Here is a 275352-nt window from a genome sequence, read left to right on the forward strand (position 1 = left end):
TGAATCATCTATTAGTGTTTCTCTCTGCTTGAAAATTTAATACTCCCCCACGGTAGTGTTGTGAGTGTGTGCTTGTGGGGCTCCCCCAGCTCCACAGGCCGCTACGCATTCTACATAACCCTGCTCGCTGTTTATTATCTTAAGCCTTTAAGTTTGGGAGTCATTTATTACCCAGCAACAGATGACTGATACATCAAGAATAAAGGTTTAAAAAGATGCAGGACTAGCAAGGGCTCAGACCTTTTAGGAATGAAGTTTTGAGCAAAGAACCTAACTAACTAACTAACTTTGATGCTAGCCAAAGGCACGGGGATCTCAGAAAGGGTAGTGAAAAGGGGAAGTGATAAATGTCAGCTCCAGGCTTGTGGCTATAGAAATGGGGACTGTAGATAGTGTCTACCTGCGCTTCCTTGCATACTGTGTCGTATTATTATTATTTAAAATTCCCATCTCTTTCCTCCTCCTTTTCCTCAGTATTATATATGAGGTGAATTGGTGCTGGTTAAACTTCTGTTTGATTGCAAAACAATGAGATGGGATTGAAGGAAGAGGACACTCCCCAGAGGTCCTGGACTTGGAGCTGCTGCAGTACCTGGACCCGATTCTGGGTTTCTCTCCTGATGATGAGGTGAGTGTGTTCTTGGTTGAGTGTGGGATTATGATGGTTACATTGTGATAGGTGGGATCATTTAAAAATATTAAATGTGTGGAAAGATATGTGCATGTGAGTACCTGGCAGCCAGATGGCACATGGTAGATGTGGCAGGACCTCATAATTGTCATCTGGGTTTCCAGTCTTCTCTTCCCGAGGGGTAATAGGATTTGTAGCAGGGCCTGTATTTCCCAACCTGCACTGCAGCTTGGTGTGGTCATGTGACTGAGTTCTGGCCAATGGGATGTAAGAAGTGTGGTGGCTTCCCAGAATCATCCTGAAGAGAGACTGGACGAACACTCTGCTCCTTTTCTTCTCTGTTTCTCCATCCTGTGCTTGGAATTTAGATATGCAGGCTAGAGCTCCCGCCTGCTACAGGAAGAAGGAGCTGGGCCCTGAGACTTCAGGGATAAGAGGAACATACCAGCCTGAATTACTTACCTCTGGCTTTTTACACATGAGAGGAATAAACTTGGATCTTGTTTCAGCCGTTGTCACTCTAGCTCTCTGTCATTCACACTGAACCTTATCCTAATGAATACAGTGGCTATCTATTGGTTATGCCTGCCCAACCACAACTTCCCATTCTTTTGGGGGGACTTCCTCTACCCTATTCCTTGTGGTTCTGGTGGGCTGTGAGTTACTGGGTCCCTCCCTTTTCCCCAGTAGGCCGGCAGGTGACCAAATCATACTGACCAGAATTCCCCATCCCCCTCGCCAGGAATGGAAGCCTTGGGGCCGGCCTGGTGGCTTAGCGGTTAAGTGCACATGCTCCAATTCAGCAGCCCTGGGTTCGCAGGTTCCGATCCCGGGCGCGCACCAACACACTGTTTGTCAAGCCACGCTGTGGCAGAGTCCCATATAAAGGAGAGGAAGATGGACACACATATTAGCCCAGGGCCAATCTTCCTCAGCAAAAAAAGAGGAAGATTGGCATTGGATGTTACCTCAGGGCTAATCTTCCTCATCAAAAAAAAAAAAAAAAAAGGAATGGAAGCCTGAGTGGATTGGCACCCTCAGGCAGCTGGGTCTAAGTTATTATGATGTCAGCACCCCAAAACAGAAGATCCTTGAGAGCCCCAGAGTAGCCCTGGATCCTGTCTTTTCTGAGTCCTGGTTGCTCAACTTTTTCCTTAGATTCTGTGAGCTCACCAGTGTTCTTTCTGTTAATATCTTTCTTTTTTCTTTTCTTAATCCAGAGTAGCTTTCTGTTGCCTGCAACCCAAGAACCACAGCTGGTGATGTTCTCCCACTGTGTCCTTTTGCCTTCCCATTCTTTCACCTCTGATTTTGCCAGTGTCCCTACCTGGAATCCCTGAAACTCCTCGGTCATCATTGTTCCATAACAAATTGCCCCATAACCTGGTGTCTTAAAAGAACAACAATCATTTTATGATCATCTCTCACCGTTCTGGGGGTTGAGTGGGCTCAGCTAAGTGGTTCTCACTTGGGAGGTCTTATGTTTTTGTGGTCAGATGATAGCTAGGGCTGCTGTCATCTTGAAGGCTTCCTACATTTTCTAACACAGCAATTCCTTGACGCCAACTGGGAGTCCTACAGCTCAGTTCAATTCTGACACTAACTAGCCGGAGTTAGCGTCAGACTCCACGGGTTTAAGGGCCCAGTCCCACAAGACGGCCCCCACTTCAGATGCCAGCCACAAGTCCTGGGGGCCATTCTGACAGGCTGGCTATAAATTCGGGGGTTCCCACAACCCCTGTTCAGCTTCCATAATTCACTAGAGTGACTCACAGAACTCAGGAAACCACTATACTTATGAATACTGGTTTATTATAATGGATATAAATAAATAGCCAGATGAAGAGCCCAATAGGATACAGTGTTGTTTAAGGCTGAATATTATTCAGCCTTAAATATTATTCAGCCTTAAAAAAGAAGGGTATTATTCAGCCTTATTAATTAGCCTTAATATTATTCAGCCTTAAAAAAGAAGGAAATCTCACCATTTGCGACAACATGGGATAACCTAGAGGACAACATGCTAAGTGAAATAAGCCAGACACAGAAGGACGCATACTACGTGATACTGCTTATACGAGGAATCTAAAATAGTCAAACTCATAAAAGCAGAGAGTGGAATGGTGTTTGCCAGGGGCTGAGGGGAGGGGGCTAGAGGTACAAAGTTTCAGTTATACAAGATGAATAAGTCCTAGGGATCTACTGTACAGTATAGTGCCTTTAGTTAACAATATCGTATTATATGCTTAAACATTTGCTAAGAGCACAGGTCTTATGTTAAGTGTTCTTATAACAAAATAATAATAATAATAATAAGTAAAGGGGACAGGAGGAAACTTTTAGGCTGATGCATAGACGGTGGTGATAGTTTCATGAGTGTGTACTTAACTCCCAACTCATCAAGGTGTATGCACTAAATATGTATAGCTTTTTCTATGTCAATCATACTTCAATAAAGTGGTTAAAAAAAAAAGAGTTGAATAGGACAAGGTCCAAGGTGGGGGAAGGCATAGAGTCTCCACGCTCTCTCCTCGTGGAATCTGGGCATGCCACCCTCCCAGCCCATCGATGTGTTTACCAACCCAGAATCTCCTCCAGCCCCAATGTTTCGGGGTTTTCATATGGGGTTTCATCACACAGGCATGATTGATTAAATCACTGGCCACATGATTGAACTCACTCTCCAGTCCCTCTCTCCGCTCTGGAGGTTGGGGGTGGGTGCTGAAGGTTCCAACGGTCTAATCTGGTGGTTGGTTTTTCCAGCACCCAGCCCCCACCCTGAAGCTATCTGTGGGCTCAGCCACGAGTCACTTCATTAGCATAAACTCAGGTATGGTCGAAAGTTCTCCTTATGAGTGACAAAAGACACTCGAAATTCCAAGGGTGGTAGGAGCTCTGTGCCAGGAACTGGGGACAAAGTCCAAGTATATATTTTTTTATATCACACTTCCTCACTCCAGAGTCTAGCAGTTGATGCTGGCTATTAGCTGGGCCCTCAGCTGGGGCTGGCATTCTGAGCACCTGTACGTGTCCTTTTCATGTGGCTTGGACTTCCTCACAGTATGGTGATAGGTTCCAAGAGCAAGCTTCCAGAAGGTCTCAGGCAGACCCCTGCTGCCACTTCTGCCATAGACTGTAGTCCTGTCCAGCTTCAAGGGAAGGGAACATAGATTTCGTTTCTTAGTGGGAGGAGTGTCACTATCACTTTGTAGGAAGGGTGTATAGGATAAGAGATCTTTTGTGGCCAACTTGGAAAATACAATCTACCACAACTACAGAAACCCAACCAACATCTGTTCTTTTAGATCCAGGCCAAATACCATGTCTTCCTGCAGACTTGTCTGAATCATCTCCTTATACTCACTTCTATCTTCCAAACCAAAAATGGTTCCTTTCTGTGATAGTACTCAGGGCCTTACTATACTGGAAGCTCCTTGAGAACAGGGACCAGCTCTTTAAAATTTTATAACAAAAGAATAAATAAACGAAGTAGCTTAATGTCGTGACTAAGACAGTAGGCCCTGGCATCAAGCTATTTTGGTTCAAAGTGCCATTTTAACTTTGGCCTAATGGTTAGATTCGGCGCCCTCCTCTCCAGCAGCCTGGGCAGACCACTTGTCTGTCAGTGACCAAGCTATGGCGGTGGCTCACAAACAAAAAGAGGAAGATTGGCAGAGGATGTTAGCTCAGGGCGAATCTTCTGCAGCAAAATAAATAGATAAATAAAAATAAAAATAAACTTAAAAGAAACCATGCCATTTGCCAGAGACCTGATCTTGCATAAGTTACTAAATGTCAATATGGCTCAATTTCCTCATCTGTGAAATGGGTATAATAGTACTAACTGTCTCACCAATGGAGTTGTTTTGAGAATTAGAAATAATACACAAAAAGCATATACAGTGCCTGGTAAGTAGTATATGTTCAGTGGTTAGTTGGATTTTGTCCTTGTTATTATTATTGTTATTATTACTATTAATTATGATAATAACACATTCCCCTTCAATATCCATAATAGTAAGTGTGATGGTTAATTTTACGTGTCAACTTGACTGAGCCATGGGGTGCGCAGATATTTGGTTTAACATTATTCTAGGTGTGTCTGTGAGGGTGTTTCTGGATGAGACTAACATTTGAATAGGTAGATTGAGTAAAGCAGATGGCCCTCTCCAGTGTGGGTTGGCAGCACCCAATCCATTGGAGGCCTGAATAGAACAAAAGGTGGGGGAAGGGAGAATGTGCTGTCTCTGCCTGTTTTTGAGCTGGGACATTGGTCTTCTGCACTTTGACTGTAACTTACACCGTCAGCTCTTTTGGTTCTCAGGCCTTTGGACTTGGACTGGAACTACCAGCTCTCTTGGGTCTCCAACTTGCAGATGGCAGATCCTGGGACTTCCCAGCCTCCATAATTGCATAAGCCAATTCCTCATAATAAATTCCTCTCTCCCTCTCTTTCTCTCTCTCTCTCTGTATCTCCTATTGGTTATGTTTCTCCAAAGAACCCTGACTAATGTACTGAGCACTACTTTATTTTTATTCATAGCATTTATCAGTATATCTGAAATTATATATATAAACAAATACAACACATAATGTATATTTCAGGGGAAGCACAGCTTTCACTTTTACCAAGAGTTAAAAGATAGCCCTCATAAAGGTGATGTAGTAGGCAAGATGGTCGACAACATCCTCATGATGGGAAAAAACCAAACAGAAGGGACTTTCATATAGACGTTTCTGATGGTCCCTCCAAGCAGGGGCCTCTCTGCAGCACTAGCTTTTGCGTCCATTAAACCTACACTGTCCAATATGCTAGCTGCATTTGGCTATTGAGCTTTTGAAATTTACTTCAGTTTAAATTTTGTGTGTGTGTGTGTGAGGAAGATCAGCCCTCTTCTAACATCCAATGCCAATCCTCCTCTTTTTTTTTTTTGCTGAGGAAGGTTAGCCCTGAGCTAACACCCGTGCCCATCTTCCTCCACTTTATATGGGATGCCACCAGAGCATGGCTTGACAAGTGGTGTGTCAGTGTGCACGTGGGATCCGAACCTGCGAACCCCAAGCCACCGAAGCAGAGGGCGCACACTTAACCACTTGTGCCACTGGGCTGGCCCCCTACTTCAATTTAAATTTAAAAACTGATACTCCAGTTCAGTTATTGGAAAACTTTAAGTATATTTAGAACAGCTTGGGTATGGGAATCTACTTTTTCGATAGTAAATTTTACAAAATCTAAATACAGATCAAATATTTCTGATGAACGTTTAGCACCTGAATTGAAATGTGATATAAGTGTAAAATACACACCAGATTTCAAAGACTTAGCGCCAGAAAGAGTGTAAAATGTCTCAATAATTTTTTCTATTTATTACACGTTGAAATGATAACATTTTGGCTATATTGAGTTAAATAAAATATATGATTGGGGCTGGCCCGTTAAGTTTGTGTGCTCCACTCTGGCAGCCCAGGGTTCGCTGGTTCGGATCCCAGGCACAGACCTATGCACCACTTATCAAGCCATGCTGTGGCAGGCATCCCACATATAAAGTAGAGGAAGACGGGCACAGATGTTAGCCCAGGGCCAGTCTTCCTCAGCAAAAAGAGGATGAGCGGCATCGGATGTTAGCTCAGGGCTAATCTTCCTCACACACACACAAAATATATATATATATGATTAAAGTTAATTGCATTACTCCAAACTCATCAAGTTGTATACATTAAATATGTACAGCTCTTTGTATGTCAATCATACCTCAATAAAGTGGTTTAAAATTAGTTGTATTTGTTTCCTTTTACTCTTTTAATGCTGCTACTACATTCCTGTGTCGCCTGCATTATATTTCTGTTGGACATTTCCGGTGAGATCAGCTGGTATGATGCACCACACCTAGGAATCTTAGCAAACAGAGAAGCAAGCAGCAGCTGGCTTGGGGTCTGGAGGGTGTGAGATGATCCTAACCTCTCTCCCGCCCGAATTCTGGGCAGGACTCTCACCTTCAGGCCTCTACCTGTCCAGACTTCAGGGACAAAATGGGTGAATTTGCAGGAGGACAGGGGACCAAGCAGACAGCTTGCCCTGGGGTCAGAGGCACAAGCCTGTTGGCTGATGCTGCCTTGGTCACTCAGATTACCCAGGCCCAGGCCCTGCTGGCCCAGGTGAACCTGTGGAGTTATCTTCATCTTACCTAGGAGGATCCCGAGAGAGTAGGTAGAGCAAAGAAGAGAGGGACAGTATGTTCTTTAAAGTTTCAATGGTAACCAAGAGAAGAACTAAAATAGTGATATATACAATAATGGGGGGAATGGTGGCATCAGTGAGCTAATCCTCATTTGTCTCCAGTTATCACAGCAGAAAGCCAAGAGATGATGTTGCCAGTTGGTCAAGCGAGAAACAGTGGCATCAGCTTGTTATTTGGCAATATAGAGGAAATCAGTGCAAGAAAACAGATACGGTTCAAAGTGGTTACCCCGAAATTGTACATTTAGCTTTAATACCCTTTTCTTTAATTTGCTGTATTTCCCATTTTTTTTTAAAAAAGTGGTTGCCCCTTAAAGGGGCAGACTTGGAGGTGGGGAGACCAGGGAGAGGTTGGGCAGGGGACTGCGGTCTTTAGGATAAGCTTTGCTGTACTCGTTGCTCTTTTAACAATGTGCATATATATCTTTAATTTTAAAAAAAATCCAGCATTTCTCCATCAGGCAGGAAGGATGCTGGTGTTGAGGAGAATAACCACCATGCCTTCCAGCGCTCTGATGAAACTTCAAATGCGTGGCCTTCTGGCCAAGCGTGTGCGATTTTATATTGTTGGAGCATTCATTGCATCTCCTGGGGGTTGCAGCTTTCTATAAGTTTGCTATGGCTGAACCAAGAAAGAAGGCATATGCCGATTTCTACAGAAATTGTGATTCCGTGAAAGATTTTGAGGAGATGAGGAAGGCTGGTATCTTTCAGAGCGCAAAGTGATTTTGGAATGTAAAGAATTTCTTTGGGTTGAGTTCCAGAGAAGTTTGTCACTCATTGACCTGTGTTCCTGAGCTATGAAACATGAATATATGGGCTAAGGAATAGTTTCTCTTGATAAATAAACAATTAAGAAATAAAAAAGAAAAATCCAATGACAAAGTAATGAGTAATTGGTCCGGCTTGTTCCTGCTCACGTTTAGAGCCCTTGCTGGAATTGTGGACTAAAGAATTGAGTGCACAAGTTGCATTCTTATTGTGCAGATGAGAAAAAAGTCTTGGTGACTTAGCAAAGCCACCAAGCCCACTGGTGGTGAAGCTGGGGCATTCCTGGGCTCTTCCCCCAGTGTTCTTTCCGCTGTGCCAAGCTTCCAGCATAAAATACCAGCAAGGCTGACATGTGTGATGAAGACAAGGCAGACATTTCTTTGGGCCACTGGGTGCTCCTAATTGAAAGAACCTGGATCGTATCCTGGGGCTTTGCTTCTTTTCATCAAGATGGCAAAGTACGTTCGCACACTGGAGATCTTTTTGATTTCCTTTTTGAAATCTATTAGAGTGAGTTTAATTTTTATTCCTATTTGAGTAGGTAATGCACGCACATAGTACAAAATCTGAAAGGAGCAAAAGGGCAAACAGTGAAAAGTCTCCCTCACACCCCTTTCCCCAGATACCCAGCCCCTCCCCAAAGCCAGCTCTGTTACCAGCTGCTTGCTTCTCTCCAGAGATCGTCTACACATCGATAAGCATGCAAATATACCAGAATTTTTCTTATTTGCGCAGATTTGTGGTTTTTTTCTGCATCACAGTCCACAAGTATCAGAAGGCTCTTGCCAAGTTGTTAGTTAAATGAGAGGCGTGGTGACAGCACACACACAGAAGTGTTCAAATCATTAGCCACCAGGGAAAATGCAAATTAGAGAGATGCCACTAGAGACCCACCAGTGTGGGTTAAAAATTAAAAAGACTGATTTAAAGAAAAAAGACTGCTAACAACAAATATTGGTGGGGATACATTGTTGATGGGAAGGTGAAATGAGACAATTTGGAAAAAAGTCTTCCAGTTCCTTTTGTTTTGACACAAAGCTAATTTATTTCCCTTCAGCCACTCCTGTTAGTAGGGGTTTGGTGTGATTCGGCCACTCCCTGGGTTCCACCACAGGAGCAGCCAGCCGTGGGGGTGAGAGGGGCTGTGTTGGTGCCTCACTTCCGGCTTGAGATAACACAAATTGTCCTCTGAGTCTCTCTCCCATTCCCAACCTAAGAGAGTGTAAAGCATGTTACTGTAAAGCTTGTTTCAAATCTGGAGTGTCCCTGGTGCCAGGGGCTGCAGGCGCAGGGGAGTTGCTGGCCAAGCAGAGCCGGCGTCCTACCTGTCAGAGGAGGAACGATACTGCCCACCACCACCCCCAAGCCTTGGCCCTAGAGGCTACTGTCCTGGAGACCACCTGGAGACAAAGCATGTTAAGCCCTCTTTCTAGTGGCGAGGGTCACATATAATGCAGAACTGAGCCAACCTTTTAAGGACTTTCCGCACTTTCTTTTTTTAACTATTATCATTATTATTATTTTTATGACTTGTCTAATGTCCATGTATAGTCAACCTTTGTTAGGTTGGTGAGGTCCAGTCTGTTGTGACAATTTCTAGGTACCAGGTATTTCCATTAGAACTGACAGGTGGGTGCTTAAGTGAAGCTTCCAGTGCCTCTGTCAGAGGAGTGGACGGTGAGATCCAATTCTTCTGGCCTTTTCCACTGGGACCAGGTCCAGTTTCAGCTGTATCTCCAGTATCATTTCCAGTTTTACTTTCTTTTAGTTCTGGAGGCAGGTCGTTCTCAACCAACTCACTTCTCCTTTACTGCTGAAACAGGAGGATAGCGTTTTCTCTCTCCCAATCCCGGAGTAGGGTTAGACTGTGCCCAGTATCTGAAAATCCCCTGCTGTTGAGGGGAGAAGATTTGAATGCACTGAAGAGAGTTCTTTCTGAATGAAATGGGAGAGAAGAAGTGTTCTTTTTGTTTACCAGTCTATTACAAAAGGATATGAAAAGGATTCAGATGAATATCCAGATGGAAGAGATGCACAGGGTAAGGTATGTGGGGAGGGGCATGGAGCTTCCAAGCCCTCTCCGGCTGTGCCACTTTCCCAGGACCTTCAAGTGTTCAGAAGCTCTTACACTTTCTTATAAAACAAAACATACCAGGCCGGCCCTGGTGGTGCAGTGGTGCAGCGGTTAAGTTCACATGTTCTGCTTCGGTGGCCTGGGGTGCGCTGGTTTGGATCCTGGGCGCGGACCTACTCACTGCTCATCAAACCATGCTGAGGCGGCGTCCCACATAGAAGAACTAGTAGGACCTACAACTAGGATATGCAACTATGTACTGGGGTTTTGGGGAGAAAAAAGAAAAAAAAGAGGAAGATTGGCAAGAGATGTTAGCTCAGGGCCAATCTTCCTCAAAAAAATACAAATAAAAAAATAAAACATACCTACCTTATGACCTGGCAATTCCACTCCTAGGTACTTACCCATGATAAGTGAAAATGCATGTCTGAAAAGATTTGTACAAAAATTTTCTTATTGGCTTTATTTATAATAGCCCAAATTGGAAACACCCTAGGAGTCCATCAACAGGAAATGGATGAACTATGATAAATCCTACCATGGAATACTACTCAGCGGTAAAAAGGAACACATTTCTGATATACACTGATATACACAACAACACAAAAGAATCTCAAAAGCATTATGCTGAAAGGAAGAATTCAGACACAAAAGAGTACATACTGTATGATTCCTTTTATAAGAAGTTCTCGAACAGGCAAAAGGAACCTGTGAAAAAGATCTCAACAGAGGTTGCCTTTGGGAGTGGGGCCAGAGATTGACTAGGAAAAGGCATGAGAGAATTTCCTGGGGTGATGGTAACATTTTACATCTTGAGGGGTTTTGCATTACACAGGTGTATATATTTGTCAAAACTCAGTGAACGGCAAACTTAAGATTTGTGCACTTCATTGTATGTAATTTTTACCTAAAAAAAAGCAAACTATAAGCAAATATAATTAATGATATGCATGCTGAAGTGTTTAACGGTGAAATAGACTGATTTCTGTAACCTCTTTTGAAATGCATAAAATTAGATGAATTGTTGAATGGATAAATGGTCAGATATGTGATAAAGCATGTATAGTAAAAAGTTAATTGTAGAATTTAGATGGATATATACCCAGTTCTCTTTACACTCATTTCAACATTCCTGCGTGTTTGAAAATTTTTATAATAAAATGGGTGGGGGGGAGAGAAAAAGTGTAGCCGTTCCCATCAACAAGTAGTTCTCTATTGTCTCATTGTTGTCACCTTCTCATTGTTGTTATATCCTTGCTCTGTCATCAGAGCTGAGCTAGTAAGCAAAAGTGCTGGTTTGTCTTCCGCTATCCCCGGCTGCTCATCCTGGGGGAAGCGGCCAGGAAAACAGACCATGTGTGGTTTATGGCCACAAAGTTTCCCTGCTCCAAAGTGGGCTGGTCATACAACAGTCACCATCCCTGGCGGGGAGGGTGTTAGATCTCTGCTGTGCTAGATCTCCCGTTTCTGCTTCTCATAGCTTCTTTTGGTTTATTTCCTCCTACTGGAAGAACACTTGTTCCAGTAGCTTCCTGGGATATGGTGTGTGGGAGGTAAAATTTTGGAGAACTTACTTGTCTGAAAATGTTCCTATTTTACCCGCCCACTTGATCAATAGTTTGGCTATGAGTAGAATTCTTGGTTGAAAATTATTTTCCTTTGGAATCTTGAAGGCATGGCTCCACCAGTGTAACTGCTGGGAAACTTGAAGCCATTCTATTTCCTGTTTCCCTATGACTTGTGTTTTCTCTTTGAAAGCTTGTAGGCTATTATCTGTCCCCATTGTTCTGAAGTTGCACAATGATGTACTCTGGTTGGGTCTATTTTCAGTCACTGGGCTGGCACTTTCCATCAGTAAACTCCTGTCCTTCAGGTCTGGGAAATTTCCTTAATGTTTTTGTGGATGTTTTCCTCCTTTGCTTTTTCTTTGTTCTTTCTTTTCTATTATAGGATATGATGGGGATGGTTGGACCTCCTGGGCGGCTTCTCTAGTGTTCTCACCATTTCCTATTTTCTATCTCTCCACGTCTTTTAGGTTTTCCGAGAGATTTCCTCAACTCAGCGTTCCAACCTTTCTTTTTTTTTTGGTGAGGGAGATTGGCCCTGAGCTAACATCTGTTGCCAGTCTTCCTCTTTTTGCTGAGGAAGATTGGCTCTGAGCTAACATCTGTGCCCACCTTCCTCTATTTTGTATGTGGGATGCTGCCACAGCATGGCTTGATGATGCATCGGACCGCGCCCAGGATTCGAACCTGTGAACACTGGGCCGCGGAAGTGGAGTGTGGGAACTTAACCACTATGCCACCAGGCTGGCCTTCTATGTTCCAATCTTTCTGTTGAGTTTTTCATTTTTGCTAGCTTGCTTTTGTTTTTGTTTTTTTTAATCATCTGGATGTTCCTTTTTTAACAGCACTCCCTTCTTATTCACGAATGAATTATAGTCTCTTATCTGAAGACAATGATAGCTTTTTTTTTTTTAGGTTTCCTTCTCCTTGCCCTGTTTTTGTTTTCCCCAAATTTATTTATTTGGATTATTATTATTATTTTTTTTAATTTTCTTTCTTTATTTTTTCCCCCAAAGCCCCAGCAGATAGTTGTAGGTCATAGCTGCACATCCTTCTAGTTGCTGTATGTGGGACGCGGCCTCAGCATGGCCAGAGAAGCAGTGCGTCAGTGCGTGCCCGGGATCAAACCCCGGCCGCCAGCAGCGGAGCGCACGCACTTAACCACTAAGCCACGGGGCCGGCCCTATTTGGATTATTTTGATTTCTAGCTTCCATTCTGGAGTTTTTCCTCATATATCTTTTAATCCTTGGTTGTCTGATCAAGGGTGAGAAACTAAGAGTTAATGGGCAGCTCAGAAGGAGTGGGAGGCTTCCTGGAGCCCCCTCCCCATGTTGACATGTGTTTGGTCTTTCCTCCTGGGCTGGACAGGTTCCCTAGAGAAGAGGCCCCTGACCCTCCACCCTTCTATTCTCAGGGACACTGTCAGCAGGAGCCATGAGGGAAAGGGTTGGGGAGGGTCAAGATTCAGCATAGGGCTACTAAATCCCTTCATTTTTGCTTTGGTTTCCAGGCATCCAAATACCCACTAGTTTACCCCCTCTAGAGAGGAAGCTCCAGTCTTTTGTAGGGGAAGGAGAAGGCGGCCACCTCGTCTGGGGCATGACAGGAGGTGATGTAGACTGCCTGCTGCTGCTGCTTCTCAGCTTTCACCCCATCTTTCTTATCCTCCTCTCCTTTCCACCCCCCTTCCATGGGTGCCAGGTGCTGCCAGTTCCCAGCCCTCCGATGATTCTCTGGGGGTAGATCTGGTGCTGATCAGCTTTCCCACTGCCAGTCTAGGTGGCTACATCAGTTACAACCAGTCTGTCCACACATTCCAGTGTCCAACCTCTGTTGTCTCCTTCCCTGTTCTTTCTGTTCTAGGATTATGTCTTTTAAATTCCTTTTCTGAAGTTTTAGCGGGGTTTTGGGTAGAAGTGAAATCAAATACTTGCATCCAATCCATCATGTTAACCCGGGAATGAATATCAAATGTTCATTTGCCTATTATGCATCTCCCCCACTAGAACGTATGTTCTCTGATGGCAGGGATCTGTTTTGTTCCTTTCACATTTCCAACACTTGGACCCAAATAAATGATCGACCTTGAATGAAGGACCTAAGTAGGGTATATGATTGCATACATAGCAGGCACTTGATAAATAACTGTGTAGCACATTCAGAAACACACATAGTTCAATATTTGCTTTTTTAATTTGAACTTAACTTTTTTGGACCATGTGTTGCCATGGGGCACATTACAAATAGACACTCAAGGCCAACTTTCGAGAAGCTTTAAGTTAACTCAGTTTTAAATTAAAGCTGATTTTCATATGTGGGTTGTACATTAATTGTGTTATTTTATAGTCACAGTCAAACCTCTTGTATGGTGAACTTTCATTTTATCAATCTAGAGAAATAATGATCTGAATATGGTTGTGTCATGTGTTTGCTCAAAAACTCATGTCATATCAGAATAAGTCCACATTCAAGGCAGTCTGTAATCCAGCCTGCAATTACCTGTCTGGATTCTAGACCTGGAGCAGGGCAAATGCTTGCTCCCTCTGCGTCCCACCTGAGGATGGTCCTGAGTCCCTAATTTCCAGGACTTTCTTCTCTCTGTGGAAAACTCTTTTCTTCTTACTCCATCAAGACCCACCAAAAATCCTACCCAGACCCATCTTTCAACTAATCTCTTTGATGAAAGCTTTTTTATTATCATGAATATAGTTTTTTGCCTTCTAGTAAACACCATATTTGTACCCCACTTAGAGCACTGAGCACAGTGGGCCTGATATCCTGGCAACTGTGTCCCCATCTCGTTCATTTCCTATGAGTCCCTTACGCCACAGCAGCACTCAAATGTTTGTTCAGTTGGATTAAATTATTGACCCAAGGCCTCACCCTTTTATTTGCTCCTGGTCTAAAAACATGAAAGTAACTACACTTAGTAGTTTAGGCTTGTCATAGAGTCACTGGAAATTTCTATCAGCAAAGGGGACACTGTTGTTCTCCTATCCTTGAAATTTCAACTCTTCTTTATGGGAGATCGTTATGAACAAAGCAAAAAGGAGGTGTCCTTTGCCCTGGGAACATGTTTATTTTGAAATAATTGCAAGACAAAAATGTTTTTAAAAAAAAACTTGTGTGGAAAAGGTCTGATTTCAGAAAATTGTTACAATACTGAGCAACAGAGCGCGTTATAGGAAGAGAAGGCCTACAAGATGAAAACATCATGGGAAATCAACTCCCCTGGAGGGTCCACTCGCTAACAGAGTTGATGGGAGTGAGCACTGGTTATTACCTTGCAGGAGGACAATGCAGCAACACGTATAAAAAGCTTTAGAAACATTCACGCCTATTAACCCAGTAGGAAACGTAGTCTAAAGAAATAGAGCTATAAAGATTCTTGCATAAACTTGTTCATCCCAGCATTGCTTCTCAAATAGGGACAATTCAACTGTCCAATAATAGAGGAATTGGTTAAATTAAGGTACATGTGCATAATGCAACGAATAGTAAGCAGCCATTAAAAACGTTGTAACGATTCAGCATGATTTCTTACTTTTGTTTAAAACATGTTTGTTATGCACATAAAGAAATAACTGAGAGGAAATATACCAAAATATCGGCATTTCAATGGTCTGCGAACAAACATTATCTCCAGAACTCGGCGCAAAGCAACAGGACATGTAAACGCTCAACGCAGTAAAGACAATTAATTTTCCTGAATGAACATCTCTTATCTCTGAATAATGCTATGGCGTATGGTCTTCTCTTTTTTATAGCTTTAGGTTCCGAATTTTCTAGAAGGACCTCGTCATCACATAAGTTATGGTTCTCACATAAAAAATATAGGTGAACGCCCTTTGCATGGCCTCGGGCTGGAGTTGGTCGGGGACGCGGGGAGCGGGGTGTCTGGAACCCAGAGATCCTGCCAAGGCCGACGCCAGGCCCGGCCGGGGCGGGCTGGGCCCGCGTCTGTCAGAGCGCAAAGATGGCGGCCGGCCCGCCCCGCCGCCCTCCGAGGCGCGCCCAGCGGCTGGAGCCGAGCGCTCCCGAGCGTCCCCGAAGCCGAGAGGAACCCCGGGAGCCGCGCGGGCGGGAGCGGCCCCGCCCCGGAGCCTGGGAGCGGCGGCGCCGGCGCGGGGGAGGGGAGGCCGGATGTGAGTGGAGCAGCCATTTCCTGTTTCTCTGCAGTTTTCCCCAGCTTTGGGTGGTGGCCGCTGCTGGGCTTCGGCTTCCCGTCGGCGGAGGGCGAGGCGGCGTGGACCGCGGCCCCGGCACCCCGCGCCCCGCCGCCCGCAGCCGCGCGCCCGTCCGCCCGCCGCGCCCCGAGCCCGCCGCTTCTCGCCTCAGCGCCCGGCCGCCGCCGCCGCGGCCCAGCGAGCGGCCCAGATGCAGGCCATCAAGTGTGTGGTGGTGGGAGACGGGTGAGTGCGGGGCCGGGCCGGGGGCCGGAGGACCGGGGGTCGGGCCGGGCGGGCGGGCGCGCGCCACGGGCTCGCGTGGGGCCTGGGCCTCTGCGGGGCGGGGGGCGCAGGCCGCCACCCCTCCCCGGGCTCGGGCGGCGCGGGCCTGGTTCCCGCTGGTTTTTTTTTTTCGGTGGGGGAGGGCACCACCGGTCGCGGCCGGAGGGAAAAGTGAACTCCACCCTCCCGCCTGCTCCCCGCGCCGCTGACCGCCGGCCAGGCCGAGCTCCCCCAGCGCCGCCCCGCCGCCCTCCCGCGTCGGCCTGTGGATTAAGTGGGCTTGCAGCGTCGCCTTGTTACGGATCAGGACCCTTCCTTGGTTTTTGTATGAACCTCTCGAGCCCCACTGAGAGCGTCCGAGGGTGGCGCCGGTCGGGTCGGTGATATTTGACGAATATTTGCACGGGCTGGTTGGGTGACCCTTCACTGAGTTACTGGGGGGTGTCTTCCACTTGTACTGCTTCGCCACTTTTAGGATTTTTTAAATGATCATTTTTGCTATTTCCCTGGAGAAACTTCTAAGATTCTCACTGCGAGAAGCTGGGTGTGATTGAGAACGTTCTCTGAACGTGGTGTGGTCATTGAGGAAAAAAAAAGAAAGAAATTGCCTTTCGATTCATGGGTTAGGTATGGGATGTAGCAGAACAGGCTCCCGGAGCCGAGCTGCCCTGTGACTCAAGACATTTCTTTTCATGCCTGTCCGTGGTGGTTACAGGCCCTCGAGGAAGACAAGACTTGTCTTATGCACTTTTTTTCTCCCATAGAAACAAGAATCTCAGTGTAATCCGAGCAAAATTGTGTGTCTCAGCGTTGCTCGAGTAGTTGGGCGTTAACAAGGAAGCTCCAGGAATTACTACCAGTTTCATCAAACTCAGAATGCAATTGGTCCATTTTTTGAGTCTTGTAAAGTCGAAGGAAGAGTTCTGGCATCACTGTTCCTTTTGATTAATAGTCCCCAAACTTGTCATTAGGACTGATGGTGCTTTTATGCCTCTCAGTGAATTTGTGAATTCTCAGCTTTTTTCGGTCATTGTAAGTTAGACGTTTGAAATTGTTTCTCTAACTAATTCAGATGCAGGAAGGACAGTTAGACAACTTATTTATTAAAGATGCTGGTCTGTCGGATTTGTCAGACTGACAAATGTGAGGGATTATTAACCCTTCATGGTTCTATGTAAATAACTAAAAATTGTTAGTTTCACCTACTTAGGAATATGTGTGGTACTTGGTTTTTTTTTAACCTTTTAAAAGGCAGCTTTACTTTGATGTGGGGGAAAATGTCTAATTAGCTGGTTTAACAGTGAAGTCGTTTAAATGAACTTTTGATCCTTTTGCATAATGAATTAGCTAAACACGTCACTTTGTCTTAGGAACATTTTAAATTATCTGAATTTCCTTTAAAAATTAAAAATGCTTAATCAATAATGCTTAGAATATGAAGTAATACTAGTTTTTTAAAAAATCAAATTGCTGATAATTCAATATCTAACCACACACAGTATGTAATATTCTTACTTTAAAATAACTAACACATAAGCACAACGGATATATTTAGTGTATTTAATAGTACTTACAGATTATGGACCTCTACTGTTTGTATTGGCTTGTTTGGTCAAATACTTGTTGAATGCCTACTATGGGATCTGGATCCTTCCTTTAAATCCCCACCTCACCACTTATGGGGAAAACCTGAGGGTATAGCTCATCGCCCCCAGGAGAGGTGCCCCTAGGGGACATTGTGAGGATTAAACAAGATGCTAGATGTTAAGTGCCTCACAGGTGCCTGGCCCCTGCTGAGTAAGTGCCAGCTGCCAGTATCATTATTTCTGTTTCTGTTACTCTGAGGCACTGCTAGGCTCTGTGAAGGGAGTGTTAGGCATGAAACACAGTTCCTGGCCTATTCAGTCAGTTTTTTGATACTATATTTGACACTGACGTTGACTAGGGCTAAGCCATATTAGAAGTGAAATGTACCTTTACAAAAAAAAATTTAAGCTGTATTACTTTATTTAAGGGATGGTATGTAGCAAACAATACTTCAGTGAAAAATCTAGATACATAATTTTCCATGCCAAAAATATTTTTCTGCTTTCCCTCGAATAAGATATATTCCTGGTGACATAGTTGGAATGTTCTTTATTCAAAAATTGTTAATGCTGTAAGTGTGGGTCTAAATTTTGTGGGGTGGAGAAGTCAATGTTGTGGATTTTCAGGCAATTAAGGGCACTTGAAGCAGTGAAGGCAAACTGAGGTTCTACAAATTGCAAGCTTCCTTATTTCAAAAATATTCTTAGAATTATGGTTAAAAGCTATGTCATAACCATATTATAACTACGATCATTCAGCCTATATTCTTCTAATGCATTATTTGCTATATAGCAAATCATTTGGCATTGAGTATGAAATATGAGATAAAATTTGATACTTTTTTGTTCTGTTAATCTCTCTGTTGATTCTAATTCTGTTAGTCCTTCCTGAACACACGGACTGTCGCTTTTGTTTGGGAAACCTCTGCCCCAAGATTTTTCTTTCAGTTTAACTTAGGTAAAACAGCATCTCACATATAAACAATCATTATTAATAGTGTTATTTTGGTTGACTAGAAGGCTCCCTGATTTCACTCCAGATTGGGCTAGTGGTCTCTCTAGCCCTATGTCTAATTTACACGTTGCTCTCCAGGAATTTTTTTGGTTGAGCATGATAAATGCCTTCCATGATGTCATCTTTATAGGAATGTACACCAGTTACTCTCCACTTCCCGTTGAACAATCAGTGATGGTACGATCCATAAATGTTTAAGCACCTCATGAATTACCTGTATATTTTTGTCTGGTGGCATGGAGTTCCCTATTTTTGACCCGTTGTAAAGGTGTTTGAATTCTGCACTGGCTTCCAAATTTAGGTTTAGTGTTTGACTCTGATCTTGGTTGGTAAAATTATACATAATGCTTTTTTTTTTTTTTTTTTGTAATTTTAAATGATAATCCCAGTAAAAGTTTGGAGTGGGTTCAGTGGAGGACTATCAGGAATGCAGTTTTAGAAACCTTAAAGCCACCTTTTATAATGTTCTGTCTTTTGCGTTAGTCATCTAGTGTATTAGTGCTTCCTACTTTTTCACCTCTGCATCACCAGGTAGCTCTATCTTATAATTTTACCCTTCCTAGAAAGGAGGTGTTGTATCAGGAATCCTGCTACTGAGGCAGTTACCAAAGTCATCAGAAGGAATATTTTTCCTCCAACATCTTTTTTTTTTGTGTGAGGAGATCAGCCCTGTGCTAACATCTGCCGATCCTCCTCTTTTTGCTGAGGAAGACTGGCCCTGGGCGAACATCCATGCCCATCTTCCTCCACTTTATGTGGGACGCCGCCACAGCATGGCCTGACAAACGGTGCGTCGGTGTGTGCCCGGGATCCGAACTGGCGAACCCCGGGGCCTGGCGAACCCCGGGGCCGCCGCAGCGGAACGCGCGCACCCAACCGGTTGCGCCGCCGGGCCCGCCCCTCCTCCAACATCTTAATATGAAAAATTTCAAACATACAGAAAGTTGAAAGAATTGTGCAGTGAATACCCATATACCCACCACTTAGATTCTGTAATCAGCATTTTGCTCTATTTGCTTTATCACATATCTTCCCATTATTGGGGAACATTTAAAGAGGATTTAATAGAGGAGTTGATTTTGAAGGAGAATGGGGGTGATATGCAGTTAGATATAAATTCCTGTTTCTGAGCTCTTTATCTTTAGCTGACCCAAATATCAACTACCCCAGGGTTAGGCTTGGTTCTAGAAGGGCCATCTAGAGTGATGGCTGCTTCAGATTAGAACTCTATTATAGATAGCATCTTCAGCTTTGAGTATTCTAGAAACTACACAGAATCTGAATGTTTTGAAGCCTCCAGTGGTGATAATGGCTGGCATTCTCTGTAAGTTGGTTGTGATGTCCCCTGTTCGTGGCAGAACATCAGAATTTCAGATTGGGTTTTGTGCTTTTGTAGCACTAAATTGCTCTGTTAGTTCATACGTTTTCTGAAGGTATTCTCTGCATAGTTATGCATTTACTGAAGGCCTACTGTTACGTCTCCAAATCCCATTTCTCAGTGTGAATTGAGGACTTTCATTCAGAGTCGTTCATTTATGCAATAAGTATGAATATATATTTGATACTTGTAATCCATATTCTACTACATTCTATTAATTTGTCCTTAAGAACTAGGTACTTTTATTTATTTATTTATTTTGCTGAGGAAGATTCGCCCTGAGCTAACATCTATGCCAGTCTTCCTCTATTTTGTGTGTGGGTCGCTGCCATAGCACGGCTGCCAGTGAGTGGTGTAGGTCCGTGCCTAGGAAGAGAACCCAGGCTGCTGAAGCAGAGCATGCCAAACTTAACCAGTACGCCATGTGGCCAGCCCCAATGTGTAGGTACTTTTATATAGCAATGTAGGCTCCTTATTTTGGTTTACAATAGTCATGGGAGAAATCAAGTTTTTCTGTCCTACAAGATTAGTTTATTTTTTTTAAAAAAGGGCAATGCAGAAGATTCTTCTTTTTGAGCTTCCTAGATCCCTTGCTTTATTTATTTATTTATTTATTTATTTATTTATTTATTTATTTATTTATTTATTTTTTGTGAGGAGATCAGCCCTGTGCTAACATCCGCCAATCCTCCTCTTTTTTTGCTGAGGAAGACGGCCCTGGGCTAACATCTGTGCCCATCTTCCTCCACTTTATATGGGACGCCGCCACAGCATGGCTTGCCAAGCAGTGCGTCGGTGCGCGCCCGGGATCCGAACCAGCGAACCCCGGGCTGCCGCAGCGGAGCGCGCGCACCTAACCACTTGCGCCACCGGGCTGGCCCCATCCCTTGCTTTTTTAACATGAGAAAATTGCCAGTGTTTCCAGACAGATTGATCATATGTGCTTTTAAGTTTTGGTTTATAGATTTCAGGAAGTAACACGGAAGTTTACCAAAAAATTTTTAAGTGAAAAGTTTCCTTTAAGTTCTCCTAATGGAAAAATTAAGGATATAATAGGAACATAAATTATTGGCTTTAGTCTTGGTTATTTCTACAAGGTAGAGCAGGAGAAGCACAGGTAGGTTAAAAAAAAAGTGCTCACGCGAGTGTTCTTCCTGTAGACTCATGTTCATTTTCTAGAGTTACAGCATCTTACAAAGATTAAAAAGGGGTTAAACTGAGCAGTTAAATATATAAAATTGGAAATTCCAAGGCAAAGAGTAACTTCTAGAAGTTCTGCCCGGCGTCAGTTAGAGCTGTGACCAAAAACGGCTTCCATTCTTCATGTGGGGAAAAGCTGTGACTTTGCCTAGAGCTGATGTTGATTTTGGCCTCTAGTGTTTATTTGTGGAGTATATTTAAAAGAAGTGGGTAAATATACTAATGGGAGGTAAGTAACCGTTTTCTTTTTCTTTTTATCTGTTTTAAAAAATTAAGTAAATATTTGAGTTAAAGGTTGGACATGTACTTATTTAAAAAGTCAGAATTTTAAAATTTAATTTCTTACAGAACACAGGTTTATAGCAAATAATGATTGGTAATAAAATTTCAGTCAATATCAGCTTATGGCAGTACCTTGAATTCCTTTACAGTTAAGCCTTTCAAAAGATAAAGACGAAGTTTCAGGAAAAGAAATTTTAGAGCATTTAAAACACAGTTGGCGGGGGGGTGGGCACAAGGGGAGAAGGGATGCATTTATATGGTGACTGACAAACAATAATGTACAACAAAAATTTCACAGTTAAAAAAATCTTCACCCGAACTTCACAGAGTCCCTAACCCAGGTCCCTCCGCCTCTCTCCACACCTCCATGGCTTTCTATCCAACCTAGTGTTATGACCTCTCTGAAACTCGGTTTCCTTATCTGTAAAATGAGAATAAAGATAGTATTTACTTTAAAAAACACACACACGGTTGTATTTATAGTAGTGGGTTTGTTCCTCATACATATTGAAGGGACTTAGGACAGGATCTTAAAGGAAGTGCTACTCTGACATTTTAACGTAACAGTTAAAACCTTTATGTAGCTGCTTATTCTTGACATTAAGAGGCAATAACTGTTAACATTTTTACACAACAACGTTTGTAATTTTGAAAAGAGGTTCACTATTCATTGCCTTCGACTCCACTCTCTTCCTCAGCTACCACATCCAGTGCAGGGCCCGCCATGCTTGTTCTGCCTCACATCTAGGTAGCTCTTGAAATGATCCCCTTCTCTTCACCCTGAAACCGCCTCCTTGGTGCACACCATCGTGGTGGTTCCTGGAACACAGCAGTGGCTGCTCCCTTGATTTCCTGCCTCCAAGCTTCCTCAGTCCTCTTTCCATACTGCAGTCAGAGACTTCTCAAAATGCAAATCCATTGGTTTCTTGGCAACTCACAACCTTCTGTGACTTCCCAAGGAGGATCAAATCCCATGTCCTTAACAAGACAGAGGACACCTTCAGGTTTTATTCTCCCACTTCCCCCGTATTTCTTTGTTCTTCAGTTGTACTGGGCTTCTTTTAGTCTGGACCTCCCCCTATGCTGTTGCTTTTGCCTAGAATGTTCTTCCCTATCTGTGTCCCCACTCCTCCTAAGTCTCAGCATATATTGCAGCCTCCTGTAACTGCCCCAAGACTAGGTTAGATCCCTTTGCTGTACATTTCCAGAGTATCTAATAACACTATCACATCTATAATTTTATGTAATGACTACATTCTTCATTTTTTAGTTCAATAACTGCGTAAATCCCTTGAGGTCTCATTCACTGCAATCTTTAGCACCTAGTACACTTCCTGGCATAGCACACAATTTGTTGGTATAGATCGAATTTGAATTAATGCTCACAATAGTTTTGTGATGGAGTTGCTAGTTTTACATCCATTTTACAGTTGAGACAACTGAGGCATAAGGAAGTTGAAACTTACCAAAAATTCTAGCCGGTAAGTGGTTGAGTTGACCAGAGGTCTCAAATCCAGGGTAATGACTCCACATCTTAGGCTCCTGCTCCTACAGGTTTATTTTGACATTCTAAGCTTTTAACAAAATGTCCGGCCAGTGAGTCATTTTTGTTTAGAAAGCCTTTAGGAGTTGGAAGCTACCTCCTGATGATGTAATGTTTGACTCTGTGAGGTCTTTGGGGTGGGGAGTTCCAACTTTTGTTAAGCCTTTAGTAATGTTATGAGGGAAACAAGTATTGGCAAGGCTGGGTGGGCGTGTAATCTGTCCTTGTTTAGGTTTTGGCCTTAAGCTCAGAGTGCAGGGAAAAAAGGAAAGCACTTAACTTCTTTATGGTGAATTCTAATTCATAGTAGTTGAGATTGAACAACAAAATCTTACAACTCAGAACTCCAGTATATCATCAGGACCTTGCTAAGCCAGCTGAGGACAGCAGGGAGATGGGCTCACGTAAGGAGAGCATCTGGTGAACCCTTGGGAGGCCAGGGACTCTGGGCTCTCAGAAGCCCCTGAAGTCGCCCTGTGAATGTTGTAAAATTTGGAGACCGTTTTTTGGCTAATGGTGCAGTGATCTTCTTAATTTTTAGGTGATATTCTCTTGAAAAAAGTTTCAAGTGGTTGGGAGACTTTCAGCCATCAATCTGACCTCTGCCTGACGGCAGACTGTACCCACTACCTGTTGTGCAGGAGCCCCTCCTGTCTCTGGAGTGTTTATTTCTACATGGTTCTCTTACTTTCTCATCTTTACAGCTGTTTGAGAAGTTTACTCCAGCATCCCTGAGCCATGAATTAATATGTCTGGAATATATTATGATAGCCACTCTAAAAGCTTATGGTGGCGTGTGAGGATGGGGCTGGGGAGGTGGCAAATGAATACAGATGAATTCAAGTGAGAGCACCTCTTGTGTGGTGGTTAGTGACTAAGCACTGTGTTACGAGAAGTCATTACCGATTGCCAGAGGGAGGGCTTTAGGAAGGTGGGGGAATTTGAGCTGCCACTCAAAAGCAGCAAAATATATTACTTATCAACAAGGTGGAAGTTGTAGAAGAAAGCTGTGTTTGCATCCTAGTATTCATCAAAATAATTTGAGGATAGAATTGAAGATTCTTGGATGAAAGATTTCTACAGACTTTCACAGAAGAGACTTTCAGTTTTAAAATAGTGTTCCTCTTGAACCTTGTGCTTATTTAACAACTATTTCTTGACTATTAGGGCTTGTACCACATACCTAAACAGAAGGTGGAGGCTCCTGACTGCCTTTGTGAGAAATTCTAGTTTGTTTAAAGTTCAGAATAAAAATGTATGTGTAGCATTAAATAAAAGGTTATAGGAACTGATCGTTTCCTGTAATGCTAAGTACTTCGTGTATACTCCTTGATTTTTCTGTAAATTATTTTAACAGGATGATGAAAGCAAGGATTACATTCATGTTGACTAAGCAACTTACACTGTTTTTTTCTCTCTCTTTAGAGCTGTAGGTAAAACCTGCCTACTGATCAGTTACACAACCAATGCATTTCCTGGAGAATACATCCCCACTGTGTAAGTATCTCAAGTTCAACCGAGAATGAACTTCTGTGATGTTTTTCGGATTCCTTTGACCTTTGTTTTGCTTTATAAAGCCATTTTTAATCCTTGTATGAACAGATATGGTTAATTTTCCTCTCAAACATTCACTGAAGTCTAATCATAAGGTATTTGGGCTTTTAAAAAATGCTGAATCTAATATAAAGTTTGTGCATAGTGATGAAACACGTCACTTTCCTAACTGATTTTTAGACATTGAGGGAACAAGAAAGTTAACCAACTGTGAAGTATAGAGACTGGTTAATGTCGGAGTTTCAGATCAGTTTGGCTCTCTGGGCTCTGTGTGAAAGATCAAGGAACTGGAACATGAAATACTCCATTATGTTTTAATTGGCCTTTTCTGGCAAGTAATGTGATGGTTACATGTCACTGTTGAGGTATGGGGCTTTGGAACTGAGGAAACCAGGGTGTGTGGGAGGGCAGAGTTGGCTACTGAGCTGCTTATTCCCTGAGGGCAGCAGAATTGGGTGAAGATGGAAACGTGCTTTTCTAATGCTGGGGTTACTAGGGAGCCCGGTGTAGCCGAGCCCCATAGCGCAGCGCCCCTTGGCCATGGTGAGTGGTGAGCTCTCCCCTCACGGCTGCCATCCCAGTGGAGCGGGAACACTCCAGTCCCCCCAGGGCTTGATCCCCCAGCACAGCACACGCACTTCGGTGTTCTCTGAAGTGTCGTGAGCACATTTTAGTATCACTGGAATCGTACTGTCCATGTTGTCCTGAATTTATGGTGAGGACTTTCCTATGCGTGCAGATAGAGCTAAATCATAACAGTTGTTAATGACTGTGAAATACTATAGCTGATTTAACCCCTGGTCCTTTAGGGCCTGGGGAGGGGGGGCATGACAAATAGTCTGTGTTAGACGTCGTTGCCCATGTCTGTGCACATGTGATGGATTATTAGAAGTGGAATTATGCCCAATCGAAAAGGAATGGGTGTTTTAACTTTTAATAGATACTACCCAGTTGCTGTCCAAAAGACTATCACTGTGACCAGCTGTGACCAGAATGGCCCCTTATTACGTATTGTGGTTAACATGAGTTGGAAAAAGTTACCTCATCATTTGCATTTCTGATCACCACTGAGGTTAAAATCTTTTGAATGTTTACTGTCCTTTTGTAGTCTTCTGTGAATTGCCTGTTGAAATCCTTTGCTTACTTTTCTAGTGAAAGTTTTTGTTACTGATGGAACTTTTGTATATAAGAAATGGTAATCCTTCTGTCTCTCAGTTGTCTTTGAACTTTGTTATGGTGTCTTCTGCCATAAAGAAGTTTTTTTTTTTTTTTTTAATTTATTTATTGTTTCTCCCCCAAAGCCTCAGTAGATAGTTGTATGTTATAGCTGCACATCCTTCTAGTTGCTGTATGTGGGACACGGCCTCAGCATGGCCGGAGAAGCGGTACGTCGGCGTGTGCCCGGGATCTGAACCCGGGCCGCCAGCAGCGGAGCACGCGCACTTAACCGCTAAGCCACAGGGCCGGCCCTGCCATAAAGAAGTTTAACATTTTTGTCTAAATATGCCACTCTTCCCCTTCCCTTAGTTTTATGTCTTACTTAGGGAGACCATTCCTACTTCAGTGATGCAAAAATATTCTCTAGTATTTTTTCTAGGATTTTTGTGGTTAAAGTTTTTATCTTTAATGCATTTAGAATTTACTTTTTGGTACAGTATGAGGCAGGCACCTGATTTTTTTTCCCATGGGAAAAAAGTCACAGTACCATTTATTGAATAATCTATCCTTTTCTCACAGAAGCAGAATTGCCACACATCAGACCTTTTCTTTATGAAAGCTAGTTTGGTCATTAAATTCTATGAACCCCATTGGAATGTTACTCTGACCTTGACTTTGCTGTCACTGTGTAATAAGACCCTAAGTTTTAGTCTTAATAGTATGTAAAAATGAAGTCTGGAATTTTATTTGAAAGGCTGATGTATTGGGTTCTGTTTGGTACTTGCCCTGGTGTGCATTGCAAGGCCAGATTTTCTTTTTAATGAAACTACTCTAAGGGTACTTGTAGTCATATTTTAATGTCAACCTTATTTTCCCTGTCAGCCCGTAGGCTTTTCTAAAGGGCTGCTACTGCTGATAGTTAACTAATTCACGTGTAGCAGCTTCAAATTAATTATATGTGTAATCTGGTACACTCTGAAAACGTTACGTGATCTGATCGCTTCTCAAATCTGGTTTGTTTGTGTTTCCACTGCACTTGGGTTGCAGGCATGAGTGACCAAGACTTGACTAAGTCACCCTCCACTCAGGTGGGTGTTCTGGAAATAGTGCAGAGTGCAGCTCTTGTGGGGTGCCGCCTTGTTGAAAACGAGTCAGATGTGTACATGAAAAACTCAACAAGTGGGATTTGAAAGAGGAACTGGTTTTATACTTTATTTCTTCCATGAGAGAAAAATCTTAGTATTCTGTTTATTAAAGGTAAATGTTTTTGTTGCTGCCCGTAATTTGTTTCTGTTAAATTGAGCAGCTTGTCCAGCGTTTCTCAGGCACTGTTTCCCTTACCCTCCAGCCCCGGTTCCCCTCTACCTCTTAGCTCACAGGCTTCTCCTCATGCCCACAGGCCAGGCGTTTGCTGGCCTGCAGCCTTCCTGCGTGCTCCCAGCCTTCTCAGCACACGTTCCCTGGGACCCCGGCTAGGACAGCAACTCGGGCAATGGATCTGTGCCTTATGCTCCAAGGCTGAAGACTAACCATTTTTACCCCATTCCACAGCTTTGACAACTATTCTGCCAATGTTATGGTAGATGGAAAGCCGGTGAATCTGGGCTTATGGGATACAGCTGGACAAGAAGATTATGACAGATTACGTCCCCTCTCCTACCCGCAAACAGTAAGGATCGTGACTGATTTTTAACCTGTCCTTTAGAATATACAATTCCGGGATATTTAATTAATTGCATATCACCTATGGATTTGCTTATATTGCCATCTTTTGGGTATATCAAGTAATAGCAATTAAAGTTCAATTAGTTCAGTAGTGAATGTCCCCCTAGATGCAAACCAGGGTTTGTTGGTTTGTTTGTTTTTATTTTTGAGCATTACCAGTTATTGAATACTACGCTGTGCATTTCACATTCTTTCATTTAGTTTTAGGACAACCGTATGAAGCAGATACTGTTATGTTTTTGTAAACCAGTTTTAATAGCAATTAGTTTCAAGATTAGTTTGCTTTGTGCCAGTTCTGTACCATAGAATCAAATTAAGCAGTTACGAGTAGGTTTCTTTAAATCCAGTTAGTAACTAATCTTATGGGTTTAATGCTGTTTTTCTATAAAATACCTGTTCATTTTCTATCGTGTTAGTACCTAAATCTTCTCAGTGTTGGTTGAGGTTTCAGTTTTGTAAAAATGTGTCCACTGTGTCCAGTCAGAAAAATTTTTAGATTAGTTTTGTTCCTATATCAGACAACGAAATGCTCTACTTACCAAAGCAGTAGTTGGTGAAAACATAATCAGAAGCCACTTTTCTTTAATAAGCAATTGTTTTACTTGTATTATTTGCTTATCTTGTTACATGTTTGTTTTCGTTTTGAAAGTGTATTTTAAAACTACTTTGAAGACTTAGGTAACTAAAGAGATAGTTGAGCAAATTCCTTGGGTTCAGATTGCGCTGTCCGTCTTCCTAGCAATTTTCTTCATCTCTGGTCTTCACCTCTTTCCTTGTAGGATTAGATGAGTTAATAACCATCAAGCAGAAAAAGCACAAAACCAGTCCTGGCATGGCGCAGACACTCCAGGGTAGCTGCTCTTAGGATTTCTCCTCGTTCTTCTGTGGATGTACTGGTAGATCCAGAGAGCTCCTCAGTTCAGAGCTGAGCCCACATGAGTGCAAGTTGCTATACGAGCTCTCAGCAAGCTGGGATGGCCAGAGAGGCCAGAGTCAGGACAGGAGACGTCCAGAGAAGGCAGGCTTTGACCCTTTGATTGACTGAATCATCACTTTGTCTTGGGGGTTACTGTGGGTGAAAATAACTAATTAGTTCCAGTCTACCCAGTTCTTGTTTTTTTTATTTTCTAATGAACTTCCTTTTAGTTAATGATAGTTTTAAACTTTTGAATACAGCCTTTTCCATGCAACAGTCGTTGTCTTTTCTATTTGTTTCCTGCTGGAGAAATTGCCAGATACCGTTTCTCTGAGCTGTAGATTTTTGCTGATTGTCCTTGGGTGGTTTCTCAGTTAATCTCTAGCTAAAAATGAACTGTGATTAAGTATTAAAAATCTGCTGTGGGGCCCTGCCAGTGGCATATTGGTTAAGTGCGCACCCTCCACTGCGGCGGCCCAGGGTTCGCAGGTTTGGATCCCGGGCACGCACTGACACACCACTTGTCAGGGCATGCTGTGGCAGCATCCCATATAAAGTGGAGGAAGACAGGCACGGATGTTAGCCCAGGGCCAGTCTTCCTCAGCAAAAAGAGGAGGATTGGCATGGATGTTAGCTCAGGGCTGATCTTCCTCACAAAAAATCCAAAAATCAGCTATAATCACCAAATGGTTTGAATTCTTTAGTATGTTTAGGAAACTATTATGTACCTAGTGGGTGCTAGTAATTCCAGATTTTAAATGGATTTGCCAACATATTGGCTTGGTAGAGTAGGAGTCTCCAACCCACTGGATACATCTGGAAGGGTGGGGTGTCACTTCTGAGAAATGAGAACCACCTCCTATGACTCAGGGGACCCAGGGCGGGGCTCGGCCTTTTTCTCTGAGGGAGTCACTCACAGTAAGTCACAGGTGACTTGGCGAGATTCCCACTTTGTGTGCTAAAGGACACATAGATAAGTAGCAGTTTGAATCAAGCTGTAGTGTGCGAGGCTTGCAACCCAACTCTTTATGTCCCTTCTGTGTAAGGCGGTAGACTGTTTTCCTATCAGATGCTTGAACCACAAAAAGGGAGTAAGGCGTGGTTCTTGCCCTCAGGTAGCTCACAGGACTCTGTAACACACTGTGCCAGCATAGAGGGTGTGAGTGGGTCGTCAGGAGCAGAGGGAGAGCACCCAACCAGCGGTTAAAGACGTGCCTACCTGGACTCCTTTGGAGTTGAGGGAAGTGATCTCGGCTACTGAGGGGCAGGCCCCCAATGCTGAGATACTGGAGCCTGAAAGGTCTCCTTCCTTTGAGCCATGCTGTCCTACCAAGAGGAGCAGGCCTTGGAAGTTACAGACTGGCACCTTGGTTCCTTGTTGACAAAGGGGAAACCACTAAACTGTGTACTAAATGGAACATGGCCTCCAGTTGTTGGCTCTGTGGTCTGCAGGCCTGTGTATGTGCCTCATCCCTGACTGTGCTCAGACCCACTCCCGAAGGGCCAGTTGGACAATTTCTTATCCAAATCTCACCCCTTTTTAGGTCTTTGTGACCTGAAAAGAGATGTTATGTTTCCTATAGTCATTTAATGCTGCTGCTCTTCTCTCTTGGGTAGCTCTGTGTCACTAAGTTAAATCTGTTTAAACCATTAGTTTCTACTTCATTCTCCAAAAGATAGTTAGCAGGTATTCATCATTTTCAGTATAAATTGCCCTTCAAGTTTTTATTTTTCTAAATTAGGTAATCCTTAGGGCTTTTCTATTCTTTAGTAAATTATCTTTCTGTTCTCTTTTAAAAATGTTTGCTAAGTCCTGCATATTCATCTTCAGTTGGCGTGCTCAGAATCAAGGTGTATTCAGCAAAGTGGTCATGCCCAATGTCTAGCATTGTGTCCAGTTACCTGTGTTTGCCTACATGTTCCAAGATTTAGTGGTGTGAGTGGGAACATATGTGACTTGCGAAAGTCATAACAAGGCCTGAGTCCTGTGTGTTCCGAGAGAACCATGCTGCCCAGCCTCTTTGTGGAGAACCTGGGCCTGTCTGTGTTCAGGTCAGCCAGGACCCCAGTGTGTCATGCCAGTATTTTCATTTTCTGCGTGTGCTCTGACTTGAGAAGGGTTTTTAAGTACTGAACGAGACCACTGTGACATTAGATAGGAAGGGAACCACGGTGGTTAGCTTGGCTATTTTGATTTTCAAAAGGCTTCAAGTTTTGTTAGGTTGACTAACCTACAGCACCAGTGTCCTCCAGCCAAAAATCGCTGGGAACACACCTGTGGTTAAACAGAATTGGGTTTGTTACTTGTTACTTTGCCACCAGGGAGACACACCCTGGGGGACTGTGGAGTGTGATTTGGTCTTGTGTTGGTGATTTGGGCGAGGGCTCCGGAAGTGGGGCTTTGTTCTGGATTGGATGCTGGCAGGAAGCAGGGTAGTTCTATGCGTATTTTGATAACTCTTACCTAGAAGTTGGGGATGAAGCGAGGCTAAAGCTGTGATGGGTACAGAAGTAGTCACACACTCTCATTGGCTGGGTGAGAGGGATGTTTGGTGATTTTGCAGTTTGCACAGTGACTTATATTTGTTTATACTTAAGATTGTGAAGTGGTCTTCTATTTAGTTCTTTACTTTTGGTCTCATTTTAGTGACCTTGTCTGGTGTTGGTGTTCTGGGAGATTGTTCCATTCAGCAGGAACACGCCATGGCTGAGTTGTGAGCGCCAGGCAGCTCCCAGGTGGCAGGGGGATTTTCTCTTTTTCCTCAACTGGTTTTTGTAGCAGCTCCATTTTGATGACACATGTGCAGCTGCTTTTCTCTGCCATGTTTGTGTATCCTGGTCCTTTTCCCAGTGCTTAGAATGCCTGTATTAAAAAATATTCAAGGGCCAGCCCTGGTGGCTTGGTGGTTAAGTTTGGCGTGCTCCGCTTCAGCGGCCTGGGTTCAGTTCCTGGGTGCAGACCTACACCGCTCGTCTGTTGGTGGCCATGCTGTCGTGGTGGCTCACATACAAAATAGAGGAAGACTGGCAACAGATGTTACCTCAAGGTGAATCTTCCTTAGGGGGAAAAAAAAATTCAACCCTGAAAGTAAAAACCAGGTGGAAAGCATTGGAAGAGAATAAAACAAAAGAAGGAGAAAGGATAGTGCTTTTGGGAGTAGTAGATTCCAGCCATGCAGATGTCTGCCCAGTCTCATTCAGCTAAAAGCAGACTCGTCTTTTTGTGGGTTGTCCCGTTGACAGATGAGGGGCAGGGGGCAGCAGTAAGAACTGCTCTGGCTGGACATCTGATCCAGAGGGAAAACTGGTTTGTGATACAGGAGTAATAAAGTCATCGAAGGCACGATGTGAGTCTGGTGTATCTTAGTCTGCCGATCTAAGGAAAGTAGCGTTCAAGTCCAGAGGAGGAAAGATGGGCCTGTGACCCATTCCAGCTCAGGAAAGGATGAGTATGGCCACGCCACAGGTGGCCATACTGAGGTGCTCTGAGTGTGACAAGGACAGGCATAAAAATAGAGATCCCCAGCCAAGATTGAGCACCTCCGTCTGGGACATCAGGTGGGAAAGCAGAGTTCGGAATGAACTGATGCCAGAAGATCAGTGTCAGAAGCACTAGAATGTTTTCTTCAAGCTATATTTAGGCTGGGGGAACAAAAAGGAAGGAGGAAGGAACAGGCAGATGGCGTAATGTTAACGTGGGATGGAAAGCATGTTTCTTCATCAAAAAAGATGTTGAAAATTGAAGAGAGTTGAACAGGTATGGTTAGAGGATGTTTTGAAGCGGCATTTTTGTGACTGATCCCCATGAGTCCCTGGATCACAATAAAGATTTGGCATCATGTCAAGGCCTGGGAGGACAGATCTTCGAAAAGAGCCTGTAGATTAAACCAGAATAGTGATGGAAACTTGAATATTCTCTTCGACTTGTAAATGAGAGAAGCTTGAGTGAGATGAAATTAAAATGATTCTCTTGTCTGTCTCTTAAAAGAATTGCAGGGTTCTGTGCTGATTTCTAGGGTTCTGTGTTGCTGGAAGAGCAAGTCTTTCAATTTTTATTGCAACAGAGGAGTGAACTGAGCGTTGTGATAAACACTGGACGTGCTGTCACTCTGGGCAGCCTCATCCAGATCTGCAGGGGCGGGGAGTTGGAGGTCTCAGTGCAGCATCCCTGTTCATTTCGGTAATGGGGTCCCTGAATTCAAACCACACTCCCAGAACTTGGGGGAAGAGAGGCCCAGCTTTTCTGCACAGCACACTTGTGTTCACAGCTCTCACACCTGGCGGCATTCCTGTGAGCCTTCCATCCGAGAGGACTGTTTTACACACAGGTGCTTTATCCTGTTGGCCGCGACCTCAGCTGGCCTTGTGTCCGAGAACTGGGATGGAGATCTTTGAGAAGTGTGCCTGTCACTAAGGGATGCCGGTGATAGCACACATGCGTGCCTTTGTTAAGGGAAGGACCCTTCTGAGCGTAAGCTGTGCGCTTCACGGGCATGTCGTACATTCTGCTGGAATGGACCCTCTGCGTGTGCTGCCATGGGCAGAAGGAGCACCTGTCTCCTCCCCAGTATTTGCCTGACCTCTGTCTTCACCGTCTTGACCTTCAGAGGGTGCCTGCCTTTGGCCAGCTTGATGGAGTGTTTCGGTGGCACTTGGCATCTTAGACCTGTTAGATCATCGTCTATGTTTAGATCCCTTGGGAGGGTTGAGAGAAAATTCTATGGAGAATAAATAACGGGTTATATTGATTTTTATTTTCCTCAGTTTTTACTAAACTCAAACACAGTTCTCATGCATTACTAGGTTGGAGAAACGTATGGTAAGGATATAACCTCCAGGGGCAAAGACAAGCCGATTGCCGTATGTAAAACTTTCAATCGACTTCAGTTTCAAGCTTTATCTATTCTCTCGTTTCACTTAGTTTTCCTAGGATTTCCTATGGAGCCTCACGTTCCTTGAGTGTTTTGTATTTAATTCACTCAAGATCAGGGTTTTGCTTGATGAAATATGCTTTCACAAGAGCGTGACAGTTTACCTACTATCTTGAATGAAAGCAGGTCCTCAACTGCTTTCTCCCTCCTCCTAAGTGAAAGGAGGGCCTTTTATGAAAGGACTTCTCTCCAGGCTGGTTGGGGATGGAAATACCGAGGCTCCACCTCGAAGCTCACCGCATACCGTGTGCTTGAGCGGAGCGGGACTAACTGTGGCTGCCAGGGCCTTCTCTCCCGCTTTGGTGTCCTGGTGCTTTGGTGTCCAGTGCACTGGGCCTGTCTGGGGCACGGCTGTGCGGTGCTGGTGAGCTAACCCCACCCTGCTTTGAAATGTTGTAATCAGCTCAGGTGCCAAAATGCCGTGGTGATTCTTGGACAAGCTTGTGCATGCGCTAGCATTTTTCAAATGTCATTTATAAAAAGCTGTTGTGTGGGATGTTTCTTTCCCTTTCAGGTACAAGATTATCAGCTGGATGATTGAAAGTGTTAGCTTGGGAATTGTGTGCATTTCACAAAGTAGCATAATTGCGTTTTTCCAGGAAACTGTTTTATAAACCTACCTTTAGAAACTCTTGGGCATTTTTTAATACAAATATATATTTAAGTTTGACTTTTTACACAATACAGAACAGGAGGAGAAACCCAAATATCTTACATTTAGCCAGAAATTTCGTTCAGGTAATTGTTCTGCACTACTTTTCCATTGAACCTCTACTTTAGCCACGGCTGCCCTGGGTGCAAGTTCTCCAGAGGCCCTGCTTGGATTTGAGAAGCTCTGACAGCTGAGGAGATGCCACTTAACACACCAGAGCATCCTCCATCAGGGAGGAACGTGCTCATGTAGCAAATACTTGAACCTCCACTTTTTGCCAGTGGCTCTAATGGCAGTTCTTAAAGAGGCACGTTGTACTCAACGTGCGGATGGGGAGCTTGATGAAAAGCATGCTGTTTGTAGATAATGTTTTTAAACTTGACTCTGCTTTTGAGAAACTGAGACCAAATTTTATAGACATTGGAGTAGGACCTTGACGCTTGATTTTGTCTCTGTGTAATGGGTCATTAGATTCCCAGTGGGGGTTGGCAGTGATGGCAGAGAGGCCTCCGTGGCCTCAAGGAACTTCTAGCGTATTTTGCCCTCCACTCCCCTCTTCTCACAAGTAGCCGGTTGTTTCATGTGCTGGTTCTGGTTTGGGAGCCGTCCGACGAAACTGAAGGGGTGTGTCCAGGGTGCAAGCTTGCAACACAGGCTGCTGGGGCACAGTATATGCACTTCGTACGATGAGTCAGTCCCAGCAGCATGTGTTTATTTTTTTCCATTTCTTTTCTTTTTCTATTGAAGTATAAATACCCAGCAGCATTTAGAAACCAAAGTGCATTCATCATTATAAGACTCTTTTCTAAATGTCTCCTTGTGTTTCCTTTTTATAGGATGTGTTCTTAATTTGCTTTTCTCTTGTAAGTCCTGCATCATTTGAAAATGTCCGTGCAAAGGTAAGTGAGGATTTTTAGAAAAATATTTTGTTACATAATGTCACTCTCAGAAAGAAACATTAAAATACCATTTACAGATAGAAATGTTCTTGGTTTTAGTAATTCTATTTAGATCATCAGATTTTTAAGTATGTGACTTTGTAGAATTCTAAAGTTGTAGGGTCTGGTTCGGAAGTGCTGTGTATTCCTTGTTAAAATCATGCACTTGGGAGTTGGCCTAATAAAAATAATGACCCTTACTTACTTATTTTTTTTTGGTGAGGAAGATCAGCCCTGTGCTAACATCTGCCAATCCTCTTTTTTTGCTGAGGAAGACTGGCCCCGGGCTAACATCCGTGTCCATCTTCCCCCACTTTATATGGGACGCCGCCACAGCATGGCTTGCCAAGCAGTGTGTCGGTGTGCGCCCGGGATCCGAACCAGTGAACCCTGGGCCGCTGAAGTGGAGTGCGTGCACTTAACCGCTTGCGCCACCGGGCCGACCCCTGACCATTACTTTCTACTCTTGCATCTTTCACAGATTTCTTAGTGTAAATGCCACATGCAAGATGCCCTCCAGTTGTAGTGATCAGGGATGTGTTCAGTGGGGTAATGGTGGCAGAGCTGAGACCTTGGTCCCGAGAGTTCACGTATTCTCATCCCTGAATACATGAAGGATTTTCTGAGATAACCTAAGAACTTGTTTTACCAAACAAGTGGTATTTTGTGGGGGACCTTTCCTTTCTCTTCCCCTCTCACTCTTACTGACAAGTAGAGCCTGTTCTGTAGGGTTAATCTTGAGAGTCCTGGTTTGCTAATCAGACACCCACAGGTAGTCCTGTGGTTCTGGAAGGTGTAAATGGAAGGTGTGAGCAAGGCTGGAGCGCATGAAGGCTCTGTAGGGACCCAGTGACTCAGGTGGGGTGGTGACACAGTTTGGCACCCGTGTGGATATAATTTAGGTGAAGGAAGTTCACAAAGGAGAGTGTCATCATAACTTTATTCCTTTCTTCACATCTAGTGGTATCCTGAAGTGCGACACCATTGTCCCAACACTCCCATCATCCTGGTGGGGACTAAACTTGATCTTAGGGATGATAAAGACACGATTGAGAAACTGAAGGAGAAGAAGCTGACTCCCATCACCTACCCACAGGGTTTAGCCATGGCTAAGGAGATTGGTATGAAATCCTGCCTTTGTCATGTCTGCTTTGCACACGTTTTTATTTTGTGACACAGACTGGAGTCTAGTCTGGGGAAGTAGAGTGTGTTCCTCCAATTTGGGGACCAGCAGAGCAGGGCCTTCAGGTCAGAGTCGGGAAGGTGGAGGCAGGGGTAGGAGTTGCTCTGCTGTGCCCAGTGGGCTGGCAGAGGGGGCAGGGCGGGGGAGCTGCCTCTCGCTCTTGTTCTGGTCGGAAGAGAGTAGGTTCGTGCTCTGAGAGGCTGTTTCTTGGCAGGTGCTGTAAAATACCTGGAGTGCTCGGCTCTCACACAGCGAGGCCTCAAGACAGTGTTTGATGAAGCTATCCGAGCGGTTCTCTGCCCACCTCCCGTCAAGAAGAGGAAGAGAAAATGCCTGCTGCTGTAAACGTCTGGGCCCCTCTCCCGCCCTGTCCCCACCCCTGAGCCTTTGTACGCTTTGCTCAAAAAAAACGGTGGAGCCTTTGCACTCAATGCCAAGTTTTTGTTACAGATTAGTTTTTCCATAAAACCATTTTGAACCAATCAGTAATTTTTAGGTTTTGTTTGTTTCAAGTGTAAGAGTTCAAACTTGCACATTCTATTAAAATTTAGCCCTAAAATGACAAGCTTTCTTAAAGCCTTATTTTTCAAAAGCCCCTATTCTTGCTCAGATTAAGAGTTGCCAAAATACCTTGTGAAAGTTGCATTGTTGTGCTGAGAACACTAAGCACTAAACTGTTTGAAGACCTTCGTCTTGAAGGAGACTGTAGCTTGTGAAGTTAGGAAAGCAGACCCTTTCTAACTAGTTTCAGATGGGAGACAAAGCTCAGCCTCCTTCCTGAAATGTTGCCATTTAATGTGTCGGTAATTTATCAACCCATGTTCCTTACCTAACATTGTACTGTATCATAATGGAATGAGGGTAACAACTCAACTCTTTGGATCAATCTTTTTGATTTCGTAGTGAGATTTAAAAAAAAAAATTAGTATGTTAGCTTTGCTGAGATTTTGAACAGAACTCTGACTCCCGTGCTCCCTCATGAAGTGTTCTGCCCTAGCCGTGGGTGCACTGGGGTGGTGTGTGTGGAACACTTGATGTGATCAAAGGATGAAGACAGTATTTTGACAAAATAACGAAGTGGAGGTTAATTTACACTACATTGTACACGTAATTAAACTGAATAAAAGTGTCACGGGTAAAAATTTTAAAAGGTTAATTTCTGTCAAATGCAGTAGATGATGAAGAAAGGTCGGTATTATCAGTAAGTGTTTTCTGAAGCTTTTCCTTTTTCTTAAACCTGCCATCCCTCCTGAAATCGGGCATTTAATTCAACTTTGAAGTGGTCATTCCCATAGTTGCTTAGTTAAGTGCTTTTCTTATTGAACCCCTTCTTAATGAGCAATATTCCTCCTTGTATTATAAAATCTTTCTGATAATGCATTAGAAACTTTTTTTGTAGATTAGTAAAAGTGCATTCCTGTTTTCATTTTACTTTATTCAAAGCTAATAAATGCTTTCCTTAGTTTTCTAGTAACTAGGTGTAAAAATCATGTGTTGCAGCTTTACAGTTTTTAAAATATTTTAGATATTCTTAAACTATGAACCTTCTTAACATCACTGTCTTGCCAGAGCACCAACACTGTACCTTGACTCATACTGACCCTCCTCTTCGCCTCACCCACATGGACACGCGCTTCCTGGTGTTGCTCTGCCTAACAATGTTCCTTTGGGTCTGTGAGGTTCTGTAAACCCCATGCTCGTGCTAACGAAGTTCTGTACAACTTACCCACTGGCAAGAATACAAGGTTGGACCTCTCAACCACTAGAACAAAATTTTTTAAATTGACAGTCGCAGAATTGTGAAGTGTTTTTACATTGATCTTTTGCTAATGCAATTAGCAGTATGTTTTGCATGTATGACTTAATAAATCCTTGAATCATATGACTGGTAATACTTGAATTCTTGAGACCTTGGTGAACAACCTCCTGGTTCCTGGGTTGTTGGAGACAGTCATTTTCAATGGATGTTTTCATGCTGGGGGGTACAAGGAGCGGCCCCTCCAGGGAGAGAATCTGGATAAATCAGCATATAATGGGGGTGGGTAGTGATGTTTGGTTTGGGACCTGTTGAATGTTGGTGAGAACATACGTGATGGCCACCGTGGGGGGTGTATGCACATGGATTTTGGGCCAGAGCTCTGGGCTGAAAATGCAGATGTTGGGCCTCAAGTTGGCAGCCTGTGCAGCAGAGGCTGACTATATGACTTTCAGATCCTTTCTGGAGCCTGAAATTATACTATAAACAGTTCATGTTAGAATCAGTTTTCTAAATATTCTTTTTTATTGCTTTGAAGATTACTATTTTTGAGTTGTTTTTTTTTTTACCAAAGATAAATATGTAGTTTAAAGACCAAATAGTTCTGAAGGTTTGCTACCAAAACAAGTCTTCCCCCTTCACACCCTCCCCAGGGGCAACTAGTTAGTTCTTGTAACTCATTTTTTACATTTGTCTCCACGTATCTAAACCGCATGCTTGCTTTTTTTTTTTTTACTTACTAGCTCACCGGATTGTTATAAAAGGATGTAACTCAGAACAGCCAGGTGGAAGAGAAACGCAGGGCAAGGCATGGGGAGAGGGCAGAGCTTGCATGTGCTCTGAGTGCACCACTCGCCCAGATCTCCCCCATTCACCAGCCCAGGGGCTCTGCATCCCCGGCCTGTGCGTGCGTCTTTTACGGAGGCTTCATTCCATTGGCATGATCGATGAAATCAATGGCCACTGGCAACCGATTCGGCCTCCAGCCCCTCGCTCGCTCTCCTCCCAGGAGTCAGGCTACACCACATGCTTTTATTGCCAGTTGGCTTTTCCAGTTTCAGCCCTTACCACTGATACTCCCATTGTGGTAGACAGGAGGGCTTTCTCCTTCCCATCTGCACCCCAGCTGCCCCCAGCTTTCCCATCCCCTCAGTCATTTTGATTGGTGCTATTTAGTGTCTGTAGTTATTACTATGTAAATACAGCTGAGCCATATAATACAGGAACTTTGCCTCTCCTGCACGACTTTTGGTTTCTTTTGGGATAATTCATATTTTATTTGCTTAGTTTTTTGTGTAGTTAATTTGTAAACTTCCATCTCTAAATCTCAAGATGTTTGGATGTATTATGTTTCATCAATTTTCATTTTCCTAAAGTCTCAGAATCTCCTACCATTTCTCTTATGTGTTGATCTTTTATTTACTACATCTTTTTTTTTTGCTGAGGAAGAGTCACCCTGAGCTAACATCTGCTGCCAATCTTCCTCTTTTTGTATGTGAGCCGCTGCCACAGCATGGCTGCTGATAAGTGGTGTAGGTCCGTGCTTGGGAACCAAACCCAGGCTGCTGAAGCAGAGCACGCCAAGCTTAACCACTAGGCCACCAGGGCTGGCCCCTTTTTTTTTTTTTTTTTTGGTGAGGAAGAGTGGTCCTGGGCTAACATCTGTGCCCATCTTCCTCTACTTTATACGTGGGATGCCTGCCATAGCGCAGCTTGATAAGCAGCACATAGGTCCACACCACAATCCAAACCTGCAAACCCCGGGCGGCTGAAGCGTGTGAACTTAACCACTACGCCACTGGGCTGGCCCCTGACTCTGTTTTTTAATTTACTTCCTCATCTTCATGAACAGATTCTCCAAGAGCTTCCTGAGGAGTGTGTGGGAAATCTGTTTTTGACCCTTGTGTCTTTGAAAATAACTTTATTCTACCTTGATACTTTTTGGCTAGGTCTAAAATTCCAGGTTGGAAATAGCTTCCCTTCAGGTTTCTGAAGGCCGTTCCCATTACATGGGGCTGCGTTTAAAGTCTTGTGGGCTCTTCCCTTTGTCTTCCTTGTTCTGGGTTTATCTTTATCCTTTGTGCCCCACGCTTAGTGGGCCCTTTCTACTTGGAAACTCACGTCTCCCATTACTCAGGTATCCACTGCCTAGTCGCTTCTGATCTCATCTTTCATGCTTTAATTTCCAGATGTTCTTTTTCATTCCCTATATACCGTTTCTCAGCCTGGTGGACCAGTTTGGTGGTTGCAGCACTCTCTGTCCCCGAGCTGTGGCTGGGGTGGTTTGAAGCTCTGCCCACATCTGTCTCTTCTGGTGCCTTGCTCTTCAGACGTCTGGCAGTCCTTGGCTTGAGCTTCAAGGTTGAGAGCCAAAAAAGAAGACTGGAAACTGAGCACACAGGTGGGTTATACCAGGGCAGTGCTGTTCCAAGTATGTCTGAGATCTCTTACCTTGCTGCCACTAGGCAAGTATAGGACTTGTGTTTAGAAACAAAACTTGTAGCAACTGGATATTACCAGGGCATTTTTTTTTTTGGGAGATCAGCCCTAAGCTAACATCTGATGTCAATCCTCCTCTTTTTGCTGAGGAAGACTGGCCCTGGGCTAACATCCATGCCCATCTTCCTCCACTTTATATGGGACGCCACCACAGCATCCCTTGCCAAGCAGTGCATCGGTGCGCGCCTGGGATCCGAACCGGGGAACCCTGGGCCACCGCAGCAGAGCGCACGCACTTAACCGCTTGCGCCACCGGGCCGGCCCCCAGGGCATTTCAAGCAAAGTTTTTAAATGGTCCCTTGCACGTTTCAGAGCTAAGGTGGTGTGGCTGTGACAGCTGAGAGGCCCTGAGGGAGGTGTCTCTGGAAGTAGACTGCCCTGGAGAATCTTCTCCTTCAAGGAGCTGAGGAATGGCATTTCTGTGCCCTCGACAGTGCTGGTGTCCAGTGCCCCGGCCACCTGCAGCAAATGAAGGGCCAGATTTCTTCCAGCTTCCCAGGAAACCACCTCATTTGAGCTAGTCCCCAGCTGTCTGCTTCATGCCCGTGTCAGATACATGGGAAATCTGGGTTGAAAACCAGGTTGGTTCTTGTCTTTCCTTCTCCACTTCACTTAGGATTCCATTTACCTCTAGCCATCTCACTGTTCCTGTCACTTCTTTTCCCCCATCCTTGTGGGTTTACGCTTTTTAAGGAAATCCCCTGTCATTTTATGGGGCTTCAGTGGGCTGGGGGTGGGGTGAAATCAGATGCCTGTGCAGTCTTCAGTCTTTAGCCAGAGCTCCAAGAAAACTGAGGGCTTCATTTTTGTTGTTTGGACAGAAAAAAGGGTTTAAAACATGATTGCTGTAAAACAGATCTTCTTGAAAACATCCAGTCAGAAGAATATAGCACTGTACAGACACTAATGACATGTTTAAGTGCTTTATTTTTTTAACTCCCTCTGAATCCCCTGGTTGACTTCCGGGAGCCAGAGTATTACATGACAATTCAGTAATCGACTGGGTGTTGATGAAGCAGTGTAAACAAGGAACTGCACTGCCGCTGCTCGGGGAGGGCAGGAGGAGAGGTCTCTCCTCATCCCCGACCCGGGTTCATCTTGATTCCCAGTCGGAGCTCAGGGCTGACCCTTAGTGCCACCCAGGAGAAAACCCCAGGCTGCACCCTCCCAGCTGAGTCCTGAGTTTGTGTAGCCAGGAAAATCTAGTTTGCAAAATAAACTGCACCCCTGTGTGCCAAGTTCAGACTCAGCTAAACAGTGTTAAGACCCTGAGAGTGAAAAGGTGGCCTGAGGGGTGGGAGTCTACAGATCCATTAGGACCCTTTCCTGGGGCAGTTCTCAGATGGCCAAGGAATCAGCAGGCCAACAGGAAAGGGCCTTCCTGAAGCTTCCTTACATATTCATTCTCAGTCTCTAGAGTCCCATCACCTCAGTGCTCTCTCCTGACTCCTGATTCTGCTAATACTATGATCAAAATTATTTCTCAAATTACTCTCATTTGGAAGACCATCAAATTCCATACCCATCAGATTCCTAGCGATGGACATCCAAGGTATTGGCATCATGGGAATCAAACAGTTTAAGAGCAGCACGAGTCCATTGTCCTGGAGCAGTCTCCAGGAGCCCTGGTTACACCATGTCCACATGAGAGCTTCCTCCGGCCGGACAGGAAATGCAGGTGGCCCTGTCGGACACCACACTGTCCAAGGCTCTCATCAGGATGTCTGGCATGTGGTCTGTTAGCATCTTTGGGCCGATAAGTATTTTGCTGAATTCTGATTCATGTGACCACTTTGCTCTATAATGAGCAGTAGAACAGCAGCAAAATCTGAAAAAGAAAAAAGATGAAGTAGCAAAGCATCACTTGGAGTTGAACCTCCACACACACGTTTTCTTCCACTGATGGTGAGTGGAATGAGCCACGTCAGGCCCCGGCCCACGCTGCCCACACTCACCTCCCTGAAGGGCCCTCTTCTTCCAGGTGGATGATCCTGCCGGGAGGGTACAGAGGGGGGTACTTGGTGGGGGACTCCAGGGGGGAGTCGCTGGAGAAGCTGTACGCTGGGGACCAGTGTGTCAGCAGACTCTGCTCCCCAAGAAGAGGCTGTGTCAGGTCTCCCTGGTCACCCCCATCCAGCTCTGTTGGAAAGTTGTCAGGATCCCCTCCAAACAGCTCATACCAGCATCCGTGCAGCAAGATCTTGTACTAAGGGCGAGACCCAAGAAGGCAGCGTGCTTGTGACTTGAGGCTTTCACTGCCACCAGAGACCTTGGACCCGTGAGCTAGTGCTAGGTGGCAGCGACCCTCAGAGCTCAGACAAAGGCCTAGCAGTTTTGTTTTTAAGTCATGGATCTTAGGAGTGTGGAGATCAGTCGGCCCAAACTCAGGTGCCTCTTGGGCAGTGAAGCCATCACACTTGCAGCAATATTTAAAAACCAAATCGTGCTGATTTTGAGGAAAAATTACCCTTAATTCTTTTCAAGCAAATTTGCAAACCAGTTTTATTCTTCCCTTAAAGACATTAGATATTAATTTTTAAAAATTTTGAGGAGGGGTAGTTGATAAGGAGAAAGTTTATTTAAAATTAAAAAAACTTGGGGCCGGCCCTGTGGCTTAGCAGTTAAGTGCGCGCGCTCCGCTACTGGCGGCCCGGGTTCAGATCCCAGGCGCGCACCAACGCACCGCTTCTCTGGCCATGCTGAGGCCATGTCCCACATACAGCAACTAGAAGGATGTGCCACTATCACATACAACTATCTACTGGGGCTTTGGGGGGAAAAAAAAGGAGGAGGATTGGCAATAGATATCAGCTCAGGGCCGGTCTTCCTTAGCAAAAAGAGGATTAGCATGGATGTTAGCTCAGGGCTGATCTTCCTCACAAAAAAAATTAAAAAATTAAATTAAATTAAAAAAACTTGTTCTCTGATTAGCAACAAAAACAAATGTCAGAAAACAAAGAGGTTAAAAAGTGAAAATCATCTCTAATCCCATCTAAATAAAACCAGATTTCAGTGTATTTTTGTTTGGTCAAAACTCCTTGTCACCTCCCCCTGCCTCAGATCGTACCTCTGAGAATCATTTTGAAGTCTGCCTTTTTTAACTTTTCAATACCTCATGGATACCTTTTTCTATTGGTAAATATAAATTTGTCACCATTTTTAAAGACTGCATAATACTCCACGGTTTAGATATACCAGTACACCTTCCAAACTCTGTATTTGGCAGCCTTATCTTTTAAGCTTTGGGACCAAAGGCATCAGAATACTGTTGGTCACAAGACAGGGCTGAGAAGTATGACAGAGAGCAAATCACTGAACTAGACCAGGGATGGTTCTATCACAGTATTTTCTAACTGTGGCATTTCATGGACTTGATTTAGCCATTTGCTTTCTTGGGCATCATCTACAGAACACCAGAAGAAAGTCTGTACACAGGGTGGAAAAAGCTTCCAGCACCAGCGTCAAATGCTCCGGGCTGAAAGGCTCTGAATTTAGAAACATCCTCTCAACGCCACATACAAGCTCGTGAGGAGACCCAAACTCCTACAGATCCTCTTACAGGGCTCCCCAAGTTACCTTGGGCTTATTACAGTGAGCAATCACGCGTAGGATCCTCTTCTTCAAATCTTCCAAGTTGGTCACACTTAACCTGTACAGCAAAAGATCAGACTGAGGCTCAGGACTTGGTCTTTTCAGCTACCCCAGCCCCAGACAAAGCATCTAGCAACTCACCTGGGAATCACATCATCGCCCAGGACAAGTGACACAATGAAGTTCTTAGAGTATTCATAAAGGGATTTGCTGAAATTTCAAAAAAAGAAAAAATTAATCAAGTTTTCTGATTATATTGCCCACAGAGGGCTTCAAAGAGAGAAATAAGTAACTTTGCCAGGTCAGTGCGAGATCAGTTTTCATAGAATTAAACTCTGTTCTCTATCCTCTAAAGGGGAAGAGAAATAAAACAGAGGGACTTCAATTAGAGCAGCTCACTGGCCAGATTTTATTAAAGCCACAACACAGACCAACAGAGACGATCCACAGCTAAAATTTCAAACCAGATCAAGATGGCAGACGGAACATATGCATTTATCCTTTGACCCAGCAACTGCACTTGGAGGAATCTAACAAAGGCGTACTGGCAAAAATGTAAAAATACAGATGCAAAAGACTATTCACTGGAGCTGTTACTCCAGTGAGGTTTCCAGCAGAGGTTTCCAACCTCTGCTATTACTCTGTTGTAATAGCAGAGGTTGGAAACAACCCAAATGTCCATCTATAGAGAACTGCGTGGCACATCCACAGAGTAATGAGTCCTCTGCAGCTGTAAGAGATGAGGGTGAGCTGTGCTGCTGCGGGGTGACACTTGAACAGGACACACTGTTCAAGGTAAACACAACAACAAGATGCAGAGGAGCATGTAGAGTCTGCTGCCTTTATCTCAGCAGAGGGGAAGAATACAAATATATGTGAAAATAGTGAAAAGATAAGTCATAAACTATTAAAAATGGCTACCTCTGGGGGGAGAGAAAGGACATTATTGAGGGAGTAAGGATGGAAAGGAGATTTCTCTGAATGTACCGTCCTTTGCCAAGTTATCTTTGGAACCATGTTATTGTTTTATATATAGTCATGTGTCACTTAACGATGGGAATACATTCTGAGAAATGCGTCCTTAGGCTGTTTCATTGTTGTGAAGACATCATAGAGTGCACTTACACAAACCTACATGGTATAGCCTCTTACACACCTAGGCTATATGGTACTCATCTTATGGGACCACTATCATCTATGTGGTCTGTCATTGACCAAAACATCGTTTTGTGACAAATGCCTGTATATGAAACACAACTAAATCAAAATAACAACAAAAGCAATCCTTGTGTGTGTGTGTGTGTGTGTGTGAGAGAGAGGAAGATCAGCCCTGAGCTAACATCCATGCCAATCCTCCTCCTTTTTCTTTTGCTGAGGAAGACTGGCTCTGAGCTAACACCTATTGCCAATCCTCCTCCTTTTTTTTCCCCAAAGCCCCAGTGCACAGTTCTATGTCATAGTTGCACATCCTTCTAGTTGCTGTATGTGGGACGTGGCCTCAGCATGGCCGGAGAAGCGGTGCGCCGGTGCGTGCCCAAGATCCGAACCCGGGCCGCCAGTAGCGGAGCACACGCACTTAACCGCTAAGCCACGGGGCCGGCCCCAACAAAAGCAATCCTTAAAATCAAAAGCCAAATGAAACAAATGAACCTAATAGTGTATTAACCAAACAGAAGAATTATTTCAAGTGACTTTAAAACAACAGTAATTTGGCTGTATATCTCTAGTAGGAATAGAAACTAAGAACAAAACAAACTGCAAAGAAATCTCCAAGTGCTTCCAGTACTCATACTGTTACAGGTAACATTGGTACTACCATTCTGAAACTACGATCCCTCAGCCTATATCTATCTATACATATCTATATCTATATCTATCTATATCTATCTATACACATCCATTTATACACACACACAGAGAGGGAAATGCAAATTAAAAATAACGTGAATGTTGACAGAAACAAAAATTTTTAGCATAGGAGAAAAAGATACAAAGAATTTTGGTAAAAACCAAGTATACAATCAAATAATTTAAGTAAAAACCCTCATCTTTAATTGGAAGTATCAATAATGAATTAAGGGTATATTTTCTCTTTGGAATAACAAAAGCATTTCCTACCTCCTTCCACTGAAAAGGCCTAGAAATGGTGACCTACTCTGTGGTAATGAGCACTCCTAGTGCCCACCAATTCGCACTCAAAGAAACCAATACTCCTTGGAGAAATGGTTGATTCCAGTTACAGAACAGGGCAAAACACTTGAGAAGATTTGTAGTACCAGAAAGCAAGAAACTATCTGATGATTGGGGTTGTGTCAGGATGAGAAGCCTAGTTGAAGGGACTCCCACTGGCCGAAGATCGGACAGTGTAAACATCAAAAGAGTAACTGCAATGGACTGAAATACAAAGATGTTTAAGCTCATGAGTTTATAATTATAGTTTAAAATAATTCACATCTGTCTCTGGAGACTGCTAGAATACCAAATCATTATTCTGAACACTGCTAAATAAAGGGAAAGATTCAAGCATTTATGCATTTATTCTGCTTTTCCAGTGTGAACTATACCTCAGAGGAAACCAAATACTTGAAGAAAAGTTCTTCATAATTTTCAGTTAATAAATGTAGAAGAAATGACAGAAGTAGAATATCACCATTTTGCAACCTCTAATAAATACATATGTATTGACCATTAGCTGCTAACATCACAGAGAGAGATAAGCAGACATGTGCCTCCTGATGTGATGCAATGGGAATTACACACCATTACTGTGACGTATTCTCAAAAAATCCACCCTGAATCTGGTCAAATGTCTAGACATAATTACCATTTTCTAGGAAACAGAACCAACTAAAGGGACAGAGTAACATGTTAAATGACACCAGGAGTATACAATAAGGAAAATCCAAAATGTGGCTTCTCCAGAACGAATAACCTGGTTTCAGAAATAAAGAAGGGAGGGAAAAATCTAATATTAAAAGAATTACAAGACGAATTCACCAATGTGAAGAACCTTGTTTGGATCTTAATTCAAACAAATCAACTGTAAAACATTTATGAGATAATTGGGAGAATGTGATCAATACTGGAATTAAGGAATTGTTAATAAAGGTTTTTACAACTTTTATTTTTTTTTGCTGGGAAAGATTCACCCTGAGCTAACATCTGTTGCCAATCTTCCTTTTTTTTTTCTTTCCTCCCCAAAGCCCCAGCATGTAGTTGTATATTCTAGTTGTAGGTCCTTCTAGTTCTTCTGTGTAAGCCACTGCCAGGGCATGGCTACTGACAGACAAGTGGTGTGGTTCCACACCTGGGAACTAAACCCAGGCCGCCAAAGCAGAGCACACCCAACTTTAACCACTAGTCCATCAGGGCTGGCTCAATAATGTTTTTTTTTTTTTTTTTTTTTTTTTTGTGAGGAGATCAGCCCTGAGCTAACATCCGCCAATCCTCCTCTTTTTTTGCTGAGGAAGACGGCCCTGGGCTAACATCTGTGCCTATCTTCCTCCACTTTATATGGGACGCCGCCACAGCATGGCTTACCAAGCAGTGCGTCGGTGCGCGCCCGGGATCCGAACCAGCGAACCCCGGGCCGCCGCAGCGGAGCGCGCGCACTTAACCGCTTGCGCCACCGGGCCGGCCCCTCAATAATGTTTTTTAAATGTCTTATCTTTTAGAGATATACTAGGGTATTTAAGGATGAAATGATATGTCTCAGATTTGCTTCAAAGTAATCCAGCTCCGGGGATCTGTGGGAAGTAGGGTGGGGTATATGAAATGAGATTAGTCATATGTTAATAAATTATTGAAGCTGATTAAATGGGGGTTCATTATACTATTCTATTTTTGTTTGCATTTTTTAATTTTTGTATGAATGTTCTATAATAAAACGGTTTAACAGATTATTATAAGCAGATGAAGACAGAATTAATGAAATAGAAAAAGGATCTGAAGAAAATATTCAGAATGTAGCACACTGAAACAAAGATTCAGAAAATGAGTGAGAGGTTAGACAGCAAGTAGAGTGAGAAGGTATAACGTATGTCTAATGGAGTCCCCCCAAAAGAAGGGTGAGAGAATAGAGCAGAGGCAATATGTGAAAATACAACAACGTTCAAGAATCTAGGAGCTGGCCTGGTGGCGCAAGCGGTTAGGTGCATGCGCTCCACTGCGGTGGCCTGGGGTTCGCCGGTTCGGATCCCAGGCGCACACCGATGCACTGCTTGGCAAGCCATGCTGTGGCGGCGTCCCATATAAAGTGGAGGAAGATGGGCATGGATGTTAGCCCAGGGCCAGTCTTCCTCAGCAAAAAGAGGAGGATTGGCAGATGTTAGCACAGGGCTGATCTCCTCACACACACACAAAAAAGAATCTAATAAACTTCAAGCAAGATACATAAAAAAGGAGACCATTAAGAACAAAAAAAGCAAACACTCATGTAACCTGGATGCATCTTGCTGAGTAAAAGCAGCACAGCACAAAAGACTACATATGATTCCATTTATATGACATTCCAGAAAAGAAAAAACTATAGTGACAAAAAGCAGATCAGTGTTTGCCTGGGGGTAGGAGGAGGGGACTGATTGCAAAGGGACACAGAGAACATTTTAACGGTGGTCCTATCAGCACCAAAAGACAGACAGACAGAAAGAAGATAAACCTGTCATTTACAGATGAAATTATTAAATACATTAAAAAAACCAAAAGCATCTGCAAATTAATTATAATTAATGAGAAAATTTAACAAGGTTGTTGGATACAAAATCAAAATACAAAATTATATGGAATTTATATATGTCACCAACAGAGAAAGACTAAAAAATGCCCAAGAATAAATCTAACAAAAGATGTATAAGACTTTATGGAGAAAATTATAAAACTTGGAAGACATTAAAGAATACCTGAATTTTGGAGAATGATTTTATGTTCAGAGACTTGGAAGCTCAATACAGTCACGAGCTGTATAACAATGTTTCGGTCAATGACGGACTGCATATACAACGGGGGTCCCATAAGATTATAATGGAGCCTAGGTGTATAGTAGGCTATACCCTCTCAGTTTGTGTAAGTATATTCTATGATGTCTGCACAACGACAAAATCATTTAACAATGCATTTCTCTGAACATATACCCCATCATTAAGCAATACATGGCTGTAATATCAAGATGTCTGTTCCCTCCCAATTGAATTAGAAAATAAACGCCGTTGAAATCACAATTCCAACAAACCTTTTGTTTATGGAACATGCAAAACTGATTCTAAAATTTACATGGAGGTGCAAAGGGCTAAGAATAGCCAAGAAGCTCTTGAAAAAGCAAAAGGCATGGGGATTTGCCCTGTGTGATGCCAACATTTAGTTTCAAACTAAGGTAATTAACCCAGTGTGGTACTAGAGCAGAGACAGACAATGAGACCAACGCAAGCAAGGCGAGAATGCAGAGATGGACTCGTGATGGACACTTCATAAATGACAGAAGTGGTACTGCATATAAGTAGTAGGGGACGGATGGACTTTTCCATAAATAATGCTAAGACAATGCATTATTTGTGTGAGGGAGATAAATGAAACTGGATCCTTACCTCATACTATACACAAAAAAGCCAACTAAACAAAGATTAAAGACCTAAATAAAGGTGAAAGGCCAGACTAAAAGGCTGTTAGAAGACAATATAGGAGACTAGCTCCACATCCTTAGGACAGAGAAACATTTCTTAAAAAAGAAACAAAAACCCAAAAATCATAAATGAAAAGAATGTCAAATTAGTCAATGTTAAAATTAAGAACTGATGAACTGAAGACATCACTCAAAGAAAGTAAAAAGACAGACACATCAAGGAGTGGTGAGCATATTTACAACACATACTTGCAACCAACAAAGAACTGACGGATGGAATACACAAGCGAATCAATGAGAAAAAGCACAACCCAATACAAAAAGGGGCAAAAGGATTTTCACAAAAGTGGAAACTCAGTAGCCAATAAATATATGAAAAGAGACTCAATTTCATTAGTAATCATCAAAATCCAAATTAAACCACAATGAAGCATCACTACACAGCCACCGGATTGGCAAAATTTTAAAAATCTGACAATATGAAGTGCTGGTGAGAACGTGGAGCAATGTGAACTCGCACACACTGCTGAGAACGTAAACTGGCACAGCCACTTTGTAAAACAAAAACACTGGCATAAAAAGTGAAGGCTGAGTGTGTGCAAACTCCACAATCTAGTAATTCCCATCTAGACCTACGTCTCAGAGAAAGTTCATTACAGCATCGTTTGTAACAGCCCCACACTGGAAACAACCCAATGTCCATCGCCAGTCAAACAGATAAATAATTTCTGACAGATAAATGATATATGATGAAATATAATGAGAACTGACAGAGTAACATCTTACAGGCATCAAACATAATGTGGAACAAAAGTCACAGGAAAAAGTACAATTCCATTTACATAAAATTCAAAATCATGCAAATCCAAACTGTATTATGTAGAGCCATGTATACAGGTGGTAAAATTATTCTTTTTAAAGCAAGGGAAGAATTTTCACAAAGATCAGCATAGTGCTTATCTGTAAGCAGCACAGGAGAGGATGTGCAGGGAATTTCTAACGCACCGACAGTGCTCTATTTCTCAACATGGGGGGTGGGTGCAGAGGTGTGTGTGTATTTAAATTAGCTTTATTGAAGTATAATTTATATATAGTAAAATCACCCATTTTAAGTGTGCAATTCGATGAGTTTTGACAAATGTATCTAAGTGTTTAACTACCACCTAGTACAATGAAGATATAGAGCATTTCCATTACCCCCAAAACTCTCTGTGTCCCTTTGCAATCAACCCCATCCCCAACCCCAGGCAACCGCTGATCTGTTGTCATTACAGTTTTGTCTTTTCTAGAATGTCATATAAATGGAATCATATAATAGGTCTTTTGTGATGGGCTTTTTTCACACAGCAAAATACATCCAAGTTTTATGGACGTTTGCTTATTCTCAAAAATGTATGCTTTGTCTTTGTTTTACAATAAAAAAATACAGTTATTTAAAAAAGTCACTCATGTCTTTTTATATATGTGTAAATATATATTTTAATATAAAAACAGCTTTAAAAATTTTTAAAGTACACAAATATTTATGTATAAAGATACTGATAGAATTACTTATAATAATGAAAAAATGGAAAGAATGTAAATATCTATCAGTAGTGGAATAAGTAAAAATGGTGTAACCAGATGATAGGATACTAAGCAGCTATTTAAAAAACACGTTCTCAAAGAATATTTAAGGATATAATGTAAATAGGTTATTACTTCAATTTGTAAAACACATATCCACACACACAAACAGGTGGAAGAAAATAAGCCTAAGTAGTTACAATGGTGATTTCTGTGTAGAGGACCTTTGATCTCTACATTTTTATATTTTCCAAAATTTCTAAGATGGCTACAGATTTATTTTTTTCTCCTTTTTATTTATTTTACTTCTTTTTTATCTTAGTAAAAATTTCTTTTACAATCAGGGCAAAAGGTTATATAGAACAGTCCAGGATTAAGTATGTTGAGTCAGAAAAGAAAAATGTACTTTTCAAACTTATAAAAAATGAATCTTAGCACTATTATTTAGGAAATCAAAGCTATGGTCAGACAGACCTATGAAAAGCTATTCAGTCTTTCTTCAACTAAACAATGCATTGAAACAAACTTCTCCTGAGGCTGAGAAATTATAATTAAACTACAAGTAAAAGACTAGCCTTGACCATATGACTTGCAAGTAGCACCTTGTTATAGGCATGGAAATAAGAAGTACCTCAGCAGCCCTCGGGGCGGGGAGAAGGCGTAACACCTGACCTGTGGGTGGGCGGGTCTGAGCATGATGGCCAGCAGGGCTGCAGCGCCTGCCCCCAGGCTGTGCCCCACGATGACAAGCTGGTACTCCTAGAGGACAAAAGCAGAATGAGTCAAGGTTAAAAAACCAAACAGCTAATGACAAAGAAAATGAAAGAAAAGAAAAATTTAAAAAATCTCACAGGAGCAATGCTGAACGCTTGGCTCAAAATCCCATCGTTGATGAGTCGTCGGTAAAGGTATCTGGCAGCTTGAGAAATCCCCTAAAGATGCAGACAAAGGAGGCGGCTAGTGATTGTGAGACAAGGCAGGATCCATCATGACAGATGACAGGATTATACTGTGTACACCTATTTGTGACTCTCTGTCTCCTCAAATAGTAATAAGCATCTCGGGATCAGCAGCCACGTCTATTGCTCCCTGTTGTGTTCCTGGCATCTGGTGCCATGCTGCAGCATGAAGCACGCTCAATAAATATTCTCACGAATGGGGGGTGACATCAAGAACAGACATTCCACGTCTGGGATCCAAACCTGTGAACCCCCAGCTGCCAAAGCAGAGTGTGCGAACTTAACCACTATGCCACCGGGCCGGCCCCAGATGTTCCATGTCAACAGATACACTTCTGCAGCTTTCTCTGCAGCTACACAGTATTCTGCTGTATGGACGGATGTACCAACATTTACTTCTCAGCCCAGTCCACACGGTTGGAAGATTCGCCCTGAGCTAACATCTATGCCAATCTTCCTCTATTTTTTAGTATGTGGGCCACCAGCACAACATGGCTGCTAACAGAGCAGTGCAGGTCTGCACTGGGGAACCGAACCCAGACCGCCGAAGCGGAGTGCCCTGACCTTAACCACTAGGCCACCAGGGCTGACCCACAGACTTAGATTTTAAATGACTGATCTTTTTTTTTTCTTTGTGAGGAAGATCAGCCCTAACATCCATGCTAATCATCCTCTTTTTGCTGAGGAAGACCGGCCCTGAGCTAATATCTATTGCCAATCCTCCTCCTTCCCCCCGCCCCCCGCCAAAGCCCCAGTGCATAGTTGTATGTCATAGTTGCACATCCTTCTAGTTGCTGTATGTGGGACATGGCCTCAGCATGGCTGGACAAGCGGTGCGTCGGTGAGCACCCGGGATCTGAACCTGGGCCGCCAGTAGCAGAGCACGTGCACTTAACCACTAAGCCACGGGGCCAGCCCCTTACATGACTGATTTTTTCAAGTGATGTTAAAACATAAAGTTCTGAGTCAGTGACCCTGACTAAGCATCTACTGTTCCTGCAAAAGCAAAACCAAGACCATCAGAAGTGAGTTCTAGGGAGGTCAGGTTTTAAATTCAAAAAATAAATAAAATGTAAAATTTCTTAACAAATATAGCTGTCCTATGAAACAGACTTCCTGAAAATTAAGCAGTTCTAATAGAGGAGAGAAAAGCCTGTTGATCAAAAATATTTTCAGAGTGCTTCCTACGTGACAAGACAAGACAGTCTGGCCCTGTCCTCGTGTGGCTTGTCCTCTGACAGGATGAAGTAGGAGACATTCAAGATGGCAGACTGTTCTGATCATCTCTAAAGCTACTGCAAATTCCTGATTCTATAATTCTGCAAGCAGAATGCTGAACCTGGCCTCATATAAGAAAAACCAAAAGAAGGTTTGATGGGTTTAACATTCAGGGTACAATCTGACAGCACTTCCTGACAAACCATCAAATTTCCCTTTACCCCTCTACAACTATGCAATTCACTCAACTTCCTTCAACATCAGCCACCTACCCGGTGTCCGGTGCTGGGAAGTCAGAGCCGAACAGAACATGGACCACAACTGCTGCTGATTGTAAGTCTCCCTGGCTCATGCGCTACAGACGAAATGCTAAGACCGCTTTCAGCTGCATGGCTTTGGACTCCAAATTACTGTGCACAGTGTCAGAGCCAAAACTTGGTAGAACCAAAGCTAAGAGCAGAGAACAGTTTATGCCCTTTTGCCTCAAGGAGCTGTCTTCCCGGCCGGAGGTAAGAGTGTTACTGAATGAAACAGCGCTGGAGGAGGCCTCAGCTGATAAACAGAGCCAGGCCTAAAGGGTAGCAGCTTGTGGTCACCGAAAGCCTTTACACGGTGGACACATTCCTCTAAGAGCAGAACCACAACCCAGCTCACCGGACTCTGTAGGTATTCTGTGGTTGGCTGGTTGATGTGTCTCTATAATAAGGCATAAAATTTTTGTTTTTCTCCACACGCACCCAAAATAGTTAAACTGGACTCTTGTGAATTGAGGCATAAAAAAACAGTTAAAGGTTGAAAGGAACAAGTTCATATTCCTAGGACTGTCAAGCTTCCAACCAGTGGCAGACAAAAGCCTCTCCTCTGCCTCCCTACTGAAAACTGTCCACGCAGGACACGACGGTTCAAGCACCAGCAGTTAAACTCTTGCTGTAACATGTATTTTTATAAAAATTAAGCATTTTATTTAAAAAATGGTTACTACAAAAGTGATACATGTTTTGGTTAAAAAAAACAAATGAAGTGTATAAAAATAGCACAAGCACATTGCCCTCCACCCCTGACATCCTTCTACCCAGTAGCTGCTGTAACCTCTGGAGGGAATCATTCTAGACTTTCCTTCAAACGTTAGAACACTGGTCTGCAACCTCATCAGTCATCAGGGAAATGCAAATCAAAACCACAGTGCGGTACCACTTCACATCCACTAGGATGGCTATAATAAAAGAAAAGAAGTGTTGACAAGGATGTGGAGAAATGGGAACCCTCCTACATCGCTGGTGGGAATGTAAAATGGTGCAGCTGTGTTGGAAAACAGTCTGGTGGTTCCTCAAAAAGTTAAACATAGAAATACCATAAGACCCAGCATCCCACTTCTGGGTATATACCCAAAAGAAATGAAAGCATAGAACAGATATCTGCACACTCATGTTCACAGCGACATTCTTCACAATAGCCAAAATGTGGCCACAACTCAGATGTTCATCAATGGATGAATGGATAAACCAAAGGTGGCACATATACACAATGGAATATTATTCAGCCTTAAAAAGGAAGGAAATTCTGACACATGCCACAACATGGATGGATACTGAAAACATTATGCTAAGTGAAATAAGCCAGTCATAAAAAGACAAATACTGTATGATTCTGTTTATATGAGGTACCTAGAATAAGCAAATTCATAGAGAGAGTAGAATGGTGGTTACCAGGTGCTGGGGGTGGGTAGTTAGTATTTAACGGTACAGAGTTTATGTTTGGGACAGTGAAAAGGTTTTGGGTATAGATAGAGGTGATGGGTACACAGCATTCTGAATGTATTTAATGCCACTGAATTGTACACTTATAAATGGTTAAAATAATAAATATTATGTTAGATACATTTAAAACTTAAAAAACTCTGCTCTAGGCAGGCCGTGTTCTAGTCCTTCAGGAGGAACTTACGTACCACACCCACAGCACAGTAACACTGAAACAAGAACTTGGGTATTGTGACATCTACAGAGAAAACTTGAGGAATGACATGCCAGGAAGTGTTGACAGTGTTGCCTCTCAGGAGGGGTCCTGGGCGGGAGGCTGAGTCGGCACTGCATTAGGATGGTCTTAGTACTGTACTAAGTTTAGTCTGCCAAACAGGTTTAGTTTGCTCTGTGCTGTACTAATGCTTTTCTTCACCATGAGAATGTATTACTTTAATTACAAGGGAAGAAAAGAGTTCAACTGGGGTTCAAATGCCGATTCTGACACTTATTCCGATAACTGTGTGGCTTCTGGCAAGTCACTATTGCTCTGAACCTGCTTCTTTCTCTTAAAAGACAAAACCAAAAACCACCTCATAGGGCTGTCAGAGGAATCTGCACTGTAAGAATGAAAGGCACTTACTCTGCACAGCACTTGCTTGGCATATGCAGCTATTTGTTACACAGTTAGCATTAATAGGAGAGATTCAGAGTTGGGAAAATTCTGGCCCCTTTGAGTTTCTCCTTTACGCAACATTCCAGACCGCAAACCCCAGGGCTTCTACCTTGTGTGCCAAACAGTCTTGCGCTTCACACTCTAAGTTGAGGGTCTCACTCTCCGCTGACAGGTCCGTAAGGATGTCCTATGGAAAGTGCATTGGAAGAAGAGCCTGTCAGTTGGGATGAGCTGTGCACTGTCTGAGGCGGGGGGGTGGGTCCCTCTGAGGGACAGCAGGGATATCACCGTCTCCCGGGTCAGACTACTGAGACGTGAACCTGTGATGCCTGAACTCGGGAGAGAAACCCAGGCGGGCAGGTAGCTCCTGGGGAACCCTTGGCATGACCAGCTCTGGGCCAGGGGTGAACCTGGAGAGGAGAACACGGGACATGTCTAAGACATACCCTCTGCCTTCCCTCACTGTACACATCTTCGAAGTACCCACAAAGCACAGAGCCCTGTAGCAGGGCTCACAGTCATCAGCTTGCTAAACCTAAGGAAAGGTAAGAGATCTATCAACGAGGCACAGGGGTGAGCACTGCAGGGCAGGGCAGGCTTCCTAGAGGAGGTGATGCCTAAGCCAGAGCCCGAAGGAAAAGCTCACTTTTGGGAAGCAGAGGGGAGAGGCGGGCATCCTTACCCAAGGGAGCAGCAGGACCCAAGGCAGAGGCATCTATGAGTGTGGGAAGCAGGTGGCGGGCCAGGCACACACGTGCTCAGCTCTGGACGCACTGAGAGGCCTCGGGTAGAGCCTGAGAGGCTGGTGTGTCCCCAGGACCCAGTGAGGCCAACCCACTGTGGGGAGGGGCTCCACGCATACACTCTTCACAAAGCTGCCAGGGTTAGGAACCACTGGTGTGCAGGGTGGGAACTGGAAAGGTAGGCTGGGGGCAGATCCTAAAGCACCAATAGAGCTGTGACAAGAAATATGAACTTTGTATTAAAAGCAGTGGGAAGCCACTGGAATACCAGCTTCTGAGAAGGAGTGGTAATATCTGACCCATGTTCTAGAAAGAGTATTTCGTGGACACTATAAAGGACAGATTGGGAAGATGAGAGACTAGAAACAGGGACGTAGGGAGAAAACTATTTCACTGGCCCCGGAAAGAGAGGACTAGGCCAGAACTAGGGTCACGGCACTGGGAATGGAGGAGATGGCGAGAGAGACTGCGGCCAGGGCTGGACTCCACACACAACAGAATGGGCAGTACGCGAGGAGAGAAACTGAAGATAACTCCAGTGTTTCTTTAGTGGGCAACCGGGGGATGCTGCATAATTACTAGAAATGGGGGCCCAGGCAGAAGAGCAGGTCTGGGAGGAGGCGAGGCGTCTGCTTTCTTTGGTGCCTCTGGGCCGAGCAAGGTGCCCCTTGAAGACGCAGGTGTGGGGTCCCAGCCAACAGCCAGGAGTGCGAGCCCTGCCCCACAGAACTGGTCAGAAAGAGTAGAAGAGGATCAAGGGCTTGAACTTTGGAGTCTCATTACATTTTCTGGGTCAGCAGAGAAGTAAGAACCAGGAAATGAGACTGAGGAACGGCCAAGAAGAGACCAAAAATCATGACAGAGACAGAAATGGAGAGAAGAAAGTTGTCCAGTATCTCCAGGAGCCCAAGAAGACAGGAACGAGCAGGACAAGAGAAGGATCAGATGGATAAACAGCAGCTCTCACAGCATCTGGAGGAGGGGACCAGCAGAGAGAGAGCCGAGCAGGGAAGCTGACTGGCAGGAACTCACGGTGGAGCTGACAACAGCGGTGTGACTTTTGACAGCACTACTTCACTTACTATCCTTTTCTGGCTTTGGAACAGAAGATTTGAGGGGAGAGTCACCCTGATTGGGGGTCTGGCCAGACACATCAGGGCAGTCAAGCAGGCAACCCCTTTAGGAGCTCCTTGAGCTGGGGAGCCAACCCTGCTGGCAGCTATATTTCTGACATTTGTCAGTTAAAGGAAACAACTTCATCCATTTTTTCAAAGGGAGTATTTCACAACCCTAGATTCACTTCCTCATTCTCCACCTCCACCGTTTTCCTCTGTGTCAAATGCTGTAACTAACGAATGCTTCTTCCTCAGTTCCCGCAAAGCAGGATCTCCTGGCATCTGCAGCTTGTTGATTAACAGCACCCGTGGTCCCCACCCCCATTCCCAGGTCAGACGTGTCAGGCTCCTCACCTGGAGAGACATGGTTCCTCTCACAGCTACCACAACAGATTCTTTCCTGTGATCCAGAGCCACTAAAAAGGGAAGCTCATATACCTGAGGGAGACAGAAATAAGCATCAGGCCGAAATAAAAAGAACACGCCTCTACTGACACAGAGTTAGGCCAGCACAGTGTCTCTAACAATACAGCACCTTATGACCACACTGAGAAACCTGACTTGCGTGATGGGAGAGAGAGCATAGACTTACCTCTCTGCTCATCCTCACTAGACATACAACTACTCTGATACTCTGTAAATGAAAGGCTTTCATAAAACACGCATTCATTCATATGAAAAAGCACCTCTGTTTTCCTTTCTAGCCTCTTTGACCCCCCACAAGAACATCTACTACACTGTTGTAGGTGGACACAGTCTAACCATCTCCTTCATTTTAGTCCCAGCACCACCAGAGGCAATGGATGACTCCAGTCCTGTGGTGATCAATAAAAGTCATCCCTCTGGGCAAGACCAACAGGTGCTGTTCACCAGAGACTCTCTTCAGGTTCCCACCACCCTGCTACCCTCAGGGGCGGGGAGGCCATCTCAAGGGCAAGAGCAGAGCCCCTCCTCTGTATAAGTGCAAGCAGGGGGAAGGTGCCTTGGGCCCTGGATGCATCCACTATCATTTAGAACAGTCACAGCTACAGCTGTAATTCCAGGCTCCTGCCTTTGGACCAGAGTCCTGACAGAACACTGAGAGGGTTTGGCGTTAGGCAGACCTGGGTTAAGAACTCTGATCTCAAGCATATGTCCTAAGTTCTCTTACTCTCTGTTTCCTCATCTTTAAAAAGGATATAATGGCCCCTGACTCTTCCGGCTGGTGTGCAGACTGAGAAAATACCTGGCTCTTGGAAGGCAATCGATCAGTGGTAGCAATACTAAGATGATGGCCATTTGTGAATGGTGAACGTTATGTATTTGCAACAAGCAGGAAAGAAGACTGCCGACTTCATTTCCCTGGTTTCCACAGGAGAGGAACTTTCACACGATGATATTGTGGGGGGCCTCCTTGAAAGAGCTCACAGAATAGTCACAAACCCTCTGTGAAAAACTATCTTCTTTAAAATACATCAGTTCTTTCTGTCATTACCACTCAGTGAAAGGGCAGAGGCTCAGGGGCTCCTGCTCTTTGCTGTACACGAGACTCACTGACGATATTAAAACAATACTCACGTCTGTCTCACCCTAGACATTCTGATTTAACTGGGATGGCGTGTGACCTGGGCATTGGATTTGTTTTTTTTACCTCCCCAGGTGATTCTAAAATGCAGTCGTTTGGGAGCCCCTGGGCTAGAGAGGAGTACACTAGTGGGTCCCATAATCATCTGCACGTTGAAATCATCCGGAGAGCTCCTGAGCTGGAGTCCCACTGCCGGAGACTCTGATTTAATCGATCTGGGATGTGGCCTGGGCTTTGGGAGTTTTAAAAGCTCCCCGGGAGATTCTATTAGGCGGCAAATTTGAGAACCACCGCACTACACCAGTGTTTCTTAACTTTTGGTGCATGAGAATCACCTGGAGAGCTACGAAGCAACACCAAGGACGGGTCATAGACGCCAGAGCTGGCTTCTGTATTTCACCAGCCTCCCCAGTGACTCCCACACCCTCCAAAGTGTGAGACTCACTGCACCACCCTATTATGGATCCAGCTCAGATCCAGAAACAAGGATGAATTAACTTCACACACCTGTGGGGGATTACTACCAAAGGCAACTCATTATTCTTCAACAAAAGATGGACTCACGTAAAACACAGTATAGTATCACTGATGAAGATTTTTGCTCCATCTTATGTTAAACTTGTGTGGGCTCCAAGGGGGTTTGTGAACCCCCCGAAATAGTAAGCAAACTTTGGGGGTGAGTGAGTGTGTGTGTCTACACACATTTTACTGGGGGAATAATGTATAATTTGCATCAGAATCTCAAAAGACTCCAGGACCCCAAGGAAGTGAGGAACCACTGTCATACTTTACCTGGTCATGAAAGCTTATGTGAATGAAATCCCTGTACTGGAGCCCTGTCGTTTGCAGGATGGAGCCAAAATGACAGCTGAGCTGATCACCTCCAACCAAGTCATATTCTGTTGTCCTATTTCTGCAACTAAAACAGGGAGCAAAGGCGTTACTGTGCCAACCTGAGCCACTGACCAAGGCATATTAACCCCCACTGTCCCATTTTCCCAGCAAACGTGAGGACCAGAGTTTACGACTTTCAGGACTTAGCCTGGCTAACGTATAATGGCCTTTAAAAGATAAAATAAATTTCTGTGTATACTACTTTTTTTTTTTTTGTGAGGAAGATCAGTCCTGAGCTAACATCCATGCTAATCCTCCTCTTTTTGCTGAGGAAGACTGGCTCTGAGCTAACATCTATTGCCAATCCTCCTTTTTTTTTCCCCCCCAAAGCCTCAGTAGATAGTTGTATGTCATAGTTGCACATCCTTCTAGTTGCTGTATGTGGGACGCAGCCTCAGCATGGCCGGAGAAACGGTGCGTCGGTGCGCGCCCAGGATCCAAACCCGGGCCACCAGTAGCGGAGCGCGTGCACTTAAACGCTGAGCCACGGGGCCGGCCCACTGTGTATACTTCTTACCAGAGTTTTGACTTCTGGAATCATGTTAATGCTTTACATTCAAAAAATAAATCAACAACGATGGGAGAGACCCTAACATCACCAGTAATGGGACAAACTGGCATCACGTGTCTCCTGATATGATATACTAAGAAAGACACAACATTCCTCATGGAGCATTCCTGCCAGAAAGGTATAATTTGAATCTAATCATGAAAAAACCATCAGACAAATGTAAACTGAGGTCCATTCTACAAAATAGCTGGACTGTTCTTTTCAAAATGTCAGTATCATGAAAGACAAAAAATGACTGAGGAACTGTTCCAAATTGAAGGAGACTAAGGAGACATGACAACTAAACGCAATGTGTAATCCTGGATTGCAGGGAAAATTGCTCTGAAGGATATTATTGGAATAACTGGAAAAATGTGAATACAAGGTGTAAATTAGCTAAAGATTAAGGATAAGTTTCCCGAATTTTATAACTGTACTGTAGTTATGTAAAGAATGTCCTTGTTCTTCAGAAATACAGACTGAAGTAATTAGAGATAAAGAGGCAGGATGCCTGCATCTAAATCTCCAGTGGTGCAGGGGAAAAATACGTAAATACAGAGGAGGGACACAGCACACGGGACAAACATGAGTTGTAACTGGGGACTCTAGATAAAGGATGTATGGGAGTTATCAGTACTGCACTTGCAGTTTTTGAAATATTTCATAATAGAAAGTTTTTTTAAAATGGAAATATGATTATTTTTAGAAAATAAAGTATGGGGAATCATAGCAAGCGACATCCAGAAGGAAGAGGGAGGCCTCAGACGGTGCCAACCTACCAGTCACCACCAATCTTGCACAGCCCTGTAAATTGGTTTCTATAAATGTAGAGAGGCCAGCCATAAGCAGCTGCTGCAAACTGCATATAATGATGGCAATTTTCTAACTCTGCATCCAAATCAGCTTCCTGTAAGAGAAGAAAAAAACCTTTTTGTTTAGGGGAACCCTATGGAGAGGATGAACACACTAAGATCTTAAACTTGAATTCACATTCCTGATTCTTCCCTTTCCTTCTTCACTGAATAGACCTCTCAGGGGACTTCCATAGGGAAAACTGGTCCTTAAATACCCCTCATTTTATACGAATGCAGCAACTAACTCCAACAGTGGGAGTTAACGGCAAAAAAAATCCCTAATGACTGCTCTGACTCCTGGTGAAATGAGCTGGTGACTTCCTGCTAGATGCACGTGAAGACTAGCAGACTTCCACGCCACTGCAACAAACGAGCTGCTAAGAACTAGGTGCTGGAATAAGGTGCAAACACATACACCTATGTGCAATTTTCCCTTTCAAAAGCATAAAAATCTGTGGCAGGAAAACTATCATCAAGCCAAGTGGAACTGTTTCTGCTCCCCAGGCCCAAAGAAGAGAGCAAACACGTCAAGGGAGAATCAAGTCCTACCCTCGAAGGAATTTTTGATGTGTAGACTCCAACAGCCTATTTCCTAAAAGAGGCTGCTTTAAACATATAATAGATAGTCAAAATCAGATTCTAAGCCAACTGCTCCTGCAACTGCTGCTGGCTAGTTTTCTCTTTTTTTTTTGAATATTTACAAATAAGTGTAAATGTCAAAACTGTACAACCCAACAGAAACATGGGCTTACCTGGGAGGGCTCTGGGGGATGGCTGATCACTTCATCAGGCTCCTGGTTATTCCTGATATTGTCCTGCTGCTGATGGAGAAGAGTGAGGCCCGCCGCGATGTCACTGGGCACCAGATCTGTGTCCTGGATGGGAGACCACAACAGCTTGTCATGAAACTCAGCAGGAATTGCCCAGGAGTTCCTTAAAATCTAGGTTTATATAGTTCACATGCACAGACACACAGATACAGTTACATGTAAAAAAAGTATTTTAAAAAGTATTTTTCTTTCAGGACTTTTCCTATATGTGAGTTTAATGTTTTTTTACTACCCTGCCCTCAGACAAATCCAATGGAGAACATAAAAATTTTGCTGATCTCTATTTTCAAATTTCACTTCAAGTGACTTAGCTATCTTTAATCTACTTCACATCTTTTGTCAAGAGGGGGAGTAAATGGATAAATTCACTATCTTTGTAGTAATGGCTGATTTTAGCCCAAGTTTATACTCTCACCACTCAAGATGCCGTGAAGGTTCTGCTGAAAGAGTCCATGGTAGAGATTTATGAGACTGAATTTAGACCCACAGACTACAGCAAGCCTCAAAAAGAACCTCAAACGAGGAAAGCAACACAGTGAGTCTCTTGAGCAGACTTACCCTTCTCTTTCAGGAGGGATATGAAACAGGCAGGAATCCTCAACCACCTCCAGGCACTTCTGGTCCCTAAGAAAGGACCAGGTACTGGCCACTTGGCCACTGGGCCATCAGTTCTGCCTAGGATGCAGGTTAAGACATCCTCCAAGAATAGCCAGATTCTCTTCTTCCTTCTTCCAACTATCTGAAGACTAAGTTGAAGCACTTCTTTAAAATTATCTAGGGGGACACACTTCTCTAATCCCTACATGGAGGCTGCTGCTACAGCCTGATGTTAGGCTACAGGGCCAGCCCTGGCCAGTGCAGACTCAGACACCACAGAGGGGTGAGAGACAGACCAGCAGGCAGGCAGGAGATGTCAAGAGAACTCCTCTCCCTTACTTGGTCTCAATACTGAATATAAGCAGTTTATCAGAGAACATTATATGAAAAGACACACATTGGATGTGGAAAAAAAAATTATTTCCAAATCACTGAAGAAATTACTCTAGAATGATGATGACTTTCTGGATTGCAATAATCTATTCAAACATTTCTTCAAAAGTAGAATAATCTGCCATTTCTATCTATAAAGTAGTAAGAAACCAAGGTCTGATACTACCTTGGATGCATGACACTGACTGTACCTGGTATCTGCTGAGTACCAGCTGGATATGAAAAGACAACCGGTGAATTATTCCCAAAATGTATAGGTTCCATTATTTAGTTTCTTAAAAACGAATTCAAAATCTTAACAGTGTAATGAACAGGGGTCAACACCAGGATGCACCAACTAGAAAGGCAGGGTCTGAAAATGCAGAGCCCTTGGTTAACGCTCCCTAGAGTACTTGAGTACTCACTCCAGGCAGGGTATTCACTCCCAATTCTACCACACACACAGATTACAAATTCTTAAAAGTTATTTTATGTGAACAGGAGGAGTGGCTCAAAATACAGAGTACTCATCTTAACATAAGATTTACTTAAACAGAAGAAAGAGACCAAACCAGACCCCTTTAGCTTACTGAAAAGTAGGTTGAGAAAAGCTCTGCCGTACTCGAAAAAGCAACTCGAGTACGGTCGTCTTTCCCAATACAACAGCACAAGAACTTGATTCTGGCTTCCCACACACTTGCAGCCGCTGTCTTGAGGCCATTAAGTAACTGGCTCGACTCATGACTATCCAGGCGATTGGGACCAGCTGAGGAATACGGAGCTATTTTCCCCCCCAGTGGGTCAAAGACAACGATAATGGTAACCGCAGTGGAGGCGATGATAATCCAACTGCAAAACAGAGAGGAAAAGGGCTGATGACTGTGGGTCCTACGTCCAGATGCAGGAGCCAAAGGCTCCCTCCTGTGGGTTCAGTTTTTGCATCTGTACAACTGTGGCTCTAGTTACTGAGGGAGATGGGGATCTCCCAGAACGTGGCTGACATGAGCACTTGTGTCTTCTAGAAAGTTCCTTATGAGCCCACGGCTAACCCAGGCCCCTGAAAGATCAGAGCCCTAAAAGTAAAGACCACAAAAGAGAAAAGGAGCTGTCTAGTAGGCAGAATTGCAGCCTGGGCAAAGAAGCAGCCAGAACTTGTTCTCCACACCCCCCTGTCCATGACCCAGGCCCTTGCTACTCCTCAGTGCCTCAGGCTTCTTCTCGGTAAAACCAAAAGAATTTTGCCGTACCGTGGGAGACTCTGAGAGGTCTTTCATTCATACGTTTAAATATTTCTAGACAGCCCACGATGTGCAAGGCACTGTGGATTCACAAATGTGTGTGCTAGTGGGAAGATGAACCTCTATGAAGGGACTCTGCTGCCCCTGGCTGTGAGACTCAGAAAGGCAGCATCAGCATGAGTCTCGGTTTCCTTATTTATAACACAAGGGGATGCAACTAGATGATTTCTAAGATTTTTAGCCTGGAAAATGCAAAAACCTTATTCTAGTATACTAGTCTCTGTTGCAATTCCTGACACTGATTTCTTCTCACCCTACCTTTAGTTTTTGCCCTTGTTTTGGTCGTCAGGTTTTCTTCTTTCTTATAAGAGAAGGGAAGGAATGCAGAAAAATGAGAACCAGTAAGAAAAAAAACTACATCAACAAATGCATAATGGAAGATGAATTATTTCTCAAGTATAAACAAGTGTCTCTAAATTTTTATGATTTACTCAAAAAGGCCCAATTTCTAACTATTTTAGGAAGCCTGCATGACATTGGGCTATCTGCAGGGACTCAGAAGTGCATTTGAGACAAGAAACTGAAAGAGAAGACGAAAGACCTCACCTGACAACGACGGTTGCAATGATGCCATTCACAACTGTCTTGTCACACTGAACACCGTCTGCTATCCAGGCGGCCCCTAGAGAAGCCCAGACCATCTCTGGCAGAAAGAGCGCTAGGCGGATGTAAAGCAGCTTAGACATAGATTTCCGTGGTCCAGGATTACAAATGGTTCCTGAAATACAGAAAATATTCAAGCTGATGACTTGCCTCTTCAGAGATGAAGAGCTTCCTTTCTACAAAAATAGAGCTATTAGAGCATGTATTTGTACTGTACACACACCACCATCTGACTTTTTCTACTTGTAACTGGTGATCAATGCCTAAGTTTGAGAGCAAGTGACAAAGTGAGGAACGGGAACCATGACAAAAAGCCTCAGATTCATTTCTTAGACTTATCAGGGTTTAAAAACACTTCTGGATTCTAACTAGGGTGACCATACAATCATTGTCCAAATTGGGATACTTTTGAGAGCAAAAGGTGCTATTAATAATTATGCTAGGACAACTGGCATAAAACAGAACAGTCCCAGGAAAACAGAGACACACAGTCACCCAGGTTCTAACAGCCAGGAAAATAAGCTCCACCATCTATTCGAGACCTGTATCGTTCCAGGCACCATCAGAAACGCTTTACACCCATTATTCTTCCACCCTCATGACAACTGTGAGATAGTCACCATCCCATTTCACAAATGAGGAAACTGAGGCTCAGAGAGCTTAGTAACTACTTTCTTTTTTTTTTTTGGTGAGGAAGATCAGCCCTGAGCTAACATCCATGCTAATCCTCCTCTTTTTGCTGAGGAAGACCGGCCCTGAGCTAACATCTATTGCCAATCCTCCTCCTTTTATTTCCCCAGAGCCCCAGGAGATAGTTGTATGTCATAGTTGCACATCATTCTAGTTGCTGTATGTGGGACGCAGCCTCAGCGTGGCCCAACAAGCAATGCATCGGTGCGCGCCCAGGATCCGAACCTGGGCCACCAGTAGCAGAGCACGCCCACTTAACCGCTACGCCATGGGGCCGGCCCCTTAGTAACTACTTTCTAAAATATAATCCAGGTCTGCATGACACAGGCTCTCTGCCTCACCAATGCCCCCATGGTCCTCACTTTTGGGAACTGAACAATTCTGATGTGTGCAACCACTTGAAGAAGCCTAACATTTAGACACAACATTTTTAACTGCATTTGCAAAACACATCCAAGTATCAACAGAGGCCTGTGGGCTTTAATTCTTGATATAAAACATCAACTCTCGGGGCCGTCCCAGTGGCGTAGTGGTTAAGTTCTTGTGCTCTGCTCCAGAGCCCACAGTTTGCGGGTTCAGATCCCAGGTGCACACCTACACATCGCTTATCAAGCCATGCTGTGGCACCGTCCCACATAAAGTAGAGGAAGATGGGCATGGATGTTAGACCAGGGCCAATCTTCCTCAGCAAAAACGAGGAGGATTGGCAACAGACGTTAGCTCAGGGCTAATCTTCCTCCAAAAAAAAAAAAAATCAACTCCCTCCCTTTGGGAAAAAGTTGTGATAAACACTAATTTAAGTAACATAAAAATGCCACATAATTAAAAACAACAATGATTGAAAAAAATCTAAGATCTAAAGAATGATATGGTAAGGAAATAGCTTTTAAATTCCAAAAATTATTTTCCATTAGAATGAATTACTTAGAGTCACATTTTAAAATATTAGATACTACCGGGCCTCATTTTTGGCTCAAAGACAAAATTTTATAAGGTAACTGAAATAGCACTCCCTCTGATGGACAATGAGGGCAGGTTTGTAAAAAATCAGTCCTGTATTTGGAGCTTGTTATTGTATAACAACAGCCAATCACCCAAGGAACAGGAAACAATATCTGCACGTGCATGCACACACACATGCGCCCACGCACACACACACAGAGCTGTTTCCTGGATGGCTGGGATTCCAAATAAGGGAACGCCCTAATAATGCTGTCAGCAGCACCAAGACCTGAAACCCCACAGACTGATACTGCATGAATGAAATAAATACATGAATAAGGAAGCAGGAAATGGAGTTCTGATTAAGGTTCCAGAAAAGAAATAAAATACTGAAAAAGTCTCCTTTGAATAGTTATGCCTGCCAAGGAGAACATTTTTATTCCATTTAGATATTTATTTGCTTCTCGAGATAGAGTTGCTGGTGTGGACCTGGCTGCTGCAGTGGGCATCTTGATGTCGAGGACAAGCAGAGTATGTCCCTGAATGTAATGTACTTCTTGGTGAAGTAACCCTATGATCCTTCATCAGACGTAGCCATTTACATAAGAGCAACAAGAAGAAGGCCTATGTCACAGAATCTTTGGATTCAACACCTCTAGCACTGCAGTACAGTCATGCATTGGGCAGGGAGATATTCCGAGAAATGCATCATCAGGCAATTTCTTCATTGTGCCAACATCACAGAGTATATTTACACAAACATAGATGGTACAGCCTACTACACACCTAGGCTATATGGTACTAACCTTATGGGACCACTGTCAAACCACTGACTGAAATGTCGTTACGCAGCACATGACTGTAATCTTCTCCAGTATGAGATGAGCAATGAACTCTTGAGATACAAATGCAGAGGAGATGCTAGGAGATGTCCCATGATCAAAACCAAACATGGCAAAGGCAGACCTTGGATGTTGAGGGTGTTCTTCTATCAAAACATGGCAGTCATGGGGCCAGCCTGGTGGCATAGCAGTTAAGTGTATGTGCTCCACTGTGGCGGCCTGGGGTTCGGATCCCAGGTGCACACCGACGCACCGCTTGTCACGCCATGCAGTGGCAGCGTCCCATATAAAGTAGAGGAAGGTGGGCACGGATGTTAGCCCAGGGCCAATGTTCCTCAGTAAAAAAGAGGAGGATTGGCATCGGATGTTAGCTCAGGGCTGATCTTCCTCACAAAACAAACAAGCAAAAAGAACATGGCAGTCATGAGGGTGGACCTTCCCTAATTAAACCTCCCATAGGGTAGGAACAGTAGGATTTGACCAGGGAGGTTCTCAAATCAAAACTAGAAACTACCACAACAATATCAAGATTCTTCCAAACTAAACTATATATATATATATATATTTTTTAATTTTATTTATTTATTTTTTCCCCCAAAGCCCCAGTAGATAGTTGTATGTCATAGCTGCACATCCTTCTAGTTGATGCATGTGGGACGCGACCTCAGCATGGCTGGAGAAGCGGTGCATCGGTGCACACCCGGGATCCGAACCCGGGCCGCCAGCAGCGGAGCGCATGCACTTAACCGCTAAGCCACAGGGCCGACCCACCAAGTAACTATATTGATGACCAAGAAAAAGAAGCATCAGTCTTGTGGATAAAGATGACTCAATTCTATTTGTTCCAAATACACCCTCTACAACTTGTAGTGTTTCTTTTAGAGAGGTATATCAGCCAAAAGCTAAATAAACACGGTTTCTCAGCTCAAATGACAGATTAATTATTGAGAAGACTTATGAAACAAAAGCGGCAATGGAAGTTATCCATGTATCAAGAATAAAATTTACCAATGTGTTAACAGATATTAAAAAACATACCTAAGTCAGCAGAAGGAGGGAAATAATAAAAATCAGAGCAGAAATAAATGAAACTGAAATTTAAAAAACAGTAGAAAGGATCAATGAAACAAAGAGCTGGTTCTTCGAGAAGATAAACAAAATTGACAAACCCTTAGCCAGACTCACCAAGAAAAAAAGAGAGAAAGCTCAAATAAATAAAATTAGAAATGAAAAAGGCGAAATTACAACAGATTCCACAGAAATACAAAAGATTATAAGAGAATACTATGAAAAACTACATGCCAACAAATTGGACAATCTAGAAGAAAGGGATAAATTCCTAGACTCACACAACCTCCCAAAACTGAATCAAGAAGAAATAGAGAACCTGAATCAACCAATCACAAGTAAAGAGATTGAAATAGTAATCAAAAACCTCTCAAAAAATAAAAGCCCAGGACCAGATGGCTTCTCTGGAGAATTTTACCAAACATTCAAAGAAGAATTAATACCTATCCTTCTCAAACTATTCCACAAAATAGAGGAAGATGGAACACTTCCCAACACATTCTACGAGGCCAACATCACCCTGATACCAAAGCCAGACAAAGACAATACTAAGAAGGAAAACTACAGACCAATATTCCTGATGAACATAGATGCAAAAATCCTCAACAAAATATTGGCAAACCGAATACAGCAATACATGAAAAAGATCATACACCATGATCAAGTGGGATTTATACCAGGGACACAGGGATGGTTCAACCTCTGCAAATCAATCAATGTGATACACCACATTAACAAAAGGAGGAATAAAAACCATATGATCATCTCAATAGATGCAGAGAAGGCTTTTGACAAGATCCAACAATCATTTATGATAAAAACTCTCAACAAAATGAGTATAGAAGGAAAGTACCCTAACATATAAAGGCCATATATGACAAACCCACAGCCAACATCATACTCAATGGGGAAAAACTGAAAGCCATTCCTCTGAAAACAGGGACAAGACAAGGGTGCCCACTCTCGCCACTCAACACAGTACTGGAGGTTCTGGCCAGAGCAATTAGGCAAGAAACAGGAAGAAAAGGAATCCAAATAGGCAAGGAAGAAGTGAAACTCTTGCTGTTTGCAGATGACATGATCTTATATATAGAAAACCCTAAAGAATCCATTGCAAAACTATTAGAAATAATCAACAACTACAGCCAAGTGGCAGGGTACAAAATCAACTTACAGAAATCAGTTGCATTTCTATATACCAACAACGAACTAACAGAAAGAGAACTGAAGAAGACAATCCCATTTACAACTGCAATAAACAGAATAAAATATCTAGGAATAAATTTAACCAAGGAAGTGAAAGACCTATATAATGAAAACTATAAGACACTACTGAGTGAAATCAGTGATGACATAAAGAAATGGAAAAAGATTCCATGCACTTGGATTGGAAGAATAAACATAGTTAAAATGTCCATACTACCTAAAGCAATCTACAGATTCAATGCAATCCCAATCAGAATCCCAAGGACATTCTTCACAGAAATAGAACAAAGATTACTAACATTCATATGGGGCAACAAAAGACCCCGTATAGCTAAAGCAATCCTGAAAAAGAAGAACAAGGTTGGAGGAATCACAATCCCTGACTTCAAAACATACTACAAAGCGATAATAATTAAAACAGCATGGTACTGGTACAAAAACAGACACAGGCAGCGCGCTCCGCGTCCCCCAGATCTGTCTCTTGCTTCAACAGTGTTTGGACTGAACAGACCCAGGGACGCCCCCTTCTTCCAGCCTCCGACCACCTTCCAACCTCTCTTCCAGTCGTAGCCTTCGGACCAGCTCAGCCATCCTCTACCTCCGGCAGGACCAACCAACACCGATTTTTTGAGCTCAGCTCCTTACTGCCATCAACCATGAGTTCCCAGATTCGTCAGAATTATTCTGCCAAAGTGGAGGCCGCGGTCAACCGCCTGGTCAACATGTATCTGCGGGCCTTGTACACCTACCTCTCTCTGGGCTTCTATTTCGACCGCGATGATGTGGCTCTAGAGGGCGAGTGCCACTTCTTCCGCAAGTTGGCGGAGGAGAAGCGCGAGGCGAGGGCGCGGAGCGTCTCTTGAAGATGCAAAACCAGCGCGGCGGCCGCGCCCTCTTCCAGGACTTGCAGAAGCCGTCCCAGGATGAGTGGGGCAACACCCTGCAGGCTATGGAAGCTGCCATGGCCCTGGAGAAGAATCTGAACAAGGCCCTCTTGGATCTGCAAGCTCTGGGTTCTGCCCACTCAGACCCCCATCTCTGTGACTTCCTGGAGAACCACTTCCTAGAGGAGGAAGTGAAACTCATCAAGAAGATGGGTGACCACCTGACCAACATTCACAGGCTCGCTGGCCCCCAGGCTGGGCTGGGCGAGTATCTCTTGGATAGGCTCACCCTCAGGCATGACTAGGAGCCTCCGCAGTCCAGCAGCCTTTGAGGGGCCCTTCTGGCAACCCCTTGGTGTCAGAGCTTCTGCCTGAGCCTCTTCCTGCAGCCACTAGGTAGCTTTTTAACCACCCTGGAGCCCTCTCCCAAGCCGTGGACCAAATAGAAACAATAAAGCTTTTTGCAGCAAAAAAAAAAAAAAAAACAGACACAGATCAATGGAACAGAATTGAAAGTCCAGAAATAAAACCTCATATCTATGGGCAGCTAATCTTTGACAAAAGAGCTAAGGACATACAGTGGAGAAAGGAAAGTCTCTTCAATAAATGGTGCTGGAAAAACTGGACAGCCACATGCAAAAGAAGGAAAATAGACCATCTTCTTTCCCCATACACAAAAATTAACTCAAAATGGATCAAAGACCTGAAGGTAAGACCTGAAACTATAAAACTCCTGGAGGAAAATACAGGTAGTACACTACTCGCCATCAGCCATAAACGGATCTTTCTGAATTCCACGTCTACACAGAAAAGGGAAACAAAAGAAAAAATAAACAAGTGGGACTTCATCAGATTAAAGAGCCTCTATAAGGCAAATGAAACCAGAATCAAAATGAATAGGGAACCCACCGGCTGGGAAAAAATATTTGCAAACTATATATCTGACAAGGGATTAATCTCCATAATATATAAAGAACTCACACAACTGAATAACAAAAAAAACCCAAACAATCCCGATCAAAAAATGGGCAGAGGAAATGAACAGACACTTCTCCAAAGAAGATATACAGATGGCCAATAGGCACATGGAAAGATGCTCAACATCATTAGTCATCAGGGAAATGCAAATCAAAACCACACTAAGATATCACCTTACACCCGTTAGAATGGCTATAATCACCAAGACAAAAAACAACAAATGCTGGAGAGGCTGTGGAGAAATGGGAACCCTAATCCACTGCTGGTGGGAATGCAAACTGGTGCAGCCTCTATGGAAAACAGTATGGAGATTCCTCAAAAAATTAAAAATAGAAATACCTTATGATCCAGCTATCCCACTACTGGGAATCTATCTAACGAACCTGAAATCAACAATCCAAAGAGGCTTATACACCCCTATGTTCATCGCAGCATTATTCACTATAGCCAAGACATGGATGGACCTGGAGGGTATTATGTTAAGTGAAATAAGCCAGAAAGAGAAAGACAAACAGTGCATGATTTCACTCATATGTGGAAGGTAAACCAACACACAGACAGACAGAACTGTTTGGTGGTTACCAGGGGCTAGGGGATGGGGGGTGGGCACAAGGGGTGGAGGGATGCACTTATATGGTGACTGATAAACAATTACGTACAACAAAATTCCACAATAAAAAAATAAATAAATAAAAAGAAAAAAAAACATACCTAAAATTTACAGTTTGTAAAAGAACACTGATTTTGTGCAGGTAAGGTACATAAAGGGCAATAAGTTCAAATAGTTCAAGAGGGTATAAAGTAAATATTAAGCCTTCCTCCCTACGCTGAACTTCAGTCTTTCAGTTACCTTCCTAGACTAAACTAGTAACTTGTGTAGGCGCCCAGAGTCTGCATATAAACAAAATATGTAACATATATACCCTTTAGAAAAAAGCAGCAAACTACATACAATGTCCTGTACCTTAGCATATTGGAAATCACTCCTTTTCTCCTCACAAAGTATTTCTCATTCTGTTTCACAGATGCACAGTAGACCTTCATATCAATGAACTACACTTTACCTAACAGTGGCCTATTGACAGGCATTTCCAATCTTTCGTACCTACAGACAATACTGCAATGAACATCCCTACTAGTACTTCTTTGCACACGTGCAAACACATAAGAAAAAATTGACTGATACACACTCACACACACACAGAGCCAAACTGGGCTTCCAAGAGATTCAACCAATTTACATTCCCACCAACTAAATGAGCTGCCTGTTTCTGCACAGCCTCACCAACTCAATGTATTATCTAACTGAATTTTTCTTACTGTGATTGAAACTGAACGTCTTTTATATATGTAAAAGTCATATATTTATTCTGCTGTTCATGATCTTTGCCCATTTTTCTACTGATTATTGGTCTTTTTCTTATTTATCATAGAAGCCCTTATATATTAAGGAGATTGGCTCTAAGTCTCATGAGTTATATTTTTTCCCATCTGTCTTTTTTTTTCTTTATGGTTTGTCACTGAAATTTACATAGCATTTTTAATAAAGTATACAATGCTAATTATTTGTAATAAATTGGCACTTAAACTAACATGTTTTTATGAAATACTGTTTTCAGTTCAGCTGTGATTATCTCTAGCCACAAGTAACAGAAAATCCAACTCAAACCAGTTTAATAACAGGAAGGTCTTGTACTGACTTTAGGGACTGGAAGCACAGAGCCAGGACAGGCATCAGAGCTCCCTGTGCTTCTCACAGCCCTGCCCTCTTCTGTACGTCAGCTCATCCTGGCTGTGAGTGGAGATACAGCAGGAACTCAGCAGCTCATCCACGCACAGCACCATCCAAAAGGAAAACAGTATGTTGCTTCTGGATCTTTCCTAGAGGAGCAAAGAAGGACTTCCCCAGAATTTCCCAGCAAAATCCCTGAATTTCACTGGCCCAAATTGGGTCACATGTCCATTCCTGAACCAATCACTGACACACGAGGATTATTCCTGAGGTGGGCAGAGGGCCAGCTTCTCTGACACATATGCTTAGTATATGAGGGATGGGGGAACATCCTGAATAAAACTGGGTTCTGTTTGGAGGAGGCTGCTGGATAGACGATCCACCCATAACATCCTGTATGAACCACAGATGTTTTCTGAACTCTGACCAGAAGTGTGTGATGGTGCAGGCACTGTGCAAGTGCCTAGGAGGAGAAGCCTGAGTGAATATGGCCATCCATCACCGGGGTGAGAATGTGCCCTGACACCACCAAAAATATCTGAAAGAAAACATTTAAGGAAAAGAAAGCTGACACTTACTGCTTCAAATCTGAACCCACTATTACAGTTGTAAACTTGGTATACCAACCAGAATGTGACATGAACAAAAAGGGCAAATAATTTAGATAATGCTATATCTGAAAAGACATCAATCTAAATCCTTCATCTTTCAGAAATTCTGACTTCATTAATAACTTCATAGTGCTAAAGCCACATTGTCCACATTCAGTTCCCTCTTTTCCTTCAGCATCCAGCACCAATGACAATCCAGACTTGGGGACCGACACAGACCACCGAACTGGGACCTTCTTTGAACCAGACCCTATGCATTCATGTTCTCAGAGGTATACTAAAATACACAGAGCTCTATTTTCTATATATTACTATAGAAGGCAGGCAAATGCCACGCTTCTTGGTCATCAAAACCCTAAGGTTTTTTTCTCATGAAACACTTTGCCACTAACATTTCTCTCTATATTTCTCCCCGTGAACTATCATCTTTTAAGTTCCAGTCTACCATTCCAAACTGTCAGGATCTTGATTTTGTCACCCATGTATCAGCTACGCCCTCCCAGTTTTATCACCATCATCATCTACAATCTGTAAGCATGCCTCCTACATCCCGATTCAAGCAGTGATAAAACACTGAAACACATTAGATGGTGGCATGCCATACAGCTCTGCCTTTGACTGATGAGTTTTTATTTACTAATGCATTTCTTTATTAGTCACTAGAGTGCTCAGCTCATCCTACGAACCAGAGCAATCAAATAAGGAAGGTTTCCAACATTTTCAGAGACATTCCCAGTTAAGTGACTGTATGCAGAAAACAGTACATGTAGAAAAAAATTATCATTAAGAATAGATGTAAAGGCCAGCCGGTGGCGTAGCGGTTAAGTTTGCATGCTCCACTTCGGAGGCCTGGGGTTCACAGGTTCGGATCCCGGGTATGGACCGATGCACGGCTTGTCAAGCCATGCTGTAGCAGCATCCCATATAAAGTAGAGGAAGATGGGCATGGATGTTAGCCCAGGGCCAATCTTCCTCAGCAAAAAAAGGGGAGGACTGGCATTGGATGTTAGCTTAGGATTAATCTTCCTCATTAAAAAAAAAAAAAAAAGGAACAGATGTAAGTCTTACAACTCATTAATAAAAGGACAAATAACTCGATTTAAAATTGGGCAAAGGATCTGAATAGACATTTCTCCAAAAATAATATACAAGTGGCCAATAAGCATATGAAAGGATGCTCAATATCATTAGTCATCAAGGAAATGAAAATCAAAACCACAATAAGATACCATTTCACATCCACTAGGATGGCTATGATCAAAAAGTCAGATAATAACAAGTGTTGATGAGGATGTGGAGAAACTGGAACCCTTATAAACTGCTGGTGGGAAAGAAAAACAGTACAGCTGCTTGGAAAACAATCTGGCAGTTCCTCAGAAGGTTAAACATAGAGTTACCAAATGATCTAGCAATTCCACCCCTATGTACATATCCAAGAGAAATGAAAACATGTCTAGACAAAAACATGTATGCAAATGTTCATAGCAGCATTGTTTATAATAGCCAAAAAGTGGAGAGAAGCCAAATGTCCACCAGCTGAGGAATGAATAAGTAAAATGTGGTAATCCATTCAATGTAATTATCACTCAGCCATAAAAAGTAATGAAGTACTATACATGCTATAACATGTATGAACCTTGAAAACCTTATGTTAAGTTTAAGAAGCCAGACCAAAAGGCCACACAGCGGATGATTCCACCTATATGGTGTCCAGAATAGGCAAATCTATAGGCAGAAAGCAGATCAGTGGATGCCTAGGGCTGAGAGAATTAGGGAGAAACGATGAGTTATTGCTAATAGGTACAGGATTTCCTTTTGGGGTGATGAAAATGTTCTAAAATTGTGGTAATGGTTGCACAACTCTGTGAATATACTAAAAATCATTGAATTGTACACTTTAAATCGTGTGGTGTATCGCATGGTGTGTGAATTATATCTCAGAGAAAAGGCTACTCTACCTTTCATGCTGACATGCACGATGGCTGACAGAGTACATATAACAAGTGCCAAGAGAACCAAGAGAACGATCAAGTAAGTGCTGAGCAGGACTCCACCAGCACAGTCCAGCTTCCCTCTGTGCATGAGGTACAGAGACAGGATGCCAATCCACCTGTGGAGAAATAGGGAGGGTCAGAAACGGAACCCAAGGAGCTGCTTTATAAAACACAATAGAAAGAAATAAAAGGAGTTAATATTTTCCAAAACAAGGCGAGGCTTGCTTTGGAATATAATTTTCATCAATAAAAGATCCACTAAGTCAACTTAAGAGTATGGCTTTTTTTTAAATGAGCTTTATACTTTCTATGTGTACATAATTGTTCTTATCCTATGCCTGCTGTAATACATGAGAGGCATTTAAAGCCATAAGCAAGCAAACAGAATGTGAGCTGCTGGAAAACAGCCCCATGGTGACTCAGAAATACCCAACTGGTAAACCAACAAACTATATACTTGACTAAATTATTAACAAGAGAATTTTTCTTCTGTGGATTAAGAAGAAATTGATAAACACCCACTGTAACATACTGTGTGCAGTACAAAAACAAGGGGGCGGCAAGCAAGCTCTGCCAAGATGTTCCACGGTGAACACTGAGACACTTGAAAGGACAAGCATTGTGGACTCAAAAATATATTTCACAGTTCAGTGCAAAACAAAGAAAAACAGCAACAAACAATGCAAAGAAATAGTGACCCATGACTAGAGCTATTTCAGCAGAGGGCCGAGCACCATTTGGCAAGAACTCTGTATTAATAATTCAAGCGCAGACATGGAATTGGATTAATTTTTTATGCTTTTGTCAGTTTTGATATTACGACACTGTGTCTAGAAATAACAACGGGAAATGATCTCGGAAAGACTTGGCCCTGAAAACTATGAAACTCTGAAAACTACTGAGAAGCAGCTCATAACATTTCGTGTTTTTATATTCCTTTCCCCTCAAGAATCTATTTGTTTATAACAATGATATTATTCCTTGCTCAGACCCTCTGGGAACAGACTTCAGGGACCCAATTCCACTTCCCACCGACTGCACACTTGGAAAGACAAGAACATATACGCCACACCTGTCTGCTCCTCAGGGAATCCAGCCACCACCGGCTCAAGAACAGCCCTGAAGGGTGTTATTTCCCGTCTTTCACTGGGCAGATACGAGATACTGCGCGTTTCCATGGAGAGAGCCCGAATGATGTCAGTGGCTGCACCCGGCTGCGGAAGGAGACACACCTCCCCTCCCCACCCTCCTCCCCCTCCCGAGACCCTGGCTTTGGTGGGCAGTGAAGTCCCGGCGGCTCCCAGCGCCAGGTCTCCGCGCCGCAGCGCGGACGTCCGGCCGCGGGCCCCTGGTGTGACCTGGGCACGGCCGACCCGCCCTGGGCCTCAGTCTGCCACCTCTAAAACGGGGAGAGTAACAGCAGACCTCCTCGGGCGGTGGAGAGGCCTAGATGGAGAACACAGGGCACCGCGTCGGCGCGCAGGCACCTGGCGACACTGTCATCACTCGCGGACGCTCGCCCTTCGCTCCCTCCTCGACCCAGGCCGCCCGCCCGCAGAGTCCGTGTCCTTACCACAGCACTCGCAGGAACAGCTCGAAGAACCCGGGGAAGACCAAGTCGTCGCTGGCGATGGCCCAGCGCCGGCTGAAGAGCACCATCCCGGGCATGGCGAAGGCCCCGCCGCCCAGCCTGGGGCCACACCGCCGAGAGCCTGTCTACCCTCCGGGCCCGACGCTCTCCGGGCTCCGCCACCAAACAGACCGCGACTCCGCGCAGGCGCACGCGAGGGCGGAGCCCGGCGCATGCGCACGCTGAGGCCGAGTCCGGGGCACGGGCGCTGAGCCCCGTGAGACCTCCGCTCGATCCTCTGCTCTTGCGCAGATACGCTGACACGGAAGACGCTGGTCAGTGTTTTCCCAGGTCTGCACGTGTGTGGAGTCCATGTTGCTAATATTCCCATTTTATAGATAAAGACTATTCGGGCCCTGTGGGATTATCCAGCCTAGAGACCCACGGCCGTTGGTGGCAGATGTGGGGCTCATCCCAGGTCTGTGGGACTCCAAGTCTGTGACGAAGTTGCCCCCTGGGTGCCTCCCGCGGTCAGGAGTGCTGCATTAGGACCCTTCTCGAGTTCAGGGTCTGAAACCACCCGGCATGTTGGGGCTGGGAACGTGGGGAATAGCCTGATCTGCCCTCCGCCTCCCGAGCAGGCGGTCACCCAGTGCCGTAGGTTCTGACCGCTTCTCAGCACCTCCACTCTCCTCCACCCTGGTCCGAGCCCCCTTCTTCTCGTGCCTGGCCCTGTTTCTGCCCTACAAGACACTCCCCCTACAGCAGCCGGGGTGACCTTGTTGAACCGTCAGACGTAGGCCCGTCCGCTTAGGATCTTGCAAGGCTGCAATTTTTGCATAAAATAGACTCCAACTCCCCCGCAGAGGACTTTTCCATGGTAGTCACGCAAGTCCGTAAATGCGTGTTTATCTGTCTCCCGCGGTTCGAGTTAATTACTTTCTCCCTCCATCTCCCTACTGCTTGCTGCCTTTTTTTTCCTCCTGAAATACATCAAGCTCATTCTCGCCTCAGGGTTTTTTTTTTGTTTCTTTTTCTTAACAAGATGAGTGTATTTCTCTCTCATAACCCTCTGGGAATAAGCAATACAGGCTGGTCTGGGAGCTTTATGGTGATAGGACCTAGCCTCCTTACATTTTGTTGTTATGCCATCACTAGGTTGTTGTCCTTGGCTTGGACCAAGATGACTTGCCATCACACCTAGATTACAGCTACCATCGCCTCAGGGCTTTTAAATTCTCTGTTTCTTCTGCCAGGAATGCCCCTCCCACAGGTGTTTTCATATCACTCTCCCACTTCATTCAGGCCTCAGCTCAAGTGTCACTGCCTCAGAGAGGCCTTCCCTGGACACCTTATCTAAAATAGCCCACCCATCTATTCCCATTCCCTTACCCTGCGTTAGTTTCCTTCATAGCACGAATCCCTCCCTAACATTGTATCCTGATTATTACCTCTCTCCTCCCACCTTGGAGTGTCAGTTGCATGAGCGTGGGCACCTTGTCAGACTTGTTCACTGCTATGCACATAATAGACACATTATAGGCACTTATTAAATACTTGATGAATGAATAAACCCATTATATGTCAAGATTTTCCAAGTCTGAAGTTCCTTCAGGGGTCTTCTAAAGGGCAGAATTTCAGGGTTAAAAATAATATTGAAATTGTATTGATGGTGGTGAAAATGATACAGGGAATTGTAAATATGGAAGTTATGAGGTTTTAATAGAAAAGAGAACCATTCATCATAATATTTATTGGGCACTTGGTGTGACTCGAAGTGACTTAATTGGAGAGGTCAGGGAAGACTTTCCTGAAGGAGATATTAAAATGAGATCTGGAGGAAGAGTAGGAATTAAGGTGAAAGAGGGTGATTCAGAAGTTAGAAGGTTGTGCCTGTGATCACACATATTCTTAAATATAATGATGCCCTTTGAAAACAGGATTTGTAAGGCTTAGCAATAAGATAATGCTTCTACATAAACTTTTTTTTTGTGAGGAAGATCAGCCCTGAGCTAACATCCATGCCAATCCTCCTCTTTTTGCTGAGGAAGACCGGCTCTGAGCTAACTAACATCTATTGCCAATCCTCCTCCTTTTTCTCCCCAAAGCTCCAGTGGATAGTTGTATGTCATAGTTGCACGTCCTTCTAGTTGCTGTATGTGGGACGTGGCCTCAGCATGGCTGGAGAAGCAGTGCGTCGGTGCGCGCCCGGGATCCAAACCTGGGCCGCCAGTAGCGGAGCACGCGCACTTAACCGCTAAGCCACGGGGCCGGCTCCTCTACAGCAACTTTTGGTAGTAAAAGTAAAGAAGATATTTTGAACTTGTTACAGACAATAACAACAACCCACAAAACTGTATTTCAAAGACGTAGGATACACATTTTTTTAAACAAGTATTTTGTACAGTTCTCATCACTATAAGTATATTCTGCCACTTCCATGTAACATTATTCCATTGGTTGAATTAGACCTATTTTATTTTTTTGGTGAGGAAGATTGGCCCTGGGCTAACATCTGTTGCCAATCTTCCTCTTTTTGCTTGAGGAAGATTGGCCCTGAGCTAACATCCGTGCCAATCTTCCTCTATTTTGTACGCTTGACGAGCGGTGTGTAGGTCCACACTAGGGATCTGAACCCGTGTGTAGGTCCACACTAGGGATCTGAACCCAAGAACCCCAGGCCACTGAAGCGGAGTGCGGGAACTTAACCACTAAGCACCGGGGCCGGCCCCTAGATCTGTTTTAAAACATTATTCAATCCTATGGGTAGCTCATATGATGGGGTTCAGGGCAGGCCACCGCAAGATGCACTACTCTGGTATGAGGATTATTTCGAGCTGAAGACAATAAAGGCTCAGAAGACTCAGGGAGAATATTTCACTTTCTCCCAAACAGCCTAAAATAATTTAATATAGAAGGCCTGTTCCAGGAAGGAGCTAATACCATATGATAGCTGTAGTATAATGTAAAATAGGTGTGATAGAAAGACACCAGCAAACCCATTTTTGGCCCAGCAAAACTTAACAAACATTTGCATTTACATCTCCATGTAAATTGTCTCCCTCCCCTCTGAAATCCCAACATCCTCCTTGTCTTTAGCTGAAGATATTTAATCTGGCAGGTTTGGGCAGATGGCTGAGTTAGTGTTTTTCCTGAGTTTCTCCCATGCATATGTGTTATTAAACTTGGATTTTTCTCCTGCTAACCTGCCTTTTTAATTATTTGGCCAGCCATAAGAACCTTAGGGAAAAGGGGGGGAGGAATTCTCCCTTTTCCCCAACACATACAAATCATATCCATTCCCTTATTTTAGACACATTTTTCAATGTTCTGCTATTAAAAATAGCTATTTTAGGGCCAGCCCCAGTGGCCTTAGTGGTTAAGTTCTGTGCGCTCTGCTTTGGCAGCCTGGGATGTTAGCTCAGAGCAAATCTTCCTCAGTAAAAAAAAAAAAAAAAAAAAAAAAGCTATTTAAAAATAGATCTTTAGGGGCTGGCCTGGTGGCATAGTGGTTAAGTTCCTCAAAAAAAGAAATAGATCTTTAAAAAGGATCTTTTTATGTATTTTGGTGAGGAAGAGTGGCCCTGAGCTAACACCTGTTGCCAATCTTCCTCTTTTTGCTTGAGGAAGATTTGCCTGAGCTAACATTTGTGCCAGTCTTTCTCTATCTTGTACGTGGGTTGCCACCACAGCATGGCCACTGATGAGTGGTGTAGGTCCGCACTTAGAAACTGGGCCCAGGCCGCTGAAGCAGAGTGTGCCGAACTTAAGCACTAGGCTACAGGGCCGGCCCCAGGATCTATTTTTAAAAATAACTATTTCTTGTTGTTTCCAAAATGAACTATCTAGTCAAAGCATAGCTCTTGAAAAGATGACCAATCATGATTTTTTTTTAAGTGATGATAATTTTCAAATACAGATAAGATTCTGACACCTAAGGACCCACCATCCAGATTTAGCAAGGGCTAACATCCTGCCATAATTGCTCCATCTGGAATTTTGGGGAAAAAAAACATCTTTGATATCCTCCTCTGCTTATTCTTTCAGGTTAATTTCATTATTTATTTGCAAACTGCAGTTAAGCATTATTCAGAGACTTTCTTGGCATTTCATTTTATCTTCATATTAACTTGGAGAAATTGTGACCTTTAGTCTTTCATTTTTCCAAATCAGTTGATTTATATCCTCCTCTATTTCTCCCTTCAGGGCTTAATTTTCTTTAAGTCCCTATGTCCAAGTAAAATTCATATATCCTTGCATTTAATGTTTGTTGCTATTGTCTCTGTTGGATTGGGGGGGGCCAGTTTTAGCCAGGTGATCTTTCAGGAAGTCTGATAGTTGTTTTTCTAAGCATTCTTTAGTCCTGAGATCTTCCGTTCTCAGAATTTGAAGTAAATGACTTTTAGTTTCAGGGCACACCAGTTTTCCTATTACAGAACCATTTACTGTCTTAGAAACCTTATCAGATGAGTAAATAGGTTCTGTATTCCCATTCTGTTTTGGTAGAGGAGTCAAGTGTAGTGTAGTGTTTGTCTGAAGACTCACACTTTTTAAGTGCCCAAGGCACTAGGAGGCGAGATCTGGAGTATTATATTCTAGTCCTTGTCATTGTTTAAAAAGATTAGTGCTATATTATGCTGAAACTTGCTTTTAAATTGCAGGGATAAAAGAGGGAATTGTTTCAGAACTGGAGAAACACCCACAACACCTACACAAGACCATACTACACTAAACCTTTGGTGGTGGGGGGCCCATGTGGCACAGACGGGGCAGAGCACAGGTTCCTTGGAAATTCCACATTCAGCCACTAGAGGGCGAAGCACGCATTAAAAAAAAAAAAAAAACCACCCATGGAGCCCCAATCCAATCAGCCCTCATTAGCTCTCACTCAGATGGGTGGTTTGGGAAGGTACCTGGCAGTCAATTTCTGTAAATGCACTGCTCTCCCAACAAAGGCAAAACTGACCAATGTCATCAAATGGACCAGAAGGACTCCTGCCAGAATGGTTCTCAGCCAGCTTTTAAGGCAGCTGCCCCAAGCTAAGCATAAAGAAAGGGAGGTGCAAAGGGGGTCGGCGCTGCTAAGCCCTTGATGTGCACCAAGCTGTTTCGAGGGTCACGACATGGGCTCAATTACACCTCACAGAAATCCTGTGGCAGAAGTCTCTGCATGTGACTGCGGGGGAACGAGGCTTATGTTAAACCCCGGGGTCACAGAGCTAGAGTGTGGGGACAAGACTCTTAACACAAGGCTGACCCCAAAGCTTGTACTTTCTTTACTCAGTGTCCCACAAATCACGTATGCTTTCTGTTGAAATGAAACCTTTGCTTGACCTTTCCAGGAAGCTGTCCAGCCTGGTGGCATCTTTGGAAAAGCTGGGCTGGATCTTCTTGCAAGGTCTTCTACCTGCAACTTTTTTTCACCACCTATTTCTCTACCTACTCCTCCCTGAACCAGACTGTAAGGAAGCAGGAAGTGTAATTCACTGCTGTGGTTGAACTGGACAGGGAACAGATTGGTGTCTGTAAGCAGCCAGCAGCTTTTCAGAGTTATCACTTAGTGGGCAAATTTGTTAACTTTGCTTTACTTCTCCTCATGCTTACATTAAAGAAAAAATTCACACAAATAAAACAGCTCGATAAAAAATGTTAATTACCTGATAACCTTTATTCAGGAAGTGAAAGTAACTCTGAAACAGTGCTTCAGAAGACGCGTCATACAGGCCTTTGTTTCCAACGTGTGCAAGGATGCTGCCCCAGCCCTGCACTCCCACTCAGGCGCCCTGTTTATTAAGATGTCATCCTGGTTGGCCACAAAGTGGTGGTATCATCTTAACCAATTTTAATTTTACTTGGGCAGAAGGAGTAAAGAAGGCATTGATACTTCATAAATCAGGCGGTGTGCTGAGGTCCCAGCTGCTTCTTCTATGCATTGTGCTCTCCAACGAATGATCCCAGCTTGTGTTTGATTTACATGCACAAAAACAGGTGTTAGCCCCCAACCCCAACCCTAGTTTGGGCAGCAAGCAGTCTGCTCCACTAAGAATGGGATTTCCCACCCTTCTTCCATGCTCTCAGAATCTTCCAGTGAGGATGAGAATAGAAACTAAAACAAGACTAGGATGCTGGAAGGAAAGATACTCTGATACACAAAAGCAAAAACGTGAGGCAAGGATGGGAAGCAAAATGAGAGATAAAGACAGGAGGTTAAGTTATGCAGTTACACTGCCAATTTAGAAAGATGTTAAGAGACACACTAGATAAAACCCATCCAGCTCCCTTCCTCCACAAGATATTTTAATGCTGCAAGCAAAAATACTACATCCTCCTTGTAGTAAGCACTGTTAGTATTCAACACTTTTAACATTTATGGTGCATCACATAAAAACCAAGTCATATGCCTTTGCATAAATCAAAAAAAAATGTAGCAAATTAATATAATGGCAAGATCAGGAGGAAAAATTCCAATTTTCCCATAAAATACAGAAAGTTTGAGATTATTAAGTGGACAACAAATGTTTGCATCCCTATATAGAGCTTTTGTTGCCAACTGAAAAACCAAAAAGTCATCCTGATAGGATGTTCCAAAAGCCTAATTCATTAAAAAAAGACAATTTATTCTACGTTTAATAAAATGTTTATTTAGGATGGTAACACAAGATAAATCATGCAAGAGCTCAGTGAAAAGAAAACTAAAAACAAAAAAATTTAAGAGTATAAGGAATGGCAATTGGTGCTGCCAATTAAAAAAAAAGTAAATCATTTTACTACCCAAAAGTGGTATGAAAAACTGTTTGAATCTGAGCATGGACATGGTTGTAGTAATCTTTTGAAATTGTAAAATTCAAGTGACAGGTAACTACTTGTGTTCCACTCCTCACAGAAGCAGAGTCGTAGATCCAAAATAATCATTATTGTCCCTCGCATCCCACACTCAGATGGCAAGCAGCCCAGAACCCCTGCCCACCGAGTTCTTCGACACCCTTGAGATAGTCTCAAACTGACACTTCTTAGCAGGGGAGGAGGGCAGGCACCTTTGGTGACTCTTAAATGAGACTCCATCTACATTCAGAATCTTAAAATTTTGGTAATGAAAACCGTAAGACTTGCAAGTCATTCTTACCAGCCTTAAATGTAGTGTTGTGATGTCCAAGGAAGGATTTCCACATCAGGTGGGAAGAATTTAAACAGACAGACCAGATTGAACATAGTGTCTCAGATTTCAAACAAATATAACTCATCTTTTGGCAAAATAAATATAGTGGAATGCAAGTTTGATAGATGGAAGAATATATAATCTACCAACTGTCGAGTACAATTTCATTGTAGACACAAAGAATCAATAATTTCAAAGAATTTAAAAACAAAAAGTTTGCACTTACTCCTCACAAAATCTTCACTTTTGGAACTACCCCAATTGAAGCTACACACTGAATTTATTAATACAGCATTAAGTTTCTTTGTGTAAAAAAATCTTTGTACATAGTAATAAAAAAGATAAGGCAAGATGCATTAAACAGAAACCTTCTGGTTCTTCTCCTCTGGGTTCTTACAGAGCCACTGATGACTATCTGCAACAAAAGAGTTAAGTTTCTGATTTTCCGTGTCAAGCATCTTGTGCCTTTGCTGTGGTAAGAATTCTGTCCGAGCACCCTGAAGGACAGATGCTGGTGATGGTCTTTGGCACTTACGCTGGCAGACTGAGCTTCTTTCCCTTGAGTACTAGAATGTTAAAGAGAGGAAGAGAAAACAAAAGGTTATTGATATTGACAAGCTTACAGCTTCCTTCTTCCCATTCCTAGAAGTCTGTCATACAAGATACTACATAGTAAGGCATAAGGAAATAAGCTTTTGGCAACCAACAGGCACTTGATTTTGGTGTCAATGAACAAAGCCCTCTCAAGTATGAAAATGTCATGCACACACAGACTGGAGAATTTTCTTCATTTACCTGGATGCCATAGCAATTCTGTTTAAGAAATACAAATTCAACTGAAATTGTCACTATGGGCCTGCCCCGTGGCTTAGCGGTTAAGTGCGCGCACTCCACTACTGGCGGCCCAGGTTCGGATCCCGGGCACGCACCAATGCACCGCTTCTCCGGCCATGCTGAGGCCGCACCCCACATACAGCAACTAGAAGGATGTGCAACTACGACATACAACTATCTACTGGGGCTTTGGGGAAAAAAAAGGAGGAGGATTGGCAATAGATGTTAGCTCAGAGCTGGTCTTCCTCAGCAAAAAAAAAGAAAAGGATTGGCATGGATGTTAGCTCAGGACTGATCTTTCTCACAAAAAAAGAAAAGAAAAAAAAAGAAATTGTCACTAAATTCATAGCAGCTTTTTGTTATCATGACTTTCTCCCCTAATCAACATATCTTAAAATATAACTGTTATGATGTGCAGAGATCTATGAAATTTTGGATGTTAAAAAAGAGATAAGGTACATATGCCCTTGCACCTAGCAATTCTACCATTAGGAATTTTACTCTATAAGCAAGGATTCTTAGCCTGGAGTCTGTGGTTGGATTTCAGGGGCTCCTGAATCCACTAAAACTATATGCATAAATTTCTTTGCATTTACATAACTACGCATTTTTTTTCTGAGCAAGGACCATAGCTTTCATCAGATTTTTGTGACGTTCACATGTCCTATATTCATATAAATGCAAAAATATACATATAGAAGGATGGTGATGTAAGCACTGGATTTTTTTTTTTAAAGATTTTATTTATTTATTTTTTCCCCCCAAAGCCCCAGCAGATTGTTTTATGTCATAGTTGCACATCCCTCCAGTCGCTGCATGTGGGACGCGGCCTCAACGTAGCCGGAGAAGCGGTGCGTCGGTGCGTGCCTGGGATCCGAACCTGGGCCGCCAGCAGCGGAGCGCACGCACTTAACTGCTAAGCCACGGGGCCGGCCCTAGCACTGGATTTTAATAGCAGCAAATCAGTAATACCTATGAACAGGGGGCTGAGTAAGTAAATTATGGTAATAACATAATGAAATACTCTGTGGCTATTGAAAATTATGTAGATTTTTTTTTTAATTGAGGTAACAGTTACCTCAGTAACATCATATAAATTTCAGGTGCACGTCATTATATTTCGATTTCTGTATAGACTACATCATGTTCACCAACCAAAGACTAATTACCATCTAAGATTTCTCTTTACTGACACGAAAAAATGTGAGCGTGGGGGAAAAAAGCAGATTATAAAATAGCATGTATACGCATCTCTGGAATTACATTTACTGAAACATTAACAATGATATCTCTGAGTGGTAGGATTTCAGGTGATTGTTTTCAGAATTATCAGTTCTGATTGAATTTTTTATAATGAAAACATGCCATTGTAGAAAAACAATAAAGCTACAGCAAAAGAAAAAAAGACTGCAAACTCTGACCCAGAATTTTATTTGACAGTCACTGAAATGTTTTCTGAAGCCAGTTCTGCTTTATAAGTAGTGCCAGATTAACAGCGTGCTGGGCAGGGAGCTCCTAAAAGAACACATGGCTCTAGGAACAAAGCAGGCAGGGCGCAGCCCAACGTACCTTTTGTAATGTACAAGTAGAAGAAGTCGCAGTATAGAATGGTCTGGACAACGCCGGCCACCACAGCAATGAGGTCAAAGAAGCCCTCAAAGTAGAAGCGCCAGATCCAGTTGATGAGATACAAAGCACGGTAGAGGCCCTGGAAGAACAGGTAGTGGGTGGTGATGGTCTCCGCCTCTCCGGTCTTGCTGATCATGAAGAGCTGTGGAAGGATAGCCACTGATTCAAGGTAGATGGAGAAGGTCCACAAAATCTGTAAGAGAAACAGCAAGCTTCAGTCAGCATCTGGTGCCCGCCCTGAGTTCACAGGAAATACCCCTGCTCTACTAGGGAGCAGCACAAAAAGAGTGGGGAATCTGGGCCTCTGAGCCCAGAACAGAGCAGCTTAGCAGTTTAATAATATGTCACAGAAACTAAAGCTACGTTTAAGAGGCATGGACACTCACAATGACAAGCTGGGTAAGCTGGACACCTCTACCTCTTTGAATTTTCATTCCCTTGCATCTCCAACATCTCATTCTGCCCTGTACAAAATCTGTGAATCTACATATATAATTTTTCTCCTGGATAAGCCTCTCCCATTCCGAATCTAGGGTCCTGAATCAACCCGGCTTTCTGCCAGGGTTGACAACACTGATAACTGGGTCTTTCCACTCCCTCACTGCTGTTTTTCCTCACCAACTGGTCTCCTTTCCAGACTGTCTAAATATTCTCACTATTTTTCTTATTCTTTAGGCTTTTCTGGTGTGGTTAAATCAAAAGGGTAAGAAATTAGAGTTGTAATTATGCAAACTCTCTGCCTCATGTGGTACTTTATTCACGCTGACGACAGAAGGACTTGCAAGTAGTCCTGGAGTGTTTGAAAACCCAGGCACTCCCGGCACCATCAGATGACCAAGAGCAGAACTGTAACTTAGCCCCAGGATGCTAAGGGAAGGATGAGGCACTCAGAGGCAGGCCACAGCACCGCACAGCGCCAGGTGGACCACGCAAACCACTTTTCCTCAAGTTGAGGAGTATAGCAGCGCTGCTTAGGGGATTCACAGCCACAGTATCAATGTGTGACACCCAACATGAAGAGGAAACAAAAGTTGGGTCAGAGTGGGGCAAAGACCACATTCTTCAAACAGGCAGGGCACTGTGTTTGGTACCACAGAAGCCAAGTTTATATTCTAAACGAGAGTCAGGCAATAACCTGTCAGCAGACACTCAAATACCTGGAGGCTTAATTCCCGTCCATGATTTATTTACACCAAATAGTGTATGTTGCACCAGAAGCTTGCCAAACAAAAAAAAACACAAACAAAAGAGAACAACTCCACTTATCTGCAAACAGGTCTATTTCCCTAGGGAACCAGAAGTGACCACTAAATAACCTCTTAACTAACCTCAAGAGGAGAGAAATCATGATTGACTAGAAATGAGAGGCCTCCCACAGGGACCACCAGAAACTCCACTCGGAAGGTATCGTGATTTCCATCGTAGGTTGCCTTAAATTTCATGTAGATCAGGTACACTGTGGCATAGGAGCAGGCAATGTAGATAAGCTAAAAACAAAGGAAAAGATACCAGGTCATCAATACCTTTCAGTTGTTCCAATTCCCTTGGCTTTCTACATCATATAGTTCTATGAGTCATATAACCACCACCACCACAATCAAGACACAGAACAGTCCTATCACACCCCAAAAAATTCCCTAATGCTGGGGCTGGCCTGGTGGCGCAAGCGGTTAAGTGCGCGCGCTCCACTGCAGTGGCCCGGGGTTTGCGGGGTCGGATCCTGTGCGTGCACCGACGCACGGCTTGTCAAGCCATGCTGTGGCAGCATCCCATATAAAGTGGAGGAAGATGGGCACGGATGTTAGCCCAGGGCCAGTCTTTCTCAGCAAAAAGAGGAAGATTGGCATCAGATGTTAGCTCAGGGCTGATCTTCCTCAAAAAAAAAAAAAAAAAAAAAAATTCCCTCATGCTGCCCCTCTGTAGTCGAGCCTTCCCTCCAGGCCTCACCTCTGGTGATCACTGATCTGTTCTTGGTCCCTGCAGTTTTGGCTTTTTAAAAATGCTATATAAATAAAATCATGCAGTATGTCATCTTTTAAGACCAACTTCTTCCCGTTAGCATAATGATTTGAGATCCAACCATGTTGTTGCGTGTATTAATAACTGGTTCCTCTGTATTGCTGAGTAGCATCCATTGTATGGGTGTACCGTAGTTTGTTCATCCACTCACCAGTTAAAGGACAGGTGGGTTGTTTCCAGTTTGGGGGATAGTGGACACAGCTGCTACGAACATTTGTGTACACGCTTTTATGTGAACATAAGTTTTCATTTCTCTTGGGTAAATACCTAGGAGTGGGATTGCTGGATCATATGTTAAGCATAAGTTTAACTTTATAAGAAACTGCCAAAGAATGTATTTTTAATCTCATTTTAAACTATTAGATAGCAGCTTAAGAAAAAAAATGAATGCAACGTTCAATGCAGTTCAAAACCAACCACTTCTTTCCAGAATGATGATGTTTCTTAGTGCTTTTCTAAAGATAAACAATGTAACTCATGCTAAACTTTGCAATGATGGTTTTTACTTAAATGGTGTTACTTTAACACTGAACATTCAGATTGTTGCTATAAAATTTTGTTTGGTAACATAACAAAAGCAAAACTAAAAGTAAGCGATAATTTGTAAAACATTGCTGCCTACAAGGGAGCGATTTTTGTTCGCATAGCAGTATAGCTGCTCAAAGGCTTACAACTAAGATATACATTCTTTCACATTCAAAATACGTTCTTTCACATTCAAAAAGTCAAGCACCATATATTCATCCAACCCAAAGGAAAAGTCTGCTAGTCTGAAATTACACCAATTTTCAGACTGCAGAATTTTAGGCCCGAGAATCAAACAGCAGGCTTAGCCTATGAATACAGACAACTGGGTACCAGCTGCTCTGCCTGGTACTACTTCTCCTTAGAAAAGCCAACTTGTGAAATTTAATTAGGAAAACATTTGGGCAAATGACTTAATAGGAAAATGAGAGCAATCATCAAGCTCTCACATGCTTAAAAACAAAACAAAGACACTAAACTGTCCTTGGCACTTCATCACGAAGTTGTATTTGCAAATAAATAATCAAGAAGGTATTAAAATTGTTGGTCATACCCACACACCAAAGAAGTACTCCCCCCGCCAAAAATCAAGAAAGATTAATATCTTATACTGTTAGAGGAGTTCTCTCCACACACAAATATATGTATACATGTATATGAATAAAATAACATAAAATCTACATGCATAAACAAAATATCCATCTATACACAGAGTCTCCTCCAGCAGTACATCCAGCCAAGGTACACAGTAGCCAGGGGTCCCTGCCCAGCACCCAGTCAATAGGCAGCCAAGATGACATCCATAAAGGCTTCAGCAGCTGCTGGGGACAACAACTGCTTTTCCCCTCTCACCAGTGCGGAAAAAGCTATGAGCTCATGAACCTCGGCTACCACTCCTCTGATTTTCAGAACATCAGAAACCACGAGCAAGCAAGCAAGAAGGATTCCTCTGAAAGCTAGGAATCCTGAGGGGGAGAGAGAGGAATTCTCCCTCCCCGCCCCCCACACCCCAGCACAAAGCCATTTTATTAAAAGGAAAGTATCAAAATTACAGACTAAACCACACAAATTGCACTTACAAAGATACCATCAATTGACTAACAGACAAATGTTTTGTACATGCAGTTTAAATGATAGAAATACATATTACCAATGAATTAAAGATAATCTATGCAATCTTATAATCAGTAAAGACAGTTTCAGGTGTTGTTTTTTCACTGTTAAATTGGAAAAGATTGTAAAAACATCTTTTATAGCTTTGAGTGTGTAATGCTGTCCACATTCATACACAGCAGATGGGCATGTGGATATTTATGAAATTATCCTTTAAAGGAATTTGCAGTATGTATCAAAAATATTAAACTGCACATGCTTATGACTTATTTCAAGGACTCCATCATTAGGTAATAATCAAGTATACGATGACAATTATATAGGGCTTTCATTGCACTTCCTTATTCTAGTGATAAATAATAAATAGGTGTTCAAAAATAGTGAATTAAAGAATTAATTATGGTAAAGCCATATGAGCAACTACAAGGGTCCTAAGAGCAAGAATCTCAACTGCCTTGTTAAGGGATGGGGATTCTTGCTCACACACTTCTAATATCTGCAGTTTTCACTCGCCTGGACAATAAGCAGGGACCTAGCCAATTTCAACTAAGCTAATTATTTCCTGATTACTAGGCTCCTATCACTTAGCAATGAAGAATGGAATGATTACAGGTAACAAATTTGCTTTTTAGGAAAGACCATAGGCTCAAATATTGCTTTGTCTACTTTGACTTGTGCTTACAAAAATGTTTTTGAACACAACGTGTTGGGGGGAGTTGTTTTGAACACCACACCAATGGCTTTAGCTTAAACATTACTTCTTGTGTGTACCAATAACCAAGTGCTTACAGCAGTGGCTGGCACACAGATGCTGGCTAAGCATTTGAAGAATGAATGAAGAAATCAGACACCCTTTACCCATCCTGAGAGCCCTCATACTTTTCCTTCACAGCACCTAGCACAAACTGCAGTCTTTCATTTAGTACCAGGATGAATGGTCTACTATGCCCCACCAGGCCATGACATGACTTCTGCTTGTTTTCTGCCCTGCCCTCAGCACTAGGGAAGTGCCTAACCCTGGCGTGTTCAGTAAGGACGAATTCAATGACTGTGTGAAAGAACTGAGGCATCCCCAAGTGTGGAGTGTGTACCACCAGTGCTGTGCAAGATGTTAGGTGGTACACACCTAACATCTTGTATTTTAATATATGTAATTTAATATATGTAATGTATTTTAATATTTAAACATTTGTCTCAATGTGAATTAGGAAAAATATAAGGACACCAAAGGTGCCATAGATACAAATGCTTAGATCGAGTTAAAAGGTTTAAAAAACATGTTAAGTAAATTATGGTACAGATGTTATTTAAGCATGGCAAAAATAATAAAGATGGCACACACAGCAGAACTTTAAGAAACACGAACTTAGCGACAAGAAAGAAAAGAAGTAGATGCCTGTACATAGTCCCTCACACAGCAGCAAAATAAGGCATTGCAGCGAGAAGCCCTGGCTTTCATTCCTTGTTCTGAACCGACTTGCTGGGTTTCCCAGGAAGTCTATAATTTCCCACTGCTTGAAAACATAATAGTTACCCCTCCTTCTTATAAGGTTATCAAGAGCTTTAGAAACTGGAGGAACTTAAGATAAAAAAACTCTTAAATGCAAACTCCTTTAATTAAATGGATACAGCTCTGAAACAGAAAAAATATGCTTAATGATAACTCTATTCCCAGTTATGTGTACAAGGTGGTCTAAAAGTGCTTAAGTCACGAACAACATATTTAGACATTATTCTTAAAGATGTTTCATTAAGTACACAGCTGACATAAATTTAACAGTTTCCAAAGGTCTGTGAATTATGGACAAAATACATTCCATTGGATGCTATACCATACCTTCATAGATGTATTATATAATGAAATAAATGAAGTAAAAAGATCCAGGTAACGAGTTGTGAAGACCAGTGCAAACAGAAGCTGGCTTTTTCCAGAAATACCTAAAGAAACAAAAGGAAAGTATGAGAAAAGCCTCAAAGAGCTTTATGATTCCTGTAGATAACACTGTATAGGAAGTGCAGATATGGAAAGGGGGACACCAGGGGTCAATGGCTGATGTCTGGGATAACTCTAAATAAATGAGAGCAGTTTTAGTCTTTCTTTTCCTTAACATTCTTGAACATGCTCCTTTGGCACATGTACTTTTCTGCCTTACTATGATGGGTGACTATAGGAAAGGGACTTAATTATGCCAGGGCCAATACACCAGGATTGTATATTGTTCAAATGAACATTGTATTTCTCAAATATGTTACTGTAGGTAGGAATAAATTTACTTAAAAAGTCTGCTGTTATTTAGTGTTGTAACTTTACTTTTAGCATCTTTCTTTCCACTTAAAAACAATCTCTCTTGGGCCGGCGCCGTGGCTTGGCGGTTAAGTGCGCGCGCTCCGCTGCTGGCGGCCCGGGGTTCGGATCCCGGGCACGCACCGATGCACTGCTTCTCCGGCCATGCTGGGGCCGCGTCCCACGTGCAGCAGCTAGAGGGATGTGCAGCTATGACGTACAACTATCTGCTGGGGCTTTGGGGGAAAAAAATAAATAAATAAATAAATAATTAAAAAGTCTGCTGTTATTTAGTGTTGTAACTTTACTTTTAGCATCTTTCTTTCCATTTAAAAACAATCTCTCTTGGGCTGGCCCCATGGCGTAGTGGTTAAGTGTGCGCGCTCCGCTGCTGGCAGCCCGGGGTTCGGATCCCGGGTGAGCACCAACGCACGGCTTGTCAGGCCATGCTGAGGCGGGGTCCCACATAAAGTGGAGGAAGATGGGCATGGATGTTAGCTCAGGGCCAGTCTTCCTCAACAAAAAGAGGAGGATTGGCATGAATGTTAGCTCAGCGCTGATCTTCCTCACACACACACATAAAAAAAAACAAAAAACACTCTCTCGTGGTGACAAATATTTCAAGGATGGAGTTGGAATCTAATTGGATTAGGAGATGAGGAACCAACCGAGGAACACTGCTTCAGGTAAGAGTACGAGCAGTAATCCCCCTGGAATAGTGGGATGGCCTCCCAAAGTGACTTCTTTTGTGAGGGCAGCATTTACTTGGACATACTAAGATTTTTAAAAATTCCATCACTTAGATTCATCACACAACCAACCTCACACTCACATAAAAATGTTCCTGGATGCTAAGGCAACAAGAGGGTGGGAACCTGCTAGTACAGTCAGTTTTCCAAAGCAACAGTCTTTTTATTAAACAGCTTTAAACTGTTTCTACCTCCAACCACCAAACCACCTCCAGAGCACTACTGTGGCACATCGAGACTCAGCTGGGGAAGTCCAGAAGGTCACACAGTGTGCACTCAGCTTTTCTGATACCTATATTTGACCAAATATTTATGTGACACAGGACATGAACTATGGGTTTCAGATGTTGGAGACTGAGCAAATTCATTAAGGAAACTGAATCTTACTAGCTGTCAAAACTCACCCACCCTCATCTACACTGCAAACTTCACATTATTAGACATTTAAGTAAGCACGTATTTAGCAAAACTATCACTGCACCCAAATCATTAGTAATACTCTTCCAGGATGTGAAAATCACATTGTTGGGGTCGGCCCAGTGGTGCAAGCGGTTATGTGCAAGCGCTCTGCTTTGGCGGCCCAGGGTTCGCGGGTTCGGATCCTGGGCATGCACCGATGCACCGCTTGTCATGCCATGCTGTGGCGGTGTCCCATATGGGCAAAGATGTTAGCTCAGAGCCAATCTTCCTTGGCAAAAAAGAGGAGGATCAGCATCGGATGTTAGCTCAGGGCTGATCTCCCTCACACACACACATACACACACACACACACACACACAAAAGAAAATCACATTGTTTTTAAATGATATCTTACAAACAATATTTTATTTTATTTATTTTATTTTATTTCATTTTTTGTGAGGAAGATCAGCCCTGAGCTAACATCCATGCTAATCCTCCTCTTTTTGCTGAGGAAGACCGGCTCTGAGCTAACATCTATTGCCAATCCTCCTCCTTTTTTTCCCCTAAAGTCCCAGTAGATAGATGTATGTCATAGTTGCACATCCTTCTAGTTGCTGTATGTGGGACATGGCCTCAGCATGGCTGGAGAAGCGGTGTGTCGGTGCGTGCTCGGGATCTGAACCCGGGCCGTCAGTAGTGGAGCGCATGCACTTAACTGCTAAGCCACGGGGCCGGCCCCAAACAATATTTTAGAAAACAATTTTGCAGCTTGTTCAGAAGCCTGAATATAAGAATGTTATTTCTATGCATGAATAATTGCAGTTCCAGCCTATTCACAAAAACACCTAAATAGAAATTGAAGAAAAAGTTGACTCTATCCATCAACAGTAACCAATTTCAAGGGCCAAAGGTGGAGCTATAGACAGTAAGTCTGCTCCTTTTAGTCTTTTCCCCAGTAAGGGGGAACCTTTCTTTTCCATCAAAGATCAGTGTTCTAAAGGAGAGACAGTGAGGCTGCCATTGACATAAATAAGAGAACATGGGAGAGCAAAGACAAGATCGGGGAAAAAAGGATAGGGAGCAGGCAGTTCACATTTGATGTTTGTTAGAGCCTTGAGACATAAATTTCCAGTTCATTTCCTATATGGTTCCTTCCAATATTTTAAACAAAAAATTAAAGGATATATATGGGCAAATTTTGTGGTAAAAGGTTTATTCTAACGGGACTTTGGAAGCCAGGCAGATTTGAAATTTCGTCCTCATTTTCAGCATTCCTACACTAAAAATCAGGGACTATCATATCGTTTTTACCACTCCCCTTTGAGACTCAAAACTCACATATCACTTCCTCTGGGAAGTCATCCTTGAAGACACGCTCCCTCGGTGCTGTTTATTCATTCAGCAAGTACATAATGGGAACTACTTCATGCCAGCTGCTACCCTAGCTCCTATTACCGTCCTTATAAAATACACTGGGATTATCTGGTTGCCTGTCTCCGCTCTCCCCAACCCCCCACCAGCACCAAGATCTCCAAAGGCTGGGGTCGTGCCTTATTCCATTTTGTATTCTCTGTGCTGAGTACTGGGCCTGACACTCAGCAGGGCTAAGAAAATATCTGCGGAATGAATGAACAAATGGACAAAAGAAAATGGAATTCATTTTACTTTCATGTCACCAGGTAAATTCTCATTTTGTGGTATTTTTGGATAATACTTAGTCCAAAGAGTTTCTAAGTCATACTATGTCTCTATGACTGTAAATAGGCAATGTGCTCTGGGCTCTGCCCTAATTTACTGCCAGCCAGAGGGTAGGAGAGGCCCCTGAACAGAGCATGGGGCAGAGGAGAGAGGGACAGGCAGTGTGTGGCCTGGAGCTTGTCCTGTGGGGCAGAAACCATGCAGGAACCGCTGTGCTGGAAATCTGAGGATGCTTACACAGTTCTACCCTTTTCTTCCTGGCCTGGGATCCTAATTAGCAAGTAACAGCTTTTTCTTTTAAAACAGAAAAACTGTCTTCTCTTCACAGGAAGGCAGGGATCCCAGCTGAAGACAGAGGGGGCAGGGGCAGGAATCTCCTTCCAGGGGAAATACGTGCTATGAAGCCACAGGGGCTCCCACTGTCAGTTTCTCCCTGTGTTGAGACCAAAGCACGCCAAGGCTACCCGGTAACAAGCTCTCAAGAACACTCACTCTAAATGTTTCTGAAACGGCCATCCCAATTCCAAACTCACCAAACATCCGTATTATGGAGTATAACTTGCTAAATGGAGATCAATCATTAAATTGAACACCATTCCTGTCTTTTTCCACTGGGCCATGTTAAGTTTAATAAAAGCCCACAACTATACACTCCAGTGCACGTTACTTTAACTTATGCTGCAGGTTAAAAGTTGCATTTCTTATATTCCCATTGGTTTACAGAACAGAGCCCTCAACCTAACCGAAAAGCCTTCCACGAATTATTTTTGTCCTGGTGACAGCTAGGATGCAACCAAGCACTGTAGGTCAGACCACCAGAATAATCTGCATGGCGGCATTCAACAACGGTCCTGGCACCATGCTCCAACCCGTTGTCTCAAAGGATCTGCATACTCTCCTAAAGGCCATTAACTTTCCCTGGAACCAGCAGCCCTATAGTCAGGAACTGACTCCTAACATGGCTCTTATGACTTAGGGAAAGAGAGGCTTTGGAGCCAGAGGGTCTGGGTTCAAGCTCAGCCTCTGAACACACAGGGTAAGCCTGGGTCCATTACATACTTGACTCCTCCTAAACCTCACTTTCTGCATCTGTCAAATGGGGACAAATTATGCCAACTTTGTGGGACTGTTGGGAAGAGAAAAAGTGCTTTATACTGTACCTGCCACACTGTGAATGCTTGATAAATGACAGCTCTTACTATGTCCTGTTTGCCATTTTTTCTTGTTTTGAAAGAAATCCATGCTATTTTACTAAAAATTTCAACTGGGCTAAAATATATGGAATAAAAAGCAAAGAACCTTTTTTTTTTTTGTGAGGAAGATCGGCCCTGAGCTACATCTGGCAATCCTCCTCTTTTTTTTTTTTTTTTTTTTTTTGCTGAGGAAGACTGGCCCTGGCTAACATCCATGCCCATCTTCCTCCACTTTATATGGGACGCCGCCACAGCATGACTTGCCAAGCAGTGCATCGGTGCGCACCCGGGATCCGAACCGGCGAACCCCAGGCTGCCACAGCGGTGCACAAGCACTTAACCACTTGTGCCACAGGGCCGGCCCCAGCAAAAGAACTTTTTTAACACCCCTCCCAACTCCATTTCAAGTGCAACTTTCCAGGCTTTTTTAAAGCCCCTTTCTGTGTGTGTGTGTGTGTGTGTGTTTTAACATCCATGCCAATCTTCCTCTTTTTGCTGAGGAAGACTGGCCCTGGGCTAACATCCGTGACTATCTTCCTCCACTTTACACGGGACGCCACCACAGCATGGCCTGACAAGCGGTGCCTCGGTGTGCGCCCAGGATCTGAACCCGGGCTGCCAGCAACTGAGCGCGAGAACTTAACCCCTACGCAACGGGGCCTCCCCCTCTACGTATGTTTGTATATGTATGCATATACATGTTTGCCCCTTAAAATGGGGTCATACAATCTTTTGCTTTACAATTTGCTTTTTTAACTTAATATCTCAGATTTATCTTTCCCTGTTAGTACTTCTAGCTCATTCTTGTTAAGGGCTGTTTAACAGTGTTCCATAGTGTGAATGTACCAACATCTGTGCGATCACTCCCTTAATGGACATTTGGGTTGTTTACAATTTTTGTTCTTATAAATACTGCACGAACATCTTTGTATCTATAAACAGTGTTTTGTACTTATTTAGGTACAATGAACACCTTTATACCTATATATAATTTGTTCACATATATAACAATTTCTGTAGTTCAGATTCTCTAGAACTGCTAGGATAAAATATATGAACACTTTAAGTTTTGATATATTGTCCAATTTCCCCTGGAAAGGCTGTGCCAATTTTCATATTCACTAATACCAGATGAGAGTGCCCTTTACTTCATACCCCTGCCGACACTAGATGTTGTAAACCTCTTACTTTTTCCCACCCAGGGCAAATGATGGTATGCATTGCTGTTTTAATATCCAAGTTCCTAACTACTAGTGAGGCTGGGCATTCTTTCACGCTTAACTGGCCTTCTGTTACTCTTCTGTGAACTGCCACTTTGCCCATTTTTCTATCAGGTTTTTTTTTAAATTTGTAGGAGTATTTTATTATGGATATTAACCTTCTGTCACTTTGATATATTACAGATTATTTTTCTCAGATTATTATCCTTTCACTTTGATGATATTCTGAATTAATAAGTTAATTTGGGGAGACATATCCTCTTGCTTCCTACCAGCCTGCCTGGTCCTATTCAGGACCCTGGTATGAACATACATGCAGGTCATCTTGTATGTCCAGCAGCAAAGTTTTATACTTTTCTTCATAGATGTCTTACACACTCCTTGTTGGGAAGTCAGGGAGCCTTCTCTGGAATCCTTCTTGCCACTTCGCATCCATAGGATTTATTGCCTATATGGTTTAATACCCTGTATTTTTATCTTTTTATATATGTCTTATTATTTCAACTAAACCGCAGCTTTCTTGAGAACAGAAAAATTTTTGTTTTTCGGTGAGGCGGATCGGCCCTGAGTAACATCTGTTATCAACTTTTCTCTTTTTGCTGAGGAAGATTAGCCCTGAGCTAATATCTGTGCCCACCTTCCTCTACTTTGTACGTGGGACATGGCCACAGCATGGCTTGAGGAGCAGCCTGCAGGTCCGTGCCAGGGACCCAAACCTGCAAACCCCGGGCTGCTGAAGCGGAGTGCACGAAACCAACCACTATGCCACCAGGCCAGCCCCAAGAGCAGGAATTTTAATAGCTACAAATTGCTGCTCTGAGTTGTGTCCCCAATGCCTTGCACATAGTGGGTGGTCAATAAATGTTTGAGAGCAATGATTACTCAAGAGACTGGCACTCAAAAGAACAGAGGTGACGGCTGCTACAAAGCTTGCTGAGAATGTGATGCTAAAGCTTCTTGAAGTCCTCAATGACAACAGAAGATGAGGTGTTTTCCATTTGCTTCAAAAATATAAACTGTCCATTTCTTTTTTTTTTAAATTTTATTTATTTATTTTTTTCCCACCAAAGCCCCAGTAGATAGTTGTATGTCATAGCTGCACATCCTTCTAGTTGCTGTATGTGGGACACAGCCTGAGCATGGCTGGAGAAGCGGTGCGTCAGTGCGCGCCCGGGGTTCTGAACCCGGGCCGCCAGCAGCGGAGCACACGCACTTAACCACTAAGCCATGGGGCCGGCCCTAAACTGTCCATTTCTGAGAAATGTAGGGACACTGTATATTCCTGTCATGTTTGGTAGGATGAAAAGTCTACAACCTACATAACAATAGCTAACAACAATCTGAGCGAGAAGTGGAGAAGGGAAGGGGAGAGACTAGGGGAGAAGGGCTGGGAGTCATGGATCTCAGGAAGACTCCACTAGTAATTTAAGCACAACAGATACAGCACTATTATTAACTAACAGCCTACAAGAAAATGTAGATAGGAAGTTTTTCATCTACAAACCAAGGCTTATTCTCCCAAGGCTATCCAGGTCAGTGTTTAGGATAAGAATAAGGTGATAACTTGAGTGTACTGTGGATCCAGCTGCAACGATAGTTCAAGAATATGAGAAACTCACACTTCATTTTGTCACCCCTCTGTACTGATAATCACAGACACAGGAGAATGCCAATTCAAACAGAGCTATCCAAGATCAACTCCCCTGCCCCCACTTTAAAACAAGTCCTCTAAGGCAGCCGTTCTTGAATAAGATGGTCAGGAAAACAGCTTCCTCACTAACCTGTCTCATCCCTTACCCTAAAGGAAAAAAGCCCCATGGTTCTGTAGCAGCAGGCATGTTCAAAACAGGTGCCAAAATCCTAAAACAAACTCCCAAACCAGTATTTTCAAAGTGAGAAACACAACCTGAATGTACATGTCTCCTATTCCAGTTATTTGAGAAACTCATATCAAATTCTTACTCTTTCAAAAATCTCTAAACTACTTTTATAATTTAGGATGGACAAACAAAGCAGCTAGTCAAATTTAGCATTTAATTTTGCATAAATGATCTTGGCGATTTTGATTTTTAAAAGGCCAGGAAATCTCACAGATAAGAACCAAAATGATCCTAACTCTGACACCAAGAATAGTTTAATACTGCCCTATAACTACAAGCTAATGGTAGGAATACTTGGCAAACACACACGAACTTAAGTCACCTATTTATCTTCTTTGTTATTTTGGCTGAAGTACTTTACATTTTCCTAAATCCTCTTAAAGCTCCCAAATGAAAATAGTGAATATTAAAAAACAAACAAACAAAATAGCAAACCTTCTCACTTTCTCTTTATTACTCATAAGTTCCCTTAAGAATTCTATATCTGGAGTTGCATTAACTTCTCCCCAACATCTTAGTTTAGATACACGTTTAGGCAACAGCATGCCAACACTTAATGACTTGACAGAGAAGGGGATTCTGAGAAACATATGAAAAGATGATGAAGAGACTCAACCAAAGATTTTAGAGCAAAAATAAAGATTAAAAGTAACGTTTTCTAGGTGGGGGAAATGAGTGAAGGTGGGCAAAAGGTACAAACTTCCAGTTATAAGATAAATAAGTCCTGGGGATGTAATGTACAGCATGGGGCCTATACTTAACAACACTGTATTGTATATTTGAAAGTTGCTAAGAGAGTAGGTCTTAAAAGTTTTCATCACACACACGCAAAAAATTGTAATTATGTGTGGCTATGGATGTTAACTAAATTTACTGTGGGAATCATTTCGTAATATATACATATATCAAATCATTATGTTGTACACCTGAAACTAATATAATGTTATACGTCAATTATATCTCAATAAAGCAGGAAAAAAAATAACATTTTCTGAGTGCAACAAAAAATGATCTAAACTACATGTCTGGCATCAAATATTTAAACCAAATTACTTAAGCCAAAATAGATATTTATTCAAAATCCTTAATTGTGAGTTACTGGTTGCCTGTGTTTCAATCCTGGCTCTACCACTAATTTCCTCGCCTCTCTTAGACTCAGTTCTCTCCTCCACACAATGGGGACAACAGCACCCACCTTGTAAGGTTATTTTAAGGACAACATAGGACAAGCCATATGAGGCATTTAGCTCACTCTCAGAACTATGAATAAAATGAGAGATCACCTCCAAGCCAGACCCACTGGTTTCAGCACATGGACTTTGTAACATCCATTCTGATTGCTCAAAGGTCTTCTTTGTGTTTGCTTACTTCCTGGATCTCAGCTATCTTCTAGGGAGGCCTGAAGGCAGCAGTCAAAGATGTGGTGTACTTTAGATGTGGAAGCTTTTAGAAATCAATTAGGCAAATGGAATCTCTGCCACCCAGGTTCTTTAGGACTCCATCTTTTACTCCATCCTCTGCAACAATTAAGTTCTTGAATTCATCAAAAGTCATTTCACTGAGGCCATGGCATCAAAAACAAGTTTAAAGAGGGCACTGCATTTTAAGTAATCATGTAAACATTTGCCATTCTTAAGCTCTTAGGGTTAATGAAATGTAAAACTTCACAGCTATTATCTGGGAAAGATTTGTCTCACTGCCTCCCAGCAATGCGTGCATGAAATGTGTACTCCCGAGGAGAGAGTCGCCAACTCACTGGTGACGTGGAGTGAGGAATTACAGGAGACCACAGGAGACCTCGGCGGTACCCAGCGCCGCAGGTTTAAGAGAACCCGTTATTAGGCACTCGGAGTTTGACAAACTAGGTTGTTTCTCAAAGCAACACCGATTACCCCCAAGAAATTCACTTAGGGACCTGCCCCACCCCCTCCCTCGGCGGGGGTGATCCTGGACCCGAGAGCTCGGGTGAAGGCCGCAGGACTCTAGGGACAGGCCTGAGCCGACCCCCTAAACTAAAAACCAGTCCTCGAAGGGGCAGGGTGGGGAGCGGGGTGACCTCGCCCCGCGTCCGCCCCACCTCCCGGGCTGGCCTGGCTGCCACGTCAGGCCGAACCGGCCGCGGTCCTGCCCATCCTCCTCGTGCCCGTCCCATTGATTCGCAGGCTCCTCGCGCCTGCCAGACGCACCCCCCACCCCGAAACTTTTCAGACAGAACAGGGCCCCGCGCAGTCCGGCTGGCGCCTCCTCCGCCCCGACGGCTCAAGTTTGGAACGGACCCAGCGCAGAGCGGGGCTCAGCGCCGCGACACCCCGCCCCGGCCTGATCGCCCACCCCCAGAGCCCGCAGGCTCCCCCCGGGGCCGCCCGCCCGCCAGGCCGGCCGAGAGGGTGTGTCGGGCCAGCGCAGGCCTGCGGGTGAGCGTAGCGCAGCCCGTGGCTCCTCCGGGCCACCCAGCCCCGCGCCCGAGCCTCCCTGGGGCCTCGCCTGCCGCTCACCGGCGCAGGAGCGCGTCTTCCAGATCTTCAGCAGCAGGATGACGATGGCCGCCAGGTGGGATAGGTCCCCGGTCAGCCGGAAGATGTTCATGGCGGCGGCGTTCGGCGCGGCGGCCCCGGGGCTCGGCGGCTCAGGCGGCGGCGGCGGCCCCTGAGAGGAAACGGCGAAGATGGCGAGAGCGGGCGCGACGTGGCCAGGGACGTGGCCCAACTGCCGCCGCGCGCGCGCGGGGCAGTCTGGGAGAGCGGGCCGCCGCCACGCCACGCCCCGGGGCCCGCCCCTTAAAGGGGACGCGCCCGAGCGCAGGCTGGGCCCAGAGCGCAGGGTCTGGGCCACGCTCCGGAGGACCCCGACTCCTCGCCAACTTCCCCCTGCCGGGTTTCCGGCTTCCCCTCGGGTGCCAGCGATTTCCTTTAGTTTTTGAAATGACAGTACCTCGTGAGGGTTTTTTTTCTCCCACTAATCTTAAGAGCTCTGCAGGCTTACTGTATGAAAACGTGTGAGAGGAAAATAAGAAATTAATACGTGATGGCATCACTTAAGATAAGGTCGACTTTGGGGGTGTCAGGGAGAATGCGGCTTATGTGGTGGTCTGAAAATTTTACTATTCTGGGGAAACGGTGCAAAATTAGGTAGAAAAGTGAACATTTCTGTAGGATAAGAAAATAAATTACAAGAAATTGCTAACAGAATGACGCTGACAAACAGGTTCTGCTGCATAATTTTGGGCGGCCCAGTACAAAATGAAAACGCGGGTTCCCCGGTTCAAAAGCAGGAAAAAAGTGCTATTAAAGGTACTAAAGTATAAAGCTTTTCCCTTCTTTTGCAGTCTCTCTCGACTTGGAGTGTTTCCTGTTTGCTATTTAATGTCATTCTAAGAAAAAAAAATTTTAATTATGATCATGAATATTACCATTTGTCTTTTTATTGGACAATGTCAGTTTTGAATGCTAATATCAGAGCTTTTAAACACGGATGTGGAATCGCTGAAAGTACACAATTCATATTTCATGACTTGTCCATGGAGCTGGCCAGAGAAGATGAACACAGGCCAGACCCAGGAAAGTTGGAAGAAGGGGTCCCCCAGGCGCAGTACAGGCTGCCTTTGGGCATAGGGATACTGTATGGGCCAGTGCTTTGCTCCCATGGGCCAGGGCCCGCCTTGGACTCAGATGGAGTATGTGCTTGGGCCTCATGGCTGCTGGTTCACTATCCCACCTGCTGACTTTGCTGGGGTAGAGAAGTCCAGCGAGGCCTCTCCCCTTTCCATGTGCCACCACCTCAACCCTTAAGGTGCCAGGACACGCTAGGTACCAGGATCAGGGATGGGCGAGAGGCTTGCCCCTGCCAAGTTGACCATCAAATGATGGGACAGGCACTGCCATGCCCTGCCCAGAGAGACCATTGGGCACACAGGTTCAACCGGATCCACTCTGACTCTGACAGAGCACTCCACACCTATACCCGGGCCCCCACCTAAGTGGAGGGTGGCAGAGGTCACTGGGCAGGAGCAGAGAGGGCACAGGGGCACAGGCAGCCGAGAACCCATCCTGAAGAGGCAAGGAGACAGCAAGAGTGGAACCATGCAGGACCAAGTCTCTGTTTCACACTCCATTGTGTCATCGGACCTCACACTCAAAACACAAATTCGAAGATAAAATTATTAAGAATTTGAAGACAGTGACCACAGAACATTAAGCCTTGATTGTGGGGCTCTTCTATCCCTGTAAAACTGCACTGGTCGCTCACTCATGAAGCCAACCTTGCTGACAGATACCACAAATAGCACAAAAATCCTGAAAATAACACAATATTTTTATTAATTACCTTCACACTTCTGTAATACTCTTTTTCCTACATTTTTTTCACTGTATACTCTTTGGTCACCTCTTCATATGACAATGATTTTTTTGTGTGTCTGTGTTGGGATTAACAACTTTAATAGTGCAGAACATTGTACTTTTTTTCTATTTTTTTATTGAGATATAATTGACATATAATGTTGTATTAGTTTCAGGTGTACAACATAATGATTCAATATCTGTATATACTGGGAAATGATCACCACAATAAGTCTAGTTAACATCCATAACCACACATAGTTACAATTTTTTTTCTTGTAATGAGATCTTTTAAGATCTACTCCCTTAGCAACTTTCAAATATACTATACAGTATTATTAACTATAGTCACCATGCTGTACATTACATTCCCAGGACTTATTTATTTTATAAGTGGAAGTTTGTATCTTTTGATTGCCTTCATCCATTTCACCCACCCCGCACCCCAACAATGATTTTGAAATATTTTCTATAGAAAAAATAGAAAAATGATCTTTTCTCCAGCATAGTTGATTGAAAATTTTTTTTGATAGTTTGGAAACATTTCTTTCATCTTCTCAACTTGTTATTGGTAATATCATGGAAATTTTTCAGACTGTTGTCCCATCTGGGAAAACCTCAATCAAGTTATTTGATATAAAAGCTGCAAGATTTCAAGGCATTTCTAGTTTTCTGTGGAGGGACTAACATGTGATACTTTTTGAATTGGTGACACGAATTAACCAGCTTGTTGGTACTTCTTGTTGTAGTTCATGGTTTTGGTGGTTTTGAAATATGTCCACAAATTTCTTGACACTTCCTTTAAGAGGGGAGCTTAATTCATCACCCTTTGAATGTTGGCTGGACTTAATGACTCACTTCTAACAAATAGAATATGGTGGATACAATGTCATGTCACTTCTGAGACTAGGTCATAAAAGGTATTCTTACTTCTTTCTTGCTCTCTCTCTGTCAGATCATTCACTCTGGGGGAAGCCAGCTGTCAGGCCATAAGGACACTCAAGGAGCTGTATAGGATAGGTTTATATGGTAAGAAACTGAGTTTTCTTGTGAACAGCTAGCAAGGAACTGGTGCCTTCTGCCAACAGCCATGTGAGCAAATCATCTTGGAAGCAGTACTCCAAGCCTGGTCAAGCTTTCAGATGAATGCAACCTTGGCTGATGTCTTATTTGTAACGGTTAATTACAGTTAAGAGGAGAAATATAATTAAAGGGAATAATTAAGGGAAATATAATTAAAAATAAAATCTCCTGGGGCCTGCCTGGTGGCGTAGTGGTTAAAGTTGGCGCGGTCCACTTCAGCACCCCAGGGTTTGCAGGTTCAGATCCCAGGTGCTGACCTACCCACAACTTATCAAGCCATGTTGTGGTGGCATCCCATATAAACTAGAGGAAGATGGGCACCAATGTTAGCCCAGGGCCAATCTTCCTCAGCAAACAAGAGGAGGATTGGCAACAGATGTTAGCTCAGGGCTAATATTCCTTAAAAAATAAAAATAAATAAAATAAAATAAAATAAAATCTCCTGACAACCCAGTAAAACCTCTGCTCAAAATGTAGAAAAGAATGAAACCATTTTCTTATTGAGTAAGCATCAAATGAAGCTGTGATGTGCATCACAGGCAATCCACTAAAGAGATGTCAAAGACAGAAAGGAATTTTACCCTTTTATATAGCCAGCCAGATACAACCCATCACATACGTGTGACTTGTCTTTGTCCAAAAGGAGAAAGAAAACTTCTCATATCTTTTCAACAAGCAGGAAGTTATAACTTGAAGCCGGGCACATAGGCTAATCTCCCACAGAGACAGGGAGACAAGGCGCCATCCTTTTCAGTGTTCATATTTCAAAGAGATGGCTCCAAGGCCCCCAAGAAAGACCATCCTAGGATGCAAAACTGGCAAGGAGCTTAGTTAGCTTTTAAAACGATTTATAAACATCTGAAAGAGACAGACACAGGATTTAAGATGACAAGTTTTCTAAAGGAAATGCTGAAAGAAAAGGTGTGTTTGTGTGTGGGGAGAAGGTGTCTTTCCCTTTTGGCACCACAGAAATTTTAATTTTTTTAGATTCTTATTTACCCAACCTCATGATATTTCCTGAACCAGAGGCACCTAACTAAGCTGCTCCCAAATTCCTGGCCTTCCAAAACTGTGAGATAATAAATATTTGCTGTTCTTAGGTGCTAAGTTTTGGGGTAATTTGTTACCCATCCACAGATAACCAATACAGGAGTGATGCGTAAAACATGCAACTTCATCCAAAGACACATGAGATGTTTGAGTTCTACCAGAATTTGTGCCTCACACAGGGGTACAGAGGAATTGTGATCATTCTATTTCACCGGGTTTCCATAAAAACAAAAGTGAATTGTGCATCCATAATTGTATATACTGGATTATTGAGTCAATTCACACAGGAGAGAATTTCCATTCTGACAGAGCATCGTTGAGAACCCGATTCTCCACTTACCATTTTATACTTTTACTGATTGGAAGGATTTTTGCAGACTAACTTTTGGCCCTGTACACTGCCCATCTTGTTTCTCCCCATTGGACACAGAGATATGCCCTCCAGATCTTGTTTTGAGAAAGAGCTTGCTGCCCAGCTATGGGAAGTGCAATCAGGATCCAATCGTCAGCATCTTCAGGGTTGGCCTCAGCTACAGAGAGCCACCTCACCCAAGGTCACACCTTTCATAGGGCAGCCCATATCTGCTTCTGGTGACTGAGTGAAGTGGGATGTAAAGAGGGACTCTAATGGATCACACTGAGTCTAGAACTCCCCATCATGTGGCCAAGACTTTGTTGGGTCTGCATCACCATTTGACTTCTCCATCTCTCTAATCCTGCTTCCTCTTCATCCTTCCACAGGTGTAGATTCCTAATAAACATCTCACACCCCAAAGTGTCTCAGCCGTGTCTGCTTCTGGAGAACCCATCCCATGACAGTTAGAACAGAGAGGGGTTCAAGAACAAGGCTGATTAGATGGGGTTTTGGAGCTGGATCCCTCACTGCCCAGCTGGCTATAGAGACCCCATTGGTGTGTGGAACACAAACAGCCCGGCAGAAATTAGAGATCCAATTATGAAAACTTTCACTCATGGTGGACTGGGAGGGTGTACCAGTGGAAGAGAATGCACTAGCGGGTAAGGTTCAGTCAGTTGAACCTTATGGAGGAAATAGTAGATACAAGGACAACAGGATTGGTTGTCTGCTGCTAAGTGTCATTGATACTCAATATCTATAGAAAGACAACGAAGAGCTCAGGGAAAATAACAGACCCTTGAAAGGTAGGCTAGAAAACCAATGGGCCTCTCTGGCTGTATGCAAGGAAGTCCCCCAGCCCCTAGAGTGGGAGGGCAGACTCAGGGCTCAAGCCCAAACCTTCATAGTCCTGGGGCTGAATTTGAAAGAAATTTAGATGCTCAATTAAGACAAATCTGTTTTGTCAAGGTCAGGGCCTTGGCTGGGAAAACCTGGGACCCTGATACATGGGATGGAGATATTTGGGTGGAGGTCTCAAGAATTTTTGGCTCTCTAGACTACCCTGAAACTTTTGAGCCTGCAAAAGTGCCCCATTCTCCACCCTGCCCCAGGAACTAGCACTCCTGGACCTGGAAGCCCATGCAAAGGCCTCTCCCAACCACACAATGTGTGTTCCCCTCAGGACCTGTCCTTACCTCCCCTCCAGGCCACCAGGCCTGTAACTAGAGTTAAATCCAACATAACCCCGCTAGGGATGTGCTGAGCCTGATAAGAGAGAAAAGGGACTCTGCTCCAATGTAGCTGCAAGACCATGCACAGAGCAGGGATCCAGGAAAGGAGGAGGGACTGGATTCTGAGGGCACTTGATCAAGGGTGGGAATACTAGAATAGAGAAGACTTTTTAGACTTGGGACTCCAGGAGATGGTGTGAACTCACTGTTAGGATGTCTCCCAGAAGCCTGGAAAAATGATGGCTTTTGGCAAATGAAGTCAAAATGCTAGAATGGCAGACAGTAGAGACAAGATTATGTTCTAGGAGAGAGTCCAGAGGACAGACCCTTCACCAAGGCACTGTGGGAGATCAAAATCGGCCACCTCAAAATATGTCTCTTTACCTTGATTATTTTCTCTGAAGGACATTTGACCTTCCCCTCCCAAACTGGCTAAAGAATTTAACATAGAAGGCCTATTCCAGGAAGGAGCCACAACCATATGATGGCTGTAGTATAATGTAAAACAGGTGCAACAAGAAAGGCACCAATAAGCCAATCTCATCAAAAATTCTGTCTCTCCAGCCACATTCTCTATAGGTGGCGCTGTAAAGAGTTGTCTGACAAACATTTGCTTTTACATTTCCATGTGAATTGTCTTCTTCCCCTCTGAAATCCCAAACCACTATCCCAACACCCTCCTCATCTTGAGATGAAAAATATTTAAGTGAGCAACTTAGTCAGAATGATGCATTGCTCAGTTTCTATTTTCTGAGTTTCTCCCATGTATACGTTATAAAGCTTTGTTTGATTTTCTCCTGCTATTCGGTCTCATGTCAATTTAATTTGTAGCCCAGCCAGAAAGGACCCAGAGTGAGTAGAGGATAGTCTTCCTCCCCTTCAGCACTAACTCAGTTGTTCTCAAACTTGAGTGTGCATTAGAAGCACTTCAAGGGCTTGTTAAAACACAGATGGCTGGGCCCCATCCACAGTGTCTGATTCAGAGGTCTGGGTGGAGCCCAACAATTTACTGCTGGCCTGGGGACTGCACTTTGAGAGTTCTGCCACAGGGACAAGTGGTGAGAGGGGCACACTAACAAGCTCGGTGGTGACTCTCCTCCATTGGCCAGGCTAGTGATAGGAGGAGCTGTTACAGAGCTTGGCTCTTGGAAAGGAATGGCAATGAAAGGACCCTGCAAGAGAGGCCAAACGCCAAGGGGTTGCAATGATCAGAAAGACTGGCAAGGTTGGTGTGGCAGCCAAGGGGCCTCATCCACAGGGAGCTATGGAGATGATTCAAGAACACAGTGTTCCCAGGGGCCAAAGGGATGGGTCTCTGACAAAGGTGCCAGTCAGCTAGCACCAGACTTTCCTGCTGCAGAGACTTATTGACACCACGAGCTGAGAGCTTACTGAGTGCTTGATCAACCAGCATGGGATCCCACATAATATTGCTACCCACTGGAGGACCCACTTTTCAGAAATGAGGTGGGGAGCAGGCCCATGACCCCTTGAATCATGGTGACATCACATGCCATACCACCAGAAGCTGCCACCTAGGTCGAATGTGATGGCACAGCCTGTGGAAGGCATGGCTGAAATGCCAGCTCAAAGGCAATGCTCTGCCTGGGGCCAGGCCGGTGGCGTAGCGGTTAAGTACTTGTGCTCTACTTCGGCGGCCCAGGGTTCGCAGGTTCAGATTCTGGGTGTGGATCGCTCATCAAGCCATGCTGAGGCAGCGTCCCACATACAGCAACTAGAAGGATGTACAACTATGACATACAACTATCTACTGTGGCTTTGGGGGGACAAAAAAAAAAAAAAGGAAAAAAGGAGGAAGATTGGCAACAGATGTTAGCTCAGGGCCAATCTTCCTCAAAAAAGCAATGCTCTGCAAAGTGGGGTGCCATCCCCCAGGACAAAATGTGCACACTAAATCAGAGACCTCTGCATAGCACTGTGTCCTCAACAGGAAGAATGCAAGGACCTGGCGACCAAGGGGTAGAAGCAGGAATGGCCCTATATATTAGTTATCTGTTGCTGTGTAATAAATTACCCCAAAACTTAGCAGCCTAAAACAACAAACATTTATTGTCTCAAGGTTTCTGTGGATTAGGAATCTGGTCACAGCTTAGCTGGGGGCCTCTGGTTCAGGGGCTCTCACAGGACTGCAATCAAGGTGTTGACCATGGCTGCGGTCATCTCAAGGCTTGACTGGGGATGATCTGCTTCAAAGCTCACTAACATGGTTGTCGGCAGGCCTTGGGCCCTTGCTGGCTGTTGGCTGGAGACCTCAGTCCTTTGCCACGTGGGCCTCACCATATAGCAGCTCATCACATGGCAGCTGGCCTCCCTTAGAGCAAGTAAGCAAGTAGGCAAGCGAGTATGCTCAAGGCAGAAGCCATAGTCTTTTTGTAACCTAACCTCAGAAGTGATATCCCATCACTTCTGCTGCTGCAACTCTGGGCTCTGCAGGGCTAGAGTCCTGGTCCCCAAAGGGGGACACTTCCACTAAGGGACACAAAAGAGTCTGATGGGACGGTAAGCCACGGCTGCTGTCTGGGCACTTGGGGCTTCTTGTGCTTAGGGACTGGCAGGCAAAGAGAAGCACCCCCCGTCTTCCCAGGGGAAATTGACCCCAATATCAGGAGGACGTAGTGGTGCAGGGAGGGTGCAGAGCCCAGGTGAGCTGCTTGGAGCCTCCTGCTATTCTCTTGCACTTCTGATATTTGCCTTCCTTTCCCAGGCATCAATCCCCAACAAACTTCTTGCACCCCAGGCTCTATCTCAATGTTTGTGCCCAGAGAGCCCAGCCTTTGACACCTCCAGTGCAGGGTGTTCTAGGACACATTTGTGTCGTGATATGACCTCTGGCCTTGCACCTGCACCAGGCGAGTTGGCACGGGTATTCCTGGAAACCACGCACACAGGGGGACAGCTAGCAGTCTCACAACTGTACATGGACAGGATTGTGAACCCCATAATTGTATCCCACTAAACCTAAACTGAATGTATACCCAATGCAACTTCCCTGTAGCCAGACCACGGAAAATCCCGTGGCCTCTCCATTAACACTCAGAATGCAAGGGAGGGAAAGGCAGAGTAGAGACAGTGATCCTAACCAATTGTGGTTCAAATATCTCACTTTCGCAAAATTTGCAGAAATATATGACTGTAGAATGCATTGTTAGAGCCCCTCTCAGGGCCTTAGAAGTGGCCTGTGCAAGTGAGGGGCCCTGGAGCTTAAGCTTCATTCACTTCATGGTAAATAGACTGTGAAGGGTATTTTGTAACATCATTTTTTTTTTTTATACACACCACATATATATAAAATGTAAAATTGGATCTTGTTTTTAAATAATTTAGAAAATTATAACCATTCTTCCTCATCATTAATTCTTTCTGAACACCATTTTTCCATGGTACTTCTTAAACTTTTATTATAACCTTTTTGTAATAAAAAGGAATGCATGCTCATGATAGGAAATTTGAAAATATAAAAAGGTTTAAATAACAGGGAAAAAAATCACCTGTAAGTCCAAAACTTAGAGATAATCATAGTTAATGGAGAACTGTATGCTCTAGAGCTGAAGCTCAGAAAAGACGTGGTGTTGAGTGAGGAGCCCTCTACAATGACTCCCCAATTCCTAGGGGAGATCTGGAGTTGCCGAGTCTTGCCAATTGTGGGGTGGGATGGGGAGATTTGAACACTGTCTTGAACTGGGCCATCAGCAAATATAGATTTGTTTGGGGAGGCTGGGGGGAAGCAATGGAAGCCCAGCTCAAGACAATCTTGTGAGCCCTCGAGGGGCCTCCCTGTACGTGCAGAGGGAGGAGGGAGTGTTTGGTACTAGAACAGCCTGCCCCTAGTTATCCTGGCAGGAATAACTGGGGCGAGGGCCTGAGACAGCTGTACCACTGGAGTCTGTGATTGAGGTCCTAGACATTTTGCTCTGAGGCTTCTTCGATGCAGCAAAACCTGGGGAAGGGAGGTAAAGAGGGGAGTTCTTCATCTCTTTCCTTCATGATAGTGTGCTGAGTAGTTATGAGTCTGGCAAGGTATTTGGAGATCTCTGAAGGCTCTGTTCTCCACTCCCAGCTCAGCCAGTGGGAGGGGAGGGGGACTGTCTGGCAGCTGTAGTGGAGGGAGCAGATGGAGTCCAGGACTGGCCAGAGCCTCAACGTTGGCAGTGCACTGGGGAGGGTGATCATGTGTGGTAGCCCCCAATGACCACACCACCTGGTATGCATGTGCTTGTGTAGTCCTCTCCTGCTCCGAGTCTGGGCTGGGCCTGTGGTTCATTTTAACCCATAGAATGAAATAGAAGTGATGCTGTGCTGGCTTGGGGACTGGCCTTTAAGGGGACTGGCAGCTTCTGCTTCCTCTCTCTTTGGAAATATGCTTATTCGAGACCTAAGATGCCCCACGAGGAATCTGGCTACCCTACTGGGGAGACCAGCATACAGGGAGAGACCTATATAACATGACTGAGCTGTAAGAAAGCTAAGATATTTTCAAAAACCAGAATGACAAAAGGGCAGGAATCTGGAGATGAAAAGAAGCCCTGGAAACAGAACTGGCTCTGGGGGCTTCTGCTGGTGGCTCGTGGTATAGAAAGACACAGGAGAAAAACCCTGTTCAAGATGGGAGAGGGATAGTGTTGGAGACTCCCACATAAAGTAAAACCCTCAAGAGGTGACACCCTCAGTAAATAAACTAGGGGGGAAATCACACAGAGGGAGAGGGGCTTGTCTTAGCCTTGGATCTGGGTGAATAGAGCAAAAAGAAAAAAATCTCCCCTGAGAATTCTTAATACAACCCCACCCTCACATGAGTTTGAGGCTGGAATTCATAGTACCTGGGTGGCCAAAAAAACCTCCCAAGAGAAACGCACTTTAAACCCAGACTTTAAAGAATTATCCCTTTAGTAAGGTTCTAAGAATAAGAGTTTCCAACAACATATTACAAAAAACACAAGGAAAAAAGCCACTGTGAGATAGAAGCAGCAGAAATGAGAAACTGCAACATCAGACCTGCAAAAAACTTCAGTTATTAGAATTGACAGACACACAGAATATAAAATAAGAGTGTTTAACGTGTTTAAATAGATAAAAGGAGGGAAAAATGAGAATGGGGAGCAAGAAACTATCAAAAATGATCAGGCATATTTGAAAAAAGGACCAAATAAAACTTTTATAAATGAAAACCATAATAATTGATATTAGAAACTCAATAGGCAAGTCAAACAGAGATTAAACACAGATAAAGAAAGAATTAGTGAACTAGAAGTTAGAGATGAAGAAATTAAACAGAATGTAGCAATATGAGGCAAAAAGACAGAAAACATGGAAGAGAAGATTTGAAAGAGAGGGTTAAGAGACAAAGAGAATAGAGTAAGAAAAACAAAAATGTCTAACTGAAGTTTCAGAAGGAAGAAAAAAATGAAAAGAATGAGAAAGAAGAAATATTCAGAAAGATAATTACTGAGAATTTTCCAAAACTGATTAAATATCCCAATTTTCAGATTCAGGATTCCCAGTGAATCCCAAGTGAGATAAAGAAAGTGAAATCTCTTCCTAGACACAGAAGAATGTCAAGAGCAAAGAGAAAACTTTGAAATCAACCACAGAGAAAATACATATAACCTACTGTATCAGGATGACTAGTACTCCCTCATCCCTCACAAATTCACGTCCACCTGGAACCTTGGAATGGGACTTTATTTAAAAATAGGATCTTTGCAGATGTAATTAGTTAAGATGAGGTCATATGGGAGTAGGGTGGGTCCTAATCCAATGACTGGTGTCCTTAGAAAAGAAAACAGAGATGCAGACACACACACAAAGAGAATACCATACGAAGACACAGATACACAGGGAAAACACTATGTGTTAGTGGAGGATGGAGTGGTGTATCCATAAACCAAGGAGTGCCAAGGATTGCTGGTAACCACTAGAAGGTAGGAGAGAGGCATAGAACATATTCTCTCTCGGAGCCTCTAGAAGGACTCAACCCTGCAAACACCTTGATTTTAGTCTCTAGTCTTCCAAATGGTGAGAGAATACATTTCTGTTATTTAAGCCATCTAGTGTGTGGTAATTTGTTACAGTAGCCCTAGGAAACTAATACACTTACCTTTTACAACAGAATGATTATTAGACTGACAGCTGACTTCTCAAGACCAAAAACGGAAGTCAGAAACTTGTGGAATAAGATCTTCAAATTGATGAAAAAATATAACTGTATACCCACTAAAACTATCTTTCAAAGACATGGGTGATAAAAAGACATGTTGAGACACAAAAACTGAAAGAATTCACTACCAAGAGACCCTCACTACAAAAAATTCTAAAATAAAAAAGATACTTGACGAAGAATGAAAATGATCCCAAGGGCATGATAATTCAGAAGGGTGTGAAGATGAGAATTCTGTAGGGGTGGAAACTTTGGGAGCCTCCCCAAAACACAAGAACTCAGCAGCCAGCCTTTCATTAGGCAGAAGCTCTTAGTCTCGGGACAATAGGCCTGTTTCCCAGGATGGAGTTTTGCACTTAGCATGAGAAGAAACTGACAAAATAAAAAATGTCTGCTATACCAGTAATCCCTTATGACTCAGCAATTCAGCTTCTGAATCAGCATTTTATTAGTTAGTGTCATTCACACAGCATCTTTCAGAAATATCAGTTGGTTCTTAGTATAAGGAAAAGCTAATTGAGGTTTTGGGATGAGTTTCTTGAGCAAATGAGAAAGGGCTCTATACTCATGATACAGATGTAAATCTCATTTATTTTTGGATCTTTAGATAGTTTTGGTAACTAAGTAATGTGTTTTCTGAAAGTATTATATATCTCACATACTTCTACCAATTGGTAAGTGTAAAAATCTGAGCCCACTCTTAATATTTTGGGCCACTCATTGGCAAGCATAATTTATTTCACTGATCCCGTTTTTGGACATGCTGGTTGCTTCTAATTTGGCCACTCATTGGCAAGCATTGCAAAAAAAAAATTGATTTGTGTACTGTAGTAAGAAGTTGCCAAATTGTATAAATATTTACATACAGCATATACCTGTGTATTTCAGCAATGTGACTGGGGTCCTATCACTTATTCTTTTTTTTTCTCTAAGTGACAAAGATTCAGAGCACGCACATGACCGCTTGTCATTCTTAAAAATAGATGCATAAAACAATGTTGTATCAGGGCAATACAAAGTTAAACTCTGAAAGTATCCAAATACTTTGAAAAAGTCCTCTTTTCATCCCTGCCTTCATTTTGGGAATAGTACGTGTATATCTTTTTTGGTATAGAGTAGGCTTTCTGAACTGTTTTTTGGTAAAAAATTGTAGCACGTTGGTTCATATTGACATAGTCATCCCTAAGAGATTTGTAATCTCTTTTCACACTTTTCTCGAGCTTATGAGATAAAGTTTCAGTCTTAAGTAAGCATCACCAAAACCTTCCACACACATTTCAGTTTGCTATGTAATGTAGTGATATAAAATTGTACTTCGTTGTCTCTTCTCATTTCTTTTTGCATGTAAGTTTGCTGTGAAAATGTAAATCTCTGAATGAGGTTATATCTGAGATTTATTTCTGCAATTATGTATCTGAGTCTGTGATGTTTTCGGAAGGACTACGAATTATTTTCTGTGTGTGTATGTACATATACGTACGTATGTATATGCCTCAATACACACATATGTACACACACTTTTGAATAATATGAAATTATTTGAAGAGAACAACTTGCTGCAGATTTCTTCACCAGTTAGGATTAAATTAATCATTGCTTAAAGACCCTTGACAATCTGAGGATAATTTTCTCATGAAGTAAATTTAATGGCTGATAACAGACACTTAGAAATGGCAAAACAGATAAATGGCATGTACCTCCCTCTTCTCTCTTTCTCTATAGACTGGTTTTCTCTGCTTCTCTGACCCACCTAGCAAGTTTACATCTCTTGTGTTCCAGAGAGCAGCCATAGTGAGGCCAGAATCTCTAATTTCTTTAAAATTCTCTGGGGAGGGGTTCTGATTGGCCCAGCTTAGTCCAGGGGTCCAAAGTATAGCAAACTAGCCAAGTGGGCAACGACACATGTGGAAAACGGCTGCTAAGGGTCCACTGGGTTTATTGGGAGGTGGGGCAATGGGTGGGTCCTATGCAGACAACCCAGAGAGTGCTCCACTGCACTCCACGTGGCCAGGGCAGGCTTACTGGCTCCACTGAAAACATTCCAGGCATCATCTTCTGGCCTCAGAATTCATGCCAGAAAGAATGGTCATCTTCAGTCCAGCCCAAAGCTTGCTCTCTGATTTTTTACTTTAGGCCCCAAGACTCACATTTTTCCAAGATGACTGATAGTATGATTTATATTTCCATCAGGAGAAAACCCATCTCCCAGAAAGACGATCACAGAGCAGTCAGCATCAGTACCTTCCCCAGCATCTACATTACTCAGTTGTGATTGACAGTGTCTGTGGACGGCAACAGTCCAGGGCAACTTGGGTTGCCCCAGTCAGCCCTGTTTCTTCATTCTCTCCTCATTGAGGGTTCAAAAAGTCTTGTTTCACCCAAGGTCATCTTGTTACATCCAATTTTGTGTTTTTCTTTTTTACTTATTAAATCATAAGCATTCTCCCATGACCTCAACGATTCTTCAACATTTTAATTGCTGTATTATATTCCAACATATGACTATTGCATAGTTTGTTTCACCGATCCCCTATTTTGGGACATCCTGGTTGCTTCTAACTCCACGATGAACAACCATGTGCCTCAACGTCTATTTGCATTTCAGATTATTTCTGGAGGGTGAATCTCCTAGTAACTGATAAGACCCATTTCACCAGATTTGGGTATACAACGATGTCACAGATTTTTTTTAGTGCTTAAATCACAATGATTCTAAGACTGCTCTGGCTCAAACTGGCAGGAAGTCTAGTCTTTCTCCCGGGGTTCCCCTCCTCAAAGAGCTTCTGGGGGATCCCTGAGGGATGTGGCCATGTGCTGCAGATCTGTTCTGGTGGTGGCCTGACACTGCAGCCCAGCTTCTATGCTCAGAGCCCCACTTCTGCCCAAGCAGTTTGCATTCCCCGGACCAATTCCCTCCTAACACTTACAAGTCCTGCCAACAAAACTAAGGTCACGTGGTGGGGGAGGGCAGTGCTTCAGGTTGATGCTCTCATGGCACATCAGGGCATCTCTCTCCATAGCTCTCAGGGTCCAGCAGGGTCCAGCTCACCTCCTGCTAGTGGAGGAGCCCCCAGCTCCATCCCAGAGAGCTCTTCCCTTCCACACCCTAAAGTCCTTCCTGCCCCTGGAGGCTTAACAATGGGGACATCCATTTCCATCTGTGGAAACTCACACACTCACCCCACACGGTCAAAGAACACACAATCATTGTGTTCATTCAACGCTGGGGACATCAGGAATCCGGTCAAACTCTCTTTAGAGAAAATATTTTCCTTAGCTTTCAGGGCACTATCAAGATGAAGATGTAGCTCATTTGTACAACCAAACAGACCCTTAACCCCTTGGTCTGTGGAATAGCATTTGGTTTCACGATGATCTTACAGTTTTCCCCCAGAACACTGCATGGGACCTGCCTTCCCGTGACTCAAGTGCCCATCAGGTGAATTTCCTAAAACAAAGGGCATCTTCAGGATAAGGTAATCAGTGTCTTTCCATCCAGAAACCAGAACTGCCAACTAGCCCCAGGCACAGCTCCCTCACTAAAATTTAAAAATGAATCACATCCCTTTTCAGGGGGTACCCCACCATCCCCCACAGTAGTATGAATGCATCAAATGGCACAGATATTTTATTTCAAGGGTTGCAAACTCACAGCTGGGCTCCATCTGGTTCACAGGAGTGTTTTCTTTGGCTCATAATTGATAATCTTCCTTAAAGTTTTAAATTGGTTGCCAACATTTCATCAGGACATTTTAAATAAAAATCGGGATGTCCAACTTCCTTTGAGCAAGGCTGAAGATCATGCATCACAAGGCTTGTCTTTGCACATGGAAGTCCACAGGCTGGAGGGGATTGGAGGTTCCCCCCTGCAGACAGGGCACCAACTCTCCAGCTCCCTGGTGCCCAGCCCTCCCACTGTCTCTCTCTGTCCCTGCGTGTCAGTTACCCGGCATCCTTGGCCTGTATCCTTACTGTCTTACACCCGCCCACTTCATATGTTTGTGTTGCTTCTCTGGCCTCTGTAGACTCTACTTTGCAACCTTGTTTTAGGGCTTCGGATCCATATGGCCAAACCATTTTACAGAAAGGAGGCAGTCATTTTCTTGAGCAACTTGGTAGTCTCCCAACTTGATGTTATTTTGGTTTGATTTAACGGGCAATTATTGAACACTTGCTGTGTGCAAAGGCTAGAAGCAGCTGGGCCAGTGGGAAATCAAGCTGATGACAGGGTTATCAGCAAGTAGACACCTGGTAGCTGAAGCCTGGGTGTGTGAGAATTTGCCAAGGGAGGGTAAACAGTGCCCAGGGCTGCTTCAATAAAGGTCAATTAAGATAAGGACAAGCAGTGGCTTCCTGCCAGGGGCAATAGCAGGTTTCGGGGGATGATGGGAGAGAAAGCCAACGGCAGCGTGCTGAGGGTAGAGTGAATGGTGAAGATGCAGAAGCAGCGAGTGTGGACAATAGCTCTGAGAGGTTTGATTCTAAAGGGAAGGGTGAGAGGGCACCAGACACTGGGGTCTAGACTGTTCTTAGCGGGCTGCAGGGGGAGCGATGTTTACAGGTGAAAGGGAAAGAAGCAGTGGAGAGTGACTTGTGGTCACTGATGCACTGAGATGCCTGGCAGCTTGGGGAGGCAGGAATACACCACAGCGAATTAGCTCTGAATTGGAGTTGAGGGCAAGGCCTGAACACCCTGGGATGAAGTTGAGAGCAGGTGCACAGAGGTTTGCAGACGGAGGTGGTGAGAAAATCCTGCTTGATAGAGTCCTTTCTCTTTAAAGCATCAGCTCAACCCTTTCTCTTTAAAGCATCAGCTCAATCCAGAGATCTTTGAGGCTTCCTTGGAACTAGGACTATTATATCCTTGGCACCTGATAAGGGAGTGTTATGGGCTGAATTGTGTCCCCTCCTCAAATTCATATGTGAAAGTCCTAACCCCCAATACCTCAGAATGCAACTGCATTTGGAGGTAGGGTCTTTAAATAGGTAATTAAGATTAAATGAGATATAAGGGTGGCCCCTAATCCAGTAGGATTAGTGTCCTTATAAGAGGAAGAGACATCAGGGATGTGTGCACAGAGAAAAGGCCATGTGAGGACACAGCGAGAAGGCAGCCATCTGCAAACCAAGGAGAGCAGCCTTCAGAAACCAAACCTGCTGACACCTTGATCTTGGACTTCTAGCCTCCAGAACTGTGAGAGAATAAATTCCTGTTGTCTAAGCCACTCAGTCCGTGGTATTTTGTTATGGTAGCCTCAGCTGACAAATATAGGGAGGAACCGAAGGGGGTGAGAAAAGAGGTGAGGGCTTTATGTTGAAGTCACCAGCATCTGTGGCCTTGGAATGCTGATAGATATATAAAAAGGTAATCATGTTAAGCAAAACAAAGAAGACATTTTCACTCAGAGGATGGGCATTGATGTAAGACAGACCTGAGTTTTCCATCCAGCAAGTCATATAACCTTCCTGAGTTTCAGACTTTTTATTTGTAAAAATGAGATAACCAAACCCACCTCAGAGGGGCGTTGTGAAAGTAAAATGAAATGAAATATGGAAAACATTGAGCACACTACCTAGTAAATAGCTGATGTTATCAGGAAAGGCAGAGTGTAACTAGGCTGTGTTGTTTTGTTAGTATTATTGAGACAGAAATAAATTCCCAGGGCATAAGTGCTTGCATTCACACTCTGTCATTTGGTGAGGAACGTGGGAGGATATGGTGCACACATACTGGCTCACGTATAGGGCTCCATACTGACTCGGTTGTAGAATCATCACAAAATATAACCCTAGGAAACCAAACTCAGAGAGGCTGACTCGTAAGATGTTTGCACCCAGCATTATGCCTGGCACATAGTAGGCAGTCAAAAAAGTAGTGGTGAATGCATTTATGAATGAAGAGAGCTCACTGAGAATGTTAAAAGACTGAACATCTATAACCATCTGTTGATGGATGTATTAGTCAACTTTCTTCAAGTTACAAGTGTCAGGAGCCCATTCAAACCAGCCTAAGCCAAAAAATTAAAATAAATTTAAAAAATTTACAAATGGAGGAGGAATTTGTTGGCTCAGAAACTGACAAGTCTAGATGTCTGCTTCAGGTACGGTTGGATCCAGGGACGAAGAGATGTATGGAGTGGTCTTCTCTTCTCTTCTTGCCTATATTGGCTTTACACCCAGGCAAGTGCCCTCCACATGGTAGTCCTGGCAGCTCCCTCCAGGTTTCCACCCTCTGTACACTCAGCAATTCATCCAGAAGAAAGGGAGCCTCCCTTTCCAAACAGCTCTAACTTGAGTCTTGAATGGACTCTGAGCCACCCAGTGACAGTCATGAGACCATCCTTATCCAATCAGCACCACTCCAGGGCCTGGGAGGAGGGGAGGGATAATTTCCCAAGGAAAAACAGGGAGCTTTCGCCAACAGAAAGGAGACAGGCAGGCAGACACCACGGCTGCCCACTGGACTGAGCGTATCTGGAGAGGAGGCAGGTAACTCATGGGTGACTAGGTAAGTGAGAGTGAAAAGGATGCCACTTTAAGGACACATGAGGTTGGGTAATCAGAGCTGTGCTGGGTCCAAGCACGCTGGGGGCCTCTGAGGATTTTAAGGAGGCTGGGATCAGCACCAGGGTGCCTGGCCAAGGGGGCATGTTGTAGACCGATTGCAAAATGGCCCTGATTTTCCACCTGACTCTGAATCCACACCCTCTGTAATGTGGTTTTGCAGCATCTCTCATCAAGAGTGGAGACTATTTCCCCTCCCCGAGAATCTGGGCTGGCCTTGTCACTTGCTTTGACAATAGAATGTGGCAGAAGGGATGTTGTGTCAGTTCTGAGCTTAGGCCTCAAGGGGTCTTCTGTGCCTCTGCTTATTCTCTTGGACCCCTGCCTCTGCCAATGCGAACCATCCTGGCTATTTGGCTGGGGGATGAGGCCACATGAAGCCATCCCAGCTGTCCCAGCCAAGGCCCCAGACATGGGAGAGAGCCCTATATTTTTGGCAAAGCTGCTTAGCTGACTCACAGAAGACTATAGACACCCGAGTGAGTCCACTGAGCCCAGCACAGGTCAGAACCGCCCAGGCAACCCATAGACTCATGAGCAGTAGTGGCTGTCATTTTAAGCCACTGAGTTTTCAGACACTTTGTTACACAGCATTGTGTGGCAAGTAGATAACAGTTACAAGGCATGACAGGGAGAAAACCTAGCTAGTGCTTGGCTTGCCAACCTGTGCCCCCTGGCATGGGGCTGGATCTACCTGCAGAGGGCATGTGTTGCTAACTTGCAGGAAAATGACATATGAGCTACCCGGGGCTGGGGGATGGCCTCTTCACAGCCTGGTGGAGTCTATAATGTCTACGGATCTCACACAGAGATTTTAATGACCTTCTGACATGTTTTTCAGAGACACAGTCTTTGAGAATTCATGGAAATTATCTAGCTTGAACTGCTAGGGAGAAATGTACACCATTAGCCACATCTGGGTACATTCCCCCCTCCCCACTGAATTATACATTTTGGTTTAGCCAGTGTTATATGGTGGCTGCGAGTGGGGAACAAGGAAAGAATATACTGGGCCTCAAACAGGGGTCTGTGGGAGACTAGGAAGGACTGAATGGGTCCCAAATACTGCCCAGGAGCAACATTAGCCATTCGATTGTAGTGGGAGAAAAAGAATCCAAGGGATGAGTTTAAAGCCCATTTCAGACTTCTCTGGAAGAAAGTTAAGGAAAGAGATAACTGCAGTTGCCTGATGCCCAGAGTTGCCAATTGGAGAATGGAAAGGATGAAACAAGTTAGCACACCCCGCTGCCCACAGCACCCCCTGCTCACAGAATCCAGGTAACTCCTCCTCTATCCCCAGTCTTCACCAGGGGCTCCACCCACAGGTAAAACGGCCTCTGGAATCCCAAATATGTCCCAGATTGTGTCATCCGCCCCCTTAGCCTCCTCTACTCACCTGACTTGCTCCAGGGAACATCACCACCACCCATCCACCACCTAAACATCTCTCCGTTCTCTCTGCCCTCGCCTTGATGACCCCCATCCCACTCCCGGATTCCTCACTTCAAAATGGCCACTTCTAAACTGGATTTAAGTTTGTCACTGGATAAAAATCTCAATTCTGCAGTCTGACAGAGAGAGTTTCCCTAATCCTTTCCTATATCTCCACCGGGCTTCTCTCCTGCCTGTCCCCCTACTGGGCTGTAGCCAACTGCAGTTTCTTGCAGCTTCCAAGACCCAGGCTCGGGGCGCACGCCCTCAGGTCCCTGTCCCTGGGGCTCTCCTTCCTGCCTGCTTTCTTCCGAACAGCCCCAGGAGGCCCGGACTGGGTGAGGGACCTCCTGGCCTTATGCCCACTGGTGTGCTGGTTCAAGGGCGTCTGTCTCCTTCTCGGCGGGTCAGTGCTCCGGAAGGTCCTTGCTCCGCGAGGGCGTCCCCAGGGCCCGTTCGGAGCAGGCTCAGAAAGGCGGTTCAGACGTCCTTCCTCGGGGCCGGGAACGCTCTGGCCACGCCGCCGAGGGGCGGACGCAGACGCTACCCCGAGGCCGCGGCCACTTCACAGTCCCCCGCCGGTCGCAGCGCCCGCTCCCCGGGACCCCGACGTCCTGAGGGCGCACAGCCAGCACTCGATTGAAGGCCGGGGTGCGGGACGGGGGAGGCGCAGGAAGCCGGCGGAGCTAGGGCGCAAGGCCGGGCCCGGGGGCGCACGGGCGGCCCGCTGTGACCACATGAGCGCCCAGGTGGCCGCGGTTCCCTCTCCCCGGGAAGTCGGCGAGTCCGCTGCCCCGCGCCCCAGCGCTCGCAGCCGGGAGGGGGCCAGGCCGCAGCCCCGCACCTTCGCGGGCGGCCGGAGCTCCCCGGCTGAGGTAGCTGGAGCCGCGGGCGCGGCGGGGCGGAGCGCGGCCGGGGGCCCCGCGGAAGGCGCGCCAGGGGCGGGCGCGGTCCGGGACCTCGGCGGCGTCCGGGCCGCCCTCTGGGTCGCGGCCTCGGGCGTCTGTCCCCGCGCTCCGGCCGCCGCCGTCACCAGGCCAGGGGCGAGACCATGCCCGAGCTGCGCGTGCCCTCCCCGGCCTGCAGGTCGCTGAGCGCTCGCTGCGGAGGGAGGAGCGCGTGCGCAGGGCCTTGGTCAGTGGTCGCAAGAGCCCCCACACCCGTCCTGCCTCATCTCCCCTCCCCAGAGAGCGGCCGAGACCTACCGGCCCGCCCCGGTTGGGGGGGCGCATCACTCACTGGGGGCCCTTTCCCAACCCAGCCTTCAGGAGGACCCCCCACATTTGACCTGTGGCCCCGACTTCTCCTAATGGGCCCCTTAGGTCTCCCCCCGTGGCTCACCTCGAACTTGCTCATGAACTCCGCAAAGATGCCGAAGAAGGCCTCGGAGGTGGTGGCTTTGGAATCCTCGCCGAAGAAGGCCAGCGCCTTGCCCAGCTCCTCCATGGCTTCGCGCTGCAGCCCGTCCAGAGCCCGTAGCACGGGCTGAGCCGTCTCCAGGAAGGACTAGTAGGCCTCTGTTAAGGAAACTGCCGGCCTGCTAGGTGCTCCCACGTTCAGGGGCAGTGACCCAAGACAGCAGCCTAGCTGCCCCACTCCAGTCTGCCCCAGAACTTTTGCTCAGTTAGGAACCATGCCCTCTTCAGAGGCTCCGGTCCCATTGCCCACTGCCCTCCAGGTCCTGAAACCTGCCACTTTCGGTCCAGCCTCAGGCCTTTCACTTGCTCCTCTCTCTGCAGGGCAGCTCTCTTTCCGGATGGCTCTGCTTAGATGCCAACCCCCTCCCCCCTTCCCAACCATCCACTTATAGTAGCTCCCTGTCACTCTCTAGGCTTACTCTTTCTTTCTTTAGTTTCTATAGCATTTGTCACTATCTGTGCTCAGTGGGAATGTTCCCCTCTCCTGACTGCCTTTGGCTGGCCAGGGCCTGACAGGCCTCTCCTTGTATCTTGTGACTTAGGTCTGTGCTTTTCTGCCCATGAGGACAGATGGGGCAAGGCAGTGGCTTTAGGACAGTTGAAAGAGCACCTCCTCAGTTACACAGAGACTTGGCATAAGTGCTTAGATTCTAAACTACCCAAGATGGACCCTCTTCCAGCACCCCTGGGCCCACAGCAGCCTCTGCCCAGAATCTCTGCTAGGACACGAGGTCTGCAGTGGCCACGGGAGCCACAGCCAGCTACCTGACCATCCCAGGGTCCACTCGGGCACTGGGACAGGCTGCTCAGAGGATACCGCCATGACCACAGCAAACTTGTCCTCGCTGGAGGGGGACATGCTCTGGCAGGCAGCCTGTATCTCACTGATGGTGCCGTGGAGGTCAGCCAGGTCGCTGGCCAGGGCCCGTTGGTTCACTGGAGGGAGGGGGACAGAAGCCTCATGGGGCCGCCCTCCCAGCCCAAGATGGCAGTGCCTGTGCCTCCCACCCATCCACCCAGCCTACCTTTGGCAGCCAGGGGCACGGTGGGCAGGTCTTGAGCAAAGCCCAGGAGCTCGGGGAAGTGCTGGCTCAGCGATTTGGCAAGGATGTGCAGGAAGGTGGACTTCCCGTCCACTGTCTTGGTGGAGTTCAGCTGCAAGTGACCCCCAACATGTGTCCTCCTCACAGACCCCATCAGATTCCTGGTCACATGGCCCAGGTACTGTCGGCCCTGCTTCTTCTCCTGGACTGTGGCATTCATTCCTGGCCCTTGACTCTCTCCAACTCCAAAGTTCATAAACTTAGTGCTAGTATTCCCTCCTCTGCAACTTTTATCTGTGGGATGCCTCAGCCCTCCGCATGAGCTGGAGGTTCCCTGGCCCAGATCTTTGAGATCCCCAGCTAGGGGAGACCCCCAGGTTTTCCGGTCCTTGTAAGTTTGCCCTTGTCAGCAGATATAGCCCAAAAGTCTCTAACCCCAGTGAAGGTGGGGAGCATCGCTCTCAGATCTTCCCTCTTGTGGTTTTCTGGAATCATCTGTGGCCCATCTGAGCCTCAGACATCCTAAACCATTCATATCTACAAATGGAGTTTTTCTTCCTCTTTTTTAAAACAACAAAAAGCACCTTGGGGAAAAGTCCCAGAAACACTGGGGAAGGCTGGGTATTGGAGCTGTCCTTTCTCTCATCCTAGATCTTTCGAGGGTAGGACTGGCCTGACAGTGGTGGTAGTGTTGAGGGCACAGAAGCTACCAGGTGGGACTCTCCCCTTCCTCCTGGAGCCTTCCCTCCCTGCCCTCCCTCAAAGCTTGGCTTGGAGAAGCCACCCCCTCCCCCCTTTGCTGCAGTTACATCCTGGCCTGCAGGCAGCCAGCTCTTCCTCCTGGAGGAAGGGCCCTCCTTGGCCATTGTTTTCTCCTTCCCTCTGCCATGACTTGGGTTAGGCCTGGCCTCCCCAGCATCGATGGTAGAGCAACCTAACTGATTACTGCAGACTGGCCCTCTCACCTCCGTCAGGAAGTTGATCTTGAAGCCTGTGGTCTTGTTGGTTTTGGGCTGTCCATCGTTGAGATAGTTGCCCATGGCCAACACAAACTGTGGAGAGGAAGGTGGGCAGGTTCCGTCCAGGTCCTCACCCCATCCCCACCCCCCTGGCCTGCTATCAGGATGGGTCTCCAGACCAGAAAGCCCCAGGGGCAGACCGGCAGGTACAGTGACCAGACAGGGGGTGTGCCCTGACCTCCAGGATCTTGGCGAGCTTCCGGCTATTCTTGAGCTCGAGGGAGGCCTGGCGCAAGCACTCCAGGCTGCCCCGGATCTCCTCTGTCTTCTCCTGTAGGGTGGCCTGGAAGTGGAGGCTGCGCAGGCGGGTCTTGTATTCGGGAACCGACAGCATCTGCCACGAAGTCAGGGCCAGGATTCATCCATTGCCCTCCGCGCCCCCAGGAGACCCACTGCCCCGCCGCAGCTTCGGGCGAGGGTCAGCTGGCTGGCTGGGTCCCGTATTCCCTTAGGAAAAACAAGCACAACCTCTAGGGGGCACCCTTCCCATCTACCTTGGACCTCGGGTGGGAACTGGCCATTAAAGGTGTACAACTGGGACCCAGAGGTGTCAGCGCGGTGGCGGTAGGGGAGCGGGACCCACGCGGCCCCCGGACATAGCCGGAGCCCGGATGGAGGCGGCCAGGCCGGGTCATGGCCGCAGTACCTGCAGGACGAACTGGTCGGGCTCGCTGAGGCGGCCGGGCGCCTCCCGGAAGGCCTGGTAGCGCTGCTCCTCGTCGGCGTCGGGCGCGAAGAGCAGCAGCTGCGCCAGGTGCGCGGGCTCCAGGCGCCGGGGCTCCATGCTCATGAGCACCTGCCGCAGCTCGGCCGGGCTCAGCTTCAGGTGCGCCAGCAGGATGGCTGCGGGCGGGGCCGCGAGGTGAGCCGGGGGCGGGGCCCGGACGGGAGTGGGCGGGGCTTCGAGATTCCCCTGGGCTACTCGGTGGAGCCTGGGAGGGGGACAAGGAACCGAGGCGGGGCAGGAACCGGCCCGGAGATGGAGAGGGTCCCTCCTGCGACCCACTAAAGGGCGAGGGCGGGGTTCTCGAGGAGACAGACCTAGAATTGAGTGGGGCCTGTGGGGGTGGGGCCAAGGAATTAGGGAGGGGCCTGCGAGAGGGAGAGTAGAGGATTTGGCTGGAGCGGAGGCCAGAACCCGGGAGCCGATTAGGGTGAGGGCGGGGCCAACAAGGGGGCGGGGCCTATGGGGGTGGAGCCAGTGCCGGCATCTGCGCCCAGATGGGATCTGGCCGGCTGGGAGACCTGGGAGGAGGCCTTCGCTCAGCCGGGCGGCAGGTGTCAGGGGCCCCGCGGGCTAATCTCTGTCATCCACCGGGGCAAATCCAAAGATCTGCGGCCCAGGAGGGCCGACTCCTGCCTCCCACAACCCCTGGAACTCCCTGGACCCTCACAGGTGTTGTAGGCCTTCTTATGGGAGAGGATCTCCACCACCTCCTTCTTCCTGAAGGGCTCAGGCCCGGGCACAGGCTCTGGAAGGGAAACTGATGGTTTAATGAGGGGAAGCTAGGCTGAGGGTGTCAGAGGGCCCAGCAGGGGTGTGGCCACACCCAACAGCCCAGATGCCCCCGACCATGGCCTTGACTGAATCAGCTCCAGGTGTCCACACTCGCCTTACTCCTCAGCCTGCTACGCATGGACTCTCGGATCCAGTCTAACACACTCAGCAGGCGTGGTATGTGTCCCTCCTCCCATCCTCTCTCCCCTGGGCCTTAGGACTGAGCTGGCCGAGTAAGGAGACCCAACCACCTCTCGACCTTTCAGATGCTTCCTGGATGGACACGGCCTCTCTCCTCCATCCCAGGACCACCTTCTACATGCAACATCCCTGGCTGCCTGGAGCTCCACCCAATATAGGGAGATACCCAGAGAGGGGCGAGGGGCGAGAGAGACTGGAAGGGATATTTGTGGATGCCTCCTGCCCACCTTATTCTCGCTGTGTGACTTTGAGCACATTACCCAGCCTCCCTGTGCTTCCTCATCAGGAAGTTGTGGTGATCACAGTTCCTACCTCAGAGTTGTCACAGGGTTAATTTAGAAACCAGGGTGTCCGGCATTTGGTTGGCATGCAATAAATGCCAGTTATTATTATTATCTCCATTTTGAGGTGGGGAAACTGAGGCTCTGAGAAGTTAAATGACTTAGGGACAAATGGCACTCAGTGCAGACCTCAGGGACCCTAAGCCCTGGGCTGTCATGGAGCATCTGGTGTCTGGATTTCCCCAGGGACCTCAGCTACTCACTAGCAGGTTTCTGGGTACCAAAGTGGAGCTCCAGGTCGAGGTATTTCACCATGTCGCTCAACTTGTCATAGTCAGAGTCCTCCCCGAGCTGCGAGGATGGAGGGGAGGTCAGAGTGAGGAGTAATGCTGGCAGCTGGACCGCTGTCCCCCACCCCCCATCCTCTAAGGGCTGCCCTGGGAGCTCCAGGAGGGAGAGCCCCCATCAGCCCCCGGGATAAACCCCGGGGCAGGAGGAGACTGCAGGAGAAGCGAAATCATCCAAGTTATCAGGTGGTGAGCTGGCTCCTCTCAACATCACACTTACACCTGGAACACTGCACGCAGAAGCCAGCAAGTTGTGCTGGGGCTGGGGATAAAGGGGCTGTAAGGGCCTGGAGCCAACCAAGGGGCTTAAGGAGGTGGCCGAGGGGTCTGGCCCTGTTTTGACGTGTCCTTTGCAGGGAGTGAGTTCACCAGAGCTGCCCTAGGTTCCTGATGCTGAGGGAACGGAAGCAGGGAAATGCCAGGGGCTAAAAGCTGGACAGGTGTCTGTGACGAATGGTCTGGATGATAGGTGACATTCTGGAAGGGCCATATGCGGCTTGGACAGGGAGTGAGGATGGAGTGGTTGCCAAGAAGGAGATCCCAAAGGGAGGGCAGGCACAGAAACAAAGTCTCATAACATGGTGACACGGCAGGGACCTGGCACAGATGTGGACTTGGCTAGATGCATGACCTGTGTCCCTGTGTCCACCTTCAGTAACCAGTGGAAGGACCACTCTGCAGAGCAAGGCTTAAAGACCCAGCTGAGGCTGGTAGGAGTGAGGTCTCCAGGGGACTCAGCAGGTCCCTGTTTGTGGCTTTGTCCTGTTGAGCATTTTCATCAGCAACATAAAAAGGTTCCCTGGAGATATGGGCTGACGCCAACTTGGCTGGGAAGGCAGGAGACAGAACCAGGACCCAGGAAATGGCAATGGGAAGAAATGAGAAGCATGCCCCAACAGAGAGTGGCTACATGTGAGGGCATGATATTGGTCCCAAGAAGATGAAGGGACTAGGGTTGAGGATGATGGTGGGCATAAGCACTGAGATGGGGCAGCCCCAGAAGCTGAAGGGATCCCAGGCTGTATTGAAAGGAGTATGATGGCCAATTCAAAGGAGGTGAGAATGGTGTTCTCTCCTCTGAGCTGGTTAAGTCCCATTGGGGGGTCTGTTTGAGACCTGCCCTTTGACAGAAACATGGCCACCGGACTATGAGGCTAAAAACCACATTCTAAGGGAATGACCTAAAGAACAGGGATGAGGTGAACTTTGCTCATCTGACAGGCTGGTCGGTGTGTGGATAAGAAAGTATTTTCTCTGCCTGATTTCAAAAAACAGGACAGGAAGCAGGGCATGGAATCTTAGGGAGACAAGATGTCAGAGAAATACAAGGAGGGCTGGTTAAAACTGTCCAGTGAGGAAAGGGACGCCTGGACAGATAGTGAGTTCCCCATCACTGAAGGCGTTCAAGTATATATTGGCAGTGTTGTTTGGGAAGAAATTCAAGCATCTAGTGAAAAGGTAGAGGCTAGTGTGCAGGGGTTTGGACCAGCTGCCCTTTTAAGAATCCTTCAGTCTTGGCTCCTGTGAATGAACTGCTCATACTAGACTGTCCAACAGTTTGAGGGCCCGTGATTCTCTAACCAGATGTCCTTCTCTTGGCTCTAAGAGCCTAAGGGAACAAGTCAGATCTCAAGAGTGAGGTTCCTTTAGTGCCATTCCTGGGGGTCCCCATTGTGTCACTGGCTTAGGGACACAGACTGGGCTTCGAGGCGTGCATCGACTACCAAGGGTGGACGTGTCCTTGGGCTGGGCCTCCATTCATCTTCTGTTCAGTGTGGGGAGGACGAGGGGACATTCCAGCTGATGATGGAAGAGGCTTGGAGATGGGTCTTGTCTTCAATGCTGCTGCCCCAGACTACCCTCCCCTGGTGCAGGGCACCCCTGGGCCCCGGGTCACCTACCTGACCCCAGATGGTGCCTTCCGAGTTCTCCACCTGCTCCCACCGCAGGCGCTTGACGCTCATATGGCTGGTCTCGCTGCGGCGGTGGCCCAGGCCCCGGGACAGCATGGGGGGTGCACAGGGCACAGGTGGGGGCAGGGGCGGCGGGGGTGGTGGAGGGACTGGGTGGCTGAGTTGGGTGAGGGGCTTTGCCAGTGCCTGAGTGGGGCCCCGGGGACCGTCAGGGGTGCGGGAGCTGGGCTTGGGGTCGTGGAAGGGCAGGGGTGGTGGTGGTGGGGGGCTGAGCGGGGGCGGGGGGATGTGGTCAGAGATGGAGGAGTATGTCAGGGAGCTGCCTTCCTCACTGCTGCTGATGCATTCGCTGGCGCTGCTCCGCTCGTTGGTTACAAAGCTGCCCTGGTCATCGTGGAAGCTCATCTGGTGGGGGCAGAGCAAGGCAGGGGGAGGGCCAGGCTGGGCCCAGGGAGACTGGAGCATGGGGCAAGGTGAGGGAGAGTGGGATAGCCTGGGGCAGGGGCTGGGATAGCCTGGGGACAAGGATAGGATAGTCTGGTGGGTTAGCCTGAGGCTGTGGGTGGGATGGCCTGACAGTGTGTAGGGTAGCCTGGGACAAGGAACGGGGTAACCTGAGACAGGGTATATGGGGTAGGCTTGGGTAAGTGGTCTCAGAGCTTGAGTCAAAGGATGAGATAGCTTGAGCCAGGGAGTGAGGCAGCCTGGGACAGACTCTAGGGTGGACTAGGGCAGGGAGAGGGGTAGCCTGGGGCAGATTCTAGGGTAGACAGGGGAAGAGTGGGGTAGCCTGGGGCAGTTTTTAGGATGGACTAGGGCAGGGAGTGGGGTAGCCTGGGACAGATTCTAGGTGGACAGGGGAAGAGTGGGGTAGCCTGGGGGAGTTTCTAGGATGGACTAGGGCAGGGAGAGGGGTAGCCTGGGGCAGATCCCAAGGGCAGCAGGCCTCTTGCAGGAGCCCGGGGACACTGTTCCCCTACAGAGCCCCATGTCATACTTGGCCCCCTCCCCCTCCACGTCTGCCTGCCTGCTCACCTCCTCATAGTCGTTCTCGGGGCTCAGGAAATCATCCACGATGGTGACCCGGGGGCCCAGCTGCTCACTCAGCACATCCAGGAAGCGGTCAGTATCCTGGCTTCGCACGGGGCGGGAGAAGGTGAAGAGCTTCCTGCGGCTAGGTGGGCGGGCAGGGTCCGGGCTGGGGGGGCTGTCAGAGCGCATGGGCCCAGGGCTGGGCTGCGGGGATGGCGCCCTGCTGCTGTCCAGGCTGGCGTAGGGGTGGGACTCAGAGCTGCTGGGGGAGGCCGGGCCCCCTGAGCACAGTGGGTAGTAGCAGGGGGAAGAGAGGAGCTGCTCACTGGGCCATGAGATGCTGGATGAGGTCCTGGGCCCTGGGGTGGGAGATGGAGCGTGAGGACCCCTCTTCGGTCAGTACCTGGGGCCCAGGTGCAGGCTGGAGGGGAGGGGCCCAGGTCAGGCTGGCTCTGTGTCCCTGAGCACCTCCTTTTCCCTCTCTGGACCCTGCACAGGAAGACCTTGTATGACCCTGCCTCCACAGGCTCTTCCCTGAGAGTGACCAAAGGCCAGAGTGCAGGGGGAGCCCTGCTTAGCCCCAGGACAGGCCAGACTCCAGCTCATCTTGGAAGGGACACAGGGATGTCCAAGGGTCATGAGGCACCTCCCACACCCAGCACCCTTGGCTCACAGGAGCACTGCCCAGGGGTCCTGCCTTCTGAACTGCAGAGAAACCATCAAGCGTGTCCTGTGAGCAACCATCTTCCCAGCTGTGCCATTCACAGACCAACACGTGCACGTAATAGTTTATCCAACAGCTCCATGCTAACTTGGGGACTCCTTTGGGGCAGCCGTCTGTTTTTCTAGATCCACAGTGGGAGTAAGGATCAGGGGGGACATACAAGGGGCCAGGACAACCCTGACCTTGACGGCCCCATGGAGGCTGCTTGGGTTTCCCACAACTCAGTCCTGGGGCCATGGAGCAAAGAGGGGGCTCCAGGTGTATGCCTGGAGGTGGGGGCAGCACCAGCCAGCCAGCCAGGAGGACAGAGGCCAGTGCTGCCCTCAGGAGCCAGGGCTGGCTGAGCCCTCACCTGCTGTGCCTGCCGAGCTGGGTACTGGTGGGGAGGCACGGGATCTGGATGTGGTCCCCATCTTCCCTTTGAAGCTGCTGCTCAGTCGGGACTCAAGCTCCGCATAGACGGCTGACATCTGTGGGGAGGGGAGGCAGGAGTGGGTCCAGCCTGCTCTCACCTCCCCCACATGGTCCTAACATGTCTGAGAGGCCAGGCCTGGGTGGTCTGGGAGGCAGGGGTCTGCCCCAGCCCCATGGGCCACCCATTCCCAGCTCCCCACTGACACCACCAGGAGGGTAGAGAGAGGGTCTCACCATCTTGGGGTTGGGGGTCTCGGGGAGGGATGTGCCATCACCAGCCTGGCGCTCGCCTGGGATCAGAGGAAGAGGCATCTCGGGGCAGTCACTGGGACCTGTCAGGGAATCAGGAGGGCCAAGTCCGCCACAGCGAGGGGTCTAGTGACTGCTTCTGAGCTCTAAGGCTCAGGCCTCAGCCCCGACCCAGCGCGGAGCCTTGGAGAAAACCAGCAAGCCCTGCAGCCCCCAGGAGGGCCACCACTCAGCCCATTCCCAAGGATTTCTCATCTCACCAAGCCCACTTTGCAGGTGGGAAAATTGAGCCCTGGTGGCACTCTCCCACCCACTCCAGGCTTTGGGTCGATAGCCTTACCACAGCCGAGGCTGGCCTCCAGGCCCTGGGACCGGAGGCTGCGGCGGCACATGGAGGAGGCCCTGAGGGAACTCCGTGGCTGGGGCTCAGGCGCCGGCTCGGGTTCCGGCTCGGGCTCCAGGTCCAGCTCGGGCTCTGGCTCTGCTGTGGGACATGACAGGGAGATAGGCGCCTTGTCCTCTTAGCCAGACAAGGAGCCTCCAAACACAGGGATACAGGGAGGGTGAGGGCAGCAGCCATCTGCACCCATCTGTGACCCCCAGCCCTGCTTGGCTCCAGGACAGCTCTCAAGGGGAAGCCTGAGGTGAGAAACCCGGTGCCAGGAGCAGAGGGAGCACAGGGGTGGTGCTGGCCTGAGGTCGGAGGCCGGGTGGAGATGGCCACAGCCCACCCCACAGGGCCACTTCTCATGACAAGAGCTTAGGATCCTGTGATTCCAAGGTCTCAACACCCAGTCACTGCTGCCCACAGGGGCTTGCAGGGTGAAATGGAAGGTTCCAGGTCTAGGCAGATGTGTGGGACATCTGCTGCCCAGCCTGCACCCTGAGCTTCTTGCTAAAACCCTCACCCCTCTCCCAACAAACTGTGGGTCCCCAGGAGTAGGGACAGTGGGCACACAGGGGCCAGCACGTAGATCTGCAGACTGTGAATAGCGGCTGCAGAGTGCCTAGAACAAACACACAGGCTTGGCACGCTTTCGATTCCCAGGGCCTAGATGATGAAGCTCATGGTGTCGTATGCACACTGTAATGGGTGGCAGGAGCAGGAAGCTGAGGCTGCGTGTGGTCTGGCAGGCCCTTGTGTGTATCTGTGTGCAGCAGGGCCCACCAGACAGGTGTGACCTGGCTGGGTGCTCACAATCCGGGTCTGTAAACAGTGACCACATGAACTTCTTGATCTGTGTCACACTTTCCGGGGTGCAAAGCATAGCCACTGAGCTCACCCCCATTTTGTGGGTGAGAAACCAGAGACCCCAGGCATGGTACCAGCCTGGGTGTGTTGGACATGTATCTGCATGGCACATGGGCACATCTGTATGTTGGAGGGGCGGGTTGGCTGTAATACCTCACAGGTGAGAACAGGTGTGTGGCTCTTCACCTGGTGGGCTGGGCAGGGGAGGGGCTGCTTACCTATCATGGCCGTGTAGCCCAGGAAGCATGCAATCTTCTCCTGGCAGAGCTCCTGCTCCTCGTAAGTCAGCAGCTGGTAGATGAACTGCCAGAGGACCTGCTTGGCAGGTGTGTCCAGCACAGGGTACACATCAACGATGAGAGTGTCGATGTTCCTGCAGGAGGGTGCAGGAGCAAGGGGCTCATCATAGGGGGTGGGGTGTGGGTGGACAAGGGGGGGCACTTCCAGGCCACAGAATTTGGGCTCAGGCCCTGTCCCCACCCTCACAAGACAGAGAGGCGGGCAGAATGGCAGCCTGTGGAGACAGGCCACCCCAATTCAAATCCCGCCTCTGCCACTTACCAGCCAAGTGACATTTCTCAAGTTATTTAATTGCCCTGTGCCTCACTTTCCTCATCTGTAAAATGGGGATAAAAATAACATCTACCACACAGAGCTGTTGTGAAGATTAAAATACATACAGTGTATTGGGAAGGCTGACTCACTACATCAGGAATTGGCAAACAATGGCCTGTAGGCCAAAATCTGGCCTGCCACCTGTTTTTGTAGAGAAAGTTTTATTGGAACACGGCTGTGCCAATTTGTTTATATATTGTCTACGGCTGTTTTCAGGCTACCACAGCAGAGTTAGATAGTTTCAGCAGAGACTATATGGCCTGCAAAGCCCAAAATATTTACTATCTGGCCCTTCATAGAAATAGTTTGCTGATTTCTGCATTATGTGGACAAAACAAAACTGGACCCTCACATAACACCACATAAAGATGAAATCTAGGTGGATAAAAGACCAAAGTGTGAAAGGTAAAGTTACAAAATTAATAGAAAATAATACAGGAGAATATCTTTTGACCTACAGGCAGGGAAGGACTTCTTAAACAAAAGTTTAAAGCCAAAGCCACGAGGCCCAAAATGTATTGGATTTGATTATATAAAATCAAGGATGTCTGTTCAAAGAAGCACAACTTGGACACATTCATATTAGATATAACAGAAGTAATAAAAGAAGTAAAAAATGGGAGAAGATATTTACAATGTCCAAAATCAATAAGGTTTCAGTATCTAAAATATAGAGGGATCTCCTGCAAATCAACAAAGACAAAAACCTCAATAAAACAAAAATGGACCAAGGGTCTGAACAGGTAATTTATAGAAAAGGAAACAGAAAAAGTTAATAAGGTTATGAAAAGATGTTTAAAATAATTAGTAGTTAAAAATCCAAATTAAAATAACAAGATGTCACTTTACGGCTAAAAAAGACTAGCAAAAATAAAAAGCTGGATAGTCCCAAATGTTGGCGAGGACATGGGAATGAGGGAGCCCAGGTGCTGCCGGTGGGAAACAGTGCTCTGGGAAGCAATTTAGCACCAGCTAGTCAAATTCAGTAAACAAAAATCTTAATATCCAGCAATTCTGCTCTTAGATATAAATGTCAAATGAACTGTACATAGCTCCACAGGGAAATGAGCACAACAAAATTTGTCACAGTGTTACTGTGGAGGCGACCCAGTGTCCATCACCAGGAAGCTAAGTAGGTAAGACACGGTGGCTGTGATCCATGGGAGTTTGGCTGCAGTTATAAACAATGTATTAAATGTACACAGAGCAAAGTGGACAGATCTAAACACACAGCACTTGGTGAAAAAAAGTCAGGTGCGGAATGCAATATATAGCACAATGATGTAAAATAAAAATACATCACAGGACATAGCAGTGCCTACTTTTCAAGGACACCTTTCAACAGAAGGATGCCCATTAAGCTCATCAGATTGGGATACTTGGCGTAGGGAGGGAAATGGGAGAGGGAGGGAGACTGAAAGGGAAGGAAAGGGGAAAGCAGCCCAAGTGTCCATCAACTGGTGAACAGATAAGCAAACTGTGGTCTAGCCACACAATGAAATATTATTGGGCCATAAAAAAGGAATGAAGTAGATGCTATAACTTGGGTGAACTTTGAAAATATTATGCTAAGTGGAAAAAGCCAGACATAAACGTCCACATTTATGGAAATCTATAGAAAGTAGATTAGCTGTTGTGTAAGGTTGGGCGCAGCAGAGAAGGGAGGTGGGTGATATGAAAGGGTGCGGGTTTCTTTTTGATGTGACGAAAATGTTCTACAATTGAGTGTGGTGATGGTTGCACATATTTGCGAATATAATACAAACCAGTGCATTGTACACTTAAATGGCTGAATTGTATGGTACGTAAATTATATCTTAATAAAACTGTTTAAATAAAAAAAGAAAAAGGAATGAACAAGTGAGGGGCTTTGCACAGACCATGATAATGACCCTATGGACCAAGGAGTGTGATAAATACAGCCTGCTGTTGCTGCCATGGTGCAAAAACAAAGACACCAGACCACCCCCCAATCAGGGCCTGGCCGGTGGCGAGGGAGCATAGGCAAGGGTCTTATGAGGGTCCCACCAACAACGCTGCAGGTGGTCACTTATGCTTCACTCGCCTAGGTCACGTGGCCAGGAGGTTTCAGAGTCAGGGTTTGTTGTAGAGCAGCCCGACTGCCCCCCTTCCTGGGGCCTCTGGTTCCAACTGCTGCCTCCTTTGAGCCTCCCCCAGGAAAAGGGGGCTGAGGACGCTCAGGCAGGAAGACCCAGATGGTGAGTCTGGACAGGATTGGGGGCCCACCCGGGGCAGGTCCCCACCACCACTCTGGCCCAGCCACCTGTGTTGGAAGAAGCTCTCAAGGGCCCGGCAGACCCCGTAGCGCTCAGGAGGTGTGAGCAGGTGCTCCAGCTGCTGGCTGAAAGTCCTCCCCTGCACCCGGATGCTGGACGGCAGGATCTCCGCCACCCACTGGAGGGAGGTGAGTGCCGACGACGGGTTGGGGGAATCCAAAGAATCAGAGTCTGCCGGAGCCACAGGCATGAGAGGCACAGGTGACCCAGCGTCCCCAGGTCAGGTGCAATTTCCCTGGCAGCTGGGGGCAGGGGGCCTCCTGAGCTGGGGTGAGCACCACGCATTGGGAGGCACACGTGCTGCCCGCAGCTGGGGACAGGGATGGAGGGAAAGCCCCGGGCAGGGTCCCTGAGGCCACCTCATTGGGTGCTACGGCATCACCTGAGGAGGGAGGCTGCAGGTTTAGGGGAAAAGCAGAGTCCTCTGCAGATGTGTAAATCCCACACATGGCAGGAAGCCAAGTGGCAGTGGGGGTCTCACCGCTGGCAAATGGGGCGAGGCCCTCCTCCACCACCAGTGTGGGCATTGCACCACTGCCCTGCAGCATGGACACCACCTTGTCATGGGAGCAGTTCCTGTCAAGAAGAGATGGCCCAGGAGGGCCTGACCAGGATGAGCCCTGTCCACTGCCACCCGCCAGACCTCCCTGTCCTGTCCATAGAGGCCACACAGCTAGACCACAGCAGGGCCAGGAGCAGAAGCCAAGGTCCTGCCTCTCCTGCTCATTAATCTTCACAGAAGAAGCTTCAAACCCAGGGCCAGCTGGACACTTCTGGGTACAGAAGGGGTCATGCCCACGTCACCCCTAGGAAGGGCTCCCCCTTAAGAGCAAGACACAGAGGGTCTACCCCACTCTGTGTCCCCAACGTGGAGCTGGGGTGTTTTCTCATTGGAAGGATGAATTGACATCCTGGCTAGGATGGGAGGATAGATTCAACAGTTTCCACAGGAAGAGGACCAGACCCTGGGAACCAACTGGTCAGAGGAGACCAGGACCATGGCCTGGGTGTCCCAAGAGGCAGAAATCTTGGGGGACAGTTCGTCACCAAGCTCTGATGTCCCCAATAGCCTCTGACCTCATGTCCAGTCCGTTAAGGAAGAGAATCCGGTCGCCCGACTTGAGGGAAGCATTATCAGCCGGGCTCCCTGGAAGCAAGAAGAGAGGGCATGCTAGTGAGCCGGGCAGCGCCAGCCTCGCTCTGCGAGCCTGATGCCACTCTCCTGTTTCACAGGTGGGAAATGGGATGGGTGGCAGAGGAGAGCCAAATTCAGGTCAGCAGTCCTCACATTAGACCCAGCACCTCTCTGCCCTCGCTGCTCTAAGCAGGAAGTGATCCCCTGGAGGGGTGGGAATGCTGGGGGCTCATTCCTTCCTGCAAAAACCACAAGAAAGTCAGCCCTGAGCTGTTGGAGAAGAGCAGAAATGAGGAACGTCTCGAGAGCAGTGTGTCTGCAGCATCTGCCCACCTGCTGAGGACCCCACTCCATACACTGTCCTCGGCCCTGCAGATAAAGGCCCACATCGTAGATTCCTCTGTGCCTTTGTCACCAGGAGAAAATGCATCTCCTTAGAGGGAGGCAGTGTCCTCCTTCAGGCTGGGAAACATGGTGTATTAGTCATGTTTTTTATGCTCTGACATCTTGGGGCCTTGCGGACGCTGGAAGGACTGTCCCTCCCAGGGTTAGCCACTGCCTAGAGAGACTAAATGACAGGTCTGCAAGCGTGCCTTTCACACGCAAACCAACCTCCTCCACTATGGGGCTCTCACCCCCTGGGCCACTGTTCCCTTGCCCTCATCACCCGGGGCCAGGCACCAGACAACTAGGGACAGCCCCTCTGCCCCAGAGCCCTCTGAACTTATTCAAACTAACCATTCTAAACCTACTTAGCCGGCTCACCCTGCCTTGCTCATTCCTTCCTGCAAAAACCACAAGAAAGGCTCTTGTCCAGGTTTTCCCCTCACTCCCTCTGCCTCCTGACCAACCCTGGTGCTTCCCCACGTGGCCCTGTGTGGCGTGGGTACCCCCTCTTCTTGGGAACTGTGAGTAACAAACTGTCTTTTGCGTGGCAGTCATCCCCTGATCTGCTGGCCTCACCATACCTGAATAATAAAATCTGCATTTTAAACTCATGGGAGCAGCTAATTTTCACTCTTTGCCTTGACGGCCTTGAAGGTCAGACCTAACCCCGTACGTAATACCCGGGGAAGGGGGTGCTGGGAAGTTTGCTCCTGTGGGTATAGATTTTTTTCTCTTTCTGCCTCTTTTGCTAGTCATCACTCTAAATTGGATTTGGAAGTAAGTGGGGGGAAATGATACATATCTAAATAAAATATGCTCTCAGGTTGTGAGAAGTTCTCTCTTGAGGCTGTGGGGATTTTCAGGAAGGAAGAGGAATGATCAGGGAAGACTTCCTGAGGGTGAGGGGGGACTGAACAGGGAGGGAGGGTCATGGTTGTGACGAAGCCAACTGGGCCTGCCTGGAGGCTTGGGCCAGCCTGGGGTGGGAGGGCAGAGGGGTTGGGGCAGGGGATTAGAGATCATTGGTCAGGAGTCAGGAGACCCTAGGTTCTGGTCCTTGATTTGCCAAGCCTCTCTAGGCCTCAGTTTCCCCATCTGGAAAAGCTCCCATTGGAGCATCCATTTGGCTTCTGATGACAAGGAAGGAGTGGGGTTGCCGGCCTGGAGGCCAGGTTGGGGAGAATAGCACTCCTGGATTCTAACATGGCCCTAGGCCAGGTATCTCTGGCTACACATGTGGGAGAGGTGGGGAGGCGGGGTGGTGATGGCAGCACAGTTGAAGTGACACATCCCAAAAGGAGAGAGTAATCATCTCTAAAGGAAGCTCCCTAGAGGGCAGCCTTGGGCCTTTCCCCTACAATAGTGTGTCACTCCAGTTTAGTGATGCACAAATCCAAGAACTGGACAACGTCCGTCATCAGGATTAGGTCTCAGAATGATCCCATGGCTGGAACGATGAGGCAAAGGCACTGAGGCACTTTCCCAGGGATCACAAATCCGTGCACTGGAGATGTGAGACGCAGAAGGGTAGACAGGACTCAGCACCGGCAGGGGCACCTATGGGGGTGTGTCTCCAGGACCATCATGCTCAGGTGCTGGCAGGGGATGGGTGCAGGTGACCCAGCCCTGCGGGGTGTTACAGGGAGGGGAGAGTTCAATTCTGCACCAGGAGACATTTCTGCCCCACGGAGACCTGCTACAATGGAGTGGGCTGCCTCAGCAAGGAATGAGTTTCTTCCCTCCACCCCCTCACTCCCACTGGAGGGGTGGGAAGGAGGAATTCCTGCACTGAGAACGCTCTGCCTTCGTCAAGATGCCACCATTCCAGGAGCAAGAAGGGGCAGGCTGCGTGGGAGGAGGAGGGGAGTGAGGGTTGGAGGGGGGGGCTGGATAATGGGCAGAGGCCCTGAGGCCCTGCTGCCTCTATGAGCCTGGCCCGCCCAGCAAGTGCCCAGTTCACAGTGGACACTTGGCACGGGGAATGTTGTTTGGGGGACAGCCTGGGTAGGCGCCAGCTTTGTCCCGGCTGCCCCAGTGTCCTGGGAAGTGCCCCCAGCCCTTCCTGTGGACATAGAAAAGGCTTGGATGGAGAACTTGGCACACTTGGCTCAGAGGTGACCCTGAACTTGGAGGGCGTTTGCCCCAACTGGGGCAGATGGAGGATTTGGATCTGCTGCTCTGGACACTCAGAGGACACAGGCTCATGAGGTTGGTACCTAGGGGGGAGGGGGTTATTGAGCAGCGGCCTAACAGGCTTCACCACCAACCCATCCTGGACAACCGCCCACCCCTCACCAGGAAGGACACACTCGATCCAGACAGGCCCATGGCCGCGCAGCGTGAAGCCAAAGCTCTTGTTGCCCTTGTAGACTCGGACCGTCCTGGGGAGAAAGAAGGGGCCGGGTGGGAGGCGGGCAGCGTGCCCTGCCCTGGGGAGAGGAGGGCTGGGTGCGCAGGAGAGAGAGTTGTCCCGTGTCCCGCTCCCCTTAACCTCTTCTGCCCCCAGCCCTGAGACGTCCACGCCCCGCCTCCGTCTGTCCTCTGTCCAGGTCTCCAGCCCCGAGCCCACCGACCGGGAGGCGTCCGCTGCCGTGCCCGCACGCCCGGGGTACCTGCGCGCGCCCCCCGGGCCGGCGCGCCCGCCCAGCAGCGAGGCGGCCTTGCGCGGGGGCGGCTCGTCGGGGCGGCGCGGGGCGGCGCTGGCGCGCGTGGACACCAGGAGGCGCTCGGGCCGTTCCTCGCTGCGGCTCCGGCGCAGCCGCTGCGCGCCCTGCCCCCGCCGAGCGCGGCACAGCTTGCCCAGCAGACCCTGCGACACCACTTCGTCGAAGCGCGCCCGGTGCTTCTTGGGGATGAAGATCCTGTCGGCGAAGACGGCAGAGTCGGGGTGCGCCCCCTGACTGCGTCCCGATCGCGGCAAACTGCGGCCCAAAGGCGCCTCCTCGTGGGCTCCGCCCTTGGCTCTCCCGCGCCTACCCAGGGGTGGCGGAGGAATCAGCAGCCCGCACCCCAGTCTCCCCCTCAGCGCCTAGACTTGCACCCCAACCAGCCCAGGCCTCACAAGGACCATGGCGCCCCGCTCGAGAGAGATACGTTTCGACCGTCCCCATTACTCTGCCCTTGGGAGGCCTGAGTGCCCCCAAAGCCGGTCCCGTTCCTCCACCTGTCTCTATCCTCCATCTGTGGCCTCCCCCCACGCCACTCATCTCATATTCTTGCACCAGGCCAAGGCCCAGCCAGGGATCCCCACCACCCACCCTCTCCCGGCCTGATTCCTGGCAACTCTGCTGGAGAAAACTGAAGCCACAATCCACCCAGTCAGACTTCCCCCAGACCCTCCTGACACTCCCAGGCTTCCTGCTTCTCTGGCCAGCCCTCTCTACAGCTGCCTACTCGGGATGGGCCAGGACCACCACGTCCAGTCCCACCTCCACGCTTTCTCAGGCTGTGGCCCTGTCCAGTACACTCTCTGCTTCCTTAGCTAAACTGAGCTCCCCCTTCAACACCCAACATTGGCCTTCCTTGGGTTTAGTCCTACATGTTTTAGGAAGTCCCTGCTATCTGTGCCAGCCAGGCCCTGGGCTTCAAAGCTGAAGGCACTGTGGTTCCTGCTTTCAAAGGAGTCACCCTGGAAGAGGGTGACTGAAAGGCAGGGGGGCTCGCATGGTCCCCTGTGCCAGGTCCACACCCCGGATGATTCCTTGATAGCTGTGGGTCTGTGAGGCTGGAAGCTCTCTGAGGGCTGAATCTGTAGCTCAGCTTGGAGCCACAGTGAGCAGCCAGGGCTTGATACATGGGAGGGACTCAGTGACTCAGTAAATGGGTCTACTGCCGGTGGCCCAACCATATCTCTGAGTAATGGCAGCAGTTATCACCGTGTTGGACTCCCCAGTCCATGGCAGAGGATCTGGCAGAGGGTCACAGAGGATCTGTAACTTTTCAGGGTTACACCGCTGGCCCTTGGCACAGCTGGGATAGAAGCCCAGCCGCTGGGCCTCAGCACTGTGGCAGGGCTCTGCTGAGGGCCCCTGAAGTTCTGGTTGATAGCAAGGCCTCCCTGGCTGCATCCCAAGGCTCCCTTCCCTGTTCTCTGTACTAGGAGCCAGCGCCAACGGCACGGTGGGGAGGCGGGGAGGGGAGCAGTGGCCTTGCAGCCAGCTGAAATTCAACCCCTCTGATGCTGCCCAGTGGTCACCACTCAGTTCCCCCTGACCTCTGGGGGTAGGATTAATAAGGCCAGGCAGGCAGAATAAGCTGCCTGGTGGAAAGGAAGGGATATGGATCCTCGGTGAGGGGGGTGCATCGGGCCCTGCCCCCCAGTGAGCTCTGCTCCAGGCGACCATGAGGCCAGAACGACTGGCCTGCTCAAATCTGCCAGGAGCATCCTAGCCTGATATGCTCATCCTTGCCCACCTGCAGTGATTCCCGAAAATCTAGAGCCTCAGCCTCATTCCCCAGATGGTCACTCAAGGTCTCCGGAGCCTGACACCTCCATCTGCCTGGCCTGCACATTCCCCATACCCTTCTGGACCCACCACATGCCTCATGCTCAGGCAAGGGAGGGATGACAAGCCGGAAACTGTCCACTTCATACTTTGGGCTCCAGCCCTAGGCTCCAGAAGGCATCAGCCCCTCACCCCCAGCCCCTGGGTCCAACTTGGGCAGGGGCCAGGTGACCATCCCAGCTCCACCCCCAGCAGCAATTAGCAAAAGTCTTGCGCCCCCCTCCCCAGGGTGTGAATGAGGGTAAGTCACCAACTGCACAGGTGGGAGAAGATGGGGTGGCCCTTTCCGTGCTTGGCATCCTTAGGGCTGAGCCAGACGCCCTTCCTGGCTCCATGCAGCTCTGTCTGGCAGCCCAGCCCTGGGTCTGCTAACCCAGCCCAGCCAGGCGCAGTGGGGCCTCATGGACCACTGAGGGGACCACTGCCCCTCTGACCCTGTCAACCTGGCTGTGGCTGCCCCAGGACTCCCAGGTCCCTGCTATGCCAACAGGCTTCTCTGAGGCCATAGGACTCTTCCGGGACCACATAATGACGTTGCACTCAGGGTCAGTTCTGTTCTCTCTGCCTGGGGGTCAGGTCTAAATCCATCTCCAGATTCCCACCAGGGGCTGCCCGAGGGTCCTCTCTCTCCACCAAATTCCCTGCCTCAGCTCTCTGTCCAGTTCTCTCAGCCGGCCCAGTCATAGTAAGGAAAGAGGGCTTTTCAATCCCAGCCCTTGGTCCTTGACCCTCATCCCGACCCCTAGGGCCACGCGGGGGACTGGGCGCCCAAAGCCGGGAACTCGCCCCCTTGTCCCCTTCCGGTTATGTCCACCATCCCAGCCCCGGGGCCCCAGCCACGCTCGGTGGTTGCCCACCCAGGGCAGGGAAGCCCCTCAGTGACCCAGCCCCACCCCTTTTCAGGTCGGCCGGAGGCGGGTCCGCGGCGCCCAGGGCGCACAGTTCCTGGGGGCGCGGGGCGTGGTGGGGAAACTACCGAAAGTGCCGAGAGAAGCCCTGGTCCTTCCCCATCTGGAGCCGGCGACCGCGGCGCGGCAGGTGCGGGCGAGCAGGGGATGGCGGAGCCCACGAGCGGAACAACGGCGCGGCGACTCCACGCGCCTCTGCCGGACGAGCGCGCGCGGCCCCTCCCGAGCCGGCCCGGCCCACGGCCCCGCGCCCGCCCCTTCTCGGGTGGCCCCGCCCCGCCGGGCCCCGCCCCGCCGGGGAACACTTCGGCTAGCTCCCGGGGAGCTGGGGGCGGTTCAAGGCTGTCATGCAGCCTTCTCTTGGTCCCCTCCGTTAGCCCCTCCCCAGGCGCCTCGCCTCCGACCTTTTGGGCCGCGGCTCCCCAGTGCCCCGCACAGGGGCGAGCCCCCAACGTCTGGCTGCAGCGAAACTGAACCCGACAGTTCGAGAAAGCCCCGACTGCCTTTTGTAGAGCATGGGAAGGCTTTCCGGAGGTGCTGGGCCTCCAGAGCTCAGCAAGAGTGGGCCAGGGAGGGGCAGTCCTCCTACTTACCCGGGGGGAAGCGCCAACGGAGAAGAGGCTAGAGAGGGAGATCTTGAATGCCATCTTCGGCAGCTGAGACTGCACTCTGAGAACAGTGGGGAGCCATGGGAGGGTCTAAGCATTTAAGGGGAGGTAGAGGGACCCCCAGCTGAGACTGCACTCTGAGAACAGTGGGGAGCCATGGGAGGGTCTAAGCATTTAAGGGGAGGTAGAGGGACCCCCAGAGGTTTTGGTACATCAGGGGAGAGGTGATGCCGGGAAGGGAGCGGGGAAGGGATGGGACAAATGGCTAGATTCTAAGAACACAAAGGAAGGAGAGTGTGTGAGATCTGGTGAGTGAGTGGAAGTGAGGAGGGGGCAGCCACACCAGGGCAACTCCCAGATGAGTGTGTGCGTGGGGGGGGTAGTAGAAGGCCTCCCTGAGATGGGCATGTCCTACTGGGAGAGAGGAGGGGAAGAACAGCTAAGAGGAAGAGAGAGAGAGAACAGGAAAGGGGTCTGGACTCTTCCTCTGACTCTGGGCCTGCCACTCCCCGGAAGTCAGAGCAGGAGCAGACCCCAGGGATCCCAGGCCATTGCCATTTCTCACTGATCCGAGTCCTGACCACAGGCCAGAAAGGGTGGTTAGATGCCGGGGAGCCAGCCCAGGGCATCCTGGAGAGGGCTTCTCAGGGGCAACCTCAATGGGGGACATCAGCACAAGGCTCTCTCCTCGCCAGAGGGTGGCCACCCCCCAGACAGGCTGGAACCACAGAGGCAGGAAATCCCAGGGACTGTGCCTCTGTCTCAGTCATTGGGAGGAACATCCTACATGGTCCTGCCTGCGGGTTCCTGCAGCCCGTCACAGGGCGGCCCTTGCAGACCTGACGGCCAGTCTCTGGTACCCTGTTCAGACCATGCTAACCAACACCTCAGCCCCATGTTCTTGGACCCATGAGGCCACCCCCCTGCTGTGATCAATCAGGGCTGCGTTTCTCCCTGGCAGCAGCAGCAGCGGAAAGCCAGAGCCAGTGACCATGCTGGGTCCTCCCCAGGCCTTGTCCTCCCCCTGCCAGGGAGAGAAATGTCTGAAAACGCTCACAGTGAGCACAGCTTCCTGACATCCACAGGGCCACAGCCGTTCCATCATAATAGAGCCATTTCTGGTTGTTTTGTACCAGCTGCAGTGGCCCAGCATCCAGAAACAGGCCTGCCCGAAGGCTATGGAGACTGTCCACGTCGCTGTGGGCAGAGGAGATGTGAGCACAGAGCAAATGCTCAAGCTCAAATCCAGACAAAGCCAGAAGTGCACACACTGCCTTGGGGCCAGGTCCCCTGAGTGCAGTGAAGGCGCCAAAGGGGCCAGCAGCTGGTGCATCTGGCCAGATGACCCAAGGCAGCAGGGGTGGGTGGGGAGGTGCAGGGGTCAGGCAACAGCTGGCCTTTGCTCAAGTGTCTGCCCAGCAGGAGTGTGCTACCAAAGGCAGATCATTCTGGGGCATTAGCTCTCAACTGGGGCGATTTTGCACCCAGGGGACATTTGGCATTGTCTGGAGACAGTTTTGGTTGTCACAAAATGACAAGTGGGAGGGGGGTGTGCTACTGGCATCTAGTGGGTGGAGGCCAGGATGCTGCTAAACATCCTACAACGTACAGGACAGTCCCCAACAGCAGAGAATTATGGGGGCCAAAATGTCAATAGTGCCGTGGTTGAGAAACCTCTCTAGGGACCTTGAGAAAGAGACCTTCCCGAGGGGAAACCCACACTAACTGTGCACATACTCTGCCTGGCGCTTGCACCTACATAGTGTCACAGAATTCTCCCAATATCTGTGTGTTATGGTGTCCCCAACACTTGTCATTAAAGCAGAGGAGGATGAAGGAAGTGCAGATGACCCCTCACGTCCTACTTCTAGATTCTCAACTAATCTCTTTTTGGCTTGCAGTTGGCAGAGTTCATTTATGTGGTTTCCTACCAAGAATCCTGCTGGGAACATGTAGGGATTACCAACCCCTTTTTACAGATAAACTGTAGGGGTCAATTAACCTGCTCAAGGTCACTCAGCTAGTGAGTGGACTTGGGGTTCAAGCTAGGTCTGTTGGGATTCCATATTCCAGCTTCCTCCACCACTTCCGTTGCTTCCCTCCCCAGCGCCGCCCCATTCCCCCACCCCGCCCCTCTCCGTTTTGCATATTTCCTGAAACACCAGCAGACCACAAAACTGACTTTGCTCTCCTGTTCCCTCCTAATCACGTCACACTTTCCAAAATGCCTGGCTTGTCCTAATTAGAAAGTCATTTTACCACTTCATCAAGTGGGGATCCCTTTGGGGATAGACCCAAATTAGGCTCTGAGCCTCAGGATTAACTGCCGGTCATGAAGGAAGACGAGACCCTTTGCTTTCATTGTTGCCACTGACCCAAATCTCCCCCCACGGCAGCGCTGTCCAAGAGAACTTTCTGCAGTGATGCACATGTTCTCGATGTGTGCTGTCCCAGCCACATGTGGCTACTGAGCACTTGAACTGTGGCTAGTGAGACTGGAAAGCTGACTTTAAATTTTATTTAATATTTAGTAAATTTAAATAGCAACACCTGGCTAATGGCTACTGTACTAGATGGCACAACTTCATGGTCTCACTGCCTCTTCCTCTTTCTCCTCAAGCCTTCTGTTTTGGCCACTGGGACCATCCCTCAGAGGCCACACAGTGATTTTCGTGGGTTCCAGCCTTGTCAAGTGCACACAGACAAGCGCAGACACACACACATGCACACACACACATGCACACATACATAATATATGTTCACTAACCCTTTGGCTGCTCAACTTCTCATTTAAATCTTATCTCTCCTCAGTGGGGGGGGGGGGGCCGAGGGCCGCAGCTGTAGCTCTTCCTGGCCCCTCATCTCAGGCAGGGTGGTTCATAGCTGGGCATTGCTGGGTACCCAGTGTTGGGTACCCGTGGGTCTGGGTGGCACTGCCTTCACCTTGGCACTCAGGGGTCCACCTCTGTGGCTAGATGCCTGGCCCCGATGAACTTTCCCTGGAGACTGTCTTCCCACCCCCACTGGACACACCAACAGACCCCACCAGTCACTGTCTGAGCCACAGCCCTGCCACCTTCTGCCTCCTCTGAGGAGCCTGCCCTGATTGCCCCCTGCTGAGCTAGCCCTCAGCTGGCACTCAGCCCTCAGAATCAGAGACAGCTGTGTCTGTGACTCCTCCATGCCTGCTCTGAGCTCTCCGGGGGAGGTGCTGCCTGAGGATCACCACCGCATCCCTAGAACCCAGCACGTGAACCACCGGAGCGTGGGGGTGGGGGTGGGGAGGTGAGGGGATGCCAGGGGGCTGCAGCCAGGCTGCCAGGGTACCCCTCTCCCTGCAGAGCCCAGCTGGGCGCCGCCCCCTCCTCCAGCAGCCTCCCCAATTTTCCTGGCGCACTTGACACGCGCTGACAACAGAGGCTGCTGTTTCATCCTCCCCAGCAGCGCCCCGGGGATGCTGCGGGGACCGGGCATCCCCAAGTGCCTGGGGTTCGCCCTTTCCAGGCTCTAAATCGAGCACGCCCAAAGGGGTGCCTCCTCCACTCTGGCTCTTCCTGACCCGCTGCCGGTCGCTTGGAGACGAGCTGCAGACGGGAAAGGCAGATGTGGGGGCTGTCCCGGGAGGCAGACAGGCTGGCCCGGCAAAGGAAGCCGGGGCGGAAGCCGGGGCAGCACCGACAGGAGATGAGGGGGACCGAGAGGGCCTCCAGCTGAGTCTAGCTGCTAGCAGCCTCGAGACACGCGTGCCAACTTCCCAGGGGACAGCCCGGCCGCCCGCGCCCCTGGCCCGGCCCTGGTGGAGAGGGGCGGGGTGGGGGGCTGCCTATCCATCACCTCCCCAGGGAGCCCTCAGCGCCAGCACAGCATCTCCACTGCAAATTTGGCTCCAGAAATAACTTTTTCTTTTTTTCTCTCCGGATTTTCCCCTCAAGGGGCAGACCCCTAACTCACCCCAGGCAGCTCATGGTGGCCTCTTTCGATGGCCTTCTGTGCTCGGTGGCAGAGCCGAGACGCTGCGCCGGGTTGGGGAGTGGGGGTGGCCAGCCCAGTCCCTGACATTGGCCAGGCCCAGAGGGAGGGGCAGGCTTCGGGGTGAATGGCAGCGAGGGGAGGGGGCGGGCTGAGCCCAGGAAGGGGGAGGGGCGAGATGGGGAGCAGTCTCAGGCCGGGGAGGCAGGGAGGGGAGAGAAAGCCCCGCAGGATCTGCAGGGAACGCATCACTCAGTCCCAGAGAGGGCTTGACCGAAGCTGTGCAGTGCAGGGCAGTGACGCCCCGGCAGGAAAGGGGGGGTGTTTGGGAGATTCCCCAGCCATTTCAGGTGTGGACCCACCAGGAGATTTTTTTTTCTGAAGAATAAACTTAGAGGGTCCAAAGCTGAGCAGAAGAGCAGAAAGTGCACAGCTGACCCGGCTCCTGTTCTTGTGACTGCCTCTCATTTGCTGTGTGACTTTGGGCCAGGCTCTTAACCTCTCTGAGCCTCAGTCTGCGTCTGTGAAAGGAGGATAATAATAGCACTGGGGGGATTTAGCCAGACAGTGTTCCTCCAGGGCCCTGGTGAGATCCTTGGCACACAGGTGGCATAGTCAAAGGGTAGAGAGCACGCACTGTCAGTCGGATGGGAGTATTGGGGTGGACACTGCACAACCTTAGGCTTCCTTGCCTTCACATTGTGCCATTGCTCCGTCTCCATAAGGACTAGGAGTATCTCGGTATCCCGTTGAAGATTTCTACGATCTGGGTTTTGGGATAGAGCAGGGCAGGCTGTGACTTCAGATCAGGAGGTGGGTCCTCTCTGCAGCCTGTCCCAGCCCAGCAGTTAGCAGCCCTCTTCTTCTCACCCAAAGTGATGCCCTGGCACCTGGCAGAGCCAACAGCCGCCCTTCCCAGGGTCACTGGCCCACCCCTGTTCCAGGGCTGACAGAGTGTTGGGGTCCAGTTCAGGAGCAGTCCGCGCAGCATAGTGCCTGAGGTGGCGGTGGGAGAGTGGACACCCCTGAGCGAGACACGCTCTGCCTGCCCATCCCGCCCCAACTGAGGTACCTGAGGTTGTCCAGAAGTGGCCCACGGGCCTCACGGGGCAGCTCCAGGGTGAGCGCCCACACCAGGTTGTCCACCCGCTGCTCGGCCGCGAACTGCTTCAGTGCAGCGAACACCTGCTCCTTGGCAGCCGGCTGGTCCCCCAAGATTTCGTCCACCTGCAAGGAAGTGTCTAGTGAATGACCACAAGGGACCCGGGGCAGGGCACCAGGGAATCACTCACCTTCCCTCCGCAGGATAGCTGACGTGGGAGCACTGCCTGAGCCTGGCTGTGAGCTCTTTACCCAAATCCCACCATTTCAAACCTCAGCACCCCTGTGACCTGGGCATGGTCAGTATCTCCATTTTACATCTAAGGAAACTGAGGCTGATAGAGGGGAAGTGACTTGCCCAAGGTCATGGGGTCAGGATCAAACCCCAAAACAGCCCTTGTGTTACGAATTCTTACGATATTCGTAGTGAATATCATAAGAACCAAAGGAATCAATGCAAGAGCTTAAACATGTACCAGGCGCTCAATAATTGCTAGTTACTATTATTAGAATACTATACTCCCTTCCACTACACTGTTTGCCAAGAGATCCTACAGAGAACATTCTGGCTCCACAAAAGAGCCCTGGAGTGCACACCCAGCCCTGAATTTTGAGTCCCTCAATGCTCCCTAAGGACTTTTGTTTTCTTCGTCTTTGTGTTCAGCCGATAGTAATCAAAGTGCATCCACTCAGAGGGGTCTGTGCGGCCGACAGAAATGGGCATGTGCATAGGCACCAAGCTTCTGGAGGGCAGCTTGGTAAGTGTGGCTAAAACCTAAAAGGGTGCCCATCCTTTTACCCAGTGATCTCCATCTCAGAATGTATCCTAGACTTGTCCTGACACATGAAATGAGTGCATGATGATATATGAGTGAAGAGGCTCACCTCTGCATTGTTCATAATACTGAGATGTTGGAAGCAATGTAAATATCTGACAATATGGGCTAAATAATTGTAGCACATCCATTGGAAGGATAGTTGTAGTTTCTTGGCTATCAGCCAAGAGGGGAGGAAACCCCAAACTAGGTGGGAGGCAAGACCCTGGTGATTACTTTGTAGCTTTGGCCAGTTGGGGGCTCCTGCCCAGGGTTTTGGCTCTTGAAGTAACGATGCAGAGATGCGGGGACAGCAGAGCTTGTTCAGGGCAGTGGCAGAGCCCCCTAGAACACTCTGAGCAGACCCTTCCTGAAGAATGCTTTATGACAGCTGTACTCCTGGTTGCCAATTCTTTCTTGGTTCTAAGCCTGGTTCTCCAGTGCTGATTCTGTGAACCGTCCCTCCCACAGATTCCTTTCCTGCCTAAGTTAGCAGAGCCAACTTCTGTTGTTTTGTAGCCGTTCACTCCATACTCTGCAATGCTGGATATCGTTGATTCTAGGGTGAGCATTTTTTTAATATTTTATCATTGCTGAGATCAGGATGTGTCTTATGGGTAACTGCAATTCCTGTGCATATGTGAATTTGGTTATAGGTGTTCAAATTGTTACTTCCACTGAGTTGTGTGCATTGGCTGGTATTAAATATGTCCAAATAAGTCTACAAGTCCTCTTTCAATAACTACTAAGTTAAATGACAAGAAGGTGATGAGGAAGCATGTGTCATGGGTTAATTGGCACAGATTTTTCTTTCTTAGCAGTAGATAAAACAATGATGCATCTTGCAATGGATGATGTTTTGGATTTGATGCAATGTAATACTATTTGGCCAGTGAGAATGATGCTGTCAATCTTTATTTAAAACCATAAAATGGGGAGTAATGCCTAAGGGGTGTGCGGTTTCTTTTTGGGGTGATTAAAATGTTCTAAAATTGACTGTGGTGATGGTTGAACAACTCTGTGAATATACTAAAAATCATTGAATTGTACACTTTAAATGAGTCAATTGTATGCCGTGTGAATTAGATCTCAATAAAGCTGTTATAAAATACACGGGAAAGTGTTTGTAACAAACAGTCAAGTGTAAAAAGAAGGTTATCAAATGGAATACACAGCATTATATTTTTATTATATATGATTACACATACATTTGTGCATAGGAAATACGCATTAAGTTTTATAGTGATTTGGATTTTTTTTTTTTTAATAATTCAGTGGTTTCTTTTTTTTCCTACCGTGAGCTTATATGATTTATACACTCAGGGAAAGGAATGCACATTATCGTTGTTCCTTTTTTCCTTTATTTTTTACTGTGGCAAGAATGCACATAAGATAAAATTTACCATTGTAAGCATCTTAATGTGTACAATTCAGTGGCATTAAGTACATTCAGATTGTTGTGTAACCATCACCACTATCTAGTTCCAGAACATTTTCATCACCCCGAACAGAAACCCCATAACCATTAAGCAGTCACTCCCCAGTCCCCTCTTCCCCAGCCCCGGGCAACCACTCATCTACTTTTCTGTCTCTATGGATTTGCTTATATTGGATAGTTCATATGAATGGAATAATACAATATGCAGGCTTTTGTGTCCGGCGTGACTTTTTTCATGCAGTGGTTAACTGTTGTCTATCCACACTCCAGGAGAGGCCTTCCTTGTTGGTTGAGGGTCTGGGGGTGTCTCCGGGCACTGACATCCTGAGCTGACCCTGAAGCAGAGCGGGGAGGCTGGGTGGCTGAGTGAGGGTGTGAGTTTGCCATGCATCTCTCTCGGGGCATGCAGGTGCTACTTCAGCCAGAACCAGAGCTGTTCCCCTTTCACCTTCCCTCCGCCTCCAGACTTCTTAACACACTGCCTCCTTCCCCTCCACCTCCACTCTCAGAGGATGAAGAGCCCTCTTCCTGGTCAAGGCCAACCCACCAGGCCACAGACACCCCACCACCTCCCATCCCCACCCTCTCATCCTGACACCTACTTGTCGCTCAGCTCTCAGGTCTTGAAAGTCACCTCCTCGGGGAGCCTTTCCTGAGGTTGTCCATGTGGCCTCATCACTGAACTTGTCCATGTGGCCCCCGTCACTCTCTCATCTCCCCTGTTTATTTCTTCATTTTGCTGATCATTATCTGAAATAGCTTGTTGATTGATTTGTCCACTTCCTCATTGTCTCTTTCCCCACAGGAATGTCAGCCGCATGAGAGCAGACTGCCTGTCCTGCCTGTCCTGTTCACAGCTGTTTCCCCAGTCCTTGCACATCCTAGGTCCCTGATTGATAACTGCTAAATGCATGGATGTCAGTGTCTCTACTGCCTCCTTCCCTTCAGCCTATGGAAATGTGCAAGTCTTTCCCAACCTATAAATAAATAAGTAAATAAAGTCCTCCTTACCCCACAACCCAATCATCCTCTTATTTTTTCTGGCCCAGAGCTGTCTACTCTTGCTATTTCCATACATCTGCCCTTACCCACTACAGTCCGCCCCTACTTGCAGCACTCCGTGACAGGGCTCCGGCCCAGGACCCCAAATGGTGACTCCTACATCTTGATCTTCAGCTCAGAGCTTCCTCCTGAACTTCAGAACTGTGTATCCAACTGCTTCCTAGATGGTTGCGCCAAGGGGTTAAGAAAGGCTTTCCTGAGGTGGTGACCCCATAGAAGCAGGGGGCTTGGAGGACATCCAGTCAGAGGCCACTCTCTGTGCACGTCTGAGTCCTAGCGCATGCACACCACCAGTCCGTGTTACTGTCTGTCTCCTCCATCAGATATGGTGGCCTGGGACCCAGTCCTGAGGTCTTACTCCTGTCCAGCCCCCAGCACAGGGGCTGGCACATACTAGGCATTCAGTGAAGGTTTATGGAACCAAACCAAAAGGCCGCAAGTGGCTGGCAGTTCTCTCGGTGCATTTCCTGCAGTTCCCCTGCTGACCTCTGTTTCCCCCGTGGTGAGTAGGGCAGGCAGCAGCATCAGGCACCCCCTCCTCGTGCACCCACCACACCGAGGAAGGTCAGTGGTTCTGAAATCAAAGTCAGCTGCAGCCTCGACTCAAAGGAGAACATGGCTAGCTGGAAAGACGCTTTATGTAAGAAAGGAAAAAATAGTTGCTCCCTCCTGGGGCCTGTGCCACAGTGCAGTTTTGGTGTCAGCTATTACCCAGATGCTCCCAACCTACATCGAAGCATGAGGCACCATCATGGGACACTAATGGATTTTCTATTAAATATCCGATTCTTCAAGGAGGAAAAACTGGGGCAGGGAGAGTGCTGGTGAGAACCTGGGAGCTGATTGTTGAAAACCAACAGCGGGGCTCCACTTATGCCGTTGATCTTCCTGAGGCAGTCTTTTTTTGGGATTTGCTTTCAGCTTTTGGAGGTGTTTGGTGAGCTCTAACCAGAATCCACCACTTCCCACTCTCCCTTGCCAGAAAATACACCACAGCTGGCCTGGGTAGCCGGTCACATTCCCCTCTTGGCTAGTTGTCACCTTGGCCCTGCTTCCTGGCCAGGTCTGCGTGTCCACCCTGCTGTTCTGAGGGCTCTGACCATGCTCCTTCTGACTCTCCAGGGATTGGATGGAGTCTGGGAGAGGGCTTTGGTTCCATAGCAGGTCATCTGAGATTATAGCAGACACTACTAGTTGTTATGGTCTGAATGTTTGTGTCCCCCCTAAATTCATATGTTGAAAACCTGATGTCCAATATGATGGAATTAGGAGGTAGGGCCTCTGGGAGGTGATTAGGTCATGAGAGAGGGGCCCTCATGAATGGGATTACTGCCCTTGTGAAAGAGACCCCGGAGAGCTCCCTTGCCCCTTCAGCCATGTGAGGACACAACTAGAAGTCTGCAAACTGTGGTGTGTGCAAAGGCACCGAGGTGTTTGATATTTGTTATAACAGCAGAGCCTATTCCAGGGATAGACAGAAAGTCACATCTTTTGAAGAGCTGGACACTGGTGAACTAGGGAGGTCAGAGCTGAATCCTGTGTGTATATGTGAGTGACTGCATGTACCTGGCCGCAGAGGCCGGCCTGCTCAGCGGCATGGGGCTGAAAGGTTCAAGCTGGGGTCTTGTGCAGACAAGGGTCATGCCAGGGTGCATGGTGGAGGTGAGGCTCTGGAAAGGGAGTCAGTTTAGAAGGAGTGAGGACTAGAGCAAGCTTGGGCGCTGGAGGAGGCCAGGTAGGTGGGGATCTGATACCTGGGCAGCGGGCTGGGAGCCATTTCTGCAATAGCCAAACTCCAGCAGGACTTCCCAGCCCCCTAACCACCCAAATCCCCTGGCCAAGCCCTGCCAAGAGCAAGACTGAGCAGTGCCCCTTCCATGGACGACAAGGAAGGGTGTCTGTGATCTCAAATGTCCCAGTCACCAAGCAGATACTGAATTTCTAGGATGTTTGACTTGGCATCCACATGGGGCCTGAGCCCTAGGCAAAGAGAAGCAAGCGTCTGGGCTCCAGGCTATTTTCCGGCTCCCATACTCTGCTCGAGTCTCAGCCAAATGAGACCCGCCCCGACGTGCCCCGCCCCGACTGCCCCGCCCACGCGAGCCTCTCCCCGACTGCCCCGCCCATACAAACCCCGCCCCCAAATGTCCTGCCCGTACGAGCCCCGCCCATGCTCCGCCCACAGGAGTCCCTCTCCGCCCTGCGCCCTACCTTGCGGCTGAACTCCTGGGCCTTGCGCCTGCGTTCTCGGTGCACGGCGACGGGGCGCTTGCGGCCGGCCAGGCGAAGCAGCTCGCGGCCCAGCGAGAGGCCGCGGCCGGAGCGCAGGGGCCGCAGGGCCGTGATCGGGGGCATGGGGCCGGATCCTGCAACAGGGCCGCCGTTGGGGCCCGGGAGCACGCCCAGGCTGGGTGGCACACGCGGGCAGCGCCGGGCCAGGCGCACGAGGCGCTCGCGGCTCAGGCCCCCCACCGCCAGCCCCTCCACCTCCAGGATCTGGTCCCCCGGCCGCAGCCCCCCCGCGTGCGCGCTGCTCCCTTCGGCCACCTCTAGGACGAAGCAGGGGCCCGAGCCGCCCAGGCGGAAGCCGAAGTCCTCAGGCCAGCCCTGGTTGGTGGCCGACATGGCAGCAGTGCCGGTGCTGCTGGAGAGGGCGAGAGACCGCACAGGGGCTTCCTTGTGGCCCTGTTTGCAGGGCCGCATGCCGCTCAAAGGCCATGTGCCAGTAAGGGCCTCTACTTCTCTCTGCCTCCATGTGGAGGGTCAGTTCTTACAATATTATCTGAACTCCTGGATCCAGCTGTGCCTGAAATTCACCAACTTCCATGTGACAAGAGAACTTTCCAATGACGAGCTCACAAATTCCTACTGAGTTTTGTGGGTATTTGCCCTTTGAGTTGTAACACTCTCCTTGACCTCCTTGGGGAAGCATGGTGTGGCTGATTTGGGGTTTCTGGGCTCCTGGCTCTAGGACAGGCTCGTGGGGGAGGTGCCTCTGTCCTCTAAAAGAGGCCAATTGTGTGGGCTGGAGGCGAGGGGAGGATGACAGTTCTGGATGGAACAGTCTGTGTGTGTGTTTCTATGTCTGTTTAGAGCAGGGATTCCTTACAAGAGTCCGTGGATGGCCTCTGAAATTGTAGGCAATATATGGTGTGAAGGCTTAGTTTTCTTGGGAAGAGTCCATAGTTCTTAGGACTACCTGACCCTGGCTTAGAAGAACCTTAGAGGGCTGGATTTTGAAGGCCCTGGTCTGGGGTGTCCCTCAGCCCTCATCAGATGCTTGGAGACCGGCGCCCATAGGAGTCATCCTCCAATTGGCTCCCTTTCCCAGGAACTGGCCTCTCCCAGGAGGGCTGAGGAACACTTCTTGGACCTGGGGAGTTGGGGTAGAGGGGAGACCCAGGGTTCCATAGCATTGTGGACTAAGAGGAAATGTCCCTGAGTGACATCTGGTGAGAACCTGTGTCACCTGGCCACCAGAGGGCATGGTGTGAGAGCTCCTCACACTGGGTGGAAGCTGTCACACCCTGAGGCTGGCAGGCTAACTCCTGGACCCACCCCAGGGGCCCTCGTCCTCCTCTGCCAGGCAGTGGTGCTGACCACTGGGCATGGAGCCCCAGGGACACTTCTTCTGTCACTTGGTGGCAGCACCAGACTCCTGGGTCCACTGGGCCCAGATGGGGTGGGGACATCACCATATCTTGGAGGGGCTTGTACCATGAGAGAAGCAGTCAGCTCCTCCACCATCAAAGGGGGACTGGCTGGAAGCTGAATTTGGGGCCAGGGCACATGCTCCCCCTCCACATGCACACCTATTTGACCAGCACACCTGTGGCAGGGCTGCCTGGCAGAGGCCAGAGCAGGCAACTCCTAGCACCTCTACAGCCAACCTGGACAGGCCACAGGCCAAAAGAAGGTGCCAGCAATTGGACTCCCCTGGGCTTTTGAACCATGTCAAGCCCTCCAGTGCATCCCTAGCCCTGCAGACCGACCCCTGCCCTCTCCCACCCACCACCCAGAGCTCCCAGTCTGGGCCACTCTCTCCTGTCTCACCTTCACCTGGAAACAGGAGCCCAGGCTCCTGACAAGGCTGAATGGGCTATCTCAGTGCCTGAGAGGGAGGTGTCCCAGGGCCCCCCATCCCAGAATATTAGGTGCCGCGACACCAGCACCCCAGGTTTGCTTACCTTCCTCACTGGTGACTACAGCGGCTGCTGTGACAGAGCACAGTGCTTGTGGAATGCCTGGGGACACTTGCTTGCTGCTGGCCCTCTGCTGCTTAGGGCCTTGTCATCGGTTACTGACGCGCCCGAGCTGACAGCTGGAGTTTCTAAGGCAAAGTGATCCTCTGAGTAATCTGAGAAGGCCCCAGTTACCAGGTAGACCAGCAGGATGACTGGACAGCTTGGCCGGGTCCCAGAGTGGCCAGCCCCTGTTGCGTGGTCCTAGGGGGTGAGCAAGGCTCCTCAGGCAGGAGTGAAGGCTGACTGGAGCTGGGCCTCGGGCCTCATCCACCCATGAGGTCATAGAGCTTAGCAGGTGGGTTGAGAGGGTTCAATTGGGTTGTTTTGGAGTGGGGAGTGTCACTCAGTCCAGTGATGGGAAAGGGGACCAATGAGACTCATTAGGGCATGGGATCCAGTCCCCACAGAGAATACCACTGCCGGAGCCCCACAGGCCAGGTTTATTGGCAGAAGAAGGGAAGACCCAGGCCAGGAAAAAAGGTTTGGACGGGAGAAAAGTTGCTGACCTAAGTAATTTTGGAAATGAGTGGAGTCTGTAAAACTAAAGGCAGAGCCAGCCCGGATGGCCTAGTGGTTCAAGTTCGATGCACTCTGCTTTGGCAGCCCAGGTTTGGTTTCTGGGCGCGAAACCACACCACTCGTCTGTCAGTAGCCACGCTGTGGCAGTGGCTCACCTAGAAAAACTAGAAGGACTCACAGCTAAAATATACAACTATGTACTGGGGCTTTGGGGAGGAAAAAAAAAAAGAGGAAGATTGGCAACAGATGTTAGCTCAGGGAGAATCATTCTGAGCAAAAAACAAAACAAAACGAAAACCTAATCACTGCCTTAAATATACTTTCTTTTTTTTTAATTGTTATTTTATTGAGGTCATAATAGTTTATAACATTGTGAAGTTTCAGGTGTACATTATTATTTATCAGTCACCATATATACGTGCCCCTTTACTCCTTTTGCCCACCTCCCAACCCCTTCCCTGCTGGTAACCACTAATCTGTTCTCTTTGTCCATGTGTTTGTTTATCTTCCACATATGAGTGAAATCATGTGGTGTTTGTCCTTCTCTGACTGGCTTATCTCACTTAACATAATACCCTTAAGTTCCATCCATGTTGTTGCAAATGGCACGATTTTGTCTTTTTTATGGCTGAGTAGTATTCCATTGTATACTATATATATGGATATATACTACATCTTCTTTATCCACTCATCAGTCGATGGACACTTGGGTTGCTTCCACGTCTTGGTTATAGTGAATAGTGCTGCAATGAACGTAGGGGATAGGGGATTAAAAACAACAACAACAAAAAACTAAAGGCAAAAGGAATTGCACATAGCACTGTACTCTAGTTGGTAAAGTTGTTTCCCCTGGAGGTACGGGTTAACAATTCTGAAATCACACTCTACATGCATACTGGAATTGAACATTAAGTAAATGGGTTGTGGGAGCCAGGTTTCTCTCTGTTGGAGTGGGAAGTTATAGACAAGCAAAGGGGGAAAGCTAGAATGATCCATGTGGTACTGGGTTAGAGTTGGGGACATCAGTGTGAACTTATGTTTAGCTTACTAGAGCTGCAGATGGATACACGTAGGAATACTATAGATATGTGAATATACTTAGGTTGGTATATGCACTATATTTGTTTGCTCTGTCAGCTGAGAGGGTCTGGAAGCAAGGACATCCCAGCAGCAACGAGCACATCCAACGTCAGATCTTGATTTCTAATATCGCACCCCAATAAAAGGAGCCTGGGCTCCTTGGAGAAATGACTGATTCTAAGGCTGGGGCAGGAAATATACTAGATGAGCCTGGAGCATCTTCTAGTGCCAGAGAGTAAGGAAGTGCTACACACACACACACACACACACACACACACACGATGGGGTTTGTCAAAGGGACACAGGCGCCAACTGAAAGTGCTTCCCGTGGCCGATGCTGGAACAATCTGAGCAACAGTAAGTAACATAGTATTGACTTATGACCCAAAGTACAATCAAATAAATATCCACAAGTCCAAACTGATATAAACAGATGATTTATTAAATAAATAAATGGAGGAAAGAGACAAATCTCTCGTGCAGGAGAATTCCAAATAATTTACGTAGCTACTTCTCCTTAAGGAGGTGGAGCGTTAACACCCCACCTGTAAGTGTGGGCTACGCATAGTGACTTCCTTCCAAAGGGGACAGTATGAAGGGGTGGGGGAGAGAGTAACTTTATAGTGGAGAAACCTGATGAACACTACGTCTGTCAGGTGGTCAGGGTCAACAGCAACAGGGGTAAATCAGGTTCATAGCATGTACCCTTTATTTGATGTGATGAGAAAGTCACTTTGCTTCTGTGGCCTTCCTCCCCCAAACCCATAACTGGTCTAACCATGAGAAAAACATCAGGCAAGCCCAAATCGAGGGACATTCTGAAAATGCCTGACTCTTCAAAACTGTCAAGGTCATCAAAAACAAGGAAAGTCTGAGAGACCGTCACACATCGGAGGATCCTACGGAGACCTGACGATTAGATGTGGTGTGGGATCCTGGGACAGAGAAAGGACGTTAGGTAACAACTGAGGGAATCTGAATTAGCTAACAATAACGGATCCATATTAGTTCGTTAGTTGTGACAAACGTACCCTAGTAATGTGAGATGTTAGAAATAGAGGACATTGGGTGTGGGGTAAGAGGGAGCTCTGTACTATCTTTGCAACTTTTCTGCCAATCTAAAACTATTCTAAAATTAAATGTTTATTTTTAAATCCTCTTCTCGAGATTTGGGGGATGGTGATCAGATAGCCTGGAAGATATTCTTAATAGGTCACCATGATTGAGCTGGATGTTTTCCGGGCTTTGCATTACCCAAAGGTGCTCTCCAAGTTCCTGTGTGTGAGATAGATGTGTCTATATTGTTCTCTAGTCTCACGTACATTATAAACTCTGCTAGGGAGCTTACAGTATATCCCCAGTGAAAAAAAAAATAACCATGAGAGAACCAGAGAGTCCCCAGAGCATGGTAGATGAGTGACCAATGTTGTAATAGAGCACATCTTCGAGCACAGCTCTAAATGCTTAGCAGGCTGCATAATTGTTATGCTGCATGGTAATTAGACATGAGCCGTGGCAGCCACATGGATGACTTTACTTGGCATGCTGTTTTGTCTTCTTGCATTAACAAACTGGTGTTTCTCTAGATGGTAAGAAATGGTCACCTGACATTCCTGACAGGAATGTAAAATCGCACAGCCATTATCTTAAAAAGCTAAACATTCACTTATCACATGACCCATCCATCCCACTTCTAGGTATTTACCCAAGAGAAATGAAAGCATCTATGTCCACACAAAGCCTTGGTCATGAATGTTTATAGCAGCACTATTCACAACAGCCAACAACTGGAAACAATCTAAATATCCTTCTATTGACGAATGGATAAACGATTGTGGTACATCTATACGATAGAATGCTGCTGAGTACCAAAAAGGAATGAACTATTGATACACATAGCAATATGGATGAACCGCAAAAGCATCATGCTAAGTGAAAGAAGCCAGTGACCACAAAGGCTCTAATGATTCCATTGATATTAAGTTCTGTAACATGCAAACTGATCTATAATGTCAGGAAGCAGATCAGTGATTTCTGGGGCCGAGGTAGAGGGAAGGATGAATTGCAAAGAAGCACGAGAAAACCTCTCGAGATGATGGAAAATTTCTGCGTTTTGATTGCGGTGGTAATTTTACAGAGATAGTCATGTCAAAACTCATTGAATTGTACACCTTAAATGTATGCAGTTTATAATATATAAATTATACATGAATAAAGTTGATTTTTAAAACTTGAATTACTCCTGAAGCTGTAACTTATAGGTGATGGAGAAATACTGCATCCTGAGCCAGACTCGGTGGTGTGCCAGGCAACTGTCATATATTTGTTATCTCATTTGATTGTCAAAACCCTCCCAACAAAGTCAGACTTGTTAGCCCCAACTTAGAGAGGAGAAAACAGAGCTTCAGAGAGATGAAGGGACTTGCCCAGGGTCACACGAGCTCATGAGCAGCTGAAGTGGTATTTGACTGTCTCTGCCCTCCTCTCTCTGAGTCCTCAGGGGACTTCAAGTCCACTCTTTCCATCGACCACAGAAGAACGCACCTCACTGCACTCCAAGCCTAGATCCTTTCTCCATCCTCTAGGTTCCATCTTCTTTAAGGCTTTGCCCAGAATATGCCAATAGGCTCAAAATGTATCCTGGGCATTTCCCACCCCGTCTCAGAAGGTTGAGCCAAGCTCTGGGGATGCCAGCAGGTGGAGCAAGGGAGGCCAGTTGCAGTTTCCTGCAGGGGGTGGTGGGGTGTGTCTGCAGGAACCGAAAAAGGACCCCCTGGAGACCCTTGGGCGGGTGCTGCTGAGAAGGGCTGACATCCTTGACTCCTCTCTTCATTTTACATCCCAAATTCAAACGTCAGCAAACCCTATGGAATCCACTTTCTACTTTCAAATCCTAACCAGAACCCACCCACTTCTCTCCACTTCCACTGTCACCACCCTGGTCCAAGCCACAACCATCCCTCTCCTGGACTGGTTCCTCAGCCTCCTTACTGGTCTTCCCTTGCCCCCTGCAAAGTCTATTGTCAACACAGCAGCCAGAATGATCTGTTAAATCGAAAGTCACATCATGTCTCTCCTCTGCTCAAAATCCTCCCCATCGCTTAAGTCCTCGCAATAGCCTGCGGGACCCTACCCCGTCAGGTCCCTTGCACCTCTCTGACTTTTCCCCTACTGCACTGCGCCTTGCTTGCTCCCTCCGTGCACAGGCCAGGCATGTTCCCACTTCAGAGCTTTTGCATGAGCTCCCTCCTCCGCCTAGACTGTTTTCCTCCAGATATCTGCATGCACCCCTCCCACCTCCCCTTAGAATCTGTTCACCTGCCTTCTGTTCCAGGAGCTCTCCCCAGCAGTCCTCCTCTCCCTTCCCCTGCTTTCTAGTTCTCCATAGCACTTCTCACAGTCTGATTCATCTTGTTTATTGTCTGTCTCCACCCATTAGAACGCAAGCCCCAGGAAGGCAGAGTTTTCTCTGTTTTGTTCGTTGCTGTACCTGCAGTACCTAGAACAGTGCTTGGCACGTCGTGGGTGCTCAAAAGATCTTTATGGAATGAACGAATACATGAATAAATCCTAAACTGAGGCCCCATCCCTCTAACAGAAGGAAGTGCATTCTTCCCCCAAGGCTGCCCTAGGTAATCTTAACGGAATCTCAAGGATGGTCCCCAGCGTGGCACGCGGTGAGCGTTGTTTTGTGATGGTGATGACGACGATTTTTGGCTTAAAGACCAGAAATTTATTGTTCCACAGTTCTGGAGGGGGGATGTCCAAATCGAGATGTCAGCAGTGCTGGTTCCTGCTGCGGGCTGTGATGGTTATTATATTCACTTTCATTTTATTCCTCTGACAATTCCATTGTGTTCCCAAAAGTTTCAAATAATTTTTAAGAAAATAACCTTTTCATTTTAGAGTAGTTTTAGACTCACAGAAAATTTTCAAAGTTAACACAGAGTTTCCATATACCCCACATCCAGTGTCCCCTGTGGCTGATGTCTTACATTACTAGGGTACGTTTGTCACAATTAATGAACTAATCTCGATCCATTATTGTCAATGAATTCAGTTTCTTTTCTGTTCCAGGATCCCATCCAGGATACCACATCTTGTTGTCATGTCTCCTTAGGCCCCTCCAGTCTGAGGCAATTTCTTTGGTTTTGATTACCTTGACAGCTTTTTTCTTTTTTTTGGAAAGAGCTCATAACAGATTTATTAAATATGTTCTTTAGTACTCTTTTTTTTTTTTGCCTCGGCAGTTTTGAGGAGTGTTGGTCAGCTGTTTCACAGAAAGTTCCTCAATTGGGTATGCCTGATATTTTTCTCATGGTTAGACTGGTTATCGGTTTTGGGGAGGAAGACCAAAGTGGCAAAATGCCATTCTCATCACATCATAGCAAGGGTACATGCTACCAACGTGATGTGCAGGCTGTTAATCTTGATCACCTGACTGAGGGAGTGTTTGTCAGGTTTCTCCACTGTCAAATATTCTTTCCTCCACCCCTTCATACTGTCCTCGTTGGAAGGAAGTCACTATGCACAGCCTACACTTAAAGATAGGGAGTTATGCTCTATGTAAGTTATTTGGAATTCTTCTGCATGTGAGGTATGTCTCTTCTCCCCTATTTATTTATTCAATCATTTATTTATATCAGTGTGGACTCATGGATATTTATTTTACACTTTATAATCCAATACTACGTTATTTATTTTCTTGCTCAAATTGTTGCATCTTTGGAACTCCGATGGAGTTTCAATGGAAGATCTTCCAGTTAGCTCCTGTGTCCCTTTGATGAATCTCCGTTGCTGTGTGTGTGTGTGGTATGTGTGCATATGCGTGTTTCACACTGCCTTATTTTCTGGCACTCTAAGATGGTCCAGGCTCATCCTAGTCCTGGAATCAGCCATTTCACCAAGGAACTCTGGTTTCTTTTATTGCAGAATGATAGAAACTAAGATCTGGGCACTGAATGTGTTCATTGCCACTGGGGTGTCGTTGCTTCTAGGCCCTTTCAGCTGACAGAGCAAACAAACATGTGGTTTTAGTCATAGAAGGTCAGCAGGGCTGACTGAGCTCAGCATCTTTTCCCTTCATCTCCTTCATTGAGGTTATTTCACACATTTGTAACACAAATACAGTTAGATTTTTTTTTGATCGTAGTCTGTCTCTCATCTTGGGATGCCCCAACTTTTAAATTTGCATACATTAAGGTTCAATCTTTGTGCTTTAACGTTCTACAGATTTTGACTGTTAAAAAAGAAACAATGGGGTGGGGGCTGGCCCGGTGGCACAAGTGGTTAAGTGCACGCGTTCTGCTGCGGCGGCCCAGGGTTCGCTGGTTCAGATCCCGGGCGCGCACCGACACACTGCTTGTCAAGCCATGCTGTGGCGGCATCCCATATAAAGTGGAGGGAGATGGGCACGGTTGTTAGCTCAGGACCAGTCTTCCTCAGCAAAAAGAGGAGGATCGGCAGATGTTAGCTCAGGGCCGATCTTCCTCACAAAAAAAAAAAAAAAGAAACAACAGGGGCTAGCCCAGTGGTGTAGTGGTTAAGTTTGAGCACTCTGCTTTGGCAACCTAGGGTTCGTGGGTTTGGATCATGGGGGCGGACCTAGGCACCACTTATCAAGCTATGCTGTGGCAGGTGTCCCACATATAAAGTAGAGGAAGATGGGCATGTGTGTTAGCCCAGGGCCAACCTTCCTTGGAAAAAAGAGGAGGATTGGCAACATATGTTAGTCCAGGGCTAATCTTCCTCACCAAAAAAAAAAAGAAAAGAAAAGAAAGAAAGAAACAACAGGCCCCAAATGGAGTCACTTGTGCTAAGCCCGACATCAGCAAACCAAGACTTAGCTGCAGTCTCAGCCTCTCCCAGGAATTTAACCAGCCCTTCTGGAATTTCCTGGTCAGCAGTAGTGAGGTAATCTGACTGATAGACTCCTTCCATCCTCCAAAGAAAGATGAGGTAATCTGTTTGTTCCTTTTCCCTGCCCCCTTCTGCCTATAAAAGTCTCCTGTTTTGTACAGCTCTTCAGAGTTCCTTTCTATTTGCTAGAGGAAATGCTGCCTGATTCATGAACCGTTGAATAAAGCCAATTTGATCTTTAAATTTACTCAGTTGAATTTTGTTTTTTTAACATGAAAAATGCGTAATGCCATGTATCTACCATTACTATATCATATAAGAGAGTTTCATGGCCCTAAAATATCCCCCATGCTTCATCTGTTCAACCTCTCTGCTCCCCCAGTCCTCTGGCCACCACTGATCTCTTTACTCTCTCTATAGTTTTGCCTTTTCCAGATTGTCATATAAATGGAATCATACAGTATATAGCCTTTTCAGGCTGGCTTTTTTTCACTTAGCAATATACATTTAAAATTCATTCATGTATTTGTGTCTTAATAGCTCATTCGTTTTTATCTTTGTACATCATTCCATTGTATGGATGTACCACAATTTCTTTATCCATTCACCTATTGAAGGACATCTTGGTTGCTTCCAGTTTTTGGCGATTATGAATAAATCTACTGTAAACATTCACATACAGGTCTTTGTGTAGACATAATTTTCAAATCAGTTGGGTAAATATCTAGGATTACAGTTGCCATATCATATGGTAAGACGAGGTTTAGCTTTGTCAACCTGTCAAACAGTCTCCAAAGTGGCTGTAACATTTTGCATTTCACCAGCAATGCATGAGAGTTCCTGTTGCTCCACAGCCTTGTAGGCAATTGGCATTGTAAAGGTTATTTTGAATTTTAGTCTTAATGGGTATGTAGTGGTATCTTATTGATGTTTTAATTTGCTTTTTTCTGATGTTAAATGATGTTGTGCATCTTTTCATATACTTATTTGCCATCTGTGTATCTTCTTTGGTGAGGTGTCTGTTCATATATTTGCCCATTAAATTTTTTTTTTTTGTAATTTTTGAGTTTTCAGGATTTTTTGTGTGTATTTTGTGAGGAGATCAGCCCTGTGCTAACATTTGCCAATCCTCGTCCTTTTTTTTTGCTGCAGAAGACTGGCCCTGGGCTAACATCCATGCCCATCTTCCTCCACTTTATATGGGATGCCGCCACAGCATGGCTTGCCAAGCAGTGCGTCGGTGCGCGCCCGGGATCCGAACCGGCGAACCCCGGGCTGCCGCAGCAGAGCACACATACTTAACTGCTTGCGCCACCGGACCGGCCCCTTTGTGTGTATTTTGGATACAAGTCTTTTATCCAATATGTGATTTACAAATATTTTCTCCCAGTGGGTAACTTAATATTTTCCTTCTTTTAGCAGTATTATTCACAGAGCAAAGGTTTTAATTTTAATAAAGTCCAGTAATTAAACTGAGGGGGGGAGATTATGCTTTTGGTGTTGTATCAAGAAGCTCATCACCAAACTCAAGGTGACATAGATTGTGTCCTATTTTTTTCTTCTAGCAAACTCTAGAAAGCATCCAGCCTAACCATGGTGCTTTGTTAAGAGAGTATCTTGTAGTTGATCTGACTTCTCCATGAGAAAAGGCCTTTTTTCCCCCTTAAATAATCCACAGAAATAAGACTGTGAACACCACAAAATGGATCCTGCTTATTATGGGTGAATTGTGTCCCCTCGAGTTCATATGTTGGAGTGCTAACCCCCAGTACCTCAAAATGTGACTGTATTTGGAGATAAGGCCTTAAAGGGGATGATTAAGCTAAAATGAGCCTGTTAGGGTGGGCCCTAATCCAACACGACTGGTGTCCTCATAAGAAGAGGAAATTTGGACACAAAGAGACACCAGGGATGTGCATGCACAGAGGAAAGACCACGTGAGGACACAGGGAGAAAGGGCCCATCCGCAAGCCAAGGAGAGAGGCTTCAGGAGAAATCAACCCTGCTGACACCTCGATCTCAGGCTTCCAGTCTCCAGACTGTGATAAAAAATAAATTTCAATTGTCTAAGCCACCCAGTCTATGGTATTTTGTTACAGCAGCCCTGGCAAACTAATGCACTGCCATAGTGAAATATTATCAGAATATGGCTAAAAGGCTCTTCATTCAGGATGTGTTGAGAGCTGGGTAAGTGGCCTTGGCCAAAGAGGGCAAAGGAGAGCAGACAGGGATCGACTGGGAAAATCCAGACATCAGTTTAAAATAGGCAGGCGTCTTCCTCTCTCCACACCAAGTCTACCTGACTCATCGAGCCACTCTGGACTGAGGAGACACAGTCCAAACTGAGCGTGAATATCTTACAGTCATGTCATGCACTCCTACCCAAAGCGTTTGAGTATATCTGCACTACGACCTCAAGACCACAGGTGACAAGGGCAGGGGAGTAGGTGACTGCCTGCTGGGTGGTGGGACGGGGTCCATTCCTACTAGCTGAAGTTGACCAATGACGTAATGGCATTTTGAGGGCAGGCTTGATGATTGGCGTGGGGCCATGCTATGGGTTTCACCAACAACTTGGATAGTGTATTAGTCAGAGTGATTAATGCTAGCTACTGTAAAAAACGACCTCCAATCTCAGTGGCTTAACTTAATAAAATTTCATTGCTCGCCTACATCACAGTGTGGCATGGGTTGGATGGCTCTCCTGGGTTGACGGGAGGGCTACTTCCAGGAAAAGATGCAGAGTTCTAGATCCTTCTATCTTGTGATGTTGACGTCTTAAATATGTGGTCACTTCTCCAGAGGTCACTGCAGAAGGAGAAGAGATTGCCAGAGGATTGTGCCAGAATGTTTTAAGGGCTTGGTCTAGAAGTGACCTACATTTCTTCTGCCTACTTTTCAATGCCCAGAACAAACTTCAAGGGAGCCTGGGAGATGTAGTCTTCCCTTGTGCCCAGGAAGAGGAAGACCCGTGGCAAGCACCTGGCCTTGTCTCTACCACAGAAAGGGACACTTAATTTCCTACCCAGCCTGCAAATGTAGGGATGTTGGGGAAGATGGTGGGTGGAGACTCAGCCTCCAGAGTCAGGGATGCTGGTTGCAACAATTATTTCAATCTAACAAGATAATAGGAGAATTGGCTTAGCAGTAAAGAGGGCAAAAGCTGGGGGCTTACTTGACCATGGATCTGGTGTGAATTAAGGAGGGGGCTTGTTGGGGGAGAGGAGGGTGGCATGATGAGCAGCAAGGGGACTGTAAATCCCACTGGCACGCCATAGGGAGTGTTAACAATACAATAGTGAAGCACAAAGTAGCTGTCATGCCAGGTTGAGGCAGGCCCGACCCTCTGCTCAGCCCCTGTCCCAGGTTAGAAGTGAGATCAACCCACTGGGAGCACCTTGTCTCTCATACTTTTATTTCCCCCTTGTCTGTTTCTTCTCTCCTCACTTTAAAGTTATTTTATCTTGTTTTGCATGTCTATGTAAACCATCTCCAGTCCTTCCTGGAGTAAGACAGGGTGATATAAATAAATGTAGGGGAGAGAGTCTGACAGAGTGAGAAGTGGCCCTTACCAGGCTTATACCCATTGTTCTTCCCCCGATCCTCATAGCAACTTTAGATGGGCTCTTGGGGTGGGGGGAGATTTAGCCTTAAAAGAGCCACCTTTTTGTCTTTCACCCTCCTAAGTAGACTTTAGTGTGTCTGTTGGAAAGAGAAAGGTCTGAAAGCCAAACTATTCTTTTGGTGTCAAGTTGGGTATTTTGGAAGGGAAAAAAAATACTGCAAAATCTTGTGGTTTACACCATAAACCACAGAGTGGGACTGTTTGCACTGGGCCTAAGAGCCCGTGTCACACTTAAGAGAAGTAAGAGTTTGAGCAGTAGGCAAGCAGGGGAGACTCAAGAGGGAGGCTTGGAGGAACAGACTCGCTGCCGCATTGGAACCTGGGTCACGGGAGCTGAGCTGAGTCCAGTTACGGGGAAACAAAGGAGGTTGCATTAGGCACATCCGACTGTGGGGCTGTGTGAACTCCTATCAGCTGCTCACGCTCCCCTCTCGGGGCTCCACTCCACTCCTGGGAGCATCATCAGAGTGGGACAGTCAGGGCGATTGATGCTAGCTGCTGTAACAAACAACCTCACTGTGTTTGTGTGTGTGACAAACAACAAACTCTGTGTACCCCAGACGCCTCTCCCTCTGGTCCCCTTGCTTCGGGCTAATGGTTCAAAACCACTTCTGACACTGCAGGCTCAGAGCTCTCCCTCCTCCAGGCTGCAGAGCTTGTAAGCTGCTAATCCTGGTAATTATGGGGCTCCTGGCCCGCCATGTGCCAGCTGTAGCGGGCTCTGAGGAGGAGCTGCCCTGGTGGCTTGCTGGCCCAGAGGGGCCATCAGAACCTGGTGGGCTAGTCCATTGTCATTACTGGAGCCCGGATAGTGGGCCCTTCACTCCCCCAGGGACATCTCATGGAGTCTGTGGGACGCTCATTCCAGCCTCCTCACCATGGCCTCCCTGTTTGAGCCTGCCTGGGGAGATTAGCAAACAGTTCCTCTCTATGGCTTCCACGGCGGCCCTCTTTCCTGCCCCCCGAGTTAGGTTGACCATCCTAACTTGGCCTTCTTTGCCAGCTCCTCTTTTTCTGCCAGCCCCGTGATGTCGCAGAGCCTCTGCCTCTTCTCTCCCTACACCCTCTTGCTCTTCCTAAGGAATCTCATCAATTCTGGGTGACCTTGCAGGACTGTGCGACCGCAGTTTTGCGGCTAAAATTTCCTCCCCCTTCCTTTGAATACACATTTCCTTGAACCTACACCAGGAGATGGCTGCCAGGAAGGAATTTTATTAATAGATCTGCCTTTGAGTCTGGGAAATGAAGGACATCCACCACGAGCTCCTGCCATGCCCCGAGCATCCCGTGTTTTCACTGTTGCACCTGCATTCATCCTGGGCTTAATCTGAACTTTTTTGGGCATTTTTGACATATTCCTCCCATCAGTCCAGATATAACAATGTATCAGAGGCCCACTTATTGAGTGCCTACCCAGCATTCATGCCCCTTTCTAATATTTCCCAGGTCTGTCTGGAATCTTCCTCTCCCCTGAGCAGCTCATGTGATTTGGGAGAATTTGATCCTCCCTGCAGCTTCAGCAGGGGGCCTCATTTAACTCACCAAATGGCACATTCCATCTTCTGGCACCATCATTTGTTCAGGAGTGAGCCTATGACTCAAGCCAGCCAGGGTGAATCTCAGCACTCCTACTTGAAATGCCAGGGTAAACCTGCCCACTTTCCCCTCATTGGAAGTGAATGTGGAAGCATGAAGGCTGGCAGCCATCTCACCACCAGGAGGAAAGGTGGTCTGGGGATGAAGCTGATACTCGGGTGGCAGAGTGAGGGACAAAAAGAATCGCTGTCCTTGACGATGCCATTGAGCTGCTGATTCAAACCATTCCTGAAGCCTGCCCCATCTCTGGACATTCCAGTGGCAGAGGCCAAGAAGTCTTCTTTGTTGTTTAATTCACTTTGAGTTGGGCTTACAATTACTTGCAACACAAAGAACCCTGATACTCCAAACCTCTGTTACCAGAAATACTTCCCACTTTGTTTTTCTGTATTGATCACATTTGTTAACTTTGCATCTACGATATTTGTGGCCAATAGGGGTTGAATGTGCTTTACCTGCGTTATCTCAAGTAATCCTCACGACAACCCTTTGAGGTCGATTCTCTCCCCCTTACTTTACAGGTGAGGAAACTGAGACTCACAGAGATTAAGTACCTAGCCTAAAACCATACAGCTGGAGGGGATGGATCCCAGGCTGGAAGCCAGGAAGCCTGATTCCTGAGCTCAGACTCGTAACTCCTACGTGACTTCCCATCCAGTATTTTCATTCTGAATTTCTTCCTCAGTGACATTCATGTCTGCCCTTCACAGAGCCCAGTGTCAGTCCTGATCCACTTGGTGTCAAGAGTGTTAATGAGGAAGTCATGATTCTGGGACACTGAGCAGAAATTGCCATTCATTTTTCCCCCAGCTCTGAGACAGCATTTACAACGTCGTCCCTCATCCTCCTCCAGCCTCTTTCTGTGTGTCGTACAAATAAAACAAGTGCAGCACAAATCATGTGCACGTTATATGCGGGCATGGACCGTCCTCCATCAGTCACCTGTGATCACTTGTTTGTCTGTCTTTTCTCTGGTGGTCAGGTGGCTTCTCTTTTCTGAAAACGTCTCAGAGGTCATCCTGGCACAGTTCAGCCCCAACTCAATGTCCAGGGCTGGATGCTCCTTTGGCTTAGCACTGCTAGCCAAGGGATGACCAGATTCCAACTGCAAGACTAATTCTTGGTCTCAATTAGTGTAGAAAACTAGAAGCTCTGTTGAGAGGCATTAAGATGGTGGCTGGAATAGGATCTCTAGATTCAGCAAATAAAAATACAAGACGCCCAGTTAAATTTGAATTTCAGATAAACAACAGATAATCTTTTAGTATAACTATACTTATACTCTCGTTCGAGAGAGACAACAGCTGATGGTGAGTGGCAGTCTTGGTGACCAGAGCAAAGGAGCATTTGGGGTGATGAGAGCTGTGCAGTGCCCCAGGTTAAGACCAGTTCAGAAGTGATGAGCAGGGGCTGGCCCGGTGGCATAGCAGTTAAGTGGGTGCGCTCTGCTGCGGCAGCCCAGGGTTCGCCGGTTCGGATCCCGGGCACGCACCGACGCACCACTTGTCAAGCCATGCTGTGGCGGCGTCCCATATAAAGTGGAGGAAGATGGGCACTGGATGTTAGCTCAGGGCCAATCTTCCTCAGCAAAAAAAAAAAAAAAGGAGACTTGGCAGATGTTAGCTCAGTGTTGATCTTCCTCACAGAAAAAAAAAGTGATGAGGAGAGGGAGATTCTGTCAAATCCCCTCTTACGTGGTAGCTGAACAGAGCTGCTTTAAGGGACAGCAATCTAGGTCACAAAGGCCAGGTGAAAATTTGGAAGTGTAAGCTGGCCACAACTTCATGGTGCTCCAAGCTGGCTAATGGTGACACGCTGTGGCTCCACCTACTGGCCAGAGGAATTTTTGTTTTGGTGATATCCAGGATACAGATTTCCTTTGGGTGTAATTCATCCTTTCTCTTTCGTTCATTCAACACACTTTTATTGAGCATCTACTGTCAGTTAGGCACTAGAATAGTAGCTACCAATACAATAGTAAGCAAATACAGACCCAATCCTCACCCTCCGACAAAAATACTTTATGTTCCTTTTAAAGTTTTTCTTCTTTTTTCCTCCATTGTAAAATTCCTCCTAACCAACAAATCACTGATTGAAAACAAGTATCATGTGCCATTTGCCTGTTGCGAGGGTAGCTATCATGTCCTGTATCCCATTTCCACAGTGTTGCCTCAGTCATTCCCTTGGGGACAGTGGATCGTGGTATACAAGGTGGTTGATCCTGTCAACTGATCTTGCAGCAGGTAAAAAACTGATACCACAGGTCCAGTTTCAGGGGCTGACAGGAGGGTGTAGGAACGCTCCAAAGAGGGATTCTGTGCTATATGTTTCACAGGTGATATAATCTTTTCTATCACACTTGAATTAACTTTTGGTTTTCAGCTTAAACAGTGTGTTTTCTCCTATGCTATTTATAAAATACAGGTGTCAAGGTTCATGCTTTGAGGTTTTGAAGAACAGAGGGAAAGAATAAAATGCCAGAAACACATGAGTTTCAGGAACTGACTGACCACTGAGAGATTTATCCTGAGAAAATAATTATTATTTTTGTGTGTGTGTGAGGAAGAGCAGCCCTGAGCTAACATCTGTTGCCAAGCCTCCTCTTTTTGCTGAGGAAGACTGGCCCTGGGCTAACATCCATGCCCATCTTCCTCCACTTTATATGGGACGCAGCCACAGCATGGCCTGACAAGCAGTGCATCAGTGCGCACCTGGGGTCCCAACCGGCAAACCACGGGCCGCGGCAGCGGAGCGCGCGCACTTAACGCTTGCGCCACTGGGCCAGCCCCTGTGAGAAAATAATTAAACCTAGAAAAACAAAAGGTGTGAATATGTTACTTGCAAAACTATCTATAATATTAAAAAGTAAGAAATAATACAAATGTACAACAGTAAGGTAATATTAAGTTCATTATATTGCATCCCTGATTAATAACTAAAACTATCTAGATAGAGGAAAAATACTTATGATAAACTAAATAAAAGAAGCAAAATTTGAAATTTTCTAGGCACTATGATTACAGCTATGTAAACCTTTTAAATGGATATAAAATTCATATTCATATGTTCATAGAAATACACAATAATAAAGTAGCAGTTAAGATAGTAAAATATAGTCTTTTTTCTTTGCTGTTATTTATATATTTCCATAAAATTTAAAATGAGTTTAAATAGAAAAATATGAGGTGGGGGAAAACGAGCTGAATGACTACAAGTTTCTGTTAGGATTAGGATATTTTCAGTTGCAAGTTACAGAAAAGGTAACTCGACATGGTTTAAAAAAATACGGGGGACTTTTGGCTCATTGAGTAGGAAGTCCAGAGGTGGAGTAAGCTTCAGGCGCAGTTCATTCAGGGCTCTGACTTCATATCTCTGTGCCTCTCTCAGATCTGCCCTCCCCAGTGCGTAGGCTTCATCCTCAAGCTGGCTTCATTCATAGTCCCAAGGTGAGAGATGTGAAGCTACAGGCATCCTCTTTAATATCTTTATGTACATCTGGGGGAAAGGAATCCCAGGTTCATTGAACAGGAATCCTAGCTTCACTCTAATTGGCTCACTCGCATTCCAGAGGCTGGTCATGCCTTGGTTGAATTTCGTCTTGTAAAATTATTGTGATAAGGAGGACAGAATTATTCTGATTGGCTGAGACCAATTAGGACCCACCTCTAGAGCTGGGAATAGTTCAATCCTACCAAAGAGCATGTAGAGAGAGGCATAGGAGACACGTTGAGTAGGAAACCTCAGTGTTCACTACACCACATATGTGCAGAAGATTGTCATGAAAAGCAGGGATGTGTGTTGGAAGGCAGTTAAGAATTTAATAGTTAGCGCCTTGGCTACACACTTTAAACGTCTCCTTTCTCTTCTGAATGATCTCAGTCATCACAGGAAGAAGTTCCGGATGAATTAGAGATAAAAATGTAAAACAACTATAAGAAATATTGGAGAATATATTTTTGTATATGTGTGTGTGTTGTTGTTTTGGTGCATGTAATATTGGAGTAAAGAATACCTTGTTAAATAAGATACAAAAACAAAAGCCACAAAAGAAAAGGCTGATAAATATAAGTACTTCAGAATTTAAAACCTCTGTGTGACAAAGACACCATAACCAAGGTTAACAGATATGTGACATATAGGAGAAAATATCTGGAATTTATATCAGAGACAAAGGATTAATATCCAGAATACATTAGAGAATAATTTCCCTCTATTTCTTCCTTTCAGTAAAAACAAGCTTCCAAGTGCTAGCTGGACACAAGGCAGCATAGCCAAACACTACATTTCCCAGCTCCCCTTGCAGCCAGGTATGGCCACATGACTAAGTTCCGGCCAATGGGATCTGAGCAGGAAAGGCTAAGTGCAAATTTCAAGTTCCATTCTTAAAAGGAAACAGCTCTTCATTTCCTTCTTTCCCTTTTCTCAGGGGCTGGAAGGTGGTGACCTTGGGGTAAGGACAAACTGTGCACAAAGTGCCCTGGGGTGCCACATCAAACTCATAGGGGTGCTGTGGGATATCTTAAAATTTTGATGAAACAAAGCAACATCTGTGTAGTACATGAAATGCTACCTTGAGCTAGTTTGCATTTTCAGCATTAGATTGCTCAATTCCTGATGTCGCATCTTTGCAGAGATGGATTTAGAAAGCAAGTGACACTGGAATATCTATGTGGAGCAGGAAATGAGAAGGGTGCTTTCCAATCTGATTTTAAAGTTTGGTAAATCGTACGGTGTGCAGGGGGCACTAAGTTGTTAGGACATAAATACTTATGAAGCTGTTTAGAGCTAATTATTTAATAGATGGGATTTTCAGATATTTCTTTTAGCTTAGGAGCTCTGTGAAAAAATTTCTAAGTCACTTATGGGTACTGTGAACAGAGTAAGTTTGGGAAGTTTTGCCTAGAGGTGGAGCAACAAGATAGGAAGACTCTGGGTCCTTGTGTGATCTTGTGGATCTCCTGGAGCAGAGCTGCCTACCGCTCCTGCACTGTCCACCTACCTCTGGACTATTGCATGTGAAAGAAAGAAACTTCTTTCCTATTAAAGCCATTGCATTCTGGGGCCTTTCTGTTACAACAGCATAGCAGACATTGCAGGTGCCCTGTCCATATCCCCACAGCCCACTGTGGAGGTCACCTGCAGAGGGTTCCTCTACATGCTGGTGGCTTCCTGAGTCTGCCCCAGGCATTCTCTGTACTTGGGGCTGGCCTGGCCTAGGGGCGAGCAGGCCAGAAAGACTAGGGAGTTACTCCCCTGGAGTGGTTGGGTGAAGACTCCAGCTGCTTTGCCCTTCAGTGGAACAACTCCGAGGCATGTTCTATGGAGCCTCTCAGAGGATTCCCCCTGGGACTGAGCCCCAGATGCCCACCCCTACTCATCAACATCTGCTTTCTTGGCTTTCCAACCTTCTCTCTCACTTCCCCAATCCCTCACCATGTTTCCTGAGAACATCTCCAAAAACAAACTACTTGTACCAAATCCTTGTCTTGGGGTTTGCTTTTGGGTGAACCTAAACTAAGAGAAGCAGCTTAGCTTGTACCCTAACAAGTACAGAAAATATGTAAATAAGTACTGCAAGGCAACAAGAAAATGGTAAACAACTCAAATAAAAACAGCAAAGGATAATTGTCAGCAATTCACAATAGAGGGAAGTCAATTGGCCAATAAACACATAAGATGTTCAACATAACTAGAGCCAGTTGTCATTACGACAGCCCAGCACGGTAATTAAGAACACTGACTAAGTCTTGAGCCCAACGGTCTGAGTTTGAATCGTGGCTCTAATACCTTCCAGCTCTATGACCCTCGGAAAATTATTTAACTTCTCTTTGCCTCCGTTTCCTCATCTATAAAAGTGGTATGATAACGATAATACTTTCATTATTAGATAAGATAGAGTTACTATATAGATTATGATAAATATTTAAAAATTTTAAAGTGCTTAGGACAGTACATGGAACACAGGAAGTGCTATGTAACTGTTTATTGAGCAAACAAATAAAATGCCATTTCACCATCAGAATAGTAAATATTAAAGGAGTTGATATATTAAATGTTGACAAGGGTTTGGAAACAGGGTCTCTCAGACATTTGTAGCTGAAAAGCAATTTAGTAGCACTTACTAAAATGAAAAATGCCTACACATTCTTCGGCCCAGAAATTCTACTTCCTGTAGCTGCCCTAGAAAAAGTCCAGCTACTTGTGTGTAATGAAGCTCATGCAGGTATTCCCACTGCAACATTGTTTGTAATAGCAAAAAACTGAAATTAACCCAAATATTTAGTAATAGAACAGTTATATTAGAGGTTGCAAACTGGTGGCCTTTGGGCTCAATTTGTCCTGCAGGTGTGTTGTGCATAGCCTGAACAGTGTTTTAAATCTTGAATTGGTTGCCAACATTAAAAAATTAGGAGATTTATGTTATAAAAATATAGATTCTCAAATAGTCTTAAAACACTGGAATTCAAGTTAATTCTTTGGTCTGTGAAAATAGCTACTTCTGCTTACAACCAAACACACCTGCTCCACTTTGTCACTTTACTGACTTGTTACCTGCATAGCCCCTGTAGGCACTGGGGTTTGGGACCCTGGCAGATGAGTTATGGCTCAGCTTAGTAACAAAATGTAGATAATGAAGTAAATACAATGTGGTAGATATATACATAGTGGTGTGGAAAGATCACCAAGACAGATTGTTGAGTGAAAAAAAAAAAGCAAGATGGAGAAGTGTTATGTCTAAGATAATGCCATTTCTGTAAACAACAATGAATTATCTGTTTGTATATATAGACTATAATGTAAACTACAAAGTTCAGAGATTTTTGTTTTATTGCTATGTTCCCAGTGCCTAGAATAGTGCCTGGCATACATTGGGTACTCAATACATATTTGTTGAATAAATATATATGTAAATCTATAAAAGAGTTTTGGAGGATACACACTAAATACGTGATTAATTCTGTCAAGGGACTGGGATTGGAGAGGGGTGGTGGTCAGGGAGATTTCTGGTTTTGTTTTGTATAGTTTGACTTTTTTACAAGAACATAACATTGTACTACTTGCATAAATTTTCAAAAAATTAAAGAAAGGCAACCTAGCACAAAATATCATAGGTGATCAAACCGAAATTCAAAGTTAGTCTCAACTGAAACCATCCAGAGAAAAATGAATGGGGATAAAAATAAAGTTCTGCATTTATGAGCAAAAAAAGCTAACTCAAGATACTTCACCACCAGCTCAGAATTAACCAGCAGGGTGATGAGTCAGCTGGAGACACTCATGAAATCCAGCCCACTCTGGATATGTGAAGAGGCTCTGTCCACAGCCACAGTCTTCTCTGGTGGCATCATGTCTTCTGATTTTTGTTTTTCAATTGTGTGTCCACAAGTTCATAAAGGCCTTGGCACACAATACATCAGGAGGAAGTGGCCAGTTTGGTAAGTTTTTTAAAAAGGAAAAAGAAAAGGAATCAAGGAACTGGGGTAGGTAGCAAAGACAGGAAAAAAGAAGAGCTTTAAGGCCAGTGTTCAGAGATCAGACATTTCCTCTCAAAAGGGAGGATAGGCCTGGCTCAGTTACAGACAGGTTTTCAGAGGCATCAAGAATAGACTGGTCTCAGCAGGTTCAGAGGCGTTCAGAGCAAAGGAACAGCCCACAGGGGACTTCTCAAAGCTATGTTTGGAAGCAGCTCTTCTCACCCCAGGTTCAACTATCACTAAACAGCCTTCCTTCTTATCCTCCAGGTTTGTCGTCAAGCAATTGTCACTGCTCCCCGGGGGAGGATGTTCAGAGCTCTTCAGAGACAGCAGGAGCAGACTCTGGAACGGTTCGGACAGATCCCAACGGTGTGGTGGGCAGAAAGCAAAGCAAACGCTGTTCACCACAAAGACACAGCGTAGGAGCCCCTAAGTGTGCCCGCCCTGGGCCGCCCGGGACCCTGCCCGGCTGGGAGCCGGACCCTGACTGGGCTCGACCCAGGCCGCTGGGCGGCTCGGTCGGCTTCCCAAAACTGATGTTCTCGCCCGTACCAGGCCTGAGACGGTCTTTTTGTAAGATTTCTTGCAACAGCGCTCTAAAGTTCGACTTTCCAGCTGTCAGATGAGACAAGTCTGGGGGAACCCACACAAGCACAGACGGACACCCACATCAAGCCAGCACGCAAGGAGCGGACCCCGCCCCCACACCTCGCCTCACGCACTTCCGCCGGAAGTCGGCCTGGCTGCTATCGTCGCGTGCTGACGTCACTGGTTCGCCCGCAGTGTGCGGGCGCGCCCTGGAGGCGCAGGCGCAGTGCACCTGGCGGTTGGCTGACCCTGGCGGTAAGGCTGCCTTCGTGGGGCTGTTAGACTACCCCGCTGGTCCAGGGGCGTCCATTTCGCTGTCTGACCCGCCCTTCCCCGTTGTATATGGGGCTGCAGCCCCACCTCCACCCCGCTCGGGGCCCGGGCATGCCCAGCGTCCCCTCCGAGCCTTCTGCACCCCGCCCGCCACCTCTGGTTCCGGCCCACCCGCCGGGACCCTCGGATAGAGAGTAGCCTCGGGGAGGCCCTTTTGTCTTGTGCCCAGCGTAGGCACCTCAGGAATAGGGATAAACACCGGGATCCAAGGCTTCGGTTTATTTCTTCCCAGTGAGCTTTTTCTCCCGAAGTCTTATAACCCTGTTGACCCTGCGGAGTCTCAACATCCCCCTACTTCCAAATACTTTTCCACAGTGTATTCCCTCTGACTCCTACCCTGTCTTAGTATGAAAGTGTCGAATTGTTGTCTCTGCAGCCAGATCCAGCCTCCTAGAGGAACCATGTCTCCTGCAGCTTTGGGTGCCACCTGTTGTGCTAGGCGCCCGCCGCTGCACAAGAGGAGATGCCGTGTGAATTCTCTGTGAATGTTGGGAGGAGGAATGCCAGAGCTGCTGGCTTGAAAATTTTCCAAACGAGATCTATGTAGGCTGGAGACCCTGAATCACCTCGTGAGAACTGCTGCTCTTTGTTTCCTCTGTCTTACCTCGTGAATAGTTTCTAGTTTGGTTATCTCAGTTGAAAGTCTGGCCCAGAATCATATCTGCTAAGGCCAAAAGTAACCATTTCCAGTTTCTTAATACAGGCCTGTGTGTTATCTCTGGTCTCTGTGGGTGATCCCTGATTGTTTTGGTCACTGTGCTGGAGGGATGCTTCATAGGATACAATGCCAGATCCTGGTCGTGGGCCCCTCACTCCCTCTAGGGGATGCTTATTTCAATAGCGTTGTCAGCAGATTCTTTTGGGTACATTCTGTATCAGTATCTATGTGAAAATTTATACCTAAGAAAGTAAAAGAATGAGTCATTGCTGGGGGGAGGGAAGATAGATGCGTTTTTCATATTATTCCCCACTTTTATTTTGGAATTTGCAGGCAGGAGATGCCCCAAAGCAGTGGTTTGATTAGGAAACTCTTGGAGAGAGAGCTCAGGACCATCTGGGTTGCCCCACTGAAAAGCAATGTGTACTTGAGGGTGGATGAACTGTTCTGGGAGCCATTTAGGGAGTTGATGTCTGAGAATATGTGCCATGGAATATATCCCTCAATAGTAGTCACACTCTTTCTTTTCCTTTGTAGCCCCAGGATGGACTTTCTGGTTCTTTTTTTGTTGTACGTGGCTTTGGTGCTGATTGGTGTTGTTATGATCTGCGTCTGCTCAAAAACCCATTATTTGAAAGGCCTTGTCAGGGGAGGAGCACAGGTAACAATGATGCTTGGAGACCACTGGGTTTTGACTACCACCAGTCTAAAAGGCTCACCAGTTTCCTGAAAACAAAAAGAGATGCCATTTTTATTCTTTGTTCCCTTGTTCTTTCATTTATGGCAGTAGTGGTATATTCGAAAGTGTCTCTCTGTTTTTGTTTTTTTTGTTACTGTTGAAAATAATCTTGTAATGATGCTTGACAGAAGATAGCATTCTCAAGCGCTTGGCTATTTTCCTCTGTATTTGATACCTGTAATTGGGCATGGATGTGAGCAGTGTCTGCCTGGAGGGGCCTGATGGGTGAAACTGGGGGATGTATGAGCAGAAGGCTGAGCATCATGCTGCCCACGCTCCTTCAGGGATCAAAGTGAGCAAAATTGGGGTGAGCAGCCTTGGGAAGGGGTTGACTTGTCAGGGATCTGGGCTAATGCCCAGTGATGTGGAGATTGACTCTGGAACCTGGGATTGAACCCAAGGCAGGGAAGGGAATGGTGTTCACATTAGCATTACCTGATCCATCCCCTCTGCTCATCTCCCTTTGCCTAGAGACTCTGACATGGTGCCTTCTTTGGGGTCAGGGTGGAAATGGAGGAGTTGGCATCAAAGGAAGGCCAGCTGAGGAAAGCCTTCCTCTTGATTCTCTCTCTCTCTCTTTTTTTTTTTTGTGAGGAAGATCAGCCCTGAGCTAACATCCGTGCCAATCCTCCTCTTTTTGCTGAGGAAGACCAGCTCTGAGCTAACATCTATTGCCAATCCTCCTCCTTTTTTTTTTCCCCCAAAGCCCCAGTAGATAGTTGTTTGTCATAGTTGCACATCCTTCTAGTTGCTGTATGTGGGACGCGGCCTCAGCACGGCCGGAGAAGCAGTGCGTTGGTGGGCGCCCGGGATCCAAACCCGGGCCGCCAGTAGCAGAGCGCACGCATTTAACTGCTAAGCCACGGGGCCGGCCCCTCTTGATTCTCTCTTAAATCTCTTCTCTGCCCATATGCAGAAACACAACTTAATATCACCAATATTGTCAGCTGAAAGTGAAGCATTTAATTTGTTTGGGAGTGGGGGGAATGAGAAATGAAATTGAATCTTTCTTTTTTCTTTTGTTTCAGATATTTTCCTATATAATTCCAGAATGCCTTCAGAGAGCCGTGCTAAGATTGCTTCATTACCTCTTCCATACACAGTATTTATATTTCAGAGTTTAAATATTACTTCTTTTCTGTTTTGATTGTTAATTGTTGCTGTCCTCTAGTGTCAGGAAGCTCCTCATGGTTTCCAGCTTGGTACAGGGAAGGATGCTGGCAAGGATCAGGAGTCTTGGGTTTAGAACCTCTTATTCAAAAATAACCTATCTTTTATCTCTGGGGTTTTGGCATGTCTACTTTTAAATAGAAGTATTTAAAGAGTGGGAAAATATTGACATGCATTTCTGTAAAAAGAAATATATTCTGATACTGAGACCTCAATTCTCAACAAAGATGATAATAATAGGTAACGTTTATTGAGTACTTACTATGTGCTAGGCACTTTGTGTAACGTTTCACATAGTTTGTTATGTATTTCTTACTACTATCTCAAGCCCAAAGGAAGTAGTTGGCCCTTGGTTAACTTTCCTTAGTATTGTATGATTTCTTCATGGAGAAGCCCCCGTGAGCAAGCCATGTGCCTATTTCCTTTCAGAAACTACACCTTCATTATCCTGCACCTCATCTTGCAAGGGATGGTTTATACTGAATACACCTGGGAAATATTTGGCTACTGTCAAGAGCTGGAGTTCTCCTTGTATTACCTCCTTCTGCCCTATCTGCTGCTGATTGTAAACCTGATTTTTTTCACCCTAACTTGTGTAACCAACCCTGGTAAGTTGAGGCTCTTAGGACAGAGACTGGTGACAGCTCAAATGTCAGTCTTACCGATAGTGCCTCTAACAAGGAGTGATCCCTCTAAGGACTTTGCAAAAGATTTTATATGTAATGTTTTCATGATCTTTCAGTTCTGAGTGTTTTCTAATTTTATTTTTTTCTTCCTTGACCATTTAGAACTGTTTAAAATTTTTCATATAAATTTTTTAGTTTAATTTTTTGATACTTTCACTTAATCGTATTATATAGAGAGCTTGTGGTCTGTAAGATACTGTTTCTTTTAAAAATTTTATTGATATTTGCATTATGCCTGGGTGTGTGGTCAGTTTTTCTAAATGATCCACGTGTGCTTGAAAAGAGTGTGTATTTCCTAGTTCTTGTGTACAGAGAACCATATAAGTATGTTAGATCAAGTTTGTTAATTATATTCAGATCTTTGATATTCACACTAATTTTTTTGTCTCATTGATTGCTGAGAGAGATATCTCATTCTGATGGTAGATTTGACAGATTTCTCCTTGTAGTTAGTTTTTGCTTCACATATTTTTTTATTATTTTATTTTTTATTATTATTTAAAAAAAATTTTTTTTTCTTGAGGAAGATTAGCCCTGAGCTAACAGCTGTGTTAATCCTCCTCTATCTATATGTGGGTCACTGCCGTGGCGTGGCTGATGAGTGGTGTAGGTCTGTGCCCAGGACCTGAACCTGTGATCCCGGGCTGCCAAAGCACAATGTGCCCAACTTAACCACTGTGCCACGGGGCCAACCCCACTTCACATATTTTGAAACTATTATATGAGTGTGTATAAATTCGTTCTGTATATTCTTATTAGATGCATTCAAGTTTAGAATTAATATTATCTCTTGAATCTTTTTTAAAAGTACAAGTCTCTTTGTCACTAGTAATACTCTTTGCTCTCAAGTCTCTTTTGTCTGATGTTAATATTATTACACTATCTTTCTGTTGATTGATATTTGCTTGATATTTTTTTCCATCCTTTAACTTTTAACTTCTGTCCTTGAAGCACCAAATGTCCATCAACTGATCAATAAATAAAATGTATACCTATCCAATGGACTATCATTCAACAATAAAAAGGAATGAAGTACTTATACTTGCTACAACATGGATGAACCTTGAAAACATTATGCTAAGTGAAAGAAGCCAGATACAAAAGATCACATGTTATATAATTCCCTTTATTTAAGGTGTCCAGAAAATGCAAGTCCTTAGAGACAGAAGGTAGATTAGTGGTTGCCAGGGGCTGGGGGATTAGAGAGAAATGGGGAATGACTGCTAGAGGAATTCTTTTTGGGGTGATGAAACTATTCTAAAATTGATTGTGGTGATGGTCGCACAACTCTGTGAATATACTAAAAACCATTGAATTTATGTTTTAAATGGGTGAATTGGGTTTATGAAGTATATCTCAATAAAGCTGTTAAAAATTATAAAATAAATTACTTAAAATATTAAATACAGCAGTTTTAGTTGTGCTGCATCAGGACAGGTTTTGTGAACCTCCAGTCCACTATATTGCTTGAAACTGACATTTGTGCTTACTTTTTTCAGGTACCATAACAAAAGCAAATGAATTATTGTTTCTTCAAGTTTATGAATTTGATGAAGTGATGTTCCCAAAGAACATGAGTTGCTCTACTTGTGATTTAAGGAAACCAGCGCGATCTAAGCACTGCGGTAAGTGTGGTTTTGGCTGCTCTGGCTCCACCTTCTCACAACAGACACAGGGGCTTCGTCTGTAAGGGAATATTATGTAAATCTAAAAGCAGGGCCATTTGACCCCCAGACATGGGGCGGCCACTGCTAGTAGAGGCCAGATAGTGGTTTCTTTCAGGAAGTGAGGTCTTGTGTTCTTGTATAGTGGGCAACTGTCAGCCCTGGGCATGACAGCCCTTCCTTTGCCAAGTGGCAGGGCATATGGCCCAAGAGATGTTTCTGCACAATGTTGTGCTTGCAGATTTCAGTCCTGGCAGGGCCTGTTCTTCTGGGGAGTGGCCAAGATTCTACACTAGTGCTGTGCAATGAAAATATAATGCGAGCCATGTACATGATTTTAAATTTTCTAGTAGCCACATTACAAAAGTAAAAAGAAATAGGTGAAATTAATTTTAATGATATATTTTATTCAACCTGACATATCTAAAATACCATTTTAACGTGTAATCAATATAAAAAATCATTCATGGGATAGTTTATATTCTCTTTCATACTAAGTCTTTGAAATTTGCTGTATATTTTACATTTACAGCATGTCTCAATCCATACACTATGTTTTCATCAGAAATACTTGATCTGTATTTAGATTTCATAAAATTTACAGTTGGGAGCTAGCGCTGATGGCTTAGTGGTTAAAGTTTGGTGCTCTCACCGCTTCGGCGGCCCAGGTTTGTTCCTGGTCTCGGAACCACACCACCCGTCTGTCACTTGCCATGCTGTGGCAGTGGTTCACATAGAACTAGAAGGACTTATAACTATACAACCATGTACTGGGGCTTTGGGAAGAAAAAACAAAAAAGAGGAAGATTGGCAACAGATGTTAGCTCAGGGCAAATCCTTCCCTGGGGAAAAAAAAAAAAAGTTGATGCTTTTGAAAAAAAAATTTACAGTTGGAAGAGCAGATTCACAGACTCAAGCTATTCCAGACATTCTTAAAAGTTTTCTAGTAATTGAATCAGTACCAAAAAATCATTTTTCTTTAATATCCACATCTACATTCATATAATGGTTCTTCTTTATCAGAAGAATTGATTTGACTTTTAAGCAAAAGTAATGTTTTAAAACTGTCCAAGTTAAGTAAATTCACTAACTTTTGTGTCATCTAAGTATTATTCACATTGAACTCAAAGGAGCATTGCACAAAATTGAAAAACAACTGTAAATTTATCAATATCAGCAAAGTATTCTGTCAAGGTTTTCTTGTAGCCACATTTCAAGTGCTCACTGCCCACATGTGGCTAGTGGCTACTGTATTGAACACTGCAGTTCTAAAAGCTTGTTGACAGCAGCTGCCATTTGCCCCAGCTCATACTGCCAGTGGTCAGTTTGTAAAACTGTCAATAGGTGTGCATGGTGTCATTGTCTCATCAAGGACTAACCCAGGGTTGTGGCTCTCCCATTTCTGTGCAGGTGTGTGTAACCGGTGTGTGCACCGTTTTGACCATCACTGTGTTTGGGTGAACAATTGCATCGGGGCCTGGAATGCCAGGTACTTCCTCATCTACCTCTTGACGTTGACGGCCTCTGCTGCCACCCTGGCCATTGTGAGCACTGGGTTTCTGGTCCAGTTGGTGGTGGTGTCAGACTTGTACCTGGAGACTTACGTTGATGACCTTGGACATTTCCAGGTTATTGACACCGTCTTTCTTATTCAGGTAATTATGTTGTGGGCTGTATGCTTCTGACTTCAAGTTTCAAAACTGGAAGAAGGACATTTGTTTTCCCAGTAAAAAAATGAAGCCATTCGTTTTTTACAAATTGATATATAATTCTTTTAATTGACATATAATTCATATACCATGAAATTCACCCTTTTAAAGTATACAATTCAGTGGTTCTGGTATATTCACAGAGTTGCGTAACCATTACCACTAATTTCAGAACGTTTCATCATCCCAAAAATAAACCCATAAGTGTTAGCAGTCACTCCCCATTCCCTTCTCCTGTAGACGCTGGCAGCCACTAATCTACTTTCTGTCCCTATGGATTTGCCTTTTCTGGACATTTCATATAAATGGAATTATACAATATGTGGCCTTTTGTACTGGCTTTCACTAGCATAATGTTTTCAAGGTTCATCTATCTTGTAGCATGAATCAGTACTTCATTCCTTTTTATGGCTGAAAAATATTAAATTGTGTGAATATATCACATTTTATTTATCCATTCATCAATTGATGGACCTTTGGGTGTTTGCACTTATTGGTTATTTTTGAATAATGCTGTTATGAACATTTGTGTACAAATTTTTGTGTGGACGTAGGTTTTCACTTCTCTTGAGTCATACCTAGGAGTGGAATTGCTGGGTCATATGGTAACTCTGTTTGTAATCATTTGAGAACTGCCAGACTGTTTTCCAAAGCATCTGGACCATTTTACATTCCCACCAGCAGTTTATGAAGGTTCCAGTTTCTCCACATCCTTGCCAACACTTGTTATTATTTGTCTTTTTGATTGTAGTCTTCCTAATGGGTATGAAGTGATACCTTACTGTGGTTCGATTTGTATTTTCCTAATGACTAATGATGTTGAGCATCTTTTCATGTGCTTATTGGCTATTTGTATATCTTCTTTGGAGAAGAAGATTTAGAGAAGCAGCAGCTCATTTTTTATTTGGGGTGTCTTTTATTCTTGTGTTATAAGAGTTCCTTTTATATTCTGGACACTTGATCCTTATCAGGTATATGATTTGCAAATATTTTCCTACATCCTGTGGGTTGTCTTTTCATTTTTTTTGATAGTTTTTTTGAAACACAAATTTTTTTTTTTTTTTTTGGCCCTGAGCTAACATCTATTGCCAATCCTCCTCTTTTTGCTTGAGGAAGGTTGTCGCTGAGCTAACATCTGTGCCAGTGTTCCTCTATTTTTTTGTAGGTGGGACGCCGCCACAGCATGGTTGATAAGTGGCGTGTAGGTCTGTGCCCGGGATCCGAACCTGCAAACCCTGGGCCACTGAAGCAGAGCGTGTGAACTTAACCACTATACCACTGGGCTGGCCCTGGAAACACAAAAATTTTTGATTTTGGTGTCCAATTTATCTGTTTTTTCTTTTGTTGCTTGTGATTTGGTGTCATATCTAAGAAACCATTGCCTAATCCAAGGCCATGAAGATTTACATATTCTTCTAAGTGTTTTATAGTTTTAGCCTTTACATTTAGGTCTTTGATCATTTTGAGTTAATTTTTATATATGGTGTGAGGTAGGGTTCCAACTTTAGTAAGTGGATATCCAGTTGTCCCAGCACCGTTTGTTGAAAAGACTATTCTTTGCTCATTGAATTGTTTTGGCACCCTTGTCGAAAATTCATTTACCCTAATGTAAGAGTTGAAGCCATTCTTTCAAAAACTCACTTGATGGCTAAAAGATTTCATTTATGGGAAATAGCTTATGAGCAGTTATTTTTTTTAGGTAACTGTTTAATTCTCCTTGAGTGTTTTTTTCCCCTTTTGTTTCAAAGAAAATAAAATGCCATGAACAAATGGGATGTATACCATGAAGGCAAGGTTGGTTCAATATTAGGAAATAGATTAATATTTTATACAGCATTATTAAATGTAAGGAACAAGACATGATTATTTCTCTAGAAGCTGAAAAGCCTTTCACAAAATTCAGCATCCATTCTAATAAAAGCACTCAGAAAATAGGAATTAAAGAATATTGTCTTAATGTGATAAAATACACACACAGTCCCAAAGCCAGTATCTTTTTTTTTAACTCTTATTTTGATATAATTATAGATTTAGAGGAGGTTACAAAGAAATATACAGGAATCCCATGCACTCCTAAGCCCCTCATCCCATGGCAACATCCCTGTACAACCACAGCACAATGCCAAAATGAAGAAATTGACATTGGCACAATCCACAGAGCTGATTCAGATTTCATTAGTTGTATATGCATTCATTTGTGTGTATGTGTGTGTATAGCTCTGTGCAATTTTTTGACATGTAGCTTTGCATAACCACCACTACAATCAAGATGCTCTACTGTCCACCAGAGACTCCCTCATATTACCCCCTTACAGCCGCACCCTCCTCCCCACATCCTCAATGTCTGGCCACCACTAATCTGTTCTCCATCTCTATCGTTATGTTATTTCATGATTGTTACATAAATTGAATCATACAGTATGTTTTCGAGATCGGTTTTTTTCACTCAGCTTAATTTCCTTGAGATCCATCCAAGTTGTTGCATGTATTAATAGTTTTTTTTTTTTGAATTGCTGTATAGTATTCCGTGGTATGGATGGACCACAGTGTTTTTAACCATTGACCCTTTGAAGGACATTGGGTAGTTTCCAATTTTTGTCTATTATAAATGAAACTACTGTGAACGTTCATTTACTAGTTCCTGTGTGAAAAGAAGTCTTCAGTGTGATTGTTGGGTGTAAGTCCACTTTAGGTTTTGAAAAGGACTACCATACTATTTTCCAGAGGGGTTATACCATTTTACATTCTCACCAGTGATGAGGAATGATCTGGTTTCTCTGCATCCTTGCCAGCATTTAATCTTATCACTAATTTTCACTTTAGCCATTCTGATAGGTATGTAGGATACCTCATTGTTGTTTTATTATTTATTTATTTATTTATTTTTGTGAGGAAGATCAGCCCTGAGCTAACATCCATGCTAATCCTCCTCTTTTTGCTGAGGAAGACCAGCTCTGAGCTAACATCTATTGCCAATCCTCCTCCTTTTTTTTCCCCAAAGCCCCAGTAGATAGTTGTATGTCATAGTTGCACATCCTTCTAGTTGCTGTATGTGGGACGCGGCCTCAGCATGACTGGAGAAGTGGTGCATCAGTGCGAGCCCGGGATCCGAACCCGGGCCGCCAGCAGCGGAGCGAGCACACTTAACTGCTAAGCCACGGGGCTGGCCCCTCATTGTTGTTTTAACCTTGAGTAGTTTTTATTCTTAAATTTTTTTCCAATGGTGTAAATTTGCAAACACACTGAAAAGTTAAGAGTAACAAAGTGACTATCCATATACCTTCCACTTAGATTTAAACATTGTTAACATTTTAATGTTTTCTTTCTGTATGTCTGTATATATTTTTCTGTATTAGTAGAAACAAGTTGGAGACATCATGTTGCTTTACCCCAGAATACTTGAGCATGCATCTTTTAAGAATGTGAACATTCTACATAACTACAATGCTGTTTACCACCTAAGAAAAGTAATAATCTGTGTACTATCTAGTCCATATTCATAGTCTAGTCCATATTTCCCCATTGTTTCAAATATATCTTCTATAGCTTTTTTACCTCCCTGAACCAGAATCCACTTTATAGCTATGTATTGCATTTGAATGTTACGGCTTTTTAGTCTCTTTTAGTCTAAAATAATGCCCCCACTTTTATTCATGAAATTAACAATAGTTTAGTTGTCTTTTAGAATGTTGCTTGTTCTAGATTTGTCTTTTTCCTAATTGTGTCATCTAATTTTTCTCTATTCCTTTATATTAGTGTAACGTGGAAGTTAATTCTAGAGTCTTGATTAGATTCGGATTAATATTTTTGGCAAAAATGCTTTCTAGGCAGGGATGTGTATTTCATACTGCATCCCATCAGGTAGAACATAGGATCAGTGAAGCCCCGGTTGATCCATTGGTTAAGATGGTGACCACCAGCTCTCTCCATTGGTGAAGTGCATTTCCCCTTTGCAGTGGGTGATCTGTGTATATGGTTTTACTTTTGTATTTAGGACTTTCTTTAGGCTAGATTCCAAAAAATATAAATACTGGGTCAAAAATTATCAACATTTATAAGTCTTTTGATATTAATATATGTTGTCAAATTGCTTCTTAAAACCTTGTGCTTAGAGCAATGTGTAAGTGTTCATTTCATTGCATCAGAGCAGGCATTGATGGTGCTTGGGGTGGGAGGTGCTTTTAGTTTGATAGGAAAATATGGTATACCCTTTTTAAAAGTTATATTTCTTTCATTACTTTTGAGTACTTTCCTTGTTTGTCAGTCATTTGTATATCTTCATTTGTGAATTATGTCCTTTAACTGTTTACCTCTTTGACATTAGATAACTTTTGATTTGAGTTCTTTACATAATGATAGTTAATCCTTATTGTATTTGTTTTCTATTTTTGTATCTTTTTTTGTATATAAAAGTTTAGACATTCTTCCTCATCAAATCTCTTTTCTTTGTAACTTCAGTTAGAAAGTCTCCCCTATCAAGAGTTTTGATAAATGTCTACTCTTTTCTCCTGACTTTGCAAAAATATTGAACTCTTTCAAAATTCTTCATTTTGTTTATTATAAAAAATAACTTATAAGAATTCAAGCAGTCCAGAGTGTTTAAAATGAAAGGGGAGGAGAGAAATCAGCGAAGGTGGTCAAAGGGTACAGACTTCCAGTTGAAAGATGACTAGGCTCTGGAATGTAATGTACACCATGGTGACTGTAGCTAACAACACTGTGTTGTATAGTTAAAAGTTGCTAAGAGAGTAGCTCTTAAAAGTTCTCACCATACACAGACACACACAAAATTATATGTAGATGATAGATGTGTTAACTAACCTTATTGTGGTCATCATTTCGCTATATCACATCATTACATTGTGCATGTTAGACTTTCACAATGCTGTATGTCAATTATATCTTAGTAAGGCTGGTGGAAAAAAGAAAATTTAAAACATCTTGAAAGAAAAAATAAAGTGAAAACTGGGAGTTATACTCCTCCCCTCCCAACAGTTTCACTCCCCAAAGGCAACCACTTTAGTAGTTTGGTGTGTATTTTTCAGGCTTTTTTCCTATGTGTATTTGTATGGCTGCACACCTTCACAGCGTCAGTTTTGTTTTGTTTTTTGCACAAATAGGATCCCATTGTGATCCCTGCATCTTGCCTTTCTCATTGGGCAATATATTACCAACATCTTTTCCAAATCAATACATGGAAATTGACCTAATTTTTAATGGCTCCTTATTATTCCATAGTATGACTATGCCAGAGTTTTCCTCTTCCTCGTGGATGGACATGTAACTTGCCTCTTTTAGAAAGAGGGGCTGTTAAAAATCAGTGCTACAGTGAATACCCTTGTACATGTATCCTGTGATTGTATTGTTTTAGGGGAGAGATTGCTCTCTCCATTTGGACTTGATTTTCTTGCAGGAACTAAGATCTACATTTATTCTTTATTTTATACATAGCTAACTGGCATAGCACCATCTCCTGAGTATCCTTCCCCTTTTTCTTCCATGGACACGCTTCATTTTTCCCATGTTAAACTCTTGTACGTACTAGGACTTCTTCCTGGGCTGTTTGTCATGCTTTTTATGGTTCTGATTTGTGTCCAGTGGGTCAGATGTGTATGGAGGTGGCTGACCCGGGGAGGCAGCTCAGACATGTTTGTGGGTGCTGGGTGCTGACCCTGACTTGTGTCACAGCCTAGCTGCCTAATGTGCCGCTGTTTCTTTGCCCCCAGTACCTGTTCCTGACCTTCCCAAGGATCGTCTTCATGCTGGGCTTTGTCGTGGTGCTGAGCTTCCTCCTGGGGGGCTACCTGTGCTTTGCTCTGTACCTGGTGGCCACCAACCAGACCACTAATGAGTGGTACAAAGGTGACTGGGCCTGGCACCCCCATGTGGCCTGGCCCCCATCAGCAGAGCCCCGGATCTACCGGAACATTCACTCCCACGGGCTTTGGAGCAACCTTCGAGAGATCTTTTTGCCTGCTGCTGCACATTATGAGAGAAAGAAAAAATAAGAAGGGGAAGAGTGTTACTATCTTTTAAATATAGTAATTTTTTATACATATGGATATTTACTTTCTAAGCATTGGTTTTTGTTTGTTTCTGTTTTCTTCTATGTGTTTATAAATCAGCTTTCAGTGGGTAAGGAAGGGAAGGGAAAACTAGTGTTTACTGAGTGTCTGATGCTTGCCTGGTGCCATGCTGTATTCCGTGGTAGAAATCCCCCTTGCTCATCCTTTGTTCACTCAGCCTGTTAGGATGGAGCATCTCTGAAGTCCTAGAGTCACGGGAATCAAAGCTGATTTCTCAGAGGTTGCAGTTGACCTTGGTCTCCCACTCCAGACTCTAGGCTTTCAGACAGGAGGGACCTTATGGGTGTGTCCCCTGCTGTGCAGGAGGGTCTCAGTGACTTGGAGCTACGCCTGGTTGCAGCATCTTAGATGCCCTTCCCATCTCTTCCAGGGAAAGGCCTTGGCTTTTTTTTTTAAATCTCTTTAACCACACCCAGCATCCTCACCCAGGCCTGCCCTCTGGCCAGCACGGGCCTTTTACACAAGGCACGGTCCCATATTTGTGGCCTCCGTCCCCCCCTCCACTGGCCTCTTGTGGCCATATTCAAGTCTTTTCTGTCCTATATTTAAAATCCCAAACTAATCCCCCAGTTAATTCAGTGCAGAGAGATCAATGCAGGAAGAGACATTCATAGAAAGTGCTGAGGGTTTTTTAGGATGGGAGAGTCTTTAAGAGCAGGAGACCTAAGGCTCCCATGGCTCTCCCAAGCTGGGCCAGGCCACTCTGGAGGGGATTGGGGTACAGGGATTCGGGACAGGCACTGGGAGTCAGGGGTAGGGGAGCATCATTTATCATTGCAGCCCCGTGAGTTCAGAATAGACATAATCTTTGAGATGAATTGCCGAGGCCTCAGCCAGGGCCCTACATCACCGCCCCAAAGCATGGGGGGAAATCAAATGTGTAGGCTTCGAACGCCGCGCAAAGGAAGGGGAGCTCCAGGCATGTCTTGCGGGTGGGGTGGGGGAGCGCGAGACCCAGTGAGCGTTCGCTGGTGGGTGTGGCACCCCCGCTGGGCGGTTCTCGACTCGGCCCCAGGCCCGAAGGCCGTCGCGTGGCCTGGGGTGTGGCTGGCGGGGACAGGGCGTGGCCGGCGGGGGCGGGGCCTACTTCGGGCCGCGGCGGCGCCCACCCGCGCCCGCGGGCCGAGCCGCCAGGTGGCGCCCTCCCGAGAGCGCGCCCTCGCCGCGGCCTGCGCTTGGCCCCTGCGGGCTGCCGTCGCCGCTCTCGGCATTCCGCGCCGTTCCCTCCGCGGCGTCGGGCTCGCGCGGCTGTCGCTGGCTCTGCAGTCGCACACCTGGGCACCCGCTGGCCGGGGCTGCGGCGATGGCATCTTGAGCGGGCCCGAGTGCGGGGCGGCGGGCGGCGGGGGGGCGCCGCGGCCCAGGCCCGGGGCGGCGGCGGAGGCCGGGTCGTGGCCTCTTTGTCTCCAGCGCGGCGGGCGCGTCCGCGGGGCTCGGGGCGGAAGTCCCGACGCGTTCCCGGGGCCCCGGGCCGCCGCGGCCGCACCATGAGCGACATCCGCCACTCGCTGCTGCGCCGCGACGCGCTGAGCGCCGCCAAGGAGGTGCTGTACCACCTGGACATCTACTTCAGCAGCCAGCTGCAGAGCGCGCCGCTGCCCATCGTGGACAAGGGCCCCGTGGAGCTGCTCGAGGAGTTCGTGTTCCAGGTGCCCAAGGAGCGCGGCGCGCAGCCCAAGGTGCGGCGGGCGGCGGCTGCCCACACCGCGTCCCCGATGAGTCCATACTCCCCTGCCCCCTCTTTCCCCCTCGGTGACGAGTGTGTGCCAAGCCACAAACGCCCGTGCTCCTTCAGCAGCAGCAGCCAAAAGCCACCTGTCCTGAGTCCTGAGCATTGCTCAGCCGAGTGTCTGTTTTGCGGGCTTATGACAGCCATATCTTAAGGGTGTAAAAGGAAGAGACTTTGCGGACTGCCCACGAGCCGCACTAAAGGCTATTATGGAGAGTCTCAAAGCGCTGTGAGGTCATTCTGAGTCCCCCAGGATGATGTATGATGATGGCTGATGAGATTAACAGTGGAGTGCTACTCCCTGGGACCTGGGCTTTAGAGGGGTGAAAAGTTCTCCCGGGGAAAAGAGTATATTTTTTGTTTTTTTACTGTTTGAATTAATAAACACGTTACAGCCAAATTTCTTGTCGCTTCTCCTGGGTTTCTTTTACAGAGATTGAATTCACTTCAGGAGCTCCAACTTCTTGAAATCATGTGCAATTATTTCCAGGAGCAAACCAAGGACTCTGTCCGGCAGATTATTTTCTCCTCCCTTTTCAGCCCCCAAGGGAACAAAGCCGATGACAGCCGGATGAACTTGTTGGGAAAACTGGTCTCCATGGCAGTGGCAGTGTGCCGAATCCCAGTGTTGGAGTGTGCAGCCTCCTGGCTCCAGGTACTTCTCTAGAAACAGCCTTTTCCTGAGAGTGTCCGAAGAGGAGTTTACTATCAGGAATTTTCATTTAGTTGGATTTTGGGAGAGGTCTTTTCCACATGTCTTATCTCCTGATTGTCACTACCCTGTGTGCTGATGTGTCAGTCCTCTTTTTACATACAGGTAGTAACAGTTCTTGAGAAAACAGTTTGTAATGGTAAATGAATTTTAAAAAGAAAATTTAAATTTTCTTTAAAAAAATTTTTAAATGAATTTAAAAAGAAAATCTGCAGCCACTATCTGCAGAACAAGTGAAAAATCCTTTTTCTTAGGTGGAAATGATAAGATATGATTTTGAAAACAGGTATGCATGCAGCCTCAAAGATAGGATTTTTTTTTAAAAGATGGTTATATGTCAAATTGTGGTAATGTTTGTTTTCTATACAGTTAGGTCAGTAAGCATGTGAGTTGTTTTGCACTGTTCCACGTGACATTGCAAAGTTGATGACTCTTCTAATGGATATGGACATAAGAACCTTCTAGAGTGTTTTTAAATATCCAAAGAAAAAAATGTATATTTACAATAGGTTTCGTGTTAGATGGTATTTTGGAAGATCCATTTTGTTTTACATTTTTGTTACTCAAAGTCTTTGAAAAATTGATAATCCACTTTGAGTAATCAGTAAAATTTTGATTAATGTGATCCTCAGCTAAGCATACGGAGTTTACTATGTTCAGTTTCACAAACCTGCTTCGTTCCCAAATACAGTCTTTTTTTTTTTCAATTTAATTAAATGTTTTTCTTGTAATTTTGTTTATTCTTAAAATTTGGCTAACAGAGGTATATGTTGTTCTTTTTTATTCTATGTATAGTGTTCCTTATAGCACATAGGTAAATCTCAGTGGAGTCTGTACCTTAATTCTCACCAGTCCGATTTCTGGGGCATCTGACTTGAACGTGTGTGTTATATTTAACCTCAGGATTACCTCTATCCCTTGATAACCTAATGAAGTCAAGTTTAGCATCCTCTAATTCATAGTATAATTTTCCATTTATCTCTCACGATGCTCCTGTGCTGGCTAAATGAGCAGATGTCAGCGACAAGAAAGGGTCTGAGTGGTTTGGGTCAGGGTTTGCCACACTGGGGTGAGGGGCTGCAGCTTCCTCCTGAGGAAAGGTAGAGATGGCTGGATTAGTGTTGTGGGGGCAGATTTCAGCCTGAATGAACAATGTGGCCTCCTATCTCCTCTCAGATTCCCCTGCAGGCCACGTTGGGGGCCTGGAACTATAGCATCCTGAGCAGCTGTTGAATGTGGCAGTAGCTACAGATGGGCATCTGCGTGGGAGGGAAAAAGGCAGAGGAGAGTGATGATGTAGGATTCGAAAGAATTATAGAAACCTATAATAGAAAGCCTGTAAGAGAATAGGATTGTAAGTTGAGAGAGTCCTGCTCTAAATCGTGGTAGTTCACACACTCTTCTGAAGCTCTTGAAAGTGGTAGCAACTGTTCATTTTTGCCTTAAGAGTCTCACCTGTAGGGTCACAAAAATTGTCATTTCTTCACCTGAAGTCAGAAATGATCTTTGCTAAGTAAACTTCAAAGCCTTTTATATGAAGGGCAAGATAGTAAATATTTTAGGCTTTGTGGGTCAGATAGTCTCTGTCACAACTACTCAGTTCTGCCCTTGTAGTGCAAGAGCAGCTTCAGACGATAGGCAAACATATGAGCAGGGCTGTGTTTCAATAAAACTTTATTTACAAAAACAGGTGGCGGGATGGATTTGGTCTGTGGGCTTTAGTTTGCCAATCCCTGCTTCAAAGTAAGCTGTGAACATCTTTTTCTTTTCTTGGAAGTGGTTCTGCCTGTTCTGGTGGCCTTCACCATATGTACATAGTTGCTCATCTACTAGCTCACGACACATATAGTTACATGACTGTGGCTTCTTTCCAGCGGACGCCTGTGGTCTACTGTGTGAGGTTAGCCAGGGCCCTCGTGGATGACTACTGCTGCTTGGTGCCAGGATCTGTTCAGACGCTGAAGCAGATATTCAGTGCCAGCCCTCGCTTCTGCTGCCAGTTCATAACTTCCGTCACTGCGCTTTATGACCTATCGTCAGGTAAGCTTTAAGCAGGTTGTTGCCGTCAAAGAAGCTTCAGCTGATTGCCGGTTTTATTTCCACTGAACACCCAGGTGAAATGTCCAGTGAACGCTTTGGCCTTTTTTTCTCTGGAATTTGTGTTTTATTTTAGGCTGAAAGCTAAAGGAATGGGCCACCTGGGCTTCTGGAATTTGCTAACAGGGAGCTTTCCTTGGTGATTCCCAGTCACCTGACTGAGAGTGGTCCAAGTGGCAGATAGCCTGAAAGCTAGGGTCTGGTATCGGAGGGATGTGGCTTTCCTTCAGACATGACTTGCTTTTTCAGCCCTCACTTTTTATTTTGAAAAATCTCAAAAAACGTCAGGAAAGTTGCAAGAATATTACAACAGACATTCATATACCTCTCACCTAGATTCACCAGTTATGGACATCTGCTGTATATTCTCTCTCTCTCCCTCCCTCCCTTCTCTTTCTTTCTCTCCCTCTCTCTCCACACACACACTTGCAGATATTTTTTTCCTGAACTACTGAAAGTTTGTTGCCAATATCATGTACCAGCTCCTTAAGCATGTAACTTCTAAGAACAAGAATGTTTCCTTACATAACCATGATACCATTATCACTTCTAAGAAATTAAATATTGACAGAATACCATTATCTCACGTATAGCCTATGTTCATATTTCCCTGATTGTCTTAATAATGTCTTTTACAGCTTTTTTCCCTCCTTTGGGGGATCAGGAGAATTCAGGATGCAATCAGAGATCATACGTTATTCATAGTTGTCGTGTCACTTTGGTCTTGTTAAATCTAGAACAGTTGCCAGGGTTTAAAAAAATTTCTTCAACATTGACTTTTTAAAGAGCTCAGCAGACCTGTTGTTTTGCAGGATGTCCTTCAATTTGGATTTGTCTGATTGTTTCCTTATGAAAAGATTCGAGTTAAACATTTTTGGCGACAGTATTAGCTAGGTAGTGATGTGTCCTCAGTGCCTCACACTAGGATGCACACGTCAGTTCTACTGTCGATGATGTTTTTGAGACTTAACAAGCTGCCAGGAGAGGTCCTCCAGGTGGCCATTAGATGGTATTTGACTTCAGCTGGGAGAAGCCCATGTCCCTTGTCCCTGCCCAGCAGCAGAGCCCTCTGGTCAGATCATTTTATGCAGACTGTCAATAAAGAAAACCAATAGAAGTTGACTAGCTCTGGCTGAATTGGGGCAGGGGTCTCAGACCCCACCCATTGGGCTCTGCTGCCCACTTTCCTCCCCCGGGGGAGGGTTCCAAGGAACATGGATTGACCAGCATGGCTTTCCAGTGCACTGAGTCCTTCCACACCTGTGACCTCTGTGACCCCCACAGCCCGAGTGGCCCCTGGGCAGGGGCTGTGGCCCTTGTTTTCCACATGGGGAAGTTGTGGACCTCGCCCCGGTGAGCAGCTTTCTGTGCAGAGCCAGACTCAAAGCCCGCTTTTCTGTTTCGGGTTCCCCCTTCTCTGCCCTTGGCTCTTGCTGCTCAGAGGGCCTACAGACCGTCTCCTTATCCCGGTCTGAGAGCTAAACCAGCAGGTCGAGGACCTGCAACAGTATTGTCCGTTTTTGTTCAGTCCAGGATTGGTCTCCTGCCAGCACCCTGATTACATTTGATTCTCCTTTTATTTGTAAGTTTTTTTCTTGCCGTTAGACTTTTTCATTCTCTAGAGAAAGTTAGTGTGGACGTGGTATGACATTCAAGTGCATATCGTGTTCACACTCTGACTTATTACTTCTCTGGCGGTTTGCCACTGGAATAGGAGGCAGGTCTTGTCGAGCCGTGCCTGCTGCTGGAGTGGAATTTTCCCTGGCGCTCTCCTGCAAAGGCTACTAAGAGCTGTTAACAGCTGGGATCAGGCCTTTTGTTTTCCAAAAGGAAAGATTTAATTAAACCCAGTTTACAGCATCATAGTTGCCCTTTCAGTCATCAGTTGTTCCAGGCCAACAAGGACAGAAATTGACCTTAACGTTGGGAATGAGTTAATTACCATATGGAGAAGAAAATAATGTTCAGAGAATACCACTAACATTCTAGAATGGATGTGAGACATGGGATTTTTCTCTTAAGCCAGTTTGCCAATCTGATATTGCCAGTCAGTGGTTTCTTTTTTTTCACACCACTTGACTGAGGTGTGATTGACGTACAAAAAGCTGTACATATTTAACCTACACAGCTTGCTGAGTTTGGAGATATGGAGATCACTGGGCACGCAGCAGTGGCCCTAGAGAGCTGGGCCCGGAGTCCGCTCTCAGAATGGTGATAGGTGCTGCTCTTGGGCACTTCTGGTAACAGGGGAGCGTTCTTGGGGAGTCTGCCTTCAAAACCACAAAAAGAAAGAAGCTCCCCTAACCAAACAAAACCTCCTCCTGCCCGAATTCTGCAGGGAACTTGGGTCTCTGGGTAGGAAGGTCATAGGGATTATTCACTGTCAAGTACACACACTCACGTGTACACACAGGGCATGTATGCACACACTGCCTTTGCAGTGGTGGGGAGAGAGTCTGCTGTAGGAGTGGGCTTGAGACTGGCATTTCCCAGACAGAAACGTCTCCGGGGGATCAAGGGGCTGGATGCAGGGTTGCCTGCTGTTTGTTTTCCCAGGTAAGGATGGTAGACAGCTGCTGCCTACCGCTGCCGTCATTTCATATCAGAATGGTAGGGGGCAGCAGTTTAATGCCGAAACAATAGATAGGCATAATCTTGGGAAACGGCCTGTGTCTCCTGAGAAAGAGCTGCTGGGAACCTCACACCCACATGTGTCTCTCTGACCCCACGCTCTCCTTCCTCAGCCTTGGCTATTGGACATCAGCAGCCTGTCATCCTTAGCTTTTCCGTGAGCTGAGGGGTGCACAGTCCCAGAGACAGGAGGTGGGACCCACTTCTGTGCACAGCCAGCCTAAGGGCATTGCATGCTGATCCCAGGATGGGCAGTATAGCCTGGTGGTTAGGAGCTAGGCCACCTGGGGTCAGATCTGAGCCCCTCCACTTACTTTTGATGAGTCCTGGGGAAATTACTTAACATCACTGTGCCTCAGTTTCCTCTGGGTTTGTTTGAGGATTAAATGTGTTCACCTGTGTAAACGAATTAGACCAGTACCTGGAACATAGTAAGCCCAAAATAAATGTCAGTGTGTTTTTATTATTAGTGTTCTCTGTCTAGGCCCTAGAACATGCAAGTTCTCAGGGGTCACAGGAGGTCAGGCTGTTGCTTAGACAGGGGTTCCAGGTTTGGGGTTGGACCACGAGGAGACACCAAACGCAGGAATGAAACCTACTCACAAGGAAAAGGATGAGTGGTGGTAGTTTTGGACATAACAAGTGTGGAATTTTATTTCAATTGACACGTAGGATGAACTTTCTTCAAGACATAACAGTTCTGGGGAATTGTTGATTTAACAAATGCAGTCATGTGTCACTTGACAGGGATATGTTCTGAGAAATGCGTCATTAGGCGATTTCGTCGTTGTGCGAACATCACAGAGTGCAGTTACACAAACCTAGATGAGATAGCCTATGACATACCTATGCTCTATGGTACTAATCTTGTGGGACCACCATCGTATATGTGGTCCGTTGATGACCATAACATCATTAAGTGGCGTATGACTATTTCTTGAGTCCTACCTTGGCCGGACAGTCCTGGCATCAGAGATAAACACTGGATAAGACAAGAGTCGCAGCCCTTATAGAGGGGATGTTCTAGGAAGGGGACAGGAACAGATAAGCAAAGAAGTCAATAGTCTGAATATCAGGGTGAGTACTATGAACCTAGGGGTCTATCTCCCCGCTGTCCACCTCTGTCACAGGGGCTAAAAACCCTCCTGACCTAACCTGTCTTTGTTTGCAGATGATCTCATCCCACCGTTGGACTTGCTCGAAATGATTGTCAACTGGATTTTTGAGGACCCGAGGTTGATTCTCATCACTTTTTTAAATACCCCAATTGCAGCCAATCTCCCAATAGGATTTTTAGAGCTCACCCCGCTCACTGGATTGATCCGCTGGTGTGTGAAGGCCCCTCTGGCTTATAAAAGGAAGAAGAAGCCCTCCTTATCCAACGGCCACGTCACCACCAAAGTTACCCAGGATTCAGGAGAGATGGACAGAGACTCCCACCTCTTATACTCCAAGCTCCATCTCAGCGTCCTGCAGGTTCTCATGATGCTCCAGGTCCACCTAACTGAGAAGAACCTTTACGGGCGCCTGGGGCTGATCCTGTTTGACCACATGGTGCCGCTGGTAGAGGAGATCAACAGACTGGCGGATGAACTGAACCCCCTCAACGCCTCCCAGGAGATCGAGCTCTCTCTGGACCGGCTTGCGCAGGCTTTGCAGGTGGCCATGGCCTCTGGAGCCCTGCTTTGCACGAGAGGTGGGTACTTTTCTGGCCCGAGCCTTCCTGGGGGTGGGAAGAAAATAGGAGCTCCTGGACAAATACTGTTTTCTGCTTCTTTTAGGACTTCTTTCCTCTTAGTGTGCACAGGGAAGAGGGCGGAAGTTGCAGAAATATCCAGGCAGAGCACTCTGACCATGGCGTCCGTCTGTCTTCTGGCTGTTGTGCCCAGGACTGGACTCCTTGAGAGTGTGGATAGTAGCTTAGTATCTGTCCTCCTAGGGAATCTTGTTTTCTTTTTCGGTAGTCCTTTTTTATTGAGGCATAATTTACATGCAGTAAAATGCACAGGTTTAAGTGCAAAGTTTGATGAGTTTTGACAAATGTATACACTCACGTGACCACTGCCCAATCGAGGCATAAAACATTCCCATCACTGGTTTTGAGTGTTCCTTAATCCTCCTGCATTGCAGTGTGAACTCGCCCAGGAGGATGATCTGATGCTAATGACATGCTGTGTTTGCTTTGTAACCATTGGCTCGCAGAGGTTGCCAGTGGCCCCAGGTGTGGTCACTGGTGATGGGTTTCCCACTTATCGCCGTGGACATCTGATCTGCGTAGTGAGAGCCCTGCCTCTGGGCCCTTTCCCAGCATCTGACCGATTGCCAACACAACTGCCCACTTTCCTGAGTGATGTATTCTGTTTGGGGCCTGCTTTGTTAAAACAAAAATTGAAGAAGGAGAACCCAGTTTCTAAATGATGCTAGGAAAATGGAGTGTGAGGCACTATTGCTGTGTTGCTAGCATCCTTGAAAAAAATGGCAGTGAACATTTCACCTTGTTGTCTCCAGTCTGCTCCTTAATTCTGTACCTCCTTGATTTCAGATGACCTGAGAACCTTGTGCTCCAGGCTGCCCCATAATAAGTAAGTGCCCTCCCGTGGCTTCTTGCTGGGTGGGGGGCGTGGGGGGGTGCGAGGCGAGTGGACCCCTTGTCCTGGCCTCCTTGGGGAGAGCTGGTCTGCAGGATCTAGAGCTTCTGTATATAAGGCGCCCCTTAAGGACGTGATGATAAGTGGGGGACAGATACAGTAGGGTAACCCATGTGAGAGGAAGCCCAAGTAGAGAGGGAATCAAAGAGGTGAAAAAGTGGCCGTCTTGCTAACTCAGAGTGTCATTCACAGCTCACTAAATCAGCGCACATATGTTTGGTGGGGATGTCGGTGCACACGCACTGTTGGTGACGTGAGTGGCACAGCCGTTTGGGACCTACTGCAGAGCCACAGCTCTAGGCCACAGCTTGTTGGTTACACTAACACTTTGGCATCATGTGGCACAGACCAGGTTCTGAGCACAGTTTTTTCTGTGGTTTTCTGTGATGCTTGGGCAGTCTCTTCACCTGTCTCTGAGCCTCAGTTTCCCCCCTTGTAAAATGGGGGCAGTAATATCGCCTGCCTCATTGGGTTGTAGGGAGGATTCAGTGGGGAGGTGTTTGTAAATTTCTCAGTATGGTCCGTGGCACGTGGGAATCTCTCCATAAATGGTGGTTATTGTCATAATTTGGGGGAAATAGTGACAATAGTGGTGAAAAACAGGAACTATATGGTCACAAAGCTTCTGGTAAGAATTCCAGCCTTGCTCTTTCTTGTCTGCATGACCTTGGGCAAGTTCCTTGTCTCCCATTGCCTCCGTTTTCTCTGTAAAATCAAGAAAACAATAGTACTGCCTCATGTCCCCCTGCCTCCTCCCGCCCCCCTAACCCCCACGTAGGATTTCTGTGAGGATTCCATGAGTCAGAACACAGAAAGCACTTAGTACTTGGTGTATATATAGTAAGTATGTAACAAGTGTTAGCTGCTGTCACTCTTATTATTTTCATAACTTAGGAATTTTACTTAATCTAATTAATTTCACTGAATCCAAGAAGCAAAAAGCTATGTGCACAAAAGTGTAATCTAATTAATTTCACTGAGTCCAAGAAGCAAGAAGCTATGTGCACAAAAGTGTTTCATGCAAATCCACTATTATTAGTAGCAAAAAAAAAAAAAACTGGAAGTGACCTAACTATCTTATAGCATGGGGATACTTAGTCAGTTAGTAGTGATACATCACCAACATGGTGTATCCACCAAAAATGGTAATCGTGGTACAGTGTGAGGAAATGTTTGTAGTTGAAGGCAGACCCCTGCACCCTGCAGTGTGCACAGGGACGGGGTTTACAGCAATGAAAACAACCCGGTTAGGTTGGTGGGGGGATTAATGTTCTTCAGACAGTCACACTGGTCTTCAGTAGGGGTAGTGGGGCTCCAGGGCTGGCGTTGCATTGGCAGGCAGTGTGGACAGAGGGTGAGCGAGCCAGCCAGGCCCCATTGCACCGCGTGTGCTCACAGCTCTGTCAGGGCCAGCAAGTCTGGGCAGGTGTGGCTGATACAGAAATATGCATCATTTGAGGCCAAAGCATCGGCCAGATGCGAATTCACGGGCTGGTGGTGAGAGCAGCTGCAGCCAGAGGACTGGCGTCCTCGTGCTGTGGTAGGGGGACTCTGAGTCCAGCTCTGCAGGGGAAGCTTCGGTAAGGTGTCTGGGTAGATACAAAAACCGAGCAGGCGGAGTGGTTTCTGGTGGAACAAAGTGGTCCTGCGTGAGATACTGTATCAACAGAATGGACAGCTCGTCCAGAGGGCCACCTTTCCCTCAGGAGCCCACACTGTTCTTCACTTTTTTTTTTTCTGGGCTCCAAGAAAATTGCCTGGCATCTGAGGACATTGTTAGTATAAGTTGGCACCTTTTCCCCCCTCTGGCAATAGTCTCTTTGTAATATTTCCCTTTGTGCACAGCTTTCATTTAATGTTTAATGTTTTCAGGGCATTAAAACAACGATAGGGTATAAATTCTTAATCATCTTAGTATTGTAACTAGGGGTCCCCATTGGAATCCCTCTGGAACTTCTTAACAGCCCCCACTGGGTACCCCCTCCAGGAGCCTGTGGCTGCCTCTCCTCCCCGGGACAGCCTGGCACTGATGTGGGGAAAGAGAGAGGACACGTGGTCCCTTGGAATGCTGCTTTGATTTCTGATGGTCTCTTTTGTGTTAATTGTCTTTCCGACTAGACTAGAGACTTTTTGAAACTCCTATCTCTGGCAGAATGTGCAGGTTCAAACACGTGACCTCAATTTTGCCTCTGTAATACTCCCTCCTTAGATTTATTTATTTGTTTGCTTATTTTGATTGAATTTCTCACCTAGAGTTATGAAAAAGTAGTAATGTAAGTGACAAGAGGCTCAGAAGACCTTCAGGCCACTCGAAGGCACCAGCTTTCTTTATGCCCTCGATTTACTGCCTGAGCCTGCCCTCTGGGCTCTGGACACCAGGCTTTGTCCTTGGGGGTGGGAGGGGGTGAGGGTCAGTCTGCAGAAGACCTAGCCCCCTCTCTGAGAGCTCCAGGTAGCAGGCTGACAGTAGTCAGGGTCCGCCCAAGGGTGAGGTGGCCTGGGGGGTGAGCTGTCACGTGCAGGGAAGGTGCGGCATTGTGGGACCAGGAAGCTGAGGGGCAAATGATGGGCGTGAACAGGACCTGGCAGGTGGGATTTGGTGATGTGGAGAGACAGGCATGTGGACACCAGGCACAGGACCCAGCAGAGCCACAGCCTTGGGTTGAGGCTAGGAGAGCAGAGAGGAGGCCTCAGTCCTGAAGAGGGGAGGGCTGATTGGGGACAGAACCGGGAGAATTGGTTATTTCAGGCTGACAGCAGGATGTGGGCAGGCTGAGTCCTTGGAAAGCGAGAAGGTTAAGGAGCTCTGCTGATCATGCTGGGAGGGGAGAGCAGAGTTAGAAAGGACGAGGCTAATGAGAGGAAACTCTTCAAGGAGTTTCAGAAGGAACCACATTGGAAATGACACTGAATTCAGGACGGAAGGGGATTTCTGGGACAGGAAGGCTATTGATGTCCTGAACCACAGAGAGGGGAATGCAGGCTGGTGAAGGCGCGCAGCACCTCGGGCTCCAGGGCGTCTCGGGGTGGAGGGAGCTGGGGAGGGAACAATGGATACACGAGGTTGTTCGCCAAGGCCCTGGGTGTGATGAGCGGGGGCCGTGGGTGCAGTGGGAGGCTGCCGCTCTGGAGTCGAGGAGCAAGTGAGCAGGAAGGTCTGAAGCTCCTTGGACGCAGAGTGGGAGGGGAGGGGACCCCTGAAGGTGGGTGGGGCTGGGTCCAGGCCTGGGCCATCTGAGGGTAGCCTTTCCATGTCAGGCTCATCTGGAAGGCCAGCTTTTGGGCGGCTTTTCTTGGAGTCCAGTTAGGACTCAGTCGTTAAGAATGACTGAGAAAACTGGCCTGCTGTCCTGTATGCTGTGGTGCCTCAGTCTGGACCCTCCTAAGTGTAGATGGTTGAGGCTGGAACAGCTGTCCACTTGCAGTGCTTCCTGAGCCACAGACGTGAGCCTGCGTCCCGAGCTTCTGTGGACCGCATGCCAGGGTGCAGGCCCTCCCTTCTTGGGCACCTGTGGTTCCTTCAGGGCCCTCCCTCCGCTTCGTCGCCTGCAGGATCCTGGCTTTTCCCATTGCTGGCCCTCCTCTCTCCTCTGCCCAGATCCCAGTCTAAACCCTCTCACCTCCAAGCCACCTCCTGCTCCTCCCCAGACACCAGCTCGAAGTGTCCCCATCTGGAAACCTGAATGTTCTGTGCCTGCATCTGGTGCCTCTCCTGGCACATGTGTGAGGGCCGCCATGGCATCCAGGCCTTCTCTCCTCTCCGCTGTGGTGCCAAGCCCAGAGGTCGACAGGGCCAGCCCCAATGCCATGTGTCAGATGAACGTTGTCACTGGAGTCCACACGTCCTAATCCTTCTCCTTGTGTTTGCAGCCTGCTCCAGCTGGTGATCTCGGGCCCAGTGCAGCAGTCGCCACACACAGCGCTTCCCCCTGGCTTCTACCCTCACATCCACACGCCCCCGCTGGGCTACGGGGCCGTGCCGGCCCACCCGGCCGCCCACCCCGCCCTGCCCACACACCCCGGGCACACCTTCATCTCAGGCATGACGTTTCCATTCAGGCCCATCCGCTAGGCTGGCGCCCTCGTACTGCCGAGTGGCAGTGTGCCTTCTGCACCCGGTGTTGGAGGAAGCCTTCCAGGGAAGGGGCGACTGACCCCGTAGAAGAGGACCTCTGAGAGGCAGCCAGGCGGCCCCTCCTCACCGGGAACTGTGTTGGTGCGGAAGTTCTGTGACGTCGCGGTCCAGGTGCCTCCTACCTAGTCACATTCGTAAAAGTCCAGATTGGATAGATGAAAAGAAAAATGTCCAGCCCTCTGCGGAGTGATGTGGGTGTCTTTAAAAGATGCCAGTTCTGTGAGCCTGTTGTCTCGTGTGTCAGTTCAGACACACGCTCTGAGCCTGTGCTTCCAGAGCAAGGATGTGAGAATCAGCATGTGCAAGTCCGTTTGTCTGGCTTCTCTCCTTGTGGAGGGGAGGTGTGCCTGCCGTGACCACAGGCCACTTGGATAGATCCGTGAGCTCGAAGCTGCAACGTCGTGACTGAAAGCTGACAGATGGCACTGGGCACTGTTCAAGGAAACCTGTGAGGACTGTGCTCATCACTGAGGAAAGGAACTTCTCTGTTTTATTGGGGTCTCTAAATTTTCCTTTCATATGTTCAAATAAATTTTTTCTAAACAGTTTTATAGACTTTATGGAATGTATTTTAAAAGCTTAGTAAATATGAGCCACAGTGGTTTCCTCCTTAGTCTGCAGTGATCATGGTAAAGAGACTGAAGACAATTTTAGCCACTCCTTTTGACAAAAACACCGAGGATGGCGTCCCCGCCCTGGGCAGGCGTCTGGGGTCTGTTTGCTTCAGGTATGGTTCTCTTCCCTCAGGTGCAAAACACAGCCCTCAGGAGTTTTTTTTCTAGTATGCAGTTGGAAGGTATGTGTTCTGAGTTCTCATTTATTAGTTTTGGGAAGGAAGAAAGATATCAGTGCCCATGTTGCTGGGCTCCCCGGGGCTGAAAGTGAGGAATGAAAGATGATTACAGCAAACAGTGAGTATCAAAAGACTAGGGGGAACTCATAGGGATGAAATTGAGCCCTGTGGTTTGTTCATTCTATTGCTGGCTGAAGCCATGACCTGGAAGACTGGACCAAACCAGACTGCCTAATAAGTTGTTGTGTGTGTGTATGTGTGTGTGTGTGTGTGTGTGGTTTAAGTCATCCCTCAAGATAAGGCACCGTTAAGGGCCATCCTTGGTTGGCAAGGACCATGACCACGTGTGCTTTCTCAGGGACAGAAGCCCGAGGCTGTCCTTGGGCCCCTGGAATGCTCTGCCAAGTGCCGCAGCCACAGCCGGTGTGTAGGAACCAGCCTGCAGGTGAAGACTATCGGGAATCTGCTTTAAAATTGCTTTTGAGAGCTGTGAACTAGAAGGAAATTTCCCTTTCTTTGAGTTTGACTTCATTATCCCTGACTGCGTTCCCTGGTTATGTGTCAATCTGCTGACGTCAGATCAGGAACTAAACGTAAAACGCCCGCTTCCGTCTCTCTTGATGGGATGCATCTGTGAAACTAAAGTGATTGGCACTTGGCTGGTTCTTGGTATTTAACTTGGGTACCAAGTGTTTCTAAAAAGGATGGAAAAGAAGCTCTCATGTTGCTTTGTAGTTAGAGAAAGTCCCTGAGCCTGGCTCTGTCTCAGAAGACGGCCTCCACCACACCTGTCCAGGGTCTGGATATGTCTTAGCTCCTCTCAGACCCAAGGTGGTTTTTACCAAAATAAAAAAAGAAAGGGAAAATGTGGGAAATAAAGCCACTAGAGCCACAGACTTCCTTTGGTGGTATTTTCAGCAGTATGTGAACAATTAAGTCAACGTATTAAAAACGATGTTCCTCCTGTTTAGTAATGATGTGCCAGGCAGCTGCTGAATATTTTACTTACATTAAAAATTGATATGTGAGAAAATATTTGCAGTGTATAAAACGAAGTATATACAGAATGTATAAAAAACTACAGATTAATCAAAAGACATTCCAATAAAAAAATGGGTGAAGGACATGAACAAAATATTCATAGAAGAGAAAATACAAATGGCCAATAGATATGAAAAGATTCTAAAACTGGTAGCCAGGGGAATATAAATTAAAATGAGATGCCATTTCTTCACTTACCCATCAGATTGGCAAAACAAAGTGTAGCTAAAGGTGAAGGGGAGCAACGGTCACACTGTTTGTGGCAGAGGAAATTGCTTTAGTCACTCTGGAGAAATTGAAGGATAAAACGACCCTGTGACCCAGCAATTCCAGAAACTAAAAGAGATGTTCAAGGGTGTTTAGAGCAGTATAGTCTGTTTTTTAAGTGACAGTTTATTAAGAGAGAATTCACCTATTTCACTCATTTAAAGTATACAATTCAGTGGTTTTCAGTATATTTACAGAGTTGTGCAGCCATCACCACTATCCAGTTTAGAACATTTGATCATCCCCCAAAGAAACCCCACATCCATTAGCAGACTCTACCCCTCTCCCCCCAGTCCCTGGCAACCACTAGTCTACTTTCTGTCTTGATGGATTTGCCTTTTCTGGACATTTCATGTCAATGGAATCATACATTATGTGGTCTTTTGTGATTGGCTTCCTTCACTTAGCATAATGTTTTCAAGGTTCATCCATGTTGTAACATGGTTCAATACTTCATTACTTTTTATGGCCAAATAATATTCCATTGTATGGATGAGCCACATTTTGTTTATCCATTCATTAGTTGATAGACGTTTGGACCCTTTGGCTTTTATGAATATTGCTGCTATGAACATGTGTGTAGAAGTTTTGTGTGAACATAAGCTTCAATTCTCTTGGAGATATATGTATATATACACACACATACGCACACTATACACACACACACACACATCTATATGGAATGGGGATGCAGTATTTTTTTAATAAGGAAAATCCAAAAACAGCTTGATTAGCCATCAATAGAAGACTGGCCAGCTAGGAGTTGTAAACTCAAACATCCCTAGAGACCAAGTAATATCAATGGGTGAAGCTTCCAGAATCAGACACAAGTAGGGGTGGGGTACTGTGCTAAACTGGAGAACACCTAGAGCTGGTCGTTGACATGGGTGGGCACTTGGGCCAAGGTGAGTGTTGCCAGGACTTCTGAGTTTTCAAGAGAAGATGGAAATATAATTTTTTGTGCTGTATTCTCTTAATTTAAAAGACCAGGTTTGGAAACTATTCTATGGTGTTAGAAGTCAAGACGGTGGGGGATGGGCAAGGACTAGACGAGGCTTCTTGGGGGCTGTTACATGGGTATATGCAGTTTGTGTAAAGCCATGGAGTCACACACTTGCGGATGTGCACTTTCTGTATGCCATTAAGCCTTCATAAAAAGTGCCTCCCTCCCCAAGGAAAAACCCCACAACTCTTCTTGGGTTAACTTTACCATGTTCATTAACCAGATTTGATTATAGGCTTCCTGTTTTTGCCCCTTGGGCTGCTGACATGGAAAGATCCTTCAGAAATATTGCTAAGTGAAAACTTGTGTAGCATTATGAAAAGTGTAAGATCATATACGTAAAAAACCAAAGATGGTACTACATCTTCCCACAGGATATGCATGTGTATGTAAATGTGTCACAAAATGATATACCCCAAACTAAGAGCAGCAGAAAACTCTGAGGAGACTACTGGAAACGGGGGTAATGGCTGAAGGAGACCTTGCCTTATCTGTATAGTTTTAAAGTTTCAATTTTGTTGTTAAATTTTTAATTAAAAAAAAAAATTCTGAGTCACAATGAAAGACTACAAGACTTGAATTAGCCCCCGACTACCATAAGTAAGAGAAGCCCACTTTTGGCATGTATACTAGCCAATATTGCACACATGTCACCTTTTTATAAGGATGGTGTATTCATGTGTTACTTGTCTAATTAAAAGTTAATTTTTTAAAAGCGCATTTTAGAACTTCTATTTCTGGTAGCGATGGGCCAGATTTTTCAGAACAACCCTTCTGCTTTAACTAAAAATGCTGGATAAAATACAAAAATATCCTGAAGTATTGAAGAGCCGATGAGGTTGGAAAGACCTTCCGGGTCAGATGCTGGGAAAGCAGCCAGCTAGAGGCGAGGAAGTTGCACTGAGGCACTCTTGCCCCGAGGGCCTCAGAGATTAAGGCTTTGAGGTGGGGCCTAATAGGCAACCCTCTCTCCATTTTGCTGGATCCCCCAGGGCCACGCCCTCAGTAAGAACAGAAGACTCAGGGAAGGTTGCTCTGGCACTGAGCAGAGCATGGGAAGAAGCAAAGGAAAGTCTTGTTCCTGAGGAGTGAGGGACAGGGCCTGGTCCTCACCCCAGTCGACAGCACTGGTCTCCCCAGGGAACCTCCCACTATGACCTCAGCTCATGGGGGTCCCTAGACTTGGAGTCCTCCAGGTGCCTGGCAGGAGCAAACACACGTCCTCTGGAGGAGAGTCCTTCATCCTAGGCCTCAAAGCGCCCACAAAGGATCAGTTAAGGACAGCGACCAGTGTACAGTGAAAATGAACAAGGCGGTGTGAGCAGGAACCAGCAGGTGCAACCGACGGTAGAAACAGATTCAGAACTGTCAGAGTCAGACTGTTAAACAATCATGCCTACTTTGTTTAAAGGAATTAAAGACAAGTTTGAAACTATCTACATGGAAAAACAAATTATGAATTACCTAGCAAATTTAAAAAAGAGCCAGATAGTTTTTCATTTTCTAAAAATGGCAAGTAGAATCACTTACTTAATTCAAAGGAGCTGGTGGGAGTGCAAAATGGTACAACCCCTTTGGAAAGAAATTGGGCAATACTTAGCAAATTGCATATGCATTAGCTCTTTGACCCAGGAACGTTCTAGGACTGTGCGCTAGAGATCCAATGGCAAAAATACAAAATAGTACATGTAGGAGGCTTTTCGTTGCAGCATTACGTGTAACAGCAAAAGACTGGAAACTACCCAGAAGTCTCTCAACAGACATTTTATCCACATGGTGGAGTATTTATTATGCCACTGTTTAAAAAAAAAGAAAAAAAGATACTCATTCTGCTATGGAGCAACTGCTAGGATTTGTTGTTAAGTCAAAAGAAAAAAGCAGGGCCCAGAAAAGCGTTTGTAGTGTGCTACCTTTTGCATAAGAAACGAGAGGGGGAAAAGAAATGAAGGAAGGATAAAGGAAAATCTAATAAAATAGTAGCGGTGGGGGGGGGCAGAGGGGAGGAGCAGGGTGAAGCGATAGGAATGGAAACAAGGCTGCCGAATGTACCTTGTTTTGTAGTCTTGACTTTGGGACCATGTAAACGTTTAACAGAATTAAGTCAGAGACACAAAACAAACTGAAACAAATGGAATTAACTTGGTATCCGAATTGCTAGCACAACCGCACAGAAAAATTTCCCAGTTACTTTAAAATACAGTATTTTAGTTGTACCCATGCCTTCTTCAACTTATGAAATCATGTTCAACATCAAGAATTTTTAAAAATGCAAATTAAAGCAATGAGGTAACTTTGCCTATCATATTAGCAGTTGTTAAGAAAATTTGTCGTTGGCAAGTGTATGTGGCAGAATTGTTGGGCATCTCCTTCAGCCATCGTCTCCCTCTTCTTGATGAAGGATGTCATTTGGGGCAAGTACTAGTCAGACAGCTGCTCCGGGGAGGCTGCGCCCCTCTCGTGGAGTGCATTGTGATTGGTCTAAATCACATCTCCCGTCAGAATTTGGTTCCCTGGGCAGGGGATGTGATTCTGGCCAATGTGGGGCAAATCTGAGGAGATGGATTCCTGGAAAGTTCTCCTCTAACCCCAAAGGGACCAGAAATAGGGACATACCCATTTTGATGTTGGACATGGTTGTTGAGGTCTGTTCTGTGGCACTGGGCATCTTGCAGTCCTCTTGGGAAATGGGTCATTGGAGTGTCCTTGGGTCCTTCCTAACGCCAGAACTCCCTACCATTGCACTTCTTGTTAAGTGAGATAATAGTATTTTCCTCTCTAAGCCAGTTTTAACTGGTCATTTTTGAAATTTGGAGCTAAAAGTATCCTTGATATAGCAGAGGGGTGGGGAAACCGGCACTGGTATTCTTTTTTTTTTTTTTGTGAGGAGACCAGCCTTGTGCTAACATCTGCCAATCCTCCTCTTTTTTTGCTGAGGGAGACTGGCCCTGGGCTAACATCTGTGCCCATCTTCCTCCACTTTATGTGGGACGCCGCCACAGCATGGCCTGACAAGCGGTGTGTCGGTGCGCGCCCGGATCCGAAGCGGGGAACCCTGGGCCGCCGCAGCAAAGCGTGCGCACTTGTGCCACCGGATTGTCCCCTGGCACTGTATTCTTGGCCGGCGATGACTTAAATTGGTACAACTTTGTCAGGGCAATATCTATCAAAATTTAAAATATATGTATCTCCTTTGACCAGCGATTCCACTGCTGGGGATATATAGTATGGAAGAACTCGCACGGTTAAATTTTTATGTGCAGCCGTGTTTGCAATAGCAAAAGATGTGAAACAGCTTAGACATTCATCAGCAGGGGCCTCATTAAATAAATTAAGGTATATCCTTGCAATTGGAGGCTGGGGGAATTTTTTCTAATTACATAGGTAATTGTTCTGTCTGGAAAGATGTCCAAAATCTATTTAAAGAGCAAGTTGTTGCAAGTCCATATGTATAGAATTATGATCTCAACTATGTAAAGAAATTATAAACAAATAACAATATATTCTAGTTATGATGGATGTCTGTTGTTCCTGCCCACCGGAAATCCCGTCCTTCTTTCCCTTATAGTGATAGCATCCTGATTTCACCCCTGAGGCCCTGGCTCCATCCCTGAGGCCAGGGGACAGGGACACATGACCCAGGCCTGGCTTAGCTGAGCTCTGCAGCCCCCACGGAGATTGGCTGAAGATGAACGCATGACACAACCAGGCTAATGAAACCTGGTTCCAGGACTCTAAGACTTGAGTTAAAACTCCTGGAAAGAGCATATTTCTTTTCAGTTGAGGCTAGAAGGATGTAAGTCTGCAGTTGATGGGGGCGCGGGCGGGAGTGGGGGTGCGTGAGGGGTGGGTGGGGGAGGTAATCACAGGGATAGAGGGCGGCTGTCCAAGAGGAACACAGAGCTCAAAAATGAAGAGGTCCCGGGTCCTGATGATGCTTGAGCCTGGATCTTGACGTGTTTAAAGATGGTTTCTATAACCTGGGCTTTCAAATTATGTCAATAGATGCTTCCCAACCTTGAGGTGATTTTCTTTCACTTGGAACTGAAAGATTCCTGATTAATTAACAAATATATACGTCTATGTATTTTTATAGGAAACATCTGGAAGACTGTGCTCTTAACTGTTAAGAGTGGTTGTCTCTGGAGGTTGGGATTTTAGGAGACTCAAACTTTCTAAATTATAGAGTTGTGCTGTCCAATACGGAAACCTATAGCCGCATGTAACTTCTGAGCCCTTGAAATATGGCTAGGTAGAAGATTTATATAAAAAAAAAGAATGTGAAAGTTCTTATTAATAATATTTAAAATCAATTACATGTTGAAATGATACTATTTTGGATATATTGGGTTAAATAAGATATGTTACTAAAATTAATTTCACCTATTTCTTTTTCCTCTTCTAAATGTAGCAACTAAAATTTTTTTTTTTTTTTTTTTGTGAGGAGATCAGCCCTGAGCTAACATCCGCCAATCCTCCTCTTTTTTTTTGCTGAGGAAGATGGCCCTGGGCTAACATCTGTGCCCATCTTCCTCCACTTTATATGGGACGCCGCCACAGCATGGCTTACCAAGCAGTGCGTCGGTGCGCCCCCGGATCCGAACCAGCGAACCCCGGGCCGCCGCAGCGGAGCGCGCGCACTTAACCGCTTGCGCCACCGGGCCGGCCCCTCAACTAAAATTTTTTAAATTACGTTTATGGCTTGCTTCACATTAGGGCTGCTATAAAGAGCATATGAAAGGCAGCCTGTTAAATATGTGTTGAGTGAATACAATGTTTAAAATGTTTGCAACATGCAATATTAACTTTGTAATCAGATGAAGAAAATAAAGTTTAGAAGTGTTTAACACAGTTGCTGATATTTGCGTAGTGATCTCTACGGCGCCTCAGTCACTGGGATTTTGCATTAACTGTTGGGCTGGAAATTAGCTGAGTGGAGTGGTGGAGAACGTGGGCTTGAGAATTCCACAGACCAGGATCTGACCCCAGCTCTGGCCCTTTATGGCCTTAAGTGAGTTAATTTACCCTCTGAGCCCTGGTTTCTTCAGCCACAAAACTGGGTTAAATACGTTTTCCTCCATAGGTGTAGCTTGCCTAAGATGTTTGAGAGGAGAACTTTCTGCCTCCTTGCTCCTCAGTCTTGAGCTACCACGAGCCCTAAGGTGTACTTTCCCTCTGCCTTTGTGGGGCTGAGATTGCTAGCTCCACAAAATCCACCAAATCCATTCTCTCCTTCCACTGCAATAAGATGGTAGCTGAACACACCACTAGATTCCTTTTCCCAGCCTCCCTTGCACATGATTATCAACCTCGGGCAGTATGGATTGAAGAGCTGAACTGGGCTGAACCACTCAGAATCTTTCCTAGGAACTTAGATGTGGCGGCCAAGAAAATGTGCCTCTCAGGTCTCCTGCCACGGGGATCAGAGCTGACTTATAGCTCCAGCAGCTGCCTCTCTGGATCTCCAGCAAAATTATGCTTTCCACAACAGCTCCCAGCCAATGATGAGCATGCTGGGTACCAGAGTAGGCCCATTCTTGCAGGACAGGAATGCCTCCCATGGGTGATTTGCCTCATGGAACCCGCATCATCTTGGCTGAGACTTTCTCTGAGCTGCACTGAGGCTCTGAAGTCTGCAGCTTTTCCTTCCCAATCCCCCATTCTTCCTTCCCCCTCTCTTTACATCGGCATCAGGCCTGTCTGGGCATCTGCTCCTCAGAGGACCTGAACTAATGCATTAGGACTGGACTTTGGAGTCACTGCATGTGGCTGAAACTGACGAATTGTGGGGTGGCCTTCTGCTCTCTGATGTCCTGGCCCCAGGGTTGAAATCCATGTTTTCCAAGCTTGCTATGTCACAAGAATCAACCTGCTGCTTGTTAAAAATGAGAATCTTCTAGAAGAGTCCTATTCAAGGGGCCTGAGGGGAGTGTCTGGGAATCTATTCATTTAACAAGTGCCCCAGGTGATGCCTATAATCAGGTAATTTTAAGAAAGACCTGGCTAGATAATCATCATAACTACCCAATACACCCTACAAATAACAGAGGAGGAAAAATTGGAAACGACCACTTCAAAGAAAGAAACCAGCTCCAGTGAACAAAAATTAAACCTTCAAGTCTTCCTTTTAGAAAAAAACACTGCAGGAAAACTCCTAGGCAACCCCACAACAGGCGCTGGTGTCACCAGAGACTGTATTTCGTGGGTAGGAATAGTTTGGCAAAGGCAGGACCGGTGGAGCTCATGGACGTCATTTTATTGATGCACCTACTTGGTAGTGGAAGGAGTTCCCTGGTTGGTTGGTTCTGCTCACTGGAGCACTTCTCTCCTCCAGTACCTTTAGGATTCCCTGAGGGCCCCTCATCTCCTAATTATTGCATTAAAAATTTTTTTTATTGAGATAAAATTTATAGAACATAAAACTCACCATTTTAAAGTGTACAATTCAGTGATTTTTAGAATATTCATAATGTGCAACCATCATCATTATCTAATTCCAGAACATTTCATCACCCTGAAAAGAAACTGTGTACCTCTCATTCTCCCTTTCCCATCCCTTGGCAACCACCAGTCTACAGTTCCTATAGATTTGCCTATTCTAGATATTTCATGTAAATGGAATCATACAATATGTGGTCCTTTGTGACTGGCTTCTTTCACTCAGCGTAATGTTTTCAAGGTTCATCCATGTTGTATTATGTAGGAGTACTTCATTTATTTTTATGGCTGAATAACATTCCATTGTGTGGATATATCACATTTATCCATTCATCAGTTGATGGACATTTGGGTGGTTTCCATGTTTGGGCTATTATGAATAGTGCTGCTACGAACACTTGTGTACATGTATTTGTTTGAAAACCTATTTTCAATTCTTTTGGGTATATACCTAGGAATGAAATTTCTGGGTCATAGGGTAACTCTATGTTTAACTTTTTGAGGAATTGCCACCTAGGAATAAATTTAACTAAGGAAGTGAAAGACTTGTACACTGAAAACTACAAAAGATTGTTGAAAGAAATTAAAGAAGATATAAATAAATGGAAAAATACCCATGACTTAATGTTGTTAAGATGCCAATACTCCCCAAATTGATTTGTAGATTCAATAAATTACCTATCAAATTTCAACTGCCTTTTTGTAGAAATGGCCAAGCTAGTCCTAAAATTCATGTGGAATTACAAGGGGGCCTGAATACCCAAAACAATCTTGAAGAAAAGACAAAGTTGGAGGACTCACATTTCCCAATTTCAAAACTTACTACAAAGCTACAGTAATCAAAACAGTGTTATGCTAGCCTGAGGATAGACATATAGAGAAATGGAATAGAATTGAGAATCTAGAAATAAACCCATACATCTATGGTCAATTATTTTTCAGCAAGGGTGCCAAGACCATTTAATGGGGAAGGAATAGTCTTTTCAACAAATGGTGCTGGGACAGCTGAATCTCAACATGCAAAAGAATGAATTTGGACCCCTACCTTACACCATACACAAATATTACCTCAAAATGGATAGACGACCTAAATGTGTGTGCTGGGGTACACCTTCAGCTCTCTGCCAGGTAGTTACCAACTCTGCCTTAGCCTTCACTTCCTGCTTGCATACAGCCAGAGGTGAAAGCTTAGAGCCGTCTCACGTCTTTCCTGAGCATGTGCACAGCCCCGGCGATGAACTTGGCCTTACTAATTCCCAGGAATGCGTCAGAGCTTTTCAAAGCTCTTATTCTCCCAAAGCATTTCATTCCCAAGGTTTTTTTCCCCCAAGCTTTTTAGTTTAATTTGCTGTTTCCCCAACTATTATCCATTGCCTCCAGCAGCTACTAAAATATTTTCCCATAAATGTCTTTGACAAACTCTGGAGGTTTTTTGGTTTTTTGGGGGGGAGGTGGTTAGTGGTTTTTTGATATTGCTCTGTAGTTCACTGATGCTCTGTTTATTTTTTCAATCTTTTTCACCCTGTAATTTCTATTTATCTATCTTCAACTTTACTGAATCTTTCCTCTGTCATTTCTCTTCTGTTATTGAGCCCGTTTAATGATTTTTTTTTTTTATGATTTCAGATATTGTTTTGTTTCTAAGTTCTAAATTATTCTTTTGGTTCTTTTTTTATAGTTTCTATTTATCTGCTGAAAACTTGTTCCATTCATTTCAAGAGTGTTTGCCGTTACCTCATGGAGGATAGTTATAATAGTTACCTTAAAATCTTTGATAATTTCAAAGTCTGGCTCATCTCAGGGTTGGTATCTGTTGATTGTCTTTTCCCTTGTGAATTGGTCATATTTTCCTGGTTCTTGGTATGTTGAGTAATTTTGAGATTTTATTTATTTATTTTTTTCCCCCAAAGCCCCAGTAGATAGTCGTATGTCATAGCTGCACATCCTTCCAGTTGCTGTATGTGGGACTCAGCCTCAGGATGGACGGAGAAGTGGTGCCTCGGTGCGCGCCCGGGATCCGAACCCAGGCCGCCAGCATCGGAGCGCGCGCACTTAACCACCAAGCCACGGGGCCGGCCCATATGTTGAGTAATTTTGAATTGAATCCTATATGTTTACAGCACTGTATGTGTGGATGTCTGTGTATATATATACAGACATACTGAGACTCTGGATCCTGTTACATTCTGTGGAGAATGTTGGAATGTTGCTTTTTTTTTTTAAGTAGGCAATCAACCTGGTTAAGCCCACAAATTCTCTCTTTCCTTCAGTGTGCAGGGGTTCCAACGTCAGTTCAGTTTTCAGAGAGTTTGCTGAGCTGTTTGGATCTGCCCCTTGCAAGTGCCATCAGGGGACTTAGGTGGTGGTGTGTATCACAGTTCAGTTCTCAAACCCCTTGCTGTGTTTCTTTGGCTGTGTTCCATGGATGCACTGTTGGGACGTGTGTTAGCTCATCTGTGGAATTAGGGTAGCCCGTTTCTCCTCTCCAGAATTTCCTCCACACTCCCTGACTCCCAGGGCCCCTTTTCCAGATTCCTCTGACTAGGAAGATGAGGTTCTGTAGGAATACCCGCTGAGCTACAGCACCGTTCTGTGTGATTGGGCCTCTTTGGGGTGAAGCAGTGAGAAAGAAGACAGACAAGAATAACAGGGATTCCTCTCACTCTACACAACAGGGACACTTTTTCCTGGTTCTTCAATCCAGAAATATGAGTTTTCTCTCAGGACTTTAGATGGCTAGGCCCCACCCCCGCCTTAGCAGTAAGGTTCCACGAATGGCGCCAGCCTTGGGATAGGACTGGGAGAAAAAAGAAGAAGAAAAATGTGGAGATTCTCCTCCCACTCTCCTGCCCACAGGAGCCACTTTTCCGGGTCTTCTGGCTATAAGACTGGTCCTCTTGAAGGTTTTGCTGTCTCCACCTGCCGTGCTGTTCCCTGCTTCAGCCTGCCCTCAGGGCAAGGCCAGTAGATAAAAGAGATGAAAAGCAAACATGAACCCTCGTCTGCCACACTGGTTTTCCTTCACGTTTGACTTTCCTTCCCAGTCTGCCTGCCAGTGTTTACGTTTCACAGGCTTCAGGTCTTGGCTCTTGGGTTTTTCCAAGCTTTCCGTTGTAATCAGTGGGAGAGGTAGGTGATTCTTTTCTCCTTAGAAACTCTTCCCACAGGTGCCATTGCTCTTTCCTGGTCCTGGGGATTATCTGAGAGGCGGAGAACCAGTTACAGAAGCTAGGGTTTTCCTGGTGATACAATCTCATAAAATCTAGGTAGACTGCTAATGAATTTCACTTCCGGGGACACAAATATACATTTACCATAGCCAGTGATTTCTGCAGGCCAGGCCACTCTTGAGCCCCCAGTAGCACCTTGGTTGCGTGTTGTATTGACGGCCCAGCTTGGTGTGGATTGATTAACTGCCACCCATCCCCAGAGTCCTCCCTTTAGTGGCCTTGACCCAGGGCCTGGATGGGGAACCCCAGGCCGGGGTGGGATGGCAAGAGCCCACGGTGGACTCTGAAATGCATTACCCAGCTCCTCCTCCACACTCAGGGTTGAAGGGCGTATTCCCCAAGCTGCCACATGGGCTGCTGGCCATCTTCAGAACTGCATCTGCTGGAGAGCAATACCTCGCCCAAGGTCATGGCCCCTCCCCAGCGTAGCCCGTATCTAATGATTGATGCAGGTGTATAAAGTTGTGGCCCCCTTGTCCCAGCTTGTGATAATTCTGAAGAGCCCTCCTGGCTTCAGAAGTCCCGAGGAGGACTCTTGAGGCCTTCATTGAGACTGCGTCACAGTCCAGTCTCCCTCTGCCCAGTCCTGTTCCCTCCCCTTCTGCTTTCCAGTCCCCAAGCCCTGGTTTCAAGAACCCTCCCTAAGGAGGCTCCTGCATACTAGTCTCCATCCCAGAGTCAGCAGCCTAGGCAACCAAACCTGTGACAGAGCCTTTCTCAGCCAACAGGCCTAGCATGTGTCCCCAGTCCTCAGCGAAGACGCAAAGCTCAGGCACAGGAACTGGACGAGAGGCTGTATCAGCCAGCATGGGGCTATCCTGTGCCAAGCTTGTGTTCTACAGATCTGAAAGTGTTTGGGTTACACACATAAAGTATTTTCTTTCTGGGCTGCCCACTGGTTTTACCAACTACAGTCAGCCACCTCTGAGTGTCACACTGTTCCTTAAGAACTGGTTTCCTCTCCACCCATACAATGCCTAACACCTGAGGCACCCCTACTTTGCGTCTGGAAGTTTGGTGCTGCCTCCAGGCCTCGGCCAGTGGCATGTCCTTCTGTCCCTGCTCAGACTAGGATGTCTATTTCAATGGCCTGGTCATACCAGGCCTGGCTGATAAAGAGATTTTTAATGATCCTGGTAGTGCTATCACTAACCCATTTCTCAAATCAAGGGTGAAGTCCTCTGAAGCTCTTTGGGAGAGATCATAGAGTGGGGGACTAGGGCAGTGGCAGAATGCCTGTGTTCCGTCCAACCCAGCATTCCTGTCCCAACGTCTCTGGATTCTTTCTCAATCCAGGCCAACGGCAGTGCCCCTAAGCACAGGCCAGTATTAGGTTCAAGTTAGCATTGGCTCCCCTGGAAGTTGCTGCACCATGCCCTGTGGACAGCTGGCACAAAAATATAGACTCCCATTACACTTCATCCACCCATTCAGCTTGATCCGAGTCACATTCGGCTCCCTGTGGCTGAGTTTCCTCACGCTTCCTTCCACTCCCAAAAACAGGTCTCAGACTTTTAGAAATACAAGTTAGCGCATACTTGTCATCTTTTCCTGGGTCTTTCTCTTCTTCTCCCTCCTCTGATTCTGAGTTTGATCCTTGAGGCTATGCTGAGCATAAATTCTGATTATGCAGGGAACAGCAATGGAGGCGAGGTATGAGGGGAAGGGTCAGTCCTGCAGGGACATGGGTTTCTTGGGCTTTGGGGGTGTCTCAGGGGAACTAGAAGATGTCCAGTCCTCAATCTCTTACATTCCTTTCAAATGTTACATTTCCAATGATCACCATCCCGTCTTTGCTGATTAACACCCCAATATTCATGTAAAATAACTGGTAGGGATGTGAGTCTGTTATGAGTTGAATTGTGTACCCCCAAATTCATATTGTTGAAGCTAACCCTTCAGGACCTTATTTGGAAATAGCGTCATTGTAGATGTAATTAGCTAATGACCTATGAGGTCATTAGGGTGAGCCCTAATCCAACATGACTGGTGCCCTTATAGAAAGGGGAAATTTGGACACAGAGACACACACAGGGAGAACGCCAGGTGAAGATGAAGGCAGAGATTGGGGGATGCTGCTACAAGCCAAGGATTGCCCAAGATTGACAGCAATGCACTACAAGCTAGGATAGAGGCTTGGAGCAGATTCTTCCTCACAGCCCTCAGAAGGAACCAACCCTGCCAACACCTTGATTTCAGACTTGTAGTCTCCAGAACTGTGACAATTCATTTCTGTTGTGTAAGCCACCTAGTATGTATGGTACTTTGTTATGGCAGCCCCAGGAAACGCAGACAGAGTCTAGTTGGAGCTCCCTTACAGTGACCCGAGAATCAACCTTAGACCCAGGTTTTCAGAGGTCTTAGCCTGTGTCTACCAGTGCTTCGAGATGCTGTCAGAGCAGCCCCAGGAAGGCCTCTGTTCAATCTGGGCCTCAGCAAAGGAACGCCGAGATCTTACTGGGAGGGAACCAACGCCATCTGGTGGAACCACCCTACGCTGTGGTCCGGGCTTCCCTTGTTCCCTATAAATTGATTCTCCAGAGCTTTAACATTGATCCTCCTGGTCCCAGGTGACCCCAGCTGATACCTTGATTTGTTATTTAGACAGAACACACTCCCCATCCAGGAACATGCATAGGAACCTCCTTGCCTTGCCTCCATCTTGACCCAATAATCAGTTCCAAATACCCCACATTTTCCTGGAGTGTCACCACCATGCAGGCTTCACACACATTCCGGGCAGTCAGTGTTGATCTCCAGTCTGTCACTGTTCCCTGGAGCATATTCCAAACCTTCTCCATCATCCCCATAGGAGATGAAACTTCTTGCAGCCCCAGAGCTGCACTCTGGGTGCAAGTCTGTCGCTCTCTCCTCCCCCTCGAGGCTCTCGCTCCTGGCCCTCTGTCTTCTCCTCTCTCTGTCTCTCCTCTCTGTCTCTTTTGCTCACTGTCTCTGTCTGTTTGTCTCTCTCAGTAAGGAAAAAATCAAAAGCACAAACCCACCAGATTTTATAAACTGGAACACAGATGATCTAAGCCCTCCGAGGGGGAAGCACCATGAAACAATCTGATTTACACCCCGACTCCAGAAAGCCTGTAGAATCCAAGGCTGCCAGTATGGCCAAAAACAGAAAGATTGGTACAAAGTATACAAAAGAGCCAGTGGGCCCCCAGACCTCCAATCGCCCTTTGCATCCAGCCACCAGACCACTCCTCATCCACCCTGGCAGAAGCCTGCAACCAAACAGGCTCTGATGTTGGGAACAGTGGGCAGAACCAAAGGGAGGGAGAGTTCATCTTGAAGCCAGGGGAATTTAGTGAAATCTGCTTTCTGAAATGTGAGATTCATCTTCCTCACCTTTTTTCCCCAATTGGCTCTCAGAATGCTCACAGCCAAGTTACTTCCCAGGCAGGAGATTTAAAAGAGTCCGATATAGGGAAATTGAGTGGCTCAAGAGAAAATATTAACAGACGTTCGAGGACACCCCTTCCCATGATGAAGTTCTCCAGCTGCCCAAGTCCCTCTCTTGCCTGCAGAATGACTCACCCCACACATATGACTGAACAGCTCAGGGTCACTTGGCATCTTCGGAAATCCTCCAATAGGAGAAATGAAAAAAACACATTTTTAATAAATGAACTCGGGGCAAACAAGGATGATGGAGGGAGCAGGAACAAAGGTAACTGTTCTCAGAGAGATGGGAGCAAATGCTGCAATCATGAAACAAGAACAGCATGTATAGGAAAAGCAACAGTCTGAGATTAAGAAAGCTCTGGGAAATTAAAGAGCGGATAACAGAAATAAGAACATTCAACAGAAAGATTAGAAGATAATGAAGAGAAATCTTCTAGAAAGTATAACTGAGAGGTTAAGTGATGAAAAATGGAAGAGAAATTAAAATGACATTAGAGGATCTGAAGGTCCAAAATCTGAATAATCAAAATTTCAGAAAAGGAGAAAAGAGAAAATGGAAGGGGGACACTATCAAATAAATAACTCCAATTCATTTCTCAGGACAGAAAAACATGTTTCCAGATTGATGTGGCTGCCTGAGTGTCCATTATCATGGAATTTCAGAATACAGATTTTTTTTTTTTATAAAAAGATTTACCTGTACAAGCTTCCAGAGAGAAAATACCAGTCACATGCAAAGGATCAGGTATCAAAATGGCACTGGACGTCTTCAATAGCAACACTGGGAGCCAAAAGATGATGAAGCAGTGTCTTTAAAATTCTGAGGAGAAACGATTGCCAATCTATAATCCATACCCAGTCACATGTGAGAATAAAGACTTTTTAGTCGTGAGAGTTTCCAAAATTTACTTGCCATGTACTCTTTCTCAGGAAGACAACTAAAGAACGTGCTCCACCAAAACCAAGGTCAGGATAGTCAGTGCTAGCTGCAGCATTCATCTCAGCAGCTTAGCCCCCAGATGTCGACATTTCCAACATGGGTTGGCAGGGGGCTCTGCTCTACAAAGGCACTAAACATGGCAGTTATTTGTCTGTTGCCTCTTGACTTGATTCCCATCCTTCCATCCGCTCCTCTGTATTGCAGGAGGCTGGAAGACTGCAAACTACATTTCCCAGGCTCCCTTGCCAGCTGGCCTCTGGCTAGATTCTGCTAATGGGAAGCACTAAGGAGAGAGAGATGGAAGCGAAGACCTTTCCTGCTTCTGGTGGTTCCTTCAGTGGCTGGTGAGTCTGGGCTCCTGGGTTCTTGCTTAGGTCTCACGGTTCCAGCAGTGGCTACCACAGCCTCAATGATACAGGATTGTGGCTCTCTAGTCTCATTTTCCCCTTTGCTCCTCCAGCCCTGGGGGTACTACTCTCTGGGTAGTCCCACCTTCTCCTTCGTCATACTGCAGCCCTTTTAACAGGTTTGTAACCATTTTCCTGTATTAAATGTTATACTTAATTAGTTAAGAATTCTGCTGTTTTCCTGACTGGACTTTCAGAGGCTCAGGCTGACTGAGGTTCCACTATCCTGTAGTTGCACCATCAGGAACACGTCTCCTCCAAGGCCACATGCCAGTAGAGGAACGAGATGGAGGGGCATACCAGCTTTCAAGAGCTTTGGCTTAGAGGTAGAGGTAGCATACGCCACTTCCTTTCATAGAATTTTGGCCAAATTAATCATTTAACCCCAATTTAACTGCATGGAATTCTTGGAAATATAGGGGAGCCCTTGGGATATTTGGTGAGCATTAAGCATCTCTATTACAATGAGTTAATCAAGAAAGAGCAAGATGGTGATGTGAGGAAACAGAGATTAATGCAAGAAAGAGAGTAAGAGAGGCAAAGGAAAGTTCTGGAATCATGGCAATGGAGAGTCCCAAGCTGACGGCAGCAGTCCTGAGGGCAACCTGCCCAATTTGGATGCAAAGGAAGGGGGCTCCAGAAGGGATGTCTCTGGAAACAAAATGAGAAAAATAGATTTTCTGACCAGTCTGACCAGTTGGGTTGATATTTATAGAGCCAAAGGAGGATGTGGGAAGACTTATCAGTACATCGTAAGACTGAATCAAAGAAAATTAAAAAGAAAATAAAAGAGGAGGAGTGATTAACTCTAGGGAGAACTAAGAGTTGAACAAGAAGAAAACTTATAAAAATACTTTTAATGGGCTCAGCAGTGAACACTATTTACACAGATGTTGTTATGGAAACAGTAAACATGGATTTACACAAAACTGATAAAACTGTGTTGAGAGGTGCAAAACTGCAATTATGACACTAACCAGCAGAGCTGGCACAGACTCCAAAAGTTAAGGGCATGGTCCCCAACGAGACTGCCCTTACTTCAGACACCAGCTCAATTTCAGGGGTCCCCAGGCCACCCGCACTTCTGACCTGGCTACAAATCCAGGAGTTTTTGTGACCCATTCAGGTTCAGTAATTCACAAGATCTACTCACAGAATTCAGGAGAGTGCTGTACTTATGACTACAGTTTTATTACAAAAGATACAAAGCAAGACCAGCCATAGCCCATGAAGAGACCCATGATCTGAGAGAGTCCCGAACGTGGAGCTTCTGTGTCCTCTCTCTGTGGAATCAGAATGCATCACCCTCCTGCGTTTATCACCAACCAGGAAGCTCACCTGAAGCTTGGTGTCCAGAGTTTTTATTGGGATTTCATTGCATAGGCATGATTGATTGAATCATTGGCCATGTGATTGACCTCAATCTCCAGGCCCCTCCTCTCCCCAGAGGTCAGGTTGACATCACTGGCTCAAAGCCCCAACCCTGTAATCACGTGGTCAGTCTTTCTGGTGTGACCAGCCCCCACCCTGAAGCTTTCCAGTGGCCCACCACAAATAACAAAGATGTTCCTATCACGGGGAAATCCCAAGGGTTCAGAAGCTCTATCCCTGAAAACTGGGATAGAGTTTATATAAAGATCAAACAAATTATTATAAACAGGAGGATGAGAGGGAAAATATGCATGTGTATGAGTGGTTTAAAGAGTTAAATCTGCATCTTCCAAAGTGAGATGTCAATAGATACTACCTAAGATGGAAAAACCAAGTAATAGCGTTATAAACATGTTATTTAGAAATACGGCAAGAAATATCAGAAGAAACGGGAATGGACCCAGAGGTGAGGAGAGATTTTTGCTGTTGTTGCTAAAGCCTCATAGAACTATTTGACTTATTCAGCTCGGTATGTGTATTACCTTGATAAAAATCAAAGAGAAAAAGAGGAAGAAAAAGGGTGGCTGTTGTTTGAGTCCAGTGCTCAGGTGTGGACAGGAGAAATACCCTTAGGGAGAAAACTCTGGATCTGGAAGACACCTTACTGCAGATTTTCATTATGTAAAGGTGAGCAACGAGCCTGGTGACGGAAGCAGAGCCTGCAAAGGAGTCAGAGAGGGGGTAAACCAAGAGCGAGGGGGAACCAAGGGTGTTCTCTTTCAGCAGCCACTGGAGAAGTGTTCAAAGCTGCCAAGAGGCGGAATAAGATGAGGGATTAGTGACATGGAGGTCACTGGTGATATTAGAGGGAGCTGTCCTGGTGGAGTGATGGAGTGGAGGCCAGGTTGGAGAGGCGGAAGGAGGGATAGGCAGATGGGGATATGGACAAAACTACTATGGGGCATCTTTCCAGAAAGTTTGGCCACCAAGGGCAGGAGGGGTTGCACGTTTTTAAGGTGGGAGAGCCCTGAGGATGAGCAAATGCAGCTGGAAAGAAGCCAGCAGAGGGAGAGGGTGAAAATTCAAAGAGTGAGCGGATCCCCTGGATCCCCTGAACGTGAGGTCTCCCAGGAGACAGGAGGAGGCAGAGACAGCTCTGCTCTGGGCCCTCTCAGGGAGGGGAAGGTGCACAGCTGCTCCGTGCAGGAGAGAGATGCTGGCTTACCCTTCAATTCCTGGCTAGCAGGGTGCTGTCCTCATTCCACAGATGGAAGGTAATAGTTTGCCTCAAGTTACCCAGCTGGAAAAGGCCCCCACAAACCCAGATTTTTCTGCTTCCAAAGCTAGGTTCTTGCTGCACTTATTCCCCTGGGGAGGCAAATATGGCCCCCTGCCCTCCTGAGTTCCTAGTCTGGGGGTGAAGCCCCCACACAGAGTGCAAGCTCTTCTAGCAAGGGCCAGAGGGGAAGCCCCAAAACTCAGTGCCTGGGGGCCAGGGAGAATCACAAAATGGGACAAGGGGCCACGTGTGTGGCAGTGAGGTGAGTGTGGATGCAGTAAGGAGGGAGAGGCTGTGACCACATGAGGGTTATGTCCCCCTCCAGTAAGGCAGTCCCACACTCCACCACAGGAGCAGCTCTCTCCATCCCCAGATCTTTGGGTTTTTCAAGAGAATTTGAGTATTCTGATTTTAATGAGAACTCTCTGGATTAGCGAGTTCTGTGGAGGACAGTACAGCAAAGTGATAGGATATTGACATGGTCCTGTCAGGCCTCCCGGAGGAGCAACCCCTGACGCAGGCAGGAAGCAGCTTGACATGTCCGGGGAGACCGCTGCACAGCGCTGTCGCTGTCGGGGAGAGGGGCCGGGAGAGGGCAGGGGATGGGGCGGCGAAGGGGGGCCAGACCACGTGGCCTTGCGGCCTTGCGCACAGAGGGAGCGAGCAGGGCTCCGGACCGAGAGGGATGAGCTTAGTCCTCCAGTTAACGTGGGTGACCCCGACGGCCCCATCTGGCCCTTTCGCGTCCCAGGCCACCGCCCCGGCTGGCACAAAACCCCGCTCCCCACAGGCCTGCCCTCGACACCCCAGGGTCCAGGAGGAGAGGTCCCAGGCGTGGAGGGGGGAGGCCTCTTCATGGCCTCCTCGGCCCGGGATGGGGGCTCATTAACTGAGCGCCATCTAAGTGCTAGTTGACCACAATTTGTACCCGGGCCAGGGGCGCCCTGAGGCTGTGCCCGCCCTTCAGGGGGTGGCAGGGCCCCGGCTGGGAGCGTCCCTCTACACCCGCGCAGCGACAGTCGCCCAGCCCGACGCGCGGACGCGCGCACCCAGGGATGCGGCAGAGCGCGCGCTGCGCTCCGTCCCCGCAGGGTCCCCGCCTCGCGCCCCCGCCGCGGGGTGAGTGGCCGGCCCGGGAAGGGTTAAGCCCACCGAGCGCGCGGCGGCCTAGAGCGGCGGCGGCGGCGGCGGCGGCGGGGGCCGGGGCGCGGGGACGGGCGGGCGGCGGGCGGGGGACAGGATGCGGATGCCGGGGGGACTTCCTGTGCCGGCCCCCGGCACCCCCGCCCCCGGCCCGGCCGCTGCCCGCACGGACGCACGGCCGGCCGGACGCACGCTCGGGCGGGCGGGCGAGCCATCGGGGACCCCGGCCCGGCCGCGGCGCCCGCCCCCCGCCCGTGGCCCGGCCCAGGCCGCCCACCCGCGGGCTCCGGGCACCTGTGGCCGCCGCCAGACCCCGGCCGGACCCGGGCTGCCGTGGGCTGAGCCAGATCGGCGGCGCCCGGCTCCCCCCCGACCTCACACTGGGCCACCCCGCCCGGTCCCCCCCGGAACCCGCGGCGCCCGCGATGGTCCCGCCCGGGCAGCCCTGAGCCCTGCGCGGGTGCGGGCGCTGCCTCCTCCCCGCCCCTCGCCCCAGGGAGCCGACACCAACTTCTGCTGTTGAACTCCGCTCTGCCCCTTCTTTTGGCCCAGGGCAACCTCGGCAGCCCTGACCGCAGCAGACAGTCCCGAGTACCCAGAAAGGCCCCTGGGTGGCCCGGCGCCTCCCCGGCTCTTTCTGGATGGAGGCGCCTCAGGACGGAGCTGGCTGAACGCTTTGGCCTTCGCCTTCCAGCCCCTGCTGACCACACCTGCCCTAGTGCAGAGGCTGCGTGAGAAGCAGGAAATGCTGTACCAGGTGAGGCCCGGTGGGTAGGAGAGCTGGGCGAAGCCGGGGACGCTTCTTTTAAGAGGTTTTGGACTGGGTTGTGAAACGCTAGAGGGACTTGGAGGCATCCTGTTAGGAGGAGAGGGAAGACTGGGTGTGGGGACACCTCTGCAGGGGCCAGGGTGGATGCAGGAGAGAGGCGGGGACCCTCCAGAGCTCAGGAGCACCTGGGCACAGGGCCAGGCCGGCAGCTGGCTGGTCCCATGGGTGGTAGTGCTCTGGAAACCTGCCTTCCTGGGAAGCTGAGGTGGCACCTGGACACACATGGCCTGGAGCCCACGGCCTCCTGGTGGCCTGGGAAGGCTGGGCAACCCCTGGAGCTGTCCCAGAGGGAAGAAACCAGGGACGGTAACAGACTTAGTCCTTTGAAGGGGGCAGGGGAATGTTCGATGGACAAGTTGCTCTTTTTTTTCTGCAGACTTCCCCAAATGTCCCTTCTGGGACTCCAGCTCTCCATCTTAGTGAGGGTCTGATTCCCAGAGTCGTCTCTCAGTGAGGAGCAGCTGCACTGGCCCAGGTGTGGGGCTGAATGTGGGACCCTGCAAAAGTCAGGAGAGGAAGGCCTGCCCCTGCGCAGGGGAGTGGGCCCTGGCAGCTGAGCTCCGGGCCACCCTCTATTCTCCCTTTCCTGGCTGTGGACTGCACTGTTCTTTCCAGCAGGGGTGGAGCTGCCTGCTCTGGGGTGGGGGGCCCCGAGGCAGAGGTGGAGGGCTCTCTGGCATTCAGTGCCTCTGAGCTGGGGGCTCCTGCCCATGTGAACTCCTTCCTTCCTTCCTCTCAGCACAGCCAGCTCCCGGGGATCTCGGTCTGACCACCAGGATGGAGCTGGGGCCCGCGACCGAGACCTTCGTGCTGGAGCTTCGGTGTCTTGAAGATGGGGGCCCAGCTCCTGATACCCTCTCAGGTGAGGGGCTGGGGAGCCTCTGACCTCCTAGACCAGGAGATAGTCCCTAGGCCCCCCACGAGGATCCTTCAACAGAGCCCCAGGCCTGCCGGGGCCAAGAGAGGGGCCCTGAGAAGGGGGCCGGCAGCTTGCTGTCTGGAAGGGCGCCCACCTGGTGGTTTCGAGGCAAGGGCAGGCTGCGCGGCTCACCACAGCCGGCTTCAGCTGCCTGGAGTAACGCGCTCTGTCAGGCTGTGGTCTTGCTGCTGAGGGGCTCCCTGGCAGGGCAGACAGTCTCAGCCCATGCCCCAGACCCCAGATGTGTGCTGGCTGGGACCTGCTGCCGTTTCCCCAGCCGTCAGGCGGCCACCATTGTCCTCCCACCTGCCGCCGGCTCCAGACTCATGTTCCCAGATTGAATTCAGAGGCTGAGGGGCTCTCGCCTTCTGCTCCTTGTGCCTTAGGCATTAGCCCTTGGCTTCTCTTTTCCCTGTGGCCTCTGATTTGTCCACTTCTCCTTGACCTCTGCTTCCATCCGTCTTTCTCCCCCTTTGCCCAGAGGCAAATGTGGCCCTGTAGAACCTTCAAGACCCCCTCTCCTTCTGGGACCTGCTCTGGGCAAAGCTTCTACAGTGGCCAGGCTCATGGGAGCCGATTTCCTGCTCTGTGCTTTGGGGTGCAGAGTGAGGAGCCGGGACAGGGTTAAACAGAGCATGAAAAGGACCAAGGGAATGGATGGGAGGGTCAGTCAGGTGGGACAGAGCGGACGGAACAAGGATTCTTCTGGCTTGTAAACTTAACTGACAGAAATCTTGTGAGAGTACACACATCAGATGGTACTTAACTATACATTTACTAAAACATCATTGTTAAAAATACTGCCGGAGGAAGTCAGGAGTGGCCATACGGCCAAGCACTGCTAGAAATGAGAGGACTCACACAGAGGCGTGATGCGTCCCCCTGAAGTGGTGGGAGATGGGGGGTGTCTCTGAGACCTGGGACTTGCTGGAGGACAGGTTTTCATGGCTGCCTTCACCCACCACCTGCATACTCCCAACTGGGGTGAGTGTATATGAAGAAATGCATTCACTGATCCATTAGCCTAAGCAAAGGTTATTAGCAATAGTTTTCTAAAAGGAAATTATTTACATGTAGATATCCCTTGGTTTTATTAAGTCAATATATTCCTGGAAAAGTGGCCAGAAAGCAAAATTTTATAAATCAAACCACTGCTTTCCATTACAAAATTGAAAATATGAGGCTGCAGGAAGAACAGATGTTGACATCAGACTGGGGAATGGAGAAAGCCTCTTAGGATCCCAGATGTAAAGAGGACTTAGGATGTTCTGATAACACAGTAGCAATGCTTAGAATGAGAGACTGCAGGTGGATGTTGTGCAGAAAGTGAGATGTAGCAACAGAGTGACTCCTGTTTAGCAGGACTTACTCCACGCCTGGCACAACCCTGGGGCTGTACGTTTATACCCTCTCATCCTCACAACATCCCTGAAGAGGATTTATCTCCTTTTGCAGATGGGGAAACTCGGGTTCCCAGAGGTTAAGTAATTGGCCAGTCGCCATGTTGACTTGGGGCTGTGAGTTAGTCCTTTCCATTCCAGAATAACAATCTAAAACATTTCCAGTCTTCAGGCTGTTTCAAATGGAGCTAGTTGTATCTTTGGTATTTCTAAACTGTTTGTTAGTTTACAAACTAATTCCTAGCCCACAGGGAGAGGGATTTTTCAAGCACCTCCCAGGTTCTAGGGGATATGCCAGTGCCCTTCCTGTTTCACTCATTAAGCTGGAAGTGTGGGTATCATTAGGCTATTTTACAGGCAAGGAGGGCTCTGAGCCTGCAGCAGGTTGGACAGCTGCTAACTGGTAGAGTTAGGGTCTGAACTGAGGACTTCCTGCTGGAAACCTTACGTTCTCTCTGACACTTTGATGACTTTCAGAAACCGCTTGTGGAAACACTTCTAGGCAGCTTTAGAGAAATTCTTTATTATTTACAGAGAAGACAAGTTTCATTTATTTAAGGCGTGACCCTAACTGAGGTCAGAATTCAGCATGGACCTGTGGCTTGGCTGATGGAGTGGCTGGTTCACTGATTCCCACTGGATGGCGGTTCAGTACAAGGGAGCTCTCAGGGAATGGTGTTGCAGAGCCCCCGGCACCCATGCTGGTGTCACTGCCAGGATCTAAACAAGGAGCTTGTGTGGTAGAAGGCCCAGAGGAGAGGTTGGGGAGCTGGGGTCTAGAGTGACATCACCAGCAGTCCCTTGGGCACATTTCTAAGCCAACCCCCCACCTCTGGGCATTTTAGTTTCTGCCATGCTGCCATTGTCACTTGGTCCAGTGCTTCTGGGTCCCTGATGAGAGCTCAGTAGGGTATCCTAGAGTGGCTGTACATGGGGCAGGGGAGGGGGGAGGTCCTGGGGTCTGGACCAGAGAGCTGCCTGTAGATCTTTCTCTCTTGGCTTCCTGCTATTTCCACTACAGGTGGCAGTGGTGGGAGTGAGAGTCAGGAGGAAGAAGAGGCTCAGGAGAGGAGCAGCAGCCCACCACGGCCAGCAGTCTCAGCCCCAGTGGGGGCCAGTGAAATTGCCGAGAAAGCCCAGCCAGAACAGCAGGAGGTGCAACTGCAGCAGGTAGAACAGCAGCCAGAGCTGCAACAACAGCCACAGAAGGAGCGGCTGCAACAGCAGCAACCACAAAACCAGCTGTTAGGACATCAGCCAGAATTGCAGCAGCAGCAAGATGGGCAAGAACAGCTGCCTCAACAACAGCAGGAGCTACAGGAAAAACGCCCATCTGTGCAACAAGAGCAACTGGAACCACAACTACAGCCAATGCAGCAGCAGGAACAGTTACAGCAGCAGCAGCAAGATGGGCCACAGCAGCTGCCTCAACAACAGCAGGAACTACAGGAGAAACCCCAACCCATGCAGCATCAGCAACCAAAACCACAACTGCAGCTGATGCAACAGCAGGAACAGTTACAAGAGCAGCAAGTGCAAGAGCAACAATTGTTGCAACAACAGCAGGAACAATCACAGGAGCAGCAAGTGCAAGCACAGCAGCTGTTACAGCAACAGCAGGAACAGTTACAACCACAGCAGCAGTTGCAACAGCAGAAACTGTTACAGCCGGAACAGTTACAGCAGCAGCAGCAACAGGAACAGTTACAACCACAGCAGGAACAGTTACAGCAGCTGCAGCAGCAGGAACAGTTACAGAAGCAGCAACTGCAACAGCAGTTGCAGCAAGAACAATTACAGCAGCAGCTACAGCAGGAACAGTTACAGCAGCAGCTGGTGCAGCAGCAACAGTTACAGCAACAGCAGCTGGTGCAGCAGCAGCAAGAACAGCTGCAGCAGCAGCAGCTGCAGCCCCGCCCACTGGAGCCAGAAGAGGAGGAAGAGGTGGAGCTGGAGCTCATGCCAGTGGACCTGGCGTCGGAGCAGGAACTGGAGCAGCAGCGGCAGCAGGAGCTGGAGAGACAACAGGAACAGCGGCAGCTGCAGCTCAAACTGCAGGAGCAGCTGCAGCAGCTGGAGCAGCAGCTGGAGCAGCAGCAGCAGCTGGAGGAGCAGCAGGAGGTGCAGCTGGAGCTGACCCCGGTGGAGCTGGGGGCCCCGCAGCAGGGGGTGCAGCTGGAGCTGACCCCCGTGCAGCCCGAGCTGCAACTGGAGCTGGTGCCCGCCGCAGCGGACGGCGGGGCGTCGGTCCCGGGGGCTCCCGCCGCCGTCGTGGTGGCTCCCCCGGGCTACGTGGTACTGCAGGAGCTCATGGTGCTGCCGGCCGTGGCGGCGCCCGCGGTGGTGGCCATCCCGGGCCCAGCGGGCAGCGCGGCCCTGACGCCGGCCCGGCAGCGGCGGCGGCGGCGCGCGCGGGAGCGGCCGACCATCTGCGGGGAGTGCGGGAAGGGCTTCAGCCGCAGCACGGACCTGGTGCGGCACCAGGCCACGCACACGGGCGAGCGGCCCCACCGCTGCGGCGAGTGCGGCAAGGGCTTCTCACAGCACTCGAACCTGGTGACGCACCAGCGCATCCACACGGGCGAGAAGCCCTACGCCTGCTCCTACTGCGCCAAGCGCTTCAGCGAGAGCTCGGCGCTCGTGCAGCACCAGCGCACGCACACCGGAGAGCGGCCCTACGCCTGCGGCGACTGCGGCAAGCGCTTCAGCGTCTCCTCCAACCTGCTGCGCCACCGGCGCACGCACTCGGGCGAGCGGCCCTACGTGTGCGAGGACTGCGGCGAGCGCTTCCGCCACAAGGTGCAGATCCGCCGCCACGAGCGCCAGCTGCACGGCGCCGGCCGCTCCCGGGGCCTGGGCCTGCTCCGCGGCGCGCGCACGGCCGCCGGCGGGCCCCCGCGCTCCGAGCCGGCGGCGGGGGCGGCGGACAAGGCACCGTGACCCGGGGGCACCGAGGTCGGCCGGATCGCGGCTCCTCCCGACCTGGGAAGCCCCGCGCCCGCTGGGACGTCGTGACCCCATTCCGTGGTCTCTCGGGACATCCTGGAATGTCGCTGGGAAAAGGCTTCCATCTTTTCCCGGGTTAACCGAGGGGTAGCACAGATTCACAAGTTCGCCCTCAGAAACGCTCCACGGGAGGAAGGCCTTGTGGCTAACACAGCACAGAGATTGCACATTAGTACAGATTTGTTAGGGAGCGCCCATGGGTGAGAAGTCCGCCAAAGGTTTTCCCCAGGAGAATTGGGCCTATAGACATGAGAGCCACAGGAGAAAACTTCCAGTGGCAGATGGGACAATTGATGACATTTGACACAGATCGAACACTAACCAGGGAATCAAATATATGTGGTAAAACGCACATGAAAAGGATTTGATCCTGGTGAAAATTATTCCAATGGGAAAAAAGGAAACTTATCTGCACTATGTAGAAAGCTGATCAAGGCATTTAATTGTCCTCAATGGCATTTGCCTTGAAAATCCTTTCTAGAATGAAAATTCATCAGGGTGGATATAATCCTGATTAAAATGTTTGTGTTCATAAACACAGGGTCCGAGTGTCTGATGGGTCAGTGTGCAAATGCCAGGAAGTCCTGGCCTGGGGGGAGGTCAAACCTTCCAGGGTAAGCCAGGGCCCCAGCAAGCGTGGGAGGCAGGCTCTAGCCTCTTTGCTGCCATGTTCCCATGTCCAGTGGCCGGCAGGCATCCTCTTGAATGAAAGCCTGTGGCTGAAGCAGAGGGCATTCTGGGAGTGCTCTCCGAGGGCCAAAGGAGTCGTGCCCCAGGAAAGAGCTCTGGGGTAGCCCCACCCTGGCCTCCCTGGGATCCCCCTGCTCTAGGCTTCTCAGATGCTTGCCCAGGGACTGAGGCTATGGGGTTGGGGCCTTGAACCCCAGAGGCACAGTTCTCCTGGGCCAGGCTGTGCAGGGGACTGGCCCCAGCAGACCCTGCCTCATCACTGGGGGTCAGAGGGAGAATGTTGGGAACAAGGGCTGGAGGCAACAGAAATGCTGTTTGTGACGTTTACAAAATTCTCTGGGGGTCTGTAAGAGCAGCAGCAATCGCCGATGCCTTGGGAAGGCAGGATGGTGGAGGAGGGTGCCCGCTGCCTCTGCCCCCCACGTGCTTCCTGCTCCCGACTTCCCACGTGTGGCTGCTTAGATCCTGCCCCCTCTTTCCTCTCTGCTTCTCCTTTACTAACACAGCCTGCTACATTTTACAAATGTGTTGGTAAGTGAGAAACAAAAGATGAAAAATAAATTTAAATGAAGAAATACATTGTCCTGTCTGTGTTTTCACCTCTGGATTTTGCGTCTTGCCGCTGGGCTTCATTTCTGTGGGACATTTTCCTGCAGAATGTTCTGTGAAACATTTCCTCTAGAGCAAGGGACTTCTCATTCAGGCCCATGCCCAGTGCTCCTTAGCCCAGACCTTTCCTTCTAGCCTGAGACTCTTGGCCGAGGATGGGCTCACTCAGTAAAATCCCCGCGGGAGGGACGCGGACCAGAGGGTAGACGCTTGAGGAGGCTGGTTTTGGCATCTCCTAAGGACAAGCTTTGAATCCATTCAGTCCAACCGCAGGCTGGAGGGCCATGGTAGTGGTGAGTGTACGTGCTGTTCTTGGATGGCCACTTGGAGGGACGTCATGAGGCCTGGAGGCCCCTCCCAGCTCTGAGAGTCCTAAGACCCAACCAGTCAGACGCTCTCAGATCCTTATACCATTCCGTGTCCCTCTGTCGTCCAGCTTCTGCTTCCGGGAGTCCACACCCTCAACTCGTCTTTGTTGGAGGACACTGGGGCTGCTGGAGCCCTTGACCCCTAATGCAGAGGGCTGGACATACCTCAAAATTGCTTCCCCCACAATGGCCCTGAACCCAGGAGAGACAAGGATGGGAGGAGGCTGCAAGCCAAGCTCTGTGCTTCCCGTCAAGACAGCTTGGAGGTGGGACTCACCCTCCAGAGTGTGCCTCTGGGATCCCATTGGAGCACCCTTCGCAGAGTTTTGCTTGAGACTGCACTCTTACTTTGCTTCCTCTCCTTCCCTGTCCCACTGCCCTTACTCTGACACCCCCAGGAGCAAGGCCTTAATAAATCACTCACACATGAACCATTATTTTTAAAGTCTGCTTCTCGGGAGCCCACCCTAAGACTGGTGGTGTTGACAGTGGTCCTTGGAAGTAGAGTCTAAAGGTGGGACTCTGGGCTTGGATCACTGGCCCGTCACAGCAACAGGGTCCCCCTTGGTGGTGGTGAGTGGTGACCCCTGGCTGCTGTGCTGATGGACAGGATGGGATACCAGATGGGAGGGGACACCCGGGCTCATGCACTTGAGCTATGTGGGAGCAATGGTTATGATAAGGACTGGGCAACTGGCTGATTTTGCTGAGCACAGTTAATGCCATGATAAGGGAAAATGAGAGGCTTGGGTCCACAGTGACTAACTTAAGGCACAGAAGGACAGTCAGAGGCCTTCGTGCAGTGTCTAAAGAGACCTTCATTTCCTTCCGCCAGGGCCGACTACAGGAGACCAGGCACAGGGCCTGATGAAAGGGCAGCGGAACTTCAGAGGAGGCTGCACTGCACCCACGTCAGGGCCCTGATGGGGAGGGAGTGGGGCTTTCTGGCTTGGACTGGGGATATCTGGGTGATGTGCTTGAGGACACTGAGCCCCCACATTTCCCCCAACCCTCTGGGCATGCAAAAGGGGCCTGTTTTCCCTTGCTACAAATATCAGCTGTGCCCCCCAATTTGTCCAAAGATCACGCAGAGATCTCACTAACACAGATGTCTCTCAAGACAATACTTACCCTCCTTAAGATCTGCCCTCACCTCCCTTCCTGGACACTAGATCTGTAACAAGGTTCTGGGCCCAGCACGGCTCTGCTGGGAAGTGCTGGCTCTGCTAAGGGAGGGGAGGAATTATTTACTAAAGGACCTGCAAGTCCTGGCTAATATGTACCGGCAGGAACCAGGGGAGCATGCCCAGGGGTGGATCTGGAGGGTGAGGGGCTGGGAGTGGGTGCGGTATTAGGCTGGCAAGCGAGGCTTTCCTGATCGGGAGCACCCCTCTGTGGCCCCTCGCGTAGTGCTCTGGCAAGGGCATCTGGCACCGGTCCCAGTGCTCTCCTGAGATGGCTCCTGGAAGCTCGGACATGACAGTGGCCCACATTAAATGAGCTGGAGTTGCCAGGACTGCTTTGGCAGAGTGTTGAGGAAGGTATCCAAGGTCCAGAGAAAATAGATCTGTTTTATTCCAAAGAACTCATTGTTGACTGTGCTCTTGGGAGAGCCCAGAGGATGCTCCTTCCACTAAGGAGATAAGAAATGTGCTGGTGAGAGAGGCCTCATAGAGGAGCTCGGTAGGGGCTGTTCTCTGTAGACCAAGGCTAACATTGGAGGTGTTCTCACGGAACCGGACTCCCTCGTGTCAACGGGGGTGGCAGCATCCTGAAGTAGCAGTGGCTAGAAGTAGCACTCAATCACCAGGGCAAAGTAGACATAATCACTGAAATGGGGAGTAAAGTTGGGATGGCAACCAGGAAGCTCAGACCTGTGGGGCTCTAGGAGATGGGTGATAGACCATGGTGTTCCCAGCGCCATGATGGATGGGGAGCCAACTAAGGTTTTGCTTGACTTATATATCCAAAAATAAAAATAAAAAAAGGCCAATGACAGCTTCCCCAGTGGAAAGTCACCATCTCTTACCCCGTTCCTAGATCTGAGCCAGTTCCGAGACAGAGCCCACCCATCACAGGAGAAGCTCGGTCCCCTGGGGATGGACTTTACAGTGCCACTGTCTACAGTATTGTATACAGTAGTGATTTCCTCAGTCCTTCCCCAAATAGACTAGAGCCATTTCCCTGGGTGATCATTCACTGAGGGCACGGGAGTATCCAGATCTTTCAGCCAGGGGCTCTGACCCATCAGGGGTGAAGTCACCGTGTCAGACAAGCCCCCTAGAGGAGCAGAGGTGCTGAAGGCGAGGGGATTCCAGGATGGTGGGGGAGATGAGGAGCACCAGCGAAGGCCCCAGGGCCCACTGCAGCTGGGGCTGTGGGGGATCCCAGCAGCTCTTCATTGGTCCGTGTTCTCCACCTGGAGTGGGCTTCATGTGGGATGTGAGTGGATCTGTGTGGGCAAGGAGTGGCCCGGGGAAACATCGATTCTCTGCCCACGTCTCCTTGGATGGGTCCTGTTCCAGATGTGTGGGCTCCCCCTGCCCCGCCTGGCTTCCCACAGCAGCTCCTGCCGCTCTTCCACACTCTTGGAGAAGGGGAAGTCGCCCCTAACCAAGCTCTGAAGAATGTGGGAGCGTGAAAGCCCAGCTCCCTTCCTCAGGTCGGGACACGTCTGAGGCACCACTTCTGCTCCGGAGGAGCCCTGGGATGAGGAAGCTTCCTTCCCTCTGGAGGACTTTGCCTGAGACCTCCCCCTTCCTCCTTTTCCTGGGCTGCATCCCCCTCTCCCACTAGCCTCTCCTGACTGCATTTCCTTGATTAACCACTCACACACAAAAGGTCTTCTGCGGTCTGCTTCTGGGAAACCTAAGACAGGTGCCAAGGTGGGGTGGATAGCAAAGCCTGTTGGTGGGCAAGGGCCTTGTCGTTGGGGGTGGGGAGTCGCTTGTTCCAGGTGCACGGCAGGCAGGCCCCAGGTGTTGATGGGCATTGCTGAAGAGCTCACAGCCCAGTGGGAGAGGGAGACACAGATAAATGATCATACCTCGGGATGGGCCATGGGGACAGAGCAACTGACTCTGCCATCAGGAGACAAGTGGCCTCACAGGAGAAGTCTTGCTGGGTGAGAAGTCTTTTGCAAGGTGAGGATTGGAGGGGCTGTAGGGGAGGCATTCCAGACAGAAGTCACGCTGTGTGCAAAGGATCAGAGCTGGAGAAGGGCGTGGTTAGGAGCGGTGAGTTCCCGGATGGCTGGGAGGTAGGTGCTGTGGGACATGTGTGGTGGACTCAGGGGCAGAGGTAGGCAGGGGCTAGAGTCTGTGGAATCACATGATTTTCAAGCCAAGGAGTTTATATTTAATCCTATGGGTCAGTGTTTCCCGTACTTTGGTTGTTTGCATATTATATCCACCTGTACTATGACTTCATATTTTTCTTAAATGACTGATAGTGTTCTCAAACAGATGTATTTAAAACGGAAACTTTGACCACTACATATGGAAGACCAATGGGGTAGCTTTGTGTGTCACTGGGCTGAGCCGACTATATTTCCCAGAATGTCCCCTTTTCTGTCTCTGGTTAAGGCGGGCCACACTCGGGGGCTTGCTGGGGGCACAGGGAATGCAGACTGGTGTGCAAGAAGGCAGTCTAAATACCAGCTACAGCTGCGTGCAGACACGAGGGCTGCGAGAGCTCTGAGTATTTCAGTCTTGTTTTAATGTGAATCTGTTCATTTATATATTGACCATCTTTTCCCTCTCCCTCTCCCATTTCCCTGCCATCCCACAGAAATGCCCTAATAGTATTTAACTTTATATCTCAGTATTTAAGTTACAAGAAATTAATGGTAGAAGAGCAATGACATCAGCCAAAGGTGGATAAAGGGGCTTCGCGTCCTCCGGGGGAAGGAGTTGGTGTGTTTGGGTCATATGGGGCAGTTGCGCCATCTTGGGGGCGCATCTAGGTGGACTGTAGTCTTGGTTTGAGATTAAGTATGATTTATTGCTTCGGTTTCACACATATCTGAGGCCATATTAGTGGTTGCATTGTGATCCATTTCCCTCGCAGTCCTCTCCCTTACACTTAAAAAATTCCCTGTGGAACCACTGATCTGTGATGGGCTTCACATGAAAAAAACAACCAGTTGCACTTAAAAAAAAAGAGAGTGCAAGTCTGACTTTACTTCCCAACTATACATATATATATACACATATATATATATGCACACATATATCTACACCTCACATCTAAGCCATTGTCTTCAGGAGCTGGTGTTTCCATTTACCACTGGTAAGAAATGTGCAGTGCTGAGCGTGGAAATTCACAGAGGTTCTGCGTGCATCCTGGCTCCTGAGAATGGCCACCTGCAGAGGCCCACTGGGCGTTGCCACACTGGATCTACACTTGCAGAGGCTCTTCTTCCAGTCCTGGATGTTTGTGCAGGTGTCTTCTCCCCATCTTCTCTCCCAGAGAGGCACCCTGACCCAGAGAACCCATGGGTTTCCAGCAGCATCCGTGGAGGTGACTGCAGGGTTGAGATTGAAAGAGTCTCCTTACTTATATGGACCAAACTCCACCAGGAAGCCCAGCCATGAACAATCCTGGGCCACTCTCTTTCTGTCTCCCCTGCTGGGTTCTCCTCTGCTCGACTGCTGAGTGTGGGTGGGTCCCAGAGTCTGTCCCCATCCTCACCCCAGGTAGCCTCAGCCAGCCCTGGGCCTTAATTACCACCCATTCACCCCAGACTCCCAAATTCCTCCTGTCTACAGCCCTGACTTCTCCCCAGAACTTCTCAGCATCTCTCTCATCCCTGTTTGACTTCTCCATTCCAATAGGCATCTTAGACTAACTCAGCCTGCCATCTGTGCTTGCTGTCCCCAAGATGACTCCTGGGTCCAGAAGCTCAGACAAGTGTGGTCCTAGAAGGTCCCATGAGTCAGGCCCTGCCCCTGGGGGGCTTGCCCAACCCTGATCCCCACCATCCTCAGCCCTGACCCTCCCCCACCTTGCTCTTGCCACCTAACTGCAAGCCAGCCCCCAGTTCTTGTCAACCCCTGCCCCCACCCCCATCAGCAGTCTGGGTAACAGGAAAAGGCGTCCTCCTCCACCCCCCGAAGCAACAGGAACCACGTCCCCTGAGCCATCTCTCACCCCTGCACTTTTGCCTAGAATAGACGTCATGGGCAGATCCTTGCTGGGGGCCCTGGGGTGGTCTGGTCCGGTAGCTGGGGTGCTCACCCACCTTCCCTACCCAGAGTCCCTAGGGCCCCCGCCTCCTACCCCCACCCCAGCCTCCCTGCATCCTGAGTCCCTGTCTGTGCAGCTGGAAGACACCCTCAGCTCATCCCCCATTCACGGCTCCCAGGGCCAGTGAGTCCCAGACTTGGATTCCTGTGTCAGGAGTGGGGGAATCCCAGCTGCAGAGACACATGACTCCCCGCTTCTGGCCCTGGAAGAGGAGTCAGAGGGAGACAGGACTGAAGGGAAGGGAGGCAGGGACAACAGCGAATGATAGAGACCCCAGGGGAGAGCTGGGTTGTGATGTCAAAACCCCAGGGCCTGAAGGCTGAGGGGGCCAGGGCCAGGAGAGACTCCCACTTCCAGACCCCCCACCTCCCCACCATGGCAGCAGCGCCTCCTCAGAGTGTGGCACATGTGGTTGGTGGACACCAGGCAGTTTTAGGTGGGACACAGAAGCAAGATCAAGTAACGCTGAGTCCCATAGCATTATTGCCATTGTTCTGTGGGTCATGTGAAGTTATTGCCATTTGGATTATGTTTTCATCTTTTGGGTTTTTTTGTTTTTTCCCCTAGTATTTTCTTTTTTTTTTTTAAGAAATTTATTTTATTTTATTTTAAATTTTATTTTATTTTTTTCCCCAAAGCCCCAGTAGATAGTTGTATGTCATAGTTGCACATCCTTCTAGTTGTTGTATGTGGGACACGGCCTCAGCATGGTGGGACAAGTGGTGCGTCGGTGCGCACCCAGGATCCAAACTAGGGCTGCCAGCATCGGAGCGCGCTCACTTAACCACTAAGCCACGGGGCTGGCCCTCCCCTAGTATTTTCTTTTTCTTTCTTTCTCTTTTTTTTTTGTGAGGAAGATCAGCCCTGAGCTAACATCTGTCGCCAATCCTCCTCTTTTTGCTGAGGAAGACTGGCCCTGGGGTAACATCCGTGCCCATCTTCCTCTACTTTATATGGGACACAGCCACAGCACGGCTTGACAGGCAGTGCATCCGTGCACGCCCGGGACCCAAATCCCGGGCCACCGCAGGGGAGCTTGAACACTTAACCACTACCCCACCAGGCCGGCCCCTCACCCAGTATTTTCAAGTTTTGCTGTTACGTGAGTCCTGGGATCTTGCAGCATCCTTTGATCTCCAGAAGTTCTTCACCTGTGGAAACAGCTCCGGAACTCTCCAGGCATTCTGGACAGGAGCCACATCTCCACGGTCTGCTTGGGCCTGAGCAGAAGTCACAAGAGAATTTGCTTCATGGTCCTGACCGCCCCCTGACTCGCTGACAAAGTCTTTGAGGGGCGAAGAAGGATGCATCCGGGACCAACACCTTCCGTATGGTGCCTTTGCACAAAATTAAAAACGTGTCCTTCTTCCCAGTGGACACAGCCCACTCCAGGGCCCAGGTGAGCCGGTCGGAGGGCTCTCTCATCTCCCCCAGCTGGCAAGGGCCCCACCTCCGCCTCCTACCTGCAGTTTCAGCCACATCTAGTGGTTCTTTGACTTGAGTCAACCTTTGCCACCATCAGCCCTGCACCCTCACTCATTGCGAGGACTCTGCTTTTCTATATTTAGGTCACACTTCTGCCTCCGAGCTGGCAGTTGGTCAGGCCTGACTAGTTCGTATATGTTGGGAGATGTAGAAGGAAAATGTAGAGATAAGAGCATTAAGAGAAGGAGTTTTACTTGGGAAGTTTTGTAAAGGAGTCCAGATCTCACAAGGCTGGCCCATCAAGTGAGAAAATGCAATGGGAATTTTTTTAAAACTCACAAAATTACCAAGAGTATAAATTAGTTTTATTTTTTCATATAATGATCATATCCGCAAGGGTTTGCAAAAGGTAGGGATAAGGTGGTTTTTGTGAGGGAGTCAGGAAAGAGCTCAAGGTTTTCTCTATTTTAGGGACTAGTGCTAGACAGAGTGACCAGGTGTGACATCCTGTCTGCCCCTTTGTGATGTGTCAGTCACGACAATGGCAGTGGAGCAGCGCCTCTTTTTGCTTTCTTTGCAATTAGGTAAATATCTCCTTGGGCTGAGCCTTGGGCTGCATTTGTGTCATATCAGAGGCTGGCTGGCGAAGCCCAGAATTCCCAGAGTTACCAGAACTCCGGTAAAACAGAGAATCTCCAGGAAGAAAGATAAAGTCAAATCTATGAAACAGAAAAGAGCTTGACACTTATTATTGGTCTTTGCCGCCTCTGAGTCAGCTTGGGATCTTTTAGGAACTGGTGATGGTCCTGCAGTGCGGACTCGAGGATTGGAATGCTGGCCACCAATTACTATGTGACAACTTTCCTTGCCTGTAAAATGGGCGCAAGAGTGTCTATTGCTCTGGGTCATTGTGTATCAAACAGGTGAAATAATACTGCAAACGGGCCTGGCACACCGTGAGCAGTTGGAATATGTTTGTTGCATCTAAAGCGAGGAACAGTCTATAACACATCCTCATACCTCTGGTTGAATTTTCCATGAGATAAGGCTTTCTATTATTCGGATGTTAAAAAGTTTAGACGTTGTAGAAATGAAGACTGTGTGGCCCCCAGACGGTAGAAGGGCATAGTGATGCCCTTAGGATCCTCCCTTGCAGGTGGGGTCTGGCAGGGTCCCCAGGTTTCTCCATCCAAGCCTGTGACGTCAGCCACCACCCAGGTCTCTCCCCTAAGCCCTGGTCCCCAGGACTCCTCGGTCTCCCAGACTTGCATGTGTCAAAGATCTAAAGTTCAGTAAGGCCACACAGAGCTCTCAATTCCTGGCCAAAGCTGCACCTCCTGATTTCTCCCTTCAGTGGCTGGCAGCACTGTCCACCTGGAACCATCGATACAAAAACCCCAGAGTCCTACATGTCCCCTGCTTCTCTGAATGCCCTCTGTTTCAGTTAAATATTGCTGTGCAATAATCCACCCAAAAACAGTGGCTTAAAACAACAGATACTGTACTATTTCTCATGGTTCTGCAGGCTGCCTGGGCTCAGCTGGGTGGTTCTTCTGCTCCATGTGATGTTAGCTGGGGCTGTATGATCTGAGGGCTCCAGATATCCAAAAGGGTTCATCACGAGCCTGGTAGTTGATACTGACAGTCAGCTGGGAGCTCAGAGGGGTTGTCCACTGGAGCACCTGCACATAACCTCTCCATGTGGCCTGGGCATCTCTCAGCAGAGTGGCTGGGTCCCAAGAAACCTGGGCGTGGGATCTGCAAGGCTTCTTATATTCTAGCTTTAGAAGTTGTACAGTGTTGCTTATGCCACATACTATTCATCAAAGTGAGTCATTGACCCAGCCCAGATCAAACGGAGGGAAATAGATTCCACCTCTAGATGGGAGGAATTGCATACAATTTTCAGCCATCTGTTATCCACCATACATCCTATTCAATTGTGCACCAAGTTTTGCTTTGAAATTAAGCCCAAAATGTTCATCCTACCTCCTTTCTGGACTGCCATTTCTTCAGTATTCAAGAATCACCCTGATAGTTGTGCTAAAAGCAGTAACCACAGGACTCGGCTGCTCCTGCAGGTCCCCATCCCGCTGCCAGTCCCTGAGGTCAGGCCGTTCTCTTTCCCACCTCTGCCTTCCAAAAACGCGGAATTTCTCATCCGCTGATGATTCCTTCCTGTTCTCTTTGTCCTTGCAGATTTATACTCTTTTCCTCCTTTACTGTACTCTTAATGGCATTGGTGGCGGCGGGGTAGGGGCAGTGGAATAAATGCATGAGGTCAATTCTCCATGTTCAGTCAGAAACATCTGCCTTCAGTTTCTGGTCCCTTCTAATCCATCCTCCCAGACATTGTCGTGATGATGGTTCTAAGGTGCCAGTTCCCTGTCCCCTCCTCTGTTAAGCTCTTTCCTGGCCCCTTCTTTCCTGGACCAATGCTTCATGACTTCAGTCATGTTTACCACATGGACCTACCACTTGTCCTATCGTTTACTTAACAATTTTCTTTAAATCCAGTCACTTTTTAGCTGAAGTAAATTTATTTAAGGTGATTAATGATATAATTGCATTAATAGCTACCATATATGATACTGTTTTCTATTTTTTGCCTTGTTCTTTGAATCTTTTTTTTTTTGTCTTCCACTCTTTTTCTGCATTGTCTGGTGTTAACTGAGCATTTTAGGATTCCACTGTTTCTCTTAAGTATATCAACTATACTTAAAAAAATTTTTTTAGTGATTGCCCTGAGTTTGCAATATACATTTGCAAATAATCCAAGTCTACTTTCAAACAACACTAAGCTGTCTCGTGGGGAGAGAAGGTACCTTAGAAGACAGCATTCCCAATTCCTACTTCCTGGCCTTTATAACATTGTTGTCATCCATTTCACTTATCCATTTGGTGCTTATAGCACCATACACATTTTTGCTATTATTATTTTGTATTAACTGTTATATGTTAGAACAGTTAAGAAAAATAAAAATAAAAGATTTTATTTTGTCTTCATTTATTCCTTCTCTAATGCTTTTTCTTTCTTTATGCAGATGTGAGTTTCTGACCTATATCATTTTCCTTCTTTCTGAAGAATTTCTTTGAGCATATCTAACAAAGCAGGCCTACCACTGACAAATTCTCTCAATTTTTGTTTGTCTGAGAAAAATATTTATTTCTCCTTCACTTTTTTTTTTTTTGGTGAGGAAGATTCACCCTGAGCTAACATCCATTGGCAATCTTCCTCTTTTTTTTTCTTTGTTTGAGGAAGATTAGCCCTGAGCTAACATCTGTGCCAGTCTTCCTCCACTTTGTATATGCGATGCCTCCACAGCATGGCTGACGAGTGGAGTAGGTCCATGCCCAGGATCTGAACCTGCAAACCCAGGCCACTGAAGCAGAGCACACAGAACTTTAACCACTTAGCCACAGGGCGGCTCCATTTCCTTCACTTTTGAAGGATAATTTCACTGGATACAGAATTCTAGGTTGGTGGGTGTTTTCCTTTCAACATTTTAAATATTTCCCTCCACTCTCTTCTCACTTGCATGATCTCTGAAGAGAAGTCTGATGTAATTCTTGCCCTTGCTCTTCTATTGGTAAGGTGTTTTCTTTCTCTGGCTTCTTTCAAGATTTTCTCTTCGTCTTTGGTTTTCTGCAGTTTGAATAGGATATGCCCAGGGGTAGATTCTTTGGTATTTATCCCTTTTGGTGTTTCCTAGGCTTCCTGGATCTATATTTTGGTGTCTGCCATTAATTTTGGAAAATTCTCAGCTTTTATTACTTCAAAAATGTCTTCTGTTCCTTTCTCTCTTTCTTCTCCTTCTGGTATTCCCATTATGTGTATGTTACACCTTTTGTAACTGTCCTATAGTGCTTGGATATTCTATTTCATTTTTATAAATTCTTTTTTCTCTTTCCATTGCAGTTTTGGCAGTTTCTATTGATGTTTCTCAAGCTCACTGATTTTTTTCTGTGACGTTCTGTCCAGTCTATTGCTAAACCCATCAAAGGCATTATTCATTTCTGTTATGGTGTTTTTGATTTCTAGCATTTCTTTTTGATTCTTTCTTAGAGTTCCCATTTCTCTGCTTGTGTTACCTATTCGTTCTTACATGTTATCTACTTTTTCCATGACAGTTCTTAACATATTCATCATAGTTGTTTTAAATTCCCACCCTGATTATTCCAACCTCTCTACTGAGTGTGTCTCTTCAAATTGTGTTTTTTGTCTTGTAGTATGCTTTTTAATTTTTTTTGTTGAAAGGTGGACATGATATGCTGGATAAAAGGAACTGAGTTCAATAGGCCTTTAGTGTGAGGTTTTATGTTTATCTGGCTAGTAGTTAGGTTTTTTTTTACTGTCTGCTGTAGCTGTAGGTGTTAGACGCTAAAATTTCTTCTGGTCTCCTTGTTTTTTTCCCCTATTATCTTTGCATTTTCTTAGAGACTTCTTTTAAAACAAGGTCTGAGACATGCAGTTCTTTTAGCTGTATTGCCCTGTTATTACAGAGGAGCCCTATTGATGTGATGGTAGGGTGTGGGGGGAGAGGAAGCATTCTATAATCTTATGATTAGGCCTCAGTATTTTAATGAGCCTGGGCCTTTGGGCCAGGACCTTCACAAATGTGTCTCAGTTTTTCCCTGCATAGGTGGGAGGGGAAAATTAGAGGGTTCAGGAGTTGGGTATCTCCCTTCCCCACCATGGAACGCTAGAGGGTCCTGGAGTCAGATATTTCCCTTCCTCTGGTTTGTTAGGCTCTGGTAAAATAATTTCCCCTGAGAGCAGACTTTATGAAGAAGAAGAGAGTGCTCTGGATGTATTTTAAAATGGCTTCTTTTCCCCCTCCCCTGCCAGAAGCATGAGGGGATTTTTCTTTGATCTTTACTTTGAGAAGCTGGTGGGGCTCCTGGAGGTAAAACTCACAAAAGCGCAGGGCCTTCCTAAGACTGCCCCCTCCCCCAGAGTTTTTAAGTCTCAGACTTGTCCTCACTGAGCCTCTAAAAATTCATTAATTCTGGTTTGTCTCCCTGCCTGGCACTGGCTCCAGGGTGGTTCCTGCTGCTGCAGGGGCTTTTGCTCCAAGAAGCTGTGATGCACTGTGTCTGCTGTCTGTCTCTCCAATTTTGGGGGCAGCGGTTTGCCCTATGACCTCAATTCTCTGATGAACCTAAAATGAATTGTTGATTTTCACTTTTTTCTTGTTGTGAGGATGGAGAAGTAGACTTTCAAGCTCCTTACATGTTGGACCAGAAACTGGAAATCTGGCTAAATTTATTTAAAAGGACAATTTAAATACAGCCATACATTGCTTAATGATGGGGATATGTTCTGAAAAATGCATCATTAGAAGATTTTGTCATTGTGCAAACATCGTAGAGTTTACCGAAGGGGAACAAAATTTGCTACCCCCAAATGTGTCTGTTTAACAGGCTGATTATTTTTAAGAAACAAAAGACTCACTCAGAAAGTTTTTTTTTTTTTTTAATGCTATACCTCCCCCTTAACTACCTAAAAGAATTCAGATAAAAAACCTGTCTCAGGGAGTGAGCTATCACCTTAGCATAACATGAACCAGGTAGCAGATAGGAAGGAACCTAGAAAAGCCTGTTTCTTGGGCTCCCCTCTGTGTTCTGGCCAAACACTTGTTTCCCAAATGTTTGCTCCTTTTTGCCTATCTGTGAAATGCCTTCCTTCCCTTTCAAGTTCCTGATTCCCCCTACCCCCAATGTCTTCTTTTGTCTTTAGCTGAGGATGATATTTAAGGTGAGGGCTTTGGACATTTTGGCCAGTTACTCATTTTTCCTGAATTTCTCCTGTGTATACATGTTACTAAACTTTTGTTTTTCTCCTGTTAATCTGTCTCACGTCAACTTAATTCTTAGACCAGTTGGAAAAACCCAGAAGGGTAGAGGAAAATTTCTTCCTCCTCTACAGTATTTACACAAACCTAGATGGTATAGCCTACTACACACCTACACTATATGGTACTCATCCTATGGGACCACTGTAGTATATGCTGTCTGTCGTTGACCGAAACATTGTGATGCAGCATGTGACTGTACTGCAAATGGAAAACCAGTGTCACTTGACATAAATAGAGGGTAGCTGTAAAAATAAACACAATGGAAACAAAATGGTGTTGTTAAATGATCTTTGTTTAAATGGGAGATGAGTGAGTGTCTAAGAGATGTTAGAGATCAGGTAGCCCCACATAGAGACTTTCTCTTTGATGTTATTAGAAGAAGAAGAAATAACAACAACTAGAAAGAGAAAAGGTAACAACTGCTTTAGAACAGAACTCAGTGGCAATGAAACTCGGTGGTAATGAAAGTCCTTTCCCAGTACCTCCTAAAATGCTCTCTGACCCACATGACCTACAGGAGAAAATCTACATTCCTTACCTCAGAATAAAAGGCTTTTCAGACTTTTTCTGGCCCTTTTTATCTTCTAGGCTCTTTCCCATCACACTCTGCCAGGCATTAAAAACTCAGGCCATAAATTGATTTACCCTCCCGATTCGCTCTCAAGTTATTTATCTGTTTTATGCATAAGTAAACAATGGTGCAAGAAGTAAATATCTAAACAGAAACCAAATTTGAATAATGAAATTTAAACTGCCCACAAATGATTTTTGCCTCTTGCTCCTTGCAGCATGGCTTAGGAGGCTGCTGAGAGACTGACTCAGGGGAGGGGAGGGGAGAAAAGGAGGGGGGTTAGGTCGTCCACAGTCTTGGGGAGCTGCTGGAGCAGCCCCGGACCACCCTCCTCAGGATGGCTCTGGCCTGAGGACAATCACACCTTGGTTTGCACAGACTGTTGCTTAGGTGGACTTTCCTGTTACTCACTGCTGAACTCCATCCTGACTGATTTCCCAAATTCATCTGGAGAAGCAGTAAGTAATTTTAAACACTTACATCAAAATAAGATGTAAGAAATCTAATGGTCTTTAAAAAAACAAACCATATACTTTTGCATTAATACAATTTCCATGTCGATCACGTATCTATAAACAGCTCGGTGGGGGTCTATAAAAATGTATTCATGAGGGGGTTGGCCCGGTGGCGCAAGCGGTTGAGTGCGCGCGCTCCGCTGCAGTGGCCCAGGGTTTGCCGGTTCGGATCCGGGCGCGCACCGACACACCGCTTGTTCAAGCCACGCTGCGGCGGCCTCCCATATAAGGTGGAGGAGATGGGCGTGGATGTTAGCCCAAGGCCAGTCTTTCTCAGCAAAAAGAGGAAGATTGGCAGATGTTAGCTCAGGGCCGATCTTCCTCACAAAAAAAAAAAGAAAGAAAAAAAATGTATTCATGAAACAGAGTTCACTGGGGGTGTCATCCGCCTACTTCGTGCTCTGCCCTCCATGGGGGATGCCGGTGGTGAGAAGGCTGTCAGCCTACTCAATGATTGTCATGAAGCTCATTCTGTGTGTCAGCCTTCCTGTGGCTCACCAGCAGGGGATGCAGGAGGGACGAGGCATCCGGGTGCATTTGGAATTCTGTGAGGTCCAGGACGTCTCCATGGGCGCATATGGGCTCCAGGATGGCCCTGGCTCTGCATAGACCCACCTGTTGGCGTGCGCTGCCTTCAGGGACTGGCCCCCTGGCTGGGCAGAGCTTACTCCCACTCAGCTCTTGGGACTTGCTCAGCTGTCACCTCCTGAAGGAAGCCCTCCTGGGCTCCTCCTGGGCTCTCACGTCGGGACGGGCAAGGAGCCTGGCACAGAGGGGTGCTGACTGATGTCCCCACCCAGCCCTCACATGCCCAGTGTGAGGAGAGAGCACAAATGCCACCGTTAAAGAGAACCAGAGCTGGACAGTTATTAAAGGGGTAGTAAAAACAGATTTTATTCAAGATCTAATGCAATAGGGGAAAAGAGACCTCAGCATAGAACTGGACTCAATTCCACACACAGCAAGGACAAGCGGGGATTTATAGCCAAGGAGCAGGTGGGAGGAAGTCAGTGGATGGAAAATTACTAAGAGAAACAGTAGGGGAGGGGGATTCTGGTTAAACAGACCTGACAAGATTCTTACTGAAGGCAGGCTGGGGTGACCAGACGTCACCTGGGGATGGTGCAGGGAGGCCTTTGATGAGATATGGAGGATGATCAGATATTGAGGGTGGAGATTCTAGCTAAACCGACTTGACAGGATTTTTGCTAAAACTGGGTGATGCAAAGACAGACATGGAAGCCCAAAAGTCAAGGCCTAATTGAGATGAGGTTCAGATGAAAAGTTGGGTCAAGGAGAGAGTCACTCCCTCGTGCCTCGTCTGTCTGCAGGCTAGACCCCACTCTTGCCTGTTTCTTTCTGCTTTGTTGCAGGAGCCTGGACTCGACCCTCTGCCCTGCTTGGTGGACACTTTCGTCATCTCTGTCTGCTCCTCCTGTCTGCCCTCTAGCAGTCCCAGCCTCGCCCTCTCCCCTAGCCTGCCCCACACTGCTGGGCAGGAGGCTAGGATGGACTCGGGGCTTGGGCAGATGCGGGCATCTGAGGGAGGGGCTGAGGCAGGGAGGGGCTCTTTCTGAAAGGATGATGGACAGTCCTTCAGAATTGTGTCAAGGATCACAGAACCAGGGGATCTTTCCAAAGTGATCTGATTCCCCTTGGACAGAAACTCCCATTTCCACAGCTTAACTCTGTCACTTTGTGCTATGGACTGAATGTTTGTGTCCCCCTCCAAATTCCTATGTTGAAACCTAATCCCCAGTGTGATGGTGTTAGGAGGTGGGGCCTTTGGGAGGTGATTAGGTCATGATGATGAAGCCCTCATGAACGGGATTAGTGCCCTTATCAAAGGGACCCCAGACAGAGCGAGAAGGCACCATCGATGAACTAGGAAGCAGTCCTCACCAGACACTGGATCTGCCAACGCCTTGATCTTGGACTGCCCAACTTCCAGAACTGTGAGAAATAAACGCTTGTTGTTTAAGCCACCCAGTCTGTGGTATCCTTGTCATAGCCACCCAAATGGACTAAGACTCTGTCATCTTCAAGCCTTGTCACTTTCCACCTAGGTTACCTCAACAGCCTTTGGACAGCTCCCTGCTGCCCACCTGGACCTCTGCCATGGCCCCCCCATCCATCTTGGTAAACCACGCCCCACGTGCTTGATGCCTTTGGTGGCTGCTTACCTCCATGGGGCCCCCACCGAGATGTGATGCTTCAGCCACCAAATGACCCCACCTCCAGGCTCTTGCTCAGGCCAGGGCTCCCCTGCCCCACTGCATCTCAGTCTCTGGCCATCTTTCAGGCGTGGCTGAAATGCCAGCTGTGCCACCTCTGCTTCCCTCAGCTCCTGGCTCTCTGGCTGCACCTTGTAGTTGGGACTTTGGGACCTGCTCTCCTGAAGGCGTGCGTCCCTCACTGCTGTCCCCCCAAGCCCAGCCCAGGTAGCACAGTGCGGGCGGAGCTCAAACAGTGGCTAGCCTTCGTGTCCGGGAGGGGCTGCCGCTTCCCCTCTGCTCAGCCCACCTCTGGTAGCCCCTTTCTAGCGCCCTGGAGGGAAAAAGCTGCTGACTAACAGGTCAGTCGCTGGCTGGGCTGAGCGGCACTGTCCAGTTTGGGTCTCTGTTTTTCTTGTTCTTATTGCTTCCTGCTCTCTCAGGGTGCACAGGCGTGGGCAGGCCTCGCCCCGGGACACATTGCCAACCACCTCTCTCCTCTCAGCTCATGAGCAGCTGGGCAGAGGGTGGACCAGCCCCTGATACAGGCTCACTCACCTTCTCTCTCTCCCCGGGTTGCGTCATGTTGGCAGAGGCCTCGAGTGGGACTGGGTCCCTTCCGCTGACGTACCTTGTGTTTCCAGCTCATCAGCTGCCCCTCGCAGAGGCAAGCGATTGGCAAGACTTGGGCACATCTAGATCCCAGCTCAGCATGTCAAAAAATGGCATCAAATCCCCTCGATTCCCAATCATTCATAACGTGGAATACCGACACCTGTTTATATTTATAATTGTTATCAAAGGGCTCTCTGCCACTGCCAGGCAGGATTGGAATATTGAGTTCTGAGAGCCCCTGCGGTAAATTCAGTGGGTCCTAAACGGCTTCTCCCTGTGGGTGGGGCTGGTGCCTAACTCAGGGAGCCCTGTGGGCCTTCTCAATTTTGCTCTTGCCTGTCCCCACCCCAGCTAACCTCTCTCCCCCCACAGCCCTGGGGTTTCCCATCAGCTTTCAAGCCTCAATCAGCAGCCCTTCTGCCCCCCATTGGGTTCTCACATCCTTCTACACACGATTCTCAGGGCCTGGTGAGCCACAGGGCCCCACGTGAAGGGCTGTCTTCCCCACGCTCCCCACCAACTAGACAGCAGGGCTTGAGCTCTTCAGAGAACCCCTGGAGTGAGCACAGGGCCTGGCACTCAGGTGTGTGATGCACTCGTGTGAACGTGTGAGCACACACTCTGATCAAGAATTCCTGTTGAGAACAAAGGACAGGCCAGCCCAGCGGCACAGTGGTTAAGTTCACACACTCTGCTCCAGCGGCCTGGGGTTCATGGCTTTGGATCCCGGGTGCAGACCTGTGCACTGCTTGTCAAGCCATGCTGTGGCAGGCGTCCCACATAGAAAGTAGAGGAAAATGGGCACGTATGTTAGCCCAGGGCCAATCTCAGCAAAAAGAGGAGGATTGGCAACAGATGTTAGCTCAGGGCTAATCTTCCTCACCAAAAAAAAAAAAAAAAGAGAGAGAGAATGAAAGAAAAGCAGAGAAAAGGCTGCTGACCGTGAAGGGAGTGAGGGGTGCTGTCGAGGACCTGAGAACCCACAGGAAGGGGTAGATAGAGAGGGCCAATGGCCAGGACCTGGCGAGACTGTGAGATTCATGAAACCCAAGCAACCGAGCCACACAGCGCTTTCAGGAACATGGTTGCAGGATGGAGTAAAGGGGAGGGAAGGAGGGAGAGTCAAAGCTGGAACCTGGGTCTCCTGCTCTCCAGCACCCTGTGAAGAGCTGCCCACCTGGCAGGGTCCATGCCCACAGGTGCCTGGGGCAGCCAGCCCTGACCCTGGAGGCTCTGGACTTAGGTGGCTGGAAGGGTCAAAGCGAGCTGACCTCAAGACATGAGAGGCCCAGCGTGGCCCATTTGGGACAGCCTAGCACTGCCTTGAGAAGGCACAAAGGTGACGTCGGGCCCAGAGGAGGGTCATTTGCAGAGGCTCAGCCAGTGTGAGGCAGTTGGCAAGGCCCACACCCAAGTACTGGATCCGGGTCCAGTGAAGAGCAGACCTGGAAGGAATGGGGTCAGGCGGGGTCACAAGAGGGGAGAATTATATGTATTTGACGTAAAATAAACAGAGCTACCAGGCTCCTATCAAGCAGCTTAGGTTTCATTCTCACAGAATAGTGGGTGGTCCACCTGAGCACATCTTGCTCTTGAAGTCACAGGCGAGGGGGCAGGGGAGGGGGACGCCTTGCGTGCAGAAGTCAAACCTAACACCAGGGACACGCTGAACTGGGAAGACTGTGGGCCTCTGAGTGGCTGCATCACTCAGTGACCTGGGTGGGACGAGGCTTGGGGACTCTGCCTGTCACAGGGCAGGAGGAAGGAGAGGCTCCCAGGGGCCGTGGGAAGGAGACCCTCAGAGAACAGAAACTGAGGGGCCCACGGGCAGCAGCTTCTGGAGGATGGCATTCAGCTGAGGGGGAGATTCAGGCAGGGAACAGACCTCATGGAGGGCAGGGCCTGTTGACGGGGGGGAGTCTGCTGCACTCTACGCCTTTGAAAACCTCTGCAGAGGACAAAGGAGAAGAAGTTGGGTCCTGAGTTAGGTATCAGGTGGGGACAAGCCAAGAGGAGATCTGAGGAGATGCTGGGGTGATGCACGGTCCCTGCCTGACAAGGGGGAGGGTTCTAAGGCAGGGATAGAGCTGGTGGTTCCCTGTTTTACACCTCGCCCCATCTGTTGTCTACCTGGCTCTGGGCACCGACTGCAACTGCCTTCCCTGGGCTCCCTTGCCCCTCCACATTACGAGAGGATTTGGCCAGTGGGCAGCACTGGCACGATGGGGTGGGGGTGCGGGGCAGTCTCACCCCTCCCCCACAATCACAGCTCCCACTCTGTGACTCTACCTCCACTCCTCCAGCTCTCTCCATCGCTGCCCCACCCCTTCAGGTCCAGGTGCCAGTCTCTGGTGCCCCCACTCCTGTTGCTGCCCCTTACCCGGCCTCCTCTTGCTAGTTACCCTACATTCAGATCCTCTCATTGGAACCACCTGAGAGGGAAGTGTGGCGAACGGGCTAAACTAGTGATCCGGGGTTCCAAAATGTAGAGACCCAAAAGACCAGATAGGTAGTGCCATGCAGAAGTGGGCACTGAAGAGAGAGGCCAAGTCCAGCCTCATCCACAGGGGCTGGTCACTTCTCAGCCCCCCTGACTAGAGCCCTGCAAACCATGGGCTATTTGTTGCTAGAACTTCTGATTTTTCAGTCTTTTTACAAGAGACTCTCAATTTGCGTTAGTTACTAATTTTAAAACATTTAAAAAACACCAGGATCCAAACACAATCCCTGTGAGGAGTTAGATTCGTCTGGAAGGTGGGCAGCTGGTGCTCTGCACTGGGGAAGGCCAGGCTTTGGGTGGTAGCTGACCCCTCTGAGGGACAGAGGTGTGAGTCCTCCATGGGCCTGAGAAGCTCACCAGCCCGGGGCTAAGGTTCTGGAGGGGAGAAGCTGTTATTTCAGGCAGGTGTGAACCTGCCTGGAGCCCAGTCAGGTTGCTGCCTGTCTTGAAGATCCAAGGCTGGGGAACACTACAGAAAATACAGGAATAACGGTACCTGTGGGGTGGGAGCTGGGGAAGGAGCAGGGCCACATCATTCCTGACTGCGGCTGCAGCCAGGCTGAACAAGGGCCCTGACCTCTGTGGGTGCAAGAGCTCACCGTCAGACCCCAGCTGCATCCCCGGGAGTGGATGCAGACAGATTTTGGGGAGGGCTGCAGGTGGTCCGAGTCCACTGACCTCACCTTCTCACAGCACTTATCGCTTCTGCCTTCCCTTCCCAGAGGCAGGCCCTCCCCACGTCCTGATCACGTCTCTCCAGGTGATCCGTCTCTCCAGGTGATCCGAGGCCCTAGTGCCTTCATTCAGCCCCCTCGGCCCACTGGCCCCCTCAGTCTTCATTCTCATCCATTCTGGGTAACCCTTCTCCACGCCTACTGAGCGTTGGCCCTCCGCGCACTCACTAGTGGTCCAGGAAGAGGGCTGGTGAGCTGTGGGCACGGGGCCCACCTGCCTCAGTCTGGTCCGTCCGACACCGGCAAGGGATCGCCCAAGGCCACGTCCCGGTCTGACGGCACGCGGGCCGGAGGGACGCTTCCACGAGGCCCCCCTAGGGATCATCGCCTCCCTCCATCGTCGTGGAGCCTGGGGAGGGTCCCGAGGCCGGGGTGGGCCTAGCACGGGTCTGGCACTCACAAGCCGCTCCCTGAATCATGGTTGAATGAGGAAGCCGAGCTGGGTTTGGGGAGGGGGTGCGGTCAGGGCCGCGGGACCTCGCAGGCGTCTCAAGGGGCGGAGGGCGCCGGGGCCCCCATGGGTGGGGCCGGGGTCTCCGGTCGGGGCATGGGGGGCCAGGGTCCCCAAGGGTGGGCCCGGGACCATAGCCGAGGACGCCCCCGCACGCACGCCCCCTGCGGGAGCCGCGCTCGACCCCGCGTGACCGGAAGTGCCCCCCCGTGGGCGCGGGCGGGGCGGGGCCGGCGGCGGCACTTCCGGTGCCCACGCGCCGCCGCCGCGCAGCTCCGGGGCCGTCACTTTGTGTAGCGCGGGGCGCGCAGGCCCAGCCCGGTGTCGGTGGCGGCTCGGCCGCCCCGGCGCCCGGTGAGTGGTGGCGGAGCGGGCGCGCGGCGGGCGGGCGGCAGGTGCCGGCGTGGGCGCGGGCGCGGGGCTGGGGCGGGCCGCCCCTCGACGCCGGCGCGGGAGGCCGCGGGGAGGCGGCGGGGCCGGCGGAGCCTGGGTCTAGGCTGGCGGGGCCGGAGCGCGCGCTGGCCGGGCCTTCGGTGGCCGCGCCAACGCCCGACACGGCCCCGCGACCCCCGCCCCGGGCTGCGCGAGGGGGGCGGGTTCTGATCCCCAGGGCCGGTCCGGGCCGGCAGCGCGGAGTAGGCGGACTGGGAGGACACGCGCGATCCGCGGGAGGTGCCCGACGCCGTCTAGGCCCGAGGGGCGGGGGTTGGGCCGTGGCCGCCCCCGGAGACACACCCATCCAGGAGGGGCTGTCACTGCCACGGCCTCGGCGGAGGTGGAGGCACGATAAGCCCCCTGGGGGGATGGAGGTGGCTTGACCTGGCGCTCCAGGGAACTTGCATAGTGACCTTGGGGGCATGGCTGGGTCCTCCCTTGTTTGCAAATGGAGGCCCCAGTGGGTGCTGTGCTGTCTTCTACTGCCGGTAGGCGGGTAGAGGAACCCATCCCTGGGGTTGGATTGGGGTCTGGGCTGCCCCAGGCCCGTGGGCAGGGAGAAGGGGAGGTGTGCGGGAGGATCAGTCCCCTCGCTGCGTGGTACCTTGGTACTCGGTTTGGTTCAACAAGTGTTGGCAGGCCTGGGGAGCTGGCCAACGTGGTGAGGGGCTGCGCTTGGGGAGCTGGGGTGGCCTCGTGGATACACCTGCACCAGGAGCAAACCCAGGAGAGTGCGGGAGCCCAGATCCGCGGACAAACAGTGAGGATCCTGGTAATCAGGGAAGGAAGGCTTCCTGGAGGAGATGAAAACCTGGAAGGCCTCGAATAACAGGAGTGTGATCATTAAGGCCACGCAGAGGGAAGGAGGGTGTCTAGATACATGTGCACCCACACATTTCTCCTCCTTTTCTGTGTAGGTTCCCTGGATTTGGGACTTTTGAGGCGAGTTTCTAACAGTTTTCAAACTTTGACTCTTGTTTCTGGCCTTGCGGTCCTCTCTGCTCCCGGTGGAGGGCACCTTGCCTCTCCCAGTTCTAAATATCTGCAGCCCTGTACCCCGCAGTGCAGGGCCCCTGCAGAAATAAGGGTCTGAAATGACCTGGAGGTTTACGTTGATGAGGCTGCTTAACTTATCGTCTGTGGCTTCTGACGTGGTATTAGATGCCAGGAAGTGAGCAAAGTGAGATTCCGGTGGGTTGACAGGTTGGAAAGAGAAGAAAGGAGAGTGTGCAGGTCTGGGGGAGCATGCCCAGGACACACCTGGCCTGGGGAGGCAGAAGGAAGCTAGCATCCGAGTTACTGAGGTCCGTTTTTCAGACCTATTCTGTTGTGGATTCTAGGTCCAGATAAATGGGGCATTTGGCTGTGCTAGGCGCTGGTACCGTCTACAGAGTGATTGCCGACCTCCATAGTTGCTGGGCCTTTCCCTTCTTTGGTCACCAGCAGGTGCACTTCTTGGGAGAGGGACTTCAGGCCGCAGCCTCCCCCGAGGCGGAGACTCTCCAGTGCTTCTGGGTTGGCTTGCGGTTTGAAGGACCCTCAACAGCGGTCTGTCTCTTCTGGAATGTGACAGTGGGGCCGAAATACTGAGTCCTAGAAATCTCATGTCTATCACATTGACTACAGATTGAGAGTCACTTCTTCAATAAATATTTGATTGCTTACTCTGTGTCTGGCATGGGGAGATTCAGAGATGTGCAAAGGGAACTTCTGTCTTCCTGGAGTTGACCATGTATTCAGGGAGACAGGCAGTAAACAGACAATTCCATAAGTAGATAAAAGATGTGGGTGCTGCGAGGGCAGAGTCCAGGAACTATGTGTAACAAGAACCCAGGGGCCTGCCTCTGGAGGATCAGCAAAGAACAGGGGAAGAGAGTTCTAGGGAGAGGGAATGGCACAAGCAAAGGTCCTGAGGTGGGACGAGCATGGGGCCACTTTATTCCGAAGCCATGGAGTTTTCTTCTTTTGTCCTCAGAGATGGCGGCCTGGCCTGTGGGAGTCTGCTCTGGGTGGTGGCCAGGCAGGAGGCAGCATTACTGGGCTTGGCATGGTGTCTGGGCTCAGCCTGAATTTGCAGCTGGAGGCCTGGGTGAGAAAAGCCTTCCTCTGGGCCTGAGGTGGATTGCAGTTGGGAAACCTTTGCTGAGCATTCTCGGGGCCCTGAATGCTGGGCAGGGCTCTGTCCTGGAGGTGGGTAGGGTGACACTTGGCACACGTGTTTCTGTAACTCAGGCACCTTTACCCGCCCAAAGAGCCATGGAGACCAAGGAGGTAGGCTCTGGGAGAGGCTAGGTGGCCCTCCTAGGTGTAGTTCTGCAACCTGTACCATTGGGTTAAGTGATTTCTGAATCTAGAATGGGGCTGGAGGCAGCCAGAGGTGGCTCCTGGGCTCCGCTGTGTCTCAGCCGCTGGACTTGGGCCTTGGTCTCTGGGAGCAGCTGCGTGAATGCTCTGAGTTCTCTAGCTGTTAAAGTAGATTTTAAAGAAGCAGCTCAAAGTAGTTCAGAAAACGAGTGTACACTGCCTTATTAGTAGAAAAGTGTTGCTTTATGGAGGAAGAGCTAATCATGGGAGCAGTTCTCACAGGTGTCCAGTGGTGTGAACTGTTCTCACGAGCCTGGCATCTTTATGTGGGCACGCGTGTCCTGTTTTAGGGGTTGTGTGGCAGACGCTGTCTGCCAGTAGAGCCGGAGGAGCTGGGTTGGGCCCAACTGTGCCTTGTGGCCTGACGTTTCAGGATCCTTCTGGGGTTCACGCCCTCAGCCCAGGTTCTAGGGTTGCTGTATTTGTAGTGGGCTTGTCTCACTTCGGAAATGACCCCGTTCATGCCTGAGATACTGATGGGGCCGGTGTTGGATGATGGACCTGTTCTTAGGTCTACACACAAAAGGGAGCCGCAGAAACTGACTTGTCAAAACCGTGACTCCGTCTTGCCCTTGGGACTCCGTTGGGGCTGGAGAAGGATGCACAGTTGGGCGGGAGGAGTGGCCCCAGGGCCTGTGGCATCCCGGCCCGCCTGGATCCCTAGGCCCTGGCTCTGGGTAGTGCAGCAGCGTGGCTGTGTCTCCCCTGAGCGCCTGCACTGAGCCGTCTGTGACATTGATGTGAGAGTAGGACCCCATAAGCCACCAGAGCTTTGACAGTTCAGCTCTTAGGATTCTCTGGTCCCCAGACTTGAAGAGATGTCACAGAGCACTTTGCTGGTCTAGCGATGAATCAAATCTCCATGATCTGCCAAACTTTTTCCAGATGCCCTGGATGGAGCGAGGGTAAGGGAGATGCAGAGGGTAGTGCATACTCGGGGCCTTTTCTTTACTGCCTCTCATAGGAAGGAGCCTGACCTGCTGACTGCTCAGATTAGGCCCCCTAGGCAGGGGTGAATGAGCACTGGTCTTACCTTTCACCTCTGCCCCACCCCTTCGTGCTGTGCACGTGCCTGCAGCCTGCCCATGCTTAGCCCTCTCCTCTGACACTCCCTGCTGGACAAGCTGTGTGTGTTAAGAGCTGGGTGAGCATCTCTTCCTCCTTTATATCAGATGGGCTCTTCCTTGCAGGTGACAGTCACTCCTTTCAGCTAATTGCGGGCCACCCTCAGGCTGTGTTGCCTGGACTCAATGCTTCTCGTGGTCCTTGAGCATAAAGATCTGGGATCGGGCTGACCCCGTGGCTTAGTGGTTAAGTGCGTGTGCTCCGCTACTGGCGGCCCGGGTTTGGATCCCTGGGGCGCACCGATGCACCGCTTCTCGGGCCATGCTGAGGCTGCGTCCCACATACAGCAACTAGAAGGATGTGCAACTATGACATACAACTATCTACTGGGGCTTTGTAGGAAAAAAAGGAGGAAGATTGGCAATAGATGTAAGCTCATAGCTGGTCTTCCTCAGCAAAAAGGAGGATTAGCACGGATGTTAGCTCAGGGCTGATCTTCCTCACAAAAAAAAAAAAAACAACTGGGATGAATCCCTGATTTACTTAAGAAAGCATGGCAGTGTGAGCGCACAGGAGAGGGCGGCTATCTTTGAGTGAGAGCAGGCCCTCACCGGACACCGGATCTGCTGGTGCCTTGACTTCGGACTTCCCAGCCTCCAGAACAGTGAGAAAAAAATGTGTGTTGTATAGGGGAAAAAAAAAAAAGAAAGCATGGCAGTTCATGCCAGGCATGTAGTTGCTAGTGAGAAAGAGCTGAAACCACATCATGGGGGGGATCACAGAGAGGGGCTCTTTGGGCAGCTTTTCCAGGTACACAGTGGCTTGGTTTTGCCACACGAGATCGTGGAGAGAGCTCCAGTCCTGCCTTGGCTCTGGTGCTGTTACTACACGATGAGGGAAATAAATCCTGCCTCCCAGAGGGTGGATGTGAGGCTCACGGAGGAACCTGTGTCAGTGTGCTGTGGCGGCTCATCTCCGTCGCCTGCCTGTGTTTCAGGCTGAGCTGAGGCTTACTTCCAGAGAAGATGGCAGCCCTTCACACAGCTCCAGACTCCCCAGCTGCCCAGCTGGAGAGGGCCGAGGACGGGTCGGAATGTGATCCTGATCAGGAGGAGGAGGAGGAGGAGGAGGAGGAGATAGCAGTGGAAGAAGAGGAGGACAAGGCTGTAGAGGAGGAGCCGGAGGTGGAGGTGGAGGAGGACGAGGATGTGGCAGAGGTGGTGGCAGAGGAGCAGAGTCCAGCGTCGGGGACCCAGGAGCACCTTAGCCTTGGTGGTGACACCAAGTCCCCAGTTCTTCAGGAAGAGGGTAAGAGAAAGGAGCTGGCCCTTGGGGGCTTGGGTGGGCAGGCTGGGAGCACTCTGGCCTGAGGGGGTGGAGCTGAAGCTGGAGCATCGGGGCAGGGTTTCTGACATGAGGGAGTAGCCAGTAGTCCCGACCCTGCTTGCTGGAGGGGTGGAAGTGGTCCAGGCCATGAGGCCTGATGGTAAAGGCAGCTGGCCCCTGAGAGAGCTTTCCCCTCAGCCCTGCAGGCCTCCCGGGTTCCAGCCACACCTGGGGATGAGGACCTGGATGAGGACGAGGACGAGGAGGACGAGGACGAGGACGAGGATGACGATTCCTTGACAGCTGGGTCTCAGGTGAGCTGCCCTCTCATTTGGAGCTCAGTTAACTAGGCAAGGTTTCCCCAGGAGGGCTTGGCACCTGCTGTTCTGGAGACTCCTGTAGGCGGGGCAGTGGCACTTGATCCTCAGGCTGAGCCCAGGCTGTGAGCTGGGATGGGGCTGCAGGAAGTGGCTGGGCATCTCTAGTCCCAAGCCCAGGGGATTTGGTTCCACTCTTCTGGGGCCCATCCCTTCCTAGGCCATTGGAATGTCCTGATTGTGTTCACCACCTCCCCCTCACCTGTATGTGCACACTTTCTTTAGAGGCCTGGCTCCCCACCGGGGTCAGGCTGTGCCCCTTATCTGGAGGTCCCCGTCCAGGCTCTGGTTTCCTGCTGAGCCCAGTCAGATTGGGCACCAGTGCCCACACTCGGTTTAGTTGGTGCCACTTGTCCACCCAGGCGTGGGTCCTCACACTGCTGACGTGACCACTGGCTCGAGCCAGACAGTGAAGTAGGAGTGGGTCGAGGTGGCCACGCAGCATGGCTGTAGGGGCTTGGGCTTTGTTGTCTCCTGACCTCATTGTGAGTGCTGGCTCTGGCCCCTATGAGCTGGGCGTTCGCCCTCTCTGAGCCTGGGTTCCTGGTCTCTGGATGAGAGTGGAGTCCCTGCCTCCCGGGGCTGCGGCAAGGCCCAGAAGCCCCAAGTACTGTCAGGCACTGGTAGGCCTGCTGGTAAGGGGGTGTTGGGCTGAGTCCCCAGGAGCTCCACGTTGCAGGGCCTCGGTTAGTCCCCATTGAAGCATCTCTGTTGCTCTCTTCCCTCTCGCCTGGGGCAGCTTGAGGCAGTGGCCAGGCTTCTTTGTTTTCCAGGGGCTGGTGACTTTTGAAGATGTGGCTGTGTACTTTACCCTGGAGGAGTGGGAAAGGCTGGACGCAGACCAGCGGGACCTCTACAAGGAAGTCATGCAGGAGAACTATGGGATCTTGGTGTCCTTGGGTAAGCAGGGGGCCTTTTGTCCCCAAGAGTCATCCTGGTGTGATGGCTGCCAGGGGCTTAGCTGTCTGAGAGGGTGGCTTCTGGAGCCCCAGGGTCTTGGAGAAGGGGGTGCTGGAGCCAGCCCACATGCCAGGGAAGCTCTCAGGACCATCCTCACAGCCCAGCAGCACTGTGAGCCAGGTGGACACGTTCTGGGGAGCTGCCAGTCCAGCTGTGCTGTACACTCCCCAGAAGCCTCGAGGGGTGAGGAGTCAGGTGGCAAAGGAGAGGGGTGGGCATCCTGCAGATGAAGCATGTGGAAGGGCTTAGCAGGAGAGCTGGGGGCATCAGGGCAAGGCTCTGGAGAGAAGGGAATGTGGAATCCCCAGAGCGGAGGCAGGGAGGAGTGGAGGGCTGGTCCTAGAGAGGATGGAGAAGAGGGGAGAGGGACTGAAGAGCCAGTGGTGGCAGCGCTGTGTGGGGCCAGGGCAGAGCCTGCCAAGAGCAGCCCTGCAGCTGCGCTCTGCTTTTCTCCTGGGCAGGATACCCAATCCCCAAGCCAGACCTGATCTTCCGGCTGGAACAAGGAGAGGAACCGTGGGTGCCGGATAGCCCCCGTCCTGAGGAGGGAGACATTGTCACTGGAGTCTACACAGGTGAGCAGGAGACGGAATCCCATGGGCTTTCTGCCAACACAGCACTTCGGAGACTTTGGCCTTCACCTGAACTCTCTGCTGTGGTGTTGGTGGTCTGGGTTGTGGGCTGGGCTCTGTGGAGACAGGGCGGCCACTGTGGGCTATCTTCTGCCTTGGTGGGTTGGCTCCTCTTGGTTTCAGTCTGTGGAGTCCCAAGGGTCAGAAGTCCTTAGAGAACCTACAGGTTCTTCTTAGGAGCCTTTAAAAATGATCCTTTGTCCCTGCCTTAGAGCCTCTGAATGTTTTTTGGTGAGTGAAGGCCGGTTGTTGGCTCAGAGGGCTAGGTACCGGGGCCGAGCAGACTGTTGGTGCTGGGGGCGCTGGAGCCGGCCTTTCCGGTTCCCAGACTTGAGCCGGTCCTCTGGCTTCTCCACCCATTTAGCCATCTCTGAACAAAGGGTCCCCCTCAGCCTTCTCTCCTGTCCCTGGAAGGCCTGGGGGCAGGCCTCTGGCCTGGGCGGGCAGCTCTGGGTCTTTTGGAGAGGAGATCGTGGAGAAATGTGTACAGGAAATGTTCAGGGTGGCAGATTGCTCTGGAGACCTCAGACCTGGCTCTGTTCCTCCAACTCTCTGAGCGTTACTTTATTCACCTAGACAATAAAGAATTTGAACTAAACTCATAATTTCCAATCTGAGGATGGACTGTTGGTTCTGTGGAGATGCTTCCTGGAGGGCTGAGTTATTCTCAGTGTTTCGGAAGGTGCAGTGGAGGCTCTCGCACAGTAGTTGTATTTGGCTTTGGGCTGGAGTGACTCCAACCCAGTGAGGGGCACTGAATGTCTCATGCCAATCATGTGTCTGGATAAACTGGAAGCAGCTCACAGATGTGTTTTAAAATAAAAATACAGAAAAACACAGACAACGCTGTGCCTGCATGTGTACTCCTCAAAGCATTTTCCTATATGCTTTTTGTCCTCAAAACAACCCTGTGAAATAGCAGGAGAGGGATTATTGGTCTCGCCTTGCAGACGAAGAAGTTGATTTTTGAAGTAGTGATTGGGTGACTCGCCCACCGGGGGCTCAGGCCTCAGGCCTCACTTTCCATCGTGTTGCAGGACGGCCTTCCTGCCCTGAGCTCCACATTCTCTGGGACCCTCTTGGAATCTTTCCTGGGCTTAAGAATTGGGAGGGCTCTGGCTGTCGAGAAATATTGCTGCTGCCTCCAGGATGAGCCTGGCATGTAGGTGACATTTCTCGGAGAGTCTTAGTGGGAGGTGTGTGCTCTTTATGGGCACATCTCAGAAGAGCCACCCGGAGGTGAAGGGGCCACAGGCTGGCTTTGGCCAGTGTCTTCTCATGTAGTTAGATGTACCCCCGTTCTCCATGCTGCTTGGAGGGTTCTGGGGGAGAGCCTTTTGCAGGCTGGAGCCTGGGTGGTCCCCCCCATGTGACCTGTGAACCTGGGTGCAGTTTGGCAGCTCCCTGAGGGGACTGGCTAGCTGGGCCCGTGCCCCTCTGCCTTCCCCTGTGGCCAGTCACTGTGCCAGGGATGGTGGGCCTGTGATGCTGCCCCACCCGCCACCCCTGGCCCTGCCCATTTGCAGAGCCTGAGTGGGTGCAGGATCCAGGCATAGTCTCAGATGTGGCACCTGTCTGCTGGGAGGGGATGGAGTAGCAAATGCTGGGGTCAGCACACCAAGCGATGCCATCTACAGTCTTCCTTCTTAACTGTGACTGTGGACTGTTGCTAAGTGCCCCCCCCGACTCTTCTCCCTGCATTCGTGTCTGTGTAGCTGAGCCAGCTGAGAATTGGCTCAACTCCCTCCTCCCTGCCAGCTCCTCGCTCAGCCCCCCCCTTGGCCCCCACTTCCAGCTCTCTGGCCTGCACTCTCCTGCCTCTTCTGATCGCACCCCTTTCCTGCCATCTTTCTCCTCACCCAGCTTAGAGGGCAGCATCCCTCCCTCCCTTGCGAATGCTCCCTGTAGTCACCTGGCAGATCCCTGCCCGCACCTGACCACTGTTTCCTGCCCACTCCACACCTACACTGGAGCAGGACACACGGCTGGAGAAGACCATGCCTGCAGGCTGACCACAGACCCCCGAGGACGCCGTGGCCACCATGGCCTGGTAGTCTGGCCTTGTTTCCTTGTTGGGTTGGCTTTTCTGCTGAGATGGACTCCCAGGACCCACATGCCCGTTTCTCTGCTGCCTTCCTGGCTGCTTCGCCACCCACCCCACTTGTTTACGAGCCCCAGGATGGTCCTGCGTCCTCTTCTGTTCTCTCTCTAGGTGACCGCAGCTAGTGCCGGGGCTTTCAGTGTAATTTATACATACGCTGCTCATCCTCAGCTTCTCTCTCCAGCCCTGACCTTGTCTGTCTGACCATCTGCTTGACATCTCCACTTAGGTATCTAAGTGGAGCATCTCCAAGTGAGCCTGAACCTGAAGTGGCACCACTTCTCCCACCCCGGTCCCCTCCTGCAGTGTCCCCGGCACCTGTGTGGGCCTGGGTGCACACCTGAGTAGTCCTTGTCCCTCTGCCTTCCTCACCCCACCCCGTCCCAGGCTGGCACAAGGCTGCAGGCATGTGGTCGCAGGTGTCTCTGAGCTTCCGGCCACCTTACCCTCCGGAGGCTTCCTCGTGCCCTTGTGTCTGGGCTCTCTGCCGTGGTCTTGAGGCCTGCCGCCCCCTTCAGGCTCCTCACTCACCCTTAGCTCCTCAGACAGCCTTTCTCCTCAAGCTCTTGTCTGCCTCAGAGTGTTTGTATCTACTGTTTTCTCTGCCAACAGTTCCCTTGTGAGGCTGGCTTAGCTTTTAGGTCCCCACTTGAGTCATGTGTTCTCTGACCACTGTGACTTCGGGAGCACACCCTCCCACGTTACTCCAGGACATTCCCTGCATTCACAGCCCTCAGCACTGTCTGAAATGACTCAGCCTAGACATTTCCTGCCTGCCTCCTCCAGCACACTCCATAAGAGCAGGCACTGTGTGTTGTCCCCCCTGCACTGTGTCCCAGTGTGGCCTGGCACCCAGCGAGGCCGGCCACTAACCCCCCTCCTTGGCTGCTGTTCCTGCCCTTCACGTAAAAGTGAAAGATAGAAATACAACACACAGGATTAAACCGGCTTAAACGTTACACAGGAAGGGATAGAGATAGAGTTTAAAAAGCAATAAGGCGAGAACTAAGGTGAGAGAACCTGGTTGGTGAGCGCAGTCGGCGGTTCTGGAGAGGAGGAACTCAGAGGAGTAGCTGTGGAGTGGAGGCACCAGCTGGCCTGGTGCCTGGCGCCCTCACGGGACCCACACCCCCACCTCCCATGCCTCCCCTAGCAGGTGAAGGCTGTCACCAGCCCGCAGGTGGTGTCTATCTCACACAGCCCATGAGCACCTGGGCTGGGCTTGTTTGCCCACAGGAGAACTTGGGGGGCCTGTCCTTGGTGTGGGCCTTCCCTTCCCTTTGCTATGCCCCAAGGAGACCTTGGTGTCACTGAATTCCCCTTTTCTAGTCTCAGCCAGGGACTGTGCTTAGGTCCTTTCTTGCCTCAGACCCCTGGGCTTGGTGTGGGCAGAAGGGGAAGGAGTGAGCACCCGAGCAGGGAGCCTGGGATTCTTGAGTGCCCAGGGGTGAGGGTCCTGCTCAGGTTTCAGAAATGATGGAGGCACAGATGAGGGCGGCAGCGTCCCCTGGCCTGGGAGAGCTTTTGTCTTCCAGAATTGCATGTGAGGGATGAGCCAGCAGTTCTAAGTGAGGAAGGGCCCAGCCTCAGCTTCCTGGTTAGTACCTGGTCCTTGGTATCATATCTGTGCGGTACAGATGAGGCGACTGAGGCCAGAGAGGTCACCTTCCAGCCATGGGGGGCAGGCCCTGTGCCTGTCCTCAGGGGAGAAGCACCTCACAGATGTGTCAGCCTGAGGACCATGCAGCTGGAAGACAGATCCCAGTGCAGAAACCTGGCCCTGCTGGAGCCGCTGCCTCCCCCACGCTTGAGCACAGCCTGGGTCACTGAATTCCTACTCAGTGGGAAGGAGCCACCTGCAGCTTTGGGCATGCCACCCTTGTCTACACCCTCCCTTTGTAACTGTCCCCGGGGGGGGGAGGGACTCTCCTCAAGCCCACCCAAGTCTCTGTGTCTGGATGGAGGGTCAGGAGCAGGTGTTGAGTCATGTGACCAACTTCCAGGACCTCCGCTTGTGGCCTGGGCCTGGCAGGGATGGGTTGAGTCAGGGCAGACCCGCAGCTGACTCCCTGTGGGGCCCAGGGCAGGTCTCCAGTTCCCAGACAGGGGCAGAGGTGCTTGGGGGTGGGAGTTGTAGGAAACCGCCGGGTTCTCAGGGTGGTGCATGTAGGGCATGCTGAGCGGCCCTCAGTCTGCTTCCCAGCAGCTCAGGGACACAGGTACACAGGCGTGTGGCCTCAGGGCCCTCATCTTCCCCACTGCCCTTTTATTTAGTGTCCCAATAGGGCACTTCCTTGAAGTGCCTGGTGGGCTCTGCTCCGAGGCCACTGGTCAGCCCCCAGGAGTGTCATCAGGCCTCAGCGCTGGTCCAGGCCCAGCTAATCATCACTCAGGGTCAGAGTCCTTGGGAGCAAATGTCTCAGGGAGATGAAATGCCGGCTCCCATTCCCCAGGGTCCATGTCTCTACTCTCTCAGAGTTCTGGAAGCAGCAGCAGCGTTTGACCCCCTGGGCCACTGTTAAGAAACGACACTCCCCGCCCCCACCCCCCGGCTCCCCATCAGTATCCTCTCTGCCCTCTTACTAAGTAAACCTATGAATCCTCGCTTAGATCTAAAACAGGTTTGGATCTGAGAGCCAGCAAACTCCCTGGGAACCCTGTCCCCATTGCAGCCTGGAGTAACCCTTACAGTGGACACCCCAACTCCAGGGCCCAGACCTCCAGACCTTGGGCCACTTTTGTGGCAGAAGACGAGAGAACAGAGCCTGGCCTCGGGGCAGGCTGGTCTCCCTCTGGGTCCCCTCCGGTGGCCCTGCTGCTTCCCGAGGTCTTGTCTCGGGGTGCGGCCAGCTCTGACTGCCTAGGGACCTGATGTCCTTACTCTCCCTTGCTTGGTGTCAGCGGTGGTCTCCACCACCTTGCTGTATGTACAGTATTTTCTCATTCTTGGACAAGCGGCCATGCCAGCTCCAGTGCTAGTGATGAGGTCTCCCAGGTCCCCTCCCAGGATTGGCCCCGCCTGCAGAGCACACGGTTGCTCAGAGGCTGGGGGTGGGGGCAGGGTGAGGGCTCACCTCCCCCCGAAGGGGGCTTTCCGCTGCCCTCAGACCCCAAAGAAGAGGTGTTGTGGGTGAGTCACTGGGGCCTGGCCCCCCTCCCAGCTCTGAGTAGCTGAAATTGCTTGTGGCAGGCCCCCAGTTGATCTGGGTGTCCTCTTCTTATCCAGCAAGTGCTCACTGACCCCTGGCTAGGTCCTGGGAGCACACTCACTGCACTAAGACCTCGTACTTGTTCCTCAGCTTGAATTCCCCTGCCTTAGGGGGTCTCTAATTAAAACTACTCAATCCCCTCACCAGAGTCTAGAGGTGAAATCTTTTTTGAGACTCACTGAAAGAACTCCCAGCTGATCTGACCATCAGCCCAAACTACCTGTCCCTCCACCATCCCCACCCAACCGCTTAGGGGCGCTCCAGCCTGCACATGAGGAGGAGCTGGGCCTTCTCTGTGTTCCGGGGGCTCAGTGCTTCACATCACTCACTCATGGTCGTGGGTGGCAGCTGTTGGTAAGTTCAGCTTAGTACTAGGAAACTTTTGTCTTTTATTTAAAGCTTATTTTTACTATAATAGTATAATATCACTAACTGTAGAAAACAGGAAGTATTGCAAAGTATGAAAAAATAAAATAACCCATTTTTGTATGCGATACATGTTTTTTTCAAGCTGAAGTCATGCCTGTGTGGTTCTGCATCTGGCTTTGTTTCACTCAGCACTGTGCTGAGTTTTCCCGTGTGACCGTATCACCACAGATGTAGATGTGCCACAGAGAACCCAGGACAAGGGCTGAGCCAGGATGGGCAGCCCTCTGGGGCCCTGACCATCCCTCAGGGGCAAGACTCAGTAATCCAGAGTCACCTGCTAGGTCATGCTGACACCAGCCACAGCCTTGGTGGTGGACATGGTCGGGGTAGGAGAGGGGATTTCTACTCGTGTTGTTGGAACTGAACCTTCCAGATGCTGGTTTTCTGAGGTAGGCATACCTCAGAAGGGGCAAAGAGTTTGTGAGAAAGCAGGCACGTGGGTGCTTTGGAGCAGCGGGGGCCGGCGTGGGCCGGGTGCTCTCCCTTCTCTTCCTGTGTGACTCAGTGTCTGCTCCATAAATATTAGTTTCCTCCTGAGTGTGTGGTGATGGCAGGCATGTCGGCACTCCATTTTATAAACTAGGAGTCCTCCAGACCTGACTCTATATCCATGTTCTGTGCTGAAGGGTGAGTGGGGTGCAGCTTGGTAGAGGAGGGCCAGAAGTGCAGGACCTCGGGGGGTCCTTGGCCTTTTGTGATGGGAAGGTGCTGGCAGCTCACCCAGTTTTAGCCGACTTAGCACTGTTTCCCAAATGCACAGCCACTCAGAAGCAGCCAAGCTTCAGGGCTGCTTAGGAGGGAAGCTGGGGCTGTGCCTGCACAGTTGCTGGAGCCTCTCAGGGTGAGTGCAGAGAGGTGGGGCCCACTAGGTCACCCTGGCCCAGGGCAGCCTTTCCTGGTTCTGCTCGGGGGGTGGGATGGAGACCCCTGGCTGCTGGCCAGCCGGAGGCTGGTGGAGAAGAACCCAGAAGGGTAGGGATGCTGAGCAAAACTTAGGTGCTGACAAAGGCAGGTCCTCAGCAGGCGGGCGGCAGGCTGTGCTGGTGCTGGAGTGTTGCCTGCCTTGGGCCAAGCAGGCCAGGGAGGTGGAGTTCTGTGGGAGACACGGGGCTATGGAGAAAACAGGCAAGGAGTCTCCGTCTATTTCTCTGGGCACAGGACCCCTGTTATGGGCTTAGCCCCTGGTTTCACAGGAACCTGCAGGCAAAATCACCCACTTTGTAGAGCGTCCCTGTTTGCTCCGCAGGGTGGCAAGCCCTGGAGCGAGCTGGAGGTCTAGAAGGGGGATTAGTTAAGGCCGTTGGAGGACAGTGAGTTCAAGAGGTAAAGGAACCCCAGCCTTCCTGGGGGGGACAGCCATGTGCGCATTTCTCCCGTCTGCAAAGTTCCTCCTAACTGGGGAAGCGGTGGCTTTACTGCCCCGTGTGTGCTGGGGCGTGCGCGACCTCTCACTTCCGTGGAAAGGAGGCATGTTGTCCACGACCAGATCGAGGCTCCGATCTCATGAGCTTGGGGTCCCACGGAAGCCGCGATTCTTGGGCAGGAGCCTGCAGAGGGCTCCTATCAGCCTCTTCTCACATCTCTTCTGGCCTTCCCTTGTCGCCTTCAGGGGCCTGGTTCTGGACCGACGACATAGAGGACCACGAGGAGGAGGACGACGAGGACTTCCTGGCGGAAGTGGCTGAGGAGGAGAACGAACCCCCTGGGCTGTGGTCCGCAGCCTACGGCGTGGGTGACGTGCCTGGGACGTGGGGCCCCGATGACTCGGATTCAGCGCAGACTCCGGAAGGGTGGGGGCCGGACCCTGGCGGCCTCGGGGTTCTGGCGGAGGGTTCCGAGGAAAAGCCCTTCCTGCCGGGCCGGGAGCCGGGCGCAAACCTGCTGGCACCTTGGGCCTTCCCAGCCGCGGCGGCTGCGCCGGACGGGCGGCCTGAGACCACGTGCGACGTGTGCGGCAAAGTGTTCCCGCACCGGTCCCGGCTGGCCAAGCACCAGCGCTACCACGCGGCCGTCAAGCCCTTCGGCTGCGACGAGTGCGGCAAGGGCTTCGTGTACCGCTCGCACCTGGCCATCCACCAGCGCACGCACACCGGCGAGAAGCCCTTCCCGTGCCCCGACTGCGGCAAGCGCTTCGTCTACAAGTCGCACTTGGTCACGCACCGCCGCATCCACACGGGCGAGCGGCCCTACCGCTGCGCCTTCTGCGGCGCGGGCTTCGGGCGCCGCTCCTACCTGGTCACGCACCAGCGCACGCACACGGGCGAGCGGCCCTACCCGTGCCCGCACTGCGGCCGCAGCTTCAGCCAGAGCTCGGCGCTCGCGCGGCACCAGGCAGTGCACACGGCGGACCGGCCGCACTGCTGCCCCGACTGCGGCCAGGCCTTCCGCCTCCGCGCCGACTTCCAGCGCCACCGGCGCGGCGGCGGCTGCGCGGAGCCCGGCGGCGACGGCCCTCGGCGGGAGCCCTGCGAGCTGCTGCCCGCGGCAGGGCCGGAGGAGGCCGAGGCCGGGCCCGAGGGACCTGAGGCCAGCGAGGCGGACGGAGAGGCCGAGGCCGAAGCCGACACCAGAGAGGCCGAGGCCGAGACCAGAGAAGCTTCGGCGGCGGAGGAGGCGCCCACCCCTGGAAGCAAGGAGGACCCTGAGCCGGACAGGCGGTTCCTGGAGCTGGGCAACGGTCTAGGGGAGGGCGAAGGCCCTTCGCACCCGCTCGGCTTCCACTTCCCTGTGCACCCCAAGTCTTGGCTCCATCCGGACGGCTTCCCGATCCTGGGCCTCCCGGACTTCGGGGAGCGGCTGCCGGCTGACCGGCGCCCCATGCCTGGCCCTCTGGGGGGCCGGCTCTCCCTGGTAGAGGGTGCGGGGCTGGCCTGCGACCCTTTCGGCGGCGGCGGCGGCGGCGGGCCCGGGGGCGGCGGCGGCCTGCGCGCGTTCGGGCCTGCCGTTGGAGGGCTGCTGGCCGAGCCGGCGCCCGCCGCGCTGGCCGAGGAGGAGAGCCCGTGGATCTGCTCCGACTGCGGCAAGACGTTCGGGCGCCGCGCCGCGCTGGCCAAGCACCAGCGCTACCACGCGGGCGAGCGGCCGCACCGCTGCGCCGACTGCGGCAAGAGCTTCGTGTACGGCTCGCACCTGGCGCGCCACCGGCGCACGCACACGGGCGAGCGGCCCTTCCCGTGCCCCGAGTGCGGCGCGCGCTTCGCCCGCGGCTCGCACCTGGCGGCGCACGTGCGCGGCCACACCGGTGAGAAGCCCTTCGTGTGCGGCGTCTGCGGCGCGGGCTTCAGCCGGCGCGCGCACCTGACGGCACACGGGCGCGCGCATACGGGCGAGCGGCCCTACGCGTGCGGCGAGTGCGGCCGCCGCTTCGGGCAGAGCGCGGCGCTGACGCGGCACCAGTGGGCCCACGCGGAGGAGAAGCCGCACCGCTGCCCCGACTGCGGCAAGGGCTTCGGCCACAGCTCGGACTTCAAGCGGCATCGGCGCACGCACACGGGCGAGAAGCCTTTCCGCTGCAGCGACTGCGGCCGCGGCTTCGCGCAACGCTCTAACCTGGCCAAGCACCGGCGCGGCCACACGGGCGAGCGGCCCTTCCCGTGCCCCGAGTGCGGCAAGCGCTTCTCGCAGCGCTCGGTGCTCGTGACGCACCAGCGCACGCACACGGGCGAGCGGCCCTACGCCTGCGCCAACTGCGGCCGCCGCTTCTCGCAGAGCTCGCACCTGCTCACCCACATGAAGACGCACCGCAGCGCAGCCGGTGTGCCCGGCCCGGCGGCCCCCGCGCCCAAGGCTGAGGCGCCCGCCAAGGGGCCACCGGGCGCAGGCGCGGGCGCCGGGCTGGGGGAGCGCGGCAGCACCCTGCTGGAGTTCGCGGGCGGAACGAGCTTCGGCTCCGAGCCGACTGCCGCGTTCGCGGGGCCCTCGAGAGCCTACGAGGAGAGCATCATGTGAAGGCCCGAGGCCGACGGAGGCGCAGCCCCCTAGGCCACTGGCCCCTCCTCCGGGAGGCTCGGGCGCCGGCCGCTGCGCGCCCGCCCCTTGCTCCTTTGGCCTCGAGGGGCTGAGGGTCCCAGTCCTGGTGCGGTGCCTTTCCCTCAGCCCCGGCGCACCGCCCCCTGGCCTCGGGCTTCCTTCCTGCCTGACCCCTAGAGCCAGGCCGCCGAGCTCGTAAGGCCGCGTGGAGCGCGAATGGGAAGAGAGCTGAGCGCCGAGGAGGCGAGGGCAGGGGACGGCCGCCCCGACAAAGACTGCGACGTCCCTGGGTTTATGCTGTGAAGGCGAGCGGTAGGGGTGGCAAGCGATGTTATTTATTTTATTTGGAATTCGATTTGGGTGGCCCGGGGAAAGGTGGCTTATGAGTTTGTAATGGGGTTTTACAGTGAGGGCGGGGAAGCCCTTGTGTCAAGGGGAGGGTGGGGTTGTCGAGGGCAGAGCATGTGGCTGTTCCGGTGGGTTTGGCAGACGACTTCTTTCCATTCCTCAGTCGGAGGCTTCAGGGACCTTCTGGTCATTTGAGTATGTCGGGAAAGTTTTAAGTACTGCGCACGTGTCAAGGGGAAGCCTTGAGGGTGTTCGAAGGACGACATTCCTCCCTAACCCAGGGGGATGGGTATTGAACTGGGAAAGCTTTTATTCTGTCGGTTGTGGATATTTATTTCCATCTCGTGTATAGCCTGAGGAATCTGGGAGGAGGAGAAAAAGCCAGAAACTAAATTTGTGGCCCGGGGTGGATGGGTTGCAGGTGTTGGAAGGGTCCCAAGGGAGCCTATTCTCGGGGGTTGCTCACTCTCCTCACCCCACTTGAGCACCGATATCAGCCAGGTGCTAGTCACGCTGGGTTAGTTGTAGTCTCAGCCTCTCTTGAGTCTTTTGGTATTCTCATCCGGCGCAGCTGGAGGTGGCATACTCAGAGATCCTTTGGGGGCCCTGTGCAGGCTCCCGTGGCCTTGGGCCCCAGCCTTCAACTCCCTGGGCTGCCACCTCTTCTAGAGCAGGTGGACACATGGGACTGTGCTCTTTTGAGCCTAACGCTCGTTTAGATTTAATAACTAATTGTAAAGTGACTGAGGTTGGTAGCAGGATCATTTCTTACATCTCATAATTAGGGCCTTGTGACATCTACAGGTCCCTTTAACTCTGCTCCTGTCATTATTCTACACTAGAAGCAAGTAGTGTTTCTGTTAGATTCCCATTTCGCAGAGCGGGCAGTCTGCACAGTGCCAGTCCACCTCTCCAGGTGTGGACCTGAGCCCGTGGCTCAATGACAAACCGAACACCCAACTATGCAAGGCCCACACCTGACCACACCCCACCCTCTGGGCTGTGCCGTGGGGAGCCACCGGGCAGGCAGCTGAGGCAAGGCTCATGCAAGACTCCCCCTTCCTTAACCCCTTTTTGACCAGTGTGAGTGGGGCCAGAAAACTGAGATTTGGAAGCAGTTGAATTCCCTTTTAGATCTAGTTCCTTCTGTTTTAGTGTAGACATGGTCTCGGGGCCTGAGAGCCAGCAGCCAGGCTGCTAGGGGCTCGGGGCGGGGTAGGAGGCAGAGTAATGGTGGGTGGGGAGAGGGCGTGGATGGTGGTGGTAAGAAGTAGCCTGGCTGGGTGAGGTGGTGGGTGGGGTGGGGTGGTGAGGAGGGCAGGGGTCCCGAGGAGGCAGCAGCAGTGCTGGGTGATGCCACCTCTGCCCCTGGTTTCTCTCCTTTCCCTGTGGGACAGGAGCCTCAGAAAGGGGCCAGGGCAAGGTGCGCTAGCCTCGCATGGCTGGGGTTTGGCTCCATGCCCATCCTCCTGGTATGCCCCTTGAGTGCATACCTTCAGTGCCCCTCCTGGGCCGCCACTGCTACTGCTCTGCCCTGAAGCTGTTGGGAGGAGGACCTAGCTTTAATAAAGAGTGGAGAAATGACCTTTCTGACTGGATTCCATGTTGTTGCTGTTCCTCGGTGCCCTCAGGGAGGCTCTGCAAGGCTTCAGGCCCATTTGGTTTCTGCAAACATGTTTTTAGGAGTTTCTCTTAACAGAAACTGGAATTGGGCCATGAAGAGTCAGCCCAAGACGAGCTTTTCCCCCTGCTGCCTGTGTTCACCCAGTCTTTCTGGGATCCCCAGCAGGACCCCACACTGCCACATAGTCCTTGTAACACACGCACCTATCTCGAGACATTATTGCATTCAGGATTGTTTTGGTCGAAGGAGAGAGTCAGGTTCCCTTCCTGGTGGTCGAGATGCGCCTGAGTCACAGACCTCTGCTCAGAAACCCCAAGGCCATGTGGCTTTATCCAGGCCCACCTGGTCTGTGCCAGGGCACCTGCTCCCCAGGGCCCCAAACACCTTCCTTTGAACTGATTTGTTGACTTCTTTCTTCTCACCACTTGTTGTCCCCATGACCAGGTCTGACTCTCCCATCGTTTCCCCATGGATTTGAAAAATGTGAACTATGAAGTAAATTCTTTTTTCAAATGTGATTTGGAGGCTCCAGAACAAAACCCAATATTTCAGTGGCAGATGGATGTTAAGATTTAGTTAAAATGGATGGCCTCGAGGATCTTAAAGTCTATTCAGAACAGTTAAATTGTTCCCTGATAGAGCTCACAGGTGTCCAGCCAAATACTTGGTTTTAGGGGGGAAAATCAAACAATCCTGATTGTCATAGAAAAAAAGTAGACAGCCTTCCTGGTGTTGAGAGGACTTCTGAATTTCTGGAGTCCTGATTCCACATATGTCAATTTAGCATCTCCCATCATTGCCAAGGAGGAATGGAAGCCAGCGACCCGTGAGATGTGACCCATGAGAGGTGGCACTTGGAGAGCATGAGGCCCTGAGCACCCCCTCGCCTCCACCTGCCTTTGTTGTTTTCTTTTTTCTCTGTTGCTCACACTTCCCCAACCTCCTCCCTTCCCCCCCGACCCTTTCACTTACTCTCTTCAAACATTTCCTTCTAGCTCTTTTTCTCTCTCTAATTGGCTACCTATGGAATAAAGTATTTTGAAGTTTTTGGTTATATTTATTAAATAAAGCTTTATGATCCTTGTTCATTATTTTTTCCTGATTATAAAATACACACTAGTGGTAAAGTTTCCAACAGTACAAAAATGTGTTCCATACAGTTGATCTCCTGGGGAGTCACACCGCAGCAGGCACCACGGTTGATGCAGGTGGTGTGGGAGCACGTGCCTTCTATGGACATGGAAATGTCTTAACCAGGGACATACTTGACATATTCTCTTGCAACTTGGCTTTTTTCACTTAGCAATATATTATGACTTTCCTTGCCACCTGACAGAGCTACCTCACTCATTTTACCTGTTCCATCATAGCATTTCATTTGGTGATGTACCATGATTTATGTAACTACTGCTCTATCAATGAGTATTTGGTTGTTTCCAAATTCTCACTATCACAAATAGTGCTGCAATGTAGATTCTTGTATACATATCTGTGTAGTTATGTAGATTTTTAATGCGTCTATTTATATGAGATAAAGTCCTAGAAGTGATGTTGCTGGGTCAAAGGGGATGCATATTTAAATTTTTGGATATAGCTAAATTGCCACTGAGAAAGGCTGACTCCAGTCCAGCAGCATATTCTCCCAGCACGGTGGGAAAGTGCTGGTGGTCCATGACCTTGCCAACACAGAGCATCAACAATCGTTTTAATCTTTGCTTTGTTCTTCGTTTTACGGAGAGATGAATGGCTTGCATTTCTCTATTTTTAACATGTCAATAGGTTATTTAAAAAACTCATGGCTTTGTTAAGGTAGTTCTGTGGCTGTGGCTATGAAATATCCCTATCCCATCCAAGTTAAGAGCTTCCTTACTTTCTGGTATGACAAGAGGTTCCAGGCTTATCCCGAAAATTTCTTACCCCAAACCTGTAATCAGCCAATTCTCCAAGGAGCCGTGATTCCTTTAGTGGAAAATGATACTTAGGGACTACAATTTGGGTGCTGGGGTGCTCGATGCTCCTAGGTTGATTTTTTTTCCTAAGGAAAAAATAATTTTCCCTCTAGAATTCTATATCCAGCCAAGCTATTACAGTTATGAGAACAAATAATATTTTTAGACATGCAAGAATTCAGAAAATTTACTATCCATTCACCATCCTTAGGAGGCATGTCAGAAAATGAAAGAATCAACCAAGAGGAAGATGTGGGATGTAGGAAATAGTGGAGCCAGTCCAGGAGAAAGCGGTCCAGGATGACAGCTATACATCAGTCCGATTTGAGCAAGAGGATGGGCAGCTTCTGGAAGTAGGTCTCTGTGGAATAGGGGATAACTGGTAGAGTAGAAAATATGACTGACAGGTTGGACGTGGAAGGGCAGACCTGTGGTGAAAGGCAGGTGAGGAGGTAAAAAGGTGCCTTCGCTAGGAACAGCCAACATTGGCATCTCAGGGCCATTAAGTGAACTCGCTTCAGGCACAAACTGGGTCAGGGAGGAACCCGGGACTTGGTCCCACCTTGAGACATGGAGCGAACGTTGATGCCACTTCCCAGGTCTGATGGCCAAAGTGGCCACCATGAGTATCTGGGTAGTTTTTGTTTTGTAATTTTTTTTTTTTTTTTTTAGTTTTGAAGTTATGTCTTCATTTATATCTTTGACTACCCTGATCATACTTATTTAGGTACCTGCCATATTGTTCGATAAACTTAATTTGGATCATGCTTTGATTGGTAAATTTGTTGATTGTTTTTCTTGGCA

At 47.8% G+C, this 275352-nt stretch overlaps 9 protein-coding genes and 1 pseudogene across 16 annotated transcripts; 6 read left to right on the forward strand and 4 right to left on the reverse strand.

The window, feature by feature from the left end:
- The first annotated feature begins 15471 nt into the window (after positions 1–15471).
- On the forward strand, positions 15472–37674 carry RAC1 (Rac family small GTPase 1). Of its 2 annotated transcripts, XM_058569328.1 has the most exons (7): positions 15472–15692; positions 24161–24232; positions 26999–27116; positions 32892–32948; positions 34508–34570; positions 35571–35730; positions 36007–37674. In XM_058569328.1, the coding sequence occupies exons 1-7, from the start codon at positions 15658–15660 to the stop codon at positions 36135–36137; spliced, it is 636 nt and encodes a 211-aa protein (XP_058425311.1). In that variant the 5' UTR covers positions 15472–15657; the 3' UTR covers positions 36138–37674. The 2 variants fall into 2 exon arrangements, with proteins under 2 accessions (XP_058425311.1, XP_058425312.1); XM_058569329.1 differs by lacking the exon at positions 32892–32948 and having other exon boundaries at positions 15479–15692.
- A 3280-nt stretch (positions 37675–40954) lies between these two features.
- On the reverse strand, positions 40955–77530 carry DAGLB (diacylglycerol lipase beta). Its single transcript, XM_058569319.1, has 15 exons — positions 77348–77530; positions 75739–75890; positions 64771–64942; positions 63517–63775; positions 61880–62002; positions 61053–61180; positions 59622–59748; positions 57620–57703; positions 55517–55594; positions 51670–51750; positions 51450–51577; positions 43780–43848; positions 43624–43696; positions 42003–42253; positions 40955–41875 (listed from the first exon to the last, which is right to left on the reverse strand). The coding sequence occupies exons 1-15, from the start codon at positions 77440–77442 to the stop codon at positions 41677–41679; spliced, it is 2019 nt and encodes a 672-aa protein (XP_058425302.1). The 5' UTR covers positions 77443–77530; the 3' UTR covers positions 40955–41676.
- On the forward strand, positions 70046–70779 carry LOC131422258 (ferritin light chain-like; annotated as a pseudogene).
- A 7231-nt stretch (positions 77531–84761) lies between the features above and the next one.
- On the reverse strand, positions 84762–102723 carry KDELR2 (KDEL endoplasmic reticulum protein retention receptor 2). Of its 2 annotated transcripts, XM_058569326.1 has the most exons (5): positions 102542–102720; positions 92458–92558; positions 88292–88450; positions 86904–87156; positions 84938–85066 (listed from the first exon to the last, which is right to left on the reverse strand). In XM_058569326.1, exons 1-5 carry the CDS (start codon positions 102630–102632, stop codon positions 85032–85034), a joined length of 639 nt encoding a protein of 212 aa, XP_058425309.1. In that variant the 5' UTR covers positions 102633–102720; the 3' UTR covers positions 84938–85031. The 2 variants fall into 2 exon arrangements, with proteins under 2 accessions (XP_058425310.1, XP_058425309.1); XM_058569327.1 differs by lacking the exon at positions 86904–87156 and having other exon boundaries at positions 84762–85066; positions 102542–102723.
- Positions 102724–123295: 20572 nt separating this feature from the next.
- On the reverse strand, positions 123296–155129 carry GRID2IP (Grid2 interacting protein). Of its 2 annotated transcripts, none has more exons than XM_058569318.1 (22): positions 154716–155129; positions 149161–149315; positions 140711–140959; positions 140394–140479; positions 137654–137723; positions 137058–137152; positions 136564–136747; positions 133883–134037; positions 132753–132893; positions 132398–132495; positions 132102–132219; positions 131029–131384; positions 129982–130398; positions 127997–128084; positions 127148–127225; positions 126400–126596; positions 125932–126087; positions 125700–125786; positions 124717–124846; positions 124509–124627; positions 123615–123779; positions 123296–123374 (listed from the first exon to the last, which is right to left on the reverse strand). In XM_058569318.1, the coding sequence occupies exons 1-22, from the start codon at positions 155127–155129 to the stop codon at positions 123303–123305; spliced, it is 3630 nt and encodes a 1209-aa protein (XP_058425301.1). In that variant the 3' UTR covers positions 123296–123302. The 2 variants fall into 2 exon arrangements, with proteins under 2 accessions (XP_058425301.1, XP_058425300.1); XM_058569317.1 differs by having other exon boundaries at positions 132753–132896.
- A 22537-nt stretch (positions 155130–177666) lies between these two features.
- On the forward strand, positions 177667–190511 carry ZDHHC4 (zinc finger DHHC-type palmitoyltransferase 4). Of its 3 annotated transcripts, XM_058569324.1 has the most exons (9): positions 177667–177745; positions 178200–178392; positions 179019–179142; positions 180249–180322; positions 180820–180998; positions 182576–182701; positions 184151–184395; positions 187809–187916; positions 190176–190511. In XM_058569324.1, exons 3-9 carry the CDS (start codon positions 179026–179028, stop codon positions 190455–190457), a joined length of 1131 nt encoding a protein of 376 aa, XP_058425307.1. In that variant the 5' UTR covers positions 177667–177745; positions 178200–178392; positions 179019–179025; the 3' UTR covers positions 190458–190511. The 3 variants fall into 3 exon arrangements, with proteins under 3 accessions (XP_058425307.1, XP_058425306.1, XP_058425308.1); XM_058569323.1 differs by lacking the exon at positions 177667–177745 and having other exon boundaries at positions 177917–178392; XM_058569325.1 differs by lacking the exons at positions 177667–177745; positions 187809–187916 and having other exon boundaries at positions 178081–178392.
- A 1251-nt stretch (positions 190512–191762) lies between these two features.
- INTS15 (integrator complex subunit 15) lies at positions 191763–205035 on the forward strand. 2 transcript variants are annotated; one of them, XM_058569321.1, is made up of 6 exons: positions 191763–192184; positions 192698–192919; positions 194851–195016; positions 198876–199400; positions 200247–200286; positions 204223–205035. In XM_058569321.1, exons 1-6 carry the CDS (start codon positions 192023–192025, stop codon positions 204422–204424), a joined length of 1317 nt encoding a protein of 438 aa, XP_058425304.1. In that variant the 5' UTR covers positions 191763–192022; the 3' UTR covers positions 204425–205035. The 2 variants fall into 2 exon arrangements, with proteins under 2 accessions (XP_058425304.1, XP_058425303.1); XM_058569320.1 differs by having other exon boundaries at positions 191764–192214.
- Positions 205036–226015: 20980 nt separating this feature from the next.
- On the forward strand, positions 226016–233643 carry ZNF853 (zinc finger protein 853). Of its 2 annotated transcripts, none has more exons than XM_058569332.1 (4): positions 226016–226567; positions 227016–227114; positions 227379–227501; positions 229980–233643. In XM_058569332.1, the coding sequence occupies exons 3-4, from the start codon at positions 227417–227419 to the stop codon at positions 231896–231898; spliced, it is 2004 nt and encodes a 667-aa protein (XP_058425315.1). In that variant the 5' UTR covers positions 226016–226567; positions 227016–227114; positions 227379–227416; the 3' UTR covers positions 231899–233643. The 2 variants fall into 2 exon arrangements, with proteins under 2 accessions (XP_058425315.1, XP_058425316.1); XM_058569333.1 differs by having other exon boundaries at positions 227384–227501.
- Positions 233644–253623: 19980 nt separating this feature from the next.
- On the reverse strand, positions 253624–254619 carry LOC131422908 (basic proline-rich protein-like). The gene has a single exon (XM_058570535.1). It carries the CDS (start codon positions 254617–254619, stop codon positions 253624–253626), a length of 996 nt encoding a protein of 331 aa, XP_058426518.1.
- Positions 254061–273690, forward strand: ZNF316 (zinc finger protein 316). Its single transcript, XM_058569331.1, has 6 exons — positions 254061–254114; positions 258622–258932; positions 259149–259264; positions 260101–260227; positions 260749–260862; positions 268268–273690. Exons 2-6 carry the CDS (start codon positions 258650–258652, stop codon positions 270604–270606), a joined length of 2979 nt encoding a protein of 992 aa, XP_058425314.1. The 5' UTR covers positions 254061–254114; positions 258622–258649; the 3' UTR covers positions 270607–273690.
- Positions 273691–275352: the final 1662 nt, after the last annotated feature.

This window comes from Diceros bicornis, chromosome 26 (genome assembly GCF_020826845.1).
Source record: "Diceros bicornis minor isolate mBicDic1 chromosome 26, mDicBic1.mat.cur, whole genome shotgun sequence".
Classification (NCBI taxonomy): domain Eukaryota; kingdom Metazoa; phylum Chordata; class Mammalia; order Perissodactyla; family Rhinocerotidae; genus Diceros; species Diceros bicornis.

Bases quoted from the DNA above. Each gene is read 5' to 3' on its own strand.
- RAC1 (XM_058569328.1), top strand. From the start codon at position 15,658: ATGCAGGCCATCAAGTGTGTGGTGGTGGGAGACGG. The intron at 34,571-35,570 runs GTAAGTGAGGAT...CTTCACATCTAG, and splicing joins TTGAAAATGTCCGTGCAAAG to TGGTATCCTGAAGTGCGACA. The intron at 35,731-36,006 runs GTATGAAATCCT...GTTTCTTGGCAG, and splicing joins AGCCATGGCTAAGGAGATTG to GTGCTGTAAAATACCTGGAG.
- DAGLB (XM_058569319.1), bottom strand. From the start codon at position 77,442: ATGCCCGGGATGGTGCTCTTCAGCCGGCGCTGGGCCATCGCCAGCGAC. The intron at 75,891-77,347 runs GTAAGGACACGG...ATTTCTCCACAG, and splicing joins CTGTTCCTGCGAGTGCTGTG to GTGGATTGGCATCCTGTCTC. The intron at 59,749-61,052 runs GTAGGTTGGCAC...TCCCTGTTTTAG, and splicing joins TGCAAGATTGGTGGTGACTG to TTGCAGAAATAGGACAACAG.
- KDELR2 (XM_058569326.1), bottom strand. From the start codon at position 102,632: ATGAACATCTTCCGGCTGACCGGGGACCTATCCCACCTGGCGGCCATC. The intron at 92,559-102,541 runs GTGAGCGGCAGG...TTGTTTCTTTAG, and splicing joins GAAGACGCGCTCCTGCGCCG to GTATTTCTGGAAAAAGCCAG. The intron at 87,157-88,291 runs GTTAGTTAAGAG...TTTCTCTTACAG, and splicing joins ATGATTTCTCTCCTCTTGAG to ATTTTGTGGACCTTCTCCAT.
- GRID2IP (XM_058569317.1), bottom strand. From the start codon at position 155,129: ATGTCGGCCACCAACCAGGGCTGGCCTGAGGACTTCGGCTTCCGCCTG. The intron at 136,748-137,057 runs GTGAGACCCCCA...TGGCTCCGGCAG, and splicing joins CCTCGCCCCATTTGCCAGCG to ACTCTGATTCTTTGGATTCC. The intron at 126,088-126,399 runs GTACTGCGGCCA...ACTTCGTGGCAG, and splicing joins CCGACCAGTTCGTCCTGCAG to ATGCTGTCGGTTCCCGAATA.
- ZDHHC4 (XM_058569324.1), top strand. From the start codon at position 179,026: ATGGACTTTCTGGTTCTTTTTTTGTTGTACGTGGCTTTGGTGCTGATT. The intron at 180,323-180,819 runs GTATTTATATTT...ATTTCCTTTCAG, and splicing joins CATTACCTCTTCCATACACA to AAACTACACCTTCATTATCC. The intron at 180,999-182,575 runs GTAAGTTGAGGC...TACTTTTTTCAG, and splicing joins AACTTGTGTAACCAACCCTG to GTACCATAACAAAAGCAAAT.
- INTS15 (XM_058569320.1), top strand. From the start codon at position 192,023: ATGAGCGACATCCGCCACTCGCTGCTGCGCCGCGACGCGCTGAGCGCC. The intron at 192,215-192,697 runs GTGCGGCGGGCG...TTTCTTTTACAG, and splicing joins AGCGCGGCGCGCAGCCCAAG to AGATTGAATTCACTTCAGGA. The intron at 199,401-200,246 runs GTGGGTACTTTT...CCTTGATTTCAG, and splicing joins AGCCCTGCTTTGCACGAGAG to ATGACCTGAGAACCTTGTGC.
- ZNF853 (XM_058569332.1), top strand. From the start codon at position 227,417: ATGGAGCTGGGGCCCGCGACCGAGACCTTCGTGCTGGAGCTTCGGTGT. The intron at 227,502-229,979 runs GTGAGGGGCTGG...TTTCCACTACAG, and splicing joins AGCTCCTGATACCCTCTCAG to GTGGCAGTGGTGGGAGTGAG.
- LOC131422908 (XM_058570535.1), bottom strand. From the start codon at position 254,619: ATGCCCCCAAGGTCACTATGCAAGTTCCCTGGAGCGCCAGGTCAAGCC.
- ZNF316 (XM_058569331.1), top strand. From the start codon at position 258,650: ATGGCAGCCCTTCACACAGCTCCAGACTCCCCAGCTGCCCAGCTGGAG. The intron at 259,265-260,100 runs GTGAGCTGCCCT...TTTGTTTTCCAG, and splicing joins CCTTGACAGCTGGGTCTCAG to GGGCTGGTGACTTTTGAAGA. The intron at 260,863-268,267 runs GTGAGCAGGAGA...TGTCGCCTTCAG, and splicing joins TGTCACTGGAGTCTACACAG to GGGCCTGGTTCTGGACCGAC.